Source organism: Leopardus geoffroyi, chromosome D3 (genome assembly GCF_018350155.1).
Source record: "Leopardus geoffroyi isolate Oge1 chromosome D3, O.geoffroyi_Oge1_pat1.0, whole genome shotgun sequence".
In the NCBI taxonomy this organism is placed as follows: Eukaryota; Metazoa; Chordata; class Mammalia; order Carnivora; family Felidae; genus Leopardus; species Leopardus geoffroyi.
In genome coordinates, this window is record NC_059339.1 from 27,702,716 (window position 1) to 27,932,199 (window position 229,484).

The 229,484-nt window shown below is 49.3% G+C and overlaps 9 protein-coding genes, 1 long non-coding RNA gene and 1 pseudogene across 22 annotated transcripts; 6 read left to right on the top strand and 5 right to left on the bottom strand.

Moving 5' to 3' along the window:
• Window positions 1-3,587: 3,587 nt before the first annotated feature.
• HIC2 (HIC ZBTB transcriptional repressor 2) lies at window positions 3,588-32,307 on the bottom strand. Its single transcript, XM_045457616.1, has 3 exons — window positions 32,198-32,307; window positions 12,037-12,134; window positions 3,588-10,283 (listed from the first exon to the last, which is right to left on the bottom strand). The coding sequence occupies exons 2-3, from the start codon at window positions 12,060-12,062 to the stop codon at window positions 8,459-8,461; spliced, it is 1,851 nt and encodes a 616-aa protein (XP_045313572.1). The 5' UTR covers window positions 12,063-12,134; window positions 32,198-32,307; the 3' UTR covers window positions 3,588-8,458.
• A 12,997-nt stretch (window positions 32,308-45,304) lies between these two features.
• LOC123587679 (RIMS-binding protein 3A-like) lies at window positions 45,305-52,538 on the bottom strand. The gene has a single exon (XM_045457617.1). It carries the CDS (start codon window positions 50,892-50,894, stop codon window positions 45,792-45,794), a length of 5,103 nt encoding a protein of 1,700 aa, XP_045313573.1. The 5' UTR covers window positions 50,895-52,538; the 3' UTR covers window positions 45,305-45,791.
• Window positions 52,539-60,210: 7,672 nt separating this feature from the next.
• UBE2L3 (ubiquitin conjugating enzyme E2 L3) lies at window positions 60,211-116,391 on the top strand. 2 transcript variants are annotated; one of them, XM_045457626.1, is made up of 4 exons: window positions 60,211-60,337; window positions 76,104-76,199; window positions 107,986-108,172; window positions 114,898-116,391. In XM_045457626.1, the coding sequence occupies exons 1-4, from the start codon at window positions 60,311-60,313 to the stop codon at window positions 115,050-115,052; spliced, it is 465 nt and encodes a 154-aa protein (XP_045313582.1). In that variant the 5' UTR covers window positions 60,211-60,310; the 3' UTR covers window positions 115,053-116,391. The 2 variants fall into 2 exon arrangements, with proteins under 2 accessions (XP_045313582.1, XP_045313583.1); XM_045457627.1 differs by lacking the exon at window positions 76,104-76,199 and having other exon boundaries at window positions 60,278-60,337.
• Window positions 116,392-120,622: 4,231 nt separating this feature from the next.
• YDJC (YdjC chitooligosaccharide deacetylase homolog) lies at window positions 120,623-122,477 on the bottom strand. 3 transcript variants are annotated; one of them, XM_045457621.1, is made up of 5 exons: window positions 122,314-122,477; window positions 122,065-122,224; window positions 121,764-121,863; window positions 121,494-121,671; window positions 120,623-121,297 (listed from the first exon to the last, which is right to left on the bottom strand). In XM_045457621.1, exons 1-5 carry the CDS (start codon window positions 122,475-122,477, stop codon window positions 120,943-120,945), a joined length of 957 nt encoding a protein of 318 aa, XP_045313577.1. In that variant the 3' UTR covers window positions 120,623-120,942. The 3 variants fall into 3 exon arrangements, with proteins under 3 accessions (XP_045313577.1, XP_045313578.1, XP_045313579.1); XM_045457622.1 differs by lacking the exon at window positions 121,494-121,671 and having other exon boundaries at window positions 121,730-121,863; XM_045457623.1 differs by lacking the exon at window positions 121,494-121,671 and having other exon boundaries at window positions 121,162-121,297.
• A 102-nt stretch (window positions 122,478-122,579) lies between these two features.
• CCDC116 (coiled-coil domain containing 116) lies at window positions 122,580-129,166 on the top strand. Of its 2 annotated transcripts, none has more exons than XM_045457618.1 (5): window positions 122,580-122,687; window positions 124,840-124,976; window positions 125,791-126,348; window positions 126,459-127,070; window positions 128,204-129,166. In XM_045457618.1, exons 2-5 carry the CDS (start codon window positions 124,905-124,907, stop codon window positions 128,978-128,980), a joined length of 2,019 nt encoding a protein of 672 aa, XP_045313574.1. In that variant the 5' UTR covers window positions 122,580-122,687; window positions 124,840-124,904; the 3' UTR covers window positions 128,981-129,166. The 2 variants fall into 2 exon arrangements, with proteins under 2 accessions (XP_045313574.1, XP_045313576.1); XM_045457620.1 differs by lacking the exon at window positions 122,580-122,687 and adding an exon at window positions 123,745-124,509.
• Window positions 129,167-133,558: 4,392 nt separating this feature from the next.
• On the top strand, window positions 133,559-135,694 carry SDF2L1 (stromal cell derived factor 2 like 1). Its single transcript, XM_045457625.1, has 3 exons — window positions 133,559-133,907; window positions 134,306-134,502; window positions 135,291-135,694. The coding sequence occupies exons 1-3, from the start codon at window positions 133,598-133,600 to the stop codon at window positions 135,570-135,572; spliced, it is 789 nt and encodes a 262-aa protein (XP_045313581.1). The 5' UTR covers window positions 133,559-133,597; the 3' UTR covers window positions 135,573-135,694.
• A 2,066-nt stretch (window positions 135,695-137,760) lies between these two features.
• On the top strand, window positions 137,761-139,916 carry LOC123587688. The gene is made up of 2 exons (XR_006707459.1): window positions 137,761-138,182; window positions 139,764-139,916. It is a non-coding gene; the product is annotated as an uncharacterized LOC123587688 (long non-coding RNA).
• Window positions 139,917-141,795: 1,879 nt separating this feature from the next.
• On the top strand, window positions 141,796-152,342 carry LOC123587686. Of its 2 annotated transcripts, none has more exons than XM_045457632.1 (7): window positions 141,796-141,875; window positions 142,034-142,286; window positions 142,481-142,604; window positions 144,871-145,085; window positions 145,738-145,808; window positions 146,057-146,161; window positions 152,110-152,342. In XM_045457632.1, the coding sequence occupies exons 2-7, from the start codon at window positions 142,065-142,067 to the stop codon at window positions 152,282-152,284; spliced, it is 912 nt and encodes a 303-aa protein (XP_045313588.1). In that variant the 5' UTR covers window positions 141,796-141,875; window positions 142,034-142,064; the 3' UTR covers window positions 152,285-152,342. The 2 variants fall into 2 exon arrangements, with proteins under 2 accessions (XP_045313588.1, XP_045313590.1); XM_045457634.1 differs by having other exon boundaries at window positions 142,034-142,229.
• A 1,584-nt stretch (window positions 152,343-153,926) lies between these two features.
• On the top strand, window positions 153,927-185,090 carry PPIL2 (peptidylprolyl isomerase like 2). 4 transcript variants are annotated; one of them, XM_045457629.1, is made up of 21 exons: window positions 153,927-154,086; window positions 156,596-156,645; window positions 157,433-157,478; window positions 159,633-159,695; window positions 161,279-161,330; window positions 165,278-165,329; window positions 169,733-169,824; window positions 170,686-170,775; window positions 171,630-171,705; window positions 172,449-172,609; window positions 173,916-173,991; window positions 174,560-174,666; window positions 175,104-175,193; window positions 175,543-175,576; window positions 176,130-176,247; window positions 181,263-181,319; window positions 181,912-181,984; window positions 182,099-182,161; window positions 182,256-182,395; window positions 182,647-182,749; window positions 183,314-185,090. In XM_045457629.1, the coding sequence occupies exons 1-20, from the start codon at window positions 154,055-154,057 to the stop codon at window positions 182,741-182,743; spliced, it is 1,569 nt and encodes a 522-aa protein (XP_045313585.1). In that variant the 5' UTR covers window positions 153,927-154,054; the 3' UTR covers window positions 182,744-182,749; window positions 183,314-185,090. The 4 variants fall into 4 exon arrangements, with proteins under 4 accessions (XP_045313585.1, XP_045313586.1, XP_045313587.1 ...); XM_045457630.1 differs by having other exon boundaries at window positions 183,614-185,090; XM_045457631.1 differs by having other exon boundaries at window positions 183,957-185,090.
• Window positions 184,737-209,217, bottom strand: YPEL1 (yippee like 1). 5 transcript variants are annotated; one of them, XM_045457637.1, is made up of 6 exons: window positions 209,012-209,217; window positions 204,924-204,991; window positions 192,929-193,211; window positions 190,100-190,143; window positions 189,074-189,182; window positions 184,737-184,961 (listed from the first exon to the last, which is right to left on the bottom strand). In XM_045457637.1, exons 3-6 carry the CDS (start codon window positions 193,043-193,045, stop codon window positions 184,764-184,766), a joined length of 468 nt encoding a protein of 155 aa, XP_045313593.1. In that variant the 5' UTR covers window positions 193,046-193,211; window positions 204,924-204,991; window positions 209,012-209,217; the 3' UTR covers window positions 184,737-184,763. The 5 variants fall into 5 exon arrangements, with proteins under 5 accessions (XP_045313593.1, XP_045313591.1, XP_045313592.1 ...); XM_045457635.1 differs by having other exon boundaries at window positions 204,798-204,991; XM_045457636.1 differs by lacking the exon at window positions 204,924-204,991.
• Window positions 209,218-218,626: 9,409 nt separating this feature from the next.
• On the bottom strand, window positions 218,627-218,739 carry LOC123588674 (annotated as a pseudogene).
• Window positions 218,740-229,484: the final 10,745 nt, after the last annotated feature.

Consider the following 229,484-nt stretch of genomic DNA (forward strand, 5'->3'; position numbering starts at 1 on the left):
GCCACTGCCAGCTCAGTGTCTCATCTCCATCCATTCCACACATCTTAGGTAACTATTGGATTGATTCCAAGATGCTTTTTCGGGTTTCATTTTTTTAAATGTTTATTTATTTTTGAGAGAGAGACAGAATCTGAGGCAGGCTCCAGGCTCTTAGCTGTCAGCACAGAGTCCGATACGGGGCTTGAACTCATGGACCATGAGATCATGACCTCAGCTGAAGTCGGATGCTCAAATGACTGAGCCACCCAGCCACCCCTAGGGTCTCATTCTTGAATATCCCTGCTAAGGTCACCCAACATTTGAAGAAAGCCTTTAAAATTACATTTTTTAAGTATAAAAACTAACCTAAAGTGGCGATCTAAAAAGGAACTAGACACTACGCAAGGAACAGAAGAAAATGTCAAAAAAATTAAATTTTCCTTAGAGATTACATCTATGAAAAGAGAACAAAATGCAATAAGCAAAGCACAAACACAAGAAAGGAAATTCAAAATAATTGCTGACACGTTTTAAAAATCAGTAAGTTTACTGAAGGGAATGGGTCTCCAGAATGAAACCAATCCACCAAGTGCCCAACCTAATGAATGAACAAACCATCTAGAATAAAGAGACAATACTAGAAGTTTCCAGAGAAGGTTACATACAAAGGGAACTGGGCTTCTCATCACACTGGAAGGTAGAAGCCAATGAAGCAACACTTGCAAATTCAACAGGAAAATGAAATCCAACCTACAATTCTATTCCCAGCCAAACTATCAATTCTGAGTAGTTTAAAAGCATTTTCAACATTCAGCTTCAAAAACCTACCTCCCATGTGTTCTTTCTCAGGATGTACCAGATAAAACATCCTACCTACACAAGGAGGTAACCTGAGAAAACAACACATGGGATACAGAAAAGTGGGCTTCCAGTGCAGGAAAAAAAGCAAGAGAACTCCTGCCAAATTGGTGCAGGAAAACATCAGGTTCCAGAAGAATGTCCCTTGAGGGAAAAAGAATAGACAGCATCTGATTCTGTGGAAAGCTGTACTGGGAAGCATTTCAGAGTTAAAGGGTGGAGGAAGATGGAGACACAAATCAATCTGAGTAACTGAATTAATTAATTAACCTCAAGAACAAAAGATTGTACAAAAAGATGCACTACACCACTTGGTTCAGCAATAAACAAATACATGGTGATAATGACAAGTATGGATTCAGAAATTGCACACTGAACCAGTTTTATTTATTTATTTATTTATTTATTTATTTATTTATTTAATTTATTCATTTATTTATGAGAAAGAGAGAGAGAGAATGGGGGAGGGGCAGAGAGAGGGGGAGACACAGAACTTGAAGTGGGCTCCAAGCTCTGAGCTTTCAGCACAGAGCCCAACGTGGGGCTCAAGCTCATGAACCATGAGATCATGACCTGAGCCGAAGTCAGATGCTTAACCGACTGAGCCACCCAGGCGCCCCTGCACCAGTTCTTATAAATGAAGTTAAATGAAACTTAGCCATGCCCACCTCCTTATGTTGTTAGTGGGAGCTTTTGCACAGTGACAGCAGGGTTGAGAAGTCATTGTAGAGACTGTATGGCCCACAAAGGCTAAAATAGTTATCTGGCTGCTTTACAGAAGTTTGCCAACCCCTAGATTAAACTAAACTATCTGGGGGAATTTAAGGGAAGGGGAAGAGGGCATAAATGCACTAAACTGAACTAAAATCCCCATCTATAGGTCCCGACTCTGAAAAGGATGAGTTAAGACAGCAGTATAAGCCTACTATTAAGAAATGTGGAGATAAATGCATAAATGATGCTACAAATTAAAAGTGGGGGTCTGCATACATTGTGATGGGGTTAAGGGAACAAAAGACTATTTTTTGTTTGTTTTAAGCCTTTTTCTTTTTTTTTTTTTAGTAATCTCTACACCCAACATGGGGCCCAAACTCACAATCCCGAGATCATGAGTCACATGCTCTTCCAACTGAGCCAGCCCAGGCACCCGTGTTAAGCCTTTTAAAGAAGCTTTTGATTATTTAAACTATGTTCAGTTAGTACGTGGAAAAAAACAAAAACAAAAACAAATTTTATTTTATTTTATTTTATTATTTATGGGGCACCTGCGTAACTCAGTCGGTTAAGCATCGACTTCAGCTCAGGTCATGATCTCACCGCTCGTGAGTTCAAGTCCCAAGTGGGGCTCTGTGATAACAGCTCAGAGCCTGGAGTCTGCTTAGAATTCTGTGTTTCCATCTCTCTCTGCCCTTCCCCTGCTCGTGCTTTCTCAAAATAAACAAACATTAAAGAAAATAACAAAATTTGGGGTTCCTGGGTGGCTCAGTTGGTTAAGCATCCAACTTCAGCTCAGGTCATGATCTCACAGTTCGTGAGTTCAAGCCCCACGTCGGGCTCTGTGCTGACAGCTCGGAGCCTGAAGCCTGCTTCAGATTCTGTCTCCCTCTCTCTCTGTTCCTCCCCCACTCACACTTTGTCTCTCTCTCTCAAAAATAAATAAAGATTTTAAACAATTAAAAATAAATAAAATAATAAAGTTTATTTAGAGAGTGTGCACGTGCACAAGCAGGGGAGGGGCAAGAGAAGACACAGAATCCCAAGCAGGCTCCATACCATCAGCACAGAGCCCATTCTGGGGCTTGAACCCACGAACTGTGAGACCATGACCTGAGCCGAGATCAAGAGTTGGCACTTAACCAACTGAGCCACCCAGGTGCCCCATGAATTTTAAAAGAATTGAACAGTTGGCACCGGCTGGCTCAGTCGGTAGAACATTCATCTCTTGATCTCAGGGTTAAGTTCGAGCCCTATGTTGGGTGTAGAGATTACTTAAAAACAAATGTAAAAAAACACACTTGAAAGAAGAAATAAAAATAATTCAATGGAGCTCACCATGGTTTAGAGCAGCAATGTCCATATTCTTCTGGAGTTTTGGGGTCTGAGGTCATCCGCTGCTGACCTGGAGCCACTTGGACATCTAAAGTCCAATCAGGGGTCTAAGCTGGCTGACCACCTTCCTGGCCCCAGCCCTGCCCCTCCTACTGGATCTTCACTCATTCTGGGATTCCCCTCTGGTAGCTGGGACAATCCACCAGGGAACTGGAAATACTGTCTCTGCCCCTGGAAACTTAAGACTATCTTTTCCTTCCTCCCCCCTTTACCCTAAGCAGGAATCAGGAGCAGTGTGCAGTAGAGAGCCCTTGTCTTGCCCCAGCATGACTCTGTTGCTCCAACAGGTGGTCCTGGGCCCAAGCCAGACCTCCCTTCATCCAGGCCACCAGGTCCCTGTCCCTATCTACATATCCACTGCTTCCTGAACAGGCTAACTCAGGCCAACACTGCCCAAAAGGATGTTGACCCTAGGGTGCTGATTCCCTGGTCCACAGCCCAACCCCAGGATGCACACACATGGCCAAGTGAGATTCCAGCCCCTGGGGCCATTTCACCTGAAACCCGCCCTTAGGACAATAGTGGGCAGATGGCCCATCCCAGCTCCCACCCTCCTAGGTCTTGCAAGTGCTGGGCACAGGAAAGCAGTGTGTCATTTAGCAGAAGAGAACAGGCACAGAACACAGAGGCCCCATACAAGATAGTTTTCAATCAAGCTTTTAATGAAAAGATCATAAAATAACAGTTTCTCATCACTGTACATTAAGACTGCACGCTTCTGAATGGAGAGATCAGTCGTCGGTGAATTGCTTTTTCTATGACACTTGTGGGCTGCGTACCTGCAGCTCTGACCTGAATTTATCCAAACTCTCAAAGGAAGTGAACTCGATGCGAAGACGGATAGCGGCGGTGGCCAGTACAGGAGTGCGATCACGGTGCCCCTCCCCCTTCCGGGAAGGAAATAAGAGTAGGACGTGATCCCGCTTCTCCGATTAAACAAAACGGCTATAACCCCATCCCTCCCCCTCCCCCTCGAGGTATTTGCGAATGGGCAGGTGCCCAACCTGGGGTCCCCCAAGGGGGGAGGGGGAAAACAAGTGATGGGTGGGATACAGAGAGGCTCCCCTCAGCACCTGGCCCCACGGGGCCCCACCAAGTGGAGGGGGGGAGCCCTGGGGAACCTCCCTGCCCCAAGTGAGGTCTGTTATGCAGCATTTTTGAGGTCAATAAATTACAGCAATAAATAGCAAGGTGAGGTAGGGGGAGGGGTTCCCGGTAGAAAAACTAAAGTGGGTGACTGAAGCTGGCAGGGGAGAAGCGTCCTAGGAACGGGGGCCTGGGCAGCCTCCATTCCCACAGCGAACCTCCAACCCCTGATCTGGAATGTCACACTGAGGCTGAGTAGGTCCCTCTCTCCATCCTAGCACTCCTGGCATCAGTTCACAGGTTCAGTAATGTCTGCCCCAACGTGACTCTGGCGAAGAGCAAGAGCCTTGGTCCCTTCTAGGGGTACAACAGGGCTGAGATCCCTGGTCTGTTCTCTGGAGGCCCGGTGCCTCTGCTTTCCTCTCCAAGCCAAGGGGGTGGACGGATGCAGCCCCGCCCCCCTTCCCTGAGCCCTGCCCTCCTGGCTGCCCAGGCCTCCCCCACTCAGGACGGCTGTGGGGAGGGCGGTAGGGTCTGCCTGCCCAGCCAGCCCGGCCCAGATCGCACTCCTGCACGCGGTCCAGTCCAGTGAATACTGACGGGGTGGGGGTGGGAGCATAGCGGGGCAGCCCAGCGCCCCCCGAGTGGTGACGAACGGGAAATACACACACAAGGCTGCGTGAGGTTCCAAGTCAGTCTGGGTCCGAATTGTTCATTTCACAGGCTGAGGTGTATGGCTATGCTGCGAGTCTCTGAGATTCTTCTTTGCTTAAAGGTTCATCTTCTCTTTTTTACCTTTTTTGCAATCCTGGAGGAGCCCTTGCGATGGCTCGGTCTGGTGGGAGCGAGCGGTGGCGGAGCCGGCCGCTCACTCGCCCCAAGTCTGAGAAATAAATACATTCATCACTGCACAAACATATTGATACAAAAACAACACTGTTCAGAGTGTTTGCACCGTCTGTGTTGGTAAGGACCAGCCCAGGAAGCACCCCCCCCACTGCCGGGGGTGGGAGTGTCCCCTGGGGGTGGGGACCCACTGGAGTTAACGGAGCTGTGCAAAGATCCCGGCTTTTTGGCTTGAGAGGGACCCTCACATCAACCCACCACGAGGGTCACGGGCAGAGTGGGGGACCCTCCATCCTGGGGCCCAACCCCAGACTCGGGTCCTGTGGCCAGAGCTGACGGCCACCCCCTGCTGTGCCAGCTAGCCAGGACCTCTGAGGTCTGGCCAGGAGGCCTGGGGGGCAGTCAGCATCGGCCCAAGCTCTTTGGTGCCAGCTGGGCTTTGAGAGGCCTCAGGCTGGGGAGGAGGGCTCAGGTGAATCTGGGGGGCTTCCAGGCCTGCCCCTCTGCCCGTGAGCCAACTCAGAAGGGCCTCCAGCGGAAGGTGGGGATTCACTGGGACTAGCCTTACAGCTGCTGAGGTCTGAAACTGTAAAAGTTTATGTAAACAATGAGATAAATATATTAGTATCTTTTTTTTTCTGAGCCCATTGAGGTTCCATACTCATTCAAAATGTGCTTTGGTTTAAAAAATAGGTTTTGTGAATTTGGGTATGAGCTTTTTTTTTTTTTTTTTTTGTTTTTTTTTGTTTTTCCTCTCTTTCCTACATGACATCTGCTATTTTCTGTTTCCTGTTTCTCCGAAACATTCAGGAATTAAGTGACTAAAGCAGAGAACTGTAAGCCGCCCTTGGCCTCCAACGGCCTAATTTCCTTGTGAGGCTCTTAACACATTTCCACGCACACATTCGCAAGCACACACTCCACATGAAATCAAAGGAAAAAGAAAACAAAACCAAGTGTTGTGTTAGTCCCACCCCACCCCACAAACCCTTAAAATCTTAAATAGGAAACTAGTGTTTTGCTTTCTTGTTAAAATACAGAAAAGGCTCGATACAATACTCAGGTGGGTACAATACTATGTCGCACGAACGTCGTTGAGTGAGGGGCCTTTGTGCCCAGTCCCTGAAGCTCTGCAAATGAATTACCTACTCTCACGGGTCACCTCATGGATGTGGCTGCCCACGGCCCGAGAGGCCACACAAAGGCCAGGCGCACATAAAACTCCCGTGTGGTACAGACTTTGTGTCGTGTGGCTTAAGTGCTGACGGAGTGGGGTGGGGTCGGGAGGGCAGAGGGGCCTGGAAAGCACCGTGCCTCCTCACCTGACTTGTGGGAACACAAGACACTAGGTCTAGTGCTCTGTTTCCTACCCATAGGGAAGAAGATCCAGCTTGGGGCTGGGGGTGCCTTGAGATGGGCTCAGCCAGAAGCCCTCACTTGCAAAACACACCCTTCACTATTCGGGTCCCTGAACTCAGGCTGTTTTCAGCTGGAGGGTCTCTGGAGGGGTGAGGGTGGAGGATGACTCTGGAATTTTTTGGTCTGAACGTAAAGTAGAAAGGAAAAAAAAAAAAAGAAAAGCATGAAGCAAAATGAAGATAAAGCTGCTGGCCTAATCCTGTGGCTCCAGTCAGCTGAGGACAGTGGGACCAACGGCGACCTTGGTCTGGCCTTGTGAGCCCGACTCCCAGCCCATGGAGGGGTCCTGTGGCTGGTAGAGAAACCCCAAGGTGAGGGTTGAGGGGTAAAGGGTCTGGGACTCCAGACAGGGCTGAGCCAATGGGTGGCAGCCAGCCTCTTGCCAGAGCAGCCAGGACTGCTCAGAGAAGGTGCCAAAGCAGGGTAGGTAACCTCTCCCTGTCCCCAAGGAGGGTATACATCACTTTGGCCAGTGCCTCCCTAAGCCTCTGCACTGGCTGGGAGGAGTTGCTGCTCTCCCAAGTCCCAGCTCTTGCAGGCCCAGGAGACAGGATGGAGGGGGGGGCTCACTTCCACCTCATCCTGGCCCTGGCAGGGAACTGCAGGGAGCTGGCTCCAGGCCCCGATCTCCCATGGGGCTGGAGCACTCACCTGCCTCACCCAGCCCCAGATCAGAGGCACACACGCAGGCTCCCTGACGCTTCACAACGGACTCAGAACACCCACAGGGTGGACACAGCTAGCCGCATGCTCTGGGGGTAAAGACACATGCGAACTGACTCAGCAGCTGCAGGAGCTCCCCTCTAAGAGCACTGGGGGTGGAGGGCCCAGTAGGGCCACCTGGGCCAGGCAGAGCCTGGCTCACTCAAACGCGCGTCTTCCTATGCACACTAACAGGAGGAAAACAAGTGTCACGGCCTCAACTGCCAGTCACCAACGTACTGTTCTCACGAATTCAAGAGGTAGCAAAAGGTCAGAAGTCTCTCCACCTTGATTGGGAAGGAAGGAAGGAAAGCGCAATATCTGTCCACACGCACCAAGCACACTACACACACACACACACACACACACACACACACACAGACACACACACACACACAGAAAATGAAAAAGAAGAGTACCGACGGCTCTGGCATTGAGTCCAGCCTCCCCCCTCCCCCCACAAGTCCCAGACCTTCCAGTTCAAACATTCACATAAACATTACACTGGTTTTTCTCTTAATAAAAAAGAAGTACCTCTAAACAAAGAATATTCCTCGGAAACTATAGGTAAATCACTCTCTCTCCTGAGGCAGCCGAGGCGGGGCTCGGGGCCCAGGGAAGCCTTTGGCCTAGAAGGGCTTCTGGGGCCTGGAGGGGTGGGTGCCCCTCAGCCGGGGCGGGGGCAGGAGGGCAGCTGCCCCTGTACATTCAGTCTGCAGACCCAGGCTCAGCCCCGAGGGGCCGGGAGGAAAATAAACTCTTGTTAGTTTTGGTTTAAAAAACAAAATTCAAAAAGAAAAAAGGAACAGATCAGTAGGAATAACAGCAACCTAGGCCCAGAGGGCTCTTTAGCTGTGGAGAGGTAGGCGGTGGGGGCCCCCCTGACTGTCCCAGCGCCAGTGAGCAGTGACCCCTGGCTCCAGGAAGGAGGGCTCTGTCCCCTCCCCTCCAGCACCATTCCCCGAAGAGCCAGGGTGGCCCGCACACAGACAAGCACTCGTGCATGCACACAGACACTGCCCCTGGCCACGGGGCAGCCCTGCTCCTCCCCAGCAGAGGGAGGCCCCCACTGCCCCCTGCTCTGACCCGGCCTGCGGGAAAGGGGCCAGATCCCAGCAAGACCCCCATGACCCACTCCCACAGGCCCCGCAGTGGCCGTCTCGGGGAGCCAGAGGCCTGGGCGGAATCGGGAGGTAGACTGCACACCAGCAATGCACATGCGGAGCTTGGGCCCACCGGCTTCCCTCCTCTCTCTTCCCTTGGTACAGACTGTCCATTAAAGCTCTGGGTGTGGGGGGGGCTGGCTGGAGGTGCCACCAGGAGCTACCCCTGTGGGACCTGGGGGTCCTGGCCCCTCCTGCCTGGCCTCCGTGCTTCTTTCTTCCTTCCGTTGGCTCCCGAGGGCGAGTCTGCAGAGGGCACCCTTGGGCCGGGGAGAAGGGTCTTTGGCTTCTAGGAGCTAGGAGGGGGAAGTATGCATGCGCAAGTGGCTGATGAGGTTGCGCTGCTGGGTGAACTTGCCTCCGCAGAGCTGGCACTCATAGGGCTTCTCGCCCGAGTGCACGCGCATGTGCTCAGTGAGGCGGTACTGGCGGGTGAAGCGCATGCCACACTCATCGCAGGCAAAGGGCTTCAGGCCCAGGTGGCTCCGCATGTGACGTGTCATGGTGCCGCGCTGGGTGAACATTTTGCCGCAGATGTTGCAGGGGAAGGGCCGAGTCAGCCAGTGTGTCTTCTCGTGCTGCCGCAACGTGGCAGGGTCCTTGTAGGTCTTCTCGCAGACGGAGCACTTGAAGGGCCGGGGCTCAGCAGCATAGGCCGCGCTGGGCGCCGACAGGTCCTCAGCCTCCTCCTCAGCGCCCCCGCTGCCTGTCTCGTAAGCACCCTCCTCCTTTATGAACAGCTCCTCCTCTGTGTGTGTCTCCACGTGGGCATTAAGCTGCTCAGAGCTGGGGAAGCCTTTGGCGCAGGGGATGCACACATACAGGTTGTCCCCATAGGACACCGTCTCGTAGCCCTCCTGCCGGTACATGTAGTGGGTACCGGCATGGCCGCTGCCCCCCTCGCTCCCGCTCTGCCCGCTGTCCTCACTTCCATCCTTGCCATTCTCCTCCTCCTCCTTGCAGGAGTACGGGGGCTCCGTGTAAGGCCCACTGGGGCCACCCCCCGCAACGCTGCTGGCCAGGATGCCATTGGGAACCCTGTCCCCTAGCCCCTCGCCCTCTTCCCCCGGGCAAGGGCCCTTGGGCCCCGCTTCCCTCCGCTCAAAGGGGGACCCCACCATAGGCTCCTTCTTGCTCCATTCCTTCTTGCGGGCTGAGTGCCGCAGGCTCTTCCGGGGCTGCCCACCAGGCCCCTCCAGCAGACTCAGGTGGTTATCCTCAGACCCCTCCAGATCCATGGGCTCATTGGGGGTGCCCCCCAGCTCAGCATAAGAGGCACTGTTGGCAACAGGAGGGGCAGAGGCTGAGAGGGGCGAGCCATGCTGACTGTCACTCAGCTGGGCCGGGTCTTCCGGGGTCAGGGGGGGACCGGGGGTAGCAGGGGGCAGGGGAGGGCTCTTCTTGGACAGGTCCAGGCCCAGCTCCTGCTCGCAGCCCCCACTGCTCCCATTGGTGCTGCAGCTGCCCAGGCCAGCCTCCCCACTGGTGGGACAGACGGCCCGGCTCAGGCCATGCACGCCCTCCTGGCTTGAGCCTCCGAGGAAGAGCTCGTCATCCGAGCCTTTGGCCTGAGGGAGCTCCTGGGGGGTATGGGCCCCCTTGCGTCCGTCCATGAGCCCCGGATACCGTGCCTGGATGACAGAGGCTGTGGACAGCCGCTGGCTGCGGGGAGGCCTCCCCATGCCGGTGGCACTCACCCGTCCGGAGCCAAAGGGCTTGCCGGCTCGCTTGAGTTTACGACGGCAGAGGGCTGCCAACTCGGGCAGCTGGAGGTAGCTGGCGGCAGTGAGGAGAGTGCTGAAATTGGGCTCAGCTGGCTGGTCGCTGGGCAGCAGCTTGCCCGTGTAGATGAAGTCCAGGATCTGCTGGAACACCGTGGAGCTGACCATGTCCGTGTCCAGGTTGATGAGGTTATCGTGCAGGACTAGGGACTTGAAGTAGATGCTGCTGGCAGCCAGAACATTCTTGTGGGCCCGAAAGATGGAGTTCTCCACCATGATGATGACATCACAGAGAAAGCCCTTTGTCCTCTGCTGGTTCAGCTGCAACAAGAGCTGCTTGGAGTGGCTGGGCAGCTCCATGTCGGGCCCCATGTCCCCTCGCCCTGCCCACGCGTACCACCTGTGAGCAAGAACACATGGGGCATTAACCACCTGGGAGCCTCAACCAAGGGCTTGGAGACAATGTAGGGTTGGAGTGGTGCTCAGGGGGCCTCACTGGCACAGTACCCAAGCAGGGAACTCACACTACCCACCGGGGCTCATGCTGCCTGAAAAGAGACACTGGCACTGGCCCCATTTGCACCAATGAGAAAAACAGAAACAGAGGACAATGAGGGTCACATGATGCTAAGCAGAGACAATCGGATGTGAATTTGGTTCCACAACCCAGGATACCGTCTCCACACTCAAGTCGACGACATGCCCACAGGGGACTTAAAAATGACCAGCAGGGGACTGTGAGGTACTGGGAAGCAGTGGGGAATGAAGTGAGCAGAAGCTCCCGGGCAGGCTCACTTCCCACATGGGTATATAACTTCCTGGTTTTTAGGGCAAACTAGAAATTAAGTTTGTCAGGCTAAACCTCCCAATGTCAAATAAAGGTTCTTTTTCCTATGCAGCCGCCACCTGTGACCTCTGCTCTGCCCTGAGTGCCTCTCAAACAACCCTAGTGGCTTCCCAAACTTACAGGTTTGTCAACGTCACATTCCTGCCTTCAGACACTGCAGCCCAGCCAGAGTCCCTTGCCAATGCCTGCTCCCAGCTCAGGAGGGCCCTGAGCACCCCAGCCTGGGTCGCTAGGTGCTGAGCAGAAAAGGTGGCCTGGCCAAGCCTCTGGCACCACTGGGGCCCTGGGAACGGCAGCCAGCTGGCCTTGTCAGCCTGGTACAGTCACTGATGTCATTAAGTAATAGACACACAGAAACCTCTGACCTCCCCGAGAATCCTGCAGGTGGGCTTTGTAAGAGCATGCACATGGTCTCTGGGAGCAGTAATGCTCTGACCATGCACCCACCCAAATGAGCAGCAGGACCCAAGGCACAAAGTGTGGCTCCATGCTCCCTCTGGCCCCTCACACAGGCAACTCTGTGCCATGCAGTTGACAAATGTGCTTTTACGTCTCCAAAAGTAACTGACTGCTCTGAGCCTCACCCTACCCAGGACCTCCCAGCTTCTACCAGTGTACCCAACCCAGTTCTGCCTCCCTTAGGGCAGAGCCTGAAGGGATCACGCCCATGCTGGCTTTCTGTAACACAAACACTTCCCACTCCCAGTTACCCCACACCTGCTCTGATAGACGGAAACTCTAATAACCATGCACATCCCAAAGAAGGCCTTGGAACTCACCATGAACACACATGGGTAGACAGAGCCACAAGCTAGCACTCAGGGCCTGATAGGAGGCAGCAAGCACGGGCTCAGCCAACCCAGCCAACCCAGCCTTATAAGACCGTTCAGCTGGGGCTCAGAGGCTAGAGCCCAGGTCCCAAGAGAACCTAACTTCTGTCACTCCCTGCTCCTCAGCCAGCCAGTCAGGGACAAAGAGCCCAAGGCACAGCTTCCACACTGGCAGGGACACCCACCCCAGGGAAATGTGGTGTCAGCCCCACCAGCACCCAGGATGCCTGGTGCTCCCAGACTGGCAAGGGGCAGGCCAAGGGCAGGAGGTCCCGTCCTCCAAGAGCATGTGAGCCACAGCAGCCCCTCCTCTGCAGGCTGAGAACAGTGGGCCCCAACCTCCCCTCCATGCACCCCAGCACTGCATACACACAAAGGACCAGACTGAGAATTGCAAGGCTGTGTGGGCCGCCCAGAAAGCCTTCCCCCATGTCTCCCCCTCCCTCCATCCTGCCAGTTCCCTGTCCCCAGCCTACCGTAGTGCCAGGGGCCCAGAAACCATGTGAGCAGCAGCCAGCGGGGGTGGCCTCCTTGAGCACGTGGCCTCCCTGGGGGTGCATCAATGCCTAGTCACCTGGGGAGGAGAAGATGGACAGGGTCACCCATATATACACCAGCAAGGGAGGGAAGGAGGAACAGTGAAGGAGAAGGCACCTGGTGGCCCTGGAGCCCTTATTCCCAGGAAAGTCTGGGGTCTCTCTGGGTGGGACATGAGGGGCAGCCAGGCAGAGGACGGCGGCCACAGTGCCCAGCAGTCAGGCCTGGTGGCAGGGAAGGTCACAGGTCTGGAGAGCTCACCAGGGCTGCACCCTCCTCCCACCTAAGAGATTTAGGGTACTCTAAGGGGCCACCTAGGCCTGTCAGGGAGCTGGTGGCAGGCGCGTAATTCCTCTGTAATTCCAGGCGGGCAGGCGTGGTGGCAGGAGGCCTGGGCAAGGCCCTTCCCAGGCTGGCCACATTTACATAACAAAAGGTCAAAATTGGAGGCCCTGGTGCAATGGGCTATTTATAAGAACCAGTCTCAACCGCTTCTGGCTCTCCTGCCTCCTTCCCTTCCTGATCTGTTCTTGCCACCACCCCCCCCCCACCCCCCAGAGGGCCCAGCCCCCTCCTGCCCAGCCCAGCCTGACCACATGGCCTCCCCTTGCAGGAGTTTCTGCAAGACAGGCCTTTCAATACCAGCCCGCCAAAGCAGCTGGCAGCTGCAGCCAGATGCGGAGGGGCTCCCGCTCCCCACTCCCACCCCCCAAAGCTGCAGATCCCTAGGATCCTGAGGTTCTGGCTTTTTGCACCCAACTCAGGCAGGTCTGGGCTCCCTTGGAATGGAGCCAGGGGTGGGGGTGGAGGCCTGCAGCAGCCCTAGGCCCATCCCTGCCTGCCCTTCCCCCACCCCCAGGGCCAGGGAAGCTCAGCAGGTCCCTCAGGAATGTGACCAGACCCGGGGTGCGGGGTGGCTGGGAGGCCTCAGCTCCAGCCTACCAGCTGTCTCTCTGGCCCCTAGGACAGCTCCCCTCTCATGGGGTAGCCCAGGGGTGTGGGGGAAGTGGAGAGGGGGGGATGGTTGGTCCAGGAACCTACCCATGGCCCAGAGGGCAGCAGAACCAGCTCCGTAGGTCCAGAGGCCTGAGGGCATCTACAGTTAATGAAGGTGGCCTGGGCCCCTTGCCTGTGTAAAGAGTTCAGGCTCCCCTGCTGGGTGTTACCAGAAATGGCCAGCACAGAATAGAGCCCAGCCTTGGGAAGGGGGCAGAGACCACCTGGGCGCTGGTGAGAGCAGCCCTGAAAAATGGACAGGGAGCCACAGCGATATGTTCGAGCCAACCAGACACCCACCATACAGCCTTGTGCCAGTGCCTGCTCCCCACCAGATCTCAGGGCAACCCAAGCCCTGCTGAGGCATCCACACAGTGGCCTCCGCTTCACTATGTGCCAGGCCCTGCAACTAGGGATTACTTGCCCTTGTGGGAGATCAGTCCAACTACAGAAAACCAGGCAGAGAGCAGGCAGCAAAACAGAATTTGAGGGCTTCCACAGGTACCCATTGCTCTAGCTGTGCCAGCCACTTCACAGCCCCGGAAAGGCACATTGACTGACCAAGTCCTCCCAGGCTGGGTCAGACAGGACTCTTCTGGAGCCCAAACTTCCCCCACAGGACTGAATAGGCTTCGCTGCACCCTCCACTGGGTGGGGCCCCGGTGGAGCTGCCTGCTGGGAATTCACAGCCAGCATAGCTGGCCGCCACTAGGTCTGTGAGGGGGTGACCCCTGCTGCAGGGCCAAGACCCCTGCAAGGCGTTGCTTCTTTTCTTCCCAGCAAAAAACAGCAGAGTCCTCTGCCCTACTGTTCAACACAGGGTGTGGGAGCAGCAAGCGCCTAAGCTAGAGAGGACACAGCCCTGGGGAGGCGGTGGGCCGGAGGGGGGGTGGGGGGTGGGGGGTGGCAGGTAACTAGAAACGTGGCTGTGGGGACTGGCCCAGTAAGCCGGCAGTGCAACACCCCACTGGGTACATAGGCTGGTGCTCAGCCCTGGTAGGAGCCTGCAGGCTGGGATGAGGATACCTCTTGGCACCAGCTCCTGGCACCCGCAGCCCCCTGGCAGCAGGCCCAGGCAGCGTGCCTATCAGCCACAAGGATCCACACCCAGCTCAAAACCGTTGCCTGCCAGAGCACTGGCTCCAGGAAACCCAGGATCTGGGGCAGTGGGATGGGTTGGGGGTGTAGTGTGGAGAATCCCTGGCTAGGCTGACCCCAGCAGGTAAGGGCAGGAGAAACACAGTCCCTGGGGAAAGCCAGCTCTGCTTCCTTCCTTCTTATGAACACAAAAGCTGAGGGTGGGGTAGGGGTGGTAATGAACAGAAAGACCTGGCTGTAACAGCTGGATTACCTTCCCAGGTCCCGGTTTACAAAATGGTCAACATCCACCTACCTAGTTGGGCTGTAACATTTTCTTTCCTTCCCCTCCAAGTCCCTGCCATGGAAAAGCCAACGGCAATCCCCACATACACACAGTGAGGACAAGTCTAGGGCCCAGACATCAGAGACTTTTAAAAGACACACCCACCTAAGGGAAGGTCAGGCCAATAGAGCTGAGCCAGGGGGAGCTCCCCGCACCTGTCTGCTGCTGCTTCCTGTCTACCCTCCTCAACCAAGGCATGAAAGGCCCAACCAGGCAATGCCATCCAGTAAAGAAACATCTTGGGGGCATGAACACCCAACCAATAAACAAGATTATCTTGGGGCAGGCGGGGGGGGGCGGGAATGGAAGTACAGGAAAACTATAGTTTCTGTTATGTTCATTTCTATAATATTCAAAATTTAAAATAAGTATTACTTTTTAAGTTCTAAAAAAAAAAAACCGATGTACGAACATGCATAAGTCTCAAAATCATGATGTTGAGTGAAGGAAACCTTGCAAAAAGAGTACAGATTACAAGATTCCATTTAAATTAAGTTCTAGAATAGGGAGAACTAATCATGATAGAAACAAAATCAGAAGAGCCTGTAGAAGGCTTGGTGAGCACTGTTTGGGAAGGTACATGAGGAACTTTCTAGGCCCAGGGTGGCTCTATATCTGGGTTTAGGTTTGGGTTAAGGTTAATGAACTCACTGGTCAAAACTCAAGGGCTCACCAGAAATTTGGGTCCCATGTTATATGTCAATTTTACCTCATATTGAAAAAAAAAATTCCAACAAAGAGTGAAAGAACAGAGGCTTCCAAAGGACATGCCCTTCTCAGCAGCCCACTACCACCTAACATTCACTCATCCTAGGCACACAAGTAGCCCATGAGGGTAGAGTGGTAATGACAAGAACAGATCCCTGTCCCTCCTGATTCCATCCTGGCTAGGCAGCCATCACAGGTTCTTGGTAGGTATTCAAAGCCCTAGGTCAAGGATACTGACCTGAGATCTCCTACCCTGCATCCCATCAAACACACACTAGACAAGAAGCCAATGAGGATGGCAGGAGGCAGGGCCCATGGCCTCCTGACCCTTGGAGCAGCACCCCATTAGGAACCCCACTTGCCCATGATCCCAGGCAGTCTACATGGCCTCAAGAGCTCATGGGGAGGCTAGAATAGGGTCACCTCCAGGCCTCTCTCTTTTCCTAGCATTCTACAAAAAGCAGAAGAGCATGCACTAGTCCAGCCTTTCAGAGGCCATGAGAAGTTTTAAAGTGATCTTTGGTTAAGCAGAGAGCACAGGAGAACAATTCCAACCACCTATCTCATGGGAACTGCCTAACTCAGCCTGGACACCCATTGTGTCCAAGCCTGGGCTCCAGGAGACCTGGGCATTCAGAACTGCTCTGGTCTGGGATGCCTGGCTGGCTCAGTTGGAAGAGCATACAACTCTTGATCTTGGGGTCATGAGTTCAAGTCCCACGTTGGATGTAGAGATCACTTAAAAATCAAGAAAGAAAAAAAAAAAAAAAAGAACTGTCCTGGTCATTCAACCTCCAGTGGTGTGGTGCCCTCTGGAAACCAGGCTGGCAGCCTCACCTCCCTGGGGCCTGGCAGCAGGCACTGCGTCCCTCCTGGAGAAAGTGGAGACACCCCATACCCATTTCCAGCCCCACAGATAGGGGCCAAACCCAGGGAGTGTTTCACACCTGGCACTCCTGACCCCCATGAGCAGTACACCCCAGAAAAATGCTGTCTGTTCTACTCAATGCCTGACCTCCTGCAGGCAGGAACAAACCCCGCCCCACCCCTCCACGCCACCCCTACTCCAGACACCACTGTGGGCACCTTGACTGAAGGCCTCCAGATTTCAGAAAACTTCTCCACCTTCCCTTCCAACCAGAAGGGTGGGCCCTAGAGAGAAAGATGAAGGACAGGGAAAGAGGGACCACCCGCTTTCTCTCCCTGGGCCGGCCTCTTTGCCCAGATCTCCTGGAAACTTTGTCATCCCACCTCCCTCTCTTGTGGCCCTCCTTCACTTCCTCAAGTGGTACTTCTCACTAGAGTCTTGGGGCTATGCTGGAGGATAGCCCATCCCAAAGCACCCAACAGGAGACCATCTTTTCTCTTTAACCACACCTGGCCAGAAGTAACAGAGATACAGGAATCTTCCAGCCCCTCATCGCCCACCCAGAGTTCCACTGACAGGTAGGAGGCACAAAGAGTGCCAAGCAGAGGGGCACAGCTGGGCAAGGTACAGCCAGCCACAAAGCAGCTTCCACACCTACAGGGGTTTAGCTCTTCTGTGTCAGAGAGGGCACCAAACTTGCTGGCTACTGTCCCCAAGCCTGAATCTGAGGTCAGCACTGGCCTCAGTCACAGCTGACCGGCACTGGTCACCTGGTGCTCAAACAAGTGCCTCTTCCCTGAAGGCCTAGCCCCACCCATGCTGCAAGAGAGCAGCTTGAGGGCATGGTGGAGACAACCTGGAAGGTACAAGCAGTTCAGGATCCAGAAAAGCCAAGGCCCCACCCCCAACCCACCAACCAGTCCAGCAGACCAGAAGCCCAGGACTGCATTCTCCTGTCCCCATGGCCTGGAATCCTCCTCCACACCCCTCTTCTCTGTATTCCTCCATGAAGTCTCTTCCATCCCCTTCACCAGCAGCCTCTCTCCCCTTCCCCACCCACCCAGACAGCACCTTGACCTACCTCAGTCTGCCCCACAGGAGACAGCAGCCTGCCTGTGGGGAAGACTAAGGAGTTATCTCTACCTCCAGGGACATTTACGGTTCTGGGGGTTGAGGAACTTGTACAGAGTCACAAGAGCAAGCAGGTGGCAGAATAAGGGCTCAAAGCCTGATCTAGAGCCGCTGTTAGACTTTCCTTACCCCATGGACAGAGAGCATGCACTTCCCATTGCCAGGCAGGAGTGCCACGTACAGGAACACCACCTTCCACGCAGAGCCAGAAGGAAGGATTTTGGTCTGCACCTCCACCATCACCTTCCCTTGCCCACCACCACCCACCTCCCCATCACAGCAGGGCCTCACTTGGGCTGCATTCTCCTGACCTCATGTATAAGGTCAGTCCAACTCCTTTACTACCTGAGGCCAGTGAGAAGCTTCTGGCTAGAAGCGACAAGGTGGGACCCCGGTCACACAGCCTGCTTTGGGTGCCCAGGCTGTGCATGCTGCTTTTCTGGAACACCCCTGCCTGGCCTCCATGACCTCTCTGGCCTGTTCCTCCAGGCATGGGCTGGTGGTGGGTGGGACTCAGTGCTCTGGGCAAGCCCAGCCGTGTAATCTAGCCCAGCCCTGGATGCCAGCCAGCAGCTCCTGGCTCTTCTCCCAGACCATCCTCCTGGAAAGCAACAGGCTCTGCGAATGCCAGGAGCCCAGCCCTCCCTCCAACGCGGCTTCTACGAAATAAACATTTGGGTTCCACTGAGTGCATTCGTAGCACAATGATCAGGGACCCAGTGCTGGCATCCTTCTCTGCCCCTCAGGCCAGCCCTGTTACCCACCCACCAGCTCACCCTGAACAGCAAGGCAAGTGGCATCCACCTCAGCTGGACTTTGAGTCTGTCCTGAAATTCCCTTAGGCCCTACTGAAGACCCCGTGCTGCCTGTGATGGGCCAAGTCCTGCCTGGGCCCTGACCACCTTCGTCTCCGTGCACTCTCATCTAAGAGGTGGGCCAGCTCCTGGCTAACAACACGGTGAGGAAAAGGCTAGAAAGTGCTAGTGTGAGGAGAGGCCTGGCAGGAAGCTCCACACTGCACAGGCCCCACAGCCTGCAAACCTTGCTTCTCCAAGACAGCCTTGGGTCTTCTCCCTCCTTCCTCCAGGCCTACAACCCTCCCATTGCTCCTGGCTTTAAAGCCAACCAGAAGCAAGGCCAGGATGGTCTTGGGGGCCTGCAACTGAATTTCCTCTGCTGGCTCTGACACAATTGGCTAGCTGGCACCAGGAAAGGCAAAGGACAGGGTCCCACTGGAGGGCCAGGTCTAGCAGTGTGCCAAGCCAGGCCACGACCTTAAGTGCCACCGAGGAGAGGCAGGTGAGCACTGATCGAAGAAGGGGAAGAGCAGTTTAAGATCATGATTATTCATACAAAAGCTACACTCACCTCCAGGCTCTCTCCCCCACTGCATTCCCTTCAGGAGGGGCCTAACTGTTGGTGAAAGGCTCACTGGCAGCAACAGAGCAGGAGCCTGGAGGCATGGAGCGCCCATGGGGTGGGCTGGCCAACAGGACAGCAGAGCAGGAAGAGGACATCTGCCATCTCCATCAGGCAAGGAACAAGTGAAAATCCAAGAGCTACTTCAGTCAAGAGGCAGAGAGGCCCCAGTGCACTGGTTTCTGTGGCCCCAGCCCCATTTACCAGCAGCAGCACCACCCAGGGTCTCACAAGAAATGCTGCTGCTCAGACCTCACTGCATAACTTGCATTTGAACCTCACGGGACTCACATGCACATTTCAAGTCTGGGAAGCACTGAGGTGGGTTATAAGTTTTCTACCGCCAGGAAAGCCCAATGCTCTGTAAACGCTAACTACTAAACGCTCAGCCGTTGGGGGTCGAGAGGAAGAAGATAGCTCCCAAAGGGAAGACATGATTTCCCAGGTAAATAAGCCCAGAGAGTGATTAATAAAAATGGTAGGCTTGGAACACAAGACAGCGAGGTAGAGCCTAGTCACCAGGCATCTATGGAGGCAAGACACGGCCAAGGGTAGAGGCTGCCGGGCCTGCGTGGTAGGCAGAGACCTCAAGGGAGGAGAGGAGCAGGACAGCACTGTGGTAAATAGGTGGAAATTCCACATGTGAGGAGCTAAAGAGCACCCAGAAAGCCTGGGCAGCCCTACTGTAAAAGACTATCACGGTCGTCTCACCTGGCCCAGGGACACCCTTCAGATGAGGTAACTGAGCCCCAGAGCAACAGACACAGCTGAGTCACAGGAGCAGGAGCTGCTGAGCCCATTGCTCACTCCACAATTTCAAAACCAAACCTGGTAGTTGTAAGAATAACAATTCTTATGCCCACCAAGGACTTTGAAAGAATTAAAGCCAAACAAAGCAAACCCAAACTCCTACCATCTTCTACTTCACATGTCAGACAAGAAAATATTTCATGATCAAAAAGGAGGAGGAACCACCTCTCAATGTAGAGGAGCCCTTCCCTAGAAAGGGTGGTTGACAACCCTTCACCCCCACGGTCATTGTGGGTTGGTCAGAACTCTTGAGGCAAGCTGGCATCGAGGCAGCGCTGCCCCACCCCATGACACGGCAGGCCAGGATGACAAAGAAATCGCACCCTAAAGGAGAATTAGAAAAAACAAAACCTGATACCAGACAGTAATGATGGGACTTTAATTGGCCGGGCAAAGACTAAAGAATACTTCCTGAGAAAAAGAGAAAGGTATTATTTTAGAAATAAGACCAAGGATGAAAACATGCAAGCCCTATGGTCCAGAAGTGCACTCCAAGATATACACGAACAGAAACCTACCCACATGCTCACCAAAACCCGGGCAAGCGTGTGCACAGCAGCCCTGTTCACAGGAGCCCAACACCTACACGACAGGGGGTAGCCGAAGGTAGAAGGACGGTTACCCAGCCATGCACAGGACTGAACATTTACACATACAGGTGTGCTTTTTATAGGTTAAAAATGTTGGTGATGTCACACGGTTTGATTTACGTGCACATACATGAGTCTCTTGAGCATTCTGTTGACCGAAGAAGCCAGACTCAAAAGAGACTATGTGGTGTGATTCCATTCACGTAAATTGGAAAGCAGGCAACACGGATCCAGGGATGAGGTGAGAGTGGGGAGGGGGAAGGGGTGACTCAAAGGACTCACGAGGGGCTTCTGGGGCTGTGTTTCTCATTCTGGATGCTGGTTACATAAGTATGTCCATCTGTGAAGAACCCTCGGAGCAGTCATTCACAACCACACGTATTTCCTACGTACGATATACTTGAATACAATACAGTGCACAGAAACTTTCAGGATGGGAAGCAAGGCCCAGTCTTGGTCCTGATTAGCAAGTAGATCCAAGCCAGGAAATAACCTCCCTGAACCACTAATAACAACAATCACAAGACAAGAAAGAGAGAACTGACAGGACAGAGTGGCCACACCCAGGGCAGCATATCCGTCTTGGAAGAGAGAACTCTACAGACCAGCCAGGAAGCTACAGGAAATCTAGAAACCACCATAAAATCATTGTTGCCATTCAAAGTAACAACAATGTGATGACGTTTTTTAATCCTAGCATCTAGCTGATATTTCAACAGATAGGAAGAACTCCACTCAGGCAAGCCCAGGAGAGGAAATTCAGAGCTGCAGGTGAGGTACAAACAGTATACCTTCCACCAAGGCCCAAGCGGGTCCCTGAGCAACTAGCTGGATGCATCAAAGGGAGGAAGCCAGGAAGAAAGTAGTTGTAGCCCTCCAGTATAGGGGGTCAAAGGGAGCCACTAAGCAGAAGGAAACAAATGACTCAAGGAGCTACAGCCAAAGATCAAAGATTAGGTTGTTTTAATCCAAAAAAATAAAAATAAAAAAATAAAGTAGAGATACCATAGGCACCTGCTAAAGTTTTTAAAAAAGGCCTTTTTAACGGTAAAATTGGTGAACTTCTATAGAGAATCTCACACTCTTTGGTCCTGTGCCCAAGGCTTTTTAAAGCCTCCAGGTGTGGTACTTTACAGAAGAGGTCTCACCCATCCAGCAGTCATCTTGAAGGGTCTGACACAGGAGAGGCCAACAGCTCAGAAGGGAATCGGACAGAGAGATCAACTCAGACTTGAAAAAAAACACACACAGTGTCATTCTACTTTTAAAATGGAGTCTCAGTGGTGCTGGAAGGATTGTTTAGCATTAAGAAACTGGGTTTACAGGCGAAAAAAAGGAAGGAAGGAAGGAAGGAAGGAAGGAAGGAAGGAAGGAAGGAAGGAAGGAAGGAAAGAAAGAAAGAAAGAAAGAAAGAAAGAAAGAAAGAAAGAAAGAAAGAAAGAAAGAAAGAAAGAAAGAGGTATTTATCTTCCTGGAGAAGTAGAGCCAGGGGGTGAGGTGAAAACAGGGCTACTTAGGAGGTAACAAAAACTCTGCCCTAAAAACACCCGGAACCCCCACTGGCAGGGGGTAGGATGAAATGTAGGACAGTGCCACCTTGGAACACTCCAAGTAGGGACAGGAACACAGAAACCACAGCTACACACAACACTTCAGTGAATCTCAAAATAGAGATTAGTGCCTGGCTCTGAGTACACAAAGAGCAAACCCAGTGAACCGCTGTTCAAGGATCCAGACAAGCCCAAGGAAGCTACAAAGAAAAGCTAGGGAACAGTTAACCCACAATCTAAAAGAGTGGTGATTTCTGGGGGGAGGCAGGGATAAGCTGGGGAGCAACACAGGTGGGTGTCCAGGGGCTATTTCTTACATGGGTGGGGGAAGCAAGGGTGTGTGTTGCTCACTAGTTATACCTATATGTGTGCATGTGTAATTTACACCCTCCCATTAACACTTTTGTAAATAACCTGGAGCATAATCTTCAAGTCAATTGAGGAAGCTGGCATGCTCTGTGCAGAAGTCCCAAAAGAAAGGGGAGCAGGACAAAACCTTCTAGAATTCTTTTCTTTCTTTTCCTTCCTTCCTTCCTTCCTCCCTCCCTCCCTCCCCCACCCCCTCTTTCTTCCTCTTTCTTTCTGGAACTCAAAACCCTGAGGATCAAGACCTGAGCTGAGATCAAGAGTCGGACCCTCAATCAACGGAGCCACCCAGACACCCCTGGACAAGACCTTCTAGATTCAAGGAGGAGCCAGAGACTACAGCTGTGTGATACTCGCTGAGCACTGCTCACATCACTTGACCCAGGACCCCACACTGCAGAGCCACATGGCTGGGCAAATATGGCAACAATGTGCCAACAAGGGCTTCAGAGAGCTCCATCCCACTGGAGATGCCCAGAAAGTACCACTCAGTCCTAAATAGAAAGCAACAGAAAGCAGGGCCTCCATACCTGGGAGGCCAAGTGTGTCTTACCCAACAGGATGGAAATCCCAGGAACCCTCCCAAGGAATGGAGGGGAAGAGGGCAATTAACGCCACTCTAATCGAAAATATCAAAGTCTAGCATACATCTCCCCTCTGCAGCCTCTGCCCCCTCCAATTTGGAGTCCAATCAACCCTGAGTTATCTTTCTCAAACACCGATCTCATCCAGTCACTCCCCTGCTTAAAGCTTTCAATGCATTCCCGATGCCTGGATAAAGTCCACACTCCAGCCCGGCCTGTAGGGTGCTTCCCAGAGAGGACCTGGCCCACCTCTCACCTTGGTTGGTCCACAGACATGCCTGAGTGCCCCTCTGCGAAGCCAGCCCTGCATTTCTCCTGGGACCTATGTCAGCACTAGCCGCCCAGCTGCTTCCCTCTGTGCACCCGCCCTGTGCTCATGCCCTCCCCCCAGACCCCTTACCCACCCCAAGCAGGCTCCCAAAGGTGAGGGACCCTGTGTCCCACTAGCCCAGCAGCCACAGCTACACTGTGCATGAAGCAGACCCTCATAAAGGTGTATTAGATGAGCAAATGCTGGTCAGAAAGGTTTAGTGCTAAAAGAGTGAAACAATACGTGAGAGAAGACAAGGAGGCGGTGAGAAGGGGGCAACAAGAAAGGAGAGAAGGCTGCTCAGCGCCCTCCCATGTCAGCAGTTCCAAAACTATTGTTTACATTCTTCAAAATTAGGACTCCCAAAGAACCAAAGAACTTTCATGTGGTTTACATGTTACTGTAGTTGGTGCTACTGTTCTACATTTACTGTATTAAAAAAAAACTGGTAATTAAAACAAATACTTGACTCAGAATATCAATAAAAAACACGTTAACATAAATGCCACGACGTTAACATAAATACATTAAAAATGTTTTATGAAAAAAAAAAGATTCCAAGATTTAAAAAAATTAATTAGTGAAAAAAGTAGTACTGTTTTATATTTGGCATTTGTTTTACGTTTTAAATCTCTTTAACATCTGGCTTAGAAGTAGCTAGATTCTCATATCTGTTTCTACACTTAGTCCATTAGGATAATTGGTTTTGATGAAAGTCTATCAAGAAATGTGACTTCACACAGATAGAAGAGAGGAGTATTTTAATAATCCTTTCAGCTAACTGTGGCTATTCTTCACTGACATCACACTAAAACCAGACAAGCAGAGGTTTCTTAAAAGCTGCAATGGAGACTCTGAAATCATATCTGTGACTATCTCAAATTCGGTTACACAAAAATCCATTGGTTTACACTGCACTCATATTCACGCAGGATTTTGCAACATCAAGCACTGGTCATTTGGTTCACTGAGTGAATCAGATCTTCCAAATGTCACATTTCATTATACAACACCAAAAAAATCCATGTGTTAATATCACCGCTGATCTTATCAGTGAAGTCTAAGTCAGGCTCACCGTACGAATAGTTTTCCAAAACTCTCATTTTCCCTTAAGGGTTCTAGCTCTGGCAACAAATATCATCAGTTGTTTTCCTCAAAGTGGCAAAGCTCACTTTGTTCATTTGAGAAAATATCTGCACAAATTCTCCAAGTCTGAGTAACCACACCTTGTCTGTCGGTTCTTCTTTCAAGTAAAAACAATATTCCATGAGGAGAAAGCAGCTAGTTCAGGGCTCAGCCCAAGCAAATGCAAAGTATGTTTCTGGAGAGAACAGTTGTACTCCACAGTAGTCACACATACTCCCCATTTTATCACACGGAATGCTAAAAAGACGTGTGTGTACCCCAGGGTCTAGATTTACTACTCAGTCATCTGTACTGCCTCCCCCAGTCACTCGTAAGACTGAATGTCTCAGTCTGGAGCACCAACAGTGGAGAACACAACTCTGGGCAACACGTACACCCACCACAGCTTTGCACAAGACAAAGGCCAGTAACTTCTAAGACTTATGAAAAGGGTCTTGGGAAATCCAAGGGGTCTGCAAACCACTCTGAGAACAGTTGACATGCATTAGCTCAAATATTTCTAACAACCCATTTTACAGGCAAGGAAAATGAGTCACAGAGAGGCACTCTTCTCAAAACCACACTTGTTCACCAAATACTCTAAAAGGCAGGGCTGACAGAAACTCCAAACAGATCTCCAGAGGCCTGCTTACTCAGAGCTGGCAATGCTTTAGGAGCAAGCTGGGCCTTTGCATGCCGTGGGCCCTCCAGAGGCAGTGGTCACAGGTGGTCAGAGAGGGAGGAGGGGGAGGGGTGCTACAGGAAGCAGGATGTGCAAGCTCCGCTGCCTGCTGGGGGCATGAAGTCAAAGTCCCCTCCTGCCCAAAGCAGCTAAGCCAGCCCTGCTGCCCTTATCAGCGTCAACACATGCATGGAATGTGGGACTTTGGAAACAGTCCTCTCCCCTTTGCCTGCACCCCTCTGGCGCTCAGGTTCATCTACCACAGCCAAAGGACAACCCAAGCCCAGCGTTCAACCCACCTGCACCTGGAGCCTCGTGGCAGGTGAGAAAGGCACCTGCTGGAGGTGGCCCAGGGAACCTGAAGAGGCTATGGCTTGGCCTCTCCCCTCATCACCAAGATCACCCATCTACCAAGAAAGAGCCTCACATTGCTGAGAGAGAGGTCACCCTGCCCAATGTCACACAACACAGCACCGCTGGCCCAAGCACCTCTCAATCACTGACACAGTGAGAATACCAAGAGAAGGAAAGGAGCCCAGCTCTGAGTTCCCAGGAACCCCCAAAGCCTCCCTCTCAAGGCTCTTCTAGAAGTGGTTAGCAAAGGCCAAAGTTTCCATGGGACAGAAGAGTCCCATGTGCCAGAAGGGAAGGAGTTGAGACTGGTAGAATAAGGATGACCCAGAGAGTCCCCTCTGTCCCCCAGCTCCTGGAGGGAGGTGGGGAACGGACCCGCTCACCAAGCTTGTAGTGGTCCCTCCGCAGTTATCAAGGGACTACCAGTCACCTCCAAGCTTTGCCCAAGACAGTCATCCTGCCACCCCACTCCAAACGAAAACCTTGACTGTCTCCAGGCCCAGGCACTGCTCAGAGGAAGCCCACAAATATACGTGTTCAAGGCTGCCACACGTGTGATTGTGTTTACCTTACCCTTAGAAATTCTCTACCCACCTCCTAGCTATGTGAATTGAAAATAATTGCCTAACCTCTCTAAGTCACTTATACAGTGAAGATTGATAAAATGATTGGCACTGCACGGGTTATGTTCCAAGGATTAAATTCCGAACACCTCCCACAAGGGCTAGCATGGGGTAAGAGCCTAAAAGTGAGCGCCCAACCATCTTCTGCCACACTTTCCTAGCATTCTGTCAGGAATTCTCCCAGTTTTCAGGCAAAGCTAAAGTAGCACCTGTCAGACAGAAACCATCAGCCACCTTCTACTAGAGAGAAGGGCAGGGAAGTCTTGCGGCATGGTAGGAGGAAGAGGCAAAAAGAGCTGAGGCAGGAACCCAGACCCCAGGACCACTCACTCTCAAGACACAACCAGAGTCCACCTACCATGATGGGTACAGGTGGAAAAGAACAGAGAGGGAGGACATGTTGCCTGTGTTCCCAACACCACCTGCTTCTTCCTCAACTACCAGCCACGACTTCTTGATCCCCTCTCCTTCACAGCCACAGCCCAGGCTGGTCTTCCTTCCCTAAAAAACAGCACTTCCTACCCAAGACAACAACCAGAACCACACCAGACTCAAGACACTTGCTCACCTCATTCTGTAAGCTGCCCAGAGCAGGCAGGGTTGTCTTATGTTCCATCTGCCCGCAGATATGCACTAAGCGCCAGGACAGTTCATTGTTCTATTCCAGCAAAGGGAGCTGGGCCGGGCCAGGCCAGGCCAGCTCTGCCTCTCACAGCCACCCCCCACACTGTTTCCTGGCCCCTTATACACCTTACCCAGATAACAACCCAGAAAAGCAACCTCAGGAATCAATCTCTCTCCCCCAGGGACCTTGAGGTCAGAGAGAAAAACAGGGGCTCAGGTTCCAGGGATCCCCAGCTATGGCCACAGTGGACTCATGAGGGAGCCACAAGGATTCCCAAATGTCACTATGTCAGGCCCTGCCAGGGCACACAGAGGCCAACCAGGGCCCAAGAACGCCACCACAAAACCAGAACAGGTAAACTCTGAAAGCCAAGCAGGACCAAGAGTTCTGGAGTCAAGGGCAACAAGCAGCTCCCCAGGGACCTCTGAGGAGCTGTCCCCTTAGTGCACACCAGCCTGTGGTCCCTCCCACTGCCACCAAGTAAGAAAAACCATGAAAAGAGCGAGCCCCAGGGGTAACTGGGTGGCTCAGTTGGTTAAGCGTCTGACTTCCACTCAGGTCTCACAGTTTGTGAGCTCGAACCCCATGTCCAGCTCTGTACTGACAGCTCAGAGCCTGGGCCCTGCTTCAAATTCTGTGTGTGTGTCTCTCTCTCTCTCTGCCCCTCCCCTGCTCATGCTCTGTCTCTCTCAAAAATTAAAAAAAAAAAAAGAAAAAAAAAAAGAGTGAGCCCCTTCTGTGTCTGGTGCATCTCCAAGACCCTAGTAACTAACAGAATCAACCTAACTAGTTTTGCAAATAAATTCAATCCCACTGGGCCATTAGAGTAAAGCAGTTCATGACCACCCCAGGTCATAATGCACTGGTCGATTTGGACTCACCACTTGCTTGATTCTATTACCAACAAAGATTCTTTAAAGCAGTGGTTCTCGATCTTGGCTGCACACTGAATTCATTTCCAAGTCTTAGGAAACATGGACGTTAGAAATAGTCTAGGCTGGGCTGGCCTCTACCAGCTCCCAGATGATCCTGAGGTCCAGAGCTGAGAACCAGGGCACCAGCAGGCAGGCCTCTTCCAGGAAGCAAGGGTAGCAGCACACACTCATCACAAGGAAAGTTCCACGATGTCCATAGAGGGTCAGGCCACTGAGGCTCCGGGTCCCACTTTCCTAGCCATCAACCCTACTGTCGCTTCTCATTCATTTCAGGTACGAGAATTCACCAAGATCTGATAAACTTCCAAAGCAGCACAGGTGAGGGAACTGCAAAGGCCATGGGGCAGTTTTTCTCCTTGAAGGACCTATAACCAGGCTGATGAAGAGGCCAAGGGAGCTCAGACTCCAGTGTGTGATGGGAGCAGCACCTCTACTCCGTGGGGGTGGGGGAGTTACTGTTCTCAAAGCACTGGAGTGGCCCCTCCCCACACTCACCTGAGAGAACCCACCCACCCACAGGTGTTGCTGGGAAAGAAGCCTGAGGCCGCAGCAGCCTGGAACGCATGGGACAAGTCTGCACAGCGGCCACACCCGTGCCAGAGCCAACAGCCCTTCCATCTCCACAAGAGGCCAACTCCCCACCTGGAAGCGCCCCCCCAGCCAAGCCCAAACACCACCTTTCCTTAGTGGCCCTTAGAATTGCCATGGAATGGATGGAGAGAGCTGGAAGTACAGCACTGGAAGACTGGGCCACCTGCCTTTCCATACCGCACTCTCCCCCCTCATTCATACCCCATGTGCTCACAGGGGTGGCTTACCCTCAAACAGGAAACAGACACCTACTATGCACTATGTATCTCAGAGGCAGCAACAGATGGCTGCCCTGTTCCCTCTCACCCACAGAAGGACCTGCTCTAACTTTAAGGCCACACTCGCCCTCCTCTGCACCCACATGGGACACTACCATGAAAAACATGAAAACCGAGCAGTCTGAAGGAGGGGCTCTGAACCCCTTCCCAAATGCCCCAGGCAGGCTCTTAGAGTCACTCACTGCACTCAGTCCAGCCACACCCTCCCTCAGCAGAGGCACCCCAGCCCAGGCCCTTCCCTCCTAGACTGTGGTGGGCCTGGAGTCACCTCCCGGCTTTCCCTTCCTTATCAAGCTCACTAGGGGCCCACACACAACCCCAACCCCCACGGCTTCTCTGGCTTTGCCACTCCTGACTGCAGCTCTGAGACCTCCCCCAGCCCAGGTCCCTATCCCTCAGGGCAAGGCCCCTCCCAGCAGGAAGCACAGGCTGGCCGTGCCAGGCAGAGTCAAACTGGCCTGGCTTGTTTGGAAGCCCCTAAACCGGAGCCAGGATCCTCTTGGGGAGGGGGCTGTCTGCTGGCCTCTCCCTGCTTGGAGCTCAGACCTCTCCAGACTCCACACTACATGGGCCACAAAGCCCTGGAGTTAAAGGCATTTACCCTCCAGCCCTAGCCTGACCAGTTGCTTGCTTGCAGCCCCAGCAAATTATGTAACCTCCCAGTTGAGTCTCATTTACCAGTCCGTGTAAGAGGAGACTAAGTGGTGGTGTGCTGACCTGGAAGGATTTGGAGAAAACTTAAGTGTGCCCCTATCTCCCGTCCCGAGGTTGACCACTTGTTGGCAAGGCTGTGAGTGCCAGAGGGCAGAGACCAGCATGATCCAGTCTAGCCACAGGAGTTGGGTGCTGCACCCTTGTGTCGTTTTCAGAAAATCTTGTCAAATATATAAAAAGCTTGTGAAAGAGCCTCCCAGGTGCCTTGCCCGCAGTGGGTGCTCCGGTGCTAGCTTCTCTAACACACAGCATCTGCAGGTTCACGTTCTTGCCTCGTTGCTCTCCAGTCTCCCCTGCCACACTCCACACTGCCACGGTCTTCCTGTGAACTCCCCATTAAAACTCTTCTACGACCAACTTCAACTCAGCATGGCATTCATGGATCTCCTCCACCCCAGAGCTGGGCCCTTCCTCCGTGCCTGGAAGCTACAGCCACCATCCCCGTGGTGCCCTCTACACTCCACACAGCACAGTGCCAGACCTTATCGCCCCATCTTAACAATCATTTGTTTGTCAGTCTTCCCCAGGCTGAGTGAGCTCTGGAGGGCAGCGATATGTATATGTAAACTCAAGTTCTGCTCCCATTTTAGACACAGGGACACCAAAGCTCAGAGAGTCAATCACTGTCCAAGGTCACACGGAGAGTAAACGGCAGAGCCTGCATCACGCTCGACTTTCTAACTAAGCCCAGTTCCCTCTCACTGCGCTCTGAGTCCCTCCTCAGCCAGGCTCCAAGAGCCAGGAGGACAAGAACCTGATTTGTTGTTTCTTCTCAATGGTGAAAGCTGCTCCCAGGTGGCAGATACAAGAGCCCCCACCCTCTTAGTGATCAGGTCCTGCGGGCAGTGGCTCTCAGCCCCAGTGGGCAAAGCGAGCAACCTTTCGGGTGGGGCTGACAGCTTGAGGCCAACAGGCCAGCAAAAGGGCAACACCACAGGTCCCCTGGGTAAACTGAACTTTATTCCTTCCTCACTCCTCCGACTCTCCAGAACTGCCCAGCCAGCCCTTCTCTGGGGGGCTAGCTGCTGATTAAAAGGCACTGCCCCCACCCCCAGATCTGACCCTGACAGACAATAAGGACACCGGGAAGGCAGCAGGCCTGTCAGCTCAATAATGCAAAACCCTGTTGCTCCAAGTCCACGACAGCTGACTTCAAGTGGATCGGAGGCTGTGCTTATTAACAAAATGAGAAATCTGATCTATGGAAAGAAAACACTACGTGAGGATTAATCCAGGACTGCAGCTTGTGGAGAAGGCTGGGCTGCCGGCCAAGACCAGGGAATGAAGACAGGATCGTGCCTACCTGTCCCCAGAGCAGGTACTGCGCAGCAGGACAGGACGTATCGCCTCTGCCCCACCTGCGCCTCTTCTTCTCCTTCCAGCAATTGAAGCAATCATTTCAGTTTTGCTTTAATTACAGACCTGGCTCCCTCGGGCTGCTTCTTCCTCTAAGCAGAGCCAGCAACCAGAGGGAGATTTTTCTTTTCAGGAATTGCTTGTAAAAGCTGAGTGACTAATCTACAAGTCCTAACAACTGGCAGGAAAACACTGCAGGGAAAATTCTGGGCACACACCAGCACTCTGAGTCAAACGGCCAGAGAAGCTGGTTAAGAGGCACTCAGCAACTCCCCAAAACTGGTCCGCAGAAAGCCAGAAGCCAAAGGAAGGCAGACCAACCTGGGAGTTCCGACCCTTGAAGCAGGCAGTCAGGTGGGGAGCCCCTCCCAGCCTTCTGAGTCTACTGCCTGCCCATGGGACCCAGAGATTTTCATAACCCCAACTGTACAGGACCAAAGGTTCCCTGGAATGCAGGGTGACCTACTCCTGGGCCAAAAGACTCAGTTCAACCCCCAAGTATCAGCTTCCCATCCCGCCCCCCCCCCCTTGGTGCGAAGAGCCCGCTAAACCAGCAATCTCACCACACAGCTTTGTCTCTAGAGGCCAGCCTGAGGCCGGCCCATCTGCTTTTTTTCAGACCACTCCAGCAACCCTGTTCTATGTGTACAGTCTCTCCTTGAGCCAGGGCTACAGACCAGCCACATGGCCTGTGCTACTGAAAATGTCTGCAGAAAGGGCCAAGGAGTCCAGGGTTGGCAGATGGGAATGGAGGGGAAGAAGTAAAGCCAGGAGCCAGGAAGCAATAAATGCTACAGCTCCAGAAAGGTCCTGGGTTTGAGTGACCTAGCTCCATCCCTCCAGCCAAAGTCCCTCGAGAACAGGCCCAAGTTCAGCCTAGAAGCTCTGGAGGCACCTCCACTACCTGCCAGCTCTCCTTCCCCCCCACCCACCCCCCCAGGACAAGAGGCACAGCAATCCCCACATCAGTCAACAATCCACCGCCACAGGATTCCTATAGGCAAAGCTCTGCCCCTCCCCCCCACCACATATGTCAGAGGGGTGGCCTCCCCGGGTTACACCCCTCCTTGCTGTTGGGGCGGTGGGTGGGGGGCGCGAGAACCTAGCTTTCCAGATGTGCTTGGCAACTCCTACTAGAAAAAGACACTGGGGGTGGAGGGGATAGAAGGCATGGATAAATAACTTCAAAAACGTTCCAACCCATCTGGATCAGCACTGGGCTCCCTTCTCCAGGCAGTCCCACGCTGTTCTGGGTGGGGCCGCTGGGCGCATTATCTGACCTCGTTCCCTGCTCTCCAGAAGTCACTGCCCCCCAGGGAGAGGCATCCCTGCCTCCCCCCCTACCCCCACCCCCAACCAACTAGGTCTACGTGAATATGAACCATCTTAGTAGATAAACAGAGTGACAAGCTGGGGCCCTTCAGCCCCCTTCCTCTGCCAGCCGGTCCCCTCCCCCTGCCAGCCGACCCCCTCCCCCAAGCCCATCTCTCTTCCTGCCAAGTGGCTGCCTACAGGAGAGGTCTGGGGGCAGGGCAGCGAGCCCACCAGCCGCAGGGCCTGGTCCTCTGGGAGCGGCTCCTCCAAGGCCAACCCTGCCCCTGCCCAGGCCGGTCTTCCCGCAGGGAGGGGGCAAGAAAAGGGGACCGCAGGCAGAGGAGCGCCGCAGTTCTGGAAATAGCAAAATCCCCTTATGAGGGGCGGCCGCAGGCGCTGGGCCGTTTGCATAATGGAAGCCCGCCCGCCTGTCAGGCAGCGCAGCTCTCCCGACGCTGTTCGGATTAGATTGCTAATGAAAAGGCACAAAGAGCCGGCGCCCGCTCGCCCGCCGACCCCCGCTCCGCAGACCCGCGCCCGGCCTGGCGCGGCCCCGGGGCTTTGTGCCCGGGGTCCCCCGCCGCTCGCGCCCTGCCGGGCACCGGGACCACAAAGCCCCGGCGGGCTGGGTCCAGCCAGCGGTCCCGCGTGCGCCCCGGCCCAGACCCGGCGGGCGCGCGCCCGCCCACGCCCCTCTCCCCGGGGGCGCGCCCGCCCGCGCCCCCCGTTGCCCCTGACCGCCTCTCACCTCGTGTGCGTCGGCGGCGGCGCTCCGCCCGCCGGCCGGCCGGCCCTGCCCGCGGCCCCTTGTCCTCGGCGCCCGGCTTGCGCCGCCTGCGCCCGCCCCGTCCGCCCGCCGCCGGCCCGGCTCGGCTCCCCGCCCAGCGCGCCCCGAGCGCCGCTCACAGCCGCCCGCCCGGCGCCATCTTGGAAGCTTGTGACGTCGGCGCCGCCCGCTCACCCCTGACCCACATCTGAATGGGCGAGCGGCGGGGCGGGGCCGGGGGCGGTTTGGGGCGGGGTCTCGTTGTGGGCGGGGCAAGAGGGGGCGGGGCGGAGCCGGCGAGAGGTCCGAACACTGGGCAGGGCGGGGCGGTGGGCCTGCTGGACGGCGCCGTGGGGGGAGGGGCGCGCAGGAGGCACCCGGGACCCAGACGGTGGGCGCCCCGCCTGACCCAGACCCCAGGTGCAGGGGTAGGACCGCGACCTCACCCCGAAACAACCGGACCGCCCAACCCCCTGGGATGGGGACTCTGGACCCCCACATGCCCACGCCCAGCCCACACACGCAGAGTTGACCCCCTTTGAGCCTGACCCTGACCCCTTTGAAGCCCCCCCAACCCCTAGCAACCTGCGCCCCACCTCCAGGACACTTTCGCACCCTGGCTCCGTGCCCCCCGCAGGGACCTCGCCGTCAAAGGCGCAGCCCCCGGGGACTGCAGGTGGCGTGATCTGGGCTCCCAAGGAGGCCCAAGTTATTTGTGTCCTGTAGGGAAAGGGACTCCCCCCCCCCACCCCTGACCCCCGCGACCCCTCGGGTCCCCACTCTCGCAGCTCCCCGGGCTGGCCCTACCTGCTCAGAGGACGCGGAGGTCTCGAGCATTCGGTGTTCAGCCAGCCCCTTCCGGTGACCACAAACCCTCACTGGTCCCTGGGGTCAAGCGACGCGCCTAAGCTGGCCCGCCTGGACCCAAGCTCGTGGCCCGATGGCCTGCTGAGGGACTGGAGCTGGCCCCGAGCGTGGCCGCTTCTCTAGGGAGTTACTTAATGGACCTCTCTCTACTTTGAACACCAAACAAAAGAACACACCACTGTCAACGTCTGAGAGAGGAACCCAGACTTGCCATGCAGAGAAGTTGTGCCCTAGCACTAGCCAAGACCCCCTCTTGAAGGCTGGTTATGCGACCATTCTTTCCAGATTAATGCATAAATTTAAAGTATATTAAATGTAAATGTATATTTAATGTAATGTGTAAAATTAATGTAATCATAACAGGACTTGACAAAATTCTAAATTCACCTGAAAGAATAAATAACCAAAACCAGCTCTCATTTCCCACAAATGAAGGTGGACTTGCTTTAATAATACTTAAATTATAAAGCTACCACAGGCAATTCAGTGTGGTACAAACCAAGAAAGAAAGGGGACAAAAAGCCTAGAAACAGATCCTGGAAATGGTAAGAACATAACAAATGAAAAGAGAAATATCAAACATCAGTAAGGAAGAAAAAGGCATATTCTGTGATCGAAGAAACTACTGAAAAAATGTCAATACTCTACTAACCAAAGACATGCAAGTTAACACTACAATATACTGGGGCACCTGGGTGGCTCAGTCAGTTAAGCGTCCAACTTTGGCTCAGTCATGAACTCACGGACCAGAACCATGAGTTCGAGCCCCCATCGGGCTCTGTGCTAACAGCTTGGATCCTGGAGCCTGCTTCAGATTCTGTCTCCTCCTCTCTCTGACCCTCCTCCATTCATGTTCTGTCTCTCTCTGTCTCAAAAATAAATAAACATTAAAAAAATAATAATAAACTACAACATACTGAGGGTTTGGTTTTATTTTCAGGAATCAGTTTCAAATTATAATCTTCAAACAGGCAGGGGTCTGGTGAGTAATCATTCTCATATATTGTTGGAAGTACATAAATTGCTTCAAAATTTCTGAATGTGAATTTGGCAGTATGAGCCAAGTATAAAAATCTTTTCAAATGATCAATACCCCCTTGGAGCAGTAGTAATCCATCTTCTGGGACTCTGTTTTAAAGAAATTAACCACATTTGCAGACCATATGCTTGATGATCTTTCTAACCAGATCATAAGCTTGGAACCCCAATGCCAAGAACACACCTGAGACTTAATAGGCACTCAGTAGTCACTTGTTCTATTTGCATTTGAAAATTAATGTACAATCAATTTTTTTCAAGTGTCATTTATAATAATGAAAAAAATCATACACAAAGTAAATGTCTGACAACAGGGGATTGGTCAAATATCCCACAAGAGAAAATGTAAGGGAGCCACTATAAATGGTGTTTACAAAGACGTTTTATGATCTGGAAACGTGCAAATGATATTAAGAATAAAAAGCGCACAAATATATATAGGTACATGCAAAATATTGAAGAAAACACACCAAAATATTTACAGAGGTTCTCTCTAGGGGTTGGGATTTTTTTTTGTCATGCACATGTATATTTTAGTGTTTTATTACAAAAGGAACATTTCTAATAGGAATAATTCCAGCTACATTTTTTTAAAGTTTCTCATTCTCCTTCCCCCTCACTCCCATCCGTTTTCTGAAGTAACATTAGCAGTTTGACATGTACATCTGACATCAACAGGTATCTGTTCACATGTTACACAACAATCTTACTTTTTTAAAACTACAAAATAATATACCATATAAATGGCAAGTCACTTTAGAACTTACAGGACATCTGTTCTTTGTCCCTAAGAAGCTATCACAGACATCTTTCTAGTTCATATCACACAATTCACTTTTTAATAGCTAACAGATTCCAGAGTATGAGGGTTCCATAAACACTTCCCTTAATCATAGCTTTTCAGATTACTTACAGTTTAGTGTTTATATATATATATATATATATATATATATATATATATATAAAGATATTTTTTTTTGAGACAGTGTGTGTGCAAACCAGAGAGAGGGACAGAGGGAGGGAGGAAAGGAGGGAGGGAGGGGGAGAGAGAGAGAGTGAGAGAGAGAGAGAGAGAGAGAGGGATAAAAGCAGGCTCCACACTCACACAGAGCCCAAAGCACAGGGCTTGATCCCACCACCCTGGGACCATGACCTGAGCCAAAACCAAGAGTCAGAGGATCCACTGAGCCACAGGCACCCCTAAAGATTTTATTTTTAACTAATTTCCACGTGTAATCTGGGGCTCAGACTTATGACCCGAGACAAAGAGTCTCATGCTCTTCCAACTGAGCTGGCCAGGGACCCCAGTTTGGCGCTTTTAAAAAACAATTTTTAAAGTCATTGAATATATATTTTTACATCCTTCTGCCTTCACTTGTGCAGAATAGTTTACTAGAAATAGACTCTATGGGCTAAATGATATGTGAACATTTTCAATTTGGATAGGTCCTACCTGGTATACTTCCCAAATGGTGTAGCAATTCATATCAAGCCTGTTAAGGTTTTGTTATTCCTGCTTCTTTAACTTTCCTGAACATTCCAAGTTTTCCATATTTAGTACATAGTCCCTTTAAAATCAGAAAGACGAGAGTGCCTGGCTGGTTCAGTCGGTGGAGCATGGGACTCCTGATCTTGGGGTTATGAATTCAAGCCCGTGTTGGGTATAGAGATTACTTTAAAATATTTAAAATAAATAAATAAACTCAGAAGGAAAAAAGAAAAATCCAAGGAGGGAAGAAAGGATTTCTAAATCATATTGTACTAGACTCCTACCATCTCTGTTCTGAGGTTTGCATGGTCTCCCCACATCCAGTGTTCACCCTCAAGCCCATTTCCTGCCAAGCACTTAATAAAATCCAAGCATGCTTCTAGTGCAATAGTACATAAGCACTTAAACTTTAAAATTTGGGGGAATGTTTTCTATATAGTAAATGAAAATGGCAGGTTTCAAGATTTTGTTCTCACTGAAAGCAACCCCGTAAAACTCTATTTGGGTGGAAGGTAGTATGGAAATATAAAAACCACACAGTAATGAGGATAGGAGAACCATTGAGAACTGGATTTATTTTGCACTCCAGCTCCCTCTGTGTGTCTAGTATGGGACCTAACCTCTCTGATCATCTTTCCTCATCAGTCATTTGAGAATAATAATGGCACCTGCCCATGGGGCTCTTGTGAGGACTGATTAAGATGAAACTGTCAGATAGAGTACAGAATCAGGCTCTGGCAAGCTCTGGCAAGCCCTGGATAAAGTAGCTCTATGATTGCTATGTCATGTAGTATGGATCAAGTAAGGACAGTAGAGCTGATGTGTCACTTTTACCATCATCTTTTCTCAATTAAAAAACAAACAAAAGGAAAACAAATGATACAAAATATCCCCAAAGGGTAAATCACAGTGCCTTAACATGATAGCCAAGTTTAACAAATATAAAAAACACAGGATGCTGGGGCGCTTGGGTGGCTCAGTTGGTTAAACATCTAGACTCCTGATTTCAGCTCAGGTCATGATCTCATGGTCACAAGATCTAGCCCTGAGTCAGGTTCTGCGCTGGGTGTGGAGACTGCTTAAGATTTTGTCTCTCTCTCTCTCCCTCTGCCCCCCTCCCTGGCACGCTTTCTAACATAAAATAAAATAAAATAAAATAAAATAAAATAAAATAAAATAAAATAAAATAAAATAAAATAAAATAAAATAAAAATGAAACGAAATAAAATGAAATACCGGATGCCTAGAGGTGCCTGGGTGACTCAGTCGTTCAGCTTCCAACTCTTGGTTTCAGCTCAGGTCATGATCTCTCACGGTTTTTTGGGCTCAAGCTCCACATCTGGCTCATACAGAGCTGGCAATACAGAGCCTGCTTGGGATTCTCTCTCTCGTCCTCTCTCTTTGCCCCTCCCCCATTTGCACTGTCTCTGTTTCTCTCAAGATAAATAAACTTAAAACAAAAAAATTTTTAAAAATACAAGATGCCTAGTTAAATTTGAATTTCAGATAAACAACCTATAGTATTTTAATGTAAGTATACCCCATGTAAAATCACATCTCACTGCCCCCATCCCAAGAGCAAACCACATTGACAAACTCTCCGCTCCTATACACACCATGATTTTTCCTCTCACCTCTGGCCATTAGCACCCAGGGCTCCTCCTGCCTGTGTCACCCTTCCTCCTTCTCCCCACCTCTGCCTGGCCAACTCCTCCCCAGCTCAGACATCAAGTCCTTCAGGAAGTTTCCTCTGCCCCCAGCCTGCTCACCCTGATGCAGTCCTGATGCTGCTGATGGGCAGTTTCCATGACAGCAGGAAGACTTTGTCTTGTTCATTCTTGTAGACCCATTACCCAGCTCATGCCTGCCACCAAATAGTCAGGCTCCACTAAAAAGTCAAATGAATGCATGAATGAATTTCCTTCCAACTCCCACCTCATTCCCTCCGACCACCATGCACCCCATCTACTGCTTCCCGAGCCATGTAGCGTTCATTTGTTCCTTACCATAAAGGATGTAATGTGAGTGGTACACACAGGAGATAGAATGGCACTGCAGAAACCTGGTATTCAGGTTACTCAACTGGGAAGCAGAATATCCCTTGCAAGAACACCAGCCTCACCAATTCCTGGTTGCTGTGAATGGCTCCCAACACTGAGTCCTTACTCTACATGTGAGCAAAGCACTGTACACACATGGGCTTGCTGTTTCTCATCACCACCTATGAAAAGGATGCTGTTACGATCCCATTTTATAGATTGGAAAACTGAGGCTCAAAGAGGTTAAGATCACCTGTTCAAGGTCACACAGCTAAGCTCAAACCCAAGCCCCTCTGACAGGTAAGAGCTTGGTGCAGCCTCTTAGAACAGTACACCATCTGAAGAAAAGTCCCCCCACATATTCTTGCTGGGGAGAGGCTTCCTCACTACCCACCTCCCCTCATTTTGCCATCCACAGCCCCAGGCAGAGCCAGACACCGTGAGCCCAAGAGAGGCCACACACTCCATTGTCCTTCAATTGACAGTTGCTGATACCGTGGATGATGAGGTGGGCACCATGCTAGCAAACAGCCCAATGGTGGTCCCTGGCCCTGGAAGACCATGGTCAAGGCAGGAGATGAGAGAATATTATTCAGAGGAGGGTTGGATCCGGGCAAAGAGATGTGCAGACTGCTTTGCAAGGACATAACGGAGAAACTGACTGCCCTGGTTTGTAGGGCCAAGGAAGAGGTTTTGCCTATGCTGTGCCCTCTACCTGGCAAGCTATGTTTCAGCATCTGCTGCAATGCTGCTCCTAGTACAACTTCATCTGATTGCTCTAAAACAGTTGCCCTTCATTGTCCGTCCTCACTCCCTATCTGCTTCTCAGGTCTTGCACCACCTGTGAAGACCTTACTGATGTAGGTGCTTCTTTGCTCACATCTCTCGCTCTCCCTACAATGGGAACTCTGCTCAAGCCACGATCATCTGCTCTCCACCGCTGCAGAAAGTAGCTAGGATGGCAGCAGGCACCTACACAGTCAATACATACGATTTGGTGCACTCTTTGTCAGCCCAGGCCAGCAGCAGGAGGCTTGAACATGCTTGCACTGGAAGCGTGTAGACAAGTCCACTCCACCTGCAACCCAGGGAAGGCTAAAGGGAAAGCAACACAGCCCTGGAACCCAGCTGAAGACAGTGACACTGTCACCAGACAGACTGGCCAACGAAAGTGAAAAGTTTACTACTGGCCAAGACATTCTCCTAAGTGGAAGAAGAAAGACGTAGAACAATATGTAAAATGTAATCACATTGATGGTTTTTAGAAATTCTGTATGTTTCCGTTTCTATCTATGCTCATAAATCCCTAAAGAAAGTTTGGGTGGGAACCTCAGGGGAAGAGGGGAAATGGGGGGGGGGGCGAGGATGGAGTCTTCACATGTAACTCCACATTTAATCTCCTAAATTGTTGAAATTATTATATCACCTCTATGTATTACTTTTTTTAAGGAATTAATTTATTTATTTTGAGAGGGAAGGGGCAGAGAGAGAGGGAGAGAGAATCCTAAGCAGCTTCCGTGGTCAGCAGAGAGCCTGACGTGGGTCTCAAACCCACAAACTGTGAGATCATGACCTGAGCCGAAATCAACAGTCAGACGCTTAACTGACTTCCCCCTCTACGTATTACTTTTGTTATTTTTTGGGAAAAACCATTATGAAATAAAGAAGAAAGAAAGATTTCAGTGAGGCTTACCATTCTTGGAAAACTGCCTGTCTTCTACTTGGTTACCATTCTTGGAAAACTGCCTGTCTTCTACTTGGTTGCAAGCCCACCCAGGCCCTGAGCCTCCCCCTTTCGATTAACCTCCCACTAAACCCTTTGGTTTCTTGGTTGCCTCTACCATTAGACTGGCAGTGTCTGTTCTGGGGTCTTTCTGCAGGATGCTGAGACCCCTGTGCCTGAATGGTTGCTGTCTCCACTGAATGGATGGATGAAGGAGGAGGCCCAGTCCTGGCTCCGTGAAGAGCAAGGTAGAGACAAAGGTTGGTGGGTCTGTGCTTCTGGGGTAAGCTCAAGGAGAGGAGGTTGGACCTGGATCCAAATCCTGGCTGTAATGGTGACCAGCCAGCTGCCCTAGTACTCACCTCTATTGGCCTTAGTTTACCCACCTGTAAATGGGGCTGATAGCTGTATCTGCCTCATTGGCTTGTATGGGACAGGCAGAAGCCCACCAGAGCCTTAGCAGATGGGGAGAGGGGGGTAAAGTGGGCAAAATACCTTAGGGCAAAAGGTGAGGCCAAGGTGAGGCAATGCTCATTTCCCTTGTGAGTTTCCTCTCCAGAAGCTGAATGGGGCAGGAGTTAAGAGGGCAGTCTCCTCTGGAATCTTAGCAGGGAACAGAGTTGTGGAGCACTGAGAAGTACCCCAGGGGCCTCTGCTCATGTAGCCATGGTGGTAGGAGTGGACCAAGGCTGCATAGTGGGGAGGGCTTGGAATTTCCAAATTCCAACTTTGCAGTTTTCTTTAAAACTTTTTTGAATGTTTGTTTATTTTTGAGAGAGGGAGACAAAGTTTGAATGGGGGAGGGGCAGAAAGTAAGGGAGACACAGAACCTGAAGTGGACTCCAGACTCTGAGCTGTCAGCACAGAGCCCCACTTGGGGCTCGAACTGACAAACCGTGAGATCATGACCTGGGCTGAAGTTGGATGCTTAACTGAGCCACTCAGGTGTCCCCCAACTTTGCAGTTTTCTTTCGGGAAGGCTTCCCTCATCACCAGGGTTCATGTGGTAGTGGGGGAGGGGGCCAACTCCACCATGGCCAGTACACGGAAGCCCCTAGGCTGAGACAGTAGCCTCTGGTCACAGTCACGAGGGCGGCTGGGCCCAGTGACTCTTATCTTGCCTGACCTTGTGCAGGCTGACCACTCCCTCCTTCTAGAAAATGTGGCCTCCTGCCCTTTCCGAGGCCTCTTTCTCCTTAAATCCCCATGGTTCTGGGGTGGGGCCTCAGTGCCCAATTCTACTTGGCCTGCCCCCCTGGGTTGCTTTGCTGGCCCCAGCTCACAGCCACCTTCCCGATGCCTTCCCCTGGAGACCCTTGGGCATTTCTGGCCCAGCAGGTTTGTGCCTGCCCCACTGTCCCCTCCCTCCCTGAAGCGAAGCTCTGCAGAGCACCCTGTTGCCCAAGCCTTAACTACTGGCCACTCCCCAGCACCTCCTGCCCTCCCCCCAACCAACTCTACCAATTTGAATTCCTGGCTATCCCTCCCTCTGCTCTCCTCCCTAGACCCAGGGCCTGCCCCCAGGCTGGGGGAGGAATCCTCCAGATAAGGGCAAGGGGCAAAGGGACACACCTGGGTTCAGACCCTGACTCTCCTACCAACTGAATGACCTTGATGAATGACCTCCCCTCTCTGAGCCTGAGTTTCTCCATCTGTAAAAGGGAGAAATAATTACACCATCTGGATAGGGTTGCTTGTGAGCAGGACGTGAGCTAAGGCACATGGTGAGGGCTCATAAAGGTCAGTTCTCATTTGGAAGCACCCAACGATAGCTCCAGGCCAATACTTTCTTGGGACTGTCTCAGTTACAGCCAGTTGGTGCCCCTGTCCTAAATTAGGAACGTGCCAGCCCACAAACCCCAATGCCAGGTATTGAGGGTGAAATGTGGAGTTAGACCCAGTATGATGGGAGAGGCAATTGGAATGAATGAGTAATTTACTTATTTACAGGGATTATGCCTGGGGGCTGTTCATGCTCAAGGGAGGGGCAGCTAAACCCTGTGAGGGTGGGGCCAGATGGAGAAGCTGCCCAGAGACTAGATGGAGGGCACTTTTGAAGGACATCTTGGAGTAAGCTGGCTGAAGGGGCAGAGCAGCCCAGCTGGAAGGCCAGTTTTAGAAAAGAGGAAAGTGAAGTTGAGAATCACAAAAACTGCCTGAGGTTGCCCTACCTGAAGTAGGTGATTCAGAATTCGGTTCGGATTCAGCCCCCACCTCACTCTCAGAATGAGCAAAAGGGGCCAAGCCCCCAAGAGGGCACCCTCTAGCCAAAACACTCTGCTCAAGGGGTGTGGCCAGTGGGGTCTCCCAGGCTGAGGTCAATGTCCTAGAGTTTCAGGCAGGCAAGTACTAGCCTGCCAGGTGGTCAGTTACCAGAAGATTTGAAGAGAGTTCACCTGGGGGTTCAGGTACACAGGCCTATAGCCAGGTATCAGATGCCAGGGCTTTTGAGACAGGGGGAACCTGCAAATACTGGATATTGCAGCCCAGAGTAGACCCATTGCAGACCCACCCACCTCCTGGGACAGGGACAACTGGGGTTGAGCTCAGAGGCTGACTGCACCTGTGGGGCCAGATGAGGTGTCAATAGTGCCACCATGGCCCCAGGAGCCCTTCATGCCCTGCTTCCTGGAGGCAGCTCCACCTGGTTTCACAAGACCTTAGGTGGAACCTCTGATCTCCCACATACCCCCACCCATCGGACTTCCACTGGGGTGAGATAGGCAGAAGGGGGTGTGACCAAAAGGTGGAATGAGCTTAAAATGGGCCTCAGAAGTATCTTTGTTTTTTTTTTTTTTTTTTAATTGAGTCCTGATACTTTGAAAATTCACAGTGACAAAGGGCTAGAGGGAGCAGGTCACCAATAGGTAAAGGGGGAGGGACGGACTAGTTCCAGGGGGCTCAGGCAGGACAGGGGTCCCTATGGCAGATGGGCCCTGGGAAAGGCTAAAAGGAGTCCTTTGGGCGTCCTCATGCTGTTTTTGTGGCAGTTGCTATTCTCTTGCCACTGGGTCTCTCTTTTCACATGTGAAATGGGATAACCCATAATCATGTTGTGGGGAGTGGGAGCAAGAAACAAGGTCCCTGATGAGAAATAACTGAAAGCCTTTCCTCCATGGGGAGAGGGCTGGTGAGGTGCTGAGACTTGCCCTGACCAGAGGCCCCTGGGAAGAAGTGGACAGCACCAGGACAGGCTTGGTGACCCTTGCTCCAGAACTTTCCAGGCTCCCTGGATGCTGCCCCTTTGCCCACTCTTTAGGTTCCTCTGCCCTCTGGCCAGCTGGGCTTTCCATCCTCCATCCCCTCCTGAGCAGGCCTGGGCAGGCTTTGGGCCTCCAGGTGGTCTGGTCAGTTGGGGAGGGGCCCCAGGGCAGGCCACAACCAGGCACCTGCTCCTTCCTAGCCTACCCACCTCGTTAGACCCGCATGGCCTTCCTGTGCCTCTGTTCCAAGTCTTCAGGTTCTCACTCAGGGCCCTTGCAGGAAGCAAGCTGGACCCAGCCCCATCTGCCCCTGTGACCTGTGTCCTTACCAGCTTTCTTGGCCTTCCTTTGGGTCCTGACCCTGGGCTGAGAGCTCTGTACACATGATCTGCTCAAGACAACCACTTGCCCTCACTCCCAGCCCTGCCAAAGATGAAGAAACTGGGGCACCGGGGTGGCTCAGTCGGTCAAGCGTCTGACTCTTGATTTCGGCTCAGGTCGTGATCTTGAGGTTTGTGAGTTTGAGCCCTGCATCGGGCTCTGTGCTGACAGTGAGGAGTCTGCTTAGGATTCTCTCTCTCCCTCTCTCTCTGCCTCTCCCCTGCTGTGCTCTTTCTCAAAATAAACAAACATTAAAAATATATATATTTAATTTAAAAAATAGCCTTCAAAAAAAGATGAAGAAACTGAGGCTCAGAAAAGCCTTCCAGCTGTCTGCTGGCAGGCCAGGGTTTGGACCTAGCTGGCTGGGTTTCTGAGCCCAGCTGTTCCACCACTCCCTGGCCCTGCCCCCTCCAGGCCACCAGGGCTTGAACTTCTTTATTCACTCACTAAAACTTCCTGTGGCTTCAAGGGAACTAGGATTTGTAGGAACAGGACTGTGAAAAGAGTTCTGAAGAGTAAGGCTTTCCTATGGCCAGGTGTCAGACCTGTCAAGCCTAACACTGGGGTGCCCAGAAGGACAACCGTTGGCGGTAGGGAGGAGGGGCTCCTCTGGGTGTATTGGGGAGAGGGGAGGGAGAGAACAGGGATAGGTGGGGCCTGAATCCCAAGCCTTCCGGTTCAAAGAGACATTTCTGCTTACCCTGACACCAGGGCACAGGGCCTGAGAAGGCAGGTGTGGGCCCAGGCAGGTCTGCCCAGGTGTACAGTCCCTGGGGAACAACCCTTGGTTCACCCAGGCTGCCCCCTGGTGGCGGAAGCAGGAAGTTCCCAGGGACTTTGAAGCCCTTCCAGGAGAGGGGGCCTTCACCAGAGGATAGGTACCTGTCCCAGTCTCTTTCTCCTGCTCCCTGAGTTTCCCCCAAATATTCAATCACTCATTATTCTCATGCCTCCGGGCCTTTGCTTCTGCTGTCCCTGCTGACTGTTCGAGCTGCGGAGGGGCACAGAGAGAGGGGGAGAGAATCCCAAGCAGGTTGCACACTGCCAGTGCAGAGCTGGATGTGGGGCTCCATCTCACGAACCATGAGATCATGACCTGAGTGGAAATCTAGAATTGGAAGCCTAACCACCTGAGCTACCCAGGTGCGTCCAAATAAACTTTTAAAAAATTAATAAAAATAAAAAATGGCCGAGATGGTAAATTTTGTTATGTATATTTTATCACAATTAAAAAGAAATTGTGAATCGGTCTGGGTTGCCTCCACAGGCTAGCTGCAGGGCGTTCTGAGCATGCCTTCTCACTGTAAAATGGGTGGATATAAACATGAGAAGGGATGATTTACCTCCCCTGTGGATGGGGAACAAGGAACAGTTTCCTTCCCAGCCTGAGACCTGGAGCGGAGCCTTCCACTCATGAGTGGTGTGTGTGCACACCACAGCTGCCACATTCCTGTGTTTTCTGAGGATAAGGCAGCTGTGTGTCAGGTTGAGACAACCCCTGGGCCCGCTCTTTCCTAATTCCTGCCTTCAGCCCCTGGGACAGATGGTGGAACCCTCCGGACCTAATTTGCCAACTCCCCAAGGAAACTGCTAGTGGCTCCAATCCTTCGCATGCCCAGAAATGATTCTGGTCATTTCCTCCTGCACCCAGTGCCCTTCCTTTGACATCATTGCTGTACTCAGGGAAACAAAAGAGTATCAAACAGAAGCAGAGAAGGATGGGGGCATCTGGCTGGCTCAGTAGGAAGAACATGCAACTTTTGATCTCGGGGTTGTGAGTTCCAGCCCAATATTGGGTATAGAGATTACTTAAATAAAACTTTATAAAAAAGGCAGAGAAGGATGAAGACCACCCTTCATTCTCGCTCTCCTAGAGAGAGAGCCAGGAAGACTGTGGGAGGAAACAGCTTTTCAGCTGTGTCACCTGACAAGAGGGGGCCCCCTGAGCCTCAGAGTCTCTTCTACAAGATGGGGTAAATATAGAAACACCCTCCCAGAGAGAAGCCCTGGGGAAAGGGGGCAATTACTAACACCATGCAGAGTGGGATCCCCAGTCGGGAGACACTGATCCCACTCTCCACAAAGGCTGGCACCCAGGGACACAGGCCACATGCAGGGAAGCCTGTGGGAAATGCCAACCTCGTTGAGCCATTGGGGCCCTGCTTCTCAGCCCTGGCTCTTGGCTTGACCCCTGGATAGTCCTGCCAGAAGACCGTAAGCTAAGCCCCCTCCAAAGAATAAGGAGGTGCCCTCCCCAGCTGGGAACACATGTCTGCAGCCATTGCAGGACCCCTGGACAGAAGAGAGAGGGGAAGAGAGGTATATTTGTGTTTCCCTTGGTTGTGCTTTTACTTCTGAAGTATTATTTTTCTTTTTTCTATGAACATTTTAATGAGGGGTTGAACATAAGATAGAAAAATAACATTCTGGTCACTTTTTTTTTTTTAAGAGGCAGGCTTTTCTTGAGACTTTCATACAACGCAATGGATGAGGACACTTCTAAAGAAACTCCTAGAGAAAATGCATACTGAGCACAGAAAAAGGCCCTTCTCCAAATACCTGTCATAGTCACTGACAACTCCAAAACAGCCTGTCAGACTCTCGTGGGCTGCTTGTTCTGTTTTCTTTTGGGAACAGCTCAGTTCAGACTGAAGCCCTGCTCCTCTCAGAGGCCAGGGGACTCCTGGGGACTGGTGTCAATTTCTCACAGTGACATTCTGACAAGTACTGCTCACAGAGTCGAGGAGGGATGCTGGAGTTAGGGTCCCAGTGCTTGCTTCTCCTCTGGCGGGGTGTGGGTGGCCAGAGGCCACTACCCCGGCAGGAGCCTTGCTCACTTTCCATGGAGGGGAAGGTGATCCAGCAGGTGGGCTGGGACCAGGCCCCTGTGACCACCTGACTCCCCATAATAGAATCCCTTGTCATCCACAGGCCCATAGACCATGACCATATCCCCTGCCCTCAGTGACAGCTTGTCCTTCACCTGGCCCCCTGCTCGCCCATCCTTGGGGTCATAGTCCAAAGCTGTCATCATGGTTGTTGGAGTCCACAGTGGTGACCTCCGGGGGTTCCCTTGGGGCATAGGAAAGGAGCCTTGGGGGCTGGTGAGCCCCCCAAAGTCATCGAGGTGGGCCACAGAGGACAGGTGCCCTTGTGCTGGCAAATGCCACATCCCATCAGTCTCCTCTGTGCCTACCTTTACCTCGGCCACCAGATGCCCAGGTATGTTGCCCACTTGCCCATTGCATTCACCATGGTAGAAGCCACAAGGGTCCTGAGAGCCCCACACTCTTAGCAGCTGCCCTTTCTGGAAGGCTAGCTCCTCCTCTGCAACCTCGGGGTTGGCAGACATCACCAGGGGGTCATAATCAAAGAGGGCCACAAAGACCCTGGCCAAAGTGTCCACCTCTGTCCCCAGTGGTGAGGGGCCACCCCTGAACATCTTAATGACTTTGCTGGATGGAGCTGGACAAAGTGCTGGGCTGGGCTCCAGGAGCTGGCACTCTCTCTTGCTCCCCAGAGCCTGACAGCTCCCGTTCTGGGTCCTAATCTCCTTTCTCTGCTCTCGCCTCTCTGGGCCCCACAGATTGACGTGCACTGCCTCCTCCTCCTGCAAAATGTTGTGGAAGTCAGACACATATGGTTGGCTGGTGTCCAGCTGGGGAGGGGCAAACACATCGGTATCTTGCTTTTGACTAAGGACCTTTTCAAAAGCAGCCTTTTCCTGATATGGTTGCTTCTCAAGCCCAAACTCTGGGAACAGATGGATGACTCCCGAAGCATGGCTTTTTCTGGCGCCCATGTGCCAGTAGCAGTTTTCTTCTCCCCTAGACTGTCCACTGAGCAGAGGTGGTCTGTGGTTTGGGGAACTCTTCTGAAAGAGCAAGTCCTTTCTGCAGACCTCCTGGGCCCCTATAGGCCCCTGGGGTTGGCTGCCAGACCCCACACTTGCACATTCTCCCTCTGAACTCAGGTTGCACATCAGGGACTGCCTCTTTGAGGGTTCTTCAGGGAATGCTTCTAGAAACTCGACCTGGGGCTCCCTGCAGCTTCCAGGAGTGTGGGGGCTGGCTTTAGCACTCAGGGGAGCCAGTGCCAGCCTCTGAGGATGGACAGGGACTGTGACTCTGCAGGTAGACAGGTCACCACAGGTGTAGCTAAAGGAAGAAGTCTCTGGCAATTGGTGACAGGTGAAACAGTCATGAGGGATCTGGGCTGGCACTGAATCCAGGGACTCACCACAAAGCGACATGGTTCTCACAGAGACATTCTGGCACATCAGGGGCAGGTGGAGCTGGGAAAATTCCAACAGGGTGCTCCCAGCAGTGGCATCAGCAACCTCTGCAACCTTGAACCCATCAGCATACACAGCGTAGCCAGTGACCTGGACTCCGTTGGATGACCCAGCAGAGTGGATGGTTACAGGGAGCCAGCTGACCACTAGGCTGCCTGGTGAGGCATGGCGCTCCACCAGCACATCCAGAGGAGGGTGAGGAGGTCCTGCCAGCGGTGTGTCAAAGGTGATGGTGGAGGACGTTGTTTCCCAGTGCACCTGCAGCAAGTCCCATGGCAGCTGCACCTCCACTCGTGCCCGGTACCGTGTGCTAGGATGCAGGCTGTGGAAGATGTAGCAGCACACACCTGCTGGGGTCAGGGCATGCTCCTGGTCATTGAGGTATACCATATGGGGGTGGTTGCTGCTGCTGTAGACCCAGGTAATCTTGGCTGATGTGGCTGCAACACTCTGCAGGTGTAGTTGCACGGGAGCCACGCAAAAAGCCCCTGTGGCCCCCAGAAGGGGTCTAGAGAAGCCCTTCTCCTCCCTATACTGCAGCGAGCCCAGCCAGCTGTCTTCTTCTCTCTTGGCATCTGAGATCTCTATTGCCACTTCTGTCTTGGAGCCTGCCCTCACCATCTGGCATGTCCCCTTGTCCATAGCTCCCTGGGCTTTCCCAGGCAACAAGCTGTGACCAGTGTCTTCCTTCAAAAACTTTCTGTGTCTACCTAGGAGTCGAGTAGGGCTGAAGTCAGGGGACTTGGGGGACCGGCAGCCCAGGATGTCACTGTCTGGAATCTGCTCCACCAGGTTGGAGGGCACCAGCCCCCGCCGGCCATCCTCAAGCTCCCCTTCATAAAATCCATCTTCATCCATGTCCCCCAAAACATACACATAATCTCCAGCTGTGAGGGGCAGTTCACTCTCAGGATGTTCATTAGGCCCCTTAAAAGGATTGTAGCTATACTGAGCCAGGAAGATCTTGAGCTTAGGGGTCAGGGGGGCCTCTGAGCTCCTCGCTTCCAAGGTAGAGGACACACCGTCAGGCTCCAGATCCTCCACCTCGCTGGCTGTGTCCATATCCAGAGGAGGACAAGATGGCACCGTGGTCCATATGGACTCCAACTCAGAGGGAGAATTCGACTGGGAGCTAGTTTTCTTGGCTAGGGACCCGGAGTCCAGAGGTCCGCTGGCTGGGACTCTGTCTGGCACTTGAGGGTCACTGGCTGGCTCCCTGATAGCAATTGGACTTTCCAGCTGAGAAGCTTCCTGATTTCCCTGTTTGTCTGCACTGGGCTGTGAAGCTGCTTGCTCTTCAGGCGCCAGCTGGAACTTGGTCCTTCCACTATCTCTGACTTGAGCCTCCGGGACTTGGGGGGCCTCCCGGGATTCCTGGGGAAGGTAACCAGTCTGACACTGCAGCGCCAGCATCTCCTCCCTAGCAGCCTGGAGATCTCGCAGGGCCTTCTGCAGGTCGTGCTGCAGCTGTTGCTGCCTGTCCTGCCCGCGCGCAGCCTGCTGTAGCAGCTGCTCCGCCAGCATGCCGGCGGTGTCGCGCTCCTGGCACGCGCAGCCCAGCTGCCCGCGCACATCGCTGTTTTCCGCCGCCACCTTCCGCGTCCAGTCGGCCTGAGCCTGCAACCGCGCGTTCTCCTGCGCCAGCCAGGCTTCCTCGCGTAGCGCCGCCCGCAGCTGTGCTTCACCCTCCTCGCCGCGGCACCGAGCCGCGGCCGCCTGGGCGCCCAGCTCCAGCTCCAGTGCCTGCACCTGGCGCCGCGCCTCCTCGAAGGGTGCGCTCTCGCCGTCCGCCTCAGCTCGGGCGCGGCCGGTGGACTGCTGCATCGTCAACGGTCTCTGCAGGCGGAGCACCTCCCGCTGGGACTCGCGCTGCAGCCGGTCCAACTCACTGATGTTGAGCCACTGGGCTTGGGCAGCACCCCCGCCAGGGTGCGGGACACTATTCATGCCTGAGGCGACGCGAGCTTGCAGCAAGTGGTACTCCAGCCGCAGCTCTTCGATCTGTTTGTCCTTGGCCAGCAGCTCGCTTGCCTGCTCCGACAAGTCCCGCGCGCGCTGGCGGGCAAAGGCCTGGCACAGTTCCAGGCCAGCGCGGCTCTCGCCTGGCACAGGCGCGCTCACAGCCCGCAGGTTGGTTTCTTGCAGCTTTCGGGCCCGGTCCTCTAGGCGCCTCGCGAGGCCTGCAAGCTCCGCGTGCTTCACCTTGAGCCGCTTCACCTCGTCGGACTTGTCCTGGAAACCTGCGCGCCACAGCTGCACGTTCTCCTCCCACAGTCCCGAGCAGCGGCGTGCCAGCACCTGCAACGCCTCTGACAGTTCCGAGTTCTGCTTCACCAGCTCCTGATAGTCCAGATCCGGCGGCGAGGGAGTCAGGGCCTCGCAGGGCTGGCTCCCGGAGTCCTCTCCTAGAGAGTCACTAGGTCTCCTGTGCTTCGATGGCGGTGGCGGTGGTGGGGGTAGCGGGGGCGGAGGACTCGAGGAGCCTAAGATGGGGGCGTCTGGCCAGGAGGCCGGCTTCTTGGATTCAGGGGCTTTGGGGCAACTGAGGGTGCTGTCGAGATAGCGGGAACGCGCTGGTGCCAAAGAATCGAGAGAGCAGGAGCGCGGCGTGTGGAGCAGGCTGTCTGGGGAGTTGGAGCACCTGGCTGGCACCACGTCTAGGGAGCGGGAGCGCAGGCGGATGCCAGCGCTCAGGCTGTCAGTATTCAAGGATTCGAGTTTACAGACGGACTTTGGGAGCCCGGGGGAGTTGCCGGCGGTATGGAGGGGCGGCTCTTCCAAAGAATGCACGGCTTGGGGGTCGGGGGAGACGGGCAAAGCGGGATGCCAGCGGAAGTGCTGTAGGATGTACTTGAGGAAGAGCCGGCGCTCCACGTCGAGCGCTGCCTGCAGGTGTCGGATGCGCGAGGCCTGCTCGCCGTCGGTGTCCCAGCGAAGCTGTGCCAGCACTTCCTGCAGGCGACAGCGGCACTGAGCAGCAGCGACGTCGGGCGCCCCCGCGCGGCCACAGTAGCCACGGTTCACTAACTCCTCTGCCAGCTGGCGCTGCAGCTCCCGGGCCTGGCGCATGACGGCGTCGCGCTCGCGGTGCAGCAGCTGCCGCAGCTGCCGCATCTCGGCCTCCTTCCAGCGCAGCAGCTGCCGAATCTCGGCCTCACGCTCCCGCAGCATGTCCTCCTGCAGCTGCCGCAGCTCCCGGTCGTGCTGAGCCTCCCACTTGGAGCGCAGATGGTCAACCAGCTGCTGCCTCTCCCGCTCGGCCGCCTCCCGCAGCTGGCGCGCCTGGGACGCGAAGCGCTGCGTCGCCGCGCGTCCGCGCGCCCGCTCCGCCTCCAGCTCCGCCCGCAGCTTCTCCAGCTCCGCCCGCAGCTTCTCCAGCTCCCGCCTTTGCTCCTCCAGCACCGCCGCCGATGGACCCGGACTACCCGGCTTCTTGGGTGTCGCGCGGCCGCTGCCCAAAGGGCTGGGCGAGTCCTTGGTCATGGTGGCCCCGGGCCTGGCCAGACGCCAGACCTCGCCTGGCCCAGGCCGCTGCTCTCCAACGGCCGCCGCCCCCGCTGCGGCCAACCGCCTCGCGTGCCCCTGCCGGCTTCCCATGGGGGTTTCCGCGCGCCCCTTCCGCCTCTGAGCGTGTTCCCCCATCCTCTGGCGCGGATGCACTAGCCTGATCTCCTTTCTGGGCTGCCTGTGCGGCGGCTGGCCTCCAGACACCCCTGCTCAACGCAGCCCATGACCTTTCTGGGATGCCCAGGGGTCTCTGTGATCCCAGGCCTTTCCCTGTTCCTGGTGCCAGGTCCTTTGTGACCCTCTCCCCACCCCACCCCTCCACCCCCGCCCGGGGGGATACTCTCCCAGACACCGTACAATCTCTTTCAGGCCAACTGGCACTGTGGGAAGCCTGGGCTACTGCTCTGGGCTCCATGTATGGGTCAAAATCAGGATGGGGTGTGGGTTGATCGCGCCTGGCTCTGTCATGGGTTCAGCTGACCTGTTTGGGCTAAATGGCTGGGAAACACAAAAGAATGCCCCCAAACTTGGGGGTGAGCCCTGAACCCCTACTGGGGGATGCCTCTGGTGTCTGCACCCTCAAGGCACCTACCCTTCCAAGGACCCCTGGAAGTGCTGGACATTTGCATGCATTATCTATTTAAACTTCCTATGCCTATTTTACAGATGAGAAGTCTTGAGCCCATAGTCTGGGCATGGTGCCAGCTGAGACAGGGGAGAAGGCCTCCTTGGAGATCCAAAGCCCTGGCCTATGTTTTCTTGGTTTATTTTTACGATCATCTTGCAAGGACACTCTGAGCGATAAGGACCTCTCCATGGTCACGCTGCCCAGAAGTAGCTAAGTAGGGAGTGAAACCTAGAAAATTCTGCCTCCAGAGTCCGTGGGTACTCTTACTCCATCTGCCCAACCTCAGGGTTATGGCTATGAAGACCACTCCCCACTCTTTCTCCCAGGGCAGGGTCTCACACTTTGCATATGCAAAAGGAGAGAGGGTCATTTAGAACCCAGAGTTGGGGGCCAGCCAGGGAGGAAGGTGAGAAAATGGGGATGCCATGGAGGCCCAGCCTACCTTTCATCTGGTCCAGGAGTGTCCAGGGCTTCCTACTTCTCCAAAAGGTAAAGTCACAGATCCTTATGGGCCCAGCTGGCTCTCTATCCCCCCTCCCTGGATGCAGCAAGGCCAGAGAATTTTTCATGGCTCTCCAAGGGGCAAAGTGGTCAGATGGTTAGGACTGGCACGCCTTTGGAGTCAAACAGTCCTGCAGCTTCTTATGCCACTTTCATGTCCTCATCTGTAAAATGGGCTAATAAATGCAGCCCTTTTCTGTGTTGTGTGACCTCCCAGAGTTCCCTGACCTCCCTGAGCACCCATTTCTACTGTCTGCGAGGATTCAATGAGGCAAGAGCACTCAGTGTTCTAGCACTCAACCTAGAACAGAGCAAGGTTCTGTTTGGCAGCTCACTGATTCTAATCCCAGTCCCTTTTTTGTAGCTACAGAAACCGGTCTGCAAGCAAAGATTTGGCTGAAGCCAGTCAGGGCTGCCATGGTAAAGGCAGCACAGGTACTCTTTGTGCTCACTAGGACTCATTCCAGATGACTCATGGCAGATGGGAAACCTCAGAGACCTGGGTATCCATCCAGGCTCTGCCACTTTTTGCCTGAGTGACTATGGCTGGTTACTTCACCTCTCCTGGCCTCTACATAATGGATGTATTGATAACACCAGTCTTCCATGGTTAGAGAGACACCAGGACTCTGTCAGCTGATGGCCAGGTGTGCAATAGGAGCTGCATCGAGGTCTGTGTAAGTTCCCATTGTCCCATCTATGGGTTGGCCTAGACCCTCACAAGCTTCTTCCAGGACCTAAAGAATCCCCCTGCCTCAAAGGCCTCTGGGCCTTTGCATGTGTTGTTCCCCCCGCCTGGGATGCCTATATTGCCCAACACAAAAATAACGGCAATGACCATTGCAGACCAAGAACCTACTGTGTGCCATGCTCAGTGCTAAATGCATGCCATTCACTATTTAAACTACCCATTTTACAGATGGGAAGCCTCAAGCTCCAGTGGATCAAGAGTTTTTGTCCACTTACCTGCTGCTAACCTTGTCTTGTCCTGTAGCTTCAGCTTAGCAGTTCCTCCTCCAGGAAGGCTTACCTGACTCTTAGGGCTGAGTCTGGACTCCCTAAAACTCTACAGCCCTGATCATCCTACCTGGTATCTTTCCATTTGGAGCAGGGATGTATCTTATATACATTAGTATCCTTGCCCAGAGTGGTTTCAGAGAAGGAATAAGTGAAAAGTCCCTCTCCAGAAAGGAGGGATAGGGACCCAGGGACAGGCAGGCAGGAAGGGCAGAAAGGGTAATGCCCAACCTGGCCACCCAACCTGACTACCTCTCTAATGTAGGTACCACCTGGCATCAAGGGCTGAAGCCCCAGGCTCTGGGATGCCTATCAGGGCTTTGGGCAGATGCTTTAGGCTGGAATGAGGATCAGACCTCATTAGAGATGTCGATGGGGTCCAAAGCTGCGGGACACAGATACATACATGCGTTCATAGCCTCTCTAGGCCGGGCCATCTGTGTGGCTTGGGAACTCAGGAGCCCTACTTAAATCTGGCTCCTCCCTCCTTGCTATTCCTGCTCCAGCACCAAGTGGCTCTGTCTATGGTATCTATGGCTTCTCTGTGTTTCAGGCCCTTTCACTCACACAGTTATGTCTCCAGGTAGGTGGGCAGGTGATCTTAGCCCCATCTCACTGGTGGGAAGACAGAGGCTCAAAGAAGCACATGTGTTCATTCAGCATGTGGTTCTGTGGGCTCCACACTTTTTGCTCTACTCATGTTTTTCTTTTTCTTTTTTAAATGTTTATTTATTTTGAGAGAGAGAATGAGCAGGGGAGTGGCAGAAAGAGAGGGAGAGAGAATCCCAAGTAGGCTCCATGCTCAATGAGAAACCTAACACGTGCACTCAATCTCACAACCGTGAGATCATGACCTGAGCCGAACTCAAGGGTTGGTTGCTTAATCGACTGAGCCACCCAAGTGCCTCTGTACTCATGTTTTTCAAACCTGGGTCCTCTGAACCACTGGCGTGCCATGGGAGATAGATGCCTTTGGGCAACGATACGTAGCAAGAAAACAGAGAATGGCGATTCCTAATGTTCTTTTTGAGAAACAAGGTGGATATGGGGGTCAAGTGGGTAGGCAAGATGGAGAGACAGCTCTACCCTTCAAGTGGTGCTGGGCCACTGGATGTGGTAGCCACAGGTAGAGATTCTTCATGCAATCCCCACTACAGTTCTGTTTGACAGAGGAGAACCTGGGGCTTGGTGGGAGAAGGTGGCTTGCCAGGGCATATAGGCAGCTGCGGCAGAGCTGGATTGTCACTTCAGGGCAATGGGTGGGGCTCCACAGCCTGGATGTTTGATGCAGCCTTGAGTGGTACCATCAATCAGGTCAGGAAGGTAGGCTGCTGCCAAGGAGGAGGACCCTTGGATGAGTCTCTGGGAACTCTACAGTCACCATCCAACTGCTGCCTGGGCTGGCACCACCTGTGGCATGTCAGAGGCATTCTGGAATGTGGTTGAGCAAACCAGGGCTTCCCCAGTGCCAGGCTTCTGCCATCCCCACACTCATCACATTGTTCAGTGATTGTCCAGTGACCTGCCTGTCAGCCCCATCAACTCTGAGCTCAGGGAGAGCATGGACCATGTAGCTGCATTCTCTGGGTCTCAGCTTTCTTGTCTATAATATAAAAGAGATTGATTACATGGGTGGTTTTCAAACTGGGTTCCTTAGGGCCCCAAGGTTCCTGAGAAATACTGTAGGATTGTTGGGGGTGGGGGAATGTGCCCAGAGCTAAATGGGAAACACTGTCCCTACTTGCTTCAACAGAGCACATCCAACTGTTAGTATCATTATTTAGGTTCTAAGGAAGATTTTAGCTTAATAAAGAGGCATATTGCTAGAAGCAAGTTTGAAAACTTCTGGGTTAGAGCCCCTCCTGTCTATTAACTGCACACACATTGCCCTGACACCCAGTGATTTCACTGACCCTGAGAGAAGGCACCTGTTCCCCTTACCTTGGTTTGCCCCACATCACTAGCCTTGTACTCCATGCTGCCTCTCCTCCCAGCACCAGTCTGTGACCTTTGGGCCATGAGGTCATGTGTATGGGATCCCGGGCAATCTCTTCACATCCCTCCTCTGCCAGCCTGGCCTGACCCTGTTTCAGCTCTGCCACCCATGCCCAGAGCTTTACAGAGCTTGCCTGGCCCTTGTGAGTGGTGACAGCTCCATCCAGAGAGACCACTGGAGGGTTTTAAGCTTCCAGACCCCTGTAGCCCCAGCTTCCCCTCCACATCCCTTGTTTTTGGGTCAGTGCGTTTTCTTTTTTTCCCTTCCTTTTATTTTTCATTATGTTTTTATTGTATTTATTTTGAGAGAAAGAGAGAGAGAGAGAGAGAGCAGGGAGAGGGGCAGAGAGAGAGAGGGAGAGAGAATCCCAAGCAGGCTCTGCATCAGTGCGGAGCCCAATGCAGGGCTTGATCTCATGAACTGTGAGATCCTGACCTGAGCCAAAATCAAGAGTTGATGCTTAACCAACTGAGCCACCCAGGTGCCCCATATATTTTTTTTAATGTCTATTTTATTTTGAGAGAGAGAGAGAGAGAGAAATAGGGGGTGCAGAGAGAGAGGGAGAGAGAGAGAATCTCAAGCAGGCTCCATGCTGAGCTCAGTGCTCGACATGGGGCTTGATCCCACAACCCTGAGATCATGACCTGAGCCAAAATCAGGAGTCGGATGCTTAACCAATCAAGCCACCCAAACTTTTTTTTTTAAGTTTAAACTTAAGTTTAAGTTTAAACCTTTTTTTTAAAGTTTATTTATGTAAATAATCCCTACACCCAACATGGGGTTTTAACTCATGATCCCAAGATCAAGAGTCACATGCTCTTCCAACTGAGCCAGCCAGACTCCCCTGGGTAAATGTGTTTTCTATCTGTTCTCTGATGTCTCCTCCGTGTCTAGAACAATGCCTAGTACATAGTATGTACTCAACAAATACGTGACTGAAGAAGACAGAGGCATACAGGCCAGGTGTGCTTTCTGTCCTCATGGAACTTATAATCTAAGGGATAAAGCCTGAGGTTAAACATAGATATGGCAAAGGAGTGTAGTGAGCTCGAATTGTGGGCAGGGACTGTGAGTGAGGGCTATGGTGCCAATGGGGTGAAGAGCTCTGCCAGAGCAGGCTTCCCTAAAAGCCCAGGTGGGCTGCCTAGGCATCGGATTGCAGGCAGCAGGGCCTTGCAAAGCCCCCAGCCCTCTATGGTCTGGCTGCCTACACCTGCTCTCTCCCATGCCCACCCTGCTCAAGGCATGCCCATACTCTTCTGGCATTGATTCTTGGCAATCGTGTCCCAGTCCTCAGTTGCCTAGAGAGAAACTGGAGCTCAGAGAGGAAGGGTCACTCAGCAGAGGCCCAGCCAGGTCTTCTTACTCTGAGTTGTAGGAAGGCCTGGAACCCCCAGGACTGCCCCTTCCTGGATGGGGCTGTGTACCTGGATAGGGCCCGTGCTGTTGTCTGCCCCCACTTCCCAGGCCCTAAAGCCATCTCTGGCCTGCTCCATGCCCTCCTGGGCACACAAGCATGTGCCACCTTTTAGTTCTCTGGCTAGGGCTCCCCGGAATGCTGGGCTGGCCTTGGCCCTGAGTCCTCACTAGCCACGGAGGCTGGCCCTGTCCTCTCCAGAGGAGGAAACTGCTCAGGGTCACATAAGGACTTGGGCCTAGGCCTGTGTGACCCAAGTCTGGGCTCTGAACTCGTGCCAGTATAGCCTGGCCCATGAGCTCTGGCAGTCTGAGGGTAATTGTAATCCCTGAGCCTTCAGACAAATGTCTGCTGCTTCCTGAGGACCCTATTACCGTTGACAGCATCACTGTTCCAGCCCTCCACTGTTTCCGGGACAGACCTATCTTCTGTTTTCTGCCGTCTCCACTTCTCTCCCCTCTGAACCTCTTCCAGCTGCCCTCCTTCCTATGCAGCCTGAAGCACAAGTCCTGATCTACTTCTTACTGACACCAGTGGCAAGACCCTTTGTCCAGTCATTTGGCCATTGCCCTAGGTCAGGGACAGTCCTTCAAATGTTTGTTGAGCACCCAATCTGGTCAAGGCAGGGCCAGACACCATGTGAATTTCCTCACTCATTAAGCACAGAGTACCCCCAATGGGATTTACTGAAGGAAGGATGGAAGGAAAGAGGGAGGTTGAGAGGGAGAATAGAAGGGAAAGAAGGAGACTTTTAGGTCAGCTGAGTCTCCCAAACAGACCTTGGTTTCCCCCTCACAGTCCAAGAGCAGACTCAGGCTTGACCCTCTGACCAGCCAGGGAGCTGAAGAGCTGACTGACCCCTTGAGCCTCAGTTTCTTCTTTTGTAAATGGGGCTGATAACAGCTCTGACCTCAAAGGGCCATTGGGGGAGTCAATAGAACACTTGTGGGGCGCCTAGGTGGCTCAGTCGGTTGGGTGTCCAGCTTCAGCTCAGGTCATGATCCCACAGTTTGTGAGTTCGAGCCCGATGTTGGGCTCTGTGTTGACAGTTCTGAGCCTGGAGACTGCTTCAGATTCTGTGTCTCCCTCTCTCTCTGCCCTTCCCTTGCTCATGCTCTGTTTCTCTCTGTCTCTGTGTCTGTCTCTCTCTCTCAAAAATAAACATTAAAAAAAAAAAAAAAAGAACACTTGTGCATTTGCACTCTTGGGAGCCCAGCACACAGCAGGCTGACAGGTCACCCAAGTGAGCCACCATGGTAAGCTGAGTCCTTAAGAATGATCAGCACTTGCCAGATGGACAAGGTAGTATGGGGGGGAGGGAATGACAAAGGCATTACAGGCAAAGGAAGTAGCAAGGGCAGAGGCAGGGGGTATAGTGTGGCAGAAACACTGGTCTTAGGAAGGGAGAAATGTAGGACATGAGGCTTTGGGCCAACAGAAGGAGGTCAAGGCAAAGCCTCACCAGCATGAACCAGATCAGAATCTAACTTCTGGAGCCCCTCTTCCTATGGGTGATGAAGGGTGAGCTACTATTCTCAGGGCCTCAGTTTCCTTACCTTGAGAAACAGAACATTTTAGCGCTGCTCTGTGGTGGCAATGAACTTGGTGGTGGGTATAAATGTGCAGGGCCCAGTGCTGGGCATACAGTCAGCCTGTCCCGGAGCTCCTTCCATCCCTGGCCCCTCCCTTGGTCACTGTCAGCCCTCTCCTCTGGGCTCCCACACTTCACCAAACCATTGCCACATTCTGTTGTTTTCCTTGGTGCCTCCCCAGGATGCTGCAAGCTGCTTGAGGGCAGGTGCCACCTTGTTATCTACCTCTCTGAACCCAGCAGGTGAGCATCCAGGACCCTGTGATGATTGGGAGAAGAAGCAGCATGTGGTAAGCTGTATCCAGAATGGCCTGGAGTCTGGGAGGAGGAGGAGGAGGAGGAGGAGTGGAAGAGGAGGAAGAGGCCACTTTTATTTATTTATTTTTTTCAACGTTTATTTATTTTTGGGACAGGGAGAGACAGAGCAGGAACGGGGGAGGGGCAGAGAGAGAGGGAGACACAGAATCGGAAACAGGCTCCAGGCTCTGAGCCATCAGCCCAGAGCCTGACACGGGGCTCGAACTCACGGACCGCGAGATCGTGACCTGGCTGAAGTCGGACGCTCAACCGACTGCGCCACCCAGGCGCCCCGGAAGAGGCCACTTTTAATGGAAGGCTCAGGGAAGTGACACGAAGGCCAGGTCCGAATGAACATGAGTTAGCTGAGTGGAAAGGAGCTGGCATGATCAGAAGCCAGGCTTGCCATGGGCAGAAATAAAGGTTTTAGAGTAGGAGAGGGGCCCCGAAGACCAGGTACCTTTTCCACTGGGACTGGGTACATTGTATGCTTGTTTAACAGTGGCACTCTGCTGCTTAGAGTGCCACCTCTCCTCACCTGCAAGGGAGCCGTCTTGCAAGGTGATGGTGGGGGAATAGGAAGATGCCGCAGCAAAGGCTAGCTTTTTTCATTTGCCCTCACTGAACCTCGCCTTCTATTGCCAGCTTCACATGTCCAGGTTGAGGGAATCACTGTGCTTCTTCAACTGCCTTGGAATTCTTCAGGGCAGGCTCCCAATAAAGCTGTCTTTCTTTGACCTGGGCCAATGTAGCACCAGGTTCGGTGTACACAGTATGATCATGGAGTTAGTCTCCAGGCCAGACTTCCAAGTCCCCCATGCCTCTAGGGACCTGGCTAATGGAGTCCCTCACACATTTGCTGAATGTTTATTGAACACCCACTGTGTGCCAGCCCTGGGGAGAGATAAAAGGCAAACAGAATCTTGATGGCATGAGGCTTGTCATCTCGTCCCTCCCAACCCATATCAAACCTGGGCTCCCAGGACACTGTGAGGAAGGCTGGCTCCATTCCAGGCTACAAAATCTCCAGTTCTTTCTTCTTCTCCCCTTTCATGGGAAACTCATTGCTCTGAGAATGAAGAAAAATGCCTTCACATGGCCTAAATGTGTACTGAAATGGTACCTTTTTCCTTGCCTACACTGACACCCTAGGTCCCAACCACTATCACTTTTGCCTGATTGGCTACAGCAGGCTTCCAAATGGCCCCTACTCCCCTGCTTATCCCCCTCCATTCCCCATTCTTCAATCATAGTACTTTCCTTAAACATTTTATCTGACTAGGTGGCTGCTACACACATCCATCAAAGGTCTCTCACAGAGCATAGAAGAAAAGCCAAATCCCTTCTGTTCCTGTAAGGCTGTCCCGGTCTGTCACCTGCCTCCCTTGTTCCTTCTAATACTTCTTACTCCATTCTGGCCATCTAGACAGCCACATGGCCTTTGCCAGCGCCTTTTCTCCTGCTTGAAACAATCTCCTCCCAGCCTCTCAGCTGCTCTATCCCATCCTTCAGTTTCCAGCGTTGGCCCTGGAGCCAGCAGCTCACCCTCTGCTCCTAGCTGGCTGCATGACCTTGGGCAAATCATTGGCCTTCTCTTTGCTTTTTCTGTGAGATGGGCTGTTAATGATAACCATATTACAGGGTGGTTTCAAAGACTAAGGAAAATGAAGCACTGGAGGGGGGAGCTGCGCTCTGTAGGTTCCAGTGTTATTAATACTATTTCCTCAGTGAGGCTTTCATTGGAAAAGTAGGTCTCCAGAGTCATTTTCCCACCACCCAGTTTTCTTTTCTTCACAGTACTTATCAGTGTCCGAAATAATCTTGGTTATTCAATGATCTTATTTTATGCAGCCATTATTTATTGTGCGCCTACTGTGTGCCAAGCACTCTTTGTAATTTCCATCCGATTGGACGGCCCGTAAAGGCAAGGTTTCCGCCAGACCCGTTCACCTGTGTTCACCCAGCACCGTGGCCAGCACACAGTAGGCACTTCGCACGTCGGGGAGTGCCCGGCCCGCCCCTCCCCCGCTCCAGGAAGTGCGGGGGCTCCAGTCGCCCGGCCGGCCGCGATGCATTCTGGGGAAGTAGCAGCACCAGATCCAAGATGGCGGCCAGCAGGAGGCTGATGAAGGTAAAAGCCATTCTCCGGCGCCGGCCGGGCAGGGAGGTGCGGCGTCCCGGGCCCGGGGTCCCCGCGGCGGGCTGGGACTCCTCGGGGCGCCGCCGCTCGGTCTCCCGCTTCTACGTGGTCCCACCGCCCCTCCGGACCGCACGCGGGCTGGGGGAGCTAACGGGGCCGCCTAGGCCGCAGCCTGGGCGGGAGCGTCAGGCCGCGCTGGGAGCTGCCGCTGGCCCCTTCGCCTGGCCCCGGGGCGTCCACACCGTCCTCCGCCCGGAACCGGGCAGGGTCCTCCTAGTGGCGGCGGACTCCCGGACCCAGAGCGGTGTTGATGTGGGGGCCCGGCCGGGAGGTCCCGAACCGGGCGCCCGCGGGGAAGGCCTGAGCGCCGGAGCTCCGGCCGGGAGCCCGCGCCGCGGAGCCGCCCCGCCCTGGGCCGCAGCGCACTGGGTTTGGTGCCTCTTTCGGCCGGGTCGCAGCTCCGGAGGCCGGGAGGCTTGGGCTGGGGAAGGAAGGAGGAGGTCGGGCGACAAAAGTTAGGTCAGTTTGTTGGTGGGTCGTTTGAAATTGTGCTGGGTCCTAGCAAACTGTCGCCTTGTGACTGCAGAGTCACACAGCGGGTAAGTTCCAACTCCAGGAAGGCGTAGGGTCGGCCGCATTTGCAGCGCGGTTCTCCTTCCCCGTCTCCTTTTCAACCTACCACTTCTAGTCATCCGGATCTCCTTTCCTTGCTGAAGCAAAATTGCCATTTTGGGGGTGGGGGTTGGCTTCAATCGTTCGAGCTCAAACCGGCCAAAGTTTATAAAAATAACTTGGTACTTTGTATCTTGAATGCAGCGGGTGCCTTCTTGTTAAGTGGCTCCTTTGGTGAGGATTACAGATGCTAAACTGGCTTAGTTCTTTCCCGAGTATGTTTGCCGGCGCCCTCCGAAGCCGACCTCGCCAAGATTTGTGAGCTGGCGCCCCGGTAGTGCTGCCGGGTTGCATCGAGCCGGAAATAAAAAAGAGCAGGAGCTGATTTCCTGAGAGGAGATAAAGAGCTAGGATTCCTCTTGGGCAGAGCGGTGCTTGTTGGAACTAGACGTTGAACTTGGAGTCACAGCTTCTGGGCCCTCCCTCCCTGGGAACATTTCTTTTGTTCAGTAAGGGCTGGAGACGACGTTTAACTTCATAAAACTGGGTTAGAAGTGGGCACAAAAGAACAGTCAGCAGATTCCAAACTTCTCATCTCTTTTCTGCGGTGACACCACCATTCACCCAGTCATCCAGATGAGAGGACTGTTATTCACTTATTTCTGTACTCTTCTCCCCAAATGCAGTCACCCATTAAGCCTTGTGGATTTTACTTTAGAGAGAGTTGAGTGTGTGTGCCTTTCTTCCTAATCTTACCGAAATTACCTGAATCCATACCCTCATCTCTCAGATGCTTTTCCAAGTACATACTGAGTTTTTCTGACTCCCCTTCTTGGACACCAAAGTTCTTTTTCTAAAGCAAATTTTTAATCCTTTCATTCCTATTGAAAACCTCTCTGATCTTACAGTCCTCAGCAGTCAATCCTAACTTCTTATTTGGCATGCAAGACCCTTCCTAGGCTGGCTGAAAGTAATCTGTTTAGCCTCACCTCCTGCCCCTTGTTTTCCCACTACCCTTGCAAATCATAATAGCTACCTTTTTTTTTTTTTTTTTTTTTGTAAGCTTTTACTTTGTGCTGCCCTGTACTTCGCGTTCATGATCATGTTTAATCCTCCCTGAAAGTAGACATTATTATTCCCATTTTGTAGGTGAGAAAATGGAATGCTGAGGGATTCGTTGGGTTGCCCCAATTTTCTTAGCTAGGGAGGGTGAGCTGTGACCTCACTCAAGTTCTGACTCCAGAGCCCCCTGCTCTTCTTACTTACTTGCTATGTGGTGTCCTTTGCACATGCTGTTTGATCTACCTGAGAAAGGCTACCTTCCCCTTGCCTCTCCTCCCTTTCATGGAAGTCCTAGGTCCAATTCCAATGCTAGTTACTCTGTGAGGCCTTCTCCCCCAAACCCCTTCAGAATAAGTTGTTTCCTCCTTTGTGTGACCACAGTGCTTTCTTTATGTTTCTCTTTGAGCACTTGTCCCAATCACATTTGTGTTAGACTTGCCTTTCCTACAGAGTTCTGAGTTCCTTAAGGACAGGAATCTTGACCCAATTCATCTTGGTATCCCCTAGTCTACCCAAGTTGACCTAATTTGGGGTTCCCAGGCTTCCAGAGCTCTGAGAGGGGAGTTCCTATGGTTTTTAAATTATTTTTATGTTTCGAAAAATTGGAGCTTAGAAAGAACATGTATGGGGCACCTGGGGTTAAGCATCCAACAGTTAAGCATCCAACTTCAGCTCAGGTCATGATCTCACAGTTTGGGGATTCAAGCCCTGTATTGGGCTCTGTGCTGACAGCTCAGAGCCTGGAGCCTGCTTCAGATTCTGTGTCTCCCTCTCTTTCTGTCCCTCCCCAACTCGTGCTCTGTCTCTCGCTCTCAAAATATAAGCATTTAAAAAAATTAAAAAACAAACAAACATGTAACATTAAGTACTTTATTTTATTTTTTATTTTTTTAGTGTTTATTTTTGAGAGGGAGAGTGAGAGAGAGAGAGAGGCACAGAGAGGAGAGAGAATCCCAAGCAGGCTCTGCACCGTCAGCACAGAGCTGGATGCTGGGCTTGAACTCACAAACTGCAAGATCATGACCTGAGCAGAAATCAAAGAGTCTGGAAGCTTAGCCCAGGCTCCCCTAAGTACTTTTAAGTGCTAGATCATTTACATAAATTATTTTCCGTTAACACTTTAAGTTAGCATATTATCATCTTTATTTTACAAATGAGAGAATTATGAGGCTTAGATAGGTTGAGTGTTACCTGAGGTGGAGTAGCAAGCAGACCAGTGTGGGGAGAGAAGATGTTAAATCTCCCTAGTTTCAAATCCCAAAGTCCATGCCTCTTTTCTTACTCCAAGGACACATGGAGGACTGTGTAGTTTCTTGAGTTGTGGATGGAAACTCTTTCAATTCAGTAGAGGAATGCTGGTTAAATGACTTAGATCACTGGCTCTGGGAGTCCGTGTTTAAGCTGGTTAAAAACAACAACAAATTATTGGTGCATATTGATCAATACTGGGGGTGGAAATAAAGGGGTTTTTGATGATGAAAGAAACATGCTGAATAATCAAATGAATTACATCTTAAAGAACTTTAGATTTCCTCAAAAACTATTTTCCAGGACACTCAGAGTCTGATTTCTTTGTAACCATGGACTGTATAAGATACATTATTGAAAGTAGAGTATTTGCATATATTGGCTAAGAACTTATTTTAGGCAAAGTGAGTATGATAAAGTCTTTATTTTTTAAAATATGAAATGTATTGTCAGATTGGTTTCCATACAACACCCAGTGATCATCCCAAAAGGTGCCTTCCTCGATACCCATCACCCACCCTCCCCTCCCTCCCACTCCCCATTAACCCTCACTTTGTTCTTAGTTTTTAAGAGTGTCTTATGCTTTGGCTCTCTCCCTCTCCAACCTCTTTTTTTTTTCTTCCCCTCCCCCATAGACTAAAGTCTTTAATTTAAAAAGCATTTGCCAAAAGGATTAGCCTTTTTCAGAACCCTTTTTAGGAAAGAATGTTAATAAAACATTAAATACATTTTAATTTGCAAGCAGCAAATTCAGCATTGATGGTAACAACCAGATTGTAACCATTGCTTCTATCAGGAAGGGAAATAGCTACAAAAGTGAAACCTGTAGGTGTGGCTAAGGAAATTGATTGCAGTCTGATCATTTCTTTTCAGCCTCTCAATTGCACACATCTCCCCTAGGGGCCCTCCAGCTAAGTATCTTCCCAGAAGGGCTTTTCTCAGTGGGGGAAGTTGTGTATTTAAGAAGGGGGTATGTGACATTTTGCCAGTCATTATGCTGTAACTGTTGAGATGAGGAATTGAGATTGTAGCAACCTTTTAATACTACTTAAATGATGTTCAGTCAGAACTCTGTAATGGTGTACTTTCAGTCCATAACTACACGTGAATAAGTAAGAGGAGTCACTAATAATAGTTCTTTCCTTGGAATTCAAAAGCAATAAACCGGTTTGCTTTTGAATACAAGTTTCTGTTCTCTGAAGTTGGGTAATTAACACGATAGAGCTGTGAACGTGTGTCCGGTAGGTGTGTGTCAGAGGGTGAGGGGAGTTTTTCAGATGATGTTATGCCAATATAAATGTCCTGAATCCACTTGGTTTTAGGGAATTGAGAAAAACATTGTATTTTTTTTGTTCTAAATGTAAAATCCCAGTAAGTTCGGACTATTTCAGCTTCCCTTAATGATGCTCATTGTAAATGTTTCCCTATTAAAAGAAAATTGGGACAGGCCCTGGGAAAGAGAATGGACTTGTTTGTTGCAACATTTGGGACCTTTTCTTAGGGTATATACTAGAGCAAAAACATTTGTCTGAGGGTACTTGGTGGACCTATTGTGGCCTTTTTATAATTCTATAAAGAGTTTGTCAAATTAGCAGTATATTGTACCAAATCAACTTGGAAAATTCTCATTCCATTGAAAAGTATCACTAAATGTTCAAGAGAGATTTCTATTTTCTTTACTGCAACAGGAAGTTAGGGATTAACGTTTAGAGGACCCCAAGATATCTCTCCTGAGCCCAGACTTTGTATCTAACAGCCTGGAGAAGTTCCCTTTGAATGGCATATAGACCTGTGGTTGTCCAAACTTGTGTCCCCACAGCCCCCACGATTCTCTTGTCTTGCCTTTCTCAGTTAATGATCCACTTGTCTACTCAGCCACTCAAGGAAGAACCTGGAGAAGCCCACCTCGCCTCCTCATTCCACATCTAGCCACTTGCCAGATTCTGCTACACTAGGCCTTTATCCTCTCTGGCCTCTGCCTGTCTTTCTCCACCCTCTCTGCCACTCCCTTAGTTCAAGCCATCCATTTGTGGTGGGCCACTTGCAGTAGACTCCTTGGTAGTTTCCTTTTATTCCTCACCAGTCTATCCTCAGTCCCACATGATTCTTAACTGGCAGTGTGTCCATGAGAGGTACACATGCTCAGGGCTCAGGCTCTGCTCTCAGAGGTTGGAGCTAAATTCGGGAGGTCAGAGATCTGTATTTAAAACCCCACATTCCTTAGCATGTTCTTTCAAAGTCTGATCTCGCGAGTCTTTTCTCTCTGCACTTGCCCGTGGGATCCCCTACACATGCTCTGCACCCCGGGGTCTCTTGATGGGTATCCCTGCCCTGGTATCCCTGCCCTTTCTCTACATCAGGGTAATTTCTTGTCCTTTAGGACTCAACTCACAGGCACCTCCTCTTAGCCCTGCACTCGAGGAGCTCAGTGAGGGAGAAAAATGGCATATGCCTAGAACAAAGGAATTCTGGCCTGTCCACTGTATGCTGGATGTTTGCCAGCTGAATAATGGAGTATAAGGGGAAAGATCCTCTGACATTGAGAAGAAGGTGGAACTTGGTCTGGCCCTTGAAGCATAGGCAAGGGTTTGGGCTGTTGGAGAAGGGGTGCCTGGCAGCCAGTAAGGTTTAGTAGCTCTCATCCCTCAAAATGGATGTGGGTGGTGGCTAGGAGAGATGCCCTGGGGAACCGCAGTGACAGTTCACTCCCCCCCCCCCCCCCCCAAACAGCTGCCTGCTTCTGACCTTGTGCAGTCCCTTCCTTTGGTTTCAGTTAGTCCAGCCCTGAGGCACTTTCCAGAAGCGCTGGGTAAGTGGCCTGGTTTTACCCTAGGTTGGTATATCCAGTGCACCTGGCCCTCCAGAACTATGAGCTTTCCCTCTTTCCGTCTTCCCTACAGGGCTACATTCTCTGGCCAGACGCTGAAGACTTGTCTCTCCATGAAGGGGCATTGCAGAAGGTGATGCTGATGAGTTTAAGGACAGGTGGCATAGAGATGTCTGGGCCTTTCAGTTGAGGGGGTCAGATGTATCCTCAGCTGTAACATCCAGGAGAAGCAGCAGGCTGCTCACATGTGAGAGCCTTTGCCTCTGGGTTTCCCCTAGCCAGTCTCATCCTATCTGTCTGTTCTTGAGGGCATAGGTAAACCTAACCCTCACCCCAATAAAAAGTGGGGAGGAAAGGGTGTTTCATTCAAAGCTATTGGGAGAGAGAATATGGTATCCTGGTTAAGAGCTCAGGTTCTGGAGGTTGTGTACTGGGCCTGCCATATCTTAGTTGTGGGAACTTGGGCAAATTACTTAATCTCTGTGCTTTAGTTACTTCATCTGTGTGCGAAAGTGAAATGAGTTAGTATATGTCACATGCTCCAGAGAGTGCTTAGCATATCCTAAGTGTTAGATACACATAGATCGTTATTATCGGGAGTGAGCAAAACATATCCCAGGGCAATGACAGAGCAGCCTGGCAGGAGGGTAGGGGCTTGGAGATGGTACTGAAAAGGTGGATTGGACCATGCCTGGACACGACCTCATTACCCAGGCAGAGCCCATTCTCTTTCCCACCCTGCTCTTCTGCCTTTTGAAATAACCTGTTCCTTAGGATTAGCAAGAAGTTTCTTGAGGCAGCTGTGTGAATGTGTCTTTGTTCAAAAAATGTTTACTTTTTCCAACAAAATTAAAAAGCTCTTGAATTCAAAATTTTGTCTTTCCGGTATCTCTGAATCTCACACTTACATTATCTCTTCGTATCCTTCATGTATGTGCCGTGCAGTGACCGTCACTGTGTCCAAAGATGAGTTCAGGTGCTGTGGAAGGCACGGAAAGATGCTGAGCTGGCAGTAAGGGGTGGGAGTTTGCAAGAAATACTTTGAAGAAGTAGTTGCAGTCCCAGAAATAAAATTGTTGCTTTTTGTCTTCTCTTTCAGCCCTGAAGCAGAAAGTTAAGAGAGGTTGCTTCTGGTGGCTGATCCGTTTTTGCTCCTGGCCCTCGCCACAGTCTCTTTAGAATTCCAGAGCTGAGAGGAACACCCTTAACAGACAAGAGGCTGAGGCTTGGGGCGGGGGTACCACCCACAGGCTGGCAGTGGCACTGGGCACACTCATTGCCCAGGCCTCCCTGTTCTCAGGGTTTTGCTCCTGCTCACATGGCTGCTTTTGGTTTTTAAGGAGGAACAAGGTGGAGAGGAGGGGAATTCATTTCAGGTCAGGTGGTGGGTTTTTTGTTCAGTTTGTAATAATTTCAGGTCTGTATTGATTATAGTTTCTTTACTTCATGATCTTATCAGATTTTGTTTCTGCTTTTTTGCCAACATAGTTCAGCAGCAGAGGCAAATGCTGTTTTCACAGTCCCTAGCCCAGCAGGCACATTTGCAAGCAAGTCAGTAATGTCAAATCTAGTGCTCATGGTGGTGTTCTGTCTTTCTGAGTGAGGATGGTGCCTGATTCTATCACAGGATCAGGGAATGGGTACGACTCAGAAGTTGAACAGCCTCTGAGTGCTTTCTGACATGGTTTGTAAAATATCTCCTTCACACCAGTGTACATCTTGTTAAGAAAGCTCAGCTCAGGAAAGCTAACCTTACAGAAGGAGATCTGCCATGTGTTTTACACACGTGGTTCCCATTCCAGTCACTTGTGCTGGGGTGCTGGACTCAAGAATGCCATGTACAACCATGTTCATATGGAGACAGAAACATATTCCAGGAGCCAGGCTGACATCCGGAAGCTGACTGTGTGGAGCTGGCATCAGAGTCCACTCAGCTGGGCCTGGGCCATGCTTGCCCAGAGGTGTGTGGGCAGTGTATGCCTATAAGCTTGTACTGAGTGTTCTCTTCAGCCATACCCTCTTAGAATGACCTCTTGACAAGTGGCCCACCATCCTGGATCAGTGTGCTGTGGTCAAGTTCAGATCTTAACTTCTATCACGGACTCATTTGTGCCATCACCTTGAGCCTCAGTGTCCTGATTTCTGCAGTAGGATGATAAAACTACTTCATAGAGTTGTGATAGTAGTTAAATATGTTAGTTGTGAAAATAACTAAGTGTAAGATGGTATACTGCCGACCCGTGGAAGGGGTGATGTGTTTCTGTGGGTCCTGCCTCCTTTGCTAACTATTAATTGAAATAAGAGAATCATATTTGCGGGGCTCTGAAACCTTATGTTTAGATATACAGTATTTTGATATAATTTTTTTCTTAACTGTTCATTTTTGAGAGACAGAGCATGCAAGCAGGGGAGGGGCAGGGAGAGAGGGAGACACAGAATCCAAAGCAGGCTCCAGGCTCTGAGCTGTCAGCACAGAGCCTGATGCCAGGCTTAAACCCATGAGCCGCGAGATCATGACCTGAGTGGAAGTTGGACACTCAACCAACTTAGCCACCCAGGCACTCCTACAGTATTTTGAATTAAAGTCATGATTTAGTATCCTTGCCACTGATTGCTTTGTGTGAGCTTGGAAAGCACGTATCTGTCAAAATTAGGTACTTGGCTACCGTCACACAAAAAAGCAGGAAGAGGCTTTTTCAAATAACTAATGTCCTCCCAGTTGTGTAGCTGGTATTTGAGATCTACACTGTACTTAGATTAAAAAAAAAAGCTTATTTATTTATTTTGAGAGACAATGTGTGTGTGTGAGCAGGGGAAGGGGTAGAGAAAGAGAGAGGGAGGGAGAGAATCCCAAGCAGGCTCCACGCTTAGCACGGAACCTGGCTTGGGGCTTGATCTCACGATCAAGCTGATATCAAGAGTTGGGCGCTTAACCAGCTGAGCCACCCAGGCATCCCTGTACTTAGATTTAAGGCAGGTTTGTGTAACTTCCCCTTAGACATGCAGCTCCATCTGCCAGGTTTCACTTTGTCTGGACAAGACAGGCCTAGAAATGTTCCTTGCACGGCATAAACACTTATGTTATGTGAAGGGCTAGGGCAAACGCTATATATGTTCATGCTTTTGTCGTTATAAATTTTGGGAAGCTAAGCTCTGCAAGTATCTTGTTGAAGAAATAAGAGCCCCTGCATTGCCTGTTTCTAGTGGAACCCCTTGCCACCCTCACCTATTGCTTTGTGTGGCTGAGAGAGATTCTAGGTTTGCTTCTGGTCCTGGCCCTGGCCCTACCCTATAAAGGGTCTGTGATTTGGGCTTCTGTGAACTTCAGCTTTACCATCTGTAAGAAGCTAATATGCCTGACTTGTCCATCTCTGAGTGTCTGTGAGCTTCCAGTCTTATTCTGTGTGCTGTCTGTTGTAAACACTGCAGAATGTTCTTGTGACCAACCACCTCTCACGCTTCTCTCTCAGAGTCTTGCTCCTGCTTTTCACATGGCTGCTTTTGGTGTATGCCTCCTACACCGAAGGTACGCACTTTCCCTAGCATCTTCATTTCTGGAGGTTGTCCCCAGAAATAATGCTCTTTCCTAGAAGATGACCTCTTCCCTGGCATCTCTCCATTTGTTTATTGTTGGGATTTTGTAAGTGGTGACACTAAGCTATTGCCCGCCTAAGAGGAGTGTGGTGGTGATGTGTTCTTAGCAACTCCTCTGCCTTATGTTTTTCTTTTTCTTTTTTTTTAAATTTATTTTTTATGTTTATTTTTGAGAGAGAGAGAAAGAGCATGAGTGGGAAGGGGCAGAGAGAGGGGGAGACACAGAATCGGAAGCAGGCCCCAGGCTCTGAGCTGTCAGCACAGAGTCCGACGTGGGGCTCCAACCCATGAACTGTGAGATCATGACCCAAGCCAAAGTTGGACACTTAACCAACTGAGCCACCCAGGTGCCCAGCATTCACTTTTTTAAAAAAAAGTTCAGGAAGATTTCTGGGTTTCTATTACCACAAACTTGTTGCAGCTGGAAGGATTCCTTACGTTGCTTCTGTGTGCCTGGCTTAGTGGGAGGTGTTAGCTCTTTTAGGAGCTTATTTCTAGTCATGGAAATGACACTGAATTAATCAGGGCTTCAGGATCTTCCTTTCTAAAAGACAGGATTGGATGGGCATGGTAGTTCTTAAGCAGGAGTGCAGCTCACAGTCACTGGGAGATCCCCTGGCATAGGTGCCCAGCCTTACTCAGGAGACTGTTTCTGCAAGTCTAGAATGAGGCCTCAGCACAAGTCAGGTTTTCTCCCTCCACACTCCCTCTCTGCCCCATCTCTCTGCATGTGGTTGTTGAACAATTCCCCCTGGGCCTTTGGGTACACTCTTTTTTTTTTTTTTTTTTTTTTTTTTAATTTTTTTTAACGTTTATTTATTTTTGAGACAGAGAGAGACAGCATGAACAGGGGAGGGGCAGAGAGAGAGGGAGACACAGAATCTGAACCAGGCTCCAGGCTCCGAGCTGTCAGCACAGAGCCCGACGCGGGGCTTGAACTCACGGACCGTGAGATCATGACCTGAGCCGAAGTCCGACGCTTAACCGACCAAGCCACCCAGGCGCCCCATGGGTACACTCTTAATTGAGAGTCCCCTAATGTTAGTTAAGACTCCAGCCAAACTTGGCTCCCAGCTGCTTCCCAGACACATGGGGTGATTGCATACGTTTCTTGTTTTCTTATTATTTTTTTTAAAGTTTTTATTTATTTTGTGAGAGACAGAGTGCAAGTGGGGGAGGGGGAGAGAGAGAGAGAGAGAGAGAGAGAGAGAGTGAGTGTCTCAGGCTCCATGCTGCCAGCACAGAGCCCAACGTGGGGCTTGAACTCATGAAACTGTGAGATCATGACCTGAGCCGAAATCAAGAGTGGGAGGGGCGCCTGGGTGGCTCAGTCGGTTGAGTGTCCGACTTCGGCTCAGGTCATGATCTCACACACTCTGTGAGTTCGAGCCCCACATCGGGCTCTGTGCTGACGGCTCGGAGACTGGAGCCTGCTTCAGATTCTGTGTCTCCCTCTCTCTCTGCCCCTAACCCACTCACATTCTGACTCTGTCTCTCAAAAATAAGTAAACATTTAAAAAAAAAAAAGAAGAGGGGCGCCTGGGTGGCACAGTCGGTTAAGCATCCGACTTCAGCCAGGTCACGATCTCGCGGTCCGTGAGTTCGAGCCCCGCGTCAGGCTCTGGGCTGATGGCTCAGAGCCTGGAGCCTGTTTCCAATTCTGTGTCTCCCTCTCTCTCTGCCCCTCTCCCGTTCATGCTCTGTCTCTCTCTGTCCCAAAAATAAATAAACGTTGAAAAAAAGAAAATTTAAAAAAAAAAGAAGAAATCAAGAGTGGGATACTTAAAGGCGCCCCCATCTGTCTGCTGAATGGATTTCTTAAAGAGGACCATGGCCACAGCTAGCTGAGAATCGCTGGCTCCTGAAGGGTTCTCTGTCAGTGCTGCGTGAGGGTTGCCCTGGGAGATTTTGAATGGTTGCTTTTCCAGGCACCAGCATAGATCTCCAGAGAAGTGGGGGGGGGCGGGGGGGGGTGACTGTTAACTACTTTGCCTGAACTTGGATGCATACACTGGAGTTATGTGACCAAGAGCTCACTGTGTATAGCTGACTCCTGCTGTCCTCTCAGGGATAAGCCGAGGCTTCTGTGCAGGGCCAGGGCTGTCTCCTGTTAGTGCCTGCAGAATTGTTAGGCAGTAGTCTGTTTCTGGACTGTGCCACACTCCTGCCTGGCATGGGCATCAAGCTCTCTGGGCTATAGTCTGGGCAGTGGACTTTTCTCTTTTTGAAGAGCTGGGCAGCATACCCAGGCTCTTTCAGGTTCCCTCAATACACTGAGATCCACCTCTGGGCTCAGAAATGGACCTCATTTTGAGAAGCATTGCTGTCTTTCTCCCTCATCACTTGCTCTGGGTGGGAAGCCTGCTGTCTCCTACTGGGAGAAGGAATGAGCTCACTGGCTGGTTCTGCTTTCCCTCGCACTCTTCTCTTGGTTTGTCAGTACTGGCGCCATCAGCCTGGAGCAGCTGACCCAGGACAGCTTCTTGCTCCTAGTAGAACTGAAACAAACTTTTGTGGCCTTATTTTGTAAGCTCCTGTCGTTTTTGGCTTTCGTCTTCCTGACTCTGTTCTAGAGCCGGGCCACTCACAGTTTTCCTTTGTCAGGTCCCTTTTTTCACATCATTTGTAATATCCTTTTGATTTGAACTTAAAAAAATTTTTTAAGTTTATTTAGAGAGAGCATGAGCACATGGAGGAGGGGCAGAGAGAGAGGGAGAGAGAGAGAATCCCAAGCAGGCTCCGCACTGTCAGCATGGATCCTTACGCAGGGCTCAAACTCACAAACTTCAAGATCATGACCTAAGTCGAAATCAACAGTTGGATACTTGGCTGACCAAGCCACTCAGGCACCCCTTGAATTTGAACTTTGAATTTACATTGGTTTCTTTAAATTCCTTCCCCAGTTCTTCCATCTGAGGATTATTCTCAGTTATAGGGGTGCACTTTTGCTTGAGGGTTTGTTAAGCCTCTTGAGTCATCTTGCCTTTTCCAATCTCAGACCTTCAGATGAACCTGTCTTTTCTCTGAATGACTAGAATCCATCCTCTTCAAGTTGTTCCCCTTGGTGGGGTGTGATTGGCATTTTGGGCCAAGCAGTTCTTATCTGGAGGACCTGCTTATGCAATGCAGGACTTTTAGCATCCTGGCTACCAATGATGCCAGTGGTTCTCAGCAGCTGGGGCTCTAGAGGATATTGGGAAACGAGGGTGGGGTGGTGTCACAATGCTTGGCATGTAATGGACTGGGCTCAGGATGGTCAAGTGCAGAGTCCTATCTGGATGCCTATGCCACCCTGTTGAGAAACGCTGCCTAGCATTCCCTGGAGATTACAGGGCTTGCTTGCTTGTTTGTTTGTCTTGGTTTCTCTCACTTCTGCCTTACAATCACTTCTTCTTGTTGGTTAGAATTATGCAAAGGAGGTTGTCTCTTCTGCTCTTTGGTGAGCTTAACTTGATAGCAAGTTGAGAGTTTATCTGATAACTAGTAATCAATAAACTGAGCTTTGGATTTCTTGAACCTCCCAGTTCAGCTGACATTAGTGTTGCCCATTCTTCTCTAGTAGGGGGTGAGAGGGATGGCATCTTCCCCCAGTTTTTGAAAAAAAAAATTTTTTTTAATGTTTATTTTTGAGAGATTGAGACAGAGCATGAGCAGGGAAGGGGCAGAGAGAGAGAGGGAGACACAGAATTCGAAGCAGGCTCCAGGCTCCGAGCTGTCAACACAGCCTGACACGGGGCTCGAACTCACGAACCACGAGATCATGACCGGAGCTGAAGTCAGACCCTCAATGGACCGAGCCACCCAGGCGCCCCTCCCACAGTTTTTGTTTTATCTTTGTTCATGTATGTCTTGATATCAGAACACCAGTAGGTGCCCTCTCTGCACCCCCGCCCGCAGTTGAGTCTCATCTTGCTTCATTTTTGTAATTCTTTTGAAATTTACCTTCTTGTGTTTATTACTGATACTTTCTATTGTTCTTTTTTTTTTTTTTTCAACATTTATTTATTTTTTTGGGACAGAGAGAGACAGAGCATGAACGGGGGAGGGACAGAGAGAGAGGGAGACACAGAATCGGAAACAGGCTCCAGGCTCTGAGCCATCAGCCCAGAGCCCGATGCGGGGCTCGAACTCACGGACCGCGAGATCGTGACCTGGCTGAAGTCGGACCCCTAACCGACTGCGCCACCCAGGCGCCCCACTTCCTATTGTTATTAGTACGTGAATTTCTGAAGCCTAGAGTAAATTTACAGATTATTTTAAAATTAATTTTCTTCCATGAAAATTGAATATAATCTCATTTGTTGTCTAGTTTCAATGTTCTATCTGAAATTGTTTTCCTAACTGTATGTGGTTTAAAACATTTCTGATAGCTTGGTAAGATTCAGCTCTTAAGTGACATATGATATGTTCTGTCTCTAGCCAGGAATCTTACTCTGATATCTTATACCAGGGATCAGAAAATCAAAATACATGGAGAGCATTTCCCATCCCAGAGCCTTTTCTTCCTCAAGCCCCAGCTTCCTGTCCCTTCACTACCCTGATAATTAAGCAAGTGAGCGTGACCATGAGCTCCTGAGGCTTTTAGATCCGTGCCCTCAAGCTTACCCTCATGGAGCTTATATGCTCTTTGGGGAGTGGGGCAGAGTGTTAGAGTGAGATTTATTTATTCCCCATCCTGAAGGTTTCATTGTCCCCAGGGGAGCATTTCTGATGAGTCTTGGGCATTAGAAGGAAGACCAGATGGCAGTTGGCAAGTGAGTGGTCTCTCAGGTTCCATGCTTTCCTCCCTGCAGGCTCGGGAAGAGGAGCCAGACCACACCTTCCCCATCGCAGTGGCCACAACCATTGCAACCAGCTTCCTGATGGAAGCTGAGCATTGCTTAGAAGTGGAGCTTTCCTGTCACTGTGTGGCTTGTTAAAAATCCCTATTTCAGACTCCACCCCACAGTTTCTGGACCAGAATTTCCAGGGCTGGGGCCTAAGCCAGATGGTGGTAGTGGGCAGCTAGGGTAGGAAGAAGCGTGGTCGGGTGGGTCGCCTGCCATGAAGCACCAGCACATCCCAACTGCCTGTTCTGTGTCTTCATTTGACACACTGTCCTTCTCTGCCTACTCCATACCACACATCCTCCAACTTAGAACCTGTAACACTGGCTCACTTCCTACTTTCTTTGGAATTGTTTGCTCATGGGGCCTTTTAAACTGTTGCCTATGTGATGGGAATGTAAGGTGCAAAGGATCTTTTGGGCTTATTCAGAGCCTCCGGTGCCATCGTGAGCCATAGCACCACACACTTAGGGGCTTCTAAGTTCCAAAAAGGTGCGTGGGCTGGACCAACAAGGAGAAAGCCAGGACCAGTGAGGAAGTTGTTCTGCCTGCTCAGCAGGAGAGGCAGAACTCAGCTAGGTGGTGCTCTGAGGATGTCGAAAAGAGTGTACCCAAGAGATGTTGAGGAGACTTGTACCAAGGACAAGAGACCAGGTTGAGACATTGGAGGGATTGTGTCACTCCAGGTGTCTGAGAATGGAGGAATATTGGGAATGTGGGCAGGCTAGTGCACAGTGGGTGGCTTGAGTCAAAATGCCTCTTGATGTTGACTTGAGTTGTTGGAGAAGCAGCAGTGCACAGTTGAGAAACAAGTAACAAGACAATTGTAGACTAAAGACTTCTTGGGTAGGGCCCTGAAGTAGTCATGGTGATTGTGCTTTCTGAACCAAATGGCATTTGTGGCATGAACTGTTTAATAATAATCCCTCATTTGCAAAGAGTTCTGTTGCATAGTCATTGCCCCTTTGTTGTGTTTGATTCTGCGTCTGTGTTGAAGCTGAGGAAGTGAAGGCTCAGTGAAAGGCACATGTCTCCCTCTCCACCCCAGAGTGGATAGTTGTTCTCTTCCCTGTGTGTCCGTGCTGAGGCAGAGGTTTGAAATCACACCTACAGCACTGGGTAGAAAACCTGGTAGGTATGTGTTTGGCTCTGGTCCCCAGTTTTGTTTATCTTTATATCCTCAACACCTGACTCATAGCTTAATAAATCTTGGTTGGAAGAAGTCAGGTCTGTAACACCTTTCTTGTGCCCCTGCCACGTGGCTGCCCTGTCTAGGGGTCCGAGGGTGTTTAAACAAAGGTCTGGTGACAGCCCAAAGAGGAGGCAGTGTGTCTGCAGAAGACAGTTATTTGTCCCACTGAGTTCCATGGGGTCACCAAGGTGGGGGTTTGTCTTGGTCTGGGGCAAGGGTTGAGGGGACCACTGTGGCTCTGGGCCTCTTAACCAGACTGGGCGCGGTCTAGTCCACACTTTAAAATTTTGTCATTGGTGGTGTTGACACTTGGTTTAATTTGAGGGAGTCAGGAGGGATCTTAATGTGTGGTGCTTTCCCCTGTTTGACACCCCTTTATGCTTTGTTAATCAACAGGAGCTTGAAGAAATCCGCAAATGTGGAATGAAAAACTTCCGTAACATCCAGGTTGATGAAGCTAATTTATTGACTTGGCAAGGGCTTATTGTTCCTGTGAGTATTGAACACTTCCACTTCTTACCAGATTATTCTTCAAGGTGATGTGTGTGCCGGGCTTACCTCTCTGCTCCCAAGTAGGCTCTTAGGTGAAGCAGCCAACAGAGGCACAGAGGCGGGCTGTCACTCTAGGGTATAATAAGGCAGGGACTCTAACTTCAGGTTCCTAAGTAGAATCCTGTCTTTGCAGTGGTTTTGTTAACATTCTGGGGGGCCCGAGCTTTCCACTTCTTTGGTTATCGGCCCAGGAAAGGAGCGTGTGTTTGTGCTCCTGTCTTCCCTGGCTTCTCTGTGTCTAGTCCCATTTGTCCAGACAGTGCTGCCTTCTCTGACCTCTCTTAGGAGATGGCAGACATTCCCATCTAGATCTTTTCTTTGCTTCCCCACCTGGTTTTGCATCTGGATGTCTAACCCTCTGGACCCTTGCGTTCCGGGCTTTATTCCTGGTCCCCTCCAATATGTGCCTGCCATTGGTCTCAAATCCCTTTGTCTAACAAGCCCACCTGGTCCCCTCACCCAGTGTCTTGTCTGGGGCTTCTGCTTCCACTGTCTGAACCCCACAGCTCATGCTCCCCCTGCCTCACGGACTTCTGCCTTCAGATAGGCTCAGGCTTGCTCCTGGCAAGGGCCTTCCTGTGGCCTTACTGTCCTCTCGATTTAGTGTCTGCTCTTTTTCCATCTTTTCATCTCCTCACCCCCGAGTCTCCTCCTGTACTAACTCCAATTTGTAGTTCCAGTTTCTCCCACCCTCCTGGAACCACCTCACACTGAGCACATGGGCTCCCCTTTGTCCTCATGCCTCGGGCTCTACAGCCCTAGAGCCCACTTGCCTCCCCAGCCTTTGGAGCCCATGCGGTGTCCCAGCTCCTGGTTCTGTGACCTTGCGCCACTCACACCTGTCTTCCTGCTGCTTCCTCTGAGCTCTTAGGGACCTTGTTTAGTCTCTTGCCCATCTCTCATGCTGTTTCTTGGGGTCCCTGCATCTTCCAGCATCATAGCTTACTAGGTTATTACTGTACATGAAGGAGTCCTGTCCTTGCCTCTATTCCTGCCCTCTCTCCAGAGCCACACCATCTGTCTGTGACGTAGCCTACTTGGACACCGTGTGCCTTCTAGTCTCCCTGGCTCCCAACCGGGACTTCTGCATGAGTGCCCCCTTCCTTCCTGTTCTTCTACCTCTACTGCTTCCTCTTTTCATCCCCACTTTCCCTGTGAGCCTCAGGCCCTTCTCCTGTGCCTGTCCCTGCCCTACTCTATTGTACAGACTCTTTCCTTATGGGCAGAATGGCTACTTTGCCAAAGCAGAACATGGAACATACTTTCTTCTTAATGCTGGTTACAGATCATGCCTTTTTAAAAGAGACACAACAGTAGATATTGGATTCCTGCTTTATTTTCATAATCATTTGGATAAGTAAGGAAAGATATGCTTTTGTAGCATTTCAGTACACACTCAAAAATTTTAAACCTGGGAGTATCCAGTCTGGCTTTGAGGATGAGTCCTTTAGATTTCTCCAGGCTTGGCGATGGTGGGGCTCAGGGCACAGTATATAGATGGTGGAGGAGCCTCTGGCTGGGAAGGTTCAGCCGGTGACCTCTGGCCTTGTCTGCTGTAGAGAACTGTTAGGTGCTAAGTGGAAGGATGGCCAGGACCATATGACCTGTCTCTGGTGTCATGTTGGTGGAACCTGTGGAACGAGCTGTGGTCTCATAAGTCCCAAGGTGGAGACTGGCTGGTGGAATGTAGCGTGCTTGAGTCCAGGCTCGGGGGAGTGTCTAGGCCAAAGCCTTGCCTTTCATTTAGGGGAAGCTAGTGCCAGAGACAGTAGGCCATAGCTACTCCCCATTCCATTGCCTCTTCCCACCCCTCTCTTGTGTCCTTCAATTACTGCCCAGGGCTCCTGGCTTGGTGTGGGGAGCATTTCAAGGAAGCAGTTACTGTGCTCTTGGCAACTAACCCCTCCATGGCCCCCAGTCATACCCCACACCTGGGCCTCAGGTGTTCCTGCACCACAGGGGCTGGGGAGTCTTCTACCTAGACTCACCTGGGGTCCACCCAACTGGGGTGAAAGCAGAGCCAGGCTGATAAAGACATAGTAGTCCAGAAGCATGCTTTGACCACAGGATGCTGGTCCTACTTAGTTAAATAGTCCCTAGCTATAGCTCAGAGCAAGGACAGACTTGGACCCCCCAGAGAGGGAAGGTGAACCGGGTGTGGTGCTACCTCGAGACACTTCATTGTTACCATGGCACTTCAGGCTTATTCCCCTTAAGTGCTTAATTTTATGTAGTTTTTTTTTTTTTTTCATTTGAAATTCAGAGGTAATGTCTAAGGAAGAAAAAAAATCCCATAAGCCTAACATAAAGAAATTCAGTAAGTTTTTGGGCACTTGCCCTTTAGAAACTGGAGGTATGGTGATGAGCCTTCTCGAATTTCTGACCCAATGAACATGTTCACTCTTAACCATTAGCAACTCCTCCCAACCTTTTTACATGCACTTTAAAAAAAATTTTTTTTTTTTAATATTTATTTTTGAGACAGAGAGAGACAGAGCATGAGCGGGGAAGGGGCAGAGAGAGAGGGAGACACAGAATCCGAAGCAGGCTCCAGGCTTCAAGCTGTCAGCACAGAGCCCGATGCGGGGCTTGAACCCACGAACAGTGAGATCATGACCTGAGCCGAAGTCAGACACTTAACCGACTGAGCCACCCAGGCGCCCCGGCATGAAATTTTTAATGAACCATTTGGTAATTTCATAATTATTACATACTTTCATCATTTAGTCATTGCCTTGAAACTCTGTGAACATAATTTTTGATAACTGTACAAATCCCATAATATATTTATTCAATCATTCCTTTGATTTTGGCCATTTGGATTGTTGTTTTTCCAGTTTTAAAATAATTTATCCTTGAAAGGGGTGCCTGGCTGGCTCAGTCGGTGGAGCGTGTAACTCTTTCCTCAGGGTTGTGAGATTGAGCCCCACATTGGGTGTAGTTTTAAAAAGTTAATGGATTTTAAAAAATGTTTTTTTTTTTTTTCATTTTTTTTTTTTTTTTTAATTTTTGGGACAGAGAGAGACAGAGCATGAACGGGGGAGGGGCAGAGAGAGAGGGAGACACAGAATCGGAAACAGGCTCCAGGCTTTGAGCCATCAGCCCAGAGCCCGACGCGGGGCTCGAACTCACGGACCGCAAGATCGTGACCTGGTTGAAGTCGGACGCTTAACCGACTGCGCCACCCAGGCGCCCCTAAAAAATGTTTTTTAAGTGAAATAATTTGCCCAAGAACATCTTTATGTGAAAGTCTTAGTGTGCATCTTTGTTTATTTTATTTTTTATTTTCATTAATTAAAAAATTGTGTTTAGTGTTTATTTTTGAGAGAGAGAGAGAGAGAAGGAGCAGGGGAGGAGCAGAGAGAGAGGGAGACATAGAATCTGAAGCAGGCTCCAGGCTATGAGCTGTCAGCACAGAGCCGGACGAGGGGCTTAAAGTCATGAACCGTGAGATCATAACCTGAGCTGAAGTCACACGCTTAACCAGCTAAGCCACCCAGGTGCCCCTGTTTATTTTAGATTTGATTTTAAAATACAGCCTGACCAGAAGGAAGATTATATTATATATATATCTATAAGCCTGTGTATCGTCAAGTTATCTCCTGGAAAGGTTGTGCCAATTTATATTCTCATGGCCACTGTCTGCAAAGTGCCTGCACATGTCCTTTGTATGTCATGAAGGTTGCTGGGTGTTATTAAAGGGGTTCTGAATGGCAGTACTTCAGCACCAGCCTGTGGGGTCCGATTGCCCCAGGTGAGAACCCCAGCCCTGCCCTAACTGGTTTGGGGATATTTGGCAAGTTAGTTAATCAGTTTGTCCCAATATCCTTACATCTAAAAGGAGTACTTCATCTCACTGATTGTTGTAAAAGTTCAGTAAGTGCTTGTGTGTGAAGTGCTTAGTCTCCTCTATATTATTAAAGCCTTTGTGGGGATGCCTGCAAAACTATTTGGCAGTTATGTAGTAAAGAGCCTGTGAAACAAGCATACAGAAAGAAATCATTGTTGCCAATTTGATAGGTGCAAAAGTACTCAATTGGATTTGTGTCTTGGTCCCATTCAGACTGTTACATAACCAGGAGCTGGTTAGTTTAGAACAACAGACAACAGAATTAAATATCTGAAAAAATTTATTTTTCTGTATCTAGTTTATAACAACAGAAATTTATTTCTCATAGTTCTGAAGGCTGGGAGTTGGAGATCAGAGTGCCTACCAGTCTGGTGAGAGCCTTGTTCCTGGTCACAGACTTCCCTTGCATCCTCACATGGCAGAAGGAGCAAGCCAGCTTTCTGGAGCCTCTCATAAGGCACTAATCCCATTCATGAGGGCTCTTCCCTAATGATCTAATAATTTCCTAAAGGCCCCACCTCCTAAGACCATCACCTTAGGCGCTAGGTTTTCAATATATGAATTTTGGGCCGGCGCCTGGGTGGCTCAGTCGGTTAAGCATCCATTTTGGCTCAGGTTATGATCTCACGGGTCGTGAGTTTGGCCCTGCATCCAGTTCTGTGCTGACAGCTCAGAGCCTGGAGCCTACTTTGGATTCTGTCTCCCTCTCTCTATGCCCCTCCCCTGCTTGCTCTGACTCTCTCTCAAAAACAAACATTAAAAAAATTTAAAAATATTATACATATGAATTTTGGGGCTATACATTCAGACCATAGTAACATGCATTTTTTTTTTAATTTTTTTTTTTTTTTAACGTTTATTTATTTTTGAGACAGAGAGAGACAGAGCATGAACGGGGGAGGGTCAGAGAGAGGGAGACACAGAATCTGAAACAGGCTCCAGGCTCTGAGCTGTCAGCACAGAGCCCGACGCGGGGCTCGAACTCACGGACTGCGAGATCATGACCTGAGCCGAAGTCGGCTGCTCAACCGACTGAGCCACCCAGGCTCCCCAATGCATTTTTAATTTTGTTATTGTAGTTGAAGGTTTTTCTTATTTATATTTCTGTAATCTGTTATCTTTTGGAGTTTTATTGTGCTTCTTTGAATTGTACGAATTCTGTATATCAGTCCTTTGTTTCTGGGAAAAATACTGGGTTTTTTTGTTCATTCAAGAATTCTTGAAAGTTTCTTTTAAATTAAAAAAAATTGCTTTATTTTTTTAAATTGTAAAATATACAACATAAAATTTATCTTTTTGTTTGGGGGGGGAGGGGCAGAGAGAGAGGGAGAGAGAATCTCTAGCAGACTCCTCACTGTCAGTGCCTTAATCTCGGCGCCTGATGTGGGGCTCTGTCCCACAAACCATGAGATCATGACTTGAGAGGAGATCAGGAGTTGGATGCTTAAGTGACTGAGTCACCTAGGCGCCCCTCCATTGTGGTTTTGATTTGCTTTTTCCTCATGACTATGAATGTTGAACATCTTTTCATGTGCTTATTGGCCATTTGTATATGTTCTTTGGGTAACATTTATTTCTGTTAATTCAAGCAAGGCCTTTGCCCTCTTTCTTTTTTTAAAGAGCAATTTTAGCTTCACAGCAAAATTAAGAGAAGAGTATAGAGATTTCCTACATATCTCCCTGGCCCCATGCATGCATAGCCTCCCCCATTATGGACATTCCCTACCAGAATGGTACATTTGTTAAAATTGATGAGCCTACAACTGACATCGTCATCATCACCTAAAGCTCATAGTTTACATTAGTGTTCACTGTAGGTGCTGTATGTTCTGTGAGTTTGGGAAAATGTATGATGGCATGTATCCATTGTTACAGTATCATACAGAGTATTTTCACTGTCCTGAAATCCTCTGTTCTACTTACACATTCTTCCCTGCCCTTCTCCCCTCGCTACCACCCTACCCCAGCAACCACTAATTTTTTTCTTGTCTTCATACTTTTGCCTTTTCCAGAATGGCATTTGTTTGGAATCATACAGCGTGTAGTCTTTTTCAGACTGGCTTCTTTCAGTTATAGTAATATACAGTACATTTAAGTTTCCTCCTTGTCTTTTCATGGCTTGACAGCTCCTTTTTAGCATGGAGTAATATTTTGCTGTCTGGATGGACCACAGTTTGTCTGTTCACCTACTGAAGGGCATCTTGTCTGCTTCTAGGTTTTGGCAATTGTGAATAAAGTGGCCATAAACATTTTTAGTTGGGTGTTGGTCTTCTCCTTGTTTTTGAGTTGTAGAAATTCTTTATACATTTTAGATATTAGACTGTTATCAGATACATGATTTACAAATATTTTCTCCCATTTTGTGGACTGTCATTTCACACTTTTAAAAACATTTATATTTAGTTGTGTTTTTTTTTTTAATTTTTTTTTCAACGTTTATTTATTTTTGGGACAGAGAGAGACAGAGCATGAACGGGGGAGGGGCAGAGAGAGAGGGAGACACAGAATCGGAAACAGGCTCCAGGCTCCGAGCCATCAGCCCAGAGCCCGACGCGGGGCTCGAACTCCCGGACCGCGAGACCGTGACCTGGCTGAAGTCGGACGCTCAACCGACTGCGCCACCCAGGCACCCCTATATTTAGTTTTGAGAGAGAGAGAGCACAAGTGGGAGAGGGGCAGAGAGAGAGGGAGACACAGAATCCAAAGCAGGCTCTAGGCTCCAAGCTGTCAGCACAGAGCCAGATGCCAGGCTTGAACTCATGAACCATGGGATCATGACCTGAGCCGAAGTTGGATGCTTAACCCACTGAGCCACCCAAGCATCCTTCCTTTCACATTCTTTTTTTTTTTTTTTTTTAAAGCTTTTTCAACGTTTATTTATTTTTGGGACAGAGAGAGACAGAGCATGAACGGGGGAGGGGCAGAGAGAGAGGGAGACGCAGAATCGGAAACAGGCTCCAGGCTCTGAGCCATCAGCCCAGAGCCCGACGCGGGGCTCGAACTCACGGACCGCGAGATCGTGACCTGGCTGAAGTCGGGCACTTAACCGACTGCGCCACCCAGGCGCCCCTCTCTCTCTCTTTTTTAATTCAACTACTAGTTGATACACAGCATTAACATTAGTTTCCGGTTGGATAATGTCCTTTGAACAAAAGTTTTTAATTTTAATGAAGTCCATTTTATCTCTTTTTTTCTTTTGTTGCCTGTGCTTTGGGGCTCATATTTAAGAAATACAAGTCATGTAGGTCTTCTTGGTTCCCCCCCCCCAAAGTTTATCTATTTTTGAGAGAGAGAGTGAAAGAGCACCCACACTTGTGATGGGGGAGGGGCAGAGATAGAGGAAGAGAGAATTCCAAACAGGTCCTCAGCTATCAGCATGGAGCACAACGTGGGGCTTGAACCCACAAACCATGAGATCACGACCTGAGCCGAAACCAAGTGTTGGACGCTTAACTGATTGAGTCATCCAGGTGCCCCTTTTGTTTGTTTGTTTGTTTGGTTGTTTAAGTAGGCTCTATACCCAATGTGGGGCTTGAACTCACAACCCTGAGATCAAGAGCCTCATGCTCTACCAACTGAACCAGCCAGCCCCCACCCCCTTTTGATCTTGGTTGGCATCTTTGTCAAAATCAGTTGAACATACATGTGAGGGTTTATTCCTGAGCTCTCAGCTGTGTTCTGTTGGTCTGTATGTCTTTTTGCCAGACACTGTTTTGGTTACTGTAGCTTTGTCGTAAGTTTTGAAATAAGGAAGTGTGAGTCCTCCATCCTCCAACTTTGGTCTTTTTTTTCCCTCCCTCCCTCCCTCCTTCCTTCCTTCCTTCCTTCCTTCCTTCCTTCCTTCCTTCCTTCCTTCCTTCCTTCCTTCCTTCTTCAACTCTACCCGCAATGTGTAGCTCAAACTCACGACCTCAAGGTCAAGAGTCCCATGCTCTACCAACTAAGCCAGCCAGTCACCCCTTTGGTCTTCAAGATTTTTTTGGCTATTCAAGGTTCCTTGAGATCCCATATGAATTTTAGGATGGGTTTTTCCATTTCGCAGAAATAAATCTTGGGATTTTGGTAGAGTTCACATTGAATCTTTGGGTGGTATTGTCATCTGAATATTAAGTATTCGAATCCGTAAACCCAGGATGTCTTTTCGTATATTTAGGCCTTTAATTTCTTTCAGCAATGTTTTGTAATTTTCAGTGTGTAAGTCTTATGCTTCTGTATTAGCACAGACTGCTGTAACAAAACACCATAGACTGGGTGGCTTAAACAACAGAAATAAATTTTTTCACATTCCTGGAGACTAGATGTCCTAGATCAAGGTCTGACAGGGTTAGTTTCTGGGGAGGACTCTTCCTAGCTTGCTAATGGCTACCTACTTACTGTGTGCTCACATGGCCTTTCCTGGATTCATGGACAGGGAGAGCAAAAGCTCTTTGGTGCTTTTCTTATAAGGTAGGTCCTCCCCGCCCCAATCTGTGGCTTCAGTTACCCAAAGTCAACCATGATCCCAAAGCACATGATCTTCCTTCCGACATATCTTTAGGTCAACAGTAGCCTAATGCTACATTATAATGCCTGCATCACTTACCTCACTTCATCTCATCATGTAGGTATTTTATTGTCTCACATCATCACCAGAAGAAGAGTACTGTACAATAAGATATTTTGAGTGGGACCACATTCACGTAACTCTTATTATAGTATATATGTAGTGTTACAATTGTTCTACTTTTTTATTGTCAGTCTCTTACTGTGCTTAATTTATAAATTAAACTTTATCATAGGTATGTATGTGTGGGAAAAAACATAGTATATATAGGATTTGGTACTATCTGTGGTTTCAGATATCCATTGTGGGTCTTAGAAAGTATACCCTGCGAATAAAGGAGAGCTACTGTACATTAACTCTATTGGATCAGGACTCCACCTTATGATCTCATGTAACTTTAATTGCTCGCTGACCCCAAATATAGTCACACTGGGGGTTAGGGCTTCAGTATATGAATTTAGAGGGAACACATTCAGTCTGTAACTAAGTCTCCTTGGTTAAATTTGTTTCTAGGTATTTTATTCTTTACAATGTTATTTTGAATGGTTTTGTTAGTTTCTTTTTTGGATTATTCATTGTATATAGAAATACAACTGATATTTTTGTGTTGCTTTTGTATCTTCCAGTTTTGCTGAATTCATTTTTTAAAAATTTTTATTTATTTATTTTGAGAGAGTATGTGTGCATGTCAGTGAGCCGGGGAGGGGCAGAGAGAGGGAAGAAGGGAGAATTCCAAGCAGGCTCTGCATTAGCTTCCAGTGGAAGCAGGGGTTGCTCCCACAAACCACAAGATCATGACCTGAGCTGAAATCAAGAGTCAGATGCTTAACCAACCGAGCCACCTAAGCAACCCTCATTTATTAGTTCTAATAGCTTGTGTGTGTATTTGTGGAATCTTTAGGGTTTTCTATGTATAAAATCAGGTCCTCTCTGAATAAAGGTAGTTTTATATCTTCCATTTCAATTTGGATATCTTTTGCTTCTTGCCTAATTGTCCTGGCTAGAGACCCCAATACTTTGTTGAATAGAAGTGATAAAAGCAAGCATCCATGTCTTATTTCTGATTTTAGGGGAAAAACTTTCAGACTTTCACCATTGAGTATGATGTTGGCTGTAGCTTTTTTATATATAGCTTTTGTTGAGTTCAAGACCTAGTTTATAAAGTGTTTTTATTATGAAAGTGTGTTAAGTTTTGTCAGATGGTTTTTCTGCATCACTTGAGATGATTGTGATTTTTTTTTCCTTTATTCTATTAATGTGGTATATGACACTGATTGATTTTTGTATATTTAGGTATCCTTGCATTCCTAGGATAAATCCCAAATGGTCATGGTGAATAATCGTTTTAATATGCTACTGAATTCAGTTTGCTAGTGTTTTGTTGAGGAGTTTGGCTTAAAATTTGTAAGATTTTGTAAATTTCTTGTAGTGTCTTTGTCTGGCTTCACTGTTAGGCTGATGCTGGCCTTATAGAATGAGTTATGAAGTGTTCACTCCTCTTTGGGAGAGTTATAGAAGGATCTGTGCTAATTCTTTACACATTTGGTACAATTCATCAGTAAAACCATCTGATTCAGCACTCTTGAGGGGAGGTTTTTGGTGACTGATTCAATCTCTTTAGTCATTATAGATCTAGTTAGATTCTTCTTGGTTCAGTTTTAGCAGATTGATTATTTCTAGGAGTTTGTCCATCTCATCTATCTAATTTGTTGGTGTACCCAATTGTTTATATTACTCTCATATAATCTTTGTTGTTTCTGTAAAATTGGGAGTAATGTCTCCACTTTAATTTCTGATTTTAATAATAGGAGTCTCCTCTCTTTTTCCTGAGTCTAGGCAAAGGTTTGTCAGTTTTTCATTGATCTTTTCAAAGAACCAACTTTTGCTTTCATTGATTTTTCTCTGTTGTTTTTCTACTTTTTAGAACATTTTTTTAAATGTTTATTTATTTTTGAGAGAGACAAAGAGAGTGTGAATGGCAGAGGGGCAAAGAGAGCCAGAGACACAGAATCCGAAGCAGGCTCCAGGTTCTGAGCTGGCATCACAAAGCCCGACGCAGGGCTCGAACTCAAGAGCTGTGAGATCATGCCCTGAGTCGAAGTCAGACACTTAACCAACTGAGCCTCCCAGGCGCCCCTCTATTCTGTTTTATTTATCTCTTCTGTAATTGTTGTTATTAACCTCTTTCTGCTGGCTTTGGGTTTAGTTTGCTCTTCCTTTCCTTTCCTCATTTCTTAAGGTGTCAAGTTAGATTATTGATTTGAGATCTTTCTTTATTGTTCTTATAGCTGTAAATTTCCTTCTGAGCACTATTTTCACTGCATCCCGTAAGTTTTTACTTGTTGTGCTTTAAATTTCATTCATCTCAAGGTATTTTCTAATTTCCCTTGTGACTTTTTTTCTTTAACCGGGTCAAGAAAATAAACATATATTTTTTTAATATGTTTAATTTCTGGGTGGCTCAGTCAGTTGAACGTCTGACTTCACTTCAGGTCATGATCTTGTGGTTCGGGAGTTTGAGCCCTATATCAGGCTTGCTTTTGTCAGTGCAGAGCCAGCTTCGGATCCTCTGTTCCCCTTTCTCTGCCCAACTCTTTCTCTGCCCTTCCCCCTCTTGTGCGCGCGCTCTCTCTCTCTCTCTCTCTCTCTCATACACACACACACTCACTCTCTCTCTCTCTCTCTCAAAAATAAATATTAAAAAAAAATTATGTTTAATTTCCAGGACACCTGGGTGGCTCAGTTGGTTGAGCATCTGACTTTGGCTCAGGTCATAATCTGCCGCCTCGTGGGTTTGAGCCTCACGTTGGGCTCTGCATTGATGGCTCTGAGCCTGCTTCAGAGCCTGCTTCATTCAAATCCTCTGCTCCCCTCTCTGCCCCTCCCTCTGCTTGTGCTCTCTCTTCTTTCTCTCAAAAATAAATAAACATTAAACATTAAAAAAAAAAAAATAACATATACACATATAGAATAATTTATATATATATAAATAATTTATATATATATATGTATATGTATGTATGTATGTATGTTTAATTTTCTGGGTGTCTGGGTGGCTCAGTCAGTTAAGTGTCCAACTCTTGATTCAGCTTAGCTCATGATCTCACGGTTTGTGAGATCAAGCCCTGCATCCAGGCTCCTTGCTCACAGTGTTGGAGCCTGCTTGGGATTCTCTCTCCCTCCCTCCCTCTTTCTCTCTCTCTGCCCCTTCCCTGCTCATGAGCAGGTATGTGCTCTCACTCTCTCTCTCTTTCTCAAAATAAATAAACATGTAAAGAAAAGAGTATGGGGGTGCCTGGGTGGCTCAGTTGGTTAAGTGTCCAATTTTGGCTCAGGTCATGATCTTGTGGTTCATGAGTTCAAGCCCTGCATTGAGGTCTGTGCTGACAGCTCAGAGCCTGGAGCCTGCTTCAGATTCTGTGTGTGTATGTCTCTCTCTCTCTCTCTCTCTCTGCACCTCCCTGCTCATGCTCTGTCTCTGTGTATCTCTCTCTGAAAAATAAACAAACATTAAAAAAATAAAGAGTATGTTTAATTTCCACATATTTGTGAGTTTTCTGGTTTTCCTTTCATTTTTGACTTCTAGTTGCATTCCATGCTGCCCAGAAAAGATACTTTGTGTGATTTCAATCTTTCAAAATTTATTTAAAGACTTATTTTGTGGCCTAACATGTGGATTCTTGTGGAAGATGTTTCATAAGCACTTGAAGAATGTGTATTCTGCTATTATTAGATGGAGTGTTCTGTATATGTTAGGTCTAATTGGTTGTTCAAGTATTCCATTTCCTTGTTGATCTTTTCTGTTGTTCTGTTATTGCAAATGGGATACTGAAATCCCCAAATATTATTTAAAACTTGTATTTCTTCTTTCACTCTGTCAATTTTTGCTTCATGTATTTTGGTTTATGTTTGTTAGTTGTCTATAGGTTTATAATTTTTGTATCCTCTTGATGGATTGAGCCTTTATCAATATATAATATCCTTCGTTATAATCCTTTTTACTTAAAAATCTGTCTTGTCTGATAATAATATAGTCATCTTTTGGTTATTAATTGTGTGGAATATCTTTTGCATCTTTTACTTTTAACTTTATGTCTTTGTATAGCAAGTCTCTTGTAGTCAGCATATAGATGAATTGCATTTTCTTATCCATTCTGGCAATCTCTTGTCTTTTATTTATTATTATTACTATTATTATTATTATTATTATTATTATTATTATTATTATTAAGAGAGTGCACAAACAGGGAAGGGGCAGAGAGCGAGGAAAAAAAGAATCCCAAGCAGGCACTGCACTGTCCACACAGAGCCCAGTGTGCAAGCTCAAACCTGAGGTCCAATTACTCTACTGAAGTTTTCATTTCATTATTGTGCTATTCAGCTTTAAAATTTGTTTTCCTTGAACCCACGAGCTGCAAGATCATGACCTGAGCTGAAATCAAGAGTCATATGCTTAACTGACTGAGCCACCCAGGTGTCCCAATCTCTTTTATTAAATATTGTATATATATATGTATATATATATATATATATATATATATATATATATATATATATGGCAATATGTATATATGTGTGTGTATATATATATATATAGTTGATCTATAAATATTATATATATATATATGGGTATATGTATGTATGTATGTGTATATATATATATATATATATATATATATAGTTGATCTTTCATACTGTTTTGATTCCCTTCTTTCTTTATATATACTTACTATTTTCTTAGAGGTTACCTTGGGGATTGCAATTAACATCTTAATCTTTTAACAACTTAGTTTGAATAATATCAACTTAATTTCAGTAGTATTCAAGCACTTTGCTCCTATACATCTCCATTACCTCCCATTCTTATATTGTTATTGTCAGGAAGAGCAGCTACAAACCTAGAGTGCAATAACCTATAACATTAGCTTTTATATTTTTCTGTGTAGTTACATTTATTATTGTTCTTTATTTCTTCATATGGCTTTAAGTTACTGTCCTTTCATTTAGCTTGAAGGGTGGGTTCTTGTTTGTATTTCTTTTAGGGAAAGTGATAATTCAGGGTTTTTTTCTTTAAGTTTATTGATTGATTGATTGATTGAAAGAGCACGAGAGAGAAAGAGAGGGAGAGAGAGAGACAATGCATGTGCGCGAACAGGGGAAGAACAGAGAGGGAGAGAGAATCCCAAGCAGGGTCTGCACTGTCAGGGGCTCAGTCTCATAAACTCATGAGATCGTGACCTGAGCCGAAACCAAGAATCAGTTGCTTAATACACTGAGCCACCCAGGTGCCCCTCTCAATTTTTATTTGGGAATATTTTAATTTCTCGTTCATTTTTGGAGGATAGTTTTTGCTGACGGTCTTTTCAGCCCCTTGAATATGTTATTCCACTGCCTTCTGGCCTCTGTGGTTTCTGGTGAGAAACCATTTGTTTGTCTTACTGAAGATCCAGACATATCACTTGTCTTTTATGGCTTTCAAGATTATCTCTTTGGTGATTTGACTATGTGTCTTGGTATGGATCTCTCTGAGTTGATTCTGCTTGGAGTTCATTAAGCTTCTTGGATGTGTAGATTAATCTTTCATGGAACTTGGAAGTTTTTGCTCATTATTTTTTCAAATATTCTTTCTGCCCCTTTTTTCTTTCCTAGCCTGCTGGGGCTCCCATAATGTATATGTTAGTCTTCTTGATGGTGTCCCATATATCCCTAAGCTTTGTTCACTTTTCCTTATTCCTTTTTCTTTCTGGTCCACAGACTGGATAATTTCAGTTTTTCTAACTTCAGGTGATTCTTTCTTAGTCTTCCTTCTGCTTACTCAAACCTACTGTCCAATTACTCTACTGAAGTTTTCATTTCACTTATTGTGCTATTTAGCTTTAAAATTTGTTTCCCTTTTACAATTTCTGTCTATTGGCGTTCTCATTTTGTTCAGACATCATTTTCCTGGTTTTATTTAGCTCTTTGTCCGCTATTTCCTTTGCTTCTTTGAGCATGTTTTAGACTGTTGATTTTAATTCTTTGTCTAGTAAGCCCAGTGTTTAGACTTCCTCAGGAGTGGTTTCTGTTGATTTATTTTATTTCTTTAAATGGGTTATAATTGGGGCTCCTGGCTGGCTCAGTTGGTAGAGCATGCGACTCTTGATCTTGGGGTTGTAAGTTCAAGTTCCATGTTGAATATAAAGATTACTTAAAAATCTTAGGGTCGCCTGGGTGGCTTAGCTCGCATCTGACTTCAGCTCAGGTCATGATCTTATGGTTTGTGAGTTTGAGCCCTGCATTGGGCTGCTCTCGGCACAGAGCCTGCTTCAGGTCCTCTGACCCTCTCTCTCTGCTCCTCTCCCACTTGCACGTGCTGTCTCTTTCAAAATAAATAAATGTTAAGGTTTTTTAAAGTTTATTTATTTTGTGAGAGAGGGCGTATGTGTGCGCGGAGGGGGAGAGAGAATCCCAAACAGGCTCCGTGCTGTCAGCGCAGAGCCCACCGCGGTGCTCCATCCCACAAACTGAGAGATAATGACCTGAGCTGAAATGAGGATTTGGATGCTTTACTGACTGAGCCAGCCAGGAGTCCCTTTATTTATTTATTTTTAGAGTTTATTTATTTTGAGAGAGAGTGTGTGTGAGCATCTGCAAGCAAGGGAGGGATAGAGAGATAGGGAGAGAAAATCCCAAGCAGGCTCCATATTCGGCACAGAGCCCAACGTGGGTCTTCATCTCCTGATCATGAGGTCACAACTTGAGCAGATAACAAGAGTCAGACACTTAACCAACTGAGCCACCCTGGTGTGCCCCTAAAGATTTTATTTTTAAGTTATCTCTACACCCAACATGGGGCTTGAATTTACAACCCCAAGATCATGTGCTCTACTGACAGAGCCAGCCAGGCACCCGTCTTTTTCTTTGTATACTTTGTGGTGGTTGTTGTTTTTGAAAACTGGACATTTGAATATTGTAATCTGGAATCAGATTCTCCCTCTTGCCCAAGGTTTGCTGGTTTGTTTGTTTGAAAAAAAGTTTTTTTAATGTTTATTTTTGAGAGAGAGACAGAGAATGAACAGGGGACGAGCCAAGAGAGAGGGAGACACAGAATCTGAAGCAGGCTCCAGGCTCTGAGCTGTCAGTACAGAGCCTGATGCAGGGCTCAAATCATGAACTGTGAGATCATGACCTGAGCTGCTGAAGTTGGAAGCTTAACTGACTGAGCCACCCAGGCACCCCTGTTTGTTTAATCTCTACACCCACCATGGGGATTGAACTCCTGACACCAGGATCAAGAGATGCATGTTCTACTGACTGAGCGAGGTGCCCTGGGGTTTGCTATTCTTGATTGTTAAAAGTTTCACTTGTGTTCTACCAGTGTTTGGGCTGAAATTTCCTTGATTGCCAGAAGCCTTAAAAAAAGAGTCTCAGTCTGTGCAGATTGGCTCTGTCTAGGGTACTACTTCAACACAGAGCCAAGCCTTTACTTGTTGCTTGTGTTGAGGCTGTAGTTAGACAGTGGGTGAAAATTTCAGATCTTCTCAGGACTTTTCTGAGCATGTAGCCTGTTCGAGGCATGTGCATGGCTTTCTCAATTCCCCAGTATAGTTGAGCACTTTTGAATGTCCTAATTTCCCTAGATTTCTTCTTGGCTTTTCCTCCATTGCTTTAGGAAGTCTTAATCATTATCTTTTGCTCCAGGTGGCTTGTGTCTTACAATGTTTTTGAGCAGTGCCTATGATTTTTCACCCTGTGTGGATTCTGAGTTAGGCAAAACAGAGATGAGCACTGTGTGTCAGCGCCTCAGGTAGCCCCCGGACACGTTAGAACAGACAGACACAATAATTTGCAAGTAAGTTCTGCTCTGCTCCCTCTGGAGCCAGGGACCAGGGTCCCACACTGGAAACAGAGGCTGCCATCTGCAAGACTGTCTGTTGCCCAGCCTGGGAGGAGGTGGAGTAAGGGCAGGTAAAATTGCCACAAAAGCTTTCCCACCATTTTTCAGTTGCTTTTTTTCTTGATTCTTGGTTTATTTAGCTGCTGTAAACCTTGGACTGTTTTCCCAAGTTTTTACAAAATTGGTTCTGACAGTTTCTTGCGTGCATTTTTTGTTTGGTTTTGTTTTGTTTTATGTTTCTGTGGAGGAATAGAAGTTTGGAGCTGCTTGCTTTGCCATTTTGTTGATGTTGCTCTCAAATCTTTTAATTTTAATCAGGAATGAGTGGATTTCATTAAAGGCCATATTACTTGTCAATTAAATTTTATGATATGGGTTTTCAAAGTGACCTGTTAATTAAATCTCTCTTCCCTTTCTGAATTAACCCCTCTTTCACTGTGGACTATTTTTTAAAATAATTTCATTATATTAAGTTTACTAGTCTTTAGTGTTTTTGTATATGTGTTCATATGTGAGATTGGAATGTATTTTTTGTGTTCTAGTGGATTTGGGTAAGATGGTCATACTAGTTTTAGTATTATGAAGTAGAAATTTCATTCTTTTTCTGTGTTGTGAATAGCTAATTTTTGCTTTCATGTTAATTTCTGCTTTTATGTTATGATGTCTTCTCTTTCCTTGCTGTTTGCTCTTTGTCCTTTTCTAATTTTGTGATTTGAGTGCTTAGTTCTTTAAGGCAGGAATTTATTCCATCTTGAGTTCCTTTCTTGCCTGGGCTACTCCTGTGCCATGTCATTGTCACCCTGAACTTATGGTGGTACTGCTGCTAGTTTTACCTTTTATTTAGAAGGTAAGATGTTCACAGGTGGAGACATTCCAGCAGTGACAGTAGTCTTCCTTCTAATGGTCTGTGCCTCAGTTCCTCATCTGTAAAACTCGTAAGTCCCTGCCTCTCACAGTGGGCAGGGGACTAAATAGGTTGATGGTGCTCCTGCAGGGCAGGCGCAGAACAAGTGTTTACTTCAGCCAATGTTGTGGTCAGTGCTCCAGTCAGCTGCCCTGAATGTCTTTGCCTCTGGGCTTCAGAACTGCAGACTTGTGAGTCATCTTTGTTTCCCTGAGGCCTTGTATATCAAAGGCTGCCCCAAGAATTGTTTTTAAAATGAAATGAAGGCTCTCTGGAGAAGCCTTGTACTTCCTTGCTGTGCCCCCCGCCAGCTGGTAGGAGAGGAAGTAGAGTCTCTCTGACATTGCAGTTTGTCTGGTCTCCCTGCTGGCTCCTGGGGCTCACTTCTGTCTCCTTTCAGTGCCCACACATACCAGGTTCTGGTGAACCCCTCCAGAATATTTTTGAGGATGGGCATCAGTTGCACTGATTAACGTCGTCTTTTGAAAACTGGAAGTACCTTTGTCTCTGTGCAAGCTTTTCCATTTCAGGAGTTCTTTGCAGAGCCTCACAGGCTTATCGTCAAATCTCCCTGACGTGTGCTGGATACCAGCCTCTTTTTTTTTTTTTAATTTTTTTTTAATGTTTATTTATTTTTGAGACAGAGAGAGAGACACAGCATGAGCAGGGAAGGGGCAGAGAGAGAGGGAGACAGAGAATGTGAAGCAGGCTCCAGGCTCTGAGCTGTCAGCACAGAGCCCAACGCGGGGCTCGAACTCACTAACTGTGAGATCATGACCTGAGCTGAAGTCGGACGCTTAACCGACTGAGCCACCCAGGCGCCCCATATACCAGCCTCTTTTAAAAAAATTTTTTTTTTCAACGTTTATTTATTTTTGGGACAGAGAGAGACAGAGCATGAACGGGGGAGGGTCAGAGAGAGAGAGAGGGAGACACAGAATCGGAAACAGGCTCCAGGCTCTGAGCCATCATGAGCCATCAGCCCAGAGCCTGACGCGGGGCTCGAACTCACGGACCGTGAGATCGTGACCTGGCTGAAGTCGGACGCTTAACCGACTGCGCCACCCAGGCGCCCCAATATACCAGCCTCTTTTAAACAGCTTTGCTTCCTTGTTGTGTGGGCTACAGGTCAGTGCCCTCCACCAGTTGACCCTAAGTTGGGCTGTGGCTAGGGTACTCAAAACTAATTGTTGCATCAAATTCCTGTTAACTTTGAGAGAGAGACATCGCATTTTCTCAGGAACATGACCTCTATTCCTGCTTAGGAAGCTGCCCCTTCTGCTTAGGGTACTCATCTTCTTCCTCCTGAGTCTTCTCTGAAACTCCCCATCCCCTGGTCTTGGTGAATCTTACCCTTCTGTGTTCTCTGCAGTCACCATTTGTACTGGTGAGGTCACTTTTGACTCCCAAGTAAGGAAGCCCCCAACTCAATTTAGCTTTGCAAAGGGAAAGTTACTGCACCTGACAAAATCTGATGGTGCATGCTCTGTGCTCTTAGCCGGTTAATCCAGCAACTCAGTGATGTGAGCAAGGACCTGAATTCTGCCTGTCCCTCTTCTCCTGACCTTGGTTCAGTTCAGTCCAGCTTTTACCCAGCTGTCAGAAAGCTGCTGCAGTACTGCAGACTCCTGCAGGGCCCCAGTGTCCAGGGTCGGAAGAGGACCTTCTCTTCCCTTCACTTCTCTGTCTCTCTGAACTGTTTATTTTGAGGTAATCGTCGATTCTCATGTAATTATAATATAGAGAGATCGGCAGTACCCTCCACCTATTGCATAACCATAGCATCATATCATAACCAGAAAATTAAGTAATACAGTCCACTGACTTTATTCAGATTTCTCCAGTGTTAATATGTGTGTGTTTATGTCTGTGAAGTTTTATCATACCTGTAGTGTGATGTGACCAAGAGCAAAGACACCTATCCCAGAAGCTGCCCACAGGCCCCTCACATGTTATCCAGAACCAGGACACATGGCTTACCCCCACCCCACCCTGTAGCAATCACTGGCTGAAGTAGGATAGTGCTGTCCAGTGAGGACATACTGTGAGCAACAGCTGTACTTTAAAATTTTCTAGTAGTCCCATTAAAATTTTTAAAAATTCATTTGGGAGTTCATTTTGTAAATAGTTCATGTAATGCAATATATTTAAAATATGGTTCAACATATAATCAGCATCAATAATTATTACTGAAATATTTTGCATTCTTTTTTTTTTTTTTTTTAATACAAGATCTCAAGGGGGCACCTGGGTGGCTCAATCGGTTGAGCATCCAACTTCAGCTGAGGTCATGATCTCGCGGTCTGTGAGTTCGAGCCCCGCGTCGGGCTCTGTGCTGACAGCTCAGAGCCTGGAGCCTGTTTCAGATTCTGTGGCTCCCTCTTTCTCTCTCCTCCTCCGCTCATGCTCTGTCTCTCTCGTCTCAAAAATGAATAAACGTTAAAAAAAAAATTAAAAAAATAAAATAAAATAAATACAAGATCTCAGAAATCCAGGTGGTGTTTTGCACTCAGCACTTCTCAGCTCAGAAGAGTCACATTTCAAGTGCACAATAGCCACTAGCAGCTGGTGGCTACCTGTCGGACAGGTTTAGACCAGTCAGGATTTACCCCTGGGTCACAATGAGGGAGCAGTGTGACTGCATACAAAACCAGAAGTTTGCCAGCAGAGAAATGGGGGAATGCCTGTTGGCTGGACAGCCTGTTGGGGCCTGGTGTGACCCACCCATCATTGTGCCCCCTTCTATTTGGGCACTGCTCACAGTGTGACTTTTGCTGTATTGTGATATTGATATCTATCTCAGTGAGTTCTGATTCAGGTGGGAGCCTGAAATCTGTTTCCCTGCTACTTCCTGTGCCTAGCACCATGTGACACACATAGTAGGCACCTCACACACGGTTTGTAAATTCAATCTGTAATTATCCTAAAGCAGTATTTCTCAATGAGGTTGTGTTGTACGCTGCATTTTGGTATGTGTGTGTGGATTATCTGTGTCATATTGTCCCTGTTTCTTGTCCACTAGATGCCAGTGGCCAACTTTGTCATTGGGACGATGTAAGGACACCCTTAGGCATTTCTAAACCTGTCTGAGAGGGACAACATTGCCCTTAGTTGAGAACCACTGTTTCTGTGTTTGCTTTGATTTTGTTTTTTTTTAAGTTTATTTATTTACTTTGAGAGAGAAAATTCCAAGCAGGCTCTGTGCTGTCAGTGCAGAGCCTAATGCAGGGCTTGAACTCAAGAACCGTGAGATCATGACCTGAGCTAAAATCAAGAGTTAGACACTTAACTGATTGAGCTACTCAGGTGCCCCTGATTTTTTTTTTTTTTAAACAGTTTTATTGAGATTCATAAACCATACATACCATCCTTTTAAAGTGTATGATTCAATGAATCTTAGTCTATTCACAGTTAGGCAACTATCACTGCAATTTTAGAACATTTTTCATTACTCCCAAAAGAATCACCCCCTACCCATAGTTCATCCCCCCAGGCTGAGGCAACCAAAAATCTACTTTGTCCCTGTAGATTTAGCTATTTTGTATATTTCATATAAATGGAATCATACCACATATGACCTTTTGTGTCTGGCTTCTTTCTTAGCATAATACTTTCATGTTCATCCCTGTTGTAGCATGTATCAGTACTTCATTCCTTTTATTGCCAAATATTCATTATAACAGATATAGCATGGTTTATTTACCCATTCATCAGGTGATGGACATTTGGATCGTTTCCACTTTTTGGCTGTTATGAATAATGCTGCTGTGAACATTCATGTACAGGTTTTTAGGTGGATGTGTGTTTTCATTTCTTTTGGGTATTTACATAGGAGTGGAATTGCTGGGTCATATGGTAACTTTATGTTTAACCATTTGAGGAATTGCCAGACTGTTAACGCAGTGGCTGTATCATTTACATTCCTAGCAGCAGTGTGTAAGGGTTCTAATTCCTCCATATCCTTGCCAACGTTTGATATTGTCTGTCCTTTCAATTACAGCCATCCTAGTGGGTACAGAGTGGTATCCCATTATGGTTTTGATTTGCATTTCCCTGTTGGCTAATAATTTGAAACATCTTTTCCTGTGCTTGTTGGCCATTTATATGTATTTTTTGGAGAAATGTCTGTTCATGTTACCTTGCTAATTTTTTTTTAATGTTTATTTATTTTTGAGAGAGACAGAGACAGAGCGTGAGTGGGGGAGGGGCAGAGAGACAGGGAGATACAGAATCCAAAGCAGGCTCCAGGCTCTGAGCTGTCAGCACAGAGCCCGACGTGGGGCTTGAATTAATGAACGGTGAGATCGTGACCTGAGCTGAAGTCAGACACTTAACCAACTGAGCCCCTACCTTGCCCATTCTTAGAATTGGGTTATTTGGGCCTGTTTTTTTTTTTTTTTTTTAATTCAGTTGTAATTAGCTTTTTTTTTAAATGTTTATTTTTGAGAGAGAATGTAAGCGTGTGAGTAGGGGAGGGGCAGAGAGAGTAGGGGACAGAGGATCCAATGTGGGCCCCACGTTAACAGCAGCAAGTCTGATGCAGGGCTCAAACTCACGAACCGTGAGATTATGACCTTAGCCAATGTCAGACACTCAGCTAGACTGAGCCACCTAGGCACCCCTAGCTTTGGTTTTTAAAAAAAAAAGCGGCAATAATCAGATTTTCTTTCCTAATAAGAGCTTGTGTTATTTCCATGTGAATGACCTAGAATTGACTCCCTACCACCTAGATTGACTGTGACATTCTCATACTTCCTACTTTATTAGCAACTCTAAGCTGTGACTGGTGCCTAGGATATCCAGAGTTGTAGAAATGTTTTCTCTTCTGTGTACAAGCTCCAGGCTGGTTCTGACTTCTGGGGTCATTGTGTTTCAGGTATGTTAAACCATTATTCTGAGAGCTGACCCATTCCTGGCCATATTCAAAAGAATAACGTAAACATTGGCATTGATGATTTTATAATTGAGAAGAGAATCTGAGTTTAGCAAACATTTCAGGCGTGGTTCTAAGGCTGCCTTGGGTCCCTGCTCTCAGGCATCTCCTGGACTAATGGAGAAGACAGGTGATCAAAATGCAGCAGCTATCAGAGTGCTGTGAGGAGCCCACCAGAACAGCAAGGCTTCCTTGCCACCACTTCCCTCTGTTTTAGATAAACCCAGGCTTCTTATATGAGAACATCACTGATCTTGTGGCTTCCCAGAGTAAGTGCTGCTACCATATCCTCATGGTTCCCTACAACCTTGCCTCCCATGCTTTTCCTGTGGTGAAGAAGGGGCACTGGTCAATGATGCCTTGGGAATACATGGTAGCTTTGTTTTTTAATTAAAAAAAAATGTAGGGTCTTTAATGCTTGCTCCCACAGGTACTCGTGATACTATTGATATCGTCTTTACAAATGAAACGGAGTTCACACCCTGCAGTGGGGGTAGCAGTAAAGAAATTGTGGTATATCCAGACAGCAGAATATGCTGCAGCCATTAGGAAGATCAAGGAGATAAGTGTACATGGGTGATGAGGGTAATGTTGGTGGCAGCCTGTAAAGTAAATAAAGGTGTTATGGCACTGTGCGCACAGTTCCCCAGCATGTGAGAGAGAGCCTCATGTGCCTTCACCTAAAAGAAAAGGGGCAGGAATGCCATCTACTAGGGTTCTGGCCCCAGTCCTCTGTCAGGGAGGCTACACTAGAGGAGCTTATTTTCTTCTCTGCCTGCCCACATCCCACATTTTCTACAACAAACGCGGATTTCTGTCTCTGTTAGTATTGAACGTTATTTTAACAACTTTAGGGCCAGATTGTAGAAAGCAATGTGTGTTCTTGGCTTGCCTGCCTCCGCCTGAGGGTCCCTCCTTCAACCTTGAGCTTGTCTCCTCTCCCTCCTGGGAGAAGTTAGCCACCTCTGGCCAAGCCCCCTCAGCCTCTACTGAAGCAGAAATGTAATAAATTGAACAAAGTTTTATCGCCTCGATTTTCCATTTGTTACTTAACGGATACAGAGTGTTTGGGGGCAAAGAAAGTCTTAAAATTAGAGGTGGTTGCACAACATTATGAATTCACTAAATACTACTGAATTGTGTGTGCCAAAATAGTTAATTGTGTGTTACGTGAATTTTGCTTCAATTAAAAAACGTTTTTTCCCTACTTGTAACAAAACCTACTTTCTGAAGCTAGTAGGGTGTTCGGATGTCTGTGACATAAGCACCCTTTCCTTCCTTTTTTTCCTGTTGCCCTCTGGTGATTGGTGTGGTGTTCTTGATTAAAAGTATTTGGCACTCTCCCAGGCACAATATAAAAGCTCCTTTAGTGTTAGGTTATTTTTTGTCAAGGAAGAAGGAAGATTTCCCTCACCTCCACCCTGGCCTCCAGGAGCGTGTGTGAAGCTTTGGTTTCCTTCTTTTACCTTTTTGTTGCTACATTTGTAGTTGTAATCTCTCACCTTCCTTTCTGGATCCTTATTCACTTTATAGCCCATTTCACCGGAAATCCTCACCCTCCAGATACCTTCCTTTTTTCTACATTGCCCTTCGGGACTGAGGAGGAGCCAAGTCCTGCCTGTCTCAGGGCCCAGCCTTGGTTTGTGTTTTCTGCTCTTCTCCGCTTTCCTGTTGATTGTCCTGGAGCTTCTTCCTTCTGCTTTTCTGTAGCTGTAATGGTTGAAACCAAATGAGGGGAGCCCTGGTTTCTGACCCAGAGCCATACACAAAAAATAATTTTGCCACCAACCTCAGATTGCACTGGGGATGTTCTTAGGGAGAAGAGCATCCCTCCATGTTGCTGGGAACTGTTGAGCTCCTGTCCAAACCAGGCACAGGCTTTGTGGACAGAAGCCACCAGGGGCACTGCCCTCCATGGTCTCTGTAACATTGAGTGTGGCTCCACCCGCAAGGTGTTGTGGCCTGACAGAAATGGGAAACATCTGGATTGCAGAGTGGAAGACAATGTATAGATAGCAACATGAACAGAAGTTATGAAAGATTATATAGACAGTATGACTTCAGTTTTATAACTACTTATAAGAAATATGTATAGATGGGATGCCTGGGTGGCACAGTCAGTTAAGTGTCTGGCTCTTGCTTTCAGCCCAGGTCATGATGTCACGGTTTGTGAGATCAATCCCCACATCGGGCTCCATGCTGACAATGCAGAGCCTGCTTGGGAATCTTTCTCTCCCTCCCTCTCTGCCCCTCCCCTGCTCGCTAGCCCTCTCTCTCAAAAATAAACATTAAAAAAATTTGGGGCGCCTGGGTGGCTCAGTCAGTTGAGCGTCCGACTTCAGCTCAGGTCACGATCTCGCGGTCCGCGAGTTCGAGCCCCGCGTCGGGCTCTGGGCTGATGGCTCAGAGCCTGGAGCTTGCTTCCGATTCTGTGTCTCCCTCTCTCTCTGCCCCTCCCCCGTTCATGCTGTGTCTCTCTCTGTCTCAAAAATAAATAAATGTTAAAAAAAAATTAAAAAAAAAATTAAAAAATATATATGTATAGATGTCTAGAATAAAATGTCTTTATTTATGCTACATATGCATAGAGAACATAGCAGGGCCACGCAGCAGGGACTAACAGCTATTACCAGGGGGATGGAATGTTTAATACTTTGTTGTTGTTGTTGCTTTTGTTATATTTCTATGAAGAATAATAATAAGGCTACTTCATTCCTGGGGGTAGTGGATTGTGTTGTGAGAAGTACATAGGAGTTCAGAGGAGAGAATATTCCTTATTGAATTCAGTTCATGGATAGAGGGAGAGAGACAGAGTGAGAGTGGGGGAGGGGCAGAGAGAGAAGGAGACACAGAATCTGAAGCACGCTCCAGGCTCCGAGCTGTCAGCACAGATCCCGATGCAGGGCTCGAACTCACGGACGGCAATACCATGACCTGAGCCAAAGTTGGATGCTTAACTGACTGAGCCACCCAGGTGCCCCACTGAGCATGATTTTTAAATTTAGTTATAATTCATAGGGTAGTTTGGTCATGAGAGATTGGAAAACCAGTTCTAAGATTACTTCCACTAATACTTTCAGTATGATGGAATTCTGTAGTGTGGGGTCTTCATTGACAACTATAGTGTGAAAAACCCTGTGAACCAAATTGTTGGAAATGGTACAAATAACTCATTCAGAAAGCAACATTAGTGCAAAATCAGCCTACTAATTGAGCAGATTTTGTGATTCAGGCAATCAGGAAGCTTATTTTCAGAATAGCTACAAAAGAATAAATACTTGACGGTTTACAAAGGGTAAAAAGACATCTTCTGTGTTCAGAAGACCCATGAGCTTATCTCAGCTTTTGAGAAGACTCTAAAAATTTTTTTTAATGATTATTTATTCTTGAGAGAGAGAAAGAGAGAGGATGAGCAGGGGAGGGACAGAGAGAGTGGGTGGGCTGGGGGGGACACAGAATCCAAACCAAGCTCCAGGCTCTGAGCTGTCAGCATAGAGCCCAATGCAGGGCTCAAACCCATGAACCATGAGATCATGACCTGAGCCAAAGATGGACGCTTAACTGAGCCACCCAGGAGCGCCAATTGACAAGATTCTAGAGTAGACCCTGAAGGCATGAGAGCATAGAAAGCTCCCCTTTAACAGCACAGCTCAACTCTGGGGGGCGGGTAGCCAGCAGGTCAGGTCTGGGCTTGGCATCATTGTGAATCTCGGGCTTTGTTAGCTTGCTGGGTGAGGCATGGGGAAAGGATGGGATGCGACTGAGGGGTCGTCACCAAAATGGACAGAAGTGGATGCGATACACAGAGCCTTTAGTTCATCCTGGAGTGAAGAAGGGACAGCATGTTCGTTAGCTCTAAACCAGGATCCACCTGTGCGCATCAAGTCAGCCATGAGACCTGCATGTGGTGTCAGACAGTTAGCTGTGTACATGCTGTGGGGACACACCATGTGGCAGCAGTCCACGTACGTCAGGGAGTGGGAGGATTGGACTGACTTCCTCTGTGGCTGCCAGAGAGCTGTGTGGTGTCCTTATTGCATCACAGAGAACGCAGTCACAGCAGTGACACAAACTGTGACTTCTGTGGGGAAACTGAAGGAATCAGGGTCAACATTCAAGAAAGGGAAGATGTGCATTGGGGTCTTGAGATTCTTGAAGGGTTGCCCTGGAAAGGAAAGATTAGGTTTGGCCACAGGGTTAGGAGTAGGACACATGGGTAAACGGCCCCAGATGGTCTGATGCCATGTGTGGAGGAGCTTCCTCTTGGTCTTAGTTGCCACAGAATGACTTTGTGCTTTGCAAAGTTGGTGTCGAGAACTGTGAAGGATCTGAAGTTTTTACCCTACGTGCAAGCTAACAAGGTAGCCTGCCACGGCTTATTGGACGCTGGCAGGAGACAAAAGACTTCTTGTACAGGGACAGAGGACAATTCGTGACTCATGATACAGCAAGCCACATGAGCATCAGCACATTCTCATCAGTGCCTCTTGCCCGCAGGCCCCACAGAGGTGACGAGGATGGGCCCAGAGGTATGCCTGCACATGCAGCAAGTTGTGTTGCAGGAGAGGAAGGTTGAGTTTAGGGTCTTAGGCTGATTACTCAACTTCCACCTCACTTGTTAAGTTTACAGATGTGGGTGATGACAGCGTATGCCTGAGGGTGCTGTTGGGGGAAGTGAATTGGAGATAAGACAGAAAAACAGCTAGCATGTAGTAAGTCTTTGGTAAAGAGTGGTCGAATCTTATTTACATGCATGTGTGTAATGACTAGAAGCAAATGCAGAAAAGGGGATTTTTTTTTAAAGTTTATTTCGAGACAGAGAGAGAGCATGAGTGGAGGAGGGGTAGAGAGAAGAGAGAGAGAGAGGGGGAGAGAAAAAATGAATGAATGAATGAATTCCTAAGCAGGCTCCGCACTGTCAGCGCAGAGCCCCCAAGATCATGACCTCAGCTAAAGTTGAACGCTCAACTGACTGAGCCATCCAGATGACCCAGAAAAGGGGATTCTTAGCACGAAAGCGATACCAAAGTTATTTTTCTTTTTCCTTTTTTCTCAACCATACTGTTGATAAAATACACTTATGTAAAGGGAGAGTGGATACATGTTTGGCTTATCACCTATAGCATCTTCAGGAGAGAGAGTAAAATTTAAAATCTGTGCAGTAATTTATGACATGTTAAAATTATCAGAAGAAAAAAAATTATCGGAAGAAATTAATTTTACATCTAAAAACTTTCCTTGACACAGCAATGTGAGCTGAAGGGAATGCAAGGCATACATAAAGGTGGGAATGACAGAAAAACATTAGTCAGGGTCATGCATAATAAGTTTAGGTCTGAAATGTCAAAAGTCGTGGGGCTTTAGGCCTTTATCCGGAAGGTATATGCTTCTTCTGTGTTTTAATTTTTGCACACCTTCAGCAAAAGTCCCTGGGACCGGTGGACAGTCTGTGTGTCAGCACACATTCGAGCCACTCCTTTGGTCCTCCCCAGAGCTCCAGACAAGGACAGAGTCTCAGAGAAGTTAAGGTGAGCTTAGCCACACTCCCTGGGTTGTGGTGAGAGGCTCAGCCTGTCCTGCTTCTGGTAGCAAGAGAGCTGCTTTTCTTGAGCTTTTTCCCAGGTGCCAGGCTCATTGGACTGTATGTGCTCATACTTCATCATCAGTGCAGGCTGCTGTTACACTCCCATTTTACAGATGTTCAAGAGTGTCCCAGGCTTATCCAGCAAGGAGGAGGTAGAACCGAGGTTAATACTGCTAACTGGGACCAGCTATCTCTTGCCTCTCAGCTCCTAGCACGGCGCCCAGCACAAGGCAAGGCACAAGGCTGGTGACTAGTCTGGGGCAGTGAATGAATAAATCTGGCAGAAATCACAAGCCAAACAAAAGTTATAAAGGAAAGCTCTTTTCACTTTGCTCAAGCAGTATAAGCGAACATGATTTTTACTTAGAAAATTTAAATCTCTCCTAAAAAACAAAAGCAGTATTCTCTGAGTTCCTTCCATTTGTAATTTGTACAAATGTGTATATTTGTAACAGTGAGTTGAGCTCTCTGTCCTAGGTAGTGACTCGGGGTGGGCAGACAGGGCAAGGTCTGGGAGGGGTCTGCTACCACTTTAACTTCTGGACAGTGTTTTAGAAAAATCTGTGTTCATGAAGAAGGGATTAGGGAAGGATTTGTTGGGATAAAAATGATTTCCCAATCGTGTCTTCTCCTAACATCCTTTCCCAAGTGTGTGCAGGTCAGTCTCCTCACACAGGCATATGACCCAGACTGTTAGTTAGCATCTCCACTTTCTTCCTGACCCTGAGTCTCCCAACTTCCTTACAAGCTTCCCCACAGGTTAATCTGAGAGTATATCCCGCTGTTCAGGGGGAGTTCAGAGCCCTAAATGTGGCCCCAGGCTTTCCTTAGGAAGACCCTGTGTAACCCCTCGGCCACACTGTCTGCTCCCAGCCTCTTGTCTTCCCCAGACTGCCCATTCCAGGCCCCACCATCATAGTCTTTAGTCATATCTGTCTGGAAGTCTTCTCTCACCTCTCAGCCTTCCCCAACTTTACCTGTCCTCCAAAGCCCCTGCCCCATGCCTCCCTTCCTTGGGCAGGATTAGAACACAGGGCAGTATAGAGACCTGGTGCAAGCCAGCCTTGCTTCCCAGCAGAGGAGCCATGTTTTGCTGGAGGATGCCCAGATGGTTTGGGGCTTGAAGAGGAAGGGGGGGGTGGCGCTGCCAATAGCATTCCTGGGCGCTCTGTGAAGCTTAGCTTTCTTTGGGTTGGGTGTGACATGGCACACCTGGATGGCACGCAGGAGAGCCAGAGTATTGGGAAAAGGCAGTAGATGAAGGGTTTGCTCAACCCTGGAAGTGGAGGGTGGGAAGAGTCTGGGGCTCTTTTTCTTGGGGCATCTCTCAGAGGCTCCTGGGCCCATCAGGGCATCCAGGCCCTGAAGTCTAGATCTTTGAGCTGTCCTGAAGTCTAGATCTTTGAGCTGTCCTAGGGACAAGGATGTGGGGCATGGTTCTGGCCATGTGTGGATAGCAACTAGGGGCAAGCTCTGTTCCCCAGAGTTCAGCTGGAGTTCCGCCACCTCTTTGAACCGTTAGCACCCAGTGTGGTCTTGGTTGGGTTGTTATATGTTCATATTATGTGTGACTGTTTATATTTTCAAAAAAGATATTTGCAAAAGACATACCTGATAAAGGGCTGCTGTCCGAAAATATACAAAAAATTGTTAAAACTCTATAATAAGAGTCTGATTTTCAAATGGGCAAAAAATCTGAATAGATACCTCACCAAAGAAGATATATAGATGACAATAAGCATATGAAAAGATGGTCAACATCATATTGTCATTAGGGAATTGCAAACTAAAGTAACATGATACCATACACACCTATTAGAATGGCAAAAGTCTAAAACACTAACACTAACAAATGCTGGGGAGGATGTCTTGGTGGCTTTCATTTGTTGCTGGTGGGAATATAAAATAGTGCAGCCGCTTTGGAAGACAGTTGGTGATTGTTTTTTTAATGTTTATTATTATTATTTTTTTTGAAAGAGAAAGTGAGTAAGAGAGAGGCTGAGAGAGAGGGAGACACAGAATCTGAAGCAGGCTCCAGGCTCTGAGCTATCAGCACAGAGCCTGATACATGGCTCAAACCCACAAACCTCAGGATCATGACCTAAGCCAAAGTTGGACGCTTAACCGACTGAGCCACTCAGGCACCCCAGGTGGTGATTTTTTTTAAATGTTTAGTTTGGAGGCACCTGGGTGGTTAAGTCAGTTAAGTGTCCAACTTCGGCTCAGGTCATGATCTCACTCAAGGTTCGTGGGCTCAAGCCCGGTGTCAGGCTCTGTGCAGAAAGCTCAGAGCCTGGAACCTGCTTCAGATTCTGTGTTTCCCTCTCTCTCTGCCCCTCCCCCGCTCATGCTTTGTCTCTCTCTCTCTCTCTCTCTCTCTCTCTTTCAAAAATAAATAACCATTAAAAAAATGTAAATGTTTAGTTTGTGAGAGACAGAGAATGAGAGCACAAGTGGGCAGAGGGGGAGGGAGGGAGGGAGGGAGAGAGAATGAGAGAATGAGAATATATCTCAAGCAGGCTCCATGCCCAGCACGGAGCCTGCTGGAAGACTCCATCCCATGACCTGAGCCAAAATCAAGAGTTGGTTGCTTAACCGACTGAGCCACCCAGGCACCCTGACAGTTGGTGCTTTTTAACAAAACTAAACATAGTCTTAACCTACAATCTAGGAATCATGCTGCTCAGTGTTTACCCAAAGGAGTTAGGAATGCATATCCACACAAAAACTGACACACAGGTGTGTATAACACCTTTATTCATAATTGCTAAACTTGGAAGCAACCAAGATGTCCCTCAGTGGATGAATGGAGTAAGTGGTGATAAATCCAGAAAACAAAATATTTAGTGCTAAGAAGAATGAGCTATCGTGCCATGAAAAAACATGGCAAAACCTTAAATGAATATAACCAAATGAAATATGCTAATCTGAATGATTCCACCTATAATGTATGATACCATACCAAACCAACAAAATGCATACCAAGAATGAACCTTAGTATAACTGGACTATGGATAACAATGAGCTGTCAGTGTAGGTTCATCGATTGTAACCACTCTATGGGGGATGTTGATAGTGGAGGAGAGGACATATAGGAATTCAGTACAGCTTTCCCCTGCTATCAGGGGAGCATTCTGGGGCACCCAGCTGGCTCATTTGGTGGAGCATGCAACCCTTGACCTCAAGGTTGTGAGTTCAAGCCCCATGTTGGGTGTAGAGATTACTTAAAAATAAGTCTTAAAACACACACACTCACAAACACACACAACTGGAGCATTCCTAGGAAACCTTTTATAAGCCAAAATGGTGTAAAGCAAAGAAGCATTTAGTTACTATTAATTTATATGGAAAAAATTGTTAGTGTTTCCAGACCCCAAAATTAACCTCTCAGGCTTGTCTGATACCTTAGGGACACGTCTTGCTAACAGATAGACAAAAGAAGTCAAGGTAAAGCACAGATGTTTACAGATACAGTCCAAAGCTCTGATGGCTTGACTCTGAGATGCTGAGTGCAGTTCCTGAAGAAGGCACTTGTCGGCGCCACCACTCTGGCTGCTCCAGGTGCAGTGCTCTCTATAAATGATTGCTGCAAAACAGATGCTGAATGCTATTTTCATTTTTTGCCTTTTTTGGTAAAAGTGAAAATCCTCTTCAGATTTCTGTCTGTTGGCTAGCAAAACAGGTACTAACATAGGTCTTTCAAGAAAGCAAAGTGGCGTCACTCAAACTTCTGGAAAGTGAGGGATACCTGTATTTCCCTCTCAGTTTTGCTGTAAACCTAAACCTACTCAAATAAACAAAGTCTATTAAGGATACAAAGAGAAAAAGACCACACGGCCAGTTGCAGACCTTTATGCAGCTTTGCGGACATCCTGCTCCGGAAACACTGATTGATGGTTGCCCTGAAGGTGACAAGGCTTCAATTGGCGTACTATTTGAAATAAGTTAATTTGTCAAGTAAACAGGACAGTCCTGTCTCAGCTACAGGTGTTTGAACTGTAGCGTGTTCATTTTGATTTTTTCTCATTCCCTGCAGGACAACCCTCCATATGATAAGGGGGCCTTCAGAATCGAAATCAACTTTCCAGCAGAGTACCCATTCAAACCACCGAAGATCACATTTAAAACAAAGATCTATCACCCGAACATCGATGAAAAGGGGCAGGTCTGTCTGCCGGTAATTAGTGCTGAAAACTGGAAGCCAGCAACCAAAACCGACCAAGGTAAGGCATGCTTCTTGTGTCTTTCTCAGGTGGTGCTCTTCTGGGGATGCTGTTGTGGGGCAGGGGCCCCTCAGTCCTTTCTAATGCCATGTTTCACAGATTCAAGAGAAATCTTACCTGACCCAACTCCAGTGCATGCACAAGTGCTGCTGAGGTTCCCGCCATTCCTCATGGGCAGGGCACATCTCAGTCAAACCATTGACCTGCACAGGTATTTGAGGAGGCCCTCCTGTGCTCGCAGACCAGTGGGGACACATGGAAATAGACCAGCCCAGCATTTGCTGCCTGTGCAGTTAGGGGGTGTAGGTACTGTCCCTGGAAGTTTTCATGAAGGATTGTGGGGCTGCTTTGAGTGGGAAAGGGCGAATGGTGTTTTAGGTGACCTCATACAGTAGTTAGCACATGAACTCAGACTTGAAGGAGGGAGGGAGGTTGAAGAGGCCCTGCCAGGCTAAAAGAAGGGTGCAAATCAAAGCTACCTGGCAGACAGCACAATGCCAGTGGCTCAGAGTGGGTGGTGCTGGGGGGAAGGGGCATGGTCAAGGGCTGTGTGCCCAGATAAAAGCACAAAGTTGGCTTTAGTGGACCTGGAATTCCTTGCAATTGAATGTGGCCATGTGTCCAGGTACTTCTGTATGAACATACATGTGCTAATTTTTCTGGGAAAGGTACTTGATTCATTATTATGGTTGGCCTTCCTCTTGTCCCTTGGAAGTATCTAGATTTTGTTATGGACTGTGTCTAGTTTTTATTTCTTAACTTCAGAACTTTCTTTTGAACTTTTAATCTCATATTGTTGGTGCGTAGCCACCTGAACCACTATATGGTCTTTTCAGATTAAAGGGAGTGAATGAGGGTGGAAGGCCTCAGATGGTTTTTCAGACTGATATAGTAATTTTTCATTGGAACCCCTGGAAGATGGAGTTGAAATCCTTTTGCATGGGAAGTTGAGCCTCTCTTGTTTGAAATAATCATCATGAAAGGTGTCCATCAGGCTTTCACAGCTCAGTAGTAGAAAGGAATGGGTCTAAATGTTGAGTCTGGGTAGAGAGATCTCCAGTGGACGTGACTTTCGATCATGGACGACGTGATGTTTATAAAAGCTGATGAAGTTGTTCTTTTTTTTTTTTTTTTTTTCAATGTTTATTTATTTTTGGGACAGAGAGAGACAGAGCATGAACGGGGTAGGGGCAGAGAGAGAGGGAGACACAGAATCGGAAACAGGCTCCAGGCTCTGAGCCATCAGCCCAGAGCCCGACGCGGGGCTCGAACTCCCGGACCGCGAGATCGTGACCTGGCTGAAGTCGGAGGCTTAACCGACTGCGCCACCCAGGCGCCCCTAATGAAGTTGTTCTTAAGTGCACATACTTGGTTTTTGTTTTTGTTTTTCTATACAAATTCCTAGCTCTGTGTTGGAAGGCTGTAGCTGCATTTGTTCCGGAATGCCTTGTCAGCCTCTCACACAACTTCAGGAGCCCTTGCCAAGTTGTGTGTATCTAACACCATGCCCTGGGAGGGGAAGCCTTTCCAGGCCTGGCTGTGCCACAGCTAAGACTGCCAGGCCTCAAAGTTATAAGATCTCCCTTACCTGAGAAATGGAGTGGGACCAGGGGCATTGAGGCTTGTAGGAGATGCAAACACAAGTAAAAGTGCTCCACACCTCTTCAGGGACTAGCTGCTCAGGATGGGCAGATGTAGGCGCATAGCCAAAATGCTGGGCTCCCCTCCACCCCTAAATTAGATACCTGTCAGATACCTGAAATAGGCTTTTCGTTCTTTTGGTACTTGCCGGTGGGCTTTTTAAAAAAAATTTTTTTTTTTTTAACATTTATTTATTTTTGAGAGACAGACACAGCATGAGTGGGGGAGGGGCAGAGAGAGAGAAGGAGACACAGAATCTGAAGCAGGCTGCAGGCTCTGAGCAAGCTGTCAGCACAGAGCCTGATGCGGGGCTCGAACCCACAAACTGTGAGATCACGACCTGAGCCGAAGTCGGATGCTCAGCTGACTGAGCCACCCAGGTGCCCTTGCCGGCAGGCTTTTTAAGATAAAAATTTTGGTACAGGGTACTGTTGCGTGTGAAGTGATGGGCAGACTTGCTATTTTGTTATTTGGGACAGTTAGGGTTTCTTTCTGGAAAATCGTTCTGTGGCTTGTCCTCACATACATCAGGCATGTTGTCCCTGGCACTTGCTGATATGCTTCCTTGTTTCTGCTATCTATTATTATGTTACAAACCACCTTAAAACTTCATGACTTAAAATAACAGCAATTTGGTATTTCTCATTCTGTAGATTGGCTGGGCTCAGCTGGATGGTTCTGTAGCTGGTCATCCCTGAGGTCACTCATGGCTGAGTATCTCAGCAACTTTACAACTACTGCAAAAAACAAAAACAAAAACAAAAACAAAAAACCCAAAACACCCAAAAAAACAAAAAAACTAGAATCAGCTGTACCTGGAATGTCCAGAATAGGCAAATCTAGAGATAGAACATAGATTAGTGTTTGTCAGGGGTGGGATGAGGGGATTAGGAAGTGACTCTTTATAAGAGTGGGTGTTTTTGGAATGATGAATATGTTCTGGAATGAAATAGTAGTGGTATTACACAGTTTTGTGTTACCTGCTGAAAACAACTTAATTTGTATACTTTTAAGATTTTTTTTTAATGTTTGTATATTTTTGAGAGAGAGAGCATGAGCAGGGGAGGGGCAGAGAGAGAGAGGGAGACAGAGAATCGTGGGCCTTGAACTCACGAACCTTGAGATCATAACCTGAGCCGAAATTGGATGCTCAAACAGCTGAGCCACCCAGGTGCCCCTTGATTTTTAATTAGAAAGTAGAGAAGCATTAAAAATTGAGCAAAAGTATGGGGTGCCCGAGTGGTTCAGTTGGTTAAGTGTCTGACTTCAGCTCAGGTCATGAACTCGCAGTTTCATGAGTTCCAGCCCCGTGTCGGGCTCTGTGCTGACAGCTCGGAGCCTGGAGCCTGCTTTGGATTGTGTTTCTCTCTCTCTGCCCCTTCCCCACTTCCACCCTGTCTCTTCTAAAAATAAATAAACATTTTAAAAAATTGAGCAAAAGTAGCAAGAGAAAAGTCAAGAAGCAAAGCAAAACTGTATCAAACAGAGAGGTAGTAGATGTTGACAATAAAAATACCAGAAAAAAGAAATGTGAAAACAAAGTTTTGCATAGCAGTGTATCTGGTTCTAGTAGATATCTTAGCAGTAGAGCAAGGGCTTAATGTGGTAGTTGAATAAGATTTGCCATATAAATTGGAGTCTGTAACAAAGCCAGCATAATATGGATTCTGTGTGTACCAAACAATAGCGACAGAAATATATAAAGAGAAAAATAATTCCTTAATTGAATGTTTCAGTTTCCCCTGCATTATTATCTTAAATCAAGTGGATAAAATTTAGAAAGAGGACTCAGTAAATATAATAAACAGTGTAAGATTAATTAGATTTTGTAGTACATTTTGTGGAAGGCATCAGACAGCCTTTAGGGATGGGGGAATGTACCATTCACATTTTACTCTGAGAATGGAGCCCCCGGATCTCCATGAAAAGGGGGGGGGGGGATGTCATGGATATTGTTTACATTCCCCATTACAAAGAAACTAAGAACAAAAACAAGGAAATTTTATAGCCTTTATTCTCTGACTGTATACATTGAGAGTGGGAGGTAAAATTTGATTTTGTTCTTTAGCCACTACATTTTGGAGGAGAAAAAAATACTCCTGAGGAGCATTTGGGTCAAGGAAGAGATTTAAAAAAAAAAAAAATAGGGCTAGACCACTTGTAAAATACAATGAATGCGCTGTTTTATGTATGAAAAATGCTGGGATGGGGCCACATTTGTAGTTTGAAAATCTGTTGTAGCTGTCAGTTTCCTTACTATCAAAGCAAGCTAAGCTCAGCTACACTTTATTACAGTTTAGCCAAGGAGCCAGAAATGCATCCAAAGGAACAGAGAAAGAATGAAATACTCAAGTAAAAAAATTGGAAAATATTTTGACTTGATCAAATAAGCAAAAGCAAGTTCCCAGACAAGAAATAAATAGATACAGAAATCTTACAAATTAGTCATCTTTTGAAAAAACAGTCTTGGGGTGCCTGGGTGGCACAGTTGGTTAAGCATCCGACTCTTGATCTTGGCTCAGGTCATGATCCCACAGTCTGTGGGTTTAAGCCCTGCATCAAGTCCTGCGCTGATGGTGTGGAGTCTGCTTGGGATTCTGCCCCTCCCCTGCTTCTGCTCGCTTGCTCTCTCAAAATAAATAAATAAACTTAAAAAAAAAAAAAAAGAAAAGAAAAACTAGTCTTAATAGTTAACAAAATGGTTTTTATACCAATAGATTAGGTATTAAGATGGGCTATTTGGGGTGCCTGGGTGGCTCAGTCAGTTAAGCGTCCGACTTCAGCTCAGGTCATGATCTCACAATTCGTGAGTTCGAGCCCTGCATCGGTCTCTGTGCTGACGGCTCAGAGCCTGGAGCCTGCTTCACATTCTGTGTCTCCCTCTCTCTCTGCCCCTTCCCTGCTCATGCTGTGTCTCTCTCTGTCTCAAAAATAAATAAACATTAAAAAAAAAAAAAAAAAGATGGGCTAGTGAACAGCAGAGAGCCTGAGTATCCATCACAGAGGGTGAACAGGAAAACTTGAAAACTCATCAGTACCTCCCACAAAGTACTTATCCAGGCAAGAACCCTCTGAGGTTCCTGAAATGCTAATGAAGCATCAGTTCTGCTGCAGAACTGTTTCTGATCATGGAAGAAGACAGGAAGCCACCTGTTGACACAGTGAGTCAGATGTGGTTCAAGTTTCTAGCCTGAAGTCAAGAGCAGCAAAAGAGTATGGGGAAGTCTATGGAGCAGTCTGACAGCTGAGCATGGGGTGGAGAAATCTGGGAGCTTGCTAAATTAGGGCCTGGCCTGCAAGCTGGGGTAGCATCTGGGAGAAGCTGTGAAAGATGTCCTCAGGAAGAGGGTTTGTCCATGTGCTTGCTTCCCCTGGCTGGACAGGAGGGAGCCTTAGGAGCCTTAGGTGCTTATTTTAATGTTTGTTGATGCATGCCTTCTGTTTATGGTGAGTGAAAGTGGTTTTCCATTGGAGTTACTAACATTTACTTTTCCTTTATAAAATATAAATATTTTTATTTTTTAATGTGATTTAGAGAAATATATTAGATAAGTAGTCACTTAGGTTATATGTGGAAACACGGCAAATAGTGGAATACCAATGGTTGAAGTTGGGGAAATAGGGACAAAATACCTTTATCATTGTTTCTGCTGTTACACAAGAATAAAATATAGAAAGGGTAAATCTTAAATACACAGATAGAAATATACTTCCAGAGCCTGCTTTCTCTTAAGAGATATTTACAGGTGGGAGGTGATAATGCCTGCCCTTGAGGGTGGTGTGGAGATAGGGAGAAACTGCCCTAATCTACAGAGCTGTTTCCAGGCCTTTCATTCCTGCTTGCTCTCCCCAGTCCACCCTTTCTGCCCACCTCCTCCATACTCAGCCTGGACCCTATCGGCCTTGCCTGTGCCCACCATGGTCACAGGAACCCTCAATTGCCCTGTCTCACTTGGTAACACTAATAGACAGAGGTGAGGGCAGGTGGTATTTGGGTGCCTGGCCAGGAGTACTTTGTGCTGTTCCCCCCACTCAGAGTGGACCTATTGGCTGGTTATGTCTTTGTACCTGACCCAGCCAGTGGTAGCAGGTAATCCATAACTTGTAATGCTAGGGTGAAGAACATGGCTCCCAGGAAAGGAATCCATGGCTTCGGTAATCCAGAGAAGAGATGCCTTTTTTGCTAGGAACATGACAGTGGGAAGAAACATGGAACTCTGGGGGTGCCAGTCCTAATCAGGGCGGGGTGAGGAGAAGCATGTGGGAGAAGGCAAAGTGGCTGCATGCACCCCACTTCTGAGGTGAGGAGGCTTGGGGTTCCTGAGCCTTCCGTGCTTCCCCCTTGATCTCTCTTTCCCATCTTCTGTTCCCTGGTGGCCCTTCCAACCCAGGGCTAGCCTTCCAGTACATCTAGGATTTACTGTACTTTGGGAAAGCATTGTGGAACCCACCCTGAGCTGTGTGATTTCTGCCTGTGGGATTGAGAGCATAACAGTGCTGAAGGTTACCTGCCTTCCAGCAGTTCGGGTGTCAAGTGAACCTTTCTCAGCTGCTTCAGAAGCTCCTAGTGGTCTTCCAGGGTGGGCTCATTATGTATTTACATTGTGCAGACCTGTCATGCACCCTTCATTGCCATGCTTTCTCAGTACACTTTTATGGAAACTCCCCTGAACCGATTGTAGTGAGGGACACGTCACCCAATCCCTACCCTGGAGAAGCTCCACTCGTGCGTGCGAGTATGTGTATGTGCATGTGAGGAGGTGTTCTTGCTAGGCCTGAGAGCTCCGCAGTTTGGGAGAAGCAGGGAGAGAGTGACTGGCTCCCCAGGGTGTCAGTTCAGGAAGGTTCCTGGAGAGGTGGAGGTGTCATCTGACCAGTTAACTGCTGTTGTATTAGCTGCTTGTGGCTCAGCACCTTCTCCCAGCTACAGAGAAAAGATGGGTTGCGCCCTGGTGGTTAGAATTTTGGATAAACGGGAGGCTGCTTTCTCGTAAAAGCACATCGATGTAAATCAGTGTTGCAGTCAAAGTTTTGCCCTTTCTGAGACTGTTCTAACCAGCGGTGCCTGGTCCTTTTCTTGGCAGTAATCCAGTCCCTCATAGCACTGGTGAACGACCCCCAGCCCGAGCACCCACTTCGGGCTGACCTAGCTGAAGAATACTCTAAGGACCGTAAAAAATTCTGTAAGAACGCTGAAGAGTTTACAAAGAAATACGGGGAGAAGCGACCTGTGGACTAAACTCTGCCGCGACTGATTCCAGCGAGTGTGAGCGGAGATCCCGAGCAGCGCATTCAGACACCCTGCAAAGCAGGACTCTGTGGAAAATTGACACGTTCCGCCGCCTGGCGTTTGCTTGTGGCAGTTACTAACTTTCTACAGTTTTCTTAATCAAAAGTCTAGGTAACCTGTAAAGAAAGGATTAAAAATTTAAGATGTTCTAGTTCTGCTTTCTTTGTTTTAAAAATCACTGCTTCAATCTACTTTAAAAGAATGGTATTTCTTTTCTTGTCCAAATTGATCCAAAATTTTCAATTTACATTTAGCCCTTAAGGTTAAGGAAAAAAAAAAGGAAAAAAAAAAAAAAAAAGGTTGCAGTTCCCTTTCTTCCCCTGCCCCTGCAACTCCCACCTTCTTGCATTCGGTTTATTTTTCACTCATTCATTTCCCCAGACTCAGGCCCATCTCCTCCGCAAAGAGAAGAGACCACTCCTGGTGATTCTGGTGGCTTCTCTACTCCCACATTGCACTGCCCTGTGTGGGAGTTGGTTCAAATTCTCCTGGCTCCAATTTATAACATCCTTTAAAAAAAATTTAAAAACAAGCAAACTACCACTCACCACCCCACCACCTCCCCTTCATCACCCCCCAAAAAAAAAATTCCGTGAAAAGGGAGGCCCAGTTCTTATGTAAAAATCCGGCTGGTGTTACCACAATAACGTTGATTAAATGGGCAAACCCTGATGTCTGTGTGCGTGATTGAACTTTGGCCTGGCCTGATTGGGGTAACCCATGTCTGTGGTGACCCCAGGGGAGGGCCTGCCCACCAGAAGATGCTGGCACTTGTGTGAGCTGGCACTTGTGTGAGGAATTTCTCGCCAGAGAGGCTCCTGAAGCCAAAGGTTGACACTCCTCCCTGCAGCCATTGTAGAAGATGTGTCAGTGCAGGCAACAACGCCAAAGCCAGAATGTCCATGTGAACTTCCACGCTCACCTGTCACCGAGCTCCATCTGAATGTGCCACGGAGCTCCCTCTCCCAGCTCCTCAGTGCAGCGCAGCCCCACTGCGACCCTCCCTTGGCACAGTTTGACCCTTTGTGGGGTTGGAATTGGCTGGAGTTGGCGGGACTCGGCTGTAGCCAGCACCAGTGTGGGGTTGCTGGCGCCCTGCTGGCCCCTTTCTTCGGAGCAGCCGGCCAGCCCAGGAACAAGACGGCCTTCCCCCTCCCTCTGGACTCACAGCCTTTGCAGAGTCAAGCTCCACTTGAAGCTCACTCAATAATATCCTTTACATGTGTTTTATATTGTTTTGACTGCCTTTTTTTGTAGAAATAAAAATTGACCTTAGAATTTATCATCAGATGAACTTGTAAGGATTTGAATGTTAATGTCTTTTCAAAGCAAGTGGGACTGCCCCTGAAATAGAGAATACGTGTCACTGACACCCAGAGGAAGCTGATGGTCCAAACACCGTGTGTCACCAACTCCTCTTTTGCCACTGGCGGCTGCCCTTCTTGGCTCTTGGGTGGGGGGGGGGGGGGGGGGTGGACTAGATCCTGTGGGGGAAGATAAAGAAACCTGGCTTTCTGTTTTTAGCTCTCTTACTTGAGATCTTTCTGGGCCTTACAGACCTGTAAGATGGTTTTACCTGTGCAGAGGTGGGTGTGATGGGTAGGTTAGGCAGCAGAACGTTGTTTAGTTGTCCAGGTGCATGGCCCCTGCAGTGTGGCAATGAACTTGGCTTCTTCAGTCCTAGGTACGCCAGGGCAGGTTCTGGAGACTCCTGTGGGCCCAGGAAGGCAGGAGCACCGGGCCAGTGTTTCCACATCTGTCTCTTCATTAGCAGAAAGGTGATAATGGACTTTATTTCACTCACACACAGATTTGTTAATAAAATGCCAAATTCTGTCAGAAGCTATCCAAATAAGCCACCATTTGTTCTCGTTGCTTCTCTGAATTCAGAAATATTGCCATTCTTGGAAACTGTCCCATTGCTTCATATCTCTACCAGCGTAGCTTTGCCTGCCTGTCGCCCTCTCACTTCTGTGCTCAGGAGGATACCTTTGTCAAAGCTGGCAGCCCCTCAGGGACTCTCAGCCCTGGCATGGCACCCCATGGTTTGCCCCGTCAGAGGCCTGGCCTTCAGAGAGCAAGGCAGGGGATGGTCCCTCCTTCAGGCCTGGGCAGCTTGCCCCCCTCCAGACTGGCAGTCCCCAGGGCAGGCTTTGAGCATGCTGGCAGACAGCCCTGGCTGCTCCACAACCAAACAGCTGGGTCCTCTGGAGAAGGGGAGAGCTGTCGAGCAGCCACCACTGACCCGAGCCTACTCAGGAATTCACAAGCACTGGGTTCCTCGAAGTGCGCCGGGTTCCCTCCCGCTCCCTGCCAACGGCAGAGAATAGGCTTTCTAAGATGCTGCGATCCCGTTCTGCTGCCCTTAATAAAAATGCTCTCTGACACTGGTTTGGTTTTGTGGGTTTCTTCCTTACTGGGGGTGGGCAGAGCCAGGGGCCTATGTTCTTGGAGATGGGGAAGGGGTGGTCAGGACCTAGGCTCTTCTGCCTGCTCCTCTCTCCCATGCTCAGCTTTTCCAGAAGAGGCACACACAGGTGTGTGGTCTTTCCACGAGGGAAGCAGAAAAGGCTGAAATCCAGGCCATCAGGGCCTGTGGAAGGACCCATTGGGTGTCAGGGGAAGGGACAGTGGCCTCTGTATATGCATCACTTCAGTTCATCTGTCAGTCCCGAGAGAGTGGTATTATGTACATTTAGCAGAGGAGCAGACTGAGGCCCCTAGAGGGTGGCTGTCTTGTTCAACCTCACTGAACTAAATGAGGGTGCACCTGAGGGTGAGGCTACGCCATTTCCTTGAATGATTCCAGCCAGAAACCTGCCTCCAAGACCTCCTAAGTCCCCTTGGGAATTTGACACAAGCTGATACCAGACCTGCCCTGTCAGCTACATCTGCAGGTGTCCAGGAGGAACCTTCCTGGAGTGTCATTTTACCTGCAAGCAAGGAGCTAGTCCTTTCCCTTGATCATCAACAGGGTGAACAACTCTGCTGCCTCTTAAGACTTTATCCTCTGTGACTCTTAAGACAACCCCATGGACACCATTATCCCTATTTTTACAGAGGAAGAAACCGAAGTTCAGTGACAGGCAAGGACACGTGGTCTGTGTTTTTACAGTCTGGCTCCAGAGCCTGTTACATTCCATCACTCAGGTTCTTGGACCCCAGACACAGCCACAGTCCCCACCCCTTTCCCAAAACCAGAGCTCTACAGGACCTTCTCTCAACTTCCTCAACTCTGGAGCCACCATTTTCTTGCCTTCCTCACTCCTGTATTAATTGTTCAGCTCAAAATATGCATCTACTTCATCACTCCTGTGCCGACTGCAGCCTGGTTTCTGTCAGCCCCTGGCCAGCCTCCTGAGGCTTCCCTGGCAAGGGCCCCAGGACTTCCTCATTGCACAATCCAGAGGCTGTCAGCCTCTCAGCCTACTCTCTTCATTTGGTAGCACCTCTGTGCCCCACTCTGCAGGGCAGCCACCTGGCCCCATTAAAGGCAAAGCCAGACTGGTCTTAGTTCTTCCTGCCCCATTTGCACTGGCTCTTCCTCTTCTCCCTGCCTCCCTCACGCAGTGTGGGGCAGTGGCACCAACCAGAGGAGCAGAGCTGAAGGTGGCCTGGCTCAGGTGGTACTTGCTAAATGGCTGTTTCCTGGGTGATTGGGACATGTTTTTGCAGGAGGGCTCCTGGGGACACCATACACGCCTCAGAGGATCAGAGTGGAAAGGACTGCCCAATGGTGGATGGAGGCCCATAACCAAGGCCCAAAGAAGGAAGTCACTTCCTCCAGAGAGCGTTTTCTGAGCAGGCCTGGCTGGGTTAGGAGCCCCCCTTTGGCCCCACACTCTACTTTGTGTTTCTCCCCCCTCTCTCCCACTGCAGTCCAGCCAGCTAAGCCCATGTATGTGCCAGACTGTGAGCTCCACACAGGCTAGGCAATCTGAGCACCCAGTCCTGCCTGGCCCAGAGCAGACCTTCCATACATGACTGATGGGTAGAGAACAGTAAACCCCTTGTACAAGCCACCCAGTGCACAGCAGGTTTGACATAAGGAATACCCCATCTCCCCAGTGGGGTGCTAGTGACCAGCCCCACAGTGGGCCTGATCTGCCTGCAGCCTTCTGCCTTGTCACTTTCCCACCCCTTGTGAAGTAGACCTCTGTCTCCTGGCCACAGCCTCTCTCCTCTCCACTGTTAAACCCTCATGGCCCCTAGGGCTGATCTGGGCCCTCATCTCTGATCACCCCTCTCTCCCTCTCTGGGTGACTCCACAGCTTTAGCTGTGCAGATCCCAAATCTCTCTCCTGTCCACCCATACCTCTGTCCTCAGCCTCAGAGCCACACAGCCAACTGCCTCCTCTTCTCAAAATAGCAGAACCTCCCTCAAGGGAGCTTCTGTGCCAATAGGTTGCCTTCAGGCCATCCCTACCAGCTCTGGCCAGCAGCCTGCAGGAATGTGGCCAGACCCCAGTACACTGAGGCAAGGCAATTGGAGGGGCTAAGGGATTCCACTTCACAGCTATGGAGGAAAGGGCCTGTTGCTGGAAGAATCATGGTCAAGGGAAGGTTAGAGTAGAAGATGAAGCCAGGAAAGAAAAGCGTGAAGCCACAGTCAAGGGTTAGAGATGTAGGATCCGGACAGCAGAAAGGAGGAGCAAGATCCCACCCTCACCTCTCAAAGAAAGCTGTACATCCCTCAAGGCAGCCCAGGCCAAGAGAGAGCTCTTTAGGCACCTGATTGCTTGCCTGACACTGCATGGTGAAAAAATGTACAGGCAGCTTCAAAGCCCTGCCACTCCTAGGTCTGTAAAATGAGGACATTGGTCCTTGCACATAGGCACTATTACCTGAGATTAAATGAAACCAGATCATCGTTCCATCTGCCTTTCAACACTCTAGAGCCGGGCAGGACTGTGCTCCCAAGAACTCCCTACCACCTTCCCCATCTGCTCCCTGCATCTCCTTGATCCGAGACACATGAACCCCAGTGATGGGGCATGCACACATCACCAGGTCCAGTGAAGAGTCCAGGATCCCATTTCCACAGACTGTTCCTCTTGGAGAATATTAAACAGGCTTGCAGGACCTCCTTTTATTTGCCCCTAGGATGGCAAAGGACTGCTTGAGTGACTTTTTAAGAGAGAGCATGCGTGCACACACTTGAGAGCAGGAGAGGGGCAGAGAGAAAGAGAGAATCTTAAGCAGGCTCCCACGCTAGGTGTTAACTTGGGGCTCAATCTTACAACCCTGAGATCATGACCTGAGCTGAAATGAAGAGTCAGATGCTTAACTGAGCCATCCAGGTGCCTGGAACAGGTGACTTTTTAAATAAAATTTGAGATTATAGTATCTCCCAAAAAGTAGGCAAGAAGTGAGACATTCTTCTCCCAAACCCCTTCCTCCCAAATGTGGAGTATGTTTTGCATATCTACTCTGGAATAATGACCTGGTTTGGGCCCTGAGTTGCTTTTGCCTTAAGTGTCTGCAAACGTTTTCTGGGCACAGTTTATAAACCATCCAAGTTTACAAGACAAATATTTTATTAATACAGCGATCTCTACTACATCTGGACAAGGAAGATGCTAACTTACATGACAACTTGAAGGGCACCAAATGCTTGGCAGGCCCCAGGCCCAGATGTCATCTGTAGCCAAGATGGGTTGCCAAAGCTCTGGCCACCATTCTGAGCCATGAGGACCTGGACACAGATGTGACAGGGTCCTGCCCGGGGAAGTATGTTACTGGACCCCGGCTCTCAGCCTGGTTCCAGGATGTCCCAGGGCTTGACACTGGCCCCCTTTTTGTGTACTAATGGGTGTTTATGTTTGGCTGGCTATCAGGGTCATGGCCGGGAACGCTCCAGGAAGGTTTTCAGAGTGGCTTCCCCAGGCCTCTTGGAATCTAGGTCGTGGAGAGCGCAGAGCTGTACTCCGTCCTGTGCAAGCTGGGCCCGCAGTGTGGGTGCGGTGAGGACACGCAGCTCATGCAGCCGCTCCCATGAGCAGGAAAAGGCATCGGGACCCTTACCACAGCCGCCGGCAGGAGGCACACTGGGGTAGCCAGGGTGTGCCATCAGCTCAGCTGTCAGGGTATGGCCCGTGGGTATGCCTTCCAGGGCCCGTGCTAGTGCTCCTGATACGCGATGAACAGACATGTGCCGGCCGCAGGTGCTCAGGCCCACGAAGGCATCCGTCCACCTGTGGGTGTCGGGGCATCAGGGGCAGGCAGGGTGCAGCAGGACTATGTGATGGGCAGGGCTAGGCCTGTGACTGGACAGATCTGGGATGGGGGCAATGTAAGTCGACGCCTGACCGCCTTTAACGATGAGGAACGGACATAGCTGTCAGGTGAACTGCCGGCCGGGCTCACTAGGATACGGGATAGGGGCCTCACCATAGGCCGTAGCGGGAGAAGGGGGCCACGGCGGCCAGGGCGTCGCGCTCCACCGAGCAGGCGAAGGCACGCGCGGGGGCCTCGAGCCACGCGCGGTCGCCCACCCCACGTTCCACCGGCAGCCTTGTGAAGCGCACCCCATTGGCCTGCAGCACCTCTGCGAACACCTGGCACACGCCTGCGGGCGGGATGGAGTCAGGAAGTAGCACCTCCTACTACCTGGGACCACCTCTCACCCGCAGCCCCCTTCCAGGGAACAATGCCCTCCACCTGGGAGCACGTGCACGTGCTGGTGCCCGTCCACGTGAGTGGGATCCCCGCCCAGTAATTCTCGGAAGCGTATCAGCTGGGCCTCCAGCTCTTCCCGCACCTGGAGAGAGAGGATGACAGGCACCTTGAACGTCCCGGAGCAGCTACCAAGGAGGGTTCCCTCCAGGTGCCTCCGTGTGACTGCTCGTTTGAACTAGGGAAACATCCATCGCCAGCTCCTGCCACTAATGGCTTCACGGTACCCTCAGGGCGGAGCCTTGGGGATCCTTTAGAGCATCTTCCTGCAGCCGCACCTCCGCACCTGGGGCAAAGCTACGCCTCCGGTCGCCACCGCCTCCCGGAATCCCATCTTGCCGAGGAAGAAGCCTTCGGGGCTGAGCAGCGACGAGTCGCCTAGGCGGGCCGGGCCCACGGGGCGGCCCTCGGACAGGTTGGCGTGAAGGCCCGTGGGGATTTTGTGCCTGCAGGCGGAGCGCGAGCGGGAGAACTGGCTGCCGCGGGGCGGCGGCTCCCGAAGCCAGCCCCGACCCTGGAGGGGTCCGCCACTCACCTGCGGGCCAGATCCGCCGCGCTCTCCGCAGCTGCGCCGTTGACCAGCAGGGACACGCTGGTCACAGCCCCCGCCAGGAAGGCCTCTACGATGCCCTCATCGCGCCGCGGGCAGTAACCAAAGTCGTCTGCGGTGACCACGAGGCGCACGCGCGGTCCAGCCATAGACACTTCGGCGGACTGCCCTGGACCCTAGAGGACTGGATCCAGGCCCCACCCCTAGATGCAGTCGCAGGCTCCGCCCTGAAGCGCACGCCCTCACGCAGCTGCACTTCGCCTTTGTTCTTGCCACCTACCGGTCTCAATGTGGCCCTGCAACGATCCTCTGGACCACACAGCGCGCTCCGCCGGATTTATTGCAACGCGGAACTTTCGGTAACTGCAAAAATTATATTTAATGTGAAAAATACAGGAAAAAAAAAAACCCTATTGAAAAAAAGACCTCTTACTCTTCCCTAAAGTCACTAATGTTAACTTTCTAGATAGTGTCCTTCCAGCATTTTTCTAAGCAAACAAACCCAATTCCTTTTCTCCCCCACCCTAAAGTTTTTGTTTGTTTTGAGAAGATAATGATCACATCATTGTTATCCCATTCTTGTAGTGTTTCATTTTTTTGATAGTGACTATGAACTTTTTCAAACTGCCTATTTGTCTTTGGTGATTTTTTTTTCTAAGAGGAGGTTAAAAAAAAAACATTCTAGAAAGAACGTTCTAAGTAAGAAAATGAAACAAAACGTGTATAACAATGGCTTCATTTGAGGAAGCATTAGTCCTTGATTGCCCCAATTGAGCTCTGTGCCAGGATACATCTTTTACATTCATAATCTCATTTTTTCCCCCCGCAATGGTGCAGAAAAGCTTTCTTTACTGATGACTATATAGTCACCATGGTTGACAGTGAGAGTTTTCATTGTGATGTGGCTGTGTTTCTTTTCCCAATGGAAAGTGCAGCATTTGTCTCCAGCCCATGAGATTGGTAATGTTATTCCTGTTTTGCAGATGAGGAAGCTGAGGCTCAGAGGGGAAAAGTGGCTTGCCCAAAGTGACCCTGCCAGTAGTGGAGCTGCGATTTGACCTCCAAAGCTCTGGGTCTACCCTGGTCTTCTAGACCCTAGCAGCCCCCTGGGTCAGGGGCAGAGAAGGCAGAGCTGAATTTGAGAATAACAAATAATATGTTCCTTGTGGGACATTGTATGGATCAGAGGCCTCATAGAGCCCTTATCAACCTCTTGGCATAAGGGTTATTGTGTTCAGTTGTGATTATTGAATTGTTGGACTTAAACTATCTTTCTCCACTGGGAAGCTGATCCTGAAAAGACCACAGCCCTTGAGGATAAGCAAATTGGAAAGAGGAAATTGACATTTATTGAGCACTTACTGGTATTAGAAATATTAGAGATTAGGGGTGTGTGCCTCTGTTCCTACCCCCAAGGAGCACCATATGGTAAATGAGTAACAATACCTTGTGGCAGAGCCTAGAATGGGTTTTTTGGTAATTCTGTTGAGGGTGGCAGGCCTTCTTGGAAGGTGACACCTGGGAGGGACATTAGGAGGAGTTTACTGGGCAGAGGGGGAAAGGAGGTAAAGATACACAGGGCTCTTATTGGGGTGTCAGGTGTGTTGTATGCAGATTTGATTTAATCTCTATATTCTCATATGGAAGAACATTCAACTGTTTACAGAGGAGGAGCAGATGACAAGAGGCTGAGTCACACTGGGAGGAAACAGTAGAGCTAGGAATTGAAGCTAGGTCTGTGACTTAGAGCCGGGACTCTTACCATTGTGCTCAGGGACACTGCAGAGGGAGAGGGCTGAAGACTCTCCTGGGGTCCCCCACACTGGGCAAGGAGAGGACCCTAGAAAGGATCAGGGGGCCCAGGAGGAAAGTGCTTGTGTCACCAGAGGAGACTGTGGCTTTGACCCTTAGGGCTTCCCTCAGGTGCCCAGTCTCCTACGTGGAACAGTCGGAAGCAACCCCTGAATCTCCCACAGTGAATGTGGGCAAGGCAAATTCAGACGAAGTGGGGGAGGGGCCAGCCTGGGTCCCGCCCTCAACCATTGTGGCGGAATTAGAAAGCATTGCGAGCCAATCAGGACGTAGCATGTAAATGAGCAAGCCCTGCTGACGTGGGCCAACTCCAGAGCTCCCTGGAGTGGGAGGCTATATTGCCTGGCACTGAGCGAGGCACGGACTCTGGTGAGCGGGTCGGCTCTGAGCCAGGGGCAGACAACAGGGCTTCCGGGGCCTAGGAGGAGGGAGGGTCGGAAACATCCAAGCCCAGAGATGGTCAGAGACAGTATGCGGACATCCTTGGAGACCTCAGCCCCGACGACTCTGGACACGGACCGTGCGCAGACACCCAGGGAATTCCGAGCAGAGGAAGGGCCCGACATGTGAAGGACGTGGGGTGAGGGGAGCGAGGAACCTGCGGATCCCGGGATTGCTGACACAGTAGCTGACAGACGAAGGGAGTCGGACTCATTGAGGCCTAGGGAGACCCTCACACCATCTCCCCGCCCGGCGCAGAGAGGAATCCGTGGCTGTGCTATGGAACCAGAGAGAGAGGAGGCAGACAGCGATTCACCCTCACTATGACCAGTTGCCGCCATCACTCAGGATACTTGGCAGACGATGAGGCCGGCCACACCACTTACGTGGCCCGGGTAAGTGTGTCTGGCAGGACCCTGACTTTAAGACCCACAAAATGTTCCCCGCCAGCTCCAGCACCCCAGACCACAGCCCCCCTTTCTCAGTGCCTGTTGACCTCCTCTCTGGGCCTCTTAGTGACATCCTTATCACCTTGACCACTCCTCTCACCCCCTGCTGGACCCTAGTCACCCTCAAACTTCATTCACTGTGTCCCCTGACCTCCAGCAGCTGGGGAGGAGCTTGGTAGACTGGTACTCCAGAGTGGAAGCATGGAGTCTACTCAGGGCCCAAGGCTCAAAGTTTCAGAAACAGCCATGGGGAGCCGAGGGTTCAGGACTACAGGTGGTCTGTGCAGTGGAGACAGGACTGATTTGCTCTAAGGACAGGTGAGGAACCCAAGTAGGGTTCAAAGGGGTTTGTGATTGCCCATTTCTGTCCTGCCCTGTGTGAGGGCAGAAGTGGGCTTTCTGACTCCCTAGCCACATATTATATATGTGAAATGTATGTGTCAGGGAAGCGTTAGGATGACCTGAAATCAAGCCTCACTTTGCAGAAGAGGAAATTGGACCTCAAGAGGGGCCATCATGCCTATGGTGTCACAACCTGCAGTGGCAGAGCCAGGGTCCAGACCCAGAAACTTCCTGACTCTAAAACATAGTTCCTGACAATAAATTTTATAAAAAACAAAACACACACAACACACACAGTGCCTTCCACTGCCCACTCCCACCCAGCTCCTGGTGCCCTAGGAGGACCTCCAGGAAACCCCCTACTCCTTGTGGAGCATCCATGCCCTATATGACATGATGCCTGTCTGCTCTGGTGCAGCCGCCTAAGAAGCCACTGTTCCTGGAAATGGGACAAGTCTCCAAGCTGGGCCACATGCCACACCCACCATCGAGGTACACTCTCAAAGACAGTTCAGGGCTCCGTGGCCACCAACAAAACCCAAGGGACCCTCGGCCCTTTGGTAGCTTCCTGGATTTCCTTGTCAAAGGCCAGGTGCTGGACAGCCTACAGACGGTGGTGGAGGAGGCCACTGAGCGCATGACCACCATGAAGACAGAGGCTGGAGTGCCACTGGTGGAGGTGCAGGACCCAATAGAGGTACCAAGGGGTAGGCGGCGGGTACGTGCCCAGCCTAGCCTCAGTACCATGCACCGGCACCGTGTCCGGCCCAGCCTCTGCACTGGATGTCCCAACAACTACCCATCCTGCTCCAGCTCCATGTCTGACTCCCATAGCAGCCTCACAGCTGGCTGGCTGGGATCCCACAGCCAGGACAGTGACCTGGGCACCCGTGGCATGGGCTTACTGCCACCCATGAGGGACAAACTTTTGCTGGAGAAGAACCTCAAACGGCTGCTGAAGCTGGAGAACAGAGGGGTGAGATCCAGGGCCATGGCACAGGGTAGGCAGGATGGACCCCAGTCCAGAACCCAGGGCTAGGGTTAGGCCTTGCTTGGCTGCCCCTGAAAGTCCCCCTCTCTCTGCAGAAAGGCCTGGATCAGTCCTGCTTCCAGAGGGACTCCCTGCTGTGGGATTCACTGGACAGCCATGCCAGCAGCCAGTGGACCCAGGAGCCGCCTCTGTCCTCGTTCTCAGGCCAGCTGGGCTCAAGGTCAGGCACACCTCAAACATCAGAGCTGGGCCCTGGAGAACAGGAACTGATCTGCCTCAAGCAAGAGTTTAATAAGGAGATCAAGTCATTGTTGAGCCAGCCAGCATCCTTTGACCTGCCTGGCTACTGTTCATTCCGTGAGCCCCATCGGACTCTGGACTTTCTGGCTGAGCACCAGCTCTTCCCTGCCCTGCAGAGTGTGGTCAGCCAGGCTGTGGACAAGCTCCGTGGTGCCCGCCGCCATGATGGCTGCCCCCTCTTCCCATCAGAATGGGAGCCCGCAACAGAGCCCAACTCTGACTCCATGCCAGGCTCCAAGCTAGCCACACCCACTGATGAGGAAGAGCCCTATGATATGCTACCCACCAGAACCTCCAGCCCCAAGATGGTTCGCAGAAAGAGCACCAAGGGCAGAGGACAGGCCAAGCCCAAGGAAGGTGGTTCCCCCATGTCCAGTGCCCAAGTGGCCACCAGACTCAGGCTCAAGGTAACACCCATAGAAGAACCCAAGATCCCCTCACCCCACCGCAGACAGGAGGTGCCTGGCCAGGACCCTGAAATACAGACACCATCCATACCTACTTCGGGGCCCCTGAGCTTCAGCCAGAAGGCCCAGCCCTGGCAGAGCCTGCACCTCACCCTGCCTGCCCCTGGGATTGTGGTTGAAGGGCCCTCCAGCCAGACCCAGCCCACCACCCAGGGCACAGTTCCTCTCATCTCCCTCTCCCCTCACGTGTCCCACCACCTCCCCGTGTTCTCACCACTTGCCTCCTCAGTAAGAAGCTTCTCCCCATCTGCTTCACTGTATCCAGAGGTGACCTCGAGGGTGGGACAAGGGGGTTTAGGGAAGGGTTCCTTCAGCAACCACCCTTAGCCACCATCACAGGTATCTTGCCCTGCACTGTGGAAACCACCTGAGCCGGGGACGAACTGATGGGGGACAGAAATCCTGGCCTGGTTACTGTCAGGTGTTGTTGAAGATGAATAAAGCCAAGATTTTATTCTGGGTCTTTTTGTAACGTTTGCCTGTGAATCTGAGGGGCCCTTCTATGTGGGGAGGGTCCTGTCCCTTGTAGACAGCAGCTTAAACCCAGAGTGGGGCCCCACATCCTAGGCCCAGCTACCTGTGCTCCCACTAACCTAGGATCCTCCAGTGTGTCTGCTGAGAGGGAGTTGCTCAGAAAGAGTACAGAGAAGACATAGGTGGCTTCACCCTGGTAGACCCCCAGCACAGCCCCTGACCTTCATCTCACCCATCAAGGCCGAGGCAGGCTTCCTTCCTCTGAACCTTGGTCTGGGGGACAATCTACCAGAGCCCAGGTTATCCACGCTCCAGTTTGGGTGGCACTGTGACTGACATCACCAGCCTGGCCCCAGGCCTGACCGGTTTGGTCAAGTGTGGGAACAGTGTGGTAAGTGTGAGGGTGTGGCCCACATGAGCCCAGGGCTCAGCTGCTGATTGAGACAGGATAGCAGATGTGGCAAGGCCATAACACTAGTGCAACAAGCGTGGCATCTGTGTGGGTGATGTGGATGGAGGGTGCTCAGGTGTGAGGGGCATCCTGAGGCATCAGGAATGGCATGACGTGTCTCCTTTTCCCTCCCCGGCTATTGCACTAGAGCCCCAGTTACAAGTTCATGAAGAAGAAGCCACTGCCCTCCATCTCATCCATGTCTACCATATCCCACCTCTCCAACCCCTTGTACCAGGAGCTCATCAACTACTTGGTGGAGCAGGCTGTGTCCTTGCTCATCTGCAAGTACAAATTCGAGAAGAACCTTTCCAAGCAGCTAGGCTTCATCTCCTTCCCTGTCACCGAGACGCTCGTGGACCTCCTCCTGGGCTTCAAGAAAGTGAAGGGCTCCCACATCTGCCTGTCCTCAAAGATCAACTGGAGCTGCCTGTTGCGCAAGCTGGAGGAGGCAGAGTGGGCCCGACAGCTGTCTAGACAAGGGTCCCGGCACGACTCCCACCGCAGCACCGCCCACCACAGCACTGCCCACCAGGGGGCGCCCCGGAGCAACACGGAGTCCCCCTCCACGCTGTCTGAGCCGTCCACCCAAAAGAATCAGGAGGAGGACACAGAGCCCACTCTCCACAGTGAGTTGCTGGACCCTCAGCTCCTCCCAGCTCAGGAGGTTACTACACTCGAGGAGAAGGAGCCCAAGAGCCAGGAGGAGCCCAGGCCCTTCATGTTCACTGGCACAGACAGGGGCTCCGATCTGTGTCAGGAAGTTGTAGACAAGGACAGTCAAGGTGATGAGGAGGAAGAGGACGAGGACAAGAATGATGACTTCTTTGGGGACAAGGGCAAACCCCAGAGCTCTCCGGAGTCTCAAGTGGAGGCCGATGTCAGCAGTGACTCCAGAGATGTGGGCCACAGTCACGCTCCGTGAGGCCTATGAGTTGCACCCAGTGCTTGATTCCCTGCTCCTCCTCTTGCTCCAATGGAGTGCTGCCCGCCCCCGCCCCCACACCGGCCCTTGCCCTGAGCAGAGGTCAGGGTGGTCTGAATGCCCACGAGGAGCTCTGCTGGCCTATCAGGAAAGCCAGAGGGAGAAATAAAGTCTGTGTTGATGGAGCACAGTTTTCTTGTCTGGAGATTTCAGCCCCGCTTCCGTATGACTGAGCACCTGCGCCTGAAGTAACACCTCCCGCAGGCCTGGACACAGCCAGCCATCATGACAGCTGGCCATACCCTGACCACCCCCCCCCTTCACCTCACATGCATGCTTGAACACAAGTGTCTGCTTATGGTTCTTCTCTGCCCCAGTGTGCACCTTCCTGACTCTTCAAGCCTCTTAGGATTCATGGTGCATTTTCCTAATGGCTCCTGAGCATTGTGGTTCCTGCTTCCAGAGAGCTCCTCCTCTGCCAGGGCAGCAACCTGCTACCTTTGCTGTGCCACACCCTCATGTTCCTATTGGGGAACCACGCATCCTCCCTTTCCTGATATTCCCATGCCTACCTGTCTTCCTAATTTGTATTTCCCAGCTCCCAGCTCCTGAATCTGGAGGATCCAAACTAGGTCACATGGGGGCTCAAGGTCTGTCAAGCTGTGGATTGGCTGCTCCAGGCTGGCCATGTGACTACCCTTTCAGTAGTGCCCCTGGCCAGACAGCTTTCTCTGGAAGGGTCTGTGGGCATGGCTGGTGCTGTGATTGGCAGGTCTCATCTCCAAGGTTCTTCTGGGGCTTCTGGCCATCCTGTGCTACCAGCTCAGAACCTGCCTTCTCTCTGCCTTCCCAGGGCAGCCATTTTGTTCCGCTGTTCAGGCATCTTCACCTAGGGAACCGCTCAGCCTCTCTCCCCTCCACCCTGTCAAAAGAACATGTGAAGATGCTCCACTCTGACTCGCTGTGTGGGCTGCTGTTTCAGGGATATGGGGGAGGTGTGAGCCACCAGCTCACACAGATCACACAGGTCCCACCTGGGCGTATAGAGCCCAAGTCTGCTCAACCAAGCCTGACCACGCTCAGCGCTCCATGTGTGAAGACACAGTGACTGCAGAGCTTCTCTGGAGCCAGTCAGGGAGGAGCTTCCATACCACACCCATGCCCTGTGGTTCAAGGAGAAAGACCTGCTCTGCTGCCAGTCAGAGCAACCGGGGTCCTAAGTTGGTGGATCAGGGACCCATTTTTCCAGAGATCTCTTGTGGCAAGGATCTTTTAGGGCATATGCTCAACTCATAAGGCCCATTCCCTGAGGCCACCCACAGTGTCGGGCTACAACATTTTTGTACCTTTTTGCCATATCACTTGACTAGCCCGCTTGACACATCCCTATTCTAAGCTAGGCCAGTCAGGTGTTTGCCCTAGGAGCTTGCAATTGGGGTGGACCGAGAGATTTTTATTTTTTAAGTTTATTTATTTTTAGTAAGCTCTACACCTAACCTGGGGCTCGAACTCACAACCCTGAGATCAAGAGTCACATGCTCTTCCAATTGAGCCTGCCAGGCATGCTGGCATAGACTGGGAAATTCTGGTGCAGTTTGCACTGAGTGCTAAAAACTAGGGTGGACAGTGTGGAGCATCTCCCCCCCCCCACCCCCCTCTGGAGAGGCAAGAAATCCTGTCTGTAGGACAGAACCAGGAGGGGAGCCCTAGGGCTCTCAGAGACAGCAGCTGGCATGAAACCTGCCAGCTTTCCAGGTCTCTCTGCCAAGTCCTCAAGGGAAAAAGAACATACACCCACCCTGGCCTCAGAGGCACATGTCTAGGGAATGTCCCTGGAGTGGGAGCAGCCCCTTTGGGAACCACTGGTACACTGTACTAAAGACATGTGACTTTAGCTCCTGTATCTGTATCAGGTATCTGTTGCTATGTAACCACTCCAAGGCTTAAGTGGCTTCAAACAAAGTCATCATTTTTCCTGATGCTGGTGGTTGGCAGGCTCAGCTGGCAGTGGTGGAGATAGTTTCTTGTGTGGCTGCTTTTAGCTGGGGACATGGCTGAGACCAGAACATCCCACATGGCCTCTCCCCCTCTAGCATCTCCCCAAGGCCCCTAACCATTCATTCAGTTCTCTGGCCTGCACTTCCTTACAGCACGGTGCAGCAGCTGGCTTCCTAGAGAGACAAATCGAGAACCACTGGTCCTCTTGCAGCTTTGCTCAGAAGCCCCAAAACAGCATTTCTGTGCCATTCTCTTGGTCAAAGCGAATGGCAATGCCTGCCCAGATTCAAGGGGAGGGAAAATGGAGTCCATGTGTTAATGAGAGAAGCAGCTTACACTTACAGGGATGGAAGGAACTGTTAGTAGCCATATTTGGAGACCAGCTACTACCCCTCCTACCCATCCATAGCTGATTTCACCTTGAGCAGTCCCTGGAACCAAGTGGAGCAGATCAGATTCTTTTCTGAACCTGAAGACAAACTGTGGCTGGAAAGCAGAAGTCTGCGGAGACACCATAGTCAGCCCTGAGCATCTGCCAGCTGCGGAAGGCGGTATGCAGCGGGGAGCAGGGAAAGAGAACAGCTCCAGCCATGAAGCTCTGAGAAAGTTGATGGAGAGCCATGTTGGTTTCTCCTATTCCAGTTCTTGGGTCTCTGCTGTACTTGGAATTCTGTCTTTGCCTGTCGGGGAGATTGCTTGCTGTGTCCTCACCACCCTCTGGTCTTACATGCAGTGGGAAGCTGTTGGCAGCTTTCAGCAGGTGCCTGGCATGATCTGATATATGCTTTTTTTTTTTTTTCCAGATTTTATTTTTAAGTAATCTCTACACCCAACCTGGGGCTCAAACTCACAACCCTGAGATAAAGTGTCACACACTCCACCTACTGAGCCAGCCAGGCACCCCTGATTTTTTACTTTTATTATTTTTAAGTAGGCTCCATGTCCAACTGGGGCTTGAACTCATGACCCTGAGATCAAGAGTCACATGCTCTACTGCTGAGCCAGCCAGGTGCCCTCTGATATATGCTTTTTAAGGTATAAAAAGGTATATATTCTCCCTGTTGGAGAATGACTTGGAGGGGCCGGAGCGATGGAAATACAGAAATCTGTTAAGAGGCAGTGGTCAATATCTGGAGGGGGGATGGGGTGGCTTGGATTAGGGTGGTGATAAGGAATGCAGGAGAGATGCTTTACAATCTGTTTTAGAGTTAGAGCCACCAATATGTGTTGGATGAGATACTAGGTATGCGGTAAAGAGAGCAACTGAAGATAAGTCCCAAACGGTGGGGGGGGGGGGGGGGGTGCAGGAGGGGATGGAGGTACCATTACTGAGACTCCCTCTAGGGAGAGGGAGCAGTTTGAGGGAAGAGACCAAGAATTCTGCTTTGGACATAATAAGTCTGAGATGCTTGTTGGTATCCAAGAGGATATTTTCATTGCTTCCCAGATTACACTCTAGCCCCTCCACCCTGGAGTGGAGGCCCCTCAAGGGCAGGGTCTGCCAATGCCAGGGCATACCTTTAGCAATTTAGACACCCTAAACCCTGAAAGAATCAAGTGTCTTATACCATATGTAATTCAAAATAGAAACAATATTAAACATGAAAACCCCAAAATAACATGTTTTTATAATTAAAATGGCTCTATTCTGGACTTTCTGAACGCAAAATTCTGAATGATTTAATTAAATATAAACTTTTATCCCTGCTTTGTTGCACCCCAAGTGCATGGGTAGTCAGCCCATTGAGTAATGCAGCCCAGAGCCAGTTCCCCAGTGGCCCCTAGCACAGGGAGTTAAGTCAAGATAAGAATGTTCCACGAATGAATAAATAAACAGTCATATAAGTTTTCCCCCTTGAAGACAGCTGATAGCTCTCTGAGAAGGCAGTGAGACTGGGACCCACTCGTGTCAGAAACCTGGGACACATGGTTACCTACACTTATTTCCCAAAGTCACTTGGTTGGCCAAGGCTCTGATTTCCTAAGAAACCTTGGGGTCTCCTGGTGAGAGAACCTATCATCTTCAACACCACAGATCTCTGCTGCTCTCTGCTGCCCGATAGTCGAATGACCATGTGATTCTGCCCTGGAAAAAGTGAGTGGTCAGAGGAATTAAAAACCCACAAAGTCCAGAGACTGAGGTGACCCATTGTCAGGAAGGCAATGACCGAGTAACTGGGGGATTAACTAATCCCGGGATCCAGGGACTGAAGAGCCAAGTGATCCAATATCTGAGATACATCGACCTTGTAACTACAAAATCTAGTAGTCCGGCAACCTCAAGACCCTGAAGCTGAGGACCAAGAGTCCGAGAGGAAAGATCGTGATTGAAGCCCCGAAGATCCAAGATCAAAGGGCTTTGTGAACACGTACCCGCAGGGTCTTGGATTCCCAGCCTGGTGTCCAGGGTCTCAGCGGCCGCTGGGTGGGGCGCCCTCACCTACAGCGCGACTCCGCAGCTTCTCTCCTACCACTCGGCGCCGCACCAGCCTTCCTTAGGCATCATTCATTGGTGGGTCCTCGGAAGCGTGGACCAATCAAAACCCTCTTCGTGTCTCCAGCCCCCTCCCCAGTTGCCTCTCTGGAAAGCTAGGGGTGAGTCCCTTCCATGCCGACCCAATGGCAGTGCAGGCGGAGAGCCGTGCTGGCTGGCGATTGGCTGCCTCCAGTGCCTCTGTCATTGGCCGATGGCGGAGACGGAAGCGTCCCATGGGCCCGAGCTGCCGGAGCTCGGCCGGGGCGATGTGGAGCGCGGGCCGCGGCCGAGCTGCCGGACCGGCGCTTGTAGGGCTGCTGCTGACTCTCTTGGTGCCAGGCAGCGGTGCCGCCAAGACCGGCGCGGGACTCGTGACCTGCGGGTCGGTGCTGAAGCTGTTCAACACGCAGCACAGGGTGCGGCTGCACTCGCACGATATCAAATACGGATCCGGTGCGCAGAGGCCCGTGAATGGGGCATCGTCAGGGGGCGGAGCCCAGGGCTGGGAGTCTGAAGGCTGGGTGGTCGTGGGGAGTCTGCAGAGCCACGGGTCTGGGGGTCACCAGGGAGTCTCACTGGCCGCCTGGAGTTGTTGGGGGACCCAGGGGGACAAGGACCGGCGGTTTTAAGGGGGTCGTTGGGATATTGGGAGCGAGGAGGGTCGTCCAGGAGCTGCAGGCTAAGGGACTTGAGAGTTCAGCCAGAGACCAAGGGCCAGGGATTGGGGCTGGGAGTGAGCCCTTGGGGTCCCAGGGTTGAGGTTGTCGGGAAAGTTTATGGTGTCCGAGTCAAGTATAGGGAGTTCAGAGGTTGACCGCGACCTCGCGGTGGGGTGGGGTGTCGCCCCACAGGCAGCGGCCAACAGTCGGTGACTGGCGTGGAGGCGTCTGACGACGCCAATAGCTACTGGCGGATCCGTGGCGGCTCGGAGGGCGGGTGCCCGCGTGGGTCCCCGGTGCGCTGCGGGCAGGCGGTTCGGCTCACGCACGTGCTCACCGGTAAGAACCTACACACGCACCACTTTCCGTCGCCGCTGTCCAATAACCAGGTGAGTGGCCGGCCGGGAGAGGTTACTTGTGTTGGGGGGGGTGCGGTGCAGGGACAGAATCTAGACTCCTCTCAGTGACTCTGAGCCTGAGCACTACCTCTGCCGGCGACTGACAGGAAGAGAGATCAGGCTGGATAACTTATTCTCCTGGGGGTGAGTTGGACCCAGGAAGAGGATCCATAAAGCCTTTGGGATGGGGAACATGAAACCCAGCAGGGGATGAGGAACTCAGGCTGGGTCAGGAAGGATGAGTAGGAGTCCTCTAGGCCACAGAGGGGAGACTAGCGGCTTTGCAGGCCTGGGGAAGAGCTTGTGCTCCAATGGAGTTCACTGGAACTTGGGGAGGGAGAGGTAGAGGGGTGGAGTTGGGGTGGGAGGGGTTTGTGGGGTTAGGGACTGAGTACTTAGGGGACTTGTCAGAAGAAAAAGTATGAAATTGAGTGAGGGGTTGTTGGGCATCATGTTGAGTGAGTCTCAGAGAGGTTAGGAAGGAGAACATGGAGGGAGGAGGAGGCTTTAGCTATGTGGGGGCCTGTGATCACTGCGCAGACAGATGGGGTAGGGTGGACATGTATTTGAAGAGCCCTTGCTGGGGAGAGCCTACTGGGTGCTGGGAGTGGCGGTTGTAGTGTCCCATTTTGCAGCTATGGAAGCTAAGGCTCAGAAAGGTACAGGGAAGGACCCAAGGCCCAGTGTTCTGGGTGTGAGTGTTGGTGCCAGACAAGTGACCACAGGGGACTCTGTGCCTTCTGTGGTGAACACTGTCCATCTGCCCCCTGCACCCATAGGAGGTGAGCGCCTTTGGGGAAGACGGTGAGGGTGACGACCTGGACCTGTGGACCGTGCGCTGCTCAGGGCAGCACTGGGAGCGAGAGGCTGCCGTGCGCTTCCAGCACGTGGGCACCTCCGTGTTCCTGTCGGTTACCGGGGAGCAGTACGGGAGCCCCATCCGTGGGCAGCACGAAGTGCATGGTATGTCCAGTGCCAATACACACAATACGTGGAAGGCCATGGAAGGCATCTTCATCAAACCCAGTGTGGATCCCTCTGCGGGTCACGATGAACTCTGAGTGCCATGGATGGGTGGATGGAGGGCAGAAGGGTGGGGCATCTACAGGACCACTCTTGGTGGAGACTTTGGGTTTGTAGGGGTTTTCAAGTGCCTTTGTGATTAAAGAATGTTAGTCTGTGATTGTGTTTTGCTGTGAGCCTTGGGGTGGCCAGGAGGTACCCAGCTTCCCTGACTGGTTCACTATCTCTTCCTTAGTGCAAAACCCCTTGTCTCCAGCACGGAATGACAGCTAAACCTGTCCAAACCTTGATGCTTTTTCATGTACTCCAGCACTGCCCTGGGCCATCACAACACCCTTCTCTATCCTTAGATGCTCTAATAGCAAGTGACTCCAGTTTCTTAGCCCCTGAGCTTCATCAATCTTCTGTTAAGGGCTATGACCAGGGCCAGGGCCTCAGCAGGATGAACAGTAGGCCCACTGCCTGCCAGCTAGAATGAAGCACAAGTTCTCTAGTGCCCTCATCCCTTGAGGTGGGTCCCTGTTCTCCTGCCTGGCACGTCTCCTCTAGCATTTGTGGCAGTCTTGACATTTGTCTTCGATTCAGCACCAAGCCAAGACTGCCCATCTGTTGGAAATTAACATTACAAGTTCCCTCACTCTTGGTGCAAATGGCACCCCTCACACCCTAGCCTGCCTGGGTATGTGGGCATCTCTAGCCCCCATTACAACCTTCCAGGGTCCCAAGGAGATTACAGAATTTCAAAAGATATTGCAAGGGAAAGTAACCACAAAGAACTGCTACCTGCAGATATCTGAGAAGGCTTCCTGGAAGGACAGTCACAATTTGGGCAAGCAAAACATTGCAACTTAAAGGCAGGAACAATAAATAGGAGGGCCCTAATGAAGGGAACAATTTTGCTGGTGTGTAGGTGACCTCTAGAGGTTATGGTGGAGACTACAGGCTTCCTGGATTTGCTAAACTTGGCCCAGGTGTGGCTGTTTATATAGGAGGGGAGGGGTTTAAGGGAGCTGCTGGGGGTAGAGAGTGACACTTTTCCTGAATGAGAATACAAGAGCCCAAGGAGATGCTGGGGGTGGCAACTGGTTGGAAGATGCTTGGAGGAATGTGGGCAGAGGACACTGCAGGTGAGAAATCTGTTGGCGTTATGGGGGTGGGAGAATAGCTCTAGCCAATTGTGAGACTTGAGGGGAGGTGGGTCACATGTAGGTGCTGAACCATTACTTCCCCACCCTCCCAACCCATGAGCTCCTGCTCTGGTCAAACACAGAGCTCCTGACCCCTCCACTGCCAAACCTCTCAGACACTGTCTACAAGTTTAACCTCCTCTCCCATCACTCACCTGACCTGTGACAGGATTGGAGTACAACTAGATTAATAGCAGAATCAAAAAGTGCACAGCACATAGGAATCCTTGGGGAACCAAGGCTGAAGCTGTGGGAGCATATAAGATAGCTGCAGACAATGCAGGACAAGACCAAAAATTAAATTGCGGTAGCAGTAGAGCACTCATTTATTGAACACTGTCAGGTGCTGGGCCAAGGATTTACAGCATCTCATTTGCTCCTGGCAACAACCCTGAAGCAGGCTCAATTATTATCTTAATTTTGCAAAGGAGGCAGCAAGTTGTTAAAGATTCAAACCCAGCTCTGCCTGCCTCAAAAACATTTACTCTCATTACTGAGAATAAAATGGGGGGCGGGGGGCGGTATGGGAAGGGACAGAAGCAATGTAGCCTAAGCATCGCCCCGCCTACACACACACACACACACACACTGCAGCTGTGTGAGGGCCAATGTATATCCTTTTGGGTCATCAGCCTCGGTTAGGCACTTAATGAATGCTTATCTACAAAATGGACCCACGTCGACACCCACTTCCCCATACCTCCCACAGATCCACAAGGCTCCCTGGGCTCCAGGACCGGATCTCTGAAGTTCAGACCTAACTGGCTTGCTTCAGGCAAACCCGTTCTGGTCAAGCAGGACGATTAGGTGGGGTTTGGTGGGGAGGGAGCTACCCAGCCGGGAAACCCAATGCAGCTGAATATCAAATCCGGGAGACACAGGGAGGGATGTGAGCACGCAAAACGAAGCAGCCCTGCTCCACAGCAGGCTAGACACAGGTTTCAGGGTTTCAGAATTCTTAGGATCGCAGCCCTCTTCCCAGCGAGCTCAGCTGCGCGGACGCCAGGCCCCCCCCCCCCCTCCCGGACTTCTAAGCGCTCTCGCGGGCGCTGCTTCTAAACTCGCGGAGACTGGAGCCGAGAAAAGGCGGGTAAAATTCCTTTTGATAAGTTATGAATGAGGAGAAAGTGTTTGTAGTACTCATTGTTAAAACCACCGAGCCTGGGACTTGGCCCGCGCCCGGCCAATGCAGGCCCGGAGGCTATTTTGAAATCGCTCCGGTTTTAGCCAATAGGCGTGCGGGAAGAGAAGCCCCGCGTCGGCTCCGGCCAATGAGCGCGGCGTTATGCTAAGAAGCCGGGGGCCGGGCCCCGCCGACTGTCAGCGGGTTAAAGATGGAGCCGGTGAGCAAGAGGGCGCCACGAGGTGCGGGGTCGTTCTGATGGGTACGAGGGGAGCGAACAACCGCTAAGACCTTTTTCCTGCTAACCTTCCGCGTCCTGTCCTGGCCTGGTTCGAAAGGTGTGTCCCGCCGCGTGAGTAGCAGGGTCCGAGGTGGAGAGCACAGGCACGGCGGCCCTACCCGGTGGGACTGTGCGGAGGGGCGCAGCCCGGATCCCTGGCGCCTTCTCCGCAGGGGACTCCAGCAGGGCGGGAAGCCCACCCCCCCACCCCCCCCCGTTCTTTTGCTTCGCTCTGGGCCTCCAGGCAGAGAATCTTTAGGACTGAACACGGAGCGAAGTTGGGGACTAGGGGCCAGGGATGGGGGCGTAAGCCGACAGGGGCGCGTGGATCGGAATGGGGCCACCCTCCTTCTCTTGCAGCCCTGGGTCGAGTGAGGGAGTAGGGTCATCGGGGTGTACCCACCCTCGCTCCGTGCACGAGTGGGCTTCGGACTGCGGTGGAGCGCGGGCCCCTCTCCTTTGTGTGTTTACCCCCTCCCCCGTCCTCTCCCGCTCCTGGGTTGGAGCTACCCCTCAGTCTGGGGTTTCTCCCGCACTGCAGTGTGGAGAGTGCCTGGAGAAAGTCCCAGACCTTCTGACTATCTCCAGGACAGCAGCCCTGTTGAAATCCTCTTCCCCTCCCTGTGGTCTTGAACAGGGATTCTAGCCCCACCCACCCACGGTTGAGCTTCCCGCTCTGCACTTACTGGGGACCATGCGGGTCTCCCCTGCTGGCCCCAGCTGCTCTGACGAGGTTGCACTACTGTGCTTTGAGAAGCAGTGCAATGATATTGTCAAAGCATCTGGGACCAGCCTTGGGGACCCCCCTTCCCCACACCACAACCCTCCTCAGGCCGGGCCCCTTGGGCCTGCAGGCCCTCCCCTCCCCCCACCTCCCTCCCCAGCTCACTCCCTTCTCCATGGAAACTTGAGATCCTGGCCAGGCCTGGGCCTCTAGGGTCAGAGGGCACCCTTCCCCCAGGCCTCGGGGCCCCACCCCAGTGGGCCTGCATTCCAGATCTCAGATCCTCACTGACCACCACCAGGAGAGGCGCTGGCAGGCCTGCCTGACACTCTTTCCCTGTTGCACTACTGTGGGCCACTGGGAAGCAGTGCAATGATGAAAGGGCATCGGTCAGGCCCAGCCCACCACCCACAGTGCCTGAGGGGAGGGAGTTTTGCTGCCTCGCTCCACTTCCTAGCAGGAGCAGGTGTGGAACTGGGCTGGACCCTCCATCAGAGGATTAGGTGAGTGCAGAACTGGGGGATCATCCCACAAATTCTCCTTCTGGGATACTGCTGGACAGGAGCAGGGGCAGAGGCCCTGGGATCAGAAAAACTCTGGTTTGAAGAGGATCTTTCCACACCAACTCCCTGGGTAAGACTGGGGACTCCAGGTTTGGTCAGTGCTTTGTGGAGAAATGAAGATTCACTGTATTGCATGAAGGGTATGCCAGGGTCTGGCTCAGACCCAGCTCAACCTTGACCATGTGCAGATGAACTGCACCCAGGCCTCCCTGAGGGCTTGGGGAGGGTCAGGCTCTGGAGAGAACATTGTCCTGGGATCTTAGGAGCAGCACTATCTGGGCTGGGTGGGTGGACTTGGGATATGCAGACCACAGGTGATGCCTATCAACCATGTCAGCTTGTTTTCTTACAGGGAGGTGTGCTGCCCTGAGACTGCAGAAGGGACCAAGAGATGCCTGGCATGCCCATCCTAATAGCTACAATTAAAGGGACTGTCAAAGAGCCAGGCCCCAGGCATGCTTGCAGGGCCGGCTGCACCATCAGGACCTGACACAATGCAAAAGGCTTTTCTGTGCCCAGTGACAGTTATTCAAGCCTGTCTCCTTTAAGAGGAGGCCCAGGTTTCCAGATGGGCCTTTGGGAATACCCCTCACTCCTGGCTGAGCACATCAAGATGCCAGCTTCACCCCACCCTGAGGGTAGAAGCCCGGGCATGCATGCTTGGAGGTGGCCATCCTTCTGTGTAGATTCTGTGCCCACTGCCTGGAGACTCTCATACATCTGTCTCTCGCCCTTGCTGGGGGATGTTTTTTGAACTCAGGGTTCTGCTCAAATGTTCCGTCCTAGGGGAAGCCTTTCCTGGGCTCCACAACATCCAATATTCCTCCAGCAGAGCATGTTAGATTGAAATTTCTCCTTGTGGCTGAAGTCCTCATTAGACCCTAGGGCAGGGACAATATCCCTTTTTATATCTCTCTTGGCAGTGCCTGGCACAGAGGAGGGGACTGATACAACTAAAAAAAATACAAATAAGTACATAAAGTGTAAAGTATTATTAGCAGAACATGGGGGGAGATTAATTAGGGGTCTACTCTACCCCTCAGAGGATGCTTCTGCTGTTTATAAAAAGGCACATACTACATATTTCAAAGTAAAGTCTCATTTTAAGTTACACAGGGTCAGGAAGCAGGATGAAGATTTGAACCCAGGTGAATCTAAGTCTATTTGTCCTCCTAGGCTAGAACATTTTTCCTCCTTGGTTGTTTCCATCTTGCTCTCTGACCTCAAAGCAGGAGGAAGTGAGGGCCCGATGTTGGGGACAGCAGAGCCTAGAGGGTTGGTGGGTTGGTGGTGGGAGGTGAAAATTGTCTAGACTTATCAGGTACACTCCATGGATTGTTGGGGGTGAAGGGCAGTGGAGGTGATAGGAAGGAAGCAGTCCAGGGTGCACCCCCCTGTTAGTGGTTGGGGTGGATGGTGGTGTCATCGCTGACCAAGTAGGAGAGGAGAAAAGAAGCAGGTTTGGGGTTGGGAGAGAAGAACCTATATGCCAATCTTATGTGTGCAGCATGAGATGGCCCCAAAACTTCCGCATCGGACACTTGGATGTGGTTCTGGAACTCAAGGAAGGTCTGAGCCTGAGATATAAGTTAGGGTTAGTTAAGTCAGCCCTGAGTTGGAACCTCAGAGTGGGCTAAATTGTCCAAGATGGTACCATGAAGATAGGACCTTCTTTTTTTTTTTTTTTTTTTTTTTACATTTATTTATTTTTGAGACAGAGAGGGACAGAGCATGAACGGGAGAGGGTCAGAGAGAGAGGGAGACACAGAATCTGAAACAGGATCCAGGCTCTGAACTGTCAGCACAGAGCCCGATTCGGGGCTCGAACTCACGGACCGTGAGATCATGACCTGAGCCGAAGTCGGTCGCCCAACCGACTGAGCCACCCAGGCGCCCCTGATAGGACCTTCTTAAACCCATAAGGAGCAGCTAGATGCTGAAGAGGCAACATAAAGCATTGAGCAAAGTAACACAAAGCATTGAGTTATACAGGGGAAGAGAGAAGATAGAAGCTAGGGAGGGGTGGGTGGATTTGATGCTGGAGAGTAAATCAGGAGTGGAAGAGTGAAGTCTGGGGCAGATGAGTCAGGGGCTGAGTGAAGTCCTTGGGGTGTTGTCTACAGACCGCAAGGAGAGATGGTGAGCTGTCGGAACAAGGAGGAGTGAGGGCCTAAAAAAGAGTTTGGGTGCGGACCATGTTCTCTGCGTGCCATGGCCCGCTCCCTCATCAAGTCTTGCGGGACCCCATCAGGACCAGGGTTCCGCCGCGCGCGCGTGAGTGTTCGCCCCGTCGAAGGCGCCAGAGCGCATGCCCAGAGCAGCGGGCATTGTCACGTGCGTCCCCCTCGCGCGGATTGGCCCCCTGCTAGAGAGCTCCAGGGGGATTGGCTGGAACGGTCGGGGCGGTGGCTGCGGCTCGCGGAGAGAGGCTGCGTAGGCTCGGCGGCTGTGGGAAAGAGAGCAGGTGGGTCCCGGCGGCCCCCGCCCCTACTGGCCCCGGCCCGCCCTCGGCGACCGATCCCGGGCCCTCGGGAGCTGCCCCTCTCTCCTGGCCCGAGGCGGGTGGGAGTCGGCGCGCCTGGAGCCTCGGTGGCCCCGCCCCGACGACCGCTCCGCCCCCAGGCCACCCGAGCCAGCCCGCAGCGCCTCTCGGATGGAGGTCCTTGACGAGTTCGACAGCGAGTTCTCCCAGAGCGTGACCTTCTGCCAGCTCATCTCCGAGGAGGACTTCGAGAGGCAAGCGGCCACCTACACGGAGCGCGCGCTGCGCCGCCTCTTTCGCAGCATCGACCGCAACCCCGCGCTGGCCGAGAGGGTGGTGCGCAAGGGCAAGCTGGCCGAGTACGAGGGGCGCGGGCTCCTCTCCTTCCTCTGGGTGCGAGTCCGCCGGCGGGGCTTCGGGGGATGGGGTGGAGCTCTGAAGACTGGAGGTTTGGAGCGGGTGTAGGGAGGGCCGTCGGGCGTAGGTGGAGCTGCAGGGTAGGGTCTTCCAGGAGGCCCAGCGTGGGGAGTGCTGTAGGCAGCTGGTCACCTCTCCCGCTTCTTCCTGCCCTGCCTCTCCCCTTGTAGGCGAAGTTTTTCTGTGCAGTCCAGGGGGACCTGAATTGTTGCAACAGCATGGGTGCCCTGGAAATGAACCAGCGCCTGGAACAGCTGAAGAGGAGCATCCACCGCGTGCACCTCTACTCCCAGGGTGAGGGTCAATCTCTGCCAGCACACCTGACTTAGGATCCCTGATCCCTGATCCTGTGCTTGGTACGTTTTCGATTGTTTGGTGTTTATTTTTTGAATCTTTATTATGAAAACGAACGTAAACAAAACTGGAGACTGCAGTGAACACTCAGATACTGGTCTCCCTTCAGCTTCTGCAGTTCTCCCCATCTTGCCATGCTTGCTTCATCCCCCCTTTTCTTTTTCTGGAGCATTTTAGGGGAAATCTCAGACATCATTGTATTCTTCAATACTTTAGAATGCTTTTTTAGATATTAAAAAAAGACATTTTGTGGGGCGCCTGGGTGGCTCAGTTGAGTGTGTCTTCAGCCCAGGTCATGATGTCATAGCTCGTGGGGTTGAGCCCCAAGTCAGGCTCTGTGCTGACAGCTCAGAGCCTGGAGCCTGCTCTGGATTGCGTGTCTCCCTCTCTCTCTGCCCCTCCCCTGCTCATGCTCTGTCTCTCAAAAATGAGTAAACATTTAAAATTTTTTTTAAAAAAGATATTTTGTAATCACAGTGTTACCCCGGACATAATTGACAACAGTTCCATAATATTAGCTGATACTTAGGTTGGTGTTCAGCCTCTGACTTTCCATTACTAGGATGGCTATATACTTTGTGTCCACATTAGGACATTTGTGAGAGTGAAATGGAAGGGGCCACTTTAATGACCACACAGGGATGGCAAATGAGTATAGTGGCCACATCTGTTGAAACCTCTTGAGATGGGATGCCCTCACTTTTGTCCCCCCTGCCATCAACTTGAAGAACTGCGTTGTCCTTTGGGGTAATCCACTTAATGGGTTTATATCTGTTGTTATGGCTCATTGGTGTTGTTTGTTTTATTCCCCTCTGCCTGTGTGTGTGTGTGTGTGTGTGTGTGTGTGTGTGTGTGTGTGTGTCTCTGTGTCTGTGTGTTTAAGTTTATTTATTTTGAGACAGAAACAGTGCACACAAGCAGGGAAGGGGCAGAGAGAAGGAGAGACAGACTCCTAAGCAGGCTCCCTGCTGTCAGCACAGAGCCCAATGCGGGGCTTGAACTCACAAACTGTGAGATATGACCTGAGCTGAGATCAAGAGTCCGACTCTTAACTGACTGTGCCACCCAGGCGGCCCATTCTGCCTGTATGTCTTGGACAGTCGTTCTAAAGCCTTGATTAGATTTGGGTTCAGTTCTTTCAGTGCATTTGTCTTCAGTGATAGACTACCTAGCAGTGGAGCTGCTTGCTTCATTATGTTAGGAAGCCTGGCTCACCTGGGGGTCCTACTTTCCATGATGGTAAGTGTGAGTGCTCCACGTCACCATTTCATCCCAACCCATGGCATATGTAGCTCCTACCATTGTCTCCCAAGGTAGTGTTGATCCTATTTATCCTCATTTTATGAAAGAGAGCATAGAAGCCCAGGGAGGGTAGCCAACTATGTGACAACAATGTCACATAGTAAGTAGTAGAATCTGGAATTGAACTCAGGCTTGGGTTGCTCTGAGGCTCAGGCTCTTAGCTCTGGGTCAGTGCTCTTTGGTGGTGGTGATCATCATTCTAGATGAGCCGTTCTAATGGGTTGTATGAGGCACTTGTTCACACCCACTTTGCTGGTTTCCTATAACTCTGAACAGTAGAAATAGCCAGACTTGTTGAATATAGGAGGAAAACCTAATACAGAAAGAGGAGAGGGGGTAGGCCTGAGGGTCCTGCTTCTCAAAGATTCCCTCCCTGAGCCCACCTCTGTAAGACCTTGTACATATGGGTTTCCTTACAGAAAAAGGAGCCTTTGCACACCCTTAGGATGGCCCTGGGGCTGGGTGTAGTTGGTGAGCTTACTGTCCAGAGCCTGGATACCTCATGAAGGTGCTGGCAGACTCAGGAGCTTTCCACAGTGCTTGGGCATAGGTGGCAGACTGACTTGCCTAGGGCAAGCCAAGCCCTCGTTGGTGGTGATACTCTGTCACTTCCCCTGAAATTCTGGCCTTGGAGTCAGACAGTTGGGGTATGGATCCTGCCTGTGCCTTGTACACTTGGAGCTTACAGTTGTACCTGTAAGAGAGACAAAAATACCTTTTCCCCATGGGATAGTTATGGGCTGATGAGATGGTACATGTTGGTGCCTCTCAACAGTGGCTCTAGGCATTATCATGTGGTCCCTTTTGGGGGAGGAACCTTGTGAAGACCCTATACTACTGTTGGGCTCCCACTGTATCCTGTTCTGGCCGTGGGGTAGGCACTCACTGGTCCCTTTTGTCACAGATGCCAAGAAGAAGAGAAGAAAGCCAAAACTGAAGAAACCAGAACCCATCCTTTTGCAAGACCGGTCCACCTCCCCATGCCTGCCACCAACCGTGCTGCCACCTCCACCACTGCCATCCACTGCTACTACCGTGGCCTCCATGGTGGCCTCATCACCCTCTGTCTACACTATGCCTAGGGTCTTTGGCCCCTTCCCTCCTCTGCCCAGCAAGTCGGTCAGTGAGCGCATCCCCCACTTATGTGGTCCCAGGAAGGGCAGCCTCTGCCCCTCGCTCAGAACCACCCCAGTGGTTCTCCTGGGCCCACAGCAGTGGCTCTCAGAACTTTGTTTTTAAGTGGCAGAACGCTATCTGCAGGCACTATCTTGGGTGGAATGGTGACGGATAAAGCAGATGAAAAGGGGTCTGCTCTTGTTGAAGGGTTGGAGGCACAGAGTTTTACCTGCTATGCTTCAGCTGAGTGAGGCAGTCCCCAAAACACTGGGCAGAATTCTGGGGTGCCCAAAGGATAGGTGGAGAACCATGGCTGCCCCCCAATGTCTCCAGCCCCACACCTGCCTCGCCTCATGGGTGGTGTTCTTGCCACTCTCTAGGTGCCTCTGCAGTGTGCCTTCCTATCTGCCTGTCCCTGCTAATCTCCCCTTATCCCGCACTCTCACTCCAGGCAGACCCCCATCCTCTGTCAGTTCCCAGCCCCCATCACATTCTCTGTTCCCCTAACACCAAGCTCGATGTGGGCACTGAGGATGACCCTGACGTATTTGTCAAATGAAGGACAGTCATGTACTTCCCCTGGTTCCTGTATAAGGTGTTTTTTTTCTCAGCGAGGCCCCCAAACTTGTCCTAAGGTTTTGTTTCTATACCGCAGATGGAGAAGTTGGAAGTTACAAGGTCCGAAGTGAAATTAAACTGGGCTGGCCTGTCATCGAACCCAAAGAGGTGGAATTTAAACTTGGGGCAAATGAAAAAGGAGTGTTTTGGGTAGCTTGTGTGCCAACACTCGGTTGCCATTTCTTCCCTACCTTGTTAATCCTCACAATAACCCTGAGAGGTTGTTATTCCCATTTAATAGGGAAGGAATCGAGGCTCGGGTCTGCTCTGTGTATAGACATGTGCAATGAGGCTGGGAAGGGCCTGCCTGGGAGGAGCCCAGAGCTGATGTTAACCCTCTCCGCTCTGTCTTGCAGCCACATGGTTGATCTGACCCCCTTGGTCCTCAACCCCGGAGGCTTCCATTTCTCGTACTTGGCTGGAAACAGTGCACATCAGCTTCATTGCCCTGGCTACCCCTGGTAAGCATGGCTCTGACACCATCCTGGCTTGCCTGGCTTGATGGCATCATGGCAGTGTGCATGAGGGCCAGAAAAACGTTCTGTATGATAGTCCTTTGCATTTCATGAAAAGACCCTAATGTAATAGGGTGCTGGACAAGTCACTCCCCCTTCCTAGTGTTTGTAATGGCAAGAATCAGAAACAAGCAGCTCAGAGACCCACTAGAAACAATTCTGTCAACTGTGGGCAGCCCTAAGGTTTATAGACATGTGTCTTGCAAAGCAGGGATTTACTGACTATGGTTGTTGGTTTGTTTTTTAGTCACATGTTTTTTCCACTTAGGGTGTTGTTAAGTATTTCCCATGTCATTCCATGGAGTGTTATTTCTTTTTTTTTTTAATTTTTTTTTTTTTTCAACGTTTATTTATTTTTGGGACAGAGAGAGACAGAGCACGAACGGGGGAGGGGCAGAGAGAGAGGGAGACACAGAATCGGAAACAGGCTCCAGGCTCTGAGCCATCAGCCCAGAGCCTGACGCGGGGCTCGAACTCATGGACCGCGAGATCATGACCTGGCTGAAGTCGGATGCTTAACCGACTGCGCCACCCAGGCACCCCTTTGGAGTGTTATTTCAAAGTATATATTTAAACTGACCGCTTCATTGCTTCAGATGACATAAAAAAAAAAAAAAAAAACTGTTTTTTTTTGTTTTTTTTTTTAATTTTTTTTTTCAACATTTATTTATTTTTGGGACCGAGAGAGACAGAGCATGAACGGGGGAGGGGCAGAGAGGGAGACACAGAATCGGAAACAGGCTCCAGGCTCTGAGCCATCAGCCCAGAACCTGACGCGGGGCTCGAACTCACGGACCGCGAGATCATGACCTGGCTGAAGTCGGACACTTAACCGACTGCGCCACCCAGGCGCCCCCAAAAATACTGTTTTTTAGAGGAGTTTTAGATTCACAGCAAACTGACAAAGTACTGAGAGTTCCCCTCTACCCCCTGTCCCTACACAGGCACCCCCACTATCAACATTCCCCACCTTAAATTGATGAACCTACCATGCCACATCATTATCACCCAGAAGTCATATGTTTGGGCTCACTCTTGGTGTTGTACATTCTGTGGGTTTGGACGAATGTATAATGACATGTGTCCACCATTATAGTATCATACAGAATAGTTTCATTGTCCTCAAAATCCTCTGTGCCCCTCCCTCTCCTGTAACCCCTGACAACCACTGATCTTTTTATTGTCTCCACAGTTTTGCCTTTTCCGGAATGTCATATACTTGGAATCCTACAGTATGTGGCCTTTCCAGATTGGCTTCTTTCACTTAGTAATACTCACTTTTAAATTTCCTCCATGTCTTTTCATGGCTTGATAGCTCCTTTCTTTTTAGCACTGAATAACATTCTATTGTCTGGATGTACTGTGGTTTATTTATCCATTCATCTACTGAAAGACTGATTCCAAATTCTGGTAATTATGAGTAAAGCTGCTATACACATAGATATGCAGGTTTTTTACAGACATAAGTTTTCTTTTCTTTTCTTTTTTTTTTTTCTTTTTTATTTTTTTCAACGTTTATTTATTTTTGGGACAGAGAGAGACGGAGCATGAACGGGGGAGGGGCAGAGAGAGAGGGAGACACAGAATCAGAAACAGGCTCCAGGCTCTGAGCCATCAGCCCAGAGCCCGACGCGGGGCTCGAACTCCCGGACTGCGAGATCGTGACCTGGCTGAAGTCGGACGCTTAACCGACTGCGCCACCCAGGCGCCCCCAGACATAAGTTTTCAACTCTTTCACCAAGAAGCATGATTGCTGATCACATGGTGATAATATGTTCAGTTTTGAAGAAACTACCAGTGTAGCTATAGCATTGTGTATTCCCACTAGCAATGAGTGAGAATTCAGATGGCTTCTTTTGTAAGAAACCTACGCAGTTCTATAAAGCTGATTCTAAATTTAGTTGATGGAAAGTTTATCCAAGATGACACCCAAAGAGTAAGCAAACCTTTAAAAATATTTTTGGCATACTTAGTAATGAAAGATGTACACATTAAGGTTGCTAGCATGTATGTTATATACCTGTCAAAAAGCCCAAAGTAGAGAATCCTGTGCTATCGAGGCTGTAGGCAGAGACTCATTTTTGCTGTGAAAATAATATAAAATGGCTTTATTCTTTTTTTTTTTTTTTAAATCTTTATTTATTTTTGAGAGAGAGAGAGACAGAGCAAGAGCGGGGGAGGGGCAGAGAGAAAGGGAGACACAGAATCTGAAGCAGGCTCCAGGCTCTGAGCTGTCAGCACAGAGCCCAATGCGGGGCTCGAACTCACGGACCATGAGATCATGACCTGAGACGAAGTCGGACGTTTAACCGACTAAGCCACCCAGGCGCCCCTATTCTTTTTTTTTTTTTTTAAGATTTTATTTTTAAATAATCTCTACACCTAATGTGGGGCTCGAGCTCACAACCCGGAGATCAAGAGTTGCATTCTCCACTGACAGAGCCAGCCAGGCACCCCTGTTTTAATTCTTTTAAAAATTCTTTTTTTTGGGGGGGGGTTGCCTGGGTGGCTCGGTTGAGCATCCGACTCTGGCTCAGGTCATGACCTCATGGTTCATGGACTCAAGCCCCACATTGGGCTCTCCACTGTCAGCATGGAGCCCGCTTTGGATCCTCTGACCCCCTCTCTGTGCCTCCCTTGCTTACATTCTCTCTCACAAATAAATACTTAAATAAATTAAAAAAATTTTTTTTTAAGTTTTTTTATTTTGAGGGAGAGAGTGTGGAGGAGGGGCAGAGAGAGAGAGAGAGAGAGAGAGAGGGAGTGAGAAAGAGAATCCCAAGCAGGTTCTGCACTATCAACCTAGAGCCCAATGTGGGGCTCGAACCCACAAACTCTGAGATCACGACCTTAGCCTAAATCAACGTTCGGATGCTTAACTGACAGTCACCCAGGTGCTCCTAAAAATTCTTTTATTGAGATAACTTACATAGCATCATATAAATTCACCCAGTTACAGTGTCAACTTAAGTGGCTTTTTGTATGTTCACATTTGTGAAGCCATCACCATAATCCAATTTTAGAACATTTCCATCATGCCAAATAGGAGAGAGTGAAAAAACAACCCATAGGAGAAAATATTTGTAAATCATCAAAATCCCATTCTAAAAATTGGGCAGAGGACTTGAATAGATATTTCTTCTAAGAAGACCTACAACATGGCCAATAAACACAGGAAAAGATGCTCCACATCATTAGACATCAGGGAAATGCAAGTGAAAACCACAGTGAACTACTACTTCCCACCTACTTCCATCAAAAAGACAGACAAAAGGGGCACCTGGATGACTCAGTTGGTTAAGCTTCCAACTCTTGATTTTGGCTCAGGTCATGATCCCACAGTTCTTGGGTTTGAACCCTGAGCTGGGCTCCGTGCTGACAGTGTGGAGCCTGCTTGGGATTCATCCTCTCTTTCTCCCTCCCTCCCTCTCTCTCTCTCTCTCTCTGCCCCTCCACCCCCTCAAAATAAATAAATAAATAAACTTTAAAAAATAAAATAAATTTAAAAAGACAATGACAAGTGTTGATGAGGATGTGGAGAGATTGGAATCTCTAGTGTGTGGCTGGTGGGAATGTAAAAGGGTGTAGCCATCATGGAAAAAGGGTATGGTGGTTCCTCAAAACACTAAACAGAATTACCATATGACCCAGTAATTCCACTTGTAGGTATATGCCTGAAAGACTTGCAGTGGAGACTCAAACAGATACTTGTATATGAGTGTTCATAGCTCCAGTATTGACAGTGGCTAAAAGGAGAAAATAAGCCAGGTGTACCCAAGATGAACAAAATGTGGTCTATCCATATAATAGAATGTTGAAATAAGTGAGATAAGCCAGAACAAAAGGACAGGTTATTGTCTGGTTCCCATTACATGAAGTATCTAGAGTAGGCAGAATTCTAAAGACAAAGTAGGTGAGAAGTTACCAGGGCCTGGGAGAAGGAGATGAGTTGTTGCTTAATTGGTACAGTTTCTGTTTGGGATGATGAAAAAGTCCTGGAGATAGATAATGATGATGGTCACCACAACACTGTGAATGTGTATAATGCCACTGAATGGTACACATAGAAATTGTTAAAATGGTAAATTTTGTGCATATTTTACTACAATAAAAAAAAAAAAGAAAAACTCTAGCACCACTAAGCTGTCACCCCCAGTTCTTCTCTCCCCCATCCCGAGGCAACCACTAACATTTCTCTGTGGATTTGCCTATTCTGGACATTTCATATAAATGAAACCATACAATAACATGGTCTCTGGTGACTGGCTGCTTTCACTTAGGATAACGTTTACAAGGTTCATCCATGTTCTAGCATGTGTCAGTTCTGAATTTCCTGCTTTTTAAATTTCTTTTTTAAGACTTAATTTTTTTAGAGCAGTTTTAGGTTTACAACAAAATTGAGAGGAAGGTACAGAAGTTTCCTCCATGTCTCCTGCCCCCACACATGAATACCCTCCCTTATTGTCAATATCCCCCACCAGAGTGGTGCGTTTATTAACAACTGATGAACCTATATTGACACTTCAGCGTCACCCAAAAGTCCATAGTTTATACTGGGGTTCCTTTTTGGTGGTGTACATTCTATGGGTTGACTTTTTTTTATGGTTGAACAATATTATTCCACTGTGTAGATATGCCACATTTTATCTGTCAGTTCATCAGTTGATGGGCATTTGGGTTGTTTCCATTTTTGGCTCTTATGAATAATACTGTTATGAACATTTCTGTGCAAGTTTCTGTGAGGACATAGTTTTCAGTTTTCGTGGGCACACTCTTCATAAATATTTTTTTTATTTTTGAGAAAGATAAGAGTGTGAGCAGTGGAGGCACAGAGAGAGAGGGAGAGTCTCACGCAGGCTCCGTGTAGAGTCCAAAGCGGGGCTTGAACTCACAAAACTGTGAGGTCATGACCTGAGCCGAAATCAAGAGTTAGACGTTTAACTGGCTGAGCCACCCAGGCACCCCTTTTTTGGTATAGTCTTAAAAGTCGAATTGCTGGGTCATATGGTAAATATATTTTGAGGGACTGCCAAAGACACAAGTCTGTTATCAGACGTAGGATCTGCAAAATATTTCCTCATATTATGTGGGTTATCTTCTCTCTTTCTCTGGTCTTTTTGGATCACCAAAGTTTAAGGTTAGTCTTTTGAGAGGCAGTTTATCAAAATATCAGGAGCCATAGACGTTCTCATATTCTTTGCTCTGGTATTTTCAATTCTGGGAGAGTTTCAATTCAAGGAGATGATTAAGGGAAAGAAAAAAGCGACTGTGTACAAAAGTGTTTATGGCAGTGTAAAAGGAGAAAAAATGGAAACAGTTTAAATGTGCATTCACAGAATTATGGAATATTGTGCAGACATAAAATTATGAACATGGTTAAACCTGATTATGTAGATTCATGAATTATGTGTAAGTGGAAACAATAAGCTATCCAATCAGATCATCCTACCTCCTGGTAGGATGGAAGAGTAGGAAGGTGACTGACTGCCAAGTGATGGAGAAGGGGTTGCCGGCAATCACTTGTGCAGTGTTGTTATGATGCAAAATGTAGAAGCAAGGCATTGTTGGCATCATCAGATCCTCACAGAATTGTGGGGCCATGCACCAGGGCTGGGCCATCATCAGAACTTAAACAGCTGCAGAATGGTCTGCTGCATGGCGTCCATGGTTCCTTTAGCCATTCTTTGATGGATGTTTGGTTGTTTCCAGGCTTTCATAATCACCAACATTGCTGTGATGAACAGCCTGGAACAAAACATCCATGGGAGAGCATTATGGAAGTAGAAATGTATTAAAGGCCATCCCACAGCCTTAAGTTTTGTCATGCGTACTTCTGATGGCTCTGTGTGCCGGTATCCCACCTCATGGACATGTGTTGGCTGTCTCCTGCACAGGACCTTGGCCTGTAGTGGCTCCCCAAACACCAAGGAGACACCATCCCCTCCTGTGAAGACTTCCATCTTCACCCCGCCTGTCTTGCTCAAGTTCCAGCCTATGCCAAGACCCAAAGATGACTCTGAGAATGACCCTAGCAGCACGGAGTCTGTGCCCCACAAGAGGGGTCCATAACCTCTTTCCTACAGACCACGGCTAGATCAATGAATAAAGTTCCCATGGAGGTGCCTTACTTGTGCTGGGCTCCCTAAAGGCTGTGCAGTCCCTTGGGCTTCGTCCTGCTGGAAGAGTTTGTCAGAATAGTGCAAGCCAGAGGCCCTTTAGTCTGAGCCTTCATACAGTAATTGTTCAGGTCAGTGCTACTGTGAAGTCCCCTTGCTTGTTCTCTAACTTGGGAATTTAGCCATGGCACTTTGAAAGAGAAATGAGTGAGGAGACAGCACTGCCCTTCTCTACAGTGACTCTGTGGCCCCTTTGAGCTTCACTTGACCTCACTGAATTGCAGTTCCATCATTTTTTCCTACACCTGGGCTCTAAACTCAAGCCTTATCTGGGTGCAGGTTTAGAAACAGTGATCTGTTCCCTCCCTGGAGGAAAATAAGCTGGCATGTTAGTTTCCAACTTGGCATCTCCCTAAGGAATTTCAGAGACGTGACTCTTGTTGTTGCTTTACACACCAGCCTTAGAGTCAAACCTGCATGTGAGACATGAGCCCTCACAAAATGCTTAATGACTGCTGGACATTAGCAGATACTTGTTGAACCCTTGTGTATGCTCCACACCTTGCTTGGGACTGGAGATAATAAACCAAGCAGTTGGTGTCCCTGCTCTTAAGGAGCTTACATCCTATCCTCCTCTGTGTGTGTGTGTGTGTGTGTGTGTGTGTGTGTGTGTGTGTGTGTGTGACTGTATGTGTAACCAGTGCATCCAATTAATAACAGGGTTATAAATTGTGATAAGCCCTAAGGAAGCTGAGTTGGACATGTATGCAGTGGGTGGTCAGGGAAGATCTCTCTGAGGAGGTGACATTTATGTTGAAACTTAGAAAAACATAAGGAGGCAGCCATGAGATGAGAAAGGGCAAGGACCTTTCTGGCTCTGGGTGACTAGGTAGCGGTACAGTTGTGGCAAGGGGAGCCTATGCAGAGGGGGAGGGGGGGGTGGAGAATTCTGTTTTGACCACACATGTTAAATTTGAGATCAATGGTACCTAAAATAGAGGTCAGGAATCTGGAGTGCTGGCCATTTAATGATGTGAGTCAAGAGATATGAGTGGTATTTAAAGCCACAAGCCTGGGAAAGATCACCAGGTGCTTGTGTGTAGACGGAGGCCCGGGGCTTAGGCTGGGGCACACAAACATAGTGATCTGGCCGCGGGAAGGGTCCGTAAGAGAGATGAGTGAGGGCTTTGGACTCTCGGGCTTAATGGCTACTTGCCCCTAAGCCTCCCAGGAGAGGGCTGGAGGTGGTGGGGACTGAATGGGAGAACGGGTAGACAGCGAATGTGGACGTAGGTTTGGAGACGTCTGCCGTGGAAGGAAGAGATGAGACAGAGGCTGGTGACACTCAAGGTGGACTTTTAAAAAAATCTGAGAAACCAGGTCAAACCAGGGCAGGCTTGAGCGGGGGGATGGAAAGGAGAAAAGGTCTAGAGAGAGCCTTCTCTGTTCGCCCGAGGAAGTGGGGCTTCGAGGCCCCTCGGCCCCCAGCAGGAGGCAAACCCTACCACAAACTGCCCAGGTGCCCAAGGACTGGGGTGCACCGACTGGGCATGCGCACTTGGCACCAGGCGCCACTGTTCGCTCACGCCCTGCGCCCACTTCCGGGGCGGGTCTGCGGGACCCGGAAGTCGATAGGGAACTCGGCCGAGAAGTCGGCTTCTAAATCGTTTGCTGTCGTTTTTCCTCACTCGCTGGACCTGGCACTGCCACCGCTCCCGCCGCCATGGGGAAACGGCAGCATCAGAAGGACAAGATGTAAGTTGAAACGCAGCCGGAAGCGCGGCCCCGCTCGGCCTCAGTGCCCACCTGTCCCGCAGTCCGCGCCGCCCCTCTTCCCTCTCTCAGAGCTGGTTCCCAGAGCCACTCTTAAATGCCGTTTCGTCTCGGAAGCCTTTGTCTCCTCCAAGGCAGGGGAATTACCCCGACCGCCGAGGTCTCCCGGGTTTCTTGGTACTAACACCGTCAGTGCTTCTGAGCGCGGCCTTCCTACCGCGTCGGCACCGTGCGAGCCCCGGCCCCTCGGCTCTTCAGCTCCTCGGCTTTTGCCCTGGAACGCCCCATCTCCACTCTCGAATTCTGCCCCTAATCATCCCCTCTTTCTCCTCCACCTCCAGTGTTCCTGTGTGCCGTTCATTGGCTTACACACATTCGGAATCTTCCATTTTAAAACAAACCAGCCTTGCCCCGTGCTCCTCTCCTGCCACCGTGGTGTTTTTGTTTTTGTTTTTTTTTTCTTCCGAACAAGGCGTCAAAGACCTGTGTCTACTTGCTGTTTTCTGCTGTTTCTTGAAACCGCTCCAGTCAGGCTTTTCTCCCCAGCACTATTCCTGTCAGGATCCTAATAACTTCTCTGTTGCTAAATCTAGTGGTCAATTCCCAGTTCTCGTTTTGTTGGGCTTGTCAATAGCGTGTGACACGGTTGACCACCTTGCTCCCTCTGAGGCCCTTCTTTGATATCTGAGACCCCATATGCCCTTTTCCATTTGTTTTCCATCTGTCTCAATGGCCTCTCTCAGTCTCCTTTGCTGGGTCTTTCTCCCACTCTCTCAGACTTCATACGTCCATGTCCCCCACGTTTCTTCTCCCTTTACATTCTCCCTGGTCATCTCTCATCTTGTAGTGGTCAACTGCTTACTTGACATCTCCAGTTGGAGGTTTGATAGACATCTCACATTTACTTACAAAAATTTTTTTAATGTTTTTATTTATTTTTAAGACAGTGAGAGAGAGAGAGAGAGAGAGAGACAGAGCACCAGTGGGAGAGGGGCAGAGAGAGAGGGAGTCACAGACTCTGAAGCAGGCTCCAAGCTCAGAGCTGTCAGCACAGAGCCCGATGTGGGGCTCCAACTCACAAACCGGGAGAGATCGTTACCTGAGCTGAAGTCAGAGACTCAAACGACTGAGCCACCTAGGTGTCCCGACATCTCACATTTAATATGTTCCCCCTTCATTTTCCCTATCTCATTGGTCATACTGCTACTTAGTTTACACAGGTCAGAAGTCTGGGAGTTAGCCTTGGTGCCTCTTTCCTGAGGCTCTCTCCTCCCCCTGTTCATCAGTAAATCCTGTGGCTCATCCAGGAAGTAAATGTGGGATAGGAAGGCACTCACTAATCCACCAAACCCCTCAGTAGGTGGAGTGTATTTCATCTCCTTTGACATTTTTATTTATTTATTTTTTTTTTATTTAAAAAAAAATTTTTTTTTAATGTTTATTTATTTTTGAGACAGAGAGAGACAGAGCATGAACGGGGGAGGAGCAGAGAGCGAGGGAGACACAGAATCGGAAGCAGGCTCCAGGCTCTGAGCCATCAGCCCAGAGCCCGACATGGGGCTTGAACTCACGGGCTGCGAGATCGTGACCTGAGCTGAAGTCGGACGCTTAACCGACTGAGCCACCCAGGCGCCCATATTTTTTTATTTTTTATTTTTATTAAAAAAAAATTTTTTTTAACGTTTATTTATTTTTGATACAGAGACAGAGCATGAACGTTGGGGGGGGGGGGGTGGTCAGAGAGAGAGGGAGACAGAGAATCTGAAACAGGCTTCAGGCTCTGAGCAGTCAGCACAGAGCCCAACACGGGGCTCAAACTCACGGACAGTGAGATTGTGACCTGAGCTGAAGTCGGACGCTTAACCGACTGAGCCACCCAGGCACCCCTCCTTTGACATTTTTAGATGCCTCCTGATTGGTTTTCTGTTGCCTCTCTTGCTTGTCCCTCTATACACAGCTGCCGGAGTGATGCTTTGAGGACTTATGTTAGAGCATGTCAGGGCCCTACTCAGAACCCTCCAGCCGCTTTCCATACCGCTTAAAGTAGATCCACAGCCATCACACAGCTTGTGGGGCCCCTCGTGATCCAACTGCTAGCCTTCTTCACCTGCTGCCACATGCCCCCGTGCACACTCTTCTTCAGTGACTTCACCCTTTTCTGAAGACACACCAGCTTTTTCTGTGTCAGGACGTTTATATGGGATAAGCTTGCTTGGTCCCTCTGCCTAGAAAGCTCTTCCTGCACATCTTCACATGGCTTGCTCCTTTGCATCATCAAGCCTTCTGTTAAATTCTGTTCATTTCCTTCAGAGCAGAGCAGGAATGTTTGTATTTGCTTACTAGTTTGTGTATGTCTGTGTTGCATCTCACACATTATAGGTGTTTAATAAGCATTTGCTGAATGAGTGAAATGATTTAATCATCAGTTACTTCTAGAGACTGTCCTCTTTATAAAGGGGGGTGGTAATAAGATTGTTTGTCTCTTCTTCAGGTACATTACCTGTGCTGAATACACTCACTTCTATGGTGGCAAGAAACCAGGTAAGGCATGAAATCTTTCTGTTTTCCTTGATGTGGATGTGTGTGTGTGTGTGTGTGTGTGTGTGTGTGTGTGTGTGGCGGGGCGGGGGGTGGGTGTTGTAATTAAGGGATGATGTTTTTACTACACAATGAGGCTATAAAAATTAACAATGAACAAGAACACAAAGTGTAGCAGACAAATGGGTTGAGAACACAGATGATTCACAAAAGAAGATGAAATAAAAAGAGCACATTCTCATAATTGCTGACCGGGGTAAAACCAGCACAGGATTCTTGGAAAGCAAAGCCAGGCCCCACAGCAAGGGTATTAGGATTATGGGAGAAACCCAACCCCAGCGGCTTACGCAAGTATGTCATTTTTTCTCTAAGTTCTTTCTTGATGTATTCCATGTGTCCTACCTATTGAAAGGTTTTTAATCCACAGCAGTTTTTGCACTAGGTAATTCACATGAACTTTTTCTTATTTATTTATTTAATTTATTTTTAAAATATTTGTTTATTTTTGAGAAAGAGAGAGCACTAGTGGGGGAGGGGCAGAGAGAGAGGGAGACACGGAATTCGAAGCAGGTTCCAGGCTCCAAGCTGTCAGCACAGAGCCCGATGTGGGGCTCGAACCCACGAACTTCGAGATTATGACCTGAGCTGAAGTCAGATGCTTAACTGACTGAGTCACCCAGGTGCCCCCACATGAACTTTTTCTTAACATGGAATTGAATTGTTGGTAAGAACACATACATGAAGTGTTTTACAGAATAAACTTTCCATCTTTTATTTTCATCTTAAACAGATATCCCACAAGCAAATTTTCGTCGCTTACCTTTTGATCACTGCAGGTAAGAGTTTTGAGTGTTTATCTTTCCCTCCTAGTTGTTTTCTGTTACTTAATGACATATTTTGACAGTGAATATGATTTTTGGGGATGCAGATGTGGGTTCTGTCTGTGTTCTCCTGTCTAGATCTTCCTTGAACTGAGAGAAGATGACCTAACAATGATAAGAACTAATATTTCTGCTCATTCGGTGTCTATGTATTTGCATTTTTTTTTCCAGCCTCTTTCTTGTCTTCCAAGGTAGGTAGACTCTGTTGTTTAGCCTACTTTACAGTTGAGAGGATTAATGTTTAGAAGTGGGAAGTCCCTCACCCATGTGTCACATCCAGGAAGTGATGCCATTGAGGCTTGGACCTGGTGGTCTGACTCCGGGCCCGTGTCTTTCATGCTTTACTTTTGGTCCACAGTCTAAGCAGTAACAGCAGTAGCAACAGTCATGATACTGTGAACCCCTTCCCCCTTCCCTGTGAGCACAGGTTATTGGTGAGGATGAGGAGGGACCCAGCTGCAGAGCCACTCAGATACTTCTTCCCACTGTGGTTGGTATGTGTATAAACAGGTGTGTCTGCCGGAGAAGTGGGGCTAAGATTAATGAACCCCAAGACATTGGGGCTTTGGGGATTGGGCAGGTCCGATGGTCCATTTGGGCCTGAGTTTCTCTAAGCTCAAGCTGTGATCATCCTTGCCCTGGACACATGCTGTGTGTGTGTGTGTGTGTGTGTGTGTGTGTGTGTGTGTGTGTGTTTGTGTGTGTCCCATTGGGCATGATGAGCTTAAGAACTGACAAAGCTCTACTAGTGATCCCAGCACCCTGATTGGGGCAGGTCAGCCAGACACCATAGGGCGAGAAGGGTGCAGGGAAGGCCAGGGATGCAGCCACTGGGTCGGCTCCGAGAGGCTCCCATGTAGCGCTGAGTGAGGGCTTTTCCCTTCTCATAGCACTTGCTCAGGGAGGGTCAGCAAGTGAGACCCAGGCTTCATTGGTTGGATTTCTCCCCACCCCCACCAAGTTTTGTCATCACCTTCATGGGAATGTGGTATCCTTCAGAGTGGGTATGAATGGATTTTATGGAAATATTTTGGTCCTTGGTTTCCAGTTCCTCCAAGAGGTCTCTCTAAGCTGTGTTTCATCTACTTTTTAACTACCTTGGGTTCTGGGTAAAAATGTGCTTTGAGAATATGCCCTTCAAGGCCCATTTGGGAGAAGATGAATGTGCAGTGTCTTGCCGTTTGGAGCTTGCTTTGGTGCTGGGTCGTGTTCTCATCAGTCCCCTGCAACACCAGGATCACCACTGGGTTAGAGCAGTAGGTTGGGCCAGAGGAGGAGGTGGTGAGGTTGCCCCATGGGAGCTTTCTGGGGCAGCATCTGGGGAGGTGATGCCATTGCCACCAGGTGGTCCAGGTCCAGAGGACTGGCCTGTGCCATCTGGGTGACCGAAGTGCAAACAAGCCAGGTCAACCAGGGCTCTTGATGGCTAGTGATGGAAACCTCATGCAAGAAAAATGGTATTGATATAAAGAAGCTCACCAGGTACTGTCTCTCCTCATCTGTAGGCTCTCCTTTTCCAAAGCCAACCCTCCTGAGGTGGCAAATGGCTTGTGGCAGTCTGGATCTCTGCACACCCCTCTACCCCCATATCCATGTATTAGAACTTACCCAGGGCTCCTAGGGCATCGGCTGTTGCCTGAGTCACATGCCTGTCCCTTGGAAATGTTGGGCAACTGTGTGCACACTCTGGTCAGGAGCAGGCAGGGCACCCCCAGACCACAATAGCTCCACAGAGTCTCTTGGGATGCGAGAGGGTAGTTTTCAGTAGAAAAGTATGGCCTGCCTGCTATGTGAGGTTTTGGGGAGTCCCAAACCCAAACCCCCAACCTCTTTGGGGCTTGAATGTGATCACGTGTGTGTTATATGACACAGTAGAGAGTGTGGGGAGAACCAGGCTTTTGTCATCCCAGGGACCCTTGCCTTGTATTTATTGGTTTGTGTGGGGAGCTTCTGAGGGTCAGGGCTGTGGGGTCACCTCTGTACTGGCACCCAGCCCCGGCTGGGCAGAGGAGCACTGGTATTGTTGCAGGAATGAGGGAAGGAGGGAGGAGCAAAGGGAGAAGTCACGGGAATCACTGTATGACTTGGAGTGACTCTGTCCTTTCTTAGTCTCTCTCTGCAGCCCTTCGTCTACCCAGTCTGCACCCCCGAAGGAGTCGTCTTTGACTTGCTGTGAGTTTGCCCTCGACTTTTGAGCTAACAAAAGGGGTGAGGTTGTTGACACCCACTCAGCAAGGGGGTATGGGACCAGCTGGAGGGTTTGTGTCTTCAGGCCTTGCCACGCCAGGCCATACTGAAGTCTTGGCAACCTCGGGACCTGAGTGGGCCTCTTGGGGACCCAGGAGGGACTTCCAGGGCCTTAGGGATGAGACAGCAGTGCTGCTGTGACCCCTGGGCAGGCAACCTTGCTGGCAGATGCTGCTGTCCCTGCCTGGGGTGGCATTGACCTCTCTACACACATGGGGGGGGGGGGGGGGGGAGGGGCTAGTGTTCTAATTGGCCTACCTATCCTGCTTTGGAATGTTAACAAACTGAGTACTTTCCACTTTATGAAAGTAGAGCCATAATTTAGGTACATACTTTCCCAGTGCTGTATTTTGAAGCATGTTGCTTAGTCTTTTTTTTTTTTTTTAATGTTTATTTATTTTTTGAGAGAGAGAGAGACAGAGATTGAGAGCGCGCCAGCAGGGGAGGGGCAGAGAGAGAGAGGGACACTCAGAATCTGAAGCAGGCTCCAGGCTCTGAGCTTTCCGCACAGAACCTGATGTGGGGCTCGAACCCACCAACCCTGAGATCATGACCTGAGCCAAAGTTGGACGCTTAGCTGACTGAGGCACTCAGGCACCCCAATGTTTAATTTTCAGAGACAGAGACAGAGACAGACAGAGGGCGAGCAGGGGAGGAGCAGAGAGAAAGGGAGACACAGAATCTGAAACAGGCTCCAGGCTCTGAGCTGTCAGCAGAGACCCAGATGTGGGGCTCAAACTCATGAACCATGAGAACATGATGCTTAAGGTCTTATGTTCCAACATAAACCAGCTTCTAAAACTTTCCTGTGTTTTAGTCTCCTTTTAGAAAATGTGGAAAATACTTGACGGTAAAAGGAAAAACTTACTGTAATCACACTGTCAAGGATAACCATTGTTAGTACTTATATTCCTCTTTTTCTGTGAGGTTATTTATGGCAACATGGTTGAGGTAATACTGCAAGGATAGTTCTGAATCCATTTTTCACTCAGTTGTGTCATTCAGAGTTCTCTGGAAGTACACTTTTGTGTTGTTGTTATTTTTATTTTTAAGAAAGAGACAGAGGACAAGCGGGGGAGGGGCAGAGAGTGAGGGAGACACAGAATTGAAGCAGGCTCGAACTCACGAGCTATGATATCATGACCTGAGCCCAAGTCAGAAGCTTAACCAACTGAGCCACCCAGGTGCCCCTGGAAGTATAATTTTTGATGCTGGCTCAGCACCTCATTGCACAGACGTATCAGCATTTATATATGTCTTTTTTTTGCTTGTTTATGTTGTTTATATGTAACCACAATAAAAACCCTGGACATGTGTTGAAACCAGAAACACTCCCTTGCTTCCTTGGTCAAGGCTGGATGCTCCTCTTCTTGGCTTCTGCTAGCAGAAGTGAAATAGAGCAAAGCCTGTTCGTAGCCCTCACCTGGACGCAGCCTTCCTAAGCTGTGGCCTCCTCACCAGCCTGCACCTGACTGCCTTACTGACACTGTCTCTTCTCTTCCCTTCAGTAACATCGTCCCTTGGCTTAAGAAGTATGGGACCAACCCCAGCAATGGAGAGGTAGGTGGCCGGGCAGGAGTTTAAGTGATGCCAGTGAATGCTATCCTCTTGTCTGACCTTTTGTTCTGTGGTTTTCATGTACATGCAAGCGCGGTAGAGGACTGTTCACGAGGCATGGTGAGCGGGACTGTCCTCCTCCCCCTTCCCCACATTGTTTCTTTCCAGAAATGTTCCCTACGAGCACACGCATATGCATAAATGTACATCTTCTTTCCTTGGGCCATGGTTGTAATCACAGGCGCGAACTCCTCTGTACTTGCTCTCCCCCCTCCCCCACCCCCGCAGTGTGTTGAAGACCTGAACATGGGTGCATAGAGCCCTGCTGCGTTCCGTGGTGGCTGCATGCGTCCTCCTGTAGGGAGGACATGTGCTGCTGAAGCACATCTGAAGTCCCCTGCTGTTACTAACAGCAGATAGGGACTACCCTTGTGCACGTTTCTTTGGGCACACGTGGGAGTATCCTTCCAGGACGGCTGGGTCACAGGGTGGGAGTATTTTCAGTTTGGGTAGCTACTGGCAAATTGTCCTCCAGAGAAGTTGCAAACGCCTGTTTCTTCATACCCTCAACAACCATGGATATCATCAATTTTTTAAAAAATTTTTGTTGCCTCAGAGTGAAAACACTTTTTAACTTTTTTTTTTTTTAAGATTTTATTTTTATGTAATCTCTACACCCAGCGTGGGCTTCGAACCCACAACCCTAAGATCACGGGTTTCAGACTCTACTGACAGAGCCAGCCAGGTGCCCCTTAATTTGTATTTTTATCATGAGTTAGGTTAAGCAGGTATTTATATGTCGTGTATACAGGTCCAATGACACGAATTCTGTGTTGCTCAGGAAGAGGTTCCCAGAGCCAAGTTCCAGCTTATTCTCTTTTGCCCCCACTGCACACCTCCATCACAAACCTGTGGTGTTCCTATATTTTACACATTCTGTTGGTCCCTTTTCTTCTGAGAGGTCTCTCTCCTTCCCTCACACTGCAGCCCAGGCCCATTTCTTCATTTGTTTAGTTGCATCGTTGCATCCATTTATTCAGCGTGGTGGTAGCCTGTGCTGTGTGCAGGGCCAGTGAGCCGTGAGCTGTGGAGGCAGAGGTATTCACCGACAGGCAGGCTGGGGGTGGGGGGCTTGGGGAACGTCTGGAGCAGCGCAGTGCTGTTGAAGCTGAGACCTGGAGATGGAGGGGGATGGGGAAATGGTGGCAGATAGAGGCACATGGGCGGTGGGGGGAGGCTTGGAGGCCGTGGGAGGAGCGTGAGTTTGTTCTGGGGGGTGGTGCTGGAAGCTGGGCAGAGTTTCAAGCCCAAGCGTGTTGTGATCCTGCCTGTGTTCTAAAGGCCCACTTTGGCTGCCCTGTGGGAAACAGGACTATGTGGAGTCAAGGGTGGAAGGTGGGAAAGCAGCCAGGGAGGGGGCTGTGCACTTGTCTGTGTAAGAGGTGGTGTGTGAGTTTGGACCAGGGTGAGTCAGGGAGGTGGCACAAAGAGGCTGGACCCAAGATGGCTGTGAAGGGTGGGCCTGTGGGACTTGCTGGGCCATCACATCAGGGTCTATGTGTCCCCAGGGCGGGGGGAGAGCTCAGTAGAAATCTTCAAGTGCAGCCATGTTTTGAGAGGACTGGGTCAGTTAGCACGTTCTGTGCCATGGACAACAGATGGATCCGGGTGATCCAGCCTGTGCTTGGCGCTCCGGGCCAGTGCAGCTTCGGCAGGAAGGTGGATCCCTCAGAAGCAGAGCCATGGGCAGGGCAGCAGGAAGGAGCTGGGAGCCCGGAGTGAGGGTGGGCAGTTGGAGTGGAGGGGGAATGAGGGGGGCCAGCAGGGAGGGTGGGGACTTCTGTGGGACTTTAGAGGACAAGTCAACTCCAGGGTGTCCAAGGGAGGTGTTTGAGGCTAAGAGGTCAACCTGATGAAATATGGACTGTTCAAGGAGGAGGAGTGTGAGGACGAGGTGGGCAGGGTGGGTTCTGGCACGGTGGAGTGGAGAGCTGGCCCAGGGGGCTGGGGTTGGAACCCTGTCTGCTGGGATGAGGTCCCGACCTGACTGAGAAGATAGTAAGCTGGGTGTGGCCCAACTAGTTCTGTGACAGAGACCCTTGAGAACATGCAGAGTGGAGGCCATCGTCAGGGAGGCCCAGGAGGACCTGGCTGCTGTGAGGCTTGAGGGCGAGGTAGTGAGAGGGTGAGCGATGTGAGCAGTGTCCTGGTTGGCAGCCTGGGACAAGTGAAATGTCACTGGTTCTTTACTTAGCCGAGGTCTTATTACCTGTTTTCTGGAGGCCCTTCTGTGCTATCTGGGCTCCTCTGGCACTTGTGACAGGGTGTAGGGTGCTTTGGGCCCCTTGGATCAGGTGAGTGGCTCCCCTGCCCTTGGATGAGACAGGGCTAGACCAGTGGTGCATGTTCTGGGCCTGGCTGCCCAGAGCCTGTGGACTTTTCTCTCAGGTGGTTGAGGTGCTGCTGGTGGTCTGGCCTCCCTAAGGAGAGTGCTCTCTTTCAGGTGTCTGCTGTGTCCTTCCTCATTTGTTGTCATTTGAAAGTGTGACTGGCAGTGTTTTTCTGTGAGGCTGTCTGCTGAGGGCCACTGTGGGCTTCCAGGGGCTTCCTATGGGGTCTGTGCTGCCTGCCTGTGCCCCGTGCGATTGGCTTGTGTTTGGGGTACATTGCCTTCCCTGACATGAAGGTCACTTCTGCCTCAGTGGAGCATCTGATGTTGGGGCTCCTCTGCTGCTGAGGGTCTGCTTTGTGGTGTCAATGGTGTCTTTTAGGCCCCACTCTGCCCCTGACCCCTCTCGTGTTTTCTTGTCCATATGTCCTCTGTCTCCTTCCCAGTGGATATTGTTACTGTGGACATTTTGCTTCTCAGGTGCTTGTCAGGGCCCCCAAAACATGTAGATGTCCTGGGCTTGGCCTCCCGCCAGGAGTTGTATATGGAGTCTCTCTGGGTTGGATCATGTGCCTGGGCCTGAAGGAGGAGGGCTTTCTGATGGGAGCAACCTCAGAGCAGGGACCCTGTTGTCTGTCGTAGAGTCTAATGCTCACCTGCACTGGTGAGAAGGGCCATTGAGTGGCAAAGGAAGGAATGAAACCAGCCGTAGAGGAACAAGGGTGGGCTGGCCAGCAGGCAGTGGCCTCACAAGGCTTCGCATGTGGCCTGGCCACTCAGGAGGGTGAGGACATGGGGGCCTGGCCCAGGGATGCCCACCCAGCGTTTTCTCTGTGCGTTAGGTAGTCAGGGTTGGGCCCGCACCAGAGTGGTCAGAGGCTGCCAGGTTGTGGGCCCTCAGGTGCTCCTAGGTGCACAGCCTTGCCTCCCCTTCTGGGGTCTCCACAGCCCCCTTCACTGCCTCCAACCCAGCCCTCCCACACTGGGGCAGCATTTTTCCTCTGGCTGCCTGGACTTTGTTTTATTGTAAAGTTTCCCACAGAAGAGGTAAACTGCAGACAGTGCAGGAACTTTGGAAAATAGAGGATCCCATCACAATCACTCAGCATTTGGGTATATTGATTCCTTTCCCCCCACTTTTTAATATTCTGTTTTAAATAGTCATACAGCAGAATTGTAGATGCCCATCTCTGTATCCACCACCCAGAAGAAGAAATACACACATTTTTTAGCTTCAAAAGTAATCAGTGCTCACAATAAAAATGTCTGAACATTTGAGAAGTATAAAACAAACCTCCACCTCTAGCTGGGGGTCTGCCCCTGTGAGCAGTTCAGTTTGCCCACTTAGAGCCTGGGTTGTACAGCCCATCTTCTCCAGGTTACTTCTGTGTCCTGGGGGCCTTGGGTCAGCACCTGTGTGGCTTTTCCTCTTGCCTGTAGCTGTAAAGGCTTGCTTGGTCAGAGACCTCCAGTCTCTGCTTCACCTAGCCTCATAGCCTCAGCATTTCTTCACATGAGCCACTTATTCATTATTACTAATTATTAATTATTTTCCTTCCAGAAGCTGGATGGGAGGTCCCTGATCAAGCTGAACTTTGCAAAGAACAATGAAGGTGAGTGATCCCTTTGACACCCAATTCAAAAATTGGCCCACAGACCCCATAGCCCCTGTCTCTCACCAAGATCTCTGCAGAATCCATCATTCCTTTCTGATCAAGCCAGACATGGCTTTTTTTCTTTTTTATGTTTGTTTATTTTTGAGAGAGAGACAGAGAGAGCATGTGCGAGTGAGGGAGAGGCAGAGAGAGGGAGAGAGGGAGAGAGAAAATCCTAAGCAGACCCCATCATATTGGCACAGAGCCCGACCCGAGGCTCAGTCTCCTGAATCATGAGATCATGACTTGAGCTGAAATCAAGAGTCAGGTGCTTAACTGACTGAGCCACCCAGGCACCCCATCCCAGGCACTTAATTTTTCAAAGATGTAGGGGCATCTGGCTGGCTCAGTCAATGAACAACATGACTCTTGAGTTTAAGCCCCATGTTGGCAGTAGAGGTTACTTAAAATTATAAAATGATTAAAGTAGCAAAGGTTTATATGTACTTTACCCCAATTAAAAAAAAAAAAAAAGATGTATAATTTTTCCTTAAAGGTCCAAGTTGTTTAAAGCTGGGGGTGGGTGGGATATTTCTTCCCGCAAGGGCAGTGGGGCTGTGAGGGTTGTTGGTGGCCTTTGTGTGTATAGTTGGGTCCTGTGGGCATGGACCCTGTCTGGATGAGGCACTGGTCTGCTCATCACTGGGACCAGAAGCTGCTCAGACTGAGGCCCAGGGCAGTAGGTATGGGCAGTGTGATGGATTCGCCAGGCAGCTCTTAGTCTGGGCTTCTCCTCACCACTGGTTGTAAAGCCCACCCCAGCCCTGGGGTCCTCCTGCTTTATATCTCTCTGCACCCTCAGCCATTCTTTTTTTTGTTTTGTTTTTTTTTAATGTTTGTTTATTTTTGAGAGAAAGTACAAGTGGAGGAAGGGCAGAAAGAGAGGGACAGAGGATCTGAAGCAGGCTCTGTGCTGACAGCAGTGAGCCCGATGCCGGGCTTGATCTCATGAACCGCGAGATCGTGACCTGAGCCAAAGTTAAATACTCAACGACTGATCCACCCAGGTGCCCCTCCCTCCACCATTCTTATTCATCAGATACCAGAGTTGAGGTGACCCCCACAGGCACCAACCTTGCTCTTGGTTCTTTGTGGGCCTGGCACAGTTCTCTTGGCCCATATAGATGCCATGGTGGGGGTTGTCTCTGCTAACCAGGAACGTACATTTTGGGGAGATGCTGAAACACGTGAAGCTGGGACTGGGCAGTCCTATCTCACCCCAGAGCCCGGCTCACAATAGGTGCTAGTTCGCTGTAAATGAGTGAGTGTGCACAGAGCTTTGTGGACAGTCCCTGGAGGTCAGGGACCGGTAGCCAAGTGGTGTAGATCTTCCTCTCTGAGATCAGCTGAGTTAGAGAGGCCCACAGTGTGTCTCTCATTCAGCAAATATTTACTGAGCACCTACCACATGCAGAGAGCAGAATAGGCTACATCCCTTCTGGAATAAAAGCTTCTGGAATGGCAAGGGAGGAAACTGGAAAACAGATCACCTTAGTGTGTCAGATGCTGCTTCTACCACCAACCAAAGTTAAAGATGAGGGAAGAGACTCCTAGGAAAACACACTGATAGGATTTGAGTGGGAATCTGATGAGAGAGGAGGCCTGTGGAGATGTGGGGGAAAGCATTCCAGGCAGGGGGCACAGCCAGTGCAAAGGCCCTGAGCAGTCCATTATTGCTGGAATAGTACAAGGGGTGGAAGCAGGGGCTTCAGTCAGAGGGGTCAGGGTTGGGGACGGTGCCGGGCAGTCATGCAGGGTCCAGGCAGCCACAGGACTCTCAGATACCAGCCAGAGAGGAAAAGACAAGTTTGACCTTTCACCTGTTTGTTTTTTTTAAACAGTTTTGACCAGTAAGCACCTTTCTTTGCTTTCTTTCTTTATGTTTATTTATTTTGAGAGAGAGAACCAGAGTGTGGGCGAGCGAGCGAGGGAAGGACAGAGAGAAATTGAGAGAGAATCCCAAGTAGGCTCCACGCTGACACAGGGCTCAAACCCATGAACTGTGATATCATGACCCAAGCTGAAATCAAGAGTTGGATGTTCAAATGACTGAGTGCCCTTTTTGCTTTGTTTTTAATTGAAAACTTCAGACACATTAAAGTAGAATTAGTATGGTGATCCCCTGCCCCACATCCATCACCCAGCTTCAGTCCTATCCACTCAGGGCTGTCTGATTTTATCTGTGCTGCCATGTGCATAGGTGATTTTGAAGCAAATATCAGGTACTGTATCATTTCATGCTTAAGTATGTTAGTGTGTATCTCTAAAAGATAAGGACTCCAAAACTAGTCATACTGCCATCATCCCACCTAAAAAATTAACAGGAATTCCTTAGTATTGTCAAATATCCAGCCAGTGGTCAAATTTCTGGAATGCATTCCTTTTTTTTTTTTTTTTTTAAGTTTTCAAATCAAGATTTTTTTTTTTTTTAAGTCCACACAAATCCGTGTCTTTGATATCTAAGTCTCTTAATCTGCAAGTATTCTCCTGCCCCTTTTTCTCAGTTTATTTGTTGAGACTTACTTGAACAGGCTTCCTGGCTGCCTGGTGCGGAGTTGGCAGGGCAGGGGCAGGGAGGGCAATGGGAGTTTGTTGCAGTAACATAGGTGACGGAATGTGGCAAGGTCTGAGATGGAGGATGGGGCCAGGGTGGTGATAGTTAGCAGTGGGTTGGGGGCTGATGGAGCAGACTCTTCCAAGGAAGGCCAAGTAGGGGTTGGGTTTTGCAGAATGACTAGGAGTTTCCCAGTGGAGTGGGAGGAGGGGGCTTGAGTATCTGACTGTCCCTCTGGGTCTCCACTCTGGGCATGCTGACACAGAGTTTTGCCTCCTCCTTTTCTCTGACCTTGGGCCTTTCTCTGGTCTCTGCGTGTCCTCCCTCCCTCCCTCCTGTCTTTCTTTCCGTCCGTCCGTCCTTCCTCCCTCCCTCCCTCCCTCCCTCCCTCCCTCCCTCCCTCTTTCCCTTTCCTTCCTTCCTTCCTTCCTTCCTTCCTTCCTTCCTCTTTCTTTCTCCCATTTATTCATTTATTCATTTATTATTTATTTATGTATTTATAATTTACATCCAAGTTAGTTAGCATATAGTGCAATAATGATTTCAGGGAGTAGAGTCCAGTGACTCATCCCCTACATATAACACCCAGTGCTCATCCCAACAAGTGTTCTCCTTAATGCCACTTGCCCATTTAGCACATGCCTCCATCCACAAGCCCTCCAGCAACCCTCAGTTTGTTTTCTATATTTAAGAGTGTCTTATGTTAGGGGCGCCTGGGTGGCTCAGTTGGTTGAGCATCTGACTTCAGCTCAGGTCATAATCTCGTGGTTTGTGAGTTCGAGCCCCGCGTCAGGCTCTGTGCTGACAGCTCAGAGCCTGGAGCCTGCTTTGGATTCTGTGTCTCCCTCTCTTTCTGTCCCTCCCCTGCTCATGCTCTATCTTTTTCACTCTCTCAAAAATAAGTAAACATTAGGGGCTCCTGGGTGGCGCAGTCGGTTAAGCGTCCGACTTCAGCCAGGTCACGATCTCGCGGTCCGTGAGTTCGAGCCCCGCGTCGGGCTCTGTGCTGGCAGCTCAGAGCCTGGAGCCTGCTTCCGATTCTGTGTCTCCCTCTCTCTCTGACCCTCCCCCGTTCATGCTCTGTCTCTCTCTGTCCCAAAAATAAATAAACGTTGAAAAAAAAAAATTAAAAAAAAAAAAAAGTAAACATTAAAAAACAAAAACAAAATAAGAGTCTCTTATATTTTGTTCCCTTTCCCTGTTTTTATATTATTTTTGCTTCCCTTATGTTCATCTGTTTTGTATCTTAAATTCCACATATGAGTGAAGTCATATGATATTTGTTTTTCTCTAATTTCATTTAGCATAATACCCTCCAGTTCCACCCATGTAGTTGCAAATGGCAAGATTTCATTCTTTTTGATTGCCGAGTAATACTCCATTGTGTGTGTGTGTGTGTATACACACATATATATACACCACATTTTCTTTATCCATTCATCCATCGATGGACATTTGGGCTCTTTCCATACTTTGGCTATTGTCAGCAGCACTACTATAAACATGGGGGTGCATGTGTCCCCTCAAAACAGCATACCTGTATCCCTTGGATAAATACCTAGTAGTGCAATTGCTGGGTCGTAGGGTAGTTCTATTTTTAATTTTTTGAGGAAACTCCACGCTGGTTTCCAGAGTGGCTGCACCGGTTTGCATTCCCACCAGCAATTCAAAAGGGTTCTTCTTTCTCCGCATCCTCACCAATATCTGTTGTTGCCTGAGTTGTTAATGTGAGCCATTCTGACAGGTGTGAGGTGTATCTCATTGTGGTTTTGATTTGTATTTCCCTGATGATGAGCCTTCTTTCTAGGAAAGTACCACTGCCCAGTGCTATTCACCGTGTTCACCAACAATACCCACATCGTAGCTGTCAAGACCACTGGCAATGTCTATACCTATGAGGTGGGTTCTTGGGAACTGTGTCCCATGCAGGCTCTTTGGGTGTATGCTCCAGGGAAACCCTTGGCTGGCGTTAAGGTTGCGCTGGGTGCAGTGGGCACAGCCTGTCCCCGTGGAGCCTACATTCTGAGAGCCGTCAGCGCAGACAGGAAGAGGTGTGCCCTTCCTGCAGCCTCCAGACCTGAAACCTGGCCAGTTCTTTTGTGCCCCAGGGGTCCTTCCCACCATCTTCATCTTCACTGACCAGGCCCTGGAAGGGAACCTGTGCTCTGAGCGCAGGCCTGGGGCTGAGGGGAGCACGGAGCCCCCCTCCACCGCGTCCTGGTGGAGTCCCCAGGAGGAGCAGATGCAGGCTGGTGGGCAAGTGTGAGGGTGAGGAGGCCCTGATTTCCATACCTGTCCTCCTGCTCTGGGTATGCCAGCACAGGGTACAGAGCAGGGTGTGGGCCCCATGTTGCAGGGAAACCCTCCCTGAGATGTTATCAGACCTGTCACCAGCTGTTGGCAGGGTCCTGGTGGGCAGTGCCACCCTAGGGGCTCCAGGGGTCACTTTTGCCCAAAGAGTGCACAGATTTGGTGGAAGGGCTTTGATAGAGATGCATGGCTGGCCTTGTTGAGCTTGCTTATTGACATAAGATGTGTATCATGAGAGTGTCCTTTGGTGAGCTTTGCTCAAATGGCTGAATTTGAATCTTTCAGGCTCATCAAGCTCCGCCCTCAGTGGTGGGGCCACTGCTGTGAGCCCTTGGTGGGTCCCATCTTTTTCCTCACCTCTGAGATGGCGCTGTCATCTGGGTGGGCTCCAGGCTCCTGGTGCCAGCATTGGGGCCAGCACTGTAACAGTGGGCTCTCTCTTGGCTGTAGGCAGTGGAGCAACTAAATATCAAGGCCAAGAACTTCCGAGACCTGCTGACAGACGAGCCCTTCTCTCGGCAGGACATCATCACCCTCCAGGTGGGTGTCCCCTTCCCACTTCTGTTCCCAGGAAGGACCGTGGCACCCCTCTGCCAACCCCACCTCTCCACCCAGGCTCTGTGACCTGCCTGCTGTTTCCCAGCTGCCCTCAGCTCCTGGTAGCACCCCTGCTCTCTGTCAGCCTGGGCCTTCATGAGGCCGCTTCACATCTCTTCTTCCAGTGCCTGCCCTTGCTACGTCAAGGCCGCTCCTCTCTGCCCCAGAGCCATCTCCGTATCCAAGTGGGAGAGGATGGGCTGGTGTGTGCTCTACCCCAGTGGTGAGCGTAGGGCTAGGGTGTGCCTCTGAGTATCAGAGAGTGGGTTCCTGAAAGACCTGGACTCAGAAACCAGGGGTGGCCTTTGTGGACCCCTCCCATCCAGGGCTTGTCCTGTCCTCATCGGAGGTCCGTGCACATTCCCTCCCACAGTGTGGGCTTGCTGTCACCAGGACCTGAGGCACCACGGGGTCTGTGGCAGCCGGCCGAAGGGAGCGTGGGGTGTGGCATGTGGGAGGCTAAGATGGGTGCCCCATTCTGCCTGCATCCCCTCCACGAAACTCCATCCGTCCCGTGGCTGCCTGATGCGAGACATGCTCATCTTCCGTGTGCTAGGGAGAAGGGGACACAGTTTGGAGAGCAGCTAGCCATTTATATCACTGTCCCCACCCCACCCCTGCTCCTGGCCGTGCTCAGGCAGAGCCCTCCCCTGACCCCTGACGCCCACCCTCCATTCCCTGCTCGACACCCAGATCTCTGTGCTGCCACTGGCCTCTCCTTCCCAACCCCAGCACTCAGGCCACCTGTCTGCCTCGCTGCCTGGCTCACTGTGCTGTGTGTGTTCTTTTTGCTGCAGGACCCCACCAGTTTGGACAAATTCAATGTCTCCAACTTCTTTCATGTGAAGAATAACATAAAAATAACAGATCCTGGTAGGTGCAACGGCAGCTGGTCTGGGTGCCAGGGGTTTGGGTGCCAGTGCTTTCTGGGTAAAGCCCTTGCCTTCCTGGGGGCTGGAGCATCCAGGAGTCTTGCTCAAGCCTAGACTGGCTACACTTAGCTTCTATGCTGAAGTTGGCAGGACCTTGCTGGCCCATGCCTGCCCACAGGGGGCCTGTTGTGGGCGTCCCAGCTGGGGCCAGTATCCTTGGTGCCCACCGCCTCATGCCATGGAGGCCTGGCTGCCGCCTCTTCCCCACTCAACACCCAGCTCCAAGGCCCTTCTAGGCCACTTCCTCTCCCAGGTCCTCTACTCGCTTCTTAGAAATTGTCTCTGTTCTCATGGTGGGAATAGGTAGTCAGTGAGGGGTGGTGACTGTGGCCTCTGCTCAGCTAGTTGGTTGCTGCCCCCAGTGTCATTTGGTGCAGGGCTGTGTATGAGCCACTGGGGACAGGTCACGGCTGGGGACAGACCAGAGCCGACTGTGGAGAACACTGTGGGTGGGTTGACTTGTACCCTTGTGAGCCGTTTCCTCGCTCTCTCTCCCTCTGCACACCCTTTTCTTCATCATAGCTACCAGGAAAGCGTCACTGTGATGGAGGTTCAGGTTACCTAGCCTAAGTCCTAGCCTGGGCTTCCACTATTACAGCAGGCTCTGGCTTCCTGTCCCTGTCGTGCACATCTGGGGACATTGCTGGGGGCTCGGCTGATCAGGGCCACTGTGCTGTTTTATAGATGAAGAAAAGGCCAAACAGGACCCATCTTATTATTTGAAAAATACAAACGCCGAGACCCGAGAGACGCTGCAGGAGCTCTACAAAGAGTTCAAAGGGGACGAGGTTCTGGCTGCCACCATGAAAGTCCCAGAGAAGAAGAAAGTGGACAAGCTGAATGCTGTGAGTAGGCAGAGGGCCACACAGCTGCCAGCTCAGCCAGCCTGCCCAGCTCAGCCCCTCAGAGGTCTTGGTGAAGGGACTCATGGAGGCCTTGGGATACACTTGGAGGGGGGTGGCCAGGACCCCTCAGAGCCCACATGCCCCTTGGAGGCCCATAGGAGGGCTGCATTGAAAATGGGCCTCAGGGGGCGCCTGGGTGGTGCAGTCCGACTTCAGCCAGGTCACGATCTCGCGGTCCGTGAGTTCGAGCTCCGCGTCAGGCTCTGGGCTGATGGCTCGGAGCCTGGAGCCTGTTTCCGATTCTGTGTCTCCCTCTCTCTCTGCCCCTCCCCCGTTCATGCTCTGTCTCTCTCTGTCCCAAAAATAAATAAACGTTGATTTAAAAAAAAAAAAAAAAAAAAGGGGCGCCTGGGTGGCGCAGTCGGTTAAGCGTCCGACTTCAGCCAGGTCACGATCTCGCGGTCCGGGAGTTCGAGCCCCGTGTCAGGCTCTGGGCTGATGGCTCAGAGCCTGGAGCCTGTTTCCGGTTCTGTGTCTCCCTCTCTCTCTGCCCCTCCCCCGTTCATGCTCTGTCTCTCTCTGTCCCAAAAATAAATAAACGTTGAAAAAAAAAATTTAAAAAAAAAAAAAAAAAAAAGAAAAAAAAAAAGAAAATGGGCCTCAGGAGGCTGGGGATGGCAGGTGGGGTGCTGGAGGCCACACATGGCCTGTTCGGGCAGGGCTATGGGGGATGAGGGGGATAGAGGGGGTTCTGAGGCTCCATCCTTAAAGAATTATCCAGAAAAATTTGCAAAAGTAAGAAAAGAAAGGTTGTGGTTAATAATCCCATTCCTCTAAAACAACAGCGCTTAGTATTTTGATGTATTTCCTTCTAATGGGGAGAAATCTTTTTTTTCCCACTGTCTTAGATAAAAATAAAACCTATTGGGGTTTATTTTTTCCTGATTAAAAAGGCAGTGTGTTTACTGTAAAAAGTTGAAACGTTTGCAAAAGAACTAGAGTCCCTGGTACTGTGAATACCAGAGGTGACCAGTTTCTACTTACTTCCAGGGTTTCAGTTTACATGAGAGCCTTGGCCAGCTCAGCCTCAGCCTCCTGCACAGGCGGGGCCCTGTGTTGCGAGCACCCTGGCTCGGTCCCCTCAGTCCGTGAGCTTAGAGGGCCCGGCCCCCAGGAGGTCCCTGCTGGGCTCTGTGGGCGGCGGCCATGGACAGTTTTTTGGAGGAAGGGCACCAAGCAGGGCCTGAGCAGTGAGGCCCCAGCCTCTCAGGGCACCACTAATGTACCCATGTGGTTTCCTCTCCAGGCGCACTATTCCACCGGCAAGGTCAGCGCCTCCTTCACCTCCACTGCCATGGTTCCAGAGACTACGCACGAAGCAGGTAGCTGCCTTTGCACCTTCATCTCCAGCAGTGCTGCTTAACAGCGTCCAAGGGCAGGGCGCCCCCTTGAGCATCACTCTATCGTGCCTGGCCTTCATGGGTGCTTAGGCAACTCAGGCATGGTCAGGCAGCCATAGGCCCTTTTGGAAAGTATGTTTGTCCGGGATGGCAGAGGCTGCAGGGGGGCCAGGCCGGGAGTAGAAGGTCCTCCCTCCACCTGCCGGGGCTGCCCTGCCTTGGGCTCCAGCCCACGTCCCACCTTGGCACTGTCCCCACGCCCCTTCCTCTTGTGTTCTCAGCCTGCCAAGTCCCCACCATCCCCTTTGCCCCTCCTAGCCTGCTGTGTCCAGGCTTTTCTAGTACCTCCTTAACCTCCGAGCCCTTCCTCATCCCTCTACCTATACACTCACCCTGTCCTGCCACTGTGGCCCCTGTTAGCCTATGCTCAGCCCAGGAAGACTCTTGGGCTCTCCCCAAAGCTGGGGCTGCGTCCCCGGCCCTAGAGTCTGGTGTGGGGTGGGCTTGCCCGAGATGGAGGGCAGCACAGAGCTCTGGCCTCGGTTTGCAGCTGCCATCGATGAGGATGTGCTGCGCTACCAGTTTGTGAAGAAGAAGGGCTATGTGCGGCTGCACACCAACAAGGGCGACCTCAACCTGGAGCTGCACTGCGACATGGTAGGTGGCCGCCATCCCCTCCACCTAAGTCCAGGCCCTTGCCAGGGTCTTAAATACATAGCTGCACTTGGCACATGCTCGTGGTACAAAATTCCACTTGGTCTCCAGAAAGTATGGTGCCCCCACCTCCCTTTCTGTTAGGGACCCTGTTAGCGGTGCACTGCATTTCCTTGGTCCGTGCTCTGAGCAGTTGCGTGCACAACCTTCACACGAAAGGGGTCAGGCTCCACACACACACCCCTGCCCCCCACTTGTTCAAGTGTCTCTCCACGGCCCTGGCTTAGGGTCACGGCAGATACAAGTGTCTTGTCATTTAGCTTCACGGGTCCTTCTTTACCATGTCTGGGCTGGGCAGCAGACCATTGCCCCTGCACGGTAAGGGCCCTGGGTGGCAGTTGTGATCCTTGCATCACAGAAGTATCTGGGCTATTTTGTAGACACCAAAAACCTGTGAAAACTTCATCAAACTCTGCAAGAAGCAGTATTACGATGGCACCATCTTCCACAGATCCATCAGGAACTTTGTGGTGAGTGACAAGAGTCAGCACTGGCCAAAGACTTGCTCCTCTGTAGGGGCCCTGTGACTCCTGGCCAGCGTGAGTCCTGCAGGTGACTCCTGGGAGTCATTCCTATGAGCCCCTTTTTTTCAGGGCAGGGAGCCTGCAGGCTGACCCCTAAGAGTCCCCAGCCTGGCCACACTAAGCTTGTGCAGAGAAGTGGCCTGGGAGGGCCTTGTCCTCACCCAGAACTCCCTTGAGCTCCCCTGGCAAGTGGGGAGTTCATTCAGCCAGTGGTGGTGGGCGGTGGCAGGAGGGCCAGGCAGGGCCTCGGGCTCAAGGGGTACAGCTTGCTGACTGGCTTCTTGTCTTCTCACAGATCCAGGGGGGAGACCCCACTGGCACAGGCACAGGTAGGTACTAGTATGGGGGCCACCCTGGCAGCTTTGGCTGCTTCATAGGCCGCGAGGGGGTAGGTGGGTGCAGGCTGTGCTGAGAGCTCCAGATGTGGAATCTGACAGACCAGCCACCAGCCTGCTGTGTGACCTCAGGCACATCCCTCAGTTTTCTCATTTTGAGATGGTTGTAAGGCCTGGTTAGAGGATGAAAAGCAACATGTTGCCTTCTTGCTGCCTCTTGAACCCTTCAGCCTGTTGGCTCCTTGGGCCCGGGCCACTCCCTCACCCCACGTGGTGTGAGCAGTAATAACCTGTGGTTTTCACCTTCTACTCCTTGTACTAGGGGCCTGGCCCCATGTAGGGGCTCTGAAGGACCTGGGGGCTGGGAGGAGTCCATGGGGAGATAGTGATGAGGGTCCCTCGGGGCCAGGGCTGCCCTCTGAGGTACTTGGCAGCAGTGCCCCTTGGGACTCAACACACATTTCCAGAGCTGGGCTTCGTCCTTCGGGCTGCACTTGGCCTGGGACCCAGTCGTTCTTACTGCCAGTCATGCTGCTTTCTCTTCCAGGTGGGGAGTCGTACTGGGGAAAGCCCTTCAAAGATGAATTCCGGCCCAACCTCTCGCACACGGGCCGGGGTATCCTCAGCATGGCCAACTCGGGGCCCAACACCAACAAGTCTCAATTGTGAGTCAGCCGGCAGCTGTGGGTGGGTCCTCCCTCTCAGCTTTGCCCTAGAGAGCATACACTACCTGAATCCCACCCAGAAAGTGGGCAGCACTCCGGGGGGAGACTCACCACTCCCCCACCCCCCAAGTGTGTGTGCTTTGTATGTGCCCATGAAAGAATAGACATGGGTGGTTACACAGAGACCCAGAGCGGCTGTAGGAGGCAGATGCGGGTGCGGGTGTGGCTGGCCTGGGCTGTGGGGAGAGGGCATGATGGGGGGCGGGGGCGGCTAGAACTTGTAGTGCATTTCTAGAAATGGGGAGACCCAGTGAGGGTGTGAGAATTCTGCTTGCAGCATTGAGGTGTGAGATGCTTGGGACACTCAGCCTGGTCCTAGTGGGTCAGCCAAGGGGGTGAGAATGAGCTGGAAGTAAAGACCTGGCCACCCTGGTCTAGATGAAAAGGCGAGGGGTGAGGGCCCACCGGAAGTGAGTGTGGGAAGGGGAACAGCCAGACTCAACCTGGGAGGGACAGGGGTGGGGGATGTCTGTGGGGCAGCGGCAAGACAGTTTTCCGGAGGAGCCTTGCACAATGGGGCTGGCAGGGCAGGGGAGATCGGTCTGTGCAATGTGGGGGCCGATGATGGTGGCATCGAGCGGGGCAGGAGTGGTGGCTTTCCTGGACGTTTGATGGGATTCCCCCGCAGAGCCGTGCAGCTGGGTAGAATGGGGGTGCCCAGCCAGGCAGGGTTTCGCTTGGCCTCAATCATTCCCTCTCTTGGGAGCTGGAGGAGTTCACTGAGTTTCATTATTTCTGATTTTTAAAAGTCTTTAGTTTCTGCTTGTTCTTTGTCAACTCTTTCCTCTTTGCTCACTTTTTATGAGGAAGTTTGTGTCTGCATATGTATATATAATCTGGAATTAGGCCCTGATTTACACAAGGATGTAACACATGCCTGGGAGGAGGTGGGGAAAGGAGCCAGGCCTCTCCCAGAACACCTGCTGGAGGAGCACCTTCTCTGTAGGAAGCACTCAGCAGGAGGGCCCTGGCTTAGGATGTAAAGGATTTATGGAAAATCACCTGGAACGAGTCACCTAAGCTAGGGGACCATCAGGATACAAAAGGGGCCTCCCTTGAGAGAGGACACCCTGGGGCCCAGGCAGTCCAGCACCCCCTTCTCCACTGTGCCCGTGGTGTCTGGGGCCAACCAGGCACACTTGACAGGGGGTCTGATGGGCACCCTCATATTAGAGGTGAGTCAACGGCAGGGGTGCCTGGGTGGCTCAGTCCGTTGAGTGTCCAACTTCGGCTCAGGTCATGATCTCGAACTTACAGTTCGAGCCCGGCCTCAGGCTCTCTGCTCTCAGAACAGAGCCTGCTTCAGATCCTCTGCCCCACTTTCTCTCTGCCCCGCTTTCCCTCTGCCCCTCCCCTGCTCTCTCTCTCAAAAAGTAACATTAAAACAAAATATTATCTGGGATCTTGTCAAATGGAAAATACCTGGGAAAAACATCTGGAATATCAATGACTAAAAAGCTCTTAAAAATACAGGGGCACGTGGGTGGCTCAGTCGGTTGAGCATCTGACTCTTGATTTCTGTTCAGGTCTTGATCCTCAGGGTCATGAGACCAAGAGCCCCGAGTTGGGCTCTGTACTGACAGTGTGGAGCCTGCTTGGGATTCTCTCTCTCCCTCTCTCTGCCTCTCCCCAACTTGTGTGCGTGTGCATGCACGTGATCTTTTTCGCAAAAATAATCATTAAAAAAAAAAGACTTTTTGAGAGAGAGCGTGCATAAGCAGGGGAGGGGCAGAGAGGGAGAAAGACAGAGTATCCAAAGTGGGCTCTGTGCTGACAGCAGACAGCCCAATGTGGGGCTCGAACTCACAAACCACGAGATCATGACCGGAGCCAAAGTTGGACGCTTAACCAATGGAGCCACCAGGTGCCCTGATTTTATTTTTTTCTCAAGCTGTACACCCAGTGTGGGGCTTGAACTTAAAACCCCAAGATCAAGAGTGCATGCTCCACCGATTGAGCCTGCCACACACCCCAGATTTTATCATTTTATCTACAGCAGACTATGGGGGTTCTAATTGGAGTGATGTGATGTTGATAGTTTGGAAGGATAGATGTATGACCTCTTCCATTTATGAATGTGTCTTGACATTCTGTGAGGCTGTGTTTTATATCTTTTAATGTGGCTTTATAGTTTTCTTCACCTGGGCTCCCTGCCTTCCTGGATAAGCCTGTTCATTAAGGATTTTATGACTTGTGATATTTTTGTAATGAGAATTCTTTTCCAATTCTGTTGCGCATGTGGAGAAAGCCTATTTTATTTATTTATTTATTTACATTTATTTATTTATTTTTGAGAGAGAGAGAAAGAGCACAAGCAGGGGATGGGCAGAGAGAGAAGGAGACACAGAATCCGAAGCAGGCTCCAGGCTCCGAGCTGTCAGCACAGAGCCCGACGCGGGGCTCGAACTCACAAACCATGAGATCATGACCTGAGCTGAAGTCGGATGCTCAACCGACTGAGCCACCCAGGCGCCCCGAGAAAGTCTATTTTATATTTAGCTACTTTATCAAATTCTCTTATAACTCAGATAGTTTTTGTTAAGAGTGTCTTGGGTTTTCTAGATACTCACGTTTATCAGCACAAGGTGGTGTTCTGTCTTCTCTTCTAGTGTGAACACCAGTCACTTCATAGGCCTGTAAGGAGAGGAGTGGGCGTAACATGCTGTTTTGCCATCTGATCAAATTTGTTTTGGGGCCTACTTTTTTGGAGAGACTGTGGCATTTCCAGATGTTTTTCTCTTAGCATCTGTTACTATGGTCCTATGGTTTTCCTTTCCTCCTGGAATTTGTGGATGTATCCTCTGGGCTGACCAGCCTTGCTGTCTGTCAATCCTTTGTTCTGGAGTAAACCCGGTCTGGTCCTTGCTGTGCAATGATGGTCCGACGACCACTGTTTTAGACCATGTGCCACTATCTATCTTCTGGAGCCAGGTGTGGCTTGTCAGAACTGGTTTGGTGGGACCAGTCTGAGAGGGTGCAGCCTGCACAGTGAGCCTGCCCTCACTTTATAGCCTGGGGTGGCTAAACTTAGATTGGAGTCAGCTGCTTGTTCAGTTAGCTTGTCAAGGACAGCTTTTGCAGATCATTCGCTCTAATTCCTTAGATTCCACTCCGTGGGCCAACTGGCCCACGTTTCTGTTTTGCCAGAATGTAACTGGTCCATGTCTAGATTTCCAAACTTGCTTCCATGGCATCTCTTTTCCTGTTGCTCACCGTATCTCCTTTCCCACTCTCCTTAATGGCTCACGAAAGGCTTCTCTGTTTTTACTTCATGTAAGTTCCCTCAGTTTCCATCTTTAATGGCTTCTTCCTGTTTCTCTTCTCTTTCTCTCCTTTCTTAGCCTCGCGTCTTACTCTCCACCCTGAAGACATTTGAGTCTGTATATGTTGACGGCACTTTCTTCTTAGGTCAAAGAACTAATTTGAGGCTTCCTTTCTATTATATCTTTGCCCTTTCATTGTTTTTCTGTTTCCTTTTTTTTCTTTGGGACTATTTCATTCCCTTTTAAGGTTCCCCATGTGTGTTAGAAATGAGTGGTAGCGAGTGACCCACTCGGTGGCCAGAGTTAAGGTCTGCACAGTTGTGGGTTTTGACGTCTGTGGACACCTGCCCGCTGGCCTTGTCATCGGGTCAGACCTGGTGGGCCCCAAGGGAGTGCTGTCCCTGGAGGAATGTGCTTCAGCCTTCCGTCCCTGCCAGGTGTGTGTTCGTGTGTGCATGCTGTGGGTTGTCGGGGATGTGGGTGGCATCGCACCGTGTCCCAGCAGGCTGCCCGGCCTGCACCACTTCCAGGGGTGTGCGTGGCCTCATGCCCTTATGCACTGGGATCCGCCCCAGAATGCTTTTGCCTCCATCTCTTGTTAAACATCTCCTTCCATCCTTTAACTTGAAGCTTTCTAGATCCTTGAAGTCTTGGGGCTGTCTTTCTAACAGCACATGCTGGAGTGGGGACTATTTTACCTCAGCCTGACAGTCATAAGTGCATACCTAACTTTCCAGACGGTGTCTGGATTGCTTTCTGTTACCTTCATTTGTGCTTTCTAGTCTCCCTTTTAAAAAATATTTTTCGGAGCACCTGGGTGGCGGCCAGTCGGTTAAGCGGCCGACTTTGGCTCAGGTCATGATTTCGCGGTCCGTGAGTTCGAGCCCTGCGTCGGGCTCTGTGCTGACAGCTCAGAGCCTGGAACCTGTTTCAGATTCTGTGTCTCCCTCTCTCTGACCCTCGCCCGTTCATGCTGTCTCTCTCTGTCTCAAAAATAAATGTTAAAAAAAAATAAAAAATAAATATTTTTCATTTATTTTCTTTCTCCTGATTTGGAAGTTAGATATGTCACTTAAGTAGATTTATTTAAAGTCTGTAGTTACTAGTTATCTCTGTCTCCCTCCCAGACAGATCCTTCCAGTCCTGGCCCCCCAGCTCTACCATCTCACATTAGTATAGTTAGGCATTTAAATTTCACTCATTTTTATACCAAACTAGATGTAAAAATTTACTTGGTCAGTGTTTATGGGTATTTACCCATGTTCCTCAGTGTCTTTGCTCCCTTTCCTTCTCGTGTCCGTTCTTCCAGTTCAGAGTCCCTGCTCCTTGAGCTGCTGTCACACTAGTGTGGGCTCTGGTGTCCAGTTTCCCCAGCCACTCACTCCCCCAGCAGCCTCTCACTGCAGGCTTTGGCAGTCTGCCCGACAGGAGGTGGCAGTAGCCGGGTCTGGAGGCACAGCCTCTCCTGCTCTTTCCCAGGCAGCTGTGCCCTGGGCCTCTTCCTGGGGAGCCAGAGGTCCTGGTCCCCTGGACGGGCAGGGCATGAAGGCCACACACGCGAGTGAGCTCCAGCTTCCCAGAATAGCTCTTGAGGGACGAGGACGCCTGGTTTGTGCCCAGAAGCCATGACCCAAGTCAGGCTGGGTGGGGGAGCTTACACGCTCGTCCTGATGCCCTCTCTTCCTTGCCCAGCTTTATCACCTTCCGCTCCTGCGCATACCTTGACAAGAAGCACACTATCTTCGGGCGGTAAGAGAAGCTGCTGCTGAGGTCTGGGGTGCGGGTGGGCTTCTTCCCCAGTGGGACCCTCTCACTGCCTTTCCCCCTCGCCTGGCTCCATGCTCATTTGCCCTCATCACCATCACTGCCACGGTCATGGCCATGCAGACCTGCTGGCTGAGAGGAGAGGAGCTCTAGCCCCCTCTGGCCGGCTGCCCTCCCTGAACTCACCCCCCTCAGGCTCTCCTCTGGATGGTTCCAATTCTCAAGTCTGGTCCATGTTTGTTCTCTGTCCTCTTGTCTTGTGAAGGCCCGGATGGTATTTCCAGTTTCCTGGCTTCATGGTCTGTCACAACCCTCAGCTCAGCTGTCTGTAGCGCCAAAGGCACTAGCATAGAAGCAGTGGGTGTGGCTACGTCCCAATAAAACTTTGAACAAGCCAGGTGGCCCACTGGCCCTGCTCTTACCTCTCCCCTCGGCCCCTCCTCCCCGGGCCATGGCCCTCACCCCTATGGGACCTTCTCAGGCCCATCCTCTGCCCCTCTTCCTGGCATGCCACAGGGACTTGGCTTTTGGGGGTTCACTGCCTGCAGCACAGAGTACCCCTGTCCCCCTGCCGCAGGGTTGTTGGGGGCTTTGACACACTGACAGCCATGGAGAACGTGGAGAGTGACCCCAAAACTGACCGCCCTAAGGTATGTACTCAGGGAGAGTAGAGGGACCGCTGCTCAGGCCTGGCATCAGGCAGGTGGCTTAGGAGGGGCCTGCTGCCTTCTGCCGGCCCCTCATTTGCCTCCCTCTGCTGCTAGGAGGAGATCCGCATTGACTCCACCACGGTGTTTGTGGACCCCTACGAGGAGGCTGATGCTCAGGTGAGGGGGCCTCAGCCACCAGGTGGGCAGGGCTTCTGGGGAACTTGCCCAGCCTGAGGAGCTCCGGGCCAGCTGTTGTCCTGTTCCCTCACAGATTGCTGAGGAGCGGAAGAAGACGCAGCTCGAGGAGGTGGCCCCAGAAAGCACAGTGAAAACAAGCCAGCCCAAGCCGGGGAGCCAGGGCCCCCAGACGTACCGCCAGGGGGTGGGCAAGTACATCAACCCGGCAGCCACGTGAGTGGAGCGAGGGCTGTTGTCCCGTTTTGCATGGTGCTCTCCAAGCTTACCAGTGCCCACGGGTCAGAACCCACCAGTGGTGAGGACGAGCAGGGGCCATGGGGGCCACTGCGCAGGCTGGGGATTGAGGACTTGGGGCTGGGGGTACATGGCTGTGTGACATCACGCTGAGGGGAGCCGTGGGAGGGTGTGGGCCCCCAGCTCTAGGAATTGGTACACAGCAGCTAGAGTGGTTCTTCTCTTTCTAGGAAACGTGTAGCAGAGGAAGAGCCCTCAACCAGTGCAGTTGTCCCTGTAGCCAAGAAAAAACCCAGTCGAGGTTTTGGGGACTTCAGCTCATGGTAGCAGCAGGTCTGTCACTCTGGATCCCCATAGGGACTCAGGGCTGGGGACCTGTATCCACACCACAGAGTTTTCTGTCTTCCTGACTACAGCTCACTAGAGCTCTTGCTTGTTCCGCTTTCCTGGCCCCTGGGCCTTCCCAACCTTCACTTGGTACAGTGGCCTGGCCGTTTCCAGGCCTGAGCCTACCTAGAACCCTCGACCTGGACCACCAGGCGTGGGCTGTGGCCCTTAGACCAGCCTGCAGCACGGGTCTGGGACAGGGAGGAAGGCTGTGTCCTGACTCTGGCCTTCCTCCCTTCCCCACCCCACTTCGGTCATTTTGTCTGAGACTGTTTACTCAGTGTGTCACCTGGGACCTGGTTAGAAACAGAGTCTCAGACTTCGGATCTTCTGATCGGGAGACTCTGGGGGCAGGGTTCGGCATCCAAACCTTGGGGGGCCCCTGCTGCCAGTGGCTTGAGGATGCTAGACTAGAGCCTTGACATCAGTTTCTAAAACCTCTTCTGCTGCCTCTTCTGCTGAGGCCCACCCAACGAGGACCATGGGTGGTCACAGCTATGTTCCCCCGAGGGCCACATCCAGGACTGCCCACCTCTTCGGCTCAGGACAGGACCAGGACCACACATGGGAGAAGCCAGCCAGCGCCTGCTGTTACCAATGGATGTGCCAAAGGCCGCAGAGAGCTGGTGTGCCCCCTGACTCCCTGCCTCCCCACATGCTCACTTGACCCCCAGCCCTAGCACCAGAGCTTCTAGGCCAGCCTCACCAGCGTTTCCAGACTTAAAAATCCCTTAACTCTATTTTTCTATAAATGTCTTTTAAAAAACATACTTGCTTGCCTGCCCACCTTTTTTTTTTTCCATTCCATAGCCTGTGCCAGCCTGGTTTCCATGCTCCTGACCTTGACACGGCTACCTCGGCCTTCCCAAAGTGCCTCTGCAGAAGGGTGGGGACAGCTGCCGCCTCCCACTGTCTGTCTCCTTTGGCCCCAAGGCTGTCCACTCCTCACACCCACTCCTAAGGCCTATGGTCTAAAGGTCAGCACAGGCCACCACTCTTTCCAGCTTGTCCTTGGTTCTTCCCCTCACCCAAACTTCAAATTCCAGAACATGCTGGGGGGCTCTTCTTTTTCCATCTCTGATGCTGAACCCCAGGTCTAAGACCCTTACCTCTCACCTGCATCTGTTCAAGCCCCTTGTGCACATCCACACAGGTCATATCTGTGTCACCTGCCTAAAGCTCATCAGCCTGTGGTCATCCTGCTTCAGGCCTGCCACCGGCTTTCCTCTGTGCTGAGAACAAGGCTGAGCCGCACAGGCACCCTGTGCCTCTGCAATCCCTTGCCTGTGACCATAGCTGGAACCAGGGACCTGGGCTCTAGGGAGTGACCTCTCAGCCTCTGCCTTTGGCCCTCATCCCTCTTCATGACCTCCTCACCACTACCCTCCCAATTAGTGAAGGGCTTACACTCCAGTGTTTGTGCCTGAAATGTATCCCAAGAGTCTGGTTCACCCAGGAGGAGAGGGCTGGATGCAGTGACAGCCATGTAAACGCACTTGCAGGCCACTGACTAGTCGCTCGTGGACTCTGGGTACGTGGGGGTGAAGAGGGAGTCCCAGAGGGCTCCTAACCCCTCAGCGTTCAGGAGGGGTGAGCTCAAGTTAGGCGTTCTCGGGCTACGTGCACAAGCCCAACTGGTGGGAGCCCGGTGACACAGAGCTCTAGGAGACAGTGGGCCGCATGGCCCCACATGGGACCGGAGCCGCAGCAGGGAAAGCTCTGTTGCCTTATGCCTGGACTCACTGAGGCCCGCCCAGCAAGGACCGTGGGTAGTCACAGCCACATTCCCCTGTGGCCCACACCCAGGACTACCTGCCTCTCCACCTCAAGGAACAGGAGGACCCCACATGGGAGAAGCCATGGACAATGAGAACTGTGGGAATCCAGGGCCCCCAGTGCCCAAAACAGGAGGTGCTACTGGGAAGGACACATCTGACATTGGAAGCTTTATTTTTGAACCTCACACAGACACAGAGGACAGAGGGCTGGACGCAGAGGCTGAAGGAGGCTTGTGCACGTGAGCTTGACAGTCCTGCTCCAAGGGGCAAACCTTCGGGCTGTTGCCCATTGGTCCGTCCCTCCAGCTGCACCCAGTGACCACATGCACCTGGCCCAAGGCATGGCCAGGCCACTCTGGGCTGCAGATCCACCCAAGAGCCTTTGACAAATGAGGGTTTACATTTCTGTAGGTCATTTTGGAACTTAGTTTTCTAGGTATTAAAACCACTTGGATTTTTTAAGTACCTGGTGAAGTCATCAGGTAAATTAAAGGACTTTTGAAAAAAGATTCCCATTTCTGATTTCGCGTAATATCTGACAGATGCCATCAAGAATAAGCGTTAAGGTATAAAAATACTATATATATGTATATATAAAACAGCAACAAAACTAAACCACACTTTTAGAGTAGATGTGCTGTGCCAGAGAACACCACATGGTTTAAATGCATTTATGATCCTGGCATCACCTCCCAAACTTCAAGGAAAAAAATATTTTAAATAATTTAAATAAAAGTCACAGGATGATATTTACTGTTTAGGAATTTAAAAGGGTGGAACATTCCAACACTTTACCAGCACATCTGGTTGTGGTCTCGTGTGTGAATGTCCTTCCCCGAAGCCAGCTCACGGTCTGTTCTTTTGGTTTCAAGAGGAGCTTGGGTTTTTCAGAAGACCAACAAAAAAAGTGGTATGGGTTTCTGTTGGTATCAATTACCAACAAAACAAAACAAGGCCTCCTAAGACCACTAGTAAAAATGTTTCAATGCCATCACAAAAGACAATACAAAAACCAAAGTGCTCAAATCGAAGGAGCAGTAAACTTGCCCAGAACATATAAAAGCTTTAAATAGAAGTTTAGTATATACAAAAATCGGTCAGAAGAACTTGAGAAGATTCTTCAGTTTACGTGAAGATCTTGCGGAGAAGTGCTCGGGAGCCCTGCCCTCAGCACCCCCAGGACCCCCATTTCCCTCATCCTCTTGGAGCCTCAGACACAGCACTGAGGCTCATGGAGGCACCAAGGCAAGAAGGGAGGTGTCAGTTTAGGTGAAGTTTTCAAAGAGGAGTACTCCTCAACGAAGGCGTCTTTCTGTCCTTTCAAAGTTGCCACTAAGGACCAAAGCTGCAGGTGACCATGCTTCACGTGCCAGCTCAAGTGCGGCGTCTTCAGGTTTCTGACCATGGCAATGAGTGTGCCATGTGTGCAGGACTGTGCCCTGGGAGCCTGAAGGCTGTATAGCTGCACATGAACTCAAACACGGGGCTGCTCTGGGACAACCTACATCTGTGGGGGGGGGGGGGGGGGGAGGGGCGGGGGGCATGCCAGCTCGGGAAGCAGCAGCCTGCTGGAGCACCTGTACACGCAGAGGCCTACGCGGCTGTACAGAGATCTGCCTCCGATACTTGGAGACATGCGTATACACTAGCTCGCACTCCAGTGCCCTCACCCACAGCAAGGCAGCACCATTTCCCCACGTTCCAAGGCTTAACCCGAGAGATGGTGCCAAAAGGGAAACTAGGTGAGCAGCTGTGCCAAAACCACCCAGGGGGGCCATGGGCTCTGGGGCTCAGGAGGGCTGGAAGGAGGAAAGGGACCTCCCACTGGACTGGAAGCCGTTCTCAGCCTTCCCAGCCAGCTCACATTTGCCACGGGGCTGACCTTGTCTTTCAGACATTGGCCCGGCAGAGAAACCTCTGGGCACGCTGCCCTTCTCTCTCCCTGCCCCCACCCCCAGCAATGGGGGCTCAGGGGTCTCCAGCTACACTGGAAGCCCCACCAGACCCCTGGAGCAGCTAGCCAGGCCTAGCAGCTGGAGTCAGGCTCAAACACTGAAAAACAGAACTTATTTGGGAATGATTTTTGACCTCCATGCTCTGAACATTGGCCAAAATTCTGCACAGTGCCCTCTCCCTGCAGAGGCACAGGTGGATGGCTGAGACACAGGACTTAGAAGACCGCCCAGATTCCTTCTGTATCAGTTCAAGGGACAGAACCAGTGGGACACAGGAGACCCATATTCATTTACAAAGTTTAAATAGGTCTTAGAACTTTAACCTTTCCTGAAAAAAATGTTAAAACAATCTCCCAAATCTCAAGTTTGGAAGTTTATCCTGCTCATTCTGGCCTCTTTCATATGCAAAAGTAATTCTTTTTCTTCAAGTACATCAGAGTAGAAAAGGAAATCCGATTTTACTCGGTCCAGTGCGTTAAACTCTAACTCTGTGGACCACCCACCCTCAGCAACTGATGCAGAAGCCCCACCGCCAGGGCCCTGCCGGACTGCAGCCTAAATAGCGTGCCCCTGCAGACCCCTGGAATAGTCTTTGCTAATGCTTACTTTCTAGATAGGGAAGCTGTTGGCTTAAATAAACAAGATGTTCCATTAGGCATATTTCTCTATTTATAGCTTATCTAAAATGTAATCAGTGGTGTCTTCTGTTTTTGAGCAAGGCTTAAAAAAAAAAAAAAGGGTCCCTTGGCATATAGATTCATTGGCTGCTTCTGGAAGATTCTTAAATGAGCACTATGCCTTAACAGTTCATCTGCAAGAGGAACAGTCCATTTGTAGTTTCATGAATTAGGGGGAAAAAGTGGGCTATAGTACCCTCATTCCAAAAGAGAGGAATGAACTTACTCTCTAAAAAGACCCTAACCCTGTAGTCCGCAGAAATTCAGTTTGGTTTTCTATCAAATGTGAAAGAGCACAACCAAACTCTATTGTAAAGGCATAGGTTAAAAGAAGGTATTAACTAGATGGGTAAGTCATCAGTTGGTTAATTCTTTCTCTGGAACTTGAGAAGAAAAGGTCATTGAAACATTTCGGAAACAGCCATGTACATGAACAGGACAGAGGCTGAGGGGACACCTTACCACCAGAACAGCTGGGAGAGGCCAGCCTACAAGGTTCAAAGTTCAAGAAACACTGTCATCCAGGATGCTCCTAGGTTTCCGTTACATTTACAGTTTCTTTCACAAAATAGGATTCAGAAGAGAACAAAGTTTTCACTTTACTCCCAACCATTGTCTTTGATCATGTGGGCAAGCTCAATAATAAATTTTCCTTCCTTATATTTCTGACTGCTCTCAAAGGCATGTTCCTTGAAAAAGAAAAAAAGTAGAAAGAAGGTCTCAGGGCAGAATCGATTTCACTTTGGCTTCACTGCACGCTTGGTAAAGAAAATAAGTGGATGGTATTAAATCTCCCCAGGTGATCTGTGTGCAGTACTGACCAGGGCTGGGGCGGGGGGGCAGGGTCTGTCTCGGTGACAAGCACACCTAGGACAGGACAGGCCACTCCTACTCATTGTGAAGTTGCCGATAAACTCACAGGGAAAGGCTAATTCAAATTTGCTACCGAGCCTCTACCATGTGCGAGGCAGTCTGGGAGGCCGAGGAGCCAGAGCCTCCTTGCAGGGACTTCAGGTAAGGGGCAAGTGAAGGCAACTATGCCAGGTGCCCTGGAGGTCATTCAAGATGTCGGAAGAAGACAAGGCCCTTGGGTGGGCAGTGAGGGTAGAGCGGAACGGGCTGGGGGTGTGTGCAGGCCTCACCAAGCCCATCTCCATGTGTGATTGGGGAATGCAGAGAATAGGAACAATCGGGAATTACAGAAAGAGGGAGAGCAGCTGGCCCTGACCAAGATGACCAGAATCGCTGCAGAAGAGCAGGTGCCAGCCACACCCAGACACGCCTCTCAGATGCCAGAGCCCAGGGTGGACGTGCACTCAATGGCCAGGGGGCACCAGGTGTGCGGGCCAGAGGGACAGATCTGGGAGTTGACAGGAGGGGTGGGGAAAACGGGAGTAGGGAGTGTGGGGGAGCAGAACCTGCCCACAGGCCAAACCTCTGATGGGCAGGGGGAGGCCAGGCCTCAGTGGGCACGGCAGAAACTTCTGAGCACCACAGACGGTTCTGCTTGACATCGCTACTGCTAAGTAATGTCAGCAGCCACCGCAGGCCTGGCCAGTCGGCGAGCATCCCCCAGACAGGTGGGACCCTCCCCTCATTCCAGGGGCCCCTCAGGGGCCTAGGTCTGCAGGGTGGGACTGTGAGGCATGGCTGTCACCCATGCCCTGGGAGCGCAGGTGTGGGCAGGTATGCCTATGTGATTACGTCTATCTTTAGTTGGCTCAAAATTTCTATTTTAAAACATGGATTGACACTTCCAGGGGGAGGGCTTACTCCTTCGCGAATTTTGTGTCTGTTAGTAATGTATTTTATCTGGTAATCTGTGCAGTGTCCAAGAGGTTGGAATAGACAGTTACTTACATATTTCCACCCGAGCGTGGTTTTGCAGTTTTCACAGTAGATGTCTGCGACCGCGTGCAGGCCAGTAAGAAGGACCCTCTCCTCAGCGGGGCCACAGCCCACGTTCACCCTACAGGGGAGGAGGCAGGAAATCGCTGGAGACCAGAGCATTTCCCCTGGCTCCTGCCTCAGGTGGTTATTTCTCCAGCTAGCTGGTTACCAAAGGCACCAGTGTTTCTTCTTAATGCCCCACCTTCCCGCCCCCTGCCCACCACCACCTTGTATGAGAAGGAACAACTGTTCATTTCCCCAGGAGAATTCCAAGATGGGCCAGGTTCCTAGGGAGGTGACAGTTCTGTGGTGCATAGCGCAGTAAAATTCAAACCCACCACAAATGGGGCACAGACCACACCGCATGTGGGAGCTAGTTCCTCAGGTAAGAGCACACTCTTCCCTGAAACTCTGACTGGAGGGTACAATTCTTTAAGATCACTTAAAAACACTTGACCTGGGGTGCTTGAGTGGCTCAGTTGGTTAAGCGTCCAACTTTTGGTTTTGGCTCAGGTCATGATCCCAAGGTTGTGGTATCAAGCCCCATGACAGGCTCTGTGCTGAGTGTAGGGCCTGCTTAAGATTCTCTCTTCTCTCCCTCTCCCTGGCTCGTACGCACCCTCTCGCTCTCAAAATAAAAAAAAAAAAATAAAAAGGGGAGCCTGGGTGGCTCAGTTGGTTAAGCATCCGACTTCGGCTCAGGTCATGATCTCCCAGTTCGTGAGTTCAAGCCCTGCGTTAGGCTCTGTGCTGACAGCTCAGAGCCTGGAGCCTGCCTCAGATTCTGTGTTTCCCTCTCTTTCCACCCCTCCCTCACTTGTACTCTCTTTCAAAATTAACATTAAAAAAAATTTTTAATGAAAATAAAAATAATTAAAAAAAACCCCTCTGGTCATTCTAGCCTTTGAGTAATTGTTTAAACGGATGTACAGAAGCAATAAATGTAACGTGACCATGAACACAGCAGGTCCATAGGCCAACGGCAGTGGTACTCACACAGAATTGAAGAGGTAGGCTCGTCCCTGACTTCCCTGAAAAGACTGCAAAGAAGAAAAAGCTGTCACATATCTGTTGTGGTAAGATGAAAAGGGATGGTGAGTTTTACATTTTGGAATAAAGGTGGAGACACTTTTTCAGGTCATGGCCTCAACGTGAGTGGAGGGCCAAGCTGAGGAACGGCTACCACAGGCCTCCGGGGCTCTGGACCCCACACAGGACCCGGGAGTCACAGTGCTCCCAGACCCTGGACAGACATTTCACCGGAGCAAGACCTGTGTGGTAAGCCACTGTGACTTGGGGGCTTTTTGTTACTGTGGTATAACCTAGCTTGAGGCTACCAGTGTTTTGACTGAATTACATAGCTTTTAGGGGCGCCTGGGTGGCTAAGTCCGTTGGGCAACTGACTCTTGGTTTTGACACAGGTCATGATCTCACAGTTTGTGAGTTTGAGCCCTGCATGGGGGACGGGGAGAGGGGGTGGTGCTGTGCGTTGATAGCACGAAGCCTATTTGGGATTCTCTCTCTCCCTTTCTCTGTCCCTCCCCTACTTGCTCACACGTGTGCTCTCTCTCCCAAAATAAATAAACTTAAAAAAAAAAAAAAGAAAGAAATATACAGCTTTCAGATTAAGAAGAGTTTTCAAGTGGTTTTCTAGAATAAGGAATATTACATCATGGCCAATTTAACAAATAATCATCTCATAGGCTTTCCTGCACATCCTTATCAGCCTTCAATTCGGTAGACCAATTTTCCTAATTCTCTCACCTACTCTGCAAATCCTTACTTGTTTAAACAGGGTTTGGATCAGTGATATGGTCAGATCTGAGGTTCGGGTTTAGACAGAAGTCAGACTAGAGCGCGGGCCTACAAACTTCCGTAAATGAGGCCAGCTGATAAATATTTTAGGCTTTGGGGGCCACGCAGCCTCTGTTGCAACTACTCTGGCATGATACATAAATAGACGAACGTGGCTGTGATCCAATAATACTTCACAGAAAACAGGTGGTGTGCCAGATGTGGGCCACAGATAAAATCAGAGCCTTCTAACAACTAGACCTGCCTGTACCAGGAATAGCTCCCCTGGACCAAGGCATTGCTTACTAGTGACAAAGACGGCCCCAGAGGCTCGTGAACACCTGTCAAGACAATAATTCTGTCCTCCTATGAACTGGATTCTGCTCTACATGGTAACTTACGGACTAACAATGTATGGAAGGAAAAGCAGCAGTTTCCTGTATCACCAGCTGAAATGCAAGGTCTGATGCCTCTTGGCAGACTGTGTGCTTGGTGCATTTAGGTTCTCAGCATGACTTTCATCCTGAGATACTCAGTTAAGGTCACGGCTGTTTCCACCTAGCAGGTCTCTACTTTCAATATAATTAAAAAAACAGTCTTTCGGGCTCGTTGAAAGAAGCATCCCAAATTCCTTTTGGCCCACCCCATGATGGAGCCTCCAGCATGCTTCAGAACCAACACCGTGATAATGCCAACAAACACCTATGCCTTCTGAGATGGCATGGCTCAGAGAGGTCACCAAACCACACAGCCCCATCTGACGGTCACAGAGTGGCTCTGCCTTCCACAAACTCAGACACTGTGACACACACGGAGCCTGCCTTGGAAGGTACCCAAGAAACCAGGAACCGAGGCCCTCGCATTTCTGACTTGAATCTTCTGAATGGACAAAGGAGCCACAGCAGCAAAAGCACAGGAACTCTCTGCCTCGTTTCACGGTGTTTATTTTAGATGATAAACAGAAATGAGACAACCATTCATTATCACCTAGCTAAAACACAAGTAGGCAAGCGATCTTCCTACTGACTAAAGTGTGAAGCTTAAGCAGGGATTCCTGAAAGGCCCAACTTCCTGACTTTGTTTTTGAAGGAGCATGAGGTTCACGTAGCCCAAGAAGGCAAACCTGTGAGGATGGGGGGAGGTGGTGGTGACCCGCAAGGATGAGCAGGAGAGAACGGTCACAACTTCCCACCTACATTTGAATCGTTTTACGTGTTCACAAGTGGTTGATTATAGACCTCAGACGCTGCTAAAAAAGGGTCCAACTTAATAATAAGGAATTGGGCTGTTCTTTTCTCATCTACCAGGCTGCTTCTGGTCCTACACAGAGTGCCCAGGGCAGCTGCCGTGGCCCTGTTCAGAGTGTCCGTCCTGACGATTTTTCTAAAAGATCCTCTCTTCGGGGCGCCCGGGTGGCTCAGTTGGTTAAACGTCCAACTCTTGATTTCGGCTTAGGTCATGATCTCACAGTTTTGTGTAATCTGTGCTTATAGCACGATAGCACTTACAGCATGATCTGCACTTACATCACAGAACCTGCTTGGCATTCTCGCTCTCAAAATAAATAAAACATAAAAAAAAAAAAAAAAAAAAAGATCCTCTTTCCCCCATTCCTCTATGGTAGGCTGTTTTCTCCTTAAGCATTCTGAGTTTTTAAAATTTCTTAATTCCCTTATTATTAAACTCTTCCCACAGATTTGCTAGACTTCCTTTGTTCCTTTGATGTGTTTTGGTTTTACATTAACTTTACTGCTCTGACAAACTAACCTACTCCTCTTGCTTTTTGTGATTTTCTATCCCTCCAAAACCCACCCACTGCACAAACACCACGACCAACACACTAAGCACACCAAATCACAGTGCAGTCACACTCCACCATGCACGAAACTTTCATCAATGCTGCCCAGGAGTCTCTACACTTCCAGGACATAACAGACCCACAAAGTCACACGATGGTTAAATGTTTGTCTATGAATTAGGTCTGATCATCCTCAGGGGGATCTCATCATTTTCTGGGCACAAACCACTTGCCTTAGAGATCAGCTCATCATGATTGGCCAGGTGGGCTCTGCAGTGGACACAGCTGTACGTTCGGTGACAGTTTGGCAGATAAGCTTGGAAAGTTTTGGATTTTGTCATCTTCACCATCTCGGCAGGGCACTCCTCGCTCAGCTCAGGGCTGGCACCGGAAGAACCGCGGCTCTGCTGGGCTCTCTGACAAAAGAGACACTGAAATATGCATGCAAGAGCCGTTGTTGTTCGGAGGGCGTGTGGCACTGTCCACACAGCTGGGACGAGAGAAAAATGTCACAACCTGTCAATGAATCAATCAAGACAAAGTAGTGGGTTATGGAGGGAACAAAATACGTCAAGGAGGCACGTTCAGGAGGTATGTGTTTTGAGGAATAGGGTGGGGGGGGGGCCAGAACTGGAAGATCTAATTCTTTAATATTATACATAAAGAATACTAATACCTCGGGGCACCTAGGTGGCTCGGTCAGTTAAGCTTCTGACTTCGGCTTAGGTCATGATCTCATGGTTTGTGGGTTCAAGTCCCATGTCAGGCTCTATGCTAACAGCTCAGAGCCTGCAGCCTGCTTTAGATTCTGTATCTCCCTCTCTCTGCCCTTCCTCTGCTCATCCTCTGTCTCAAAATGAATAAAAATTTAAAAAAAAAATTACATGAGTCCAGAAATAAACCCTTGTGTAGGGTCAAATGATTTTAAACAAGGGTGCTATGATTCATTAGGGAAAGGGCAGTTTTTTCAGCAAGTGGTTCTGGGAAAACTAGATACTCACATGCGAAAGAATGAAGTTAGACCCTTATTTAACACTGCATACAAAAACTGACTCAAAAAATGGATGCCTGGGTGGCATAGTCAGTTAAGTGTCTTTGGTTTGGGTCATGATCTTATGGTTCTCGAGTTTAAGCCCTGCATTAGGCTCCCTGCTGTCAGCATGGGGCCCACTTCAAATCCTCTGTCACCACCCCCCCACACACACATCTCCCCTACTTGCTGCCTCTCAAAACAACAGTGAAAAAAATTAACTCAGGATGGATCAAAGACCTAAATGTATGAATGGAAACTATAAAACTCCTAGAAGAAAATATAGGGGAAAACGCTTACAATATTGATGTGGCTTGATTTCTTGAAAAGGACAGTAAAAGCTCAGAAAAATATTTAGATTTATAGAAGGTAAAGTGGGAGAAAAATGGGGCAGAGCACCTGTAGAACACCAAGAAAAGGAAATAAAGGTCTTAGAAGTATCCAGAAGGAGAGGGAAAACTACCTTTCAACAGAACAACTTCCCAAGTAAAATAACAGAATCCAGAGGGTAGTCAGGAAAGGTAACTTTAAGGTCCTGAAAGATAATATCTGGCTATTCCAGAGTTCTATATCCAGTGAAAATATCTTTCAAGAATTCCGGAATGACATTTTCAGAAAACTATAAAGGTTGACTTCAGCAAAATACCACTAAAGGAAGTACAAGGATGTGTGTGCTTCAGACAGAAGAAAAACAATACTACCTAAACGTCAGAGTCTAAGAAAAGGAATGGTGAATAAAGAAGATGGTAAATAGGTGAGTAAAAGAACAGCAGTGTCGTTTTGTACAGCTTTAAAAAGATAGGACGGTAGGTGCGCCTGGGTGGCTCAGTCGGCTGAGCATCCGACTCGATTTCAGCTTAAGTTATAATCTCAGTTGTAGGATCAAGCCCCAAATCAAGCTAAATGGTAGTTTAAGCTTTCGGACTGGATAGAAGACAAAATTCATCTAAGATGCAATTTACAAGAGACATATATTTTTTTAAGTTATTTATTTATTTTGAAAGAGAGTGCAAGTGGGGGAGGGGCAGAGAAAGAGAGAGACACAGAGAGAGACTCAGAATCTGAAGCAGGCTCCAGGCTCAGAGCTGTCAGCACAGAGCCTGATGTGGGGCTCGAACTCACAAACTGTGAGATCATGACCCGAGCTGAAGTCAGACGCTTAACCGACTGAGCCACCCAGGCGCCCCTACAAGAGACATATCTTAAACATAAGGACACAGAATGGTTGAAAGATGAAGCTAGAACCTGGGTGATGGCAACACAGACATACAGTTTATAATTATTTGCTCACAATATATTTGTTTTATGTATTAAAAAAAATTTTTTTTAATGTTTAGAGAGAGATAGAGAGAGAGGGAGACAGAGAGACAGAGCATGAGTGGGTGAGGGGCAGAGAAAGGAAGACACAGAATCCAAAGCAGGCTCAAGGCTCCGAACTGCCAGCACAAAGCCTGACACGGGGCTCGAAACCATGAACTGTGAGATAATGACCTGAGCGAAGTCAGGTCCTTAAGCCACCCATGTGCCCCTGTTTTGTGTATTTATTATATGCATGTGATTCACAATAAAGTAGCTAAAACAGCAAAAGGACAGGGCACCTGGCTGACTCAGTCTGTAGAGCATGCAACTCTTGATCTTAGGGTTGTGGGATCCAGCCCTGTGTTGGGTGTAGAGATTACTTTAAAAAAAAATAAAGCAGTAAAACCTGAAATCATTGTTGCACTATATGCCAACTAACTTGGATGTAAATTAAATAAAAATTTAAAAAAAGTGTAAATCTGACTACTTAATAACATAGCCTCAAAATATATAAATCAAACATTGATAGAACCGTAAGGAGAAACAGATAAATCTTTAATCACAGTAGGATTACTGATTACAGTATATAAAGCATAAATATGGTATACTTATTACATATGTATAGTATACTTAATATACAGCATATATAGTATAAATATACTCCTATTTTATTATTTTCAGTGACTGGCAGAGCAAACACAAATGAATACAGACACAGAAAATGTGCATGATGTGATGGACCAACTAGACATAAAAGACATGGAGAAAACTGTATCTAAGAACTTCAGAATCCACATTCATTTAAAGCACACAAACATTCAGAAAAGCCAAACACACAAGTCTCAACCAACTTCCAAGGATTGAAAACACAATATATTCTCTGACCACAAAACACTAAATTTAGATATCAATAAGAAAATACCACAAGAGAAAATTTTCATATGCTTAGAAATTCAGAAACGTACTACTTTCTACACAAATAAATGGAAAGATATTCTGTGCTCATGGACTGGAAGAATATTATTAAAATGCTCATACTACCCAAAGCAATCCATAGATTCAATGCAATCCCAAACAAAATACCAATGGCATTTTTCAGAGAACTAGAACAAAGAATCCTAAAATTTGTATAAAACCACAAAAGATCCTGAACAGCCAAAGCAATCTTGAAAAAGAAGAACAAAGTTGGAGGATCACAGTCCTTAATTTCAAACTATACTACAAATGAACAGTAATCAAAACAGTATGGTACTGGCACAAAAACAGACACACAGGGGTGCCTGGGTGGCTCAGTCGGTTCAGCTTCCAACTTCAGTTCAGGTGTGATATCGCAGTTCATGAGTTCGAGCCCCTCATTGGGCTCTGTGCTGACAGCTCAGAGCCTGGAGCCTGCTTCAGATTCTGTATCTCCCTCTCTCCCTGCCCCTCCCCTGCTCACATTCTCTCTCTCAAAAATGAACATTAAAAAGATTAAATTTAAAAATATAGATTAAAAAATACAAAAAATAAATAAATAAAAACAGACACACAGATCAATGGAATGAATCAAGAGCCCAGAAAAAAACCTCACACACACAGTCAATTAATTTATGACAAGGGAGGCAAGAATATACAATAAATGGTCTTTGGGAAAACTATAGGCAGCTACATGCAAAAAAATGAAACTGGATCACTGTCTTACATCATACACAAAAATAAATTCAAAATGGATTAAAGACTTGAACGTAAGACCAGAAAACAACAAACTCCTCAAAGAAACCAGGGGCAGTAAGCTTTTTAACATCATTCTTAGCAAAATGTATTTTGGACCAGTCTCCTTAGGCAGGGTCAATAAAAGCTAAAATAAACAAATAGGATTACATCAAACTGGAAAGCTTTTCCACAGCAAAGGAAACCATCAACAAAAGGCCACCCAGGCAATGGGAGAAGATATCTACAAATCATACATCTGATAAAGGGTTAATAACCAAAATATATAAAGGACTTACACAACTTAAAAATAAACAACCTGATTAAAAATGGGCAGGAGAGGGGGGCGCCTTGGTGGCTCAGTCAGTTAAACATCCGACTTCGGCTCAGGTCATGATCTCATTGTAAGTTTGAGCCCTGCATCAGGCTCTGTGCTGACAGCTCAGAGCCTGGCCTGCTTCAGGTTCTGTGTGTCTCTCTCTGTCCCTCCTCTGCTCATGCTCTGTCACTCTGTCTCTCTCTCAAAAAAGAAATAAACATTTAAAAAATTAAAAAAAAAAAATGGGCAAAGAGGGCACTTGGCTGGCTCAGTCGGTGGAGCATGCAACTCTTCATCTCAGGGTCATGAGTTTGAGTCCCATGCTGATTATGGAGCCTACTTAAAAAAATGGGCAGAGGACGTTAATAGACATTCTTCAAAAGAAGATATACAAATGGCCACCAGACATGTGAAAAGCTACTCAACATCACTCACTCATCATCAGGGAAATACAAATCAAAACTATAAGGAGCTATCACCTCACACCTGTCAGACTGGCTATTATCAACAAGACAAAAAATTAACAAGTGTTGGTGAGAATGTGGAGAAAAGGGAAGCAATGGAAGCAGCCCAAGTGTCCATCGATAGATGAATGGATAAAGAAGATGTGGTGTATATACACAATGGAATACTACACAGCCATAAAAAGAATGAAATCTTACCATCTCACCATGAAATCTTACATGGATCAACATCAACAGTACTACACTAGGTGAAATAAGTCAGACAGAGAAAGACCAATACCATACAATCTCACTTATATCTAAACAAAAAACAAAAGAAAAAACAAAAACAGACTCACAGATCCAGAAAACAAATGGTTGGTTACCAGAGGGGGCAGGCATTGGGGGAATGGGCAAAACAGGTCAAGGGGATTAAGAGGTAGGAACTTCCACTTAGAAAATAAAGATGTCATGGGGATGTAATGTACAGATAGAGAATATAGTCAGTAATTCTGTAATAACTTTGTATGGGGACAGAGGATAGCTAGATTTATGGTGGGGATCATTTCATAACATATAAAATTATCCAGTCCATATGATTTACACCTGAAGCCACTAAGATATTTACTGTATGTCAATTATACTTTTTTTTTAAAAAGTATAATCCAAAGAGAAAAAAAGGAACATATTTCTTTATACCCATGGGTCTAAGGACAATGAAAATTAGAAGATATTTTGAATTAAACAATAAGTACTTCCTAGTATTTACAAGGAAACATAAAATTTTCTAGAAGGTAGATTAGAAAATAAGACAGGTGGAATTAATGAGCTAAACACCCATCTTTCAGATGTTAGAAAAGTGACAGAGAAACCTAAAGAAAATATATGGAAATAGTAAAAAATTCAATACAACAGACAAGAAAAACATGGATATACAAGGATCAATGAAACCAAAAGTTTGTTCTCAGAAAGACTAATAAAACTGATAAAGCTTTGTTCCAATGATTGGAGGGAAGGTGGGGAGTGGGGGAGAGATCAGATCAAAGCAATAACCTGGCAGAAATAGAAATGGAATATCACTTTCTTTGAGTGAGATTTATGGATGTTGTGATCAATTTAATATATTTGAAAATGCAAACCGCACACATAAATTCCTGGAAGAAATACAACTGAAAAATAGGAGTCAGGAAGAAAAGAGCAAACCTGAATTCAGATCTGATTAACATTAGTGAAATCAAAGTGAACACAGCTAGCTTAACTTGATACTAAACCTTGACCAGGGCAGTGAAAGAATAAAATTCACTATAATTTTCTTCTCATAAGCCAAAATGCAAACATCCTAAATCATACTACCAAACAGAATCAAATACTATTTTAAAAGGATAATAAAATACAATTAGGTTGACTTTATCACAAGAATACAAAATCATTTAACGTTAGAAAATTTAGTTAATAAAATGTACTGCCTATGGTTCCCTCAATCTGTTTATCTCAATAGATGCAGAGAAAGCATTTGACAAAATTTAACATCCATTCGCAATTTTAACATTCCATGAAGACTAAGGGACATCAGGGAACTTCCTTATCTGTTAATTTTATAGGTATCTGTTATAGATAGATTTTATAGATATCTGTTAAGATACCTATAAAGATGAAACAACCCACAGTGAACATCATGTTCAATGGTCAGACTTAGAAAACATTCTTTTTGAGATCAGGAATGAACCTCCATATCACCACTTTCATTCAGCACTTCCAGAAATCCCAGCCAGCTGGGGAAGGCAAGGCAAGAAGGCATAAAGATTAGAATGGAAAATATACACTTCTACAACAGTGTAACAACACAAAGTAAGAATAAATTCAAAGATCTGAAACACCTTTACAGAGAATAGTATACAACTTTGAGGGACAATGAGGAATATCTTAATAAATGGAGAGATACACCAAGATCAGGACTGGAAGATATTATAAACATATGAATTCTCCTCAAAGTAATTTTTATTATTTTCAAAGTTGTATTTATTTTGAGAGTACACACACACATGCAAGCGGGGAAGGGGCAGAGGGAGGGGTGGAGAGAATCCCAAGCAGGCTCAGTGCTGTCAGCGCAGAGCCCAAAGTGGGGCTTGATCCCACGAACCAGGAGATCATGACCTAGGCCAAAGCCAAGAGTTGGATGCTCAATCTACTAAGCCACCCAGGCCATAGGCACCCCCTTTTTTTTTTTTTTTAATTAAGTAGGCTTCACACCCAGCACAGAGCCCAGTGCGGGGCTTAAACTCACGACCCTGAGATCAAGACCTGAGTGAAGATCAAGAGTCAGATGCCTAACCGACTGAGCCATCCAGATGCCCCAAAGTAATTTTTAAATTAAATCCAATTCAAATAAAAATCGAGGAAGATGTGTTGAGGGGTGTGTGTGTGTGTGTGTGTGTGTGTGTGTGCACGTGTGTGCGCACACACATATGCAAGCCAGGGAGCCAGCAAGAGAGATGTAATTTTAAAACTTCTCCTAGAAGTGTCTGTAGGGGAGGGAAAAGTTTTCTCAACCCTCTTGGGGTCCCTGGCTGGGTCTAAAAATTAAACTGGCAAAAATAGATTAGCAGGAGAAAAGCACACAAATTTTATTGAATGCTTACATGTACCTGGGAGCCTTCACAGAAGAATGAAGACCCAAAGAAGTAGCGGAGCAGGGAGCTTTTCTACGTTTTAGACAAAGAAACCACTTATTTGTGAAGAACTGACAAGGCAGAGGGGTTCGGGCTAGGGGCAGACCATGGTGAAGAAATAATTAGGAAGGTGGGGTAGGTTTAACAAGGTTTGTTTACACAGAATTCTTTGCCCCAAATTCCTGGTCTCTGGTGGTAAGAATTTCCATTCTCCTGGTACAGAAGGGCACCTTTCACATGGGAGTTTAATGACCTGTTTCAGGGAATAAAGGCAAAGGGGGAGGTCAGAGTGACCTTCCTCCTCCTGCCATTTTCTCAAATTCCTCCAGCTTAAGATATTCAATATGGTGACATATTTTAGGGTAGTACACCCTGAGCCCCATCATGTCAAAGGTCAAATAGTGAAGACAAGGAGCTCCTGGGTGGCTCAGTAGGTTGAGGGTCTGACTTCAGCTCAGGTCATGGTCTTTCAGTTCATGAGTTTGAGCCCCGTGTTGAGCTCTGTGCTGACAGCCCACTTCAGATCCTCTGTCCCCCTTTCTCTCTGCCTCTCCCCTGTTCGTGCTCTTGCTGCTCTCTCTCAAAAATAAATATTAAAAAAAAAAAGCTTAAAAACTAGTGAGGACACTTGGACCCTCTTAAAGAGCATAAAGGAAGCATGTACTCTACCGGAGTCTGCCAGAGAGCAAGTCCTGCCATTTTCTTCCTTCCTTTCTTCTTTTTTTAATGTTTATTTTTGAGTGCGAGACACAGAGTGTGAGTGGGAGAGGGGCAGAGAGAGAGACACACACAGTCTGAAGTGGGCTCCAGGCTCTGAGCCACCCAGTTGCCCTAAGTCCTGCCATTTCCCATGGTCATCAAGGCACAGGCACAGGACAGTAAAACAGGTCAATGTGACCCGAAAGAGAGCCCAGAAACAGACCTATTCATAGATGAACACCAGATATAGCAAAGTGGTATTACACCTCACTGAGAAAGAGAGGTTTCCAAAAATGGTGCTGGACATTACAGATACCCATCTACAGGAAAAGAAAAAGCTGGATCCTATTTTATACCATAAACAAAAATTAATGGTTCATCCCATTTCCCAACAGAGAAACTCAACTACAAGAATATTGTGGGGGCACCTGGGTGCTCAGTTGGTTAAGCGTCTGACTCTTGATTTAGGCTCAGGTCACGATCTCACAGTTTGTGAGATTGAGCCCCTTGTCCGGTTCTGTACTGACAGCGTGGAGCCTGCTTGTGATTCTCTTTCTCCCTCTCTGTCTGCCCCTCCCCTGCTTGTGCCCGCCCACACTCGTTCGCTCTTGCTCTCAAAATAAATAAAAAATAAACATTAAATAAAAAAAGAATATTGTGGAGGAAATTTCCACACAAGAGACACACATCCACACCTACACATCTATCCTCCAAAATGAAGCTCCATTTCTTTCTCCAAAATATGGTCTTCTCAACCAAGTGTTAAGGTAGTTCTGAAGAAGTCTGATTATATGAGATATTCCAGATCAGTGATTCCTCAAACTTTCACTTTTTCACGATATCACATTAGTCCCAATACATTTTATCAGGTTTTTCGGTTGCCCCAAACTACTGGACACTCAATGAATTTGAACCCTGGCATCCCTCCCATCTTTGAGGGAGGTCACAGAGGTGAGTGTCAATTCAGATACCACCTGCACCGGCCCAGTTCCGTCTCCTGTGCCCCCACCCAATGTCCCACACTGGCCACATAGACGAAGTCGATCCACACACACACACACACATGCCCCACCCATCAGTAATGACCAATAAGGAAGGAATGAACCTGTTCTGACTTATTTTTTTTAAGTAGGCTCCACACCTGAACTCACAACCCTGAGATCAAGAGTCGCATGCTCTACCAACTAAGCCAGCCAGGTGCTTCCTGACTTTGTTTCTTACCTAACTCATGTTGAGTCTGTTTTAATATCTTCACCTGAGTTTTCTCTTTTTATTGAAAGGAGGCTTAAGTTTTGTCCCTTCTTTCCTTTCTTCAGACTCCCTCTGATTCTAAAAGATTCCAAAAGCACACAGTGAAGAGGCCGAGAAACAGGAATCTCAGATTCACAAGCTAGCTGGTCAGGTATTTGGAGTCTTGTCCCTTTAGTGGCCGAAACACTGTTCCCCATGACTGGAGAACTACAGAAACTGCCCTCCAGCCTTGAAACAAGTGATTTCAGGGCACCTGGCTGGCTCAGTGGGCAGAGCATGTGACTCTTTGATCTCGGGGTCATGAGTTTGAGCCCCACGTCAGGGGGTAGAGTTTACTTGAAAACAAAAAAGTGATTTCACTTTTATTCATAAGAACGGAGAAAACCTCTCACTTTTAGCTCGCGTGCAATTCCCTCTGTATGGGACAACACCTTTCAAAGTGGCAAATTGCCAAGGGTTTTCTGTTTATTTTCTGCTCGATGGCATGGATGTGTGCCATTCCACTGCGAGCCTCCACTGGACGGCCCCCGCCCCAGGTGTCCTCTACCTGAGGAGCTGCCAGCGTCCAGGAGGTCTGCCTCTGTGGAACGGCCCTGTCACCTTTACTGAGCCTTGTCCATGCTCAGCACTCATGGCCAACCTTTGAAAGGCAGGAGTGTGGGGGTGCCTGGGTGGTTCAGTTGGTTGAGTGTCTGACTTCGGCTCAGGTCATGATCTCACAATTTGTGGGTTCGAGCCCCACATCAGGCTCTGTGCTGACAGCTTGGAGCCTGCAGCCTGCTTCAGATTCTGTGTCTCCCTCTCTCTCTGCCCCTCCCCCGCTCATGCTCTGTCTCAAAAATAAATAAAACATTTTAAAAAATTTATTAAAAAAAAAAAAAAGCAGGAGTGTGTCACATGCACACACATTTTACCATTTTGTCCTGACCTCCACCCCTGTCACCATCCCTCAAAGGGTGTCCTGACAGAGAAACAGCCAGGCCTGGATTCATGGTCAGTGAGGGGTGTGTCACACTGTTTTCAGTTGGCTTTTAAACTGGATATCCAGGGGTGCCTGGGTGGCTCAGTTGGTTAAGCATCCAACTTAGGCTCAGGTCATGATCTCATGGTTCATGAGTTTGAGACCTGCATTGGGCTCTCTGCTCTCAGCACAGAGCCCACTTCAGATCTTCTGTACCCACCCTCCTTTCCCCTTGTGTGTTCATTCTCTCTCAAAAATAAACATTAAAGTAAATAAATAAAAATAAGTAAATAAGCTGCATATCCACTGTGGCACTGGGGAAATCATGGGCAAGTTTTCAGGCAACCAGTGTACAAATGGGCTTTTACAACCAGATCTACTGGCAAGTTAAGAACCACCGTGAAGTAACTAAAAGGCAAATGCATTCAGTGAATCACGTTTACTACAGGACATTGTGTTTCCCTTGGGTTTGGAGGGCAGCAACCATCCCCCCAAAAGGTATTTGTGCAGGGTAATTTCTTAGAGCAAAAACAATATTCTGGATTTCAGAAATTTCTCTCCTAAAATAATCATGTATAATTATTTTAAGAGAATGTGAATCAGGCCCATGTCCATATGGTGCCATTATCACACTTCTAAAGACAAAAACACTGAGAAATAAAGCCCCAACCAAGCAGCTCTGACATTTACAGGATGGACTGGAGGCTGCCCGAGGGCCGCAGGCTCCTTTCCCCACACCTGGGGATACCCATCCTTTCTACTACCCGTGCCACCATGTTACCTCCCAGTATTACCGCTCCTGGCACATAAGCTCCAGTCCCAACCCACCACTTCCCCTGTGAGGAGGAAGGGAGGCACCAGGCAGAGAAAGCATTCAGCTAGAGTTCATGGTGAAAGTGGAACCCCAGGTGGGTGGCAGGGACATCAACATCCATCACAGAAAAGGAAACACAGGGGCTCTGAAGAGACTCCCAGCCCAAACCAGCACTATTTTAAGCTGTTGATTTCATGAGAATCAGAGAACTGGCAGCAACCCTAAAAGATTGGGGGGGGGGGTGGTGGTTCTTATTAGTCCCACTGAGCAGATATGGAAACTGAGGCCCAGAGAGGTTAACCAATCTGCCAAGGTTACACAGCTAGTAAGCTGTGGATTCCAAGCCATAGTCCAAGCCCTGGACCCCTGTGCCTGAAGACACATGAACAGGTGTGAACATCACTCATCGCTGCAAATTAAAGGCGGTCTGGTATGTCTTACAACCCAGCAGGTGGGCAAAAATTTCGTAAAAAGATACCACCAGGGCACCTGGCTGGCTCAGTCAGAAGAGCATGCGACTCGATCTCAGGGTCGTGAGTTCAAGCCCCATGTGGGATGTTGAGATTACTTAAATAAATAAAATAAAAAGTTGATACCACCACTGCTGAGGGCTTGTTGTAGCCACCTGGTAACACCTGTCAGCACTCCTGGGCACACACCCCTAGACCTCAGGCCCATCTGGGGCATTTTACCTCCGGACTGACATGCACATGTGCAAATAACTGGATAAAGGTTGTTACAATATTTTCAACAATAACAAAACATTAGAAACCATCTCAAGTCTAACCAAAGGAGAAGGGTAAATGCGCTGATAAACATTTCCAAGGCTGGACCTCAGCTGGGGGTAGGAAGGATGGGGGAAGGCAACTTCCCTTACACTATGCTTTTTGGTAACTTTTGATTTTTGACACCAAATGTATGTACTCACTGTTCAAACACACACACACAGCACGTGCATGGAAAGGCCTGGAAGGATTCACATCAATGGGCAATAGCATGAGTCTAGTTTGCCTTTGGCAGAACCAGCTTCCCTTCATACAGTCTTCCTTCTTACTTGAATTACAGGATGAAATGCTTTCCTCCACATTTCAGGAACTGCAGGCCTGGTGATCAGTGGACCCACTGGGAGAGATGAGAAGACTCCTTCAGTCCTACCGCCTATCTGGCTGCCCCCAAATAAAGCCCCCTTGGCCCTCTAGCCTCCCCCAGGCTCTGAGTCTCTGGGGGATCTGGGAAGGGGTGTCTGGGCTCTTTCAACACCCAGTGGCTAGGCGCCTCTGCTCTCCAAGCTCCAGTCCTCACTTCTCCTCCCTCCTGCCTCAAGTCCTGCCTCCATCATCTGTCTCCCACCAGACTACTGATTAATGTGCTCGCACTGAGCCCTTCTTTTCCAACAACTTGGAATGCCTTCTTTTTTATTTCACCCACTGGTAACAAAGTTCCCCAGAGCCAGGGTGTTGGGACACATCCTAGCAGAGGCTACTGGTTTCCTTGCTATCAACAAGGGGGAAAGGCCAAGGCACTATCCACACACCACTGCCCTTCTCACTTGAAAGGGTGGGCTCTAGACCCAAATGCCAACAGAAGTGGGAGGACAGAGAGTATGAATCTTAACCTATAATTATTTAATTGCATACTAAAACGAACATAATGGGGGGTGTGGTGCCTGAGTGGCTCAGTCAGTTACGTGCTCGACTTCGGCTCAGGTCATGATCTTGCAGTTCGTGAGTTCGAGCCCCAGCATGGGACTCTGCGCTACCAGCACAGAGCCTGCTTGGATCCTCTGTCTCCCTCTCTCTCTCTGCCCCTCCCTCCCCAAATAAACTTTAAAAAAAGTGTTAAAAAGAACATAATCGAACATTTGATGCCCTGTGTTGGGGCAAGAAACAGAAAAACTAGAGATGCAAAGAGCAATTAGAAGTGGGCCAGTGCTCAGGGGTGAGAGTGTGGCACCATGAGGGAGCCAGCAGGTGAGGTCTGGAAAGAAACAGGCTGCCGGGCGGTGGTATGGGGCAGGGGGGAACCAAAGGTACAAGAGGGTTCAATTCAGACCACGCCACATATTTGGTGGCCATGGAACCTCAAGCCAAGCTGTTACCTTATCTGTGGGTAAACTGCGATTCACGAGGAGGTCCAGAGAATTACACAAGATGTCATGTCATTGCTACAGTATGACAGAGGGTTGGCAAGGGTGTCTCCACACCTCATAAGCCCCAAGGGAATCTGGTCCTGATTGTGAGGCTCTGCAGGTGACAGATTAAGGGGCCCTTTCTTGGGTGTGGACGACAGTGGGCTGGCTCCAGGATTTCCATTTTACTATCACCAGCAGGCAGCCTTCCCAGGTGCCCCAGGGTGTCTATCACAGGAGGAATGGTGACTGCTTTTCTGAATCCAACTGGCATTGTCCTCCCCAGAACCCTCAGCCCTTGGGTCTTGGCTGTTCAGAACTTTCTCCAACCTCCCCTGAGATCCTCCTGACAAAATTTCCACCCCCTAGAGGTTTTGCTGATTAGCAGATCTAACAAACATACAACCAAATGAATCTCAAATGAAGAGCATCAGAGAATGGTTTGAAAGCACTTCTATTGCTGTTTTTTTTTTTTTTTCAGTGTTCATATTTTCTACAACTGTAGGTAAGTTGTTAGTGAAGTTACTTCCGGTATCTTAGATCTAACAGAACATGTGGAAAAGGCAAAATCAAAGACCCAGCAGGTAGAGAACAGATGTCATTACACAGTCAGACAAGCCCTTACAAATTGAAAGGGATAGCAATAAATAGCCACAATGGGCTTAGTTAACAATAGGGGTTTCCTTGCTTATCTGTGTTTTAATCAGGGCTCCAAGGATAACAGAATTTGTGTTATTAAAGTTTAGCATAGTGGCTTCTTGAAATGCCAATTTTATATCTTCCTGGCATTAAATCCACCCAGGCAGAGTCTATTGGCAATCTGACCTTGGCATTTAAAGCATTTCCAGCAGCTGAGTATTGGTTTTGTCAGCTTTGTGCATTGGAACAGCTCTGAAGTGGTTATAGGGCCACTTCATATAGGGCTGACGTGGTTATACATGCTACCGAATAACTAAGAATACTGCTTCTTCATATTCTAGTTTTCATTTATCAGTCTCCGAGGGTTTGGAAAAATGCAGTAAAACTCTATTGGCAGTCCCATTCCCTCTCCCAGCTCATCCCTGCCCCTCAGCATAGCAGTCCTTGTGAATCTCAGAGACAAGACAATGGGCAGGAATCAAAGAATAGGCATTACAGGAACACTGCTCCCAATATAAAGGGCTTTACACATTTCAGTGCTTCAAAACCGGAAAGATCTAATGTCTGGACTTCAGTTACAAGGGTGTATCCATGTCAGTTGTTCATTTTGGCAAATGCACCACAGCATTGTAGGATAGTAACAATGGGGAACACTGGGTGTGGGGCATATTGGGGCTGTCTGTACTATCTTTGCAACTTTTATGGAAATCTAAAGTTATTCCATAACAAAAAGTTTGTTTAAAAAGCAAAGGCTATTGGGGCACCTGGCTGGCTCAGTCAGTGGAGCATGCAACTCTTGATCTTGGGATTGTGAGTTTGAGCCCCATGTTGGGTACAGAGATTCCTTAAAGATGAAATCTTTTGGGGCGCCTGGGTGGCGCAGTCGGTTAAGCGCCCGACTTCAGCCAGGTCACGATCTCGCGGTCCGTGAGTTCGAGCCCCGCGTCGGGCTCTGGGCTGATGGCTCGGAGCCTGGAGCCTGTTTCCGATTCTGTGTCTCCCTCTCTCTCTGCCCCTCCCCCGTTCATGCTCTGTCTCTCTCTGTCCCAAAAATAAATAAACGTTGAAAAAAAAAAAAATTTAAAAAAAAAAAAGATGAAATCTTTGAGGCCACTATTCAGATTGGTAATTAAGATCAGTTTTGTTTTTTGTTTTTTGTTTTTTATGTGCCCAATACAGGCCAGACCCTGTGCTGTAGGTCCATGGTAGGATATGATTTTGCCCCCATGCTACCGTGGAGAGGTTCCTACGAGAAGGAAACACTCTAACCCTGGGAGGTGTAAGACTCTAGGAGAGCCCTCAGTATTAGCATTCCTCAATTATGCCACTACTGCCACCCAAGAGCTCAGGGCCAGAAGTAGGGGAGAACAAGTGCAAGATTACTAAACTCAAAACCATCATCAAACACAGCTCCTGGCATGGAGCAGGGACTCAGCAAACCTTTGTCACACCTACTAGATGGAAGCAGAGGTTGGAGGGTGCATGGGTGTGGGAGAGGGGCAGCTGGCTCAGATGAAACACCTGAAAGTGTTCCCTAGAGGAGGTAAGCCTCCTCTTGAGGCTTGGGTAGGAGTTTAGGAGTGAGGTGGGTGGAAAGAAGAATATTCTTGGCAAAAGAAACAACAGGTTAAAGTGTGTACGTTCTGACTACAAAGAAGAAAAAATGCAAGTGAACAGAAAAAGCTTGGGGGTGGGAAAACTGGGGTCTTCCAAAGTCATTATCTACCCAAAATGAAATTACAGCTCCCCCACCCCCACCCCTCCATCCTGGAACATAGCGCATTATCTGGACATCAAAGATGTCAGAGGCAGGCCTGGGGGAGGGGGACCCTACTTAGCAGGTTTCCCCAGCTAAGGCTTTTGCAAGCTCTGCTTTAGTAAAATCCGAGTGCCACAAGCGGGGAACTGATACGGAGAACAATTCATTTTAGTCACGATCTTTATGTGGGCAACTTGAAAACACCCCCTCCCCTTTAATAAACATTCCTAGGAGACCTCTTTTGTCCTCATTTCCCTCACCAGTCACAACATTTTTTTTTTTTTTTAAGAGGGACAAGCCTATTACACACCAGGCATCTAGTTCATTCTGTTAATTTTTTCGTGGCCGAAGTGGGAAGGAGACGGGGGGGGGGGGGGGGGGAGACAGGGGGACAAAATCAAAGATTAGGCTTTGTGGTCTGTTCCAACACGGAGCCAAATAGCAAATTAAAACATCAAATCAGAACAAAAACATCCACAGGTGCAGCCCGCTCGCGCCCCGCCCGCCAGCCCGGACGCCCAACAGGTGCCTCCGGGCCCCGCCCGAAGCCGCAGGAGCCTCGGGTCGCCACAAAGTAGCCGCCCGCTCAACAGCGTCCAGGCCCGCCCGTACTCACCGCCGCTCGGCGGTCCGCGCCCCGGCCCGCAGCGCCCATCCGGCCCAGGCCCCGGTCAGCGCGGGCTCGGCTCTCAGGCGGCCCCGTCGCGGCCCGGGACGCGCTGCGGCCGTTGGCGCCTCTGCAGGGCGCGAGGCATCCTCCCGCCGCCGCCCCGCGGGCCGCCTGCCCTTTGTTTTGGAGCCACGGCCCGGCCGCGCCGCCGTTAACGGCCTCGGAACGCGGCGCCGGCCAATCAGCGCGCTGCAGCGCCCGCGCCCCGCCCCGCGCCCCGCCCCGCGCCGCGCGTTCCCGCCCCGCGCGCTCGGCGCCCGGGAGCTCGATCAGCTCGCGCCCGGCCGGGCTGGACAGGGGCGCACGTGCCGCGGGGCGCGACGCACTCCCATTGGCCGGCCTACCGAGAACGGCCTTGGAGCCAGCCTATGAGGATTGCAAAGTTTAGGGGGCGGGGCCGCGCCGGGCGAGGCGAGGCGGGGCGCGGGGCGGACTCAAAGAAGACCTCAGCGCGCAAGCGCGGGCTGGCTTGGACCCGGGCGCTCGGGAACCCGCGGGTCACTCGGTCTACCCGCTCGCCTGGAACGGCCTAGGGGACGCTGGGCCTAGGGCTTCCAGGACCGAAGCAGGGCGCACGGGTTGGTCACGAGCGGGACCCGGGCTTCCCTGGCTGGACCACTCAGAGACTCGGTACCCAGAATATGGGGTCCTCCACTCCGACCACCAGCCCTGAACTCTCCAAGCCACTGTACTTGAGAACCTCTATCTGTATCTCGCTCTCTTCTGCTCCAGAACCCCCAAATCGGACCCGACAGGAAGCCCCATCCTCCGGGAAGCCGTCCTGGCCCCCCAAGCTGCCCTTCCCATCTCGACGTCCACACTCCGTCCCCCAGCGACTCTCATGTCATTATTTTGTTGGTCCCACAGCCTTCCTCTATAAATTGTTTTTTGAATAACATAATTAAAAAAAAAAAAAAACAGTGCTGAGGTAACAATGTATATAACATTTTTATACATGTTAGCGTTAGATCTTGTTTCTTTTTTTGCAATGCAGTATATCTTTTAAAGATCTCTCTAGGTCTTTTGGTGTGCATCTGATTACTGTACTTAGAATGTCTCTGTTTATCGTCCATTTGTCAGAACTTAGCCATTCTCCTAGCGATGTCTCCGAATCCCCTCCTTTTACAAATGTGGCTGCAAAGTCGGAACTCATGATCATTTTTAAGATGCGTTTGTCACATGTGTGTTGGCATCTCTTCATTAACTGTTAAGCCTTTCAGATCTTCAATTTCCAACTGGGGGTGGGGATGGGGATGTTCCTTTTTCTTGTGAATTTTCAAGATTCCTTAGACTGTCTTTAAAAACTTATTTTTTTGCTACTGCAAATATCTGTCCTCAGTCCTTTGTTGGGAAAAAAAAAATCCTGATTTTTATGTGAGCCCCTTTGGGAAGGGGCATTTTTCTATTGCGATTTTTAATGAGTAATTTTAGTGGCTGCAGAATGTTAAACTTAACATATCTAAGTAACTATGTGGTAGTTCGGGCACGTCAATGATTTCTGCTCTGTTTCTTCAGAATCCTTCAGTCTTTGAAAAATTTTGCACCACATTTTCTATTGTTTTTTCCATTATGGTTCCTAATAATTCTTAGAGATTACATCTTTCCCTTAAGGTCTAAGTGACTGAAGTATATATGTGAATCATGGAGGATTCTTTCAGTGCCCTTGGCCTGTGAACTCATTGTCACCTCTCCTGTAAGGATCTTTCCCTGTGCAGGACACCAGCCATGGACCACCTTCCTGCCCACTGTCCAGTGCCTTTCAAATGTTTTAAACTATGACCACAGTAAAGAATTATAGGGAATGCTTGGGTGGCTCCGTTGGTTAAGCATCCAACTTCTGTTTAGGTCCTAATCTCAAGGTTCGTGAGTTCAAACCCAATTCCAGATGACTGCTTCAGATCCTCTATCTCCCTCTTTGCCTCTTCGCAGCTCACACTCTCACATGTGCGCTCTCGCTCTCAAAAATGGGTAAACATTAAAAAAATAAATTTTATGGGTATAAAATTTGTGGGATGAGAAATTTGGGGGATAGTAGGGATGCTTGCCCAACAACGTAAATGTACTTAATGCCACTGGATTATACACTTAAGAACAGTTAAAATGGCAAAGTTTATGCTTTATGTATATTACATTATGATCCAATACACAAATGAAAAAAATTTCATGATTTAATATATACTCTTTTCTTGTGCAATGCACTAACATTGTTTAATCCTTTTCTGTTTTATTTTTATTGATGAGATCCTGCACATGACTGTATGTGATTTCATGAGGTGTCTATCAACCATGACCTGCAGTCTGCCACCTACGGCCTAGTCCTTGTTGTCAACCCCCCTCCCCCCACCCATAAGCTCAATTTCAGACAGCCATGGGGCTCTGTGGCTCTCTCCTGTTAACATCTGGACCACAGCTGCCTCCATCTGTGCTAGGAGCCACAACTCACTGTCCTCACCATCTACCTACCTGGTGGCTGTCCTCCTTCATGTGTTCACCTCCCTTTAGCACCTTCTTCACACCACGTACTTGTCCGGTGAACCCCAGTCCTAGGTAATGTGACTCTGCATGGCTGCAGAAATGTTTTCCCTTGGAGAGACAAGTTTTTAGGGCAGAGCAGTCCTCCTGGCTGACCTACACCTGCTCCACCTGTTGTGGCCATTCGGATTCTCACCTTCCTGAAAGGTGATCCTGTGCCTCCCTCTGCCTGGACTATCTCTGTGTCCTACTTTACTGAAGGTGTGAATGTCAGCAGGAGAGCCTTCCTCGATGCTCCCACACTAAACCTTTCTGCTGGCCCATGCCCACCACCATGCATACATTGCTCTGTTCTCTAAGACCTGGGTGTCACTGTGCATGCAGCCCACCCCCTGGCATGCATATCTGCTTCAGTCACAGTGCCCTCTTTAACCTGCCTCCTCAATCCCCGCTTTACTGGGCTGTCCCATCAGGATAGGAGATACAATGTCATCTCCATCTTTCGCCATCACCATGCTTCTCTTCAATTCTTCAGAGCAAGATTGCTCAGGAATAGCTGAGCCAGGCTCCTCCCACTCCTGGGCTCCCTCCACAATCACTGCACCTGTTTACTGCCAAAGCTCACATCTGGGCTCACTGGTGGTCAAGCAGCACTTCACACAGCCTGATGCCTCCCAGCCTGTGCCTCATCACAGACCCACAACCCCCAAATCTTAGGCATACAAGGCCATCTGCACACTCTAAAGCACCCTCAGAGCTCTAGGGGACACCTCAAAGCCAGTGTGCCCTAAGTTAAGCCACAGCCTGGGGCGCCTGGGTGGCTGTCAGTTGGGCATCTGACTCATGGCTTCGGCTCAGGTCATGATCTTGTGGTTCATGGGATCGAGCTCTATGTTGGGCTCTGTACTGACAGCACAGAGTCTGCTTGGGATTCTTGCTCTCCCTCTATCTCTGCCCCTCTCCCACTTGTGTGCTCTCTCACTCCCCAAATAAATATATTTTTCTAAATAAGTTAAGCCACAGCCCTCACCACCTCAGTAAAAGGCATAGCCAAACTTCCAGCCCAGCCAAAACCTCAGAGCCCCCTCACCTTGGCTCTCCCCATCATGCCCGACAGTGGCTTCTCGACAGGTCCCTCTCCTGCCACCAGTGCCTAGCACCCAGGCCCCTCTCATCTCTTGTCTTGAGAATTGCTATAGGTGAGTAGTAAGCTTTGCCTCCTTTACTCTTCATACATTGATTGAGAACAAGAGCCAGATCTGTCACTCCTCAAAAGCCTCCAGGAGCTTTCCGCTGCACTGACTAAAAGCCAGAGTCCTTCCAATGCCCCCCTGGGACCTGGCACTTCCCTATTCCTCCTGATTTCCTACTTCTGTGCCTGCATTTGACCAACTATGCCGTTTGGAGGGACCAGTCTGCATAGGACCATCCCCACTTCTGACACCCAGCTGTAGGTTTGGTTGGGAGTCCCCTAGATGAACCTGAGTTAAGGCTGACTGGAGGGATTCACAGCAAGCTGTTATACTCACGGTTACAGTTTATAGCAGAGAAGGGATGCAGATTAAAACCAGCAGCAGGAAAGCACCCAGGGACAAATCTAGGAAAGTGCCAAACTTGAGCTGCCGGCTGTCCTGTCCACAGAGCCACACACAACCCCCTCTCTGACAGTCATGAATGACGGCACACGCACCTTGCTGCCAATAGAGAAGTTCATCAGAGCCAGGTGCTCAGAGCTTTTAATGGGGCTCCATTGCACAGGTGTAATTGATCGAGTGCCCTCCTAGTGATCTCAGTCTACAGCACTGTCCCCCACCCCCCTCCCCAATCACAATTTTGTTTTTTCTTGTGTGGTCAGTTCCACCTGAATATTATGTGGTGTGATGTCCCTACTTTAAATCACATTGTTAGGCTATCCAAAGGCCCCCCAAGGGAAACATTAGAGCTTAGTAATTCCCTCCCCAAAGCAGAAGGTAAAGGACAGGCTCTTTGGGGGTGAGGTTAAATTCTTTCCTACCACCTCCCTTTGCTTAATCCTCTTCAGCACATCTTTGCTGCCCCTTCTAGGGGACTCTGTGCTTGTTGTCCTCTCCCTGGAAGGCCCCTATTTCTTTAGGATTCTGCTTGAATGTGTCCTCACCAGAGAAGCTGTCTCCTCCAGGGTCTGGGGACCAGGGGCTCTTGACCACCACTCCCTCTACCCTGCTACCGAGCTTTGATTTTCCTCCTTAACACCCCACCACCACCACAGTTTTCTTCTGTTTGGTTTATTGTCCATCTCCCCCCCACCAGGATGTGAGCCACCTGAGGGCAAGGATGTGGTTTGTTCTCAGTTGTATCTGCAGGTCTTGGAACATTTGCTAAAGGAGCCACTCCTGCAGGATGATTGAGGAGTAAATGAGCTCTAAGACGCCCAGCTCTTTCCTCCGGGTTGCCCAGTGCGCTGGAAACAGCGCCAAGGAGAAGCGATGGCAGAATTCATGAGAACCTTGTGCACATAGCATGGTGCTTGGTGTTTAACGTGTTGTACAACAGCTGCCAGCAAGCCTGCCTGGTGATTATGGACTCCAACCCAACATAGGTGAATGGATCAGGCTACACACATCAAACATGGTTTGGAATACGGAATCCATGACATTGCAGTTGTGTCAATGCCTGTGGGAGTCTCTCCAGAACTGTTTGTGAACAAAGTGTGACATGTTAGCTGTCAGGTGCTGGAGCGGGACCTGCACGGCTCTCACACACAGAGATGGCTGAGGATTAGGGCATGGCCAGCCTCCCTGGAGGATCTAGTGTGGCCAGTTATTACATGTTAAATTGTGTCCCTCCAAATGTGACTATATTTGGAGATAGTCTTTTTTTTTTTTTTTTTAATGTTTATTGATTTTTTTTGAGAGAGAGAGAGAGACAGTGTGAGCTGGGGAGAGAATCAGAGAGAGAAGGAGACACAGAATTAGAAGCAAGCTCCAGGCTCTGAGCTGTCAGCACAGAGCCTGACATGGGACTTGAACTCTTGAACCAGGAGACCATGACCTGAGCTAAAGTCAGACTCCCAGCCGACTGAGCCGCCCAGGTGCCCCTGGCGATATTCTTCAATAGGTGATTAAGTCAAGATGAGGTTGTTAGGGAGTGCCTGGGTGGCTCAGTAGGTTAAGCATCCAACTCTTGATTTTGGCTCAGGTCATGATCTCATGGCCAGTTGTGATATCAAGCCCTGTGTCAGGCTCCATACTGAGCATGGAACCTGCTTAAGATTCTCTCTCTCCCTTTCCCTCCCCACCAAAAGAAGCAAAATGAGGTTGTTAGGAGGGGCCCTAATCCAGTCTGACTGGTGTCCTTATAAGAGATTATGTCAGCTGAGGTCATGATCTCATGGTTTGCGGGATCGAGCCCCATGTTGGGTTCTGCACTGATAGAAAATGATTAGGACACGGACACACACAGGGAGAAAGTGACAGTCCATCTACACATCCAGGAGAGAGGCCTCAGGAGAATCCAAACCTGCTGACACCTTGACCCTGGACTTCCCAGCCTCCAGAACTCTGAGACAATAATCTCTGTTGTTTAAGCCACCCAGGCTGTGGTACTTTGTTATGACATCCCTAAGTGAGTGAATTTACTGTGTTTGGGGGGGTAGAAAGACACCTAAAGCAATTCTTCTGAAGGGTCTTTCAGCCTGCCTTTGGTCCCCAAATCCTGCCTAAAACCCTGGGCTGACCAGATGGAGAAGCTCACTTAGGTGTGAGTTCAAAGCAGGGTGGCAGATTGCCATGCAGCAGGCAGGGAGCCTCACTCACCTCCCAACCCCAAGGCCCTCCTCAGCCAGGTGAGGGGATGAAGTCTCTCTGTAACCCCTTGGGGTCTAAAATTCTTTGACTTTCTGTTATCTTTCCTTTATGAGATTCAAGCCCATTAGGAAGTGTACATTTGCTGTTGGCATAGCAACCACAAGCCATCTTAGGTTCGTTCCAAATTAAAAAATTCCCAGCTTCAAGACTGAGGAGAGAAAGATGTAAAAGCAGAGATGAAATTAAGTTACTGATGGAAGACGTTGCCATGGCATCATGCTGTCCTTGGAGTCTGCCACCTGCCACTGAAATTTCTCCATTTTTCGTGCAAATTAAGGAGTCCAAGAGAAGATAAAAAGCAGCCTCCCACGTAAGGGAGAAAAATAAAGTATATGCTTTGATTAGAAGTAGTAACTAATGATGGGAATTTATATTTTAAGAGTAACTATACATCCAATATACAGGGTTTTTCAAAATGTAAACACATCACCTGGGAATTTGTTAAAATATGTTTGCTGAAATGCAGTATGTCTGAGGTGGGTCCTGAGATTCTGCATTCTAATTTTTTTTTTTTTTTAAATTTTTTTTTCAATGTTTATTTATTTTTGGGACAGAGAGAGACAGAGCATGAACGGGGGAGGGGCAGAGGGAGAGGGAGACACAGAATCGGAAACAGGCTCCAGGCTCTGAGTCATCAGCCCAGAGCCCGACGCGGGGCTCGAACTCACAGACCGCGAGATCGTGACCTGGCTGAAGTCGGACGCTCAACCGACTGCGCCACCCAGGCGCCCCAACATTCTAATTTTTTAAAAGCTTATTTATTTTGAGAGAGAGAGAGAGGGAGAGAGGGAGGTGGAGCATGAGTGGGGAAGGACGGAGAGATTCCCAAGCAGGCTCTGCACCCACAGTGTGAGCCTGACATAGGGCTCAAACTCACAAACTGGGAGATCGTGACCTGCACCGAAATCAAGTCAGACACTTAAACACCCACCCAGGCACCCCTGCATTCTAATTTTTAATCTTGGTAATATATATTTAACATAAAGTTTACCCTCTTAAACCAGAGAGTGTGGGTTTTTAACAGGATCCCAGTGATGGTGATGCAATGGGTCTGTGACCCACATTTTGCACAGCAGCCTTTTTAGAGCCTTTCTTTGTACCAGGTGTCCTGAAATCAGCAAGCCACACAGTGTGCTTTCCAGGAACTTCTTGGCAAGTGGACAAGAGAAGGAGCAATGTCATTTCAGAGGAGTGGACAGAAAACTGATTCACAAATGTGGCTGGGATTTGCATGTTGGAGGATCAAAGCATTGGGGTGAGGGGTGGTAACGTGAAGACTCTAATTGCTGTATTGTCTTACAAGTTTGCCAGGCCATTCCCTAAAGTCGGGTGTGGAGGCAATTCTTTTTGGTATTTCAGATAGTGTTGGTACAAACACCTTTGTCCAGGTGGCTGCTCTCCCTCGGATTATTGTCTGGGGGAAAGAAACCCCAGTAATGGAATTACTGAGTCAAAACACATCTGATTGGCTCCAGTCACATTTACTAGATTCCATTGTATTTATTTCCAGCACTAATAGCAATGCCAAAGGGCACATTTCCTTACAACTTCACAACGTTTGGCTTTTATAATTTTGCTTTCACTAAAAACAAATGAGCAGACAAACCAAAAAAACAAAACAAAACAAAAACACACAGAATGTAGGGTATGCACAAAATGGCACTTGATTTTTAATTTGGTAATTTCTATTTTCATTTTTTTTAAGTTTATTTATTTATTTTGAGAGTGAGAGAGAGAGTGAGCACAGGGGAAGGGCAGAGAGAGAGGGATAGAATCCCAAGCAGGCTCCATGCTGTCAGTGCCTAGCTGGATGTTGGGCTTGATCCCATGAACCATGAGATCATGACCTGAGCCAAAATCAAGAGGCAGATGCTTAACCAACTGAGCACTTAGGTGCCCCTAGTAATTTCTATTTTCTAATGGCACTGGATGCTTTTCTTCATATAAGTAGATAATATTCTTTGATTGACTATCAGTTGGGAATGAGGCAAGGTGTTTATACTTTTGTACTTTTATGCTTTTTTTTTTTTATGTTTTGGAAAATAGATTTTATTATTGGTCACCCATGGCAGATGTGCCCCAGGCTCCTGTGGTTACCCTCCACTGTTGTCTACATTCGTCTGTGTTAAAATCAGATGCAGAGATCTTTCTTAACAGTTTTCTCCAACCACACTTGCTGAGTGTCTGTCCTTCCAGAAACACTTGCTAGAAAGGCACTGGGCAGCAAGCATAAAAATAAGAATGGCCTTCGAGTTTAGCTTCAACATGTAGAGAACTTGCAATCATCACTCCTGCCCTCAAAACAAGAAAAAAGCTGAAAGAACTGAAAAAAAAAAAAAAAAAAAAAAAATATATATATATATATATATATATATATATATATATATATTTGTTTGTTTTTGTTTTTGAAAGAGAGAGAGAACATGAGCCGGGGAGGAACAGGGAAAGGAAGACAGAGGATCTGAAGCAGGCTCTGCACTGACAACAGAGAACCTGATGGGGGGCTTGAACTCACAAACTGTGATATCATGACCTGAGCTGAAGTCAGATGCTTAACCGACTAAGCCACCCAAGTGCCCCTAAGGACTTTTCTTAGATCCATCAGTGAATTGAGGTCATGGGACAACACCCCATCCCAAAAACTGTAGAGACATTAAAGACAGAGTATCACAACTTATCAGTAGCAGAAGCCACTGGAACCAGGAACTGGTAGGAACACCTCCGTGACCCCTTAAATGGTAATGTCAATGAAATACTGGAGGCTGAGTGTGGGTGAGCTTGAGAATAAAATCTCACCCTTAAGAGAACCATTCTAATGTGGGTGGGTGGGGGGGACATTTTTATGGGTTTTACCTCTAAGGAGTCCCACCAGTTTCTCACAGTGAATGAAGATCAGAGCAAAATTCTTTTGTGTATCACACAAGGGGAAGGGGAAATATAACCATCTGAAATATGCCCAGATTGTTCATTGTCCATCAAAAAAAGTCCAGCCAGCAAGGAAGACAACTTCCTCAGAGCCTCATCCAACACGGGGGAATGGATAACCCTAACCCCAGCCCCTTGTAGCCTTTGTCTTACCCTAACGGGGCAAAAATCCCAGAGAAGCAGCACTTGCAAGGATCATGGGCCAGGCCACAGGCCCACTAGGAGACAAACCTAGTCATACGATCCTGGGACACTTCCCCTCCCCCCATGCCTTCCTGCACCATTAACAGGGCTCCTGCATACTAGAGGATTACAGCTGAAAAAGCTGCAAGGCTGATTCATCATGAATTGGTGTGTCATCTTTGTGCAGGGGCCATACTCATTTTCTCTGTATCGTTCTAATTTCCATATATGTGCGGCCCAAGTGAGCACCACTGCAAGGCTGGTTCTTTTTCTTTCCTTTTCCTTTTCCTTTTCCTTTCCCTTTTCTTTCCTTTCCTTTTTTTAAAGGCTGGTTCTTTTGAAGAAGGAGTCTTTAGGGAAACCCAAGGACAACAGGGGAAACATAAACAAGTACAGGAGAGGAAATTGCAGCCTCTGAGCCTCACTCCAAGCCAGAAAAACATAAAAACCTCTCATTAAAATGTTGTCTATGTCAGTTCTATTACCCAATATATGTCTGACATTTAACAACAACAAAAAAATTGCATGCTAAAGGAAAGGCACCATCTGAAGAGAAAAAGTAGGCATCAGATCCACGCTTGGCTACAGCAGAGATGTTGGCATTACTGGACAGGAAATTTAGAGATTTTATTTTTGGGGGCACCTGAGTGGAGTTGGTTGAGCATCTGACTTCAGCTCAGGTTGATCTTGTGGTTTACGGGTTCAAGCCCCGCATTGGGCTTTGTGCTGACAGCACGGAGCCGGCTTTGGAGTCTCTGTCTCCCTCTCCTGCTCTTGAGTGATCTAAAAAATGAATAAACATTATGGGGCACCTGTGTGGCTCAGTCAGTTAGGCGTCTAACTTTGGCTCAGGTCATGATCCTGTTCATGATCTGGTTCATGAGTTCGAGCCCTGTGTTGGGCTCTGTGCTGACAGCTTTAAAAAAAAAATTTTTTTTTTTAAATGAGTAAACATTAAAAAAAATTTAAAGATTTTATTTTTTAAGTAATCTCTACATCCAACATGGGCTTGAACCCCAAGATTAAGAGTTGCATGCTCTTCCAACTGAGCCAGCCAGGCACCCCCCTCCCCTCCCTTGGACAGGGAATTTAAAACAACTCTGGTTAATATGCTAAGGGCTGTCATGGAAAGAGTGGGCCACATGTAAAATTAGATGGATAGTGTAAGCAGAGAGATGGAAACTCTAAGAAAACAACAAAAGGAAATGCTAGAAAAAAAAGATGAACAGAAATGGAGAATGGCTTTGGTGGGCACATAGGTGGAAAAAAAATCAGTAAGCTTGAAGATATGTCACTAGAAACTTTCCAAACTGAAATGCAAAGAGAAAAAATAAAAATAAAAAAAGAAAAGTAACAGAATGTTCAAGAACCACAGGACAATTATAAAAGATGTCACATATACAAAATAGGAATTCCGGGAAGAAGACAGGAACAGAAGATTATACTTAAAGTGTAATGGCTGGGACTCACTGCCCCTGTCCTGTGAGGTCAGTGGTGGCAGACATGTGGCTCAGAGGCCCAGGTACCCACAGCAGCAGCTCTGGGCTGGGTGAGCACCCTGTCACTGTTGGGGATGGGCCCAGTATAGCCAGCACCCCTTCATAGGCACCAGCCTCGGAGTGCTGCATCAATGAGTGCGTCCTGGCACCAGGCACTCTGGGCTTGGTGGCTGAACCACTGTAAACCCCAGATATGTTCCCAACTTCTGGTGGTATGGCTGGTGTGCTCACAACTCATGGACACCTGAGCAGCATCCACCACGGCTATCCAGGAATGGGTGGCTGAACAGAATTGGAGCATGTAACCCAAACCCAGTGGGCATTCTGGGCCCCTTCTCTGCACAAGCACACTATGGATGCATCACAGGAACGGGACACAGAAAGGGACAGATATAGCCACAGAAGCTACAGGTGGAAGCCTGAGTTCCCTTAGCCAGAGGTAAGCCTGGCCATCTAGCCAGGCATCACAGCCCCTAAGCAACAGTGAGCTTTTGTCCTCAGCACAAAAAAGAGTTCTCCATAAGTGACATAAGTCATTTACAAAATAGTATTTGTGGCAAACTCATTTTTGCAATAACATAAGTGCTGGGAGGGGCGCTGTCTGGCTCAGTCAGTGGAGCATGCAACCCTTGATCTCCAGGTTGTGAGTTCAAACATGTTGGGTGTAGAGGTTACTTAAAAATAAAATCTTAAGGGGCGCCTGGGTGGCGCAGTCGGTTAAGCGTCCAACTTCAGCCAGGTCACGATCTTGCGGTCCGTGAGTTCGAGCCCCGCGTCAGGCTCTGGGCTGATGGCTCGGAGCCTGGAGCCTGTTTCCGATTCTGTGTCTCCCTCTCTCTCTGCCCCTCCCCCGTTCATGCTCTGTCTCTCTCTGTCCCAAAAATAAATAAACGTTGAAAAAATTAAAAAAAAAAATCTTAAAAAAAAAAAAAGTGCTAAGAAAAACAGAGTGGGGCCCTGGTTTCCCAGAAAGCCATGTGGGTGCACTGGTGTGTCTCCATCATGGAAAAACACAAAAACAAACAAACAAAAAAAAAACCCAAACAACAAACTGAGAATATTCCAAAATTTTTTTTTAATTTTTAAAAATATTTATTTATTTTTGAGACAGAGAGAGACACAGCATGAGCAGGGAAGGGGCAGAGAGAGAAGGAGACACAGAATGTGAAGCAGGCTCCAGGCTCTGAGCTGTCAGCATAGAGCCCAATGCAGGGCTTGAACTCACGAACCGTGAGATCGTGACCTGAGCTGAAGTCAGACGCTTAACCGACTGAGCCACCCAGGCGCCCCGAGAATATTCCAAAATTAATGACAGAAACCAAATCACAAATTCAGGAATCTTAGACACCACCAATCAGGATAAATATAAAAAACACTCCACCTAGGCATATGATATTCAAACTGCAGAAAACCAAAGACAAAGAGACAATCTTGAAAGAAGCTAGAAGAAAAAAAACAAAAATATAAAAGCAGCTCACCTATAGAGAAATAAGGATGGAAACCACTTCATATTTCTTGTCTGAAATCATGCAAGCAAGGAGGGAGTAGAATATTTTAAAAGGCTTATGTAGATCTGGGATTCTGACCTATACAATTTTCCTTTTTTCTAAATAATTTTTTTCTTTGAAAAATTTTTTAATGTTTATTTGTTTGAGAGAGAGAGAGAGAGAGAGAGAGAGAGAGAGAGAGAGCATGAGTATGCAAGTGGGGGAGGGGAAGAATGAGAGAGAGACACAGAATCCAAAGCAGGCTCCAGGCTCCAAGCTCTCAGCACAGAGGCTGATGTGGGGCTCGAACTCATGAGCTATGAGATCATGCTGTGAGATCATGCCCTGAGATGAAGTCGGATGTTAATCAACTGAGCCACCCAGGCGCCCCTGAAGAATTTCTTTTAACATTTCTTGCAAAGCAGGTCTCCTGGCAACAAATTCCTTCCATTTAAAAATTTATTTATTTTGAGAAAGAGAAAGAGAGAGGGAGAGAACGATGTGGGGCTTTGAACTCATAAACTCTGAGATCATAACCTGAGCCAAAGTGGATGCTTAACTGAGCCACTCAGCCGCCCCAATTTTTTTTTTAAGTAACCTCTATATCCAACGTGGGGCTCAAACTCATGACCCTGAGATCAAAAGTAGCATGCTCTACTGGTAGCCACTCTGATGCCCTGAATTCCTTTAGCTTTTGCCTAAGAAAGTATTTCTCTATTTTTGAAGGATACTTTCACTAGATACAAAATTCTAGATTGGTGTTTTTTTTTCTCTTTCAATATGTTTAATAGGAGTAGTGTGAGGAGACACCCTTGCCTTGTGCTTAGGGACACATGTAGCTTCTCATCATTAACAATGTTACCTATAGGTTTTGTTGTTCTTGTTGATCATTTAATTGAAGTATAGTTGACACATACCTACAGGTTTTTTTTTTTTTTAATTTTTTTTTCAACGTTTTATTTATTTTTGGGACAGAGAGAGACAGAGCATGAACGGGGGAGGGGCAGAGAGAGAGGGAGACACAGAATCGGAAACAGGCTCCAGGCTCTGAGCCATCAGCCCAGAGCCCGACGCGGGGCTCGAACTCACAGACCGCGAGATCGTGACCTGGCTGAAGTCGGACGCTTAACCGACTGCGCCACCCAGGCGCCCCCTTACAGGTTTTTTGTAGATATTCTTTGTCAAGTTGGGAAAGGTCCCCTTTATTCCTACTTTGCTGAGTCTTTATGATGAAAGGTGTTGGATTTTGTTAAATGTTTCTTCTGCATCTATTGATATGATCATGTGATTTTTCTTTTTTAGCTTGTTGATATGATGGATTACATTAATTGATTTCCTAATGTTGAACTAGCCTTGCATGCCTGAAATATATCCCACCTGGTCATGAGTATGCAATTCTTTTTTTTTTAAGATTTATTAAGATTTTTCTTCATGTTTATTTTGAGGGAGGGAGGGAGGGAGAGAGAGAGAGAGAGAGAGAGAGAGAGAGAAAGAGAGAGACAGAGAGAGAGAATGAATGAGCGGGGAAGGGGCAGAGAAACAGGGAGGGAATCCCAAGCAGGCCCCATGCCGTCAGCACAGAGCCCTGCATAGGGCTCCAACCCATGAACCGTGACATCATGACCTGAGCCGAAACCAAGAGTTGGATGCTTACCCGACTGAACCACTCAGCTGCTCTTTTTTTTTTATTTTAGAGACAGACGGAGCATGAACAGGGGTAAGAGGCAAAAGGAGGGAGAGAGGAGGGGCACTTAGGTGGCTCAGTTCGTTAAGCATCTGACTTCGGCTCAGGTCATGATCTCAGTTTGTGAGTTCGAGCCCTGCCTCGAGCTGTCAGCACAGAGCCTGGGGCCTGCTTCAGATTCTGTGTCTCACTCTCTCTCTGCCCCTCCCCTGCTCATGCTCTGTCTCTCTCTGTCTCAAAAAAAAAAAAAAAAGAGAGAGAGAGAGAGAGAGAGAGAGAGAGAGAGAGGGAATCGCAAGCAGGCTCCACACTTACCATGGAGCCTGACATGGGGCTTGATCCCATGACCCTGGGATCATGGCCTGAGCCAAAATCAAGACTCAGACGTTCAACTGACTGAGCCACCCAGGTGCCTTTAAATATTTTATTTTTATAATTTTTTTAATGTTTATTTTTGAAAGAGAGAGAGAGACAGAGTGTGAGCAGGGGAGGGCAGAGGGGGAGACATAGAACCCAAAGCAGGCCCAAGGCTCCAAGCTGTCAGCAGAGCCCAACGTAGAGCTTGAACCCACAAACCATGAGATCGTGATCTAGAGCCGAAGTCTGACACTTACCGATTGAGCCACCCAGGCACTCCTTAAAGATTTTAAGTCATCTCTATACCCAACGTGGGACTTGAACTCACAACCCTGAGATCAAGAGTTGCATTCTCCACCAAGCCAGCTAGGCGACCCTATAATATTGTAGGATTTGATCTAATATTTTGTTGAATATTTCTGCATCTATGGCCATGAAAGATATTGGTTTGTAGTTTCTTCTTTTGCAGTATCTTTATCTGATTTTGGTACATTAGGATAATGCTGGCCTCAACAGAATCAGGTGCATTCCCTCTATTTTCTGAGGAGACTGTAATAGAGAATTCCTATCATTTCTTCCTTAAAATATGTGTCTGGTGCAATCATACACCACTGGGTAGGTACTATCCAAATGAGTTGCAACTTATGTCCACACAAAACCCTGCACATGACATTTTATAGCAACTTTATTCATAGTTGCCCCGAACCGGAAGCAATCAAGATGCTCTTCATAGGTGAATGGGCAAACTATGGTATATCCATACAATGGAATATTATTTGGTGATGAAAAGAAATGTGCTGTTGTAAACAGAGAGGACAGTGGTGGTTACCAAGGGCTAGGAGGTGAGGGAAATGGAGAGATGCTTGTCAAAAGGTACAAGCCCTCACTTATAAGATATAAGGAGTTCTGGTGATGTAGTACACAGCATGACGACTATAGTTACGGTGTTGTATACTTGAGACTAAGAGTAGATTTTAAGTGTTTCCATCACACACACACACACACACACACACACACATACAAACACACACACAAAAGGTAACTGTGTGAGGCTGATGGATGTATTAACCTGAGAGTGGGGATTATTCCATGAAGTAATTGTATTTTGAATTATCATGTTGTACACATTACACACATACACACACACACAATTTTGCCAATTAAATCTCAATAAAGCTGGAGGAAGAATGAGCTATCAAGTCATAAACAGACATTAAGTGGACTTAAATGCACATTGCTAAATGAAAGAGGCCAATTCTGTATATTTTCAATTACAGGATATTCTGGAAAAAGCAGAACTATGGAGATTACAAAGCAAAAAGATCTGTGGTTGCCAGCAGTGAGGGGGAGGGGAAAGGGGAATAGGTATACTGAAGGGAGAGGGGGTACATGGAGCTCTGTGTGCTAGCTACAGTTATTCTGTCCATCGAAAACAAATAAAAACAATAAAGACTACTAAAAAAAAAAAAATAAGGAAAAGAGCAAGAAGGACTGAGTGGCCAGATTTGAAGGAGACAAGCTCTCAGGAGATGCGGGGGTCAGGAAGTGACTAAGCTGGTTTGAGAACCATCAGTGAGAGATACAGGTGCCCCATGACCCAAGAGGATTCTGGCAGTGGTAAATTAACTGCTTTCCAGATTGAATGCATGGATTAGAGTCCTGGGGAGCAAAATGCAGTTGTAAATAAAGCCCAAGTTCTACTTTTGGCACAGAGTAAACATAAGTAAGCAGCACTGCCTGCAGCCTTCCCAGTCATGGATATGGCATCTTCCACGCAATGTTTTCTAACTGTAATGGTTGCCCTTCTCCAGCTGCCAGAGTAACACAAAGTATTAAACCTCTTGAGACCCTGTCAACTGCATTTTAGAAATTCCTCTATGTACCAGAAGTGCTATGTGAATCTGGTGGACAGTAGGACTATCAGCCTGAGTGGTGAGATGCTTTACGGGAAGGACTTCACGTCTCTGCGGTGAGGCCTTGGACCTGTGGTCTCAGGCCTTTCCTCTATCCTCCAGTTTGTAATAACACCGGGTGAGCACACACAGCAAATTCACCCTCGGGGCTGGGTGCAGAGGGCCGAGCCTGGAAGGGCGTGGGGTCAGTGGGCTGGAGCAGTTCGCAGGGAGCAAGATCAGGGCCTTCTGCACAAGGGAGATCACTGTGACCTGATTCCTGAGGCCTGTGGCTTCTGTTAAGGTGTGATGGAGGCAGGGACATGGTGTCAAGGACCAGAGTGGAGGGGGCTCCCTTAGGGGCCTGGTGAGGCCCCCCAGAATCAGAAATGGATACCTGTTACCTCCAAGGAAAAACAAACCCAAAGCTCAACCAACAAAAAAGGAAAAGGGGAAGGACAGCACTGGTGCAGAACCTGCTGCAGGCACAGGACACCTGAGTCCTGGGAGTCACTGGGAGGCAGGTGCTGCCACCCCAGTTCTACCAGCAGAGACTGAGAGCCCACATGGCTTTGCCTGAAGCCCCTTGGCTACCCAGCAGTGGGGATGAGTTCAGGGCATTTCTGATAGCGGCCACTTGGGTGGTGGTAGGCACATCTGCCTTCCTTTGGGGAGCTCCTCTTGCTGGGGGAGACCTGTATTCTCCCATCTCAGGTGGGGCATGCCACCTTGATGACAGCATGCACTTACATTCAGACAGGGGAGCTTGCACACACATGCAGCCTCATCTATAGCACATGGGAAACACAGGGGGGTGTGAGGGGGTGTCTGGGCTGGCTGGGTGGGCTCCCTGCAGCCCCAGGCCAGTGCAGCCGCACACCACACTTGGGGAGGGAGTCAGCTATCAAATGGCGTCTCCACTGTCTGCTGAGTCTCATGGCCACATCTGAGAAAGGGGAAGACATGCTTGGAGTCTGACTTGTTCTTACAGACAAAATTAAATCTTAAATTGGGGGCGCCTGGGTGGCTCAGTTGGTTAAGGAACTGACTCCTGGTTTTGGCTCAGGTCATGATCTCATGGTTCATGAGTTTGAGCCCTGCGTGGGGCTCTGTGCTGGCAGTGAAGAGCCTGCTTGGGATTCTCTGCCCCTCCCCCCACTTGTGCATATGCACACACACATTCTCTCCCCAAATAAACAAACATTAAAAAAAAAAATCTTAAATTGGATAGAATTCAACCAGGGGTGGCCCCTGCCCCTCCCTCGCAGAGTTCTGGTTCACAGTCCTGGGAGTGGCCCCAGAAATGAATGCACATGTGCCCGTGTTCACCTTTGAGAGAAAACAGTACAGAACAGGGGCTGAGGCATCCTGTTTCCTCTTCTGTCATGACATCTTCTGCCTTTTTTGTCCTTCTGATTTCACTAAAATACTTGGCCTCACTCATCTGCATATTGCTGGCAGTAGCTACTTGTCTTTTTGGGGACTAAACTCTGGCAGCCTGGGTCCTCCTGTGACTCCTCCTGGTCCTGTGCTCCCCACCAGGCACCGTCCTGGCCTTCCAGGGGCCCAAAGGGCAAACACTGTCCCCGTGGTACTATTCTAAGGCAAGTAATCACTGATGTGCGACTCCCTCCTTTTTGAAACCTGCTTTGGTCCAGCATCTCCCTTCTAACCAAGACATATTCAGAGCCAACGCAGCTCATTACAGCTTTAGGGACTTTTCCATCTAGCAATAATGGTGCCTCTTCTAATGCTGCGTGACTTGGCGCCTCTCATTCTTGTTTGCTCTCCTTTAAGCACTTGGCACGTTTGTAGTTTTTACTTTAGAAATAATTTAATGCCTGTCTTCACTGCCACGGGATGGGCACCATGAGGGCAGCTCTGCTTGTTTTGTTCTCTGCAATACTGCGCGCAGTTGAGTGCCTGACACTCGCCCGAGCTGAGCCCAGTGCCAGCCCTGGCTTTGTTCCCTGCTGCCTTACAAGCTCGTCTTTCTTATCTACTGCCCCACCCCAACCTTATTTGTACTTCCACCGTGATCTTAATTTTCCTATACTTCCAAACCAGGATAGTCTTACCGAACCCAGCTGCTGGACACTTCTGCTGGAAACTCTTAAGCTGTGGGTCCACCCCTGACCACTGTGACGTGCTGTCACCCAGGGCCTTGTTCTATTTCTTTGGTTCCGGCCTTTTGTAATACTTGCTCCATTTTTGAATCCTCTAGGGCAGAAGCATGATGCTACTCATGGCAGGGTGACAGGGAAGGTGCTGGGTAGCCCCACCCTTGCTTACTTATAGGCGAATTGTACTGATTTCACAAAAGGGCTCTGATTAAGATATTTGAAACTCACTGCTGTGTGGGATGTGTGCACACAGCAAAAATTCAAAAGCAATTAAAAAACCAATCCCCATTCCCATCCCTGCCTTGCTTGCACTAGTGCCCTTCTCCCCGCCCCGGGTAGTTGGCTCAATCTCAGAAACTCCACATTTTCTAGGCTATAGAGCCAGCTGGCTCCCCAAGGAATGGGAATACTTTAGTGTGGAAGTAGTGGCAAAGAAGGAAGTAAAGGCACTGTCCGGGGTTTAGAAGGGAAAAAAGGGGAGCAGAAATTTCTGGGAGTGGTAATGGGGCCACTGGTCTCTCACTCTCCAAGGCAGTTTGCCATCCTGGTGACCCTCTGCGAGCAGACAGCTTATGTGCCCATGCCGCCAAGTCTGCAGCAGAACTCCCACCAGTGCTTGGGCCCCAAACCTTTGGCCTTGGTGTTCCATGTGCCCCGGGGCCCCTGCACATCTCCTTGTCCCCTCCTTCCCACCTGAGATGTGCCCTCCCAGTCCTCCCACCATTTCCACAGCTGATAAGAGGCTTTGTCACCTTTTGGTCTTACTAAAAAAGGGACGATGGCTTCCCTGCTCCTCTGGCCAAGAAATGAAAAGAGAAAAGCATCTTTACACCCAACACGTGATGGATCTTGTGTTCCTATCACCCCAGCCTCCTTGGGCCTCTGTTTTGCCCAATCCTGCAAAGCCAGCTAACGACACCACTGCACAGGGAAGAACATCCAAGCCCCATGGATCGGTACTTCACGACAGACTTATGGGCATCATCTCAATCAGGGCCTCGCAGAGATAGGCATTCTGCTCATTTCCACTTCTCATGCTGGCTCTCCTTTATTCTTGGCAGAGACCGTTTCCCACTTCACCTGAAAAAGACCTGTGGGGCACAACCTCATTACATTTCCTCCTCTCTACCTTTTCTTCAAAGGACTTTTGTCTTCAGCTTTCGTTGTGCCAGGCTCAGAGAAAGAGCCCCTTGTGCTGTGTCCTACTTGACCCACCCCTTACCTGGCTCTCAGCCCTGTGAAGTCCAGCAACATTGTCTGCCTACCCCTCCTCAGACTCAAATATGGTCAAGCCCGTCACCTATGAAAACCCTTCTCCTCACACTCCCTTGTGGACACACCCAATTCCTCTCTCTCCTGAACACTTGAAGTTTCAGGTGGGTCTGCACCTGCCTCCACCTGCTCTGTAACTCTGTGACCTGAGCTTGGCTTCTGCTCTTCTCAGAGAGCTGCTCTGTGGCCACTGGTCAGCTCTAAATGCTCTGGTTCTGATTAAATACAGAGAACCAACCAAGATGTAAGTCTGTGCTGCCAACTGGAATGGCTGCACTACTGCTAAGGTAAGGAGCTCATCATAATTAATGCGGAAAAAAACATGATTATTAATAACTTGTGCTGAATAAGAAAGATGATTATAATTGATTTCTGTAGGATGTGGACAACAACAAAGGGTGTTAATCTCTCAAAGGCAAAATGAATGTGATAATTCTATAAGCGTTTCAAATACCTATCAATTTAGGTGAGATCAGCTCACTTCCCTGAAGAAAATTTCAGACAGGTGCTCCCCTCTCAGGTGAATAGAAAGCAGTTAGTTCGGTTAGCAGACATCTTAGTGCTTACAACAAACAAACAAACAAACAAACAAACAAACAAACACAATTAAATAAATAAAGCATTTAGGAAGATCTTCCATTTACTGTTTGTTTTGAGGTACTGGGCTAGAAACTTAAAAT

Bases quoted from the DNA above. Each gene is read 5' to 3' on its own strand.
- LOC123587686 (XM_045457632.1), top strand. From the start codon at position 142,065: ATGGAGGTCCTTGACGAGTTCGACAGCGAGTTCTCCCAGAGCGTGACC. The intron at 142,605-144,870 runs GTGAGGGTCAAT...CTTTTGTCACAG, and splicing joins CGTGCACCTCTACTCCCAGG to ATGCCAAGAAGAAGAGAAGA. The intron at 146,162-152,109 runs GTAAGCATGGCT...TCTCCTGCACAG, and splicing joins CATTGCCCTGGCTACCCCTG to GACCTTGGCCTGTAGTGGCT.
- HIC2 (XM_045457616.1), bottom strand. From the start codon at position 12,062: ATGGTTTCTGGGCCCCTGGCACTACG. The intron at 10,284-12,036 runs GTAGGCTGGGGA...TCTTGCTCACAG, and splicing joins TCTGGGCCCCTGGCACTACG to GTGGTACGCGTGGGCAGGGC.
- CCDC116 (XM_045457618.1), top strand. From the start codon at position 124,905: ATGACCAGTTGCCGCCATCACTCAGGATACTTGGCAGACGATGAGGCC. The intron at 124,977-125,790 runs GTAAGTGTGTCT...GCTCTGGTGCAG, and splicing joins ACACCACTTACGTGGCCCGG to CCGCCTAAGAAGCCACTGTT. The intron at 127,071-128,203 runs GTAACACCCATA...CTATTGCACTAG, and splicing joins CCACCAGACTCAGGCTCAAG to AGCCCCAGTTACAAGTTCAT.
- LOC123587679 (XM_045457617.1), bottom strand. From the start codon at position 50,894: ATGGGGGAACACGCTCAGAGGCGGAAGGGGCGCGCGGAAACCCCCATG.
- UBE2L3 (XM_045457626.1), top strand. From the start codon at position 60,311: ATGGCGGCCAGCAGGAGGCTGATGAAG. The intron at 60,338-76,103 runs GTAAAAGCCATT...GTTAATCAACAG, and splicing joins CCAGCAGGAGGCTGATGAAG to GAGCTTGAAGAAATCCGCAA. The intron at 76,200-107,985 runs GTGAGTATTGAA...CATTCCCTGCAG, and splicing joins GGCAAGGGCTTATTGTTCCT to GACAACCCTCCATATGATAA.
- SDF2L1 (XM_045457625.1), top strand. From the start codon at position 133,598: ATGGCAGTGCAGGCGGAGAGCCGTGCTGGCTGGCGATTGGCTGCCTCC. The intron at 133,908-134,305 runs GTGCGCAGAGGC...GTCGCCCCACAG, and splicing joins CGATATCAAATACGGATCCG to GCAGCGGCCAACAGTCGGTG. The intron at 134,503-135,290 runs GTGAGTGGCCGG...CTGCACCCATAG, and splicing joins CGCCGCTGTCCAATAACCAG to GAGGTGAGCGCCTTTGGGGA.
- PPIL2 (XM_045457629.1), top strand. From the start codon at position 154,055: ATGGGGAAACGGCAGCATCAGAAGGACAAGAT. The intron at 173,992-174,559 runs GTAGCTGCCTTT...CTCGGTTTGCAG, and splicing joins AGAGACTACGCACGAAGCAG to CTGCCATCGATGAGGATGTG. The intron at 181,320-181,911 runs GTAAGAGAAGCT...CCCCTGCCGCAG, and splicing joins AAGCACACTATCTTCGGGCG to GGTTGTTGGGGGCTTTGACA.
- YDJC (XM_045457621.1), bottom strand. From the start codon at position 122,477: ATGGCTGGACCGCGCGTGCGCCTCGTGGTCACCGCAGACGACTTTGGT. The intron at 121,672-121,763 runs GTGGAGGGCATT...TCCCGCCCGCAG, and splicing joins GCACGTGCACGTGCTCCCAG to GCGTGTGCCAGGTGTTCGCA. The intron at 121,298-121,493 runs GTGAGGCCCCTA...CGACACCCACAG, and splicing joins TTCTCCCGCTACGGCCTATG to GTGGACGGATGCCTTCGTGG.
- YPEL1 (XM_045457636.1), bottom strand. From the start codon at position 193,045: ATGGTGAAGATGACAAAATCCAAAACTTTCCAAGCTTATCTGCCAAAC. The intron at 189,183-190,099 runs GTGAGTACCACT...CCTCCCCTGTAG, and splicing joins GCCTACCTCTTCAATTCTGT to GGTGAACGTGGGCTGTGGCC. The intron at 184,962-189,073 runs GTAAGTAACTGT...CATTTGTCAAAG, and splicing joins CCACGCTCGGGTGGAAATAT to GCTCTTGGGTGGATCTGCAG.